Consider the following 288,358-nt stretch of genomic DNA (forward strand, 5'->3'; position numbering starts at 1 on the left):
TATCACTTTATTCAATCTAGAAGCCATCCTGTGGACAGAATTATTTAATGCATATTCATCAATTCGATCAGCCTTTAGATGCCACATTGCAGGGGATCTCTGCCGGCTTTTTGGATCACTGTGATAATTGCTGCATTGAACTCTTCCCTCAGTGCTCCCTCTTCAGCTGCCACATTAAACACCTTAGTAAGGAGTTCCATCACCAGGGTACCTCCTACCCCGTAGAATTCTATCGGGAGGCCGTCTTCATCTGTGGCCTTCCTGCCACCCATGGCTGCTATACTTTCCTTCACCTCTTGTATCGTTGTGAGCCCAACCAGCATCTACCATTCTCCAGATTCCAGTTTCAGAAATAGAAGGTTGCTCATGAAAGCATGCTCCTACGATTGGGTTTGCCATATATAAGGTCACATACAAGGCACACAACTCTTTCATAATCTCACAGGGTTCCATAACACACTTTTACATGGATGAGCATTCGATTAGGGTCATTCCACGCTGCTCCTCTCTCTGCTTTAGCTGAGCTAAGCAAAGGGGACCCGCCTTCTCACCTTGTTCATAAGGCACAACTTTCAACCTGAAAAGGGGTAAATAGTTACGTTTTTAGTAAAGAAACTATTCAACTCGTAATTCACCATTGTCAGGCCAATGCTGATATTGTTAGTTAGCTTGGTAAAATCCACTTCTAAGGCCGCAAGTATTTCTCTATCCTTCCTTTTCCTGATGGCACTCTTTTGTATTAGCCTGTGCCTTATGAAAGCTTTCCCTGCTGCCCAGACCATGGTAATAGAGTACCATCAAACCCCCATTGAGAGAAATACCTTCTTAAACCATTTCTACAAGCTATGCCTTTGTTTAGGATTCTTCAAGAGGCTTGTTTTCAACCTCTATTAACTGGCCCCTTCTCTTTTCAACACCAAATCCAAACCCAAGGTGATGGCACAATGATCCAACACTCCCCCCAGTAAGATATCACATCATACTCTTTTAAACACCAAACGTCTAGATATCATGAAGTAGTAGATTCTTGACTGCATGCCGTGGACAAAGGATGTGAAAGTGTAATCCTGTGCCAAGGGGTTAGCCCTACTCCATGGGTCCTCCAGGACATGAACTACAAAGTTCTGCTTAAGGATACTACTGTCCCACTTCTACCCATCCAAAGGCCTATTGTACTTGTCCACATAGGGATCCAAAGGCTGGTTCCATTCTCCACCTAGCACCACCATATTCTTACTCATCACCACTTACACCCTGTGTATGTATGGGAGGAAGGCCTGCCTCTCCACCATGGGGTTCTAAATGGAGCCAATCACCAGTGTGTCCCCTCCAATATGTGCCTGCACAGGTGCAAATCTCCCCTCGCTATCCACCCAAGTCTTCGAGATTAAGGATCTGGAGGAGCCCACCTGTTATAATGGCCACTCCAATACTTTTTCCCCAATCCTACAAATGTGATACACATTCCCTATCCACCCCCTCCGTAGTTGATCTGCTTCTATGCTCGTAACATGGGTTTCCTTCATTAGTGCAATATTTGCCTTCTGGTTCTTGCGATAATGCAAGATCTTTTTCCACTTAACGTAATTGTTAAGGCCATTCACATTGAGGAGGATACGTTTAAGGACTCCTCCCGCCATGGTTTGGATGGATATGCTGGTATATCTGCCTGGCTCGAGCACTGGGGATCCGCAGACCCCTCCATATCCCATCCCTCACCTGCCCTTCCTGCCCATCGGCTTGTTCTATGCAATTACATCCAGACCTAGCACCTGTTAGCTGTACCTCATAAAACAACTTTTTAAACAACACCAACCTCCCTTACACACACCTTGTTGCCCCCCCAAGGATAGGTGAGAGACATTTAGTCTGGCACTTCTTCCTCCCATATACGTGTTTCACTTGGACCAAGGCACAATGGAACCAACTCCAACCCCAACCCCAAGTCCCTGAAACCGCCCCATCCCTTAACGCGCAATGTATTTAACTTTCAGTATAAAAGTCTTTCAGTGCAGACTCCCTCACTGGCTAAGATTTATTGGCCACCAGACCAGCACTCCCCAACCACATGATCTTGTCAGCAGGTGGCCTCACTGTAGGACCACCACTAGAATTCCTACCCCTCCCTCCACAACCCAATCCGACACGCACCACCCTCAGAATCTTGCTCCTCTTTTTTTCTCTTCAGGTTTCACCATCTCATACATGCAGTTTGATTGGTGACCTGGATTTCACTCCGAACCTATCTCTGCCCCTTCATCTTGCCCAGTCTTATCAATCGCAAGCTTCTGTGTGCACCCCTGATGTCTGGCCTGCACATATATGCTTCTCCATTCCCTTTTGATTTCCTGTAAATTCTTCTCCCTCCCCTCCACAGTAGACTGAGTGACTTGTGGTATGTCAATGAGAGCGGCCCAAACTGCTACAGGAAATCCCATAAGGCCTCCAGATCGGTAATTCTTTGTTTTGTTGATCCTTCGTGATGATCATTTTCTCTGGGTCGAGTAGACCATATATCATTCAAAGCTTCTTTAGCTGTGGTCTCAAAGCCAAGAATCTCCTTCTCACCTCCATCGTATCTTTGGAATAATCAGGGGCCATAAAGATTTTGAAGCAATCCCAAATCAATGGGTTCTTATTCTTTGCCTCTGCTAGAACGTGTCATACATGCTGAAATCACAGGAAGAAAGCTATTAGAAGTCAGGGCATTTTCAGACTGGATGGGTCCCGTGTCCTGACCCTGTTCAACCTCTGTATCTCCAGTGGTGTTGTAAATTCCAGACGCATCACCGCACAAATCCAACTTTCCAGAAAGTTGATTAAGTTCCCCTCCTCTACCTTCTCTGAGAATTCAAAGAAGTGGACATTACACCGCCTACTGTAGTCTTCAAGGTCATTCTTTGCAGCCCTGAGTTAATCTACCTGCAGCTGCAGGGAGAACGCCTCATCCGCTACCTCTTCCACACCCCAACTTTTTCTTCTACTTCTTCCAGAAAGTTCATTGAGTTCCCCTCCTCTATCATCTCTGAGAATTCAAAGAAGTGGACATTACACCGCCTACGGCAGTCTTCAAGGTCAGTCTTCGCAGCCCTGAGTTCATCTACCTGCCACTGCAGGGAGAACGCTTCATCCGCTACCTCTTGCACACCCCCAACCCTTTCCTCTACGACAACCACCCTGTCATTAAACTTGCTCATCTCTGACTTGACATGTAGTACTTCGGCATGCATGTCCTTCACCCTAGTAGTAATGCCAGAGATCATCTCACTTATTTTGGTGAATTGTTGCAAGAGGAGATCCATCTTCGCCGATTCTGAAAAGCTCTTCTGCTCTACCATGACTATTGCCTCGCTCCAATGTAGATGTTAGCATCGCACTCCGTTACAACACTGCTCTCACAATGAGCACAGAGCTCAGGGCAACCTCCTAGGGGTCAGGAAGGGTCTGTGACTGACAATCAATGCATATGCACCTTGTAAGGGACCAGTGCTGCAGGTGGCAAGCAGGGTGCTACATTGCCAATATATATGGTAGCCTTCTTCTGCAGGCACTCCTAACTGGTCACAGTGCCTTCAGCTGTCTGTCAACTGGAGTCAGACTCAGAATTACTGCTGGCAGGGGTGATGCCTTCCCTTCACAAACACTGGAAATATTGTGATGTCCTGAAGAGGTACAAGAGGGACCCCTCTCCAAGTGTATAGAATGTACACAGCGACACATCAGAACTTCAGTGCAAGACCAGCTTCAATAATAGATCAAATGAAATGCTAACACTTTCAGGTGAGCCTGGCATTAGATTGGTTAAGAATTACCTAGTCTTGCTGTAGTCATACAACTCTTGTAATGAATATTAATTTACTGTTATTTTAATTGTAGGTAACAACATTTTGGGAGTAAAAACATTGTATCTATCATTGAAGCCAGTCCTGCACTGAAGGTCTGGTGTGTTGCTGTGTGTTTATATATTTTGCTTTGACAAACTGTGTACCGTGGTGTGAGAATTTCACTTACACTAGCCCCAAAGATGATGTGATCTTTTAACTAGCTTTCCCCTGAAGAAGTTCCTTGATTTAATAAGGACAGACTTTAAGGAATGAAACCTTTTGGGTTGTGCATGAGCTATATTGAATGGCCCTCGAATCAAACCTTAATTCTCATAATTGTAGGTGACTGCATATATGGGTCCAAAAATCCACTTTTAAAATCAATTTTATTTGAACAGTAATATTTGTATTAAACATAAAACAAACATTTTCACATACATTAAAACTATTACTACCATCAACAACCATTAAAGTGTCAAGTGCATTGTAAACATTACCAATAATGTAAACAATGTACTCTTCTGTACTCAATTGTTATAAAGTGACACATGCTACATATGTGAATACATACGTTCATATTTATTTTTAATACATTTTTGAACTAATCAATTTTAGGTAGCAGTCACCAATAATACAACAACATTTTGTAGTGTGTGAAGTATACATCCTAGAGTAAACCATATAAAATCAATACCTAATAGGTAGTAATAATTGTAATGTATGTGAAAATGTTTCTTTTATTTTTAATAAAAATATTACTGTTCGAATAAAATTGATTTTAAAAGTGGATTTTTGGACCCATATATACAGTCACCTACAATTATGAGAATTAAGGTTTTATAATCTTGTGAGAAGAAGAGTAAATGGTTGAGGGCTCCAGAATGGGTGGAGGGCAAGATTTGGAAAAGTGGCTCAGCCAATGAACTTAAAGACATATGTCCTCATTTCGACTTTGCTGGTCCAGAAATAAGGGCGCCGGTAAGCTTACCTGCACCCTTGTTTCCAGACTGCTAAATTACAAGTTTGCCTGCTGCACTAGACAGTGTGACCCTGCTGGGCACAGAGGCCACAGTAGGCAGAGCTATCACAGAAGCACCTATTGGACTCCACGGGAATGGGGACTTACATTTAGTGGCACCCAGCTTCCTGGTATGCTGGGAATTGTAATGCCCGTTGGCACCAGGAAGCTAGGTGCCAGTAAAATGGTACGCGTCCGGCAGCAACTAGGAAGATAGTCCCATGTATGACAAATGGGAGCCAACTGTTTCACCTTGAAGTTGGAAGCATCACGGATAAGAAGCCAGCACAGGAAAGGTGGATCCCTAGCAAGATCAATGAAGGAGCTTTATACCCAAATTCAATGCACCAAGGGACCAGGCACATAGCAGCAGAGTGAAATGTAAAACTATACATTTGAGCATACAATAACATATTATAATATAGATAATATTAAGCGGTATTTCACTAAATATGTCTGCCATTCATTTGGCATCTTGATTCATGGCTCTGTTAGTAGGAGCCAAGAGAGATGTAGGTACACAACATGAGAAATTGGTGGTAGCAGTTTGGAAGTACCCAAGTAATTTCTGCATCCATTTATTTATGTAGTTTGAGGCAGTCACACTTGACAGTCTGTCTGTTTAGAAGCGATAACAAATGCTTCATTATCTGCCAGTTCTTGAATAACAGTGGAGAAACTGGCCTGGGTTAAGGGTGATTGACATCAGAAAGAGATACAGCATGAATGCTCCATGTTGCAAAGATCATTAATGAGGTGGTACTAGAATGCATTAGGCTACAGGGTACATGGGGATTGTGTATGTAATGTAAAATTGTAATTGATTCAAAGGTGAGAAGTTATTTGTTGGAAAAGGGACAACATTTATGTAGCTCTCAATGAGCCATATGTTTGTGGTTCATGGGATAGACAAACCCACTAGGATTTCAGTCTGTGGGTCAGTGCAAATTAGAATGTTCTATACAGTATTTATGTAGTTAACTCAAGTAGACATTAATTTACGGCCACTGAGTCTTTCCGCAACTGCGAGGCATTCTGAGAATACATTCTGGCAGTGTCCGTCAATACAATCATTGAAGTCCATTAGCTGTAATTAAAGCCTCCGAAGAAGAGCTGTTGTCAGCTCAAAACACGTGTCAGGCTTCATTCTATGCTTCTATTAAATTCAAATGAAATCACTCAAGAATGTATACACTTTCCTGGCGCAGAGAGACTGGGACACCCTTGTTTTTTTCGAAATTTCCTAGTGGATCTATACTGGCAGTATAACCACACCTCCCAGATACCTGCAGCCTCGTTGTACCATTTTTCCAAAACTTCACGTGATAAACAAGCGCTGTGGATCAGTGACTTTCTCTGCCAAACTTTTTTTTGTAGTTATGTACAGTAGTTATGCATCAGGATGGTGGGACACTTGCTGTCCTTTATTCTATTTTTATTGTGATGATTATGGGATTGTGGACAGCTGATGAGGATGACCTCATCTTGTGGATCCTACTCGAAGTTTTGGTGGCATTTGACACTGTTGATTTCAACATCCTGAAGTCCAGACATATTGAGGATGCTCATGTGTTGGAAGATTCCCTAAAATTGTTTACTTCTTTTCTATCTGTGCAAACCCTACAGGTTAAGATAGGAGCTCATTATTAAATGCCATTATCAGTTGTGGTGTGGTTCTACATGTGGGTGGGAATACATACATCAGCCACGTATGTGTATCCTTTCAAAGTTTGATTTACATTACCATTCATGTGCTGATGACATGCAGGTTTATGCAAATGTATATAGCTCTTCTGATTACCTTCAATGCATTTTTGATTGTGCATTGGAAATAAAAAACTGGGTAATATCTAATAATCTGCAGACAAATCCCTAATTAAAGGAATTCATTCTTCTTAACTCCAAACATCTTTTAAGAAATCCATCTAAATTGCCCCAGTGCCCTACCTTGTTTGACCTTCCCACATTTTCTGCACATCAGGTTAAAAACAGCAAGTGTATCAGGCAATCTAAACCATTTTAGTTAAATAATGAAGTTAATCTATTATCCTTTTAGACTTTTGCAATCGATCCTCTCTCCTATTCCAAAGAGTGATTGACTGGTAGTCGTTGGCTCACTGATTAATTCTTAAATAGATTGTTGCAGTGCCATTTTCACAGGGATCCCTTATTCCAGAGAGTGATTGACCGGTAGTCGTTGGCTCACAGATTAATTCTAAACTAGATTATTGCAATGCCATTCTCAAAGGAATCCCGGAGATGTAAGTTCACCATCTAAAAAAAGCCCAAAATTCAGCTGTCAAAATCTTGTTTTATGTCCAAAAATTCATATCCATCTATTTCCATTGTAAGTCACTTTAATGGCTGCCAGTACAACATGAGATTATTTTCAAGACTGTCTTGTGTGGGATAGGGTTTTCTATAGAGAAAGAAGTGTTCACAAATATTATGTCAGGATGTGATTGCCAGGGGACTCCCTTGCCCATGTTTTGAGCACCGGACAAGGTTGGTCTCCTGAGCACAGCACAGACTTGGGCTTTCCCAGCACAAGCCACAGTTTGGTACCAGCTATCAGGTTACTCAATGGTTAAGTCTCTTTTCAATGAAAGTCTCCTGCCTTCGAGGGCCTGATGTATTCAACAAAACAAACATAAAGTTAATTTTCAATGGGTCTTTGGGGGGATGACTTTCCACCACAGGATTTCCCTCTTTCAGGCTCAGACCCCTAGGCTTCACTTGATCGGGCACAGGCCTTTGTTTTGGGATCTCCCTATCCCTCTGCCAGGCTCAGATCCGAGTGCCAAGGGGGACAATCCACTTCCCCTGGTCTTACAATACGCCTTGTGTTCACAAATCTTAATGTCTTTTTAAACATTTCTTCAGGCTTCACCCCTTTTTGTCCGCATTCCTCAGTCGGATTAACTCGTGCCACAAGTTCACTGTGGACATCCCTTGGGTGGGTTCTCTCCTGTCCACATGTTGTTCATAGGGACTTCAGACTTCACCCCTTTTTGTTGGCATCCCTCTGCCAGGATCATTGTTGCCAACTCTTGCTAAACAGTTCACTGTGAATATCCCTCGGTCAGGTTCACTCCTGTCAATGCACTGTATTTTGGACTTTAGACTTTGTCCCCTTTTATCTGCATCCCTCCTTCGGGTTCACTCTTGCCAATCTTGTCAATCGTGCCTTTCTCATTCCATTCTTACAATGCGGGATTCCCTTGCCCAGTTCTTACAATGTGGGATTCACTTCCCCTAACTTCACGATCATTTGTCTCTCAAAGACTTTCAACTGTACAGAGGGTTTTACAAGACCTCTGTAGGCGCACTTTGACTCCCTTTTCACCTTTTCCTAAGACCTTCTGGTTATAGTAGTTTCAACAATCGGGTAATCGTACTTCACGATCATTTGTCTCTCAAAGACTTTCAACTGTACAGAGGATTTTACAAGACCTCTGTAGGCGCACTTTGACTCCCTTTTCACCTTTTCCTAAGACCTTCTGGTTATAGTAGTTTCAACAATCGGGTAATCGTACAGAGTTTCCTGTGTGAGCACCCACGTGATGCCGCTCTCCTCTGTTGCTGCCCCCCTTTTCTATTTGCCTTTCACAGTTCAATTTAGCCACTTGATACATTGTGTTCAACACAGTTCGGTTTCTTATCGACTCTCCTCTTGACTCATCGGCTGTGATGAACCTCTTGGCTTTCTTTCCCTTTGGAGTCAAGTTCGGTACCATGAGACAAGCGTCTCTCCCCAGCTTGAAGGAGGGTCTTGTTTACTCTTGACATCTGCTGCAACACATGCTGGCTATTGTTCACGGTCTTATGATTCCTTCTGCAGAGGATTCACAGGCGTTGGACAGAAAGGGCAAGGTTGCTTCTCCTCCTTCTTCTCACCCTCTCGGTATGTGCCACCTTTCTCTTCCTCTTGAACTGCCGTGCTGCATTAGCTTTAATGTTGTGCGGTCTGCCTTCCTCCACTGGTGCTCTCGTGCTCCACCATTTATCCCTGTGGGGAAGGGAAAGGGCCGTCTGGTGTGTGTTATTCTGGTCAATTGCCTGACTTTTCCTGGCCCTTGGGTTGGTACATGTATGGTAAATAGCTTTGGACTTCGTCAATGGTCTTTTGTGTGTGTAACAGTGCTCTTGTCGGAAAGGCGGGTGTTGTAGAGTATCTGAGTATTTTACATGGTAAGATGGGAGAAAGGTATTATAAGACCGGGGTTGGTTGGTTAACTCATAAGGATGAGATGGATAGGGTTTGTGAAACAAATGGGACTGACCGGGATTATTATCGCGAAAAGGAACTGGAGGGATTATGGGAATGGTAGTGTTTTGTCAATGCCGTTACAGAGTTCAGAAAAGAATGACCAGAGGGACGTGAAAATGAATGACGGGTGGTATTCGGGGAGGTCGCAGAAAACCAAGGATTATGGGACTTGTGATTTTTGAGTATAACGAGGTGGTTGGATTTTATTAAGGGAGCTTCTTTGTTTGGAAGGTAGGTGGATGTGGAATAACCAAAAAAAGCCTCAGGGGCATCATCCCTGGTAGAATAGTGTGTCTCTCCTGCGGTATTCCTCCAAGCATAACCACAAGCTCCCCTACACAGGTGATAATCCCTCACTCGTCCGCCCCCTGGGTTGGGATCCGAGAGCGTCATCCCTTCCCTGGTCACCTGAATAAGTGATTCTTGAGGTCTACCTGTAATAATACCCTCAGGTTTCTTACTTTTCCCATGGATCTTTGTAAAATTGGTTCCTACTTACCATTTTGGAAAACACTAAAAATCCATGTCTTCCATGTGTTTCAATACATTTTAAATCCATTGTTTCTGTTTCTTTCTGTTCTTCTATTTTAGATATAACCTACACCCAGATTCAGTTTTTTTTCTGACAATTTCTTCTCCTTCGTCAGAGTGAAAATGCACATGATAAAAAAAGATGAAAAATGTAAAAAAAAAATGGACATGTGGGAAGGATTTACACATTTCTGTGTCTGTGGTAGGTTTTGGACAGTGGGCGTATGAGTATTCATGTTGTGATGGATGTGATGGATGATGGATGAGAGGGTTCAGTTCCTGTTACAAACTTTGTTGGTGCATGACTGAAAATGATCAGCTTGCTGGTGATCCTTCTAGTCTCCATCTGCTATTGAAGGAAGGGGTTGTTTAGAGGTGTGTGTCTGTTATGTCTGACTTTACAATTCAATATCATGATTTATTTCACAAGGTAAAAAAGACTGATTGTAAAAATCATATATCAAGCAAATCTAATAGTTTATAGTGTTAATGAGTGAGTTGAAAGCAGCCATATGGCTATGGAGTAAATGTACTTTGATTTCAATTCATAAGAATGGTAAAACACTTACTTAATCCAGCAAATTAAGGTGTGATTTCTTTCTCAGACATACCAGTGAAAATGTTTGCAAAGACAATCTTGCTACAAATGACCCAATAGGATGGGATTGCATTGTAGTATTTGATTGGATCTAATGCTTTCTATTATATGATCGAAGGTCAGAATGACAATTTGCACTTAAAAAAATAATTAATGTTAAATAAAGTAAAAACAAAAATCACCAGTCATGTTTCTCTATGTGAAGTTACCACACAACTGATGGATACCAACACCTTTTGGGAGATAATTATTTCAATGTTTGCAATTTATCCATGCAAGCTAAATACATATGGGGCCTCATTACAAGAATGGTGGTAAGGCAACAACGGCGCTGGTATCGCTACCAGCACCGTTGCTACCATACCGCCATAATAGGAGTTCTACTTGAAGGTGCATTTGCAGCCACCAGGTCTGACACCTGGTGGCCATACTGGCACCCGCAAGCAGAACATGATGGTAGCACCGGTACAGTTATTAACCCTATGGGGTTCAAATGGGAATGGGGATGTACCGGGCCCAGAACCCGTGAAAGAGCAATTACTGGGTAAAACCGGCAAGACTACCTCCAAACTCGTAATGAGGCCCATGGTCTTGTTTATGAATGTTCCATATGTATTAAGTGTAGATAGTTGCATGTATATTGAACACATTTGAAAGTACATATCAGAACTTCAACTGCATGCTTTATTATGTGTACAGTCAAGAAGTAAGTTGCATTTCATTAAGCAATCAGTGATCTGTATATGTCCTTTTCTTCTCAGAGCAAAGCACTTTTGATTGATAAAACTCTGAAAAAGGAGGTTTTGTTAAAAGTCAACAGATGTGCTTAAGCTAAATTGGTGTAGGGGCAGCTGCATGACATACAGGTGCATACGAAATGAAAAGTCAATTGTCTAGGCAAAAACCGACCCCCTCATAAATAGCTTGAGCAGAGGTCTCATGCTTACAAATACACACATTTAATTAAGGACGGTTCTCAGACTTTGGTGCTCTTGTTTGACTGTACAACCTTTACCTACTATGTCTGCAAGACCTGATCAGAATTGTGTTTGATTGAGCCCCACTTTACTAAATGTAGCAGGTCTGAAGTTTAAAAACATCCCATGTGCACATTTGACTTTTCAAAGCAAACCACGAAGTAACAGATGGTGCTTATTATAAATAGTAAGAGAGTGAAGAAATATGGGATGGGTTCAGAAGGGCTGAAACCAAATCTCAGATTGTTAAGATAATGGTAAATGTTAATGTGAGGTTAAATCAGCTTAATATGCAGAACCATATAACATGCCGTATCTTGGCTTCCCAATGTCTTACTGCAAAAATGATCATATCTAAATTATTGTGCCCTTATTCCACATACATACATGGATTATTGACATTAAGTGCAGATTTGAAATTAAAATAAGAAACCCAGAACTTGTCAACTGTACATACTAGAGAAATGGATTGTATTGATTCACAATTTATCGAGCGAGAGACACATGAACATACAATTGTATAAACTGTGGGATACACAGAACAAACATTTATCAAATTGAAACATTGGTATGCTTAATATCTGTAATTCAGTGATGTCAAATCCTAGGGGCAGTGCTTACGGGAAAATTAATCTAACATTTCATATATGCTCTCGAAGAGGGAGACATGAATAAGGCCCTTGTTGTACCGGTCCGACCCTCGTCTCGACATCAGAGAAATGAAAGTTGTACATCGTTCCGGGGCCCCTACTGCTGATCACCAATGTACAGCAGATGGGAGAAACGTTATTCACTCACACAACCATTTATACCCTATCCCGATGGCGTTGTTGAAGAGATGCATTTACAGTCGATGGAGCAAGTGGACTGAATGTAACCCCGCAGGAGGCTTATGACGTCACTACTAAGACTATGAGGTAGATGCATTACACATGAAGCACATATGCATTTCTGCATGAAGCTACACAGACACGTAGATTAAATTGCTCTGAGACATGAAGAACATGCATATGACCCACTTTGATAGAGGTGGACACACCTATGCTATGCAGCAACCGCAAGTTGCACAAGAATCCATATGAACTGTTTTCTGACGCTGAACACAACTAATAACAGCACACGCACATTCACACACCATTCACTCGCTCATTTATATACACCATTCACTTGCTCAAACACACACAATGTGCACCCAGCCACCCATACATTATACACTCACTCATTTTAAAGCACATTAAGTAATATATATACACTCCCGTGCACGCATGCATACACATACATCAATACAAATATCCTGCATGAACATGTAAGATCCTTGCACACACACACACGTACACACATATGAAGTCAATGCCTGTGAGTCTATGTCAGCGAGTTCAGTGCTTACCTCAGACTTGTGATCAGCTTCAGTTTACAATATTGATGACAGGCAGGGCTGACTCAGCCCTTGATGCATTTGAGGTTCATAAATTCAGTACCATTAAATTGGATAACACTAACACCTAGTAATACAGTGCATAGAAGCTGGTGTAATACCGAATTAAGAACACAATGATATCATAACATTATTACTGTACATTTAGGTTAGAAGTTGCTATCTGAATTACTAGCTTCACATATTTCTACATTCGTATTTGCAAACATTCCGCGTACTGTAAAGAAATGTTAACACTTTTAAATAAGCTGTGCATTTTCTGAAATCCAAGATATTTGCATCAACGGGGAAACCATTTTAGTCCCACTACAAGTAATACATTGCTACCAGGATAATTTCGAAATGATAATGACACCTTGTGTTACAAAACTGTCGGCACGGGGTTGCTTACCATCAAGTCCGCGCTTTGGAGCTGCACATAATGCTGACAAAGGGGCGGGGGGCCGGAGGGGCATTGGGTCGAGTGAATCAGGACACTTTGGCAAGGCCATTTTCTGAGAGGGGTACAAGGAAACAACCTATCTTATTCGTCTGCCAGAACTGCCCATGACTTTACCCCAATTTGCATTTCCGTCCAATTTCACGTGTACTTTGCACACGTAAATGGGAAAACATGGTAAAGATTCCGAACCATTATTTGTATCGGATACTGACATAAACGGATTATTATGGATAGTAAAAACACAACGGTATGCGAGACACATTTTTTCTATTACCCATGGTTCCAAGAACTTAACATTTGTTCGCGCAGGTAACATTATTGATTATGCTGTTGGCCATTTTGTGAGGGGCATTTTCTTTATGCCGCTTATAATTGAGTTATATTTCTCGTACATGTTCTATACATTCGAATACTAAATATACAGGATACCTTTTCTAGAGGTAGTCAATGTTATAGAAATGATATGAAATATGCTCTAATATTGATTTATAGTGATTTAATGTTGTGAAAATACCCAGTCATATTAAAACGTGTAATTGTTTTCACAGATGAAGGGACAGACAGACAAAAAACATTGCAAACTGATTTAATTTTCGCCACGTAATTTATATTCATCAGATTAAGGTATTTAACAGTAAAACAATGAGGAAACTAATGAGGCGCCGCTGACTGAACACCTTCTGCTATGTTCCATATTATTTTTCTCCTTAAACCCTAACGAGCTATAATTACATTTTCTGCTATTTTGTCTGGGACATTCATTATTATAACAAAGCACAATGTCAAGTAACAGTGTCTCACTTTATGAACAGTCGACCCAGAGAGAATATGCAAATGAGAAACCACAAAGCTAGCGAAGAGCACTGAGGAATTAATAGCTCTGCGAAAGAGGTGACGGTTTTATAACTCAGTGGACCTTAAACAAAGCAGACACAGATAGCTTTAGTACACAGGCTACAACTTTGGAAACGTTCAATTAGTGTTTGTTCGCTCAGTGCCACCAGAGTGTAGCCCCTGTAAAAAAAAAAAAAAAAACATAACTCCGTTCATTGACATCATCAGCAGAGCAATCATGCCCTTTGAGGCCTAATTGACATTGTGCTCGGGGACATGTAAGGCCTTCAAATGAAACAGCTGGTAAATGCTTCTCAACCCTTTAAACGAGGAAAAGTTATTTTTCAATGACTATATCACGGCCGTGTAAGGCCCTTAATGATTATCCAGAAGCTGCCTATGTTTTCCTGCTGTATGACTTCATAACAAGCATTGGCAAAGCATTTAGGTCTTTACGAGTTTCCATTGCGGTAAACTGGTGGGTGTTGACAGATGGGGAGCTGATCGGTATTTGGTTTGGAAGTGTTTCATCTTGTAGTTTTTTTTTTTTTTTTTTTTTTAAGTATGCTTTGCATGTATGTCTCTGTAAGAATGGACTGGAGTGTGGTGTTTGCTTTGTATAAATGGATGTGCGTGATATGTTAGTAATTAAAAATATACAGTGGACAATGAAAAAAGATGTACAAACTGCTCATGGTCAAAGACCATATCTAGTAGCCAATGTATAAGTTAGAATATATAGCGGGCACAGCAAAGGTTGCGGCCACTGGACAGTATTGTGCTAAAGAACATGGCTAGTAACTGGTTTGTTTATATAATATATGGTGGACATGACTGAAGGATGTAGCCACTAGTGAAGTCAAAAGTCTTGGTTTATGGCCTGTTATTATTTTAAGATACACAGTGCACATGGATGAAGGCCATGACCAGTTTCCATGACTGAAGGTGCCCATTAATGTGTTAAATACATATGGTCATGCACGCTGACCCTGCCTGAAGCCCATGCGTAATGCCGGTTACTGTTGTAATGTAAATAGTGAGGTTGTCAGTGATGTGATCTGTGATGTCATCATTGTGGTCATAAGCTATGCAACAAAGGGCACAAAGTAAAGGTGGCTTTAGCTGAATTTTGAGAGTTCTGCTGTGTTAAGTTCTCACCTTAACATGCCTACAACTAAAGTTTCTTCCTTGAATTTCAAAGGTTTGTTTTTAAAGAATGTATTACACACCTTAACGTCTATGCAACTAACGTGTTTTCCTTGAATATATATATATAGAAGATAAGCCCCTATCTGTTTAAAGCCATACTGAAATTGTACGCAGTAGACCTCTTTATGAATCCAGACATTATCTCCAAAAACAATGTTGGGCCGATCACTGGGAAACTAAAACTTATAGGGGATACAGAGAGGAGGGGGAAAAAACTGCTAGAACTGTCCAACAGGAAGCATGCCACTATCTCTATACCAGGCCAAAGATTGGATTACTTGGACTAGATTGCTTCCTGCATTGGTAGGTATTTTTTTACGTATTTCAGGTTCGGGTTTCTGCCAGAGTAGAAATGAATATAACTGGAGAACACACTCCTCCCTAAAAAGGTCCACCTGCCCACACTGCCCTCAGGAACAGGAGGACACTATGCGCTTTATATTCGTATGCATATATGGAGGTTAGGAAGAAGACCCATGTTCCACTGTTTGTGCATACAGGTATTAAAACCGTTAGGTTTGCTTTGAAATACTTATTAGCTGCTGCAGAAACGACAGTTATAGCAGACCTACAAAGCTGCAATTGTTTTGGATTAAGGCTGAGAAATTAATACATAGATGTTATTTATTTGTATATTTATATCACAGTTGATGTTTTAAAAGTAATGGACTTGTATGGCCCGTGCTGAATAAAATTGTATGACTGACTGACAGATCAATTGTTATCATACGTTTTATTATAACTGTATTTATTGTATTATGAGACTTTTAAGGTAGAATTGCTGAAGTAAAGTGTTTATTGATTGATTGACAGGGAATTGTATTGGATGAACATTTTTCATACAATGACAGGGTGCAAAGTTGGTCTGCGACAATGGCCATGACCGACCCTCTATGGGATTCAAGTTGGTGCTGGACTTGGCTGCTCAGAATGCCAATGTTTCATCTGAGATTCTTAGCAGGATGTGTAAAATGCCTGAACGCCATGTCCTATGGAGTTTGGACAGTATTTTTTTTGTGTGATATTTGAGCATTTGTAACGCTCACAGAACAGACTCAACCATATAAAGGTGCAGCTGATACACAAAGCGGAGCCACCAAGGGGCCATGAGAAAGATCAAGTTCACCAGAAAAAGAAACACCAGCTAAAATCCCCCAATGAACTCCTTCCCCTTATTTGAACAGCCGGTCTTAATGGGTCTATGGAACTGATACAAAGATTTAAGGGCTCTAATATCTCGAGAAAGACTTTTCCAAAATCTGGGGTCGAAGATGACAAACCTGCTATCTCCCCTTGAAAAAAATGAAGAAGGGGGGACAGACAACAATAGCTGATCTCCTGACCGTAACAACCATGTTGGCTGGTAGCTACTAATTTTGTCGCCCAGGTGCAAGTCTGCTCAGGCATTTTAAGATCACACACGCCACCTCGAAATTAATCCCATCCTCCACAGCCAATCAATTAAGTGTTTGGCGAGTGGTCAAAACATGGGAAGACCTACCCAGCTGGAAAACCAATCTTATCTTATTTTATCTTATCCATGGCCATATGCAATGAACAGTGGTGAATTGTCCCAGGTTTAGTGGTTAGATTGTTTGGGCATTCATCCATGACCCCAACAATATGGGCAATAGCCATTGCCTTGAGAAAATGTCTATGGGGTAACAGTTGGCAATGGGCTTAGCCTGGTGCTAGGGCTTATCTCTACTCTGAAATTCTTAGGGGGGTCTGCAACATGCTTTGGGACTATGTTCTAAGAATTTAGGACAGTGGTCATGGCCACAAACCATGGGCAGAGGTGAACAGTCCGTGTAGCCATAGTTGGACTGAGTCTTGGCACTGGCCAAGGCCATGAGGGACCATCTGTGGGATTCAAGTTGTTGCTTGTCACGACTTGCAACAAGAGATATTGTCTACTCAATTGCATTGTGGGGTACATGTATCCACAGAGCAGAACTCGCCTTCATCACCAAACTGCATTTTTCAGCAGTACCAGCATAATGACTGCACTGGCTCTGCTGAGCTTCATTGCATTGCACCAAAACTGCGTTTTGCAGCCACCGAAATAATGGCTGTGCTGGCTTTGCCGAGCACATATGGCGCGAGATGGAACATGCAACAACCCGAGAAAGGCTGCCAGTGTTTTCCGTATGTGCACTAAACAAAAGAATTGAAAAGCAGCGCTGCTATGCTGCTAGCTCAAAATTCCCCATTGAGAAAGGAAATATTTTGCATTTAAAATGACTGTGCCCTGATGCTCTTTTCCACTGTTTCAACAGTACACATTTCAGTTCTGGTGAGACCCAACTATGTCCATCCATATTCAGGTTGTGCAGGGGCATTTCTCACTGAATGACAGGCTGTGCAGGCAGGATATGTGAAATAACAAAGAACTTCACTCCAAGCCGTATGGAAAAATGCTTGACTTTTTGCAACAAAATATCACAGCTAAACTCTTCACAAGAAGCCCTATCTCTCTGTGCTTATGTCACTTTCAGTGGATCCTTCCGTTCAACGGATTTCTGTGTATGAGAAATTGACTAGGGCTTCAAATAATGTTTAGAATCTAGATGTAAGAGAAAACTGCATTGTGAAGTGACTAAAATCCCAATTACTCAGGGAAAAAGGGGAAAGGAGGCTGAATCCTCATTGGGATTGTCCAGTACTACCTGCTTGCCCTGCTACCTGCTCTATCCAGCTGAGGTGCTGCTGTGCCATTACCTGACCTTTGCCCAACTGATTTCTTCTAGGAGAGCACGTCGCTGTGACCAGTGACCAGATATTGCCTCGCTTGTCCAGAAACTCGGTCTGCTGTCCAAAATACCTCATTCAAGTGCTTGTTGTGAGTATTTCCCTCCCCCAACAACCACAAACTGCATCCTTTGCTCAGTTACCTTGTGTTAGGTCCAGTGCCGTAGAAATCCCTTAACGGCCTTAGCAGAAATCCTTAAAATTGTCAGAATCCTCTGTGTATCCTGTTCATTGATGTCCAAGTGTTAGCACCATTCTTCCACTGATTTCTGTCCTGGTGAAAGTCCTTAGTACTATTTTGATTAAATAAATGAATTCTCCCTAAAAAAAGCACAAAGTGTGAAGGGGTTAAAAATGCAGCTTATCCTTTTTATTCACGGGTGGTGGTTCTCTTTTCTAGCCACTAAAATCTAGTTTAAGTGAAACTTGTCCTTTCCTTTCCAAACCAATTTTCTTTGTCCACAGCTTTCATTTTTAAAACAGAATTTTCTTTCTCATTGAGAATCTCAACCTGTCAGTAATTTAGAGTCACTCTTTCACTTTTATATTATCCCTGTGATGTGCATCTGTCCTTTAGCATGAAAAACACATCCCGATGTTGTCTATTCAACCGTTTTTTCAAACCGTTTTGACATTTAAACCCGTGTAAATTAGCAACTGCAATTTCTACGCGCGGAATTAGGCTACATACATTTTTTATTTCAACGTTGATTTTCTGAACTGTGTGCCTGTTGTTGGTACCTTGCCTTGTAGTTTGCTAGTGTTCTTACATCCCTGATACTGTTATAACTCATATTTACCTCATTCATTCAACCGCACATGTAAATTAAATATTTAGTAATTCCGAGTGCTATTTTGCGCAATTGCAAGGGTCTTTAAATCCTCCCATTTTGTGGGGGAAAGGCAGATTTCACTTCTGTTTGCTGCCTAGTATACCTGGCTAATTGCTACTTCTTGCTACTGACCCACAATTCGGTTAATAAGGGGTTGAGGGAGTATTGCAGGGGGAAATCTTAACTGGGTGCTATCTACCCGAAAAGTAATATTGCTCTCATTCATTTGTGCTTTGTGTATGTTATATATATTGACCTGAGTAAATTGTTCTACATACTGTTTCATTGGTTTGCCTCATGTTGTAATTATGCTTCTATTTTATTATTCTATGTATTGTTGTTGTTATAATATAAAGCGATTTGGCTTAAGCGCTACATAAGTATAATAAATATTAATACAAATATATTAGAAGGTCAAACTAAGTGTATTTCATCAATTTACCTTGAAATTATCACCCCATTGGTAATTGTTGCCCAATATTACATTTGTGTGATTTTAATTGAAATAAATGATAATAATAAATAAATAAATATTGTATTACCGCCCACCGGCCTGGTTCATGGTCCATTGTGACCTTGGGTATTTGTAAAAGGGGGTGTGAGACGGGTTGGGTGTCATCAGAATCTGAATTCCTAGGAAATAAAGTAAAAGTGTTTTATTGTGCGCTGCAACCTAGGCCAGTGGCAAGAGTCCTGGGCTGTTGTGTGACGCCCGATTCGAATTCTTAACACATTGGGGGCTCGTCTGGGATTGAGAAAGTGTTTCCACCTGTGATAGCTTAACACAGCAGGCTAACCTTCAAGGTAGAGATACTTTGTGGGGTTGGAACACTGTGTTACACTGTAGAAGTGCCTTCCCAAAACATAGACCCTAAGTATTAAGCCTGTGTGTAAAGATAAAGTAAAACCATCCCCGAATTAGACAAAAAGCAACAAAATAAAGGGTGCCATTATATAAATAAATTAATCAAGAAACATCACTCTCCATAATGACCGCAGTAGAGATAAATATAGCCACGCAGCACCTTCTGCATGAACTATTTATTAGAGAAGAATGGGCACACCAAGATGAGGCGGTCTGGCTAGGAGAAATAATGCAACCAGTCACCGCTATGGACTCATGGTGTAGCAAGATGCACCTTTGCACAAACTACCAGGAGTGTGTTCACTAATTCCAGATAATTCATAACCACTTATTTTCATGCGCTCCCAAAATACATAATAACCCATCTGGTGAGGGATTTTCATGACAAAAGATCCCTGGACTGGGTAATATAGCAGGCTACCCGGATCTATGAGGTCCAAAAACCTGCAGAAAATATAAACCAGATAAAAAACCCAAACCAACCAACACCCCGCTGCTGCTAAGGTGGCAGAGGTGAAGGTTGCCTCCATTTTAGACCTAGAAATGGGGAGGGGCCTAAAAACAAACCTTCCTAGAATCAGCAAAATCAGAGGCATAGAAGGCCATCTGATCAATCAGCGACAGGTGGCAGTCAGGGAGGTAATCCCACCCATGGGACCCCTAACTTTCCTGATTACATCAGTCCCAGATATAAGGGCAACCGACATATCTTGGGGTATGTATGGACTCCCCCAGCCCAAGGGGGGGATCCAACCAGGTAAGTACTGCCCCATGAAACCTCCCTCCTAACTTCCCTCAGGAGGGCAGTAATCCCCTAAATTCTGGGTTAAATTTCTTTCCCCGGTATCTACCAAACCCCAACCTGCAGGACAACCCTCCTTTCTTTCCCTGGTTTCAGGAGTCCAGACCACACAATCCAGGCGAGGTGAGGCCAAGGGTAGAGGGTTGCCAAAGTCCCCAATACCCTGGGTACTCCGGGAGAAGGGATAATTACCCTTCCCATGAACCACCTAGGTATGAACAAAGAACCCAGTACTAGCCGGAAAGGCTGTCCCAACTGGACTGCCAGGTCTGGAACCACACGCAGGATCTAAATTGCATGTTGAGGGCTCAGCAGAACCCTCAGATGAACATGGTGGCTCAGAACCCCTCAAACCAAGGGTCTGGCACCCAAGAACAATGACGGGGAGAGAACCCAGACAAATCACTTCTTTCAGAGGAGGAGGCACGGGAGGAAGTGGGGTCTAAACCCCTAGCTGAAGCATCCTTCCTCACCTGTTAAAAGCCCCTGGACATCCCGGATCCTTAACTAAAGTCTCCTGCCCCTGGAAATCTGCAACCCAGGGAACAGAGGGTGGATAAGAGAAATAAAGAAATTAAAAAGGCCCATTTTGTGGAGGAAGTTAGTGTCCTCCATTTTGAAGGGGAAGAAACCTTAGAGGATTCAGGGAATAGAATCTTCTCCTTCAGGGATTGGGGAATACCTCCCAAAGACAAATGCGTCCCAAGAGATAAGAATGAAGACTGGGTGGGTGTGGGAACTGATTCAGAGTCACCCATCCCTGAACCCCAAAATTGTCATCCTGTTCAAAAAATATTAATGGAGGGATCCTCCCCACAAACCGGTTCTAGTGACTGCCACCAGGTAAGAGGGGCAGCACAGAGCTAAGGGAAAAAGGGGATTCCAAAATCCTATCTATTTCAGGATGCAAAATTGTTGTTACAGATTCCCAGACTCGGCACAGAAAATTGTCCAAAACTCCACTATGTCTGAGTATATAATGAAGAAATTGACCACCCAGCTTGCCCAAAATGCCCATTAACTTTGCCTACTTGCGGGGAAGGAGGGGAGATTCTATGCCCCTGTTCGAGTGCAAGGGCAATTTGCATTTTCAGCACTGGTATACACTGGCTCCCAAGCCAATCTTCTGTCTAAAAGGGCCTTTGAGCAGCTAAATTCAAGAAGTGGGGGGCACCCGATCCCTCTCACCCCTCACCCTGGACAACTCCAGAACTTCGACAGGAATGTCGAGGAGACTGCAGATCTGGACATAGAAATTGGGTGACATAAGGTGAAACACCCGGTCATAGTTGTGACTCCAGTGGGAACCCCCTGTCTATTAGGGAATTACATCCTTCTCAGGTTGTCTCCCCTAATAGACTATGTGAACAAGGTCCTCTGGACTCAGACTAACCGGCCAATAAAATTAAAACAGAGTGTCAACCATGTTAGTTTAAATGGCACCTGCCACATTGTTGAACAAAAATCTGATCATATTGAGTTTCATTTAAAAAATAATCAGATACCTGACATTACAGTAATTGCTGAATGACAACAAACTTGTGATGGGAACTCATCTCCATTCCTGAAAATCAACCTTCCTTACAGTTTCAAGTGGCATTCCACACTAGAAGGAAATACTTTTCATTTTTATACCGATACGTAATCTGAAAATCCCAATTCTATAGTCAAAAGTGATGAAAAACCAGCTCAAAGTTTAGCTGACATTCAGAAATTTAGAGAACAGTTGCTGCTCCCTATTCAGTTAAATGAGGGGAAGGAGTCTGTTCTCGCCAGAGTGTGCCTGAACAATGGAAAGAGCTTCATCAGCGAAGCCATGTTCAGAAAATTACCAAAATATCCTGCCATTCCCTCATTTAAATTGATTGATAAGTGGGAAATGGGGCTGGAAACTCCAATTCCAAACATCTCCTGCCTCACAGGTGTATGCTCAAAATGTCTATAGGGGATAAAAGCATAGAGCATAATTGCTGGGTTTTGTGAGATGTCCCTGCTGCATTCTATTTTGGCAGTGACATTGTCAATCGGTTTGCAATTAATTTGTACCTGATACATTACAAGGCCTGGTCCCGACTAGGGGGCAATCCCATGGGCTTTGATGATTTCTGAAAAAGCATTTCGGTCAGCCCTATTGCTGCTGTATGCAGTTGAAGTTCAAATTGGAGAGGAGGTCACCATCCCAGGATGGACCAGACTATTCCCACTTGAATTAAAAAATAAAAGAGGACAGAAACTGCAAAATTCTGACGCCTATGTCCATCTCAATGCCCATCTCCAACAGCAGGGGTTTGGGTTAAACCCAACACCATTTGTCAGTGTAGAACACAACATCATTCCAATATTGATAGATAACAGCGACCCTAGGAATATCACTCTTGGCGCAGGCACCATTATTGGAATGGCGGTTGATGACTGACATTTTTCCATGGATCTTGAAATCAAACTGATAGGACCAATTTCCCAGGACTGCTTTGATAATGACAATGATAATGACAATGACATACCACCAGAAAGGATCTTCACCTGGCAATGGGGGAATTCCCTGGTGTACTCTTCCTGCCCTTACAGGGAGGAAGAGGTGACCTGGCACAGCAAGTAGGATGAGGTGATATTCCAGGTCCATAATGATTGCCTCTCCTACCTTAAACCCTCTGTCCATGTCAATACTCTAACCAGAGACCTCTCCACCAAGCTGGAGGAGGCTGGTGAGATAGCGAAACCTGAAGTCTTTCCAGGCTTCAGGCATATGGTTGAAGAGTGGGTCAAGCTCGCTGATGCCTGTGAGACTTAAGAGCAAAAGCAAAAGTTGAAACAGGTTTTCTTAGATTTCCAAGATATGATATCTTTACTGTGGACTCGTCCGACAGTGGTCACACCGAGATACATACTACCATAATTCCCACAGACCCTGGAATGACTCTTGTATTTGTGAAGCAATATCGCTTGCCTCTCGCATCTATGGAGTCCCTGACAGAAATTATCAAAAACCTTGAGTCCCATGGGATAATTCGTCCAGTCCAAAGCACCTTTAATAATCCGGTGCTGGGGACTTTAAAACCAAATGACCAATGGAGACTCTATGCAGACCTTAGGGAGCTGAACAAACAGGTCCACATGTCCCTATGCTCTCTCCCCTACATTGACCAAGGGATGGCCCAGATCCAGGGGTCCAAGGTATACACTGCTATTGATCTGACAAATGGATACTGGACTGTGCCCGTCAGTAGGGAGGACCAATACAAGCTGGCCTTTACCTTTGGGGAAGAGCAATACACATGGACCCAGACTCTCTTTGGATACATAAACTCCAACAACAAATTCAACATCTTCTTACACAAGGCCATGCCCAACCTGGGTTAAAGGGGTAACCTGGCCTGTGTGGATGAAGTCCTGATCAAAAGCTCAAATGTGGAGGAACATATAGCGGAAATCAGTTATGGTCTGACCCAGTTGAGGGTTGCCGAGCAAAACAGCCCTTCCAGAAAGCACAGTGGTGCAGGACCTGTGTCAACTTCCTGGGACATGAAATAACTCCTGGGGGTCTGCGTCCGCAGGAGAAAAAAGTGGAAGCACTACTAAATCTAAAAGACCCCACAACTCTGTGTGAGCTAATAAGCCTCCTTGGACTGACTAATTACAGTAGAAAGTTCATTGAGGATTACACAGAGGTCACAAGGCCCCTGATCAATCTATTGAAGGGGGTGTCAAGTGGGTTTGGGGTCCAGAACAAGCCGAGCCAGTAAAACAACTCAAAAGAAGTCTCTCACAAGCGCCTTGTCTAGCTTACCCTGTCAAAAACAAGGAGTTCTTCTTGGAGACAGGGTTCTCGAATACATGCCTGACAGCAGTATTATATCAAAAGTATGACAAGGTCAATAAAGTAATCTCCTATGCAAGCAAGACTTTATCCCCTGTGGAGGTTAAATTCAACGATTGTGAGAGGCACTCCTGGCAACGGTGTGGGCATTTGACAAATTACTGCCCGTTCATCCATGGGGAACATATCATAGTGGAGAATCCACACCAGCCTTTGCAATACCTCCAAAGTGACAGAATCCTGCCCGGAAATGTGAGTAATTCCAGAATTACTTCCTGGATTCTGTCAATGGAAGGCTTTCCTATGGAGGTCAGATATGGCCAAAACAAGAAGAGTCCCCTCGAGCAAGGTCTGGCTGGCTTGCATGATTGTGGCAGAGAAAACTGTCTCACGGACGAAAGTCTCAAAACCCAGGACAACATGGAGGCGTACCTCAATTCCCCACACAAAGTCTATGAAGAAGACAAGTGCGAGGGAATGCCCACATGCTGATAACAATGGGGAAAAGGAACTGGTGGCTTGCGTTGGGAATGTCTGGGAGAATGATGCCCCGGAATCCTCCGCTGGGTACAAAATCAGTGCCCGCAGTTGTCAGGTGGCAGAGTTGATGGCAGTTCATCAGGGCCTCCTCATTGCCATCCAACATCAACTCGACATACTGGTCATAATCACTGACTCAGATTATGTCCGGAACGGGTTCATGGAGCACCTGGTTGATTGGAAAACCAGAGGCGTGCTGTGTGCTAATAACAAACCACTTAAACATGGCAAGCTAATAAAAGATATTGATGATCTGGTCACCTCTAATGGGATGACCATCTATTGGAAGAAGATTAAGGGTCATTCCAGGATAGAGGGGCCAGACAAAACTGGGAATGGCCTAGCTGATCAGCTGGCCAAAACCAGAGCCATCCAAGGGGATCTCCTTGAGATCGAGTACCTGTTGGGGGAAATCCAGGTCACTGCTGTCACTAGGTCCCAGACAAACGCTCACAATGAACTCTCAACTGCCCAGTGTAGTAAGGAGACCCCAGATGCTGATTTAATCACAGCACAAAAAGGTGATTCTATTATTGGGAAATGTTATCAACACATTGAGGACCCTGTGAACTTTCCTCTGATGCATACCGATTACATTGGGAAAGAGGACCTCAGGGTGTTGATGAAGCGTCCCAAAATGTTCAGAATCCAAGACGGTTTGTTGGTAAGGAGATCCATCTCTGGATGCGACCAGTGGCTGGTACCTATATCATTCCGGAGCCCGATGATATTTCACACCCATGACACGGCCACATCCAGTCATCGGGGGTTTCACACTACTCTAGAAATCTTGCGGGAGGTTGCATACTGGCCACACATGGGGCAGGACCTCGACCAATATTTGATGGGTTATCTTGTGAGTGCGCAATTTCAGCCAAGTTCACTCACACCCCAAGCTCAACTCCAGAACAGGGAAATGACACTGCCATGGTAAGATTTACAAGTAGATTTAATCAGGCCTGTGATTTGCTACTCTAGGGGGAACAAGTACATGTTAACAGTAACAGGGTTGTTTACCAAATGGGTGGAATGTCTACCAGACCCAAATTGCAAGGCAGAAACAGCAGCTGCCCTGATGATCAGCCATATCTTCTCGCGTTTTGGCCTTCCCCAAAGGATTGACTCATACAGAGGAAGTCACTTCACCAGCAAAGTGATGACAAAGATGTGAGAGATGCTTGGGGTAAACAGATAACTTAGTATTGCATCCCGCTTGCCCTTTAGTGAGGGAGTTGAGAGGTACAATAAAACAATTGTGAGCATTCTAAAAAAGTTTATGGCAGATTCTGGGCCAAGTTGGGACATCTGATTACGGCTTGTCCTGATGGCCATCAGATCTACTCTATCTTCTGTGACCAAAATGTGACCAAAATGTCTCCATTTGAGCTACCGCAGCCTTTTACGGCGCTGTTAAACACTTAGCGCCAGGGTCGTAATGAGGCCCTAAGTGTATTTCTTCAATTTACCTTGAAATTATCACCCCATTAGTGATTGCTGCCCAATATTAAATTTGTGTGATTTTATTTGAATTTAAAATAAATAAATATTGTATTACCACCCACCAGCCTGGTTCATGGTCCATTGTGACCCGGGGTATTTGTAAAAGGGGGTGTGAGACGGGTTGGGTGCCATCTCAATCTGAATTCTTAGGAAATAAAGTAAAAGTGTTTTAATTGTGTGCTGCAACCTAGGCCAGTGGCAAGAGTCCTAGGCTGGTGTGTGATGCCCAATTAGAATCCTTAACAGCTTAATGGGGTATGAAATATGTCTCAAGGCCATTACCCAAGAAAATTGGACACTAGCCATGGCCACAAGCAACAGCTAGTTTTGAATTGTCCATGTGGCCATTGAAAGTGGCTAAAATATTCTGGAATTCAGTTATGTTCCCACCAATCTGGCTACTGGACATGGCATTGAGGGCCATCTATATGGTTACAGTTGGCCCTATCCAGGTCATTGTCTACTCAGTGATGCTTGGTGATGTCTGCAACATGGCTGAACCCCATGCTTCAGAGATTGTGGATACTGCTCATGGCTGCAAACTGTGGACAGTGGTGAATGGTCCTTACATGGGTGTGTAGTGTATAGTAGATGTGAGAAACCAGAATGTGTCTCACCCATTAGTCCCTGGGGATCTGTCATCCAGGTGGCCAGGACACGGCCATCATTTTTGGATCTAGTTCCTGTGGGTGGACCAGTGCAGGAGGATCACCTGGGTGTGGGGTCTTTGGGGAGTGGGAGTGGGAAACCTGGTGGTGAGACGCAGTATCGCCTTCCCTGTAACACCTTTACCTTATCCTACCAGGTAGGATATTTATGAGCTGTACCCCAGCCCTTTACACCATGTCCCAATACAATAGTCAGGCGAGGTCAGGCAATTACTGACCCTCACACATGCCTGACTTCTATTACACTTCTCCACATGGATAAAAGGCAGAGCACAAGAGCACACTCTGAGAGAGGTAAAGCACACACGGAACAAGCAGTTTCAAGACAGCAGCTGATCAAGAGAGGAAAGATAGCAAAACTGACCAGGATCGCAAGGAGGGAAATTCCCTTGATCTTTTCAATTAGGAACCGTTACTTTCCAGAGACCTCAACAATATAAGGCTTAAGAGCAGGAAATCAGTCTGAAGAATCCTGAATTGTGTTTCGGAGATCCCTGGGCCCTCCCACATCAAAAATTATGGCGGGGAGAATCACCAGCCAATGTGGTACCATCCTTGGCTCCGAGAGCAAAGCAGCTTCAGTGAAGTCAACACAGCCGGTGAGTTGGGGAGACTGATATAAAACCAGTCTGTGTTTAAGCCAAGGTTGCAAGTGGCAATGCTGTATGACGGGCGATGGAACGAACATTGTTAGAACGCATGTGATGAGAAACACAAGTGAAATTGAACTGCTGATGAATGATTGAACTTTAAAGCAAGCTACAAAACCTTTAACAGAGTGGTCCAGCACCGCATGCATGCTCAATCGAAGGTCTCTGTTATCCAGCTAAGAATTGATAACAGTAGATAAATATGGTCCGAGCCTGGCTGAGGGAGACTAATTGAAAGAGAACAAATAAATGAGAATCGCAGTGGTCCTGCGATGAGCCAAGCAAAATCCCACGCATAGTCAAAAGTCTTCGATTTTGATGAAATAGTGGACGTTTGGAAAAGTACATGAATTTGGTCCGAGCCAGCAGATGGAGACCAATTGAAGGTTTTGTGTTACAGTGGGTCTGAGCCCGGTGGAGGGGGACCCATAGTGAAAAATAAATTACCTGAGAAGCTTGTGTAAGTGAAAATTTGGAGAAGAAAGGAACTTTAATGTTTTTTTGTGTTGCTTCAGGCCCTCTGAAATAAGAGACTTTGAATGGCAAAAGGACTTTGGCACAGAAGGCCATGATGTTGAGGTTTTGAGCTGCATCCTTGTGCTAGAGAAGCAAGAGAGTGTGCTACGCTTGAGTGTGCCGCCTTGTCCTGTGCTGGAAACATGGGGAAGGGAAGCCAATGGCTTAAATATCCTGACATATAATTTCTGGAACACATTTCTTTTGTATAACATTGTTTCCCACACTATTTGTATTTAGAAGTAAGGATTGGCGCTTAACCATTATCAACCCCTATATTTACCTCCCCTATCGTATCTTGTCCAGTTTGTCCCCCTCTATGTCTTATTGTCAACTTTCAATTTAACTGTTTTAGCTTATTGTTTTAAACCTGTTTTACCATTGTTAACTGATTTAACTGACCTGCAGACCTACAAAATATAAAAATGTTTGTTGACTTATGCCTGTTTCAAATGTAAATTAACATACCTAACAAGAATTAGAAAAAGAAAAGAAAAGAAAAAAAAAAGAAGTAAGGATTGCCAATAGGTTTATTAGTATAGGCCTTTTTATTTTGACAAGACACCACTAGGACTGGGTTATATTATCTGATGGTCGTAGCTTGCTCCCATCTTTAGATTTAGGATTATATAGGCGTTTTTCAAACCCAATTGAAGTTCAATAAGCTCCCTTGAACTGTGATCACTTGTGTCTGTCTTACTGTTTGATGCCATGACTTCCTTACATAGAGCAAAATGAGTGTGTTGTTTGAACATATGTGTTACCATTGGGTCTTGTGAAAAAGGTACATTGAGAAATGCCATATTTTACCTTAAGATATAGTACATGTTTTGAAAATGGTAACTATTCATATAGTGGTATATTTAAAACAGTTAGATTCCTGATGGCATACTCTAATTGTAATGTGTTTAGGAAATCGATGTTGTCAATATAATAATGTTATTTAATGTATACTTTTGTTACTTTTAGTTGTTTTGTGGATTCCTTTTATGGTTTAAAGTAGTTAGATATGCATTGATGTATTCTAAATGTAGCATTGTAGAAAATATCCATTTGATGTATAATGTAATCTTTGAAATTTGGTTAAAGGAATATTCAGCAAGCATTCCGTAGGTTTGTAGGTAATCTTTGCTTGCGTGTAGCAGAATTGTAATTACATTCAAATAAACCACTTATCATTTTGGTATATCTAATATAGTGTTGTGAAGTGGTTGTGGCATCTGTGTGGTATAGTATGCCTACTTTGGTGAACTGGTTCCTACCAAGAGAGACTTATGCATATGTAAAGTTGATGAGTTTACAGGTATTTTTGTGTTACCTTATCTGTATATTAGAAACATAAGTATCACATATATGCCATGTGGATTTATGTTTAATGTTGAAAGAATGTTTGAATTGCAAAACGAGCACAGCATGCCAATATTTGCATGATGTAGAGGTTGTTGAAATGGCAAAATATCACAATTTGGTTTAGATACATAGATACATCATTCATTGGAAACACGGTTTTATGAAACATGTTTGCAAACACTGCATTTATGCAACCAGTAAGATTTCATTTACAGGGGTGTGTCTCTCTTTATAACTTACGGTTATTTTCTTGGGTATTTATGGTAAATTTTACAATTACATCACATCAATGCATTTTCTGTTTTCCATCTGACACAGTGAAGATAGTGTCAGGAATGTTAGTATCATTTGTGTGCAGGGAGCAGGGTTGGAAACAAAACTGTTCTCAGCCATGCAATTAAATGGGTCCACTGGTCTTGACATCAGGAACAGTAGATTGAGCTACATTTGAAAGGAATACATTTGCAAAGCAATTCACTGGTTATATTCTGGAATTTAAAAGGACCAGAGAAGGTGGAATGTGATGGATGTGTGATTTTTTCATTTTTTTCATGGGGGCTATAGGGAGGTCCGATGGCGTTTCATTTATTACTAGTGCTCATTTTGAAGGTTTCCTTTTTTCAGGTACATATCCAGTTGTGGAATATACAATCCACATAGCCTGTTATATTCAAGGATAGAAGGGATTTCTTCTGTGTTGACTTTGTTTGCATCAAAGTTTAGTCAAAACAGAAATGTGAGTGTACAAACAAGTGAGTGTGCTACATAACCCATGCTTTTTGAATAATTTATTGTACAATTCATTGTGCATGTGTTGGGGTGCAAGTCCAATACCCCAAACACAAGAGAAAGTACACACTACTTCTTGCCACGTGTAAACCACATTTAGTCCAGACACACTATAGAACATACTTTAGGGGGTAGGACCAAGTGGGATTATGAGCATTTGCTAGTGAGCAATAGTACTATGGGATTGTTGCATGCGTATACTAAGGGGAAGTTGTCGCATGCACCATTTGTATTGAAGAAAGCATTTTTATTTAGTTACTAGGAGTCAGTCAGGGCAAATATTAAGGAAAATGCATGCAGGGTTTATTAACAGACCCTTGGTTATATTAGCAAGATTTGTGGCAGGTTGAATTGGGCCACTTTAGAAGTTGTATCTTTTGGTTGCCCCAAATGACTAGACTGTGGTTTCAACTTTGGTTTTCATTAGAGAGGTAGATTTCATTCCTGCTTCCCTTGAGAACACCCACATGTAAGTGCATTTCTGTGGGAAAAACAAGGGGTGGTTGAGGGTTTTTGTTTTTTTGGGTACTCGTGAGTGAAGAGTGAGGTGAAGAAAGTGGTGTGGTTTTGAGTTATATTTTTGAATAAGAAGGTAGGAGAAGTGCTCCATATGAGGGGAGAAGTGATGGCACATTAGTAGTAATTAAGAGATACGGTGGAGTGGGGATTTCCTCAGATGGAGGAAAGGCAGCACGCAATAGAATAAAAGTGGAGGTTCTATAGTGGAGAGGACCAGGAGAAAAACTAAACCATAGTGTAAATAGGTTCTGTGTTAATTTTGTTGGATTTGGAAGTGATTGGAATAAGGTGGTGGTAGCCATGGGAGTGTGTGTGTTGGGGGGAAACATTGTCTTGAGGAAAGCATATTTGTGGAAGGGTTTTGGGGGGATTTCTTTGCCGCAAGGATGCACTGGGGTTTGTTGTTGTGTTTCAGTATCTGAGTTTTGGAAAACGGGATGCCGCAGGTCTGGCCTCTAGGAGTGTCTTTTGTTGGTGGTAGTTTTTTGTGAGCTTTGGTATGAACTTTGTTATTGTTGTTGTTTAAGAGTAAGGTTGGACAAACTGAGAAATGTAAGTATTCAACTATAGCACGTGTGTAAAGTGCTCCTTCAATATAGGGCCAAAATAGTGAAGTATCACCAAGAGTGGGTACATTGGACAGAGGGAGAGATGTTCACTGCATGGCCCGTGGAGGGCAGACATGATAGGGAGATCTTCGAGCATTTGTATACACATCTATTGTTGAGCATTTGAAGAAAAGACAGAGTATACTTGAACAGTGGAAAATGTACGAGGAATTAGAAGACACTCCCGGTGATAGTATTGAGACAGAGGGTAAGACACCTGTGCATGCTACTGCTTTGCCTCTTGCCATGGAGGGAACCAATCAAATACAGGCACAGACATATGCGCTGCCCACTGCCCTGTCCCTACCCAGAACATATGCTTTGCAGCCTGCCACAGAATATATCCATCCCTGTTTCTTGCCCACCACCAAGCCCAAACAGGGAACACTAGAAGGCACTGTAGATAAAAACAAAACAGACTCGTAATGAAGATATAACAGAAAGTGTGCAGGGAGATGGACGCAGTGATAAAAAAGACAGAGCAGGAGCTAGTGAGAGTGGCACAGAGGAACAAATGCAGAAGACAATGCCTGGAAATGGGCACAAATACATGGAAGGTGTGACAGATCTTGTTAAATTTGACAGTATAGTTATTAAAGATATTATGGTAGAGGCATATGAGGGGGTCCCTGCTGTGGGGGGGGGAATGTAGAGGGCTGACTGCATTGAGAAGCCAGAGCATGGACTATGATTTTGGTGTTTTCAAAGGAGGAAGCAGAACCAGCACTGGAGGAATGGGAGACAGATGAGAAGCAGAGGGACATGACACAATGGGGTGCCATACTCAGGTCATGACCCAGACAGATGGTGGTAGCAAAAAGCAAGAGAGGAGGAAAAATGTCCCAAAGCACAAAGAAAGGCACACAGTATCCCTTGTTGCAGAAGGGAGCAGGAAGGGCACATCACATGCCCTGTCCGCACATTGATAGGAACATCCTGATGAATGCATTGCCCCCATTTACAGCGGGAGAAGGCAAATGGATATATGCGCTGGAGAAATGAAGAGGGGTTACGTTAATGGTGGGAGACTCAAAGAGTTTATGTGGCAGGCTCTGAGGGACGCCTACCCAGATGCACCAGGCAAAGGTTCAATTATGGCATGCACAATGAAGCCAGAAGAAGACCCAGCACTTTACATTCACCAGATTCAGGAAATGTGACACAAAGAGACAGGAAATGCTTGGGACAAGAGCATGCTGGTTTTCTATTATGTGCTGTGCAAGGGCCTCCCCACTGAAGTACAGGCAGAATCAGATAAAGTGGTTGGCATAAAAGCAAAGGGGTGGTCCGAAATACAGGCACACATAGTGCATCATTGTAGAATAAAGGAGAGGGTAGATCAAACATAGCAAGCAGAAGCCAAATTAGTACAGAACAAGTTAGCAAAACTAAGCATGGAAGGAGCAGTGATTATCAATACCACTGAGGGGCACACCCACAGGGCTCGCCAATGCAAGGGCAACCACAAGGATGGATAGAAAGGAAATGGGATGATAGAGGAGGTTATCAACGAGAAAGGGTTGGATGATTTGGAGCAGCAAGGCCTACGTCCAGATGGCCATGCTGGGTTTGTGGAAGAATGGGACATTTGCGTGAGAATGTAGAAGTAGACAATCCATGCTTTTTTATCTGAATGTTCCAACATATGTCAATGCCACATATGAGCTACCACCTCAGGTCCAGACCCCTGTTGCCCCATATGCCTCTGGCCCATGCCTGTTCTCATGGTCTCATGCAGATCTCAGTCCCCATACAGCCACTGCCCATTCAGTATCCAGCACCAAATGTCATGAAGACACACATTCAGCAAGCAATTGCATGACACTCTACGCAGCCACGGGATGCAAATCCCTTACCACATGGCACAATAACACACTACAATGGAGCAAGAGTCATGGGGGGCAACCTGTTTCCACTCTGGAGGACACACACCTATCCACAATAGGACAACCCACAGAGAGCTCTGATGTGTCTGGTACTAACTGTCACTTCCAACCCGGAATAGGAACCCAAGGCGAAGTGAAGTTAGGAGATAGATCGTTCACCTTTATGGTTGACATGGGGCCCACCAAATACTGTATCAGGGAAGGGAGGTTTCTCTGATGAACATAATTATAGACACACAGAGATTCCCTGTAGGAGCACATGAGTTATTAGAGGCCTTGTTGTATTGTGAGGACAGCCCAGTTAATCCCCTTGGCAGAGATTTCTTTAACAAATTAAATATGACCATTTACAGATGAAGGCATAGTATGTTCAACACCAAGCATGCATTACACAGGAGTAGCAGCAGTTATTTAGGCACTTTGTATTGACAGTACAGTACGACTGAGTGCCCCTTCATGAAGATGTATTCCTTTATGGAATAGCGGTTCTGTTACGATGGCTACCCGGGATTGAAAACATGACATTTTGTTCACCCTCATAGGTTTTGTTCAGACCAGTTGTCCCGCAGGAAAATGCACCTGGTACTATGACCACTCTAGATTTGGAAGTCGTGATTACTGGAAAGGACACAGTAATTTTGGCAGGCACAGATGTAGAGGGTGAAAGTGGCGCACTGTTCTGTGTATAGACTCACTTTTACCATTGACAGTGATGCTTGATGAACGGCTGACTCAGATGAGCAAGTGGAAACATTGCATACCCTGTCAGGTCGCAATACAGTACAGAGAAGTACCACACACATTTAGTTGCTTAAACACCACCATTACTGTTATATGAAGACATAGCAAATGTGCCAAGTTATTTGTGGACCAGTAACCCTCATGATGTAGGATTATGGAAGAGCATCAGAGTAGATTGCATCAAATTAAACCAGGCACGGTATTACCCCGAGTGAGAAAGTACTCCATGCCAAGAGAGTCCGATGAAGGGATTTATGACACCATTGTCGCATTATTTGAGCAGGGCTTTATAGTACCCTCAGTATCCCCATGCAATCCATCAATTTATCCTGTGAAAAAGCAAAAGGTTTATCTTGGAGGATGGTGCAGGACCTCAACATTTTGGACAATATAGTTAAGTCAGATTTCAAAAATAGTGCCCAATTGCCCAATCCTGCAACCATTCTGAGTAAAATAGTTCTGATGCTACCAATTTCAAGGACATCAATCTCAGAAATGCATTATTTTCCATCCCACTGCACCCAGACTCCCGATAACTCACTGCGTTCACCAATTGCGGGCAGATGTGCCAACCTACTTGTTTGCCACAGGGGTACTGTAGTATTTGCAACAGGGTATTGCAAATGGATCTAGGAATCCTACAGCTACAGAGCACAGTGATCCAATTCGTAGACAATCTTTTAGTTTGTAGCACCACAGAAAAGAAATTCAGGAAGGATGCTGTGCATTTCGTAAAGTTACTTGCGGAGAAGGAGTACAAAGTGGACAAAAACAAATTTCAGTATTATCAGGATAAAATACTGCACTTAGGACAAATAATATCATCTGGAGGAAGAAGAGTTTCTCCAGACATAGCAACAGCAATAAACAGCACACCACAGCCAACAACAGTGAAACAGATGCAACTGTTCCTAGGACTGTGTACCTACTGTTGGTTGTGGATCTATGGATTAGTCCAGTTACACAAGGCCACTGTTATAGGCACAGAAAGCAAAAGGGCTTATTGAATGGACAGCCGTGATGGAAGATTGTTTTCAGGATCTCAACCTAGCAATTATTGAGGCCCCAGTTTTAGCAACACAAAATTACACACAATTACATTAAATAATTATTTTTGTTTTCTGATGGCCAGGTAATGATAGCAGTTCTCACTCAGCACAGGACTATGGGGCACAAGCTCTCAGCTTAATATAGAGCCGTGATGCAGGGTCATATGCCATGTGAGGAAGCTCAGAAAGATGATGTTTTTGTGATTGAGAAGTCTTCCACAATAACAAGGGTGTTCCTAGTAACTTTGTATGTTGAACTTGCAGTTTTTACTATTCTGGAAAAGTCCTACTCCACACGCTTCAGGATATGAGGTAATACTATAAAACATACCCATTCATAAAGTAAGGTGTCACATTGTAAACCAAGCAGAATTTGTAGCAAAACCAGAACAGTTTCAGAACAATGATTGTGCATTCTATGAGGGCATGCCAGAAGAGGGCAGACCAGTGAGAGAGGACACACTTGAGGAAGGGGAGGTGTTTTTCATTGATGGGTCATCAATGATCAACCAGGAGACAGGAAAGAGGCACACAGGACTTGCTGTAGTGAGATGTAAAGAGGGAGGAAGAGGAGTATGAGATGATGATACAGAAGAGGTTGCACTCATATTTTTCATTACAACTCATAGCACTCATAGAGGACATAGAAATGTCAACAGAGTGTGTGGTCACCATTTATTCAGAGTAAGCATATGTCACCTCCCAGTACATTTTGGGTTGCCCAGGTGGCGCAGAAGAGGGTTTAAGAAATTAGATGGGATACCAGTACAGCACTCAGCAATATTTCCTAGATTAATTGATGCATTGAAAGGCCCCTTTCTAGTGGCCATTGTGAAATGTGCTACCCATACCAAAGACACAGACCCTGTTTCCTGCAGCAATGAGGCTGCAGACAAAGCAGCAAAGCAGGCAACACTTTTACCAGTACCGGATGAAACAAGGACACGTCTGTCATTGCGATACAACAGACCTAGACACTAGCACCGTATAATTCAATCCCTATGGCACAAATAATAGAATTGTAGGGATGAGCCCTAGAGCAAAAAAAAGATGTATGGATCAATAGAGGATGTTTTTTTATCACTCACCGACTTGATTCAGAGTCGGAATGCTACAGGAAAAGTAGTGATGCCTTGAAAATTGCTTAACATTGCCTTCAATTAATTGCACCATCCTGCACATGCCTCCACTGCAGACTTCAGTGTGGATTGGTTTGTTCCTAATCTCTTTGAGCACATCAACAAATTCATGGCCAATTGTACCATGTACCACCTGTTCAATACAGGACAACCAACTTTGAAGGCTACATTTTCCCACATCTCGGGGCCTCCGTACTTCCTCCTCTCCACTGAATATTCTTAGTGTCCTAGCTACTAAACATTCACTTATGTATCTGGGGTTTTAAGTGCTCAACATATCTTTCCTTGCCACTCATAGAAATGTCTGTGACTATGCTAGCTTGTCAGGATGTGAAAATGGTGCTCATTGTCATCTGGTATACATGCCTTGGGTAAACATGATAGGGATGGCATCAGACTCTTTAGCTCATGTTAGGCCCCTGAATCAACAGAGGTATTGCACTCTTACAACAGTTACAGGTTCAGGCCTTGTACATGTGGATTTTCATCCAGTCTTGCACTGATTACATGTCCCTTTACCACCACTGTATTATAAGACCTAGGTTTAATACTCAGGCACACTTCTCTCTTCCCCTTGTGGTCTGCTTTACTTTGCTTCTTTCCCCTTTCTTCTCCTTCTCCTCATATCTTTCTGTTTCATCCTCTGCTACAATCTCGTTTTCTCTATAAGTTTTGTTCTGTAGCCTCCTCCACGTTCGGCCACACAGTTCATTCCTTCACCTGACCAGTTCTCCTTTCCTTACTGTCTCTTTCCTTTGCCTGCCCTCTAAATCTCCTGGTCTAATTTTCTTCTAATTTCTTTCCTTGACAGATATTATATTTCTTCTCTAATATTTGTGTGTCCTAGCCGCCTCCTTCTCTTCTCTTACTCTCAATGTGTTTTCTTGCATTTCATCATGTCCTATTCCACCCTGATTGCTTTCTAATGTTTTTCTTTCTCTCTCTGCTCTTAACTGTTTTGACTTTGTGATACAGTAGTTCCTAGCACCTTAGTGTTCCATTATATCTGTACTAACCTGTTATTTTCTGCCTTCCTGCCTCTAACTTTACTCCCTTCTCATTTGAATATATCTCTGCCCAACTTTCTAGCACACCCCTCTTATCATCCTCTTCATCTCTAATCTGCTACTTGAAAATCATAATGGCTGACTCCATTCTCTCCAACATGATAAAGGGCCATCAACTGCAAATGGACTTTCTCTGATCACTCTCTGATAAACATGTATATTTGTCCTATGCACTATTTAGGGAACTATCTCAATATCATATACCTATGACTCAATCTAAATCCTTTGTTTCTCTGTCATCCCCCTCTCTCAAAACACTTGCTTAATCACTTCACCATATCCATCCCAGTTCCCATCAACACCATTTTGTTCTTCAATTACCAAAAGACAAATCAAACATGTTTCCATGCCCCCACTTGAACCAGGTCAAGTATTCCTTCATTGTTCCCTCCCACACGCTACTGAACATCCATTCATCACATTCAAAAATGTTCTGCCTGCATTGACTGCTACTACTTTGCTCATGTCTTCATCCCCTCTCACATTTGCCCCTTGTTATGGTTCTCCCCAGCCAAACACCATTTGCTTTATAGGTGCATTATAAATACCCAAACATATAAGAATAGCCCTGCGCTTCCACCTACACCACTAGAGTAAAAATCAGTCTGCTTTTATTCTTACCACCTACAAGGAGTTTCCCTTCACCCCCACAACTGCACTGAACTATATCAGATCTATTAACTATGTTAAATTGTTATCATCTCACCAAACTCACCCATGTACGCTCTCCAGGACCCTTCATTCATGCTTTTTCCCCACAAAATGCATTCTGTATTCAGCTCTCTTTTTTCCAAAGAATATGTATCTTACTTCCCCATTAAGATTACCAAAATAAAAGACACCTTGACCATTGTCCTCTCTCTTCCACCCCTAACTCCTTCTCTACACCTCATATACCTCTCTCCCATTCCTCCTTTCCAATCTATCCCAATTCTCTCCTACAGCTCACTGCCCGACTGAGCTCCTACCCATCCTTTCCTCATGCAACCAATCCTGAGCACCAATTGATGATTTAACATGACACATTATTAAGGAACTGGCACCCATCACCTCTTAACTTGTCTCCTTCATTCAATCCACCTTTGTATATTCACTGTCATCCTTTCACTGGAGAAAACCACTGCTGAACTGAACATCCCCTCTTTCTATAGACCTGTCTCTCTTCTGAAACAGCACTTCAAAATCCAACAGCGTGTTGTCTTCAATTGCATTGTTAACTATGCTGAGGCTCAGAAACTCTGTAAAATTCTCCAGTTAAGATTTTAGAATACACACGCCACTGTTATTGTTCATTTCGCAAATGTATTGTTGAACTGTTGACCAATCTCACCTCGCTTCCATGATCAACCTAATCAATTGCTAAGCTTCCTTCAACATGGTAGATCATCCTTCTCTCCTTCATATCATCTCCTCCATCAGCTTCAATGCCAATGCCCTTCATGAAGTTTCTACTAGCAATATAACTATCCTCAATTTCTAGGAAGTCAGACTTCTCTTTCTCTCCACTTTACACTCTATGCCTCTTCTATGGGTAAATATGTCCTATCCTTTGGCATTCAATGCCACCTCTTTATGAATGGAACTCAAATCCTTTTCTCCTTTCCTGCCTTCAACCTGGTCAACTGAGAAGGAATCAACAGTTATCTTACAATCGCACTGGATAACGCCCCAATCATCCAAACCCTCCAAAATGAAAGCTATCTCCTGACCCAAATGCCACTCCACTGTCTCATCTACCGCTTCCTTATCCCCTGAACTCTTCTCTCCATCACCCAAGGTTCACATCATTGGATCCCTCATAGCATCAACCATAGATTCCATGAGTCTAAAACTACAAGAGCCAGAATTAATATCCTGAATATAAGAATTATTTGCCCTTCCTCACCCCTCACAAATTCGAGAGACTGAGCTCTACTGTAGTAAAGGGCCAATAACAAGTAGCAATCCTAACTACTACTCTAGTTTACTCCTTGGTGTCCCCCTTTACAATTCATCAACTTTACTGCCAATATAACCTACTTAGAACACCACCAATCAAACTTCGCCTACAAACAACATGCTGAATGGCTCTTTATCCGAGTTTTCTCCATCTTCAAATTGCTTATCCCTGTCTTTAAATCTATCAATGGTCTCCCTCAGTGATTCACTGACTGCATATCTCTTTACAGTTTCACTTTTTCTCTGAGGTCCTATGCTCTCCTCAGCCTTTCTCTGTTCCACCCCCCCATGCCACCTCCCACTTCTGCTCCTTCACCCTACTTGCTCATTCTATTGAATGCACCCCTCTATGGCGTAAAACCAGCCATGCAGTGGATCTCTTCCAAACCGGACCCAAAGTCCACCAACTAGCAAATAAGGTGCCATTTTCTTGCCCACTTCAGACAGGTTCCCATCTGACACCAATAAAAACGCTTGACATTATGTCACTCATAAATATAAATATGTCATTATGTATATTGCTTAAACATGAAATGAGGCGTTGCATGTTAATTTGTTTTATGTCTGTCTCCTGGTTAATGACCCTGGTCTATGTTCCTCATCTGATCTATGATATGATATGATATGGCATTTGTAACGCGCCTATACACAAGGGTTTCAAGTGTTTCAAGGCGCGAGGAGGCAGGGAGGGGGGAACAGGGGAAGACAGACAACGATCCTACTAGGCCAGGTGTCATTCAGATCGCGCAAGTGCAGGGGTAGGGGGAAGGGAGAAAGTGCAAGGGGAGGGGGGAAGTGCAGTACAAGGTAAGTAGAATAAAATAAATAAGGGCCAGCTGGTGGCCACTATCATTAGACTTATCCACAACACACAAAACACTGCATATTGCCGAAGCGGCCTCAAACTGCTACTGCCTCCATCATCAGATAATTAATCCTTTGTAACTTTTTTCTGTACATAATGACACCCTGACTGTCTACATAAACACATAAAATGCCCTAGTTCTTTTCCCTCCTCCTCTTCTCCTTTCATTCTTCCACCTACACTCCCCTTCCTCTCACCTCCTCCACTCTTTCTCTATCTTCCAATGTTCTTACCAATTGTATTATTTTCTGTATTCCTTCTCAGCTCTTTTCACTACAATCAATTGTGCGGTCACATCATTATTCATATGTGACTCCTTCCTGTTATGCTTTATATAAAAACACACAGAATGTACAACCAGGACTCATGCTGCTACTGTGCTACCCTTAAGATTTAACCTTCATATATTGATACACTGATATACTGATCTCTGGTACATAGTATCTATCTTGGGTGATTGTATCTTTACACAGAATTCACTCACTTAATTGATTTTTAATTGAGAAATGAACTCTCTTTAGCGTGACACTCACTCCAGTGATCATTACTGGCTTTGTTTAACAGAAAAACAAAACAGCTAAAAAGGGTGCTGTGTATGATTTTTTTAACAATGGAGTTTATGGAAATCCGTTGTTTTCAATTCTCTAAGGTTGTCTGTGCATTGGTGAGAGGGGATGCTCTCACTAAGACCGAGCATCTCCTCTTAGATTGCTCGGCAGTATTAAATGCTCCCTGATGAGATCAGTGTGTGATTGGCAGGGACACAGGCTTAATTCCCGGCATGTCCAACTAAGCTAGTCATCTATTCTCAGTTTGTTAAATTGGTACCAAATTCAGTTGTGTAATAATTATACAGAAACATGTGCTGTACAGCGGCATATTCCAAAGAGGAGGATGTGATGTTTTGGGGAGAAAAGGGCAGTAGTGAGGAACCTATGGATAAGGAACTTCACTTTACTACCCTTCAAAGCAGGTTGAGAGAGGTTGAGAAGGCAGCGTGATCAGTGTGGACTGTTGCTTGTATAGTATGGTGATAACTGTAGATGCAGTTTTTTGTGAAGAAGTGAAGGTTTAGGGTGATAACAGTTAAAGTGGTCACTCGTTACTTGTATGCTTTATATAAATACACAGAGTTTATAACTAAGATGCATGCTGCTACTATGCCACCCTTGAGATTGAACCATCATATGCTCTGATGCATTGTTTCTTCTCTTGGGTTTATTGTGTGGGATTCACTCCAGTGATTATTACTGGATTTTTTTTAACAGTCGAACAAATCAGCTTAAAGGATTAAGGAGTGACCTGGATTGTGTTACTGTGTGGTATCTCTGTTTTGAAAAACCAACATGGCAAAGAAAAGAGCTTAAATCCTGGTTAGACCATGCCGTAGAGTCCGAAAAGCTAGCCCAAGTAGTTTTAAGATTAGAAGTAGTGAGTAATGTAGCGAGTGATCGTGTTTCAGTAACGCTCCAAATCAATCTTAACCTCACTATGCCCTCTACAACCTGTTGCAAAAACCTGGCACTGAAAAATGGAAAGAATAGATTAGGTTGGAGTGGGAAAGGTATGAATTTAATGAATAACCTTATAAGAGTCTACTGTGTAACAGCAACCCTAGAGGTGAAAATAAAACAATTGGGAGCATTTGTGGCATGGAAAACAGCATTAAGCGGCAGGAGTATGAAAGGACGGTCACAGACCAATTGCCCACATAGATATGACGGACACATACAATAAAAGAAAAAGGAGATTAGAAGAGCAATTAGCGAAATAAAGGTTGCTAACCTCATAGGAATTGAAAAAAGGCAGAAATAGAAAAAGGCAAACAGACATTCAAAAATGGGCTCAAAAGTAATAGGTACCTTCTCTTACAGAGAGACACTGAAGCAATGTTAGAGGCTGTTCTCTTCAAAAACAGTAAACAGTTCTGGAATATTGTAAATCAGAAGAAAGAGAAATACAAACAAGCAGCACAGAATCCGATCCCCGAAGAGATCTCGGTGAGACATTTTGAAAAATTGTATAGTGGAGTTGCCCATAATCAGAGTGAGCAAAGTAGCCGGGAAAGGGATTTAGATATCTCAATAGAATCTTTGCAAGGAATTATAAGAGCTGGGTCGAACTCCAAAAAGTCTGGTCCGAATGGCCTATCTAACCTAATTCTGAAACAAGAAGTGACAGCATGGGCTGACACACTCCACATCCTGTTTATGAATATCATACATATTAAGAGTATTCCAACAAGCTGGTCTGTGTCAATAATAGTCCCAATACATAAAAAATCAGATTGCAAAGATCCAATAAATTATTGACCTAAAGCCCTCATGGAAATAGAGAGCAAGATTTTCTCTCGCTGCCTACTCAAAGAGATAGAGGACTGGTGAAGAGACAAAGGCATCCTATCGAAATTCCAGGTGGGCTTTAGGCGTGAGACAAGGACTGATGCAAGCAGCCTACTAATTCAATCTTGCATTAATCAGTCCTCCAATGCCGGGGAAGAGCCAATCTATGGAGCTAGCATAGAGTTGAGTCTAGCATTTGAGTCCATCAATAGAACCAGGCTGTGGAGAAAGCTTGCAAACTGGAACAGCCCAAAACACATCCTGGAAATTCTCATCAAACTCCACAATGATACAAACATTAAGGTACGATTGAATAATCAAGGTGATGTATCAGCTCCCATTAACACCTACTGTGGACTGAGACAGGGATGTATGTTGGCGGCATGCCTGTTCAATTTGTATCTGGCCGATTTGTGGGAATTCTTGGGAAGTGCTTCTTTATCACACCAAAATGAAAAGAACAATGTTTCTGCGTTACATATGCCAATGACATTTTACTTTTCGATGAAACACAGCTGAGTCTGCAAATACTCTTTAGAACATGTGAAGAATATGCTCAATTAAATAGCCTAACAATCAACCCAAAGAAATCATGCATAATGGCTTATAAATGTGAAAGATACACATTGAACTCTTTCAAATGGCTAAAAATGGCGAACACCTACCGGTTGTGAAAAACATCAAATATTTAGGCTTCTTGCTATCAAGACCAGAAATAAAGATCTATCGGAAAGCACTAAGGCCAAAGGGACGTCAATTAGCTGCTCAAATGTTGTACATTTCAAAAAAATACTATCGCTTCTCAATCAGGCCGCTCATACAATTTTACCACTCGGAAGCCATCCCAGTCTTTCTGTATGCCCTAGACATCTATCCCAGGCTTGACAATTGAGAATTAGACAAACTAGAATCCTGGTTATTGAAGAAAGTACTAAGACTACCCAATAACAATAATACTTTTGGCCACCAAAGAAGTGAGAATTGTCAACATTTTCTGCAAGTTAGCGCTTAGCAGAGATAATTCGCTTTATAACACATTTTTGAAGGGAATGGAAGATGGCAATTTGAAGGGCCCTTTGTCAGAATTTAAACAACAATGTTAATGGGCCTCATTACGAGTTTGCCTTGCAGAAACAACAGTATCAGTAATCTTGCCGGTACCGTTGTTTCTGGACCGGCAAACTACAAGTTCTGCGAGCGGGTGCCTCAGACCTTAACGGATGCACTGCCACTGTTGCACACAATGGCAGTGCATCAGTCCTCCCCATTCACATTGAGTCCAATGGGACTCGATGGGAATGGGGATTTTCTTTTTTCCACCAGAAAAAAAATGACTCCGGCGGCAGCTGTGCCAGTATTTACCAGCATGGCTACCGCCAGAGTCATAATGATACCCAATGTATATTGGAACAAAATGAGGTATCTATAAAACTCCTGTGTGAAAATCCAGGTGAGGTCAAAAAGAAAATTACCGAAAGACATTGGATGAAGACCTGTGACAAGAGAGCCCAATATAGCCTGTTGAGAGAAACCAATACTGAATGCAACAAGAAAGGAATTCTACACAAATACCTAGAACAATCTCCATGTAGTCGCTACAGATACATATTTCTAAGTTTCTGACTTAATACTCTCCACACTAGAGAGAATGAACTAAAAGGGGACATGCATAATACTGGTTTGTGTCGACACTGCGTAACAGTGGTCGAAACCCTGAAGCATATGATGATTAATTGTGTTGTCCTCCAGAAGCACAGTTATTTTCTTCTTTTGTTTATACCTTAGAGTCATTGAATTCAGAATACTTCTGGAAATATATGTTACAAGGTCGTACCACCTCCATGGTGATTAGAGTAGTTAATTTTTTGAAAAAGATTAACATTATGGTTTGAAGGAATGACTGAAAAATATGTCGAATGAATGGAAATGCAGCGGTAATCAACATCTGTGTGTAATAACGACAGAGAAAATTTCATGAACATTTATATGAATGTCCATTTGATTTATGTCTTTTTTAAATGATTATTGGATTTATTGATAATGATGTGAGTAAAATGTATAAGGTTTGAAATAAACCATTTGTACAATAAAAAAAAGAATTGCTGTAAATGATTTTATCTCCAATGGAGGTCATGAAAATCCCATGTATTCAATTATCTGAGGTTGCCTGTGCATTGGTGATTGTGCATGCATGATCTGTGTGTTTTGCAGATTCACAGGCTAAAATTCATGCAAGTCCAACTGATCTTTTCACCCTTCTGAGTTTGTTAAATGAGTACCAACTTCAGTTGGGTAATACATATATATATAAACATGTTCTATATAACAGCATATTCAAAAGAGGAAGATGTGAAAGTCAGGGGGAACAGTGGTGAGAAGCTCATTGATAAGGAACCTTACTTTAATATACTTCCCAACAGCTCTGGGAGATGCTGAGAAGGTAGGATAGACAGTGTGGTGTGATGAATCAGAAATGAATCCCCAATAAATTCTGGAGTGGACCTGGGTCAGGAGGAATGGGAAAACCCCATTGCTAACTTTCCCAGAGACCCTACAATTTTAATGGCCTACTGTATAATTGAAACTGTGAAAGAAAGGGGTAATCTGAACATTGGGGACTTCAAGTTCCATAATTCCCAAAGTACTGGGATGAGGAATAGGGATGCCGAAGCACTAGACTGCAAGGTACAGCCTAGTGGTGCTAATAACTCGCGTGTGAGCGGGGCTGGGAAGTATAAAGAGGCCTCCGCAGTTGCAGGCCATTAGGTGAAAAAGGAGGTGGAATGATTGCCGTAACTCCATGTTGCAGTGGTAGCAGAAGTCAAAGGAGAGCAGAGATGCCAGAGCCACTGCTATTTGCAGAGCGGATGCTGGTTCCGGAGAGGTTCTCTACCTTTGATGACCTTGCATGCAGAGATTGCACAGAGGTAACCATTGTTTTGAAAAGCTTTCACCCTGATAGATATGAATGCAGAGGTTGTGTGGCAGGAAGCATTAATCTAAAAAGATTTCCCCATTGTAAGTTGGGCTCAGGTCCAGTGGCAGGCGAGCACCAAGTGTCCATGGAGCATGGAACGCTCCACTCCTGACCGGTGAGGACTGTGGGAAGTGAAATTGAGTTATCTGTCAAGTAGAAAGAAGTAGAGGAAGCAGAAGATACTGTGGCAATCGAAGCAAACAGATGCGTAATCCGCAACCGCTGAGTTCACTGCTATAGTACAACCCCATAACAATCCGTAATCACCCACTAGCTATTAGTGATAACTTTTAATACCAAACTGCTATTCAGAAATTAAAGTGGCAGAATAAGAGTAACTTTGAATACCACACTGATACAAAGAAGCTAAAGTGGCAGACTGAGAACTTTGGGTATAGACAAGAAGGTTACAATTATACTTATATACATCAAATGAATTGCCAAAGCCAAAATAGGGCAATATTAAAAGAAGTGAACAAGAACCAATATGTTCCTAGCCGAGAAAGGGCAATACTAATGCAAGTTGACAAGAACAATCATTGCCAAAGTCAAGTGAAGGTAATTCAGAAACAAGGTAAGTATCACCCATTTTGCCAAAGAGAGAAAGAGGCAAAAGTTGGAAAAGACCCAAACAAGCATTGCCTAAGCCAAAGATTAAAAAAGTGTAATAGGGAGCCATTATCAGCACTTGATTGATGTAAGAGTGGGAAAACAAGAGTGGCAGGAGAGATGCCCTTCTGATAGAAAGTATTCAGGAGTAGAGGAGCATAACCTGTGTTGCATGTGGCAATCACAAGTGTGGAATAAACAGCACCAATGTATTGCATGTCTTCAGTTAAGAGGTATTCAATACTGATGATGTTGAAAGTCAACGGACTTTACTAAGTTGTTTGAAGTAAAACTTTACCACAGAAGTATTTGTATTAGTGTTAGGAGCATTTGCGTCTCGGCATGCGACTATACCAGGGCAGGGACATTGTAGTTGTAGTGCTGGCAGGGGAGTGGACCAGGAAGAAGTTATTGAAGTACTGTGTTGTGGTTTAAGCCTGAGAAGAAAAACATGGCAAGACAACTAAAATAATTTGTGAACTGTTGTGGAAACATCTGACAAAACATTGGGCTTCATTCTAAGACTGGTGGTAAGGAAATAAGGGTGCCAGTAGTAACGTTCCAGCACCCTTTTCGGCCTGCCAGACTATGAGAATACCTGCATGGGCCGGATCTCCCAGCAGATCTGACCTGCTGAGAATTGTGGCCCATGCATGCGTGTTTCTCTTGTAAGCACCGTCACCATTATCAACGATGCCAGTGCTTCCCTGTCCTTACAGTTCCCTCCACCTGACATCCCGGTGCAGCAGAAACTTGTAATGTCCCTGCCGCGCCGGGATGACAGGCAGCAAGAGCGTTGTTATGAGGTTGGCAGCAACCCTCCGGCAGCAACAGCGGATTACTGCCAACTTTGTAATGAGGCCCATTCTGTTGATACAGATGAATTGTGTGTTTTGTTCCATAAGAAAAAGTTGTTTTGAACTCTTTGCTATAAGTGAAGAGATAAAAACAGGCCATCTATTATTGAACTATTGGTCAAAGTCCAAGTTACAGACTTTAGGAGCAAGAAGAACTTTATCATTAGAACTTTTCTATTTTGAATTGTTGATTGAAAATCCTGCTTTGAATCTGGGGAAGGGGATCTCACCCAGGATACAAGGAGAAACAGTTCCTAGGTTTATGATGGCCATAACTGTTATTTCTGTTATATTTGAATTGCCATACATTCCCTTTATGGGTTCATTGTATGTATATGTGTGAGGGACAGAGTCCTTTTGTTAGAGTGTTTGCTTTAGTTTATTTTGATAGGCAGGGAAATCCTCTTCAGAGTAGGGTAAGTGAGGCATTTGTCATACCCTTCTGATTTAATAAAATGGCACCTTATGAAAAACCTTTACCAAGTTGTCTGCCTCACATTTATGACACCTCACAGTGGACAGTTGTTTGTATAACCTGGTGATGAATGGTGGGGAGGTCCAGTTTTCTGTTAAGAAGTGAACGTTTAGGGTGATAAGAGTTGAAGTGCACAGTGATGTAAGAAGAATAGTAACAAAGATATTGCACATTTTAGAGGCCAAGTGAAAAGGTGACAGGTGGTGCGGAAGAGAACAGATGTGTACTTGACAAGAGGGGCAGATGAGGTTGAAGATCGTATGAGGCCAGAAGCATTCAGTTTGAAGTTTGGAGGTGCAGGTGGAGAGTAGGTACATCAGGAGAGGGAGTGAGGAAGAGGTTACCTCAAGTTGTGTCTGACCACTTCTACAGAGGGGGAGGTGAAGAATGAGTACAAGGAGGAATGGAACAACGCCAAGGTGCATGATGGAGGGAAGAAAAAATAGGCAAGGGAGGACAGTTAATGAGGGGTCTACTCCAAGAAAGAGAGTAAAGATAGGTGTGCAAAAAGGGAGAGAGGAAAGGTTGCCTGGAAAGGAGCAGCTGTAGGTTCTGAGTTGTGCTAGAACAGATAACCCAAATATAGTTAACAGGCCAAAACTGGGATAACAAAATCACTGCAGAGAATGGAGAGTCCCCCAGTTGAAGTTTGGAAGTAGATTTCCACGCAAAGGACAAGTACACAGAAGTCCTATCATGAGCCGTGGATCAAGTCATAGGCCCTCATTCCAACCCAGGTGGTAAGTTTCCTACTTTACCACCATGGTGTAAACTGTGTTTACACCATGGTGGATGGCGGATTTACCACCCCATTCCAAGCTGAGTGGGGCGGTAAATCCCCAATCCGCATTTACCCTTCCCCATTCCCATTTTTGCCCCATAGGGCATAATGGGAGTGGGGAAGGCGCTAATTACGGCACCGTAAATTACGGTGCCGTAATTAGCGCCAAGGACGCTTAGCACCTTGGTACTTAACGCCTGCTAAAAGTAGGCATTAAGGTGGAAATCAGGCGTTAAGGGTTAACGGCGCCGACAGCGCCGTTAAACCCTTAACGCCTGGGTTGGAATGAGGGCCTTTCCAATCATAAATTCCCAAACAGGGAGTTTTCTTTTGCCACGTCTGGCCCTTAGCTGCAGATACCTAGGCTGGATGCCATGGGGAGACACAATAACAGGGGAGGCATATGAGCCTCTGGGTGCCAATTTGACTGCTCAATACGCCTTTCAGACGATATCAGGTAATAGCATTGCAGCAAAAAATGTTGCCGGAAAAAAATCGCGGCAAAAATGGTGTGGTTTGACCAGGTAAAGGTGTACCCCATTATACCGTTTAAGGGGAGCGGGGGACTCAGGGTCCGGAGGTTGCGGGAGTGTCCCTGGCATCCTTTACATTATTGTGTTGTCAAAACCACAGCATTTTTGCTGCAATATTTTGTATTCTTGCCCATTTTTGCCGCAATTTTAGGACATGGAACCTTTCAGACAACTTCCAGTCAGGATGTGGACATGACCATGGATGGTATATGCCCAGAGAACTTTGTGTTTTAGACAATGCCCACAGCTGGGTTGCAGAATTCCCTGAACATGCAGGATGTGGCAGAAACAATTCCTTTAAAATGAAATACCAGACATATAGGGCCTCATTACACGGAAGGCGGTAATCCAGGGTGCTATTAGCACCCTGGACCATGCCGGTAAATTACCGGCACCGCCTTGGCGGAAAGGGGATTTACCGCCCCATTCCAAGGTTGGAGGGGCGGTAAATCCCCCTTCCGCCATTGCCCTTCCCCATTCCCATTTCTGCCCCATAGGGCTCTATGGGAATGGGGAAGGCGCTAATTACGGCACCGCAATTTTGCGGTGCCGTAATTAGCTCCGAGGTCCCTTAGCGGGTTGGTACTTAACGCCTGCAAGAAGCAGGCGTTGATTCCTCCAACCCGCAAAGGGACCTCGTAGTACGGCGGTAAGGGTTAACGGTCACCGTTGCCATTAACGGTGACCGTTAACCCTTACCGCCGTCCGTGTAATGAGGCCCATAATGTGTTCACATGACCCTCTGGTAGCAACTCATGCCAGTGGTCATGATGGTTTCTCAACTTCCAAGCACAATGCCTGCAGGGGCCTGGATGTTGTAGGCCCCACAATATATGTTTTTGGAGCAAAACCCACAGAAGGTGCGTTGGACCCTCTTGAAATGAAATGTTGAGTGCCACACAAAGAGAGATAACAGTAAGGCAGAGTAAGAAAGATAGTACAGAGGGCTAGAGCAAGAGAGAGTGAGAAAAGGAGAGCAAACAAGAGGGAGACAAAGAGTTGGAGTGGGAGCTACAGATGGAGAGAGAGAGAGAGAGAGAGAGAGAGAGAGAGGGGGTGTTAGGCAGAAACCTGTGCAGTTCCCTCTGGGACCACTGCAAAAGATTTAGGACTACAGGTGTTTGGCAGTAAACCCACTTGGTAGCAGTCTGTACCACACAGATTCACTTGGTAGCAGTGGCTGAGCAGTCAGACTTCTCTCAAGTTAGGCAGTATGTGGAGTATACAACATAGAGCAATTCTACACAGTAAGACAAGCAAACACACAACAAGGCTTTGGTGTAAAGATATAAAGGTATTTATTTATAACGACACATCTATAGAAAACACTCTGGCACTAATACGGCAAAACAACTTCAATCGCAATTACTATCAGAAAAAGATCAATCCCCCTAACAATAGTTCGACAAGTCTAGGGTCAACGGCATCACTTATTTTCAGACAGAGGTGTATGCTTTAACCTAGATGGCACTCTAATATTTGTTAGGATGGGAGAGAAAAGGCGGGTTAAGAAATCAACTCGATACCAATACTTGTAAGAACAAAGATGCAAGGCAAGAAGACAAGAACCACTGTAGATTCCAAAGTTCAGAGGCCAGGCCCACTCGGAGAGAGGCAAGGCGATATGTCCCAAAAAGTCTTAGTGGAAATGCGCTTCGAGTCTTTGTCGCAAATTGTTATAGGCAGATTGGACCAGTTCAGAACAAAACGTTATAGAAGCTTGAAGGCGACCCTATGGAGAGGCGAGGATTAAGACACTCCACTCTATCCGGCAACAAGGGAAGCCAGGCGGACACAATACCTTGATTGTGGAGAGACAGCTCCGGCGGGGGCAGTTGTTCCTGGTGGTGGATGCACGTCCGGTCTTTGCCAAGAGAAGAGATGATCTCGTCGAAGGAAAGTTGAAGATCGTTGCACCACCAGGGAAGAGACCAGCCGCGGAGTGCTCCGTCACAAGGCACCACCTTTTGGTCGCGGTTCAGGGGTAGTGGCTATCCGGTTGCCGAGGTGCTCTGCACGGGCAATTCGACCACTGCGTCCTGGAGCGAAGAAAAAGCAAAGGGGACTGGTTGTTCCCACCAGTCAGTGGAAGAGACTCTCCGGCAGGGAGATCTCCTCTGTCGTCGGGAAGTGGTGAGTCGGTTCAGCAGGGCTCCACCAGAGGTGTCGTCGTTGCAGGTCGGCCCAGCTTTACCCTCGTCGGATTCTTAGGTCCTGTGGTGACCTCTGAAGATCCATTCCCAAAAGCCCTTTTTTTATGCAGAAAACCCCCATTCATTCAGCCTAGCTGTCACTCAAAACACGCTAAGTGATGAGCGGGGAGGCTCACCACTTGGGCCAATCACACCAGAGTGCGACCGGAGTTGGCAAGGCAACTCAGTCCAGGGTGCCTAAACCCCCTCCCACACCCCCTGTGGTAACCCAGACAGAATGGCACCACTTTGGAGGGTCTCTGTACAGAGCCCGCCAAAAGTGGGACAAAGGGCTCAACCTTTGGTTTAGGAGTCACAGAGACGAACACAGATGCCATTTTAAAAACCGAGTTCTGGCAGAAAATACCATCCGATAGACTTATTTATGATAAGTAAACCGGTGGTATGTTAGAGATTAACGGGAAAAGGGTATTGATCTCCAACAATGGGAAGAATCCCATAGGGTTATATTCGGGGTTGAATATAAAAAGTAGTTTCCACTGCCACCAGCCAAAACTCGACGAGGGGGGATGAGACAGTGCCCCCTCGAATAACAGACTCAGGAGTAATCGAATTACCCCTACTAGTATGTCCACAACAGGATGGTTTGTGCTAGTTCTGTTAGTAAATTTAGGTCTAGTAAAGCCAATGGTGACTTTACATGCCTGGGGAGACAATAGTCAGTCCCCGGGTATGGAGTCTATGATGGAGGTCCGCTAGGACGCCCCAGTGTCACGGCATGTAGGGTGCGGTGTAACACACATAGAAAAACATATGAGACCCTATGGAGTAAAAGACCCCATAGCCCATAGAACACATTGACATTCAAAGGAATTACACACATTCATGTCCAAGAGTGGGAGGAAAAGAGTCTCACTATTGGCAGGATGGAAAAAAACAAACTCCAGAAATCCAGCAAAGCTGCTGGGGGACTCACTAGGTTAGGAAATTCAGCCTAAACAGAGAATTCTCCCTAACAGGGGGAGAGAGAGAGAGAGAGAGAAAGAGAGAGAGAGAGAGAGAGAGAGAAAGAGAGAGAGAGAGAGAGAGAGAGAGAGAGAGAGAGAGAGAGAGAGATCAGGATGTGATCCCTAAGTATAGCTAGCTAGATATCATGTTGACAACTCCATAAAAAATCATCAGGAGCTGTTTGAAACCAAGTTAGCAATTAACATAGCAGCAGAGGGTGCCACAGTAATGCCTTACTTCCTGTGATGTATTTATCATGTTTTCTTATATTTAGATGTATGTTACACCACAGAACACCATTTCCGGCTCACACAGATACATTAAAAAATAATTAAAAATCACAAGCGTGTCTGAATGGAACATTGCAGTCCAGTTTAAAGTGAGTAGATACTCTTAGGGAATTTATGAAGCTGAAGAGTTTGTGCTGTATTGTGGTTTAACATGTGTGTAGCCGAAGAGTTTGTACACTATGATAGTTTAAGATGTGTATAGTTTAACATCTGATACCGACACTTAGTATTGGGGTAAATGGAGTGGGTTAGGTTTGTAGGTCACAGGCCACAAACGTGCTAGCATAGCAGCAGGCACACAAACATGAGTATTCCCGCATTCAGAAAATAATGCAGAATGAAAGCTGAATGGCTTGACTTCACAATGAAGAGTGAGCAATATATCAGAGGTGATGGTCCTTACAAATAGTACACTCCAATGCAGGGAAGGGGGGGAGGAAGGACACGATAGAGAGAAGTGCAACATATTCCCTAGGCTGCAGGATGTCGTGCTAAGCAGAATACTATCCAAAGGTCACCAAAGTCTGGGGATGGAAAATTGCATGACCTGATGCAGGAGGTGGGGTGACAGATGACACCATGGAATAGGCTGGAAAATTTTAAAGAACACATACGTGATGATATAGAGGGGGGGTGTTTAAGGAGGGTTTGAAATAGAGAAGCTTCCTAGAGGGAGAGGGCTGTGCTGTGTGGGATTTGGTGAGGATCATGTATGGGGCTCAGTGTAGCTGGGAATTGGAGCTGCCAGGAGAATTCTTGGAGGCCCATGTTTGGACTCTGGGACAGTGTCTGGGCAGAGATGGGCCAGGACATACCTAGCTGCAGGAAGGGTGCTGGCAAGTCAAGGGTGGGGTGACTGTTCTGCAAGGAAGAGAGTCCAGAAATCATATTGGGGTGATTGTAAATAGGTGAATAAGTGTAAATAGGTGAACAATTAACTAGGATCCCCTCCTACATGCTAATTGGCAAGGTGTCAGACTGGGCGCTAGGGGCAAAACTCCCTTAATATTTTAGGTAGCAAAAGATTAATGGAGTAGCCAAATTCAAAACTTTGAAGGGGAGTGTGTACCTTTAGTGCGGAGGGGGTCATCATCTAACAACCCATCCAATGATAAGCAAGGGAAGGAGAATACTCAAGAGCCGAAAATATGTTTCTATTTTATTGTGTTTATATCAAATGAATGCTGGTTTTGGTCTCTGAGCTTAGAAAGAAACACACATGTATTTGAAATGCCATGCTGAAGTAGAGTGTGTTTTTGCACATGTGCCTAATGCAAAATGTTTTTTTAATCAATGTACTCATGTCTGACAAGTGACCTAGTTGAATAGTCTATCTGTTCTTGCTGATGAGATTGAAGATATATATAAAGTGCTTAACAGTGAAAGTGTGTAGTGGTCATTACTGTGTCTATAGCTTGTCATTTATCTTGCATCTAGAGGTAAATCGGCATTATGAATGAAAGCATTGTATGAAGCCTGAAGATACCTAGCTAAAGTCCCGAGCTTCAGTACAATTGATGTTTCTTCCAACAATACTAATTTGTTTTAAAAGTCCTGCCTCCCCACCAGAGGATACTGTTAAGGTTAGTGTATTAATAAAGTCTCACGCCCATATATTTTATTTTTGCTGCTAGATATAGAACTGTAGATATGGAACTATGACCCACAATACTCAGGATATTTGACTCCCAGTTAAAGCCTTCTCACAAAATAACTCCAGGACTCACTAACGTAATATTATGGACCTCATGGGTGGGATTTATATTTTGGGGGAGCCTTCCATGTTCTGATTTCAATATACTAGAGTGTATTACAAACAGGAGATTAGACTTTGTTGGCTTTTTCATACTGTAAAATGATAGTACTTTGACTATCCATCACCGCAGGAAATGCACAGCACTATGCCTTGTTCTACTTTATGGTGTTCGACTTGTGGGCACTGCAAGAAATGTGGTTGACTATGCAAGCCTTCAAAGTGTGTAGTTAGTTTTGGTTAGATGTGTAGATGGTCTCACTTGCACCTTTTCAAATGGGTGTACTGTAGGGTTATTTCATAACACATATTTTAAACTTATTGGCAGATGAGACTGTGACCAATGGCATCAGAAATATGACATTATGAAGCAGATATACATGCATATATCATATTATGTCACTTTGATGCACAGAACCATGCATGGTGTCTACCATCAAGTGATCTCTACAAAGTTTGGGAGTTAACACTAGTCTTCAGCCCAGGGTGGTTTTGGCTATATAGTGACAGCAAATATGTCTATAAATATATGGGGAAGGTTTCATTAGTGGTGAACCAATGGGCTCTACGTTTATGTGCCTCTTGCTTAGTTGCACAGTGTGGTGAATGGGTACTGGGTACCTATGAATGTTTCTTGATTAGTATTGGTGAATCTCTTTCTTTTCAAGATTTTTCCAATCTTTGGCAATGTGGTGTGTAGGATTTATTGTGGTCTCTATGTCATTAATTTTGGTAAACTATTCAGGTGTTTTTTTCTTGGTGATTTGGGAATTGGAGGGTGCTTGTTCCTTCTTCTTCTTATACCTCTTTTGAAAACAATTACATTCATTTGTATTGATTATTTTACCATTGTGGTTTCCATGTTGCAAGATTAGTTTTTAGTGTTTCTTTATAGCACACAATTGTGAAAATAACTAATGACCCTATAGAACAAATGTTCTTGCCCTGAAGAAGGCCTGTCGCCTCAGAAACAGTTGGAGCCCTAGGTCAAAACTTGAGTAAGCATCAACTTCTGGCACAATCAAATGCCTCATGTGCCAGGAAATCCTTGGCTACACGTCTATCATTTGTAATTTTGTTTGTTGTTCATTAGTTCATATGTAGGTTTACAACACATGTATTGCCACAAGGAGCACAAAAATGGTGCACTATATATATTATATTGGTGCCAATGGGCAATAATACCTGTCATGCTTTTCAATAGGATTTCGGTATTTTACTTTTGAAGTATCTGGAATATATGTAGGATGATTGAAGTTAGAAAGTGGATGGATGTTTCAAATTAAGATTTTGTGGGTGGTTTTGTCAAGGGAAAATGTGCTTATCCTACAACATTAATACAAGTTTGTGATAATTGTCTATGCCAATCTTTCAGTGTGTTCTATCTTGTTTCATGGGCTATCAATATTTTTCATGAGTTGAATAGATTTTACATTGATAATTCTCTTTGATTAGTGGCACCTTTATTGATTTGTGTCTATCCGCTTAGGCATATGAATGGTATATGGTCTGTCTATTTGTTGGAGGCTCTGTCACACGGGGGTCTTGATACATGCCACAATCTCACCCAAATAGACGCGATCCTCTGCTGACTTTGCGCCCTTCCATTTTCAGATGCACTAGCTTTAAGACGCTATTCCACACTGATTTATCTGGTCTGTGAAGGAATAGCGGGATTGGAGTTGTGCAGGATTATTGAATCCCACTGTCCAGACAATTTGGGAGTCCAGGCGGTTCCAACTCCACACCGTGATGTCAATAGAAAATGAGTCTACAGGAAACTTCTACTATAAAACTTGCTCTGTCGTGATGAAGGGTGACACAACAGCAGCTACATAACACAGCTCTATAATGCCGAAACACAGTCGTGTTGACTTTTTGACTTTTAGGTCCCAGTGTCCAACTTATACACTGTTTAGAATTGTGCATTGAAGAACCCTGTATTGTTATTGTTACTTTTGTTTCTCATGTGATCCATTAAGGATGAAAGGGTATGTATATGTTTTATTTCACAATCCGAGGTATCTACCTTGGGTGAGCACTAATTGTATCATATATAGATACTGGGCCTCATTACGAGTCCGGCATTAACCGAGGCGGTAAAACCGCCTGATTAACGCCGGACTCGTATTACCATTCCGCCTCCGTGATTCCCGGAATTACCGGGGCATTACAACCTTGGTTTTCCGGGAATCACGGAGGCGGAATGGTGTAAATCCCCATTCCCATTGAGTCCTATGGGACTCGATGGAAATGGGGATCATGGAAACACCGGCAGCATCTCGTAATGCTGCGGGTGTTTCCTCGTCCGCCTGCATGCGGGAGGTGTTAAACCCGCCAGGTCAGACCTGGCGGGAACATCACCTCCCGCCTGCAGGGGTCGGACTCAGGTGGTCCGGAAACAATGGTGGCGGCGGGTTTACCGCCACCGTTATTTCCGGACCGCCTGGGTCGTAATGAGGCCCACTGTCTGTAAATTATTGAGCTTCCTGTTATATGTTTCAAGTTGAATACTAATCCATGCTATGTATTAAAATTGTCTAATATAAAGTAAAAATTGTCACAATGTGGTAATCCCTAATAGGAGTGGGTATGTATGGGTTTTGTGACCCTGCTCTTTTGTTGTATTTAATGTTTACCTACCTGGGTAGAGCAGGGCTGTAACCAGGAGCCCTTGGTATTATAATTGCCTTGAATGTCAAGCCAGAATTGTGCATGGCTTGAACCACCTGTTCCAAATGAGATAAATGGTCTTCCCAGAAGTTGCTGAGTACCACCACATTGTCTAAGTAGGTGATACGGAAGTCTTCCATCTGCATAAGGCCTGGTTCAACATCCTCTGGAAGGAGGCAGAGGCATTCTTAATCCAAAGGACATAACTGTGAACTTGTAATGCCTGTCCAGGGTGGAGAATGCAGACTTCTCTTCCGCAAGGTCTTTCAGTATCACAGCTCGCACTTCCTCGTGTTTATGGAGCAGATGGGTGCTCCGTCACCATTAATATGCCACCAAGTTTCTCACCATTATTCTAAGCGGTCTAGTCTTTTTCATCAGGGCCACTCTCAGCAGGCTAGAAACAAGGTGATTGCCACGAGGAGCCCGCTTTTTCTGTCAAACAGTAATCCTAATTAGGAGGAATTCTGAAACACATATTTATTGGATGCTAACAATCAGAAGCAAGTTTGTAAAAAACAGCTGTAACCAAAATTCTAAAGGTGGCATTTATTGACTATAGTAAAGGCAACCTAGAATCATTATAAAGTAATTATATAATGAGTACCACTCACCAGGAGACCGTATGAAACAGCAACAGTTTTTAGGTTATCTGTATGGGGGACACCCAATGACAAAGGTTAGGAGGCTCCTCAACATTATACAAAGGCAAGTCCAATGATGAGGACTGTAATTGAGGGGCATTAGAACATTTTCTAGGTTATTGGTGTCATTGGACTGAAAGTACTAATATGCATTCTATTGTGCAATAAGAAACTCGCTAGACAAAGCCTGGGAAGGCTGCTATTATGTATCCAACTGTCTAATGAGAAACTAGTGTTGTAAATCATCTAGACAAAGCCCAGGTGGGCGAAACATAGGCATGTGCTGTCCAATGAGGATGCTTTTGATTAGGACTCTTATTCTTAGAGGGATTTCTTTGACTAGAGGAATCTTTCTTGCACAATTGTTTGGATTTTCTTTGCCTATGAGGATATTGCTCCCAGTATGGTAATGTTTTTTGCTACACCAATGAATTGCTCTTTGATCATGGTATTTTTATGAATGTACATCATATTTGGTTCAACCAAAAGATTGTTGTACATTTTATCTCATGAATTGAATATTGTCATACTATAAAATTAATCCACAGCGCAACAGTCTTGACTTTTTTCTGCAGTACTAATACCTGTCTGCAACCAGCACTTGCCGCGTTGCAACCCTGCTTTCTTCCTATATGGGCTAAATGCTGCTAGGTTTCCTTTCACAAGCACACCACTCTGCTGTCCCCATTCCTCCTTCCTTGCTTCTTTTCTCTTGGCTCCCGGGCCCCTTCCTCCTTACCTTGCCATATTTTTGTGGGTAGTTGGAGTTTATTCTCTTGCCTTTTCTACTTTGGGAGTTCTCTTCCTCTTGTTCTCTTACACTTTTCTGCTCCTTCCGGTAGCAGTTGTTCTCCCTTCTACCGCTCCTTGGGGATTTATTTCCGGCTCTTCTGGATTGCTTTTGACTGCTGCGCCTCTCAGACCCTGTGGATTTTACCCATCTTTGCCAGCACTCGGTGGCTCCTACGGACTACTGACTTATCATTTAACATCAAGGTTTTTTTTGCCCATTGTGGGTTTTTCCTCTGTCCTTGGCCGTTCCGGGAGGAGAGCCTTTGGCTGGTCAGTAATTGAGCAGGCAGAGTGGCTTCCTTCCATGAGAGGCCATTCCTCCACAAGGAGTGACGTACTTCTGCAAAGAAGAAGAAGACCCAGAAGACACATCAACAGGCTTCCAGAACCCTGTCACCAGTGGAAGATTCAGGTGCGGAGGAGGAAGGGAGTCTAGGGTTTAACAGTCAGACCGACCTGCCAGTACCCTGCATGAGTTCAACAGTACTCATGAACTTGCCAGCACCTAATCTGTCAATGAGACTGTCTGCCCAAGCGAAGGTGTGTGTGTATGTCTTCATGACAGAGTTGAGACCTCAAGAATTTTCACAAAATCAGACATTTTAGGAACCTGCGCAACTGGGGTAGCTCAGGGGAAGCAGTCTGGCCCGATCATCCCATGGTCTACATTTTGGAGACTTCCCCCTTGATGGTGTCTTTGAGCTTGTCGGATATCCAGTGAATCACATTCTTGACCGGTTTATGGTCTCCAGCGTCGATATTATGGACACATCAATCAATCTTCCCAGGAGTTAGCGAGAATAGTTAGGCAAACTGAACCAGCATCTGCTGTCAGTTCTGTTGATGCTGTTCGGTGATATATGGAGAGACGTGAAGTCCCTTGAGAGACCCACCAGTGTGCTCTGCGTGCATCAAGTCAGGGAGGGCATCAGTTGCCTCCTCAGTCTTGTCATCTGTGACCAGAGCCATCACTAAATCATCCTGGCTGGAATGTGGTTTGAGCCAGTTGACATGGAAGACCTAATGTGTCTGCTTCAGGGTCTTCTTATCCATGAGGTAGTTCACCCCACTGACTATTTCTAACACCACATGGGGCCCAGTCCACTTACATGCAAGGTAGTGGGTTTTATGGGTTCCATGATAGAGACCATGTGGTCCACAGTGTACTCCGTCATGGTAGCCTTCTCGTCATGATAGTGCTTCATGAGCTCCTGGCTTGACTTCATGCTTTGTTCCCGAACTTAGCCATCTTGTATTGAAGACCAAGTACATTGTCCACCATGTCTTGGGAAGGAGTTTGGGGACTGCCCTCCCATCCTTCCCACACCAGACTTAGAGCACCTCCTAACATGATGGCCAAACATGACCTTGAAGGGACTAAACCAAACACTGTTCTGTGTCACCTCAGCAGAACAGGAGGTGTGGCAGAAGATCATTCCACTTTCTCCTGAGGGGCTCTTCCAAGCCGCCTATCATGCTCTTGAGGGTCTTGAACTGCTCAACAAGCCTGTTGATTTGTGGGTGAAAGGCAGTGCAGACCTGTAGGTTACTCCACATTCACCCAACATAGCCTTCATGTACACCAATATAAACTTGAATCCCCAGTCAGAAGTTACTTGTTTGTTTGTTTGTTTATTTATTTATTTATATGGCGCACCGGTATGAGGTAAGGTATAGTATTGGGGCGCAAGCATTACAAGAATATTCTCAACTTAGTTACAATACTGTACATTATTTACATTATTATGCATAGTGGGTAGATGCAGTTACAGTGAGTAGAAACAGTTACAAGGATGCAGAGTAACATTGCGACATAGTTACAAGTTGAACAAATGTGTAGTGGTTGCAGGGTGTCATTATTGGCTGTCATTATTGGTCTTTGTTCTTAAGCCACTGGAGGTAGTTACGCCTAAATTGGTGGTAGGTTTGAGGTGCTCTGACGGAGGGTGGTAGTGAGTTCCAATGTTGGGCTGCTTTTACCTGGAAGCTGTTGCCGCCCATTTTCAGGCGCTTGAATCTGGGAACAGCGAGCATGTTAGCATTGCTATTTCTGGTGAGTCTGTTGGGCATGTATCTGGTTATTCTGTCTGAGAGATAACGGGGAGCTGCTTTGTTAAGGCATTTGTGGGTGAGGGAGGCTACCTTAAGCAGAATTTTGTCCGAGGTAGTGAGCCAGTTGTGGGTTCTCCTAGTATTCGAGATGTGTTCTCTTTTAGGGAAGTTAAGCGCTGCTCTGAGGGCATTGTTCTGTAGGATCTGGATTTTATTGGTAATCTGTTTGTTGGCGCCTACATAGAGGGAGTTACAATAGTCCAGTTTAGATAGTATGAGAGCTCTGGCTAGAGTAATGACACTTTGGGTGGAGAGGAAGGGTTTGGCAGAGCGTATAAGCTTGCATGTGTAGGCTGTAGTGGATGCCATGGAGCTGACCTGTTTATGGAAGGAGAGGGTGGAATCGAGATAGATGCCAAGGGTTTTCACTTCCTTAGCTACCTTCATAGGGTTGAGGTCAATGGTGAAGCTGGAGTAGTTGAGGTCCAGTTTGTTTAGGTTCGTGGCTGATCCCAGGATGATAAGTTTGGTCTTGTCACCATTCAGGCATAAACTATGGGAGGCCATCCATTCCTGGACTTCTTTAGGGAATCCCACAGGAGAGAATATCCCAATGTTGTTTTGATGCTCCTCAATGGGACAGCCTCGGTAACCGGGTGCCATGCTCAACCATGACCAAGATATACAAGTTTTCCGCAGAGTTTTGCAGATCTAAAGTAATTACCTTCATCATTCCATTTGTTAATAAAACTCAAAAAAGTCAGGGCTTTACTCCCTCGCCAGATGGTCATTCCCACAATTCTTATGTGACTTGCTTCTGGTCCACACTAGCATTGTTGGTATTCAGATAAGCCAATTGGTGATATGTGTATTCATGCCTGCCAATCTAACCCCAGTCGAATAATTTGACAATGGGTAAAAAAAATAAAATCATTTGGGAAAATGAGTAGTGGAAGGAGGTCTGCTTTGGAGATATCTCCATTAATATTAGGCCCACCAGCATGTAGCATACTGTCATTGAACATGACTACATGGCAGTGTTATGCCTCAAGTTGGTCATAACTTAAGACGCCTTCACTGCTAGTAAAGGGAAACCATGGTGCTTTATCAGTAGGACAGCTAATTGGTGTATTGATTGAGCAGAGTGGTACAATCTCATGGCACGCCATGTCGCCATGTCTTGTTTAACAAGGATTTGCACTGGAACACATGGGTAGATGCCCACATGCTAACGTAATTCACAAAAACCTTTCAAAGAGCAAAATTGCAGATGTCCAGAGAGTCCTTGCGATGCTCAAGTGCAAATCGGATGCACAAAGATTTGTTAAAGGCCATGTCAGATATTCTCTATCCATATCCAGATTTGCTCCAGATGTAAAGTTTGTGAGTCAAGTATAAATGAGCAGGTGCACATGTACGACCCTCATTGTTGTCTTCTTAATAACTTCAATGAAAGTACGGGATCAAAGCAAGCTTGATACTCCAAACTACACAAACAAACTAAATAAATCGTGCAAGTCAGAAAATGGAAAACAAATGTCTTACTTTGAAAGATTTATGTATACAAGAGTAACAAACTTTGATGTTTTTGCAAGTATACAAGGTTTACAATTAATACATCTCTCTGCTTTTGACCCGTTGCCCCACTGCCCCCTGATTGCAGTACTTTGAAAGGATGACCAAACTGACACAGATTTTAATAATCGCACTCCAAAGGTTGAAAAATAAATTCCATGTGGAACGTTTCTCTTAGTTACATCCTGTTGTAGATTTGTGGACTAGAAATTAAAAGCAGCAACGTCTTATTGGTAAATGGACATCTCATTCAACGGCAAATCGCTTAAAAGAGACCTCGGAAATCTGTATTGTTTAAAATTGCACTGATAGAAATTGAAAATGGTAGGTTGGTGGCAGATCTGTTCTAAAGGAAGTCATTAAATGTATTCCGCTGCTGGGCCAGGGTACCGGGGTAAATATGCACACAGCAAAGTACAGAAATTGCTGTTCCTACTGCTCGACCACATTATAACATGAATGGGGACAAATGTACATTTTGTCTGTTTAGTAATCTGTTTTAAAGTAATTCTGGTCCGCTGCATCTTCTGTATTTGTTACTTTATTTTTCCTTCCCGGCAGAGCATTCTTCCAGCAAAAGCCCTTCATGGCAGAGCCTGCCTTTAAAAGCCTTGGAAATGCAGCTGACCCCTCCCGAAGCGCTATCACACTGCAGCTCTGAGCCGCCAGATAAGCAGTGAAGGGGACTGCATATTTGATTGCACGACAAAAGACGATGTAATGTGAATGCTGTCAAGCAGCAGAGGAAGGAGGCAATAAAGGAGGCTGAGATTAAAAGCGTCTCCACATATAGCCATCCCTCTGGGAAGAGAAGTGCTAAAATGGCATAAAGGGAGTATATAACCCAGGGCCGCGGGAGACAGAAAAATCTGACTGACCGTGAAAAGATTATCTTGACAACATCATCTTCGGCCTCACTGAGAAAACAAATCTAGCGAATCTGCAAGTTATTGTAGTGATTTTTCATTGGCTCTGAGCGCACACTGTTCAAAGCAGCGGGACTTGCAATCTAACATTCAGATTCCAGCATTTGGTTTACCTCAGTTTTCTTCCAACTGAATTATTAACGCACGCTTTACATTAAAGAAAACACATCATACATAAGGCCTCATTACGAATTCGATACTGCCATAAAACAAAGTGCTGGTAATTACGTTACAGCGATCTTTGTTGGTGGTAACCGAATTAATGCTGTTTTTACTGCACTGCCAAGTATGACCTTGAAGTGGAGAATGTGCTTCCAGCTTTATGCTAAAGCCAGATTCTATACTCTAAGGGCAACATCGGTGGATTTGCCACATGTAATTCCCACTCGCTGGACATCTGCCAAAAGTCTCCGTGGAGTGTAATGGATTCCAGGAGATGGGGATTTACACGGCCATAAGAACACTCGCAATCCCATGGTCATGCCACAGCTGCAAGTGCTGGAGATAGATCTGAGGATGTACTGTTAAACCCGCAGTGAGGTCCATAGTATTTAAACGTGTGCTGCTGCAAATCACACACGCGATATGTACAGTAGACTTTATATTTTGTAACAAAAGAAGTCATAGATGATATCTTCAAAACACCTCTTTAAAAGATTATACTTTCTTAATGCACTTCAATTATAGGCTTGTGGTGTTTGCTTATGGTATATTTTGCTTTTATATTCCCTAAAGGAAAGCAAAGCCTGCACTGAGAATCTGTCACTATGCCCTTATGTATTTCACTTACACCTAAGTGGATTTCAAACTGACTTTTTTTTAACCTGAATAATCAAAATCAAAGGATTCATCATGGACATGAACACCACGAGTGACCAATAGTGACATCAAGTTCCTTGGGTCAGGGTTGGCCATCTCCTGTTGCCTAACATGTCTGAGCTGCTGGGTGCGCAGGCTAATGATTGGTGGAAGCCTATTTTTTTACATTTCAGGGCATATACTCAGCTGAATCCCAGAGGAATGCCTTCTGCTGATCACCAGGTAAAGTACTACATACAGTCCAGTAGATAGACATTGTTCTTATGTGCCTTTGAATGTGACAGAAACAGGGACATGTATGGTTATGGTTCTCGTGGTTTTGGAGTTCCAGGTCTGCAGTGGTCTTTACGTTTTAAAATAAATTTGTGAATACTATCAGATTAAAATTAAAATGCACACCTCCATATTTTTCGCATGTCGGAGTTTGCAATATATGAGTGTGGTTTCCGCACTGATGGGGTGGACATAAAAAATATTTGAAATAATTGAAACATTTGATTGAGTCATGAAACCATTACTCACATAATAAACTCCCAGGATCCAGGGTGGTCTACTTCAGTTACTGGTCGAACACTGAGGATGGGTATTTGTACATGGAAGGAGATGCTGATCCAACTATTCGAAACAAGTAATATATGCTAAAGTCTGCAATCTTTGAAGACCACTTCACGTGGCAAATCTCTGCCCCGGAACAGTGGTTATACATGTTTCACTACCTAGGTGAGTGTAAGGACGGTGCTCATTCTCCATGCGTATTGGGTTCAGCCTCAAAACCAGGTAAAACCAATCAGCCTTGCTTGCCCGCATGAATCTGAGAAGGGCAAAGTGAGAGTTTTGGAAACCTACATATAGACACTACAGGTGAGCGGCTCTGAGATCTGCAGAAGCCTAAAACACAGATTTGATAAGCAATGATTAAAAGTGCCGGCACTCCGAGGTGTGCCCCCTTCTCTTACTTACACTTTCTGGATGCCTTTGAAAACTTCCAGTGCTGGAAATGCATGTCACTCTGAGCAGAATGCTCAACCTCACTGGCTTCCAACAGTCATTTTGTTGTGTGAATCCAACCGTAGCCACTCTTGAGTCCAATGTATTCCTGGCACTCACAGAAGAGTATCCTTGGAATACTTGAAAACTGAGTGGACTGAAACAGAGAAGGTTTTTTAGCCTAACATATACTATTAAAACATTTAGTTAATTAATTCTTCAGTCAATTCATACAAAAATGTATGTATATATATATATATATATATATTGAAAAAAGAGGAGAGGGGCGCACTCCAGTTCCCTGCACAGTAAACCTTCTCAGCTACAGGTGTTCTCCTCCGACCGGTTTCTGTGCCAATACACGTCATCAGGGAGGCTGTCTTAACTTGCAGCTCACAGCAAGTGCAGGTGTTAACACTTAGTGATGATTCTGCTGCAAGGACTTCTGGTAGCTGTAGTCATCAGGTTTGCAAGGAACAAACTCACACCCAATCCCATAAATGGGGAAAGGGGGGGAGTAGCCTACAGCGAGGCACTCCAAAGTTGGGCATATATTACCCCGGTGCAGCACCCTATAAGATTTCTGAAGATTCCACCATTCAGAAAACTTGCAAATGTGTTGAAAAAAGAGGAGAGGGGCGCACTCCAGTTCCCTGCACAGTAAACCTTCTCAGCTACAGGTGTTCTCCTCCGACCGGTTTCTGTGCCAATACACGTCATCAGGGAGGCTGTCTTAACTTGCAGCTCACAGCAAGTGCAGGTGTTAACACTTAGTGAAGATTCTGCTGCAAGGACTTCTGGTAGCTGTAGTCATCAGGTTTGCAAGGAACAAACTCACACCCAATCCCATAAATGGGGAAAGGGGGGGAGTAGCCTACAGTGAGGCACTCCAAAGTTGGGCATATATTACCCCGGTGCAGCACCCTATAAGATTTCTGAAGATTCCACCCTTCAGAAAACTTGCAAATGTGTTGAAAAAAGAGGAGAGGGGCGCATTAAGTGTTAACACCTGCACTTGCTGTGAGCTGCAAGTTAAGACAGCCTCCCTGAAGACGTGTATTGGCACAGAAACCGGTCGGAGGAGAACACCTGTAGCTGAGAAGGTTTACTGTGCAGGGAACTGGAGTGCGCCTCTCTCCTCCTTTTTTTTACCCCTTTTTTTTCACATATATATATATATATATATATATATATATTTTACATGGCCACGGTAGTGGCCATGTAGTTATGGTTAAGTTGGTGTTTCCATAGGAAGAGCACTTTTTGGGCGGCTTATAACTTTGCTCCCCCTGGACGAATCGTCACCAAACTTTGCAAAAAAAGTTTATGGCCCACTCTGAATTTCTTTGCAAAGATTGGTGAGCATTCGTCCAGGGGGGGAAAAGTTATAGGGGGGGTCCCAAAACTTTTGTTTTTTCCCATAGACATAATGGGAAAAAACTTTGCTCACGCCTACAGCCCGAACCGCTGGACGGATTTACACCAAATTTGTGGCAGGAGCGGCGGCTTGGTCCCGAAAGCGTGCTTTGCTTTAATTGGTGTAAATCCGTCCAGTAGTTTTTCAAAAAATGACAAAAATGTAAGTGAAAAAAATGTGTGATATCTGTGTTCGCTTTGCGGACACACTTCCCTGTTCGCTCCGCGGACAGGACAGTGATTGGGCAAGCAGCTCGCGTGATGTCCGCGGACATCTGACGTGCTGTCTCATTGGATGTGATGAAAGCGTGCAGTGCGTCTGGCTTCAGAGACGCCCTCCATCTTTGTTCCTTGCATGAGAGGCTTTGTCAGCAGGAGCGGGATCTGCCGCCTGCACAGTAAGTCTTTTGTGTCTGTCTCCTGTTCCTCCCACCCCCGCTCATGCCCCGTGTGTCCTTCTTGTCCCCCCCACCCCCACTCATGCTCCGTGTCTCCCCTGTTCCTCCAGCCCCCCGCTCACGCCATCGGCACATGGTGGACAGCGGAGGGCCGAGGAGCGGGATCGGCCGCCTGCACACGAATGCTGTGTGTCTCTCTCCCTCCTCCCCAACCCCCGCTCATGGCCTGTGTGTCTCTCTCCCTCCCCACACCCCCCGCTCATGCCCCGTGTGTCTCTCTCCCTCCCCCCCACCCCTGCTCATGCCCCGTGTGTCTCTCCCCCTCCCGCCCACCCCCCGCTCATGCCCTGTGTGTCTCTCACCCTCCCGCCCACCCCCCGCTCAGGCCCTGTGTGTCTCTCTCCCTCCCCCCCACCCCCGCTCATGCCCCGTGTGTCTCTCCCATCCCGCCCACCCCCCGTTCATGCCCCATGTGTCTCTCTCCCCCAACCCCCGCTCATGCCCCGTGTGTCTCTCTCCCTCCCCCCAACCCCCCGCTCATGCCCCGTGTGTCTCTCTCCCTCCCCCCACCCCCCGCTCTTGGCCTGTGTGTCTCTCTCCCTCCCCCCAGCCACCGCTAATGCCCCGTGTGTCTCTCTCCCTCCCCCCACCTCCGCTCATGCCCTGTGTTTCTCTCCCCCTCCCGCCCACCCCCCGCTCATGCCCCGTGTGTCTCTCCCCTCCAGCCCCCCCCGCTAATGCCTGTGTTTCTCTCCCCCTCCCGCCCACCCCCCGCTCAGGCCCCGTGTGTCTCTCCCCCTCACGCCCACCCCCTGCTCATGCCCCGTATGTCTCTTTCCCTCCCCACCACCCCCGCTCATGCCCCGTGTGTCTCTCTCCCTCCCCCCACCCCCGCTCATGCCCCGTGTGTCTCTCCCCCTCCCGCCCACCCCCCGCTCATGCCCTGTGTGTCCCTCCCCCTCCCGCCCACCCCCCGCTCATGCCCTGTGTCTCTATCCCTCCCACTGCACACCCCCCGCTCATGCCCCTTGTCTCTATCCCTCCTGCCGGCAACCCCCCGCTCATGCCCCGTGTCTCTATCCCTTCCGCCACCCACCCCTGCTCATGCCCCGTGTGTCTCTCCTCTCCCCCCCACCCCCACTCATGCCCTGTGTGTCTCTCCCCTCCCCACCACCCACTGACCCACCGTTCATGCCCTGTGTGTCTATCACTATCGCGGCCCACCCCCCGCTCATGCCCCGTGTGTCTATCCCACCCCCTCCTCATGCCCCGTGTGTCTCTTCCTCCCGCCCATCCCCCGCTCATGCCCCGTGTGTCTATCCCTCACGCTGCCCACCCCCCGCTCATGCCCCGTGTGTCTATCCCTCCCGCCGCCCACCCCCCGCTCATGCGCCGTGTCTCTATCCCTCCCGCCGCCCACCCCCTGCTCATGCCCCGTGTCTCTATCCCTCCCCCGCTCATGCCCCGTGTCTCTATCCCTCCCACGCTCATGCCCCGTGTCTCTATCCCTCCCCCGCTCATGCCCCGTGTCTCTATCCCTCCTGCCGCCCACCCCCCACTCATGTCTTGTGTCTCTATCCCTCCCGCCGCCCACCCCCCGCTCATGCCCCATGTCTCTATCCCTCCCGCTGCCCACCCCCCGCTCATGCCCCATGTCTCTATCCCTCCCGCCGGCCACCCCCGCTCATGCCCCGTGTCTCTATCCCTCCCGCCACCCACCCCCGCTCATGCCCCTTGTGTCTCTCCCCTCCCCCCCACCCCCGCTCATGCCCTGTGTGTCTCTCCGCTCCCCCCCACCCCCCGACCCCCGTTCATGCCCCGTGTGTCTATCCCTCCCGCCGCCCACCCCCCGCTCATGCCCCGTGTGTCTATCCCTCCCGCCGCCCACCCCCCGCTCATGCCCCGTGTGTCTATCCCTTGAGCTGTCCACCCCCCGCTCATGCCCCGTGAGTCTATCCCTCCCGCCGCCCACCCCCCGCTCATGCCCCGTGTGTCTATCTCTCCCGCCGCCCACCCCCCGCTCATGCCCCTTGTCTCTATCCCTCCCCCCGCTCATGCCCCGTGTCTCTATCCCTCCCACGCTCATGCCCTGTGTCTCTATCCCTCCCCCGCTCATGCCCCGTGTCTCTATCCCTCCCCCGCTCATGCCCCGTGTGTCTATCCCTTGAGCTGTCCACCCCCCGCTCATGCCCCATGAGTCTATCCCTCCCGCCGCCCACCCCCCGCTCATGCCCCGTGTGTCTATCTCTCCCGCCGCCCACCCCCCGCTCATGCCCCTTGTCTCTATCCCTCCCCCCGCTCATGCCCCGTGTCTCTATCCCTCCCACGCTCATGCCCTGTGTCTCTATCCCTCCCCCGCTCATGCCCCGTGTCTCTATCCCTCCCCCGCTCATGCCCCGTGTCTCTATCCCTCCCCCGCTCATGCCCCGTGTCTCTATCCCTCCCGCCGCCCACCGCCCGCTCATGCCCCATGTCTCCCTACTGTTCCCCCCACCCCCCGCTCATGCCCCGTGTCTCTCTCCACTTCCCCCACCCCCGCTCATGCCCTGTGTATCTCTCCCCGACCTCCCGTTCATGCCCTGTGTGTCTATCCCTCCCGCCGCCCTCCCCCCGCTCATGCCCCGTGTGTCTATCCCTCCCGCTGCCCTCCCCCCGCTCATGCCCCGTGTGTCTCTTCCAACCCGCCCATCCCCCGCTCATGCCACGTGTGTCTATACCTCGCGCTGCCCACCCCCCACTCATGCCCCGTGTGCCTATCCCTCCCGCCGCCCACCCCCTGCTCATGCTCCGTGTGTCTATCCCTCCCGCCGCCCACCCCCGCTCATGCCCCGTGTCTCTATCCCTCCCCCGCTCATGCCCTGTGTCTCTATCCCTCCCACGCTCATGCCCCATGTCTCTATCCCTCCCCCGCTCATGACCCGTGTCTCTATCCCTCCCCTGCTCATGCCCCGTGTTGAGCCATCCCCCGCTCATGCCCCGTGTGTCTATCCCTCGCGCTGCCCACCCCCCGCTGATGCCCCATGTGTCTATCCCTCCTGCTGCCCACCCCCCGCTCATGCCCCGTGTCTCTATTCCTCCCGCCGCCCACCCCTCGCTAATGCCCCGTGTCTCTATCCCTCCCGCCGCCCACTCCCCGCTCATGCCCCATGTCTCCCTACTGTTCCCCCCACCCCCCGCTCATGCCCGTTGTCTCTCTACACTTCCCCCCCACCCCTAGCCATGCCTCGTGTCTCCCTTGTGTTACCCCTCCACCCCGCGCTCATGCCCTGTGTCTCCCTTGTGTTACCCCCACCCATGCCCTGTCTCCCCTGTTATCCCCCACCACCCGCTCATGCCCCGTGTCTCCCTTGTGTTACCCCCCCACCCCCTGCTCATGCCCCGTGTCTCCCTCCTTTCCCCCCACCCCCGCTCATGCCCCGTGTGTCTCTCCCCTACCCCCCACCCCCCGCTCATGATCGTGTCTCTCTCCCCTCCCCCCCACCTCCTGCTCATGCCCCGTGTCTCTCTCCCCTTCTGCCCACCCCCGCCTCAGGCCCCGTGTGTCTCTTCCCCTCCCGCCCACCCCCTGCTCAAGCCCCGTATGTCTCTCTCCCTCCCCCCCACCCCCGCTCATGCCCCGTGTGTCTCTCTCCCTCCCCTCCACCCCCGCTCATGCCCCGTGTGTCTCTCCCCCTCCCGCCCACCCCCCGCTCATGCCCTGTGTGTCCCTCCCCCTCCCGCCCACCCCCCGCTCATGCCCCGTGTGTCTCTCCCCCTAGCTCATGCCCGTGTGACTCTCCCCCTCCCCCCCACCCCTGCTCATGCCCCGTGTGTCTCTCCCCCTCCTGCCCACCTCCCGCTCATGCCCCGTGTGTCTCTCCCCCTCCCGCCCACCCCCTGCTCATGCCCGTGTGTCTCTCCCCCTCCCGCCCACCCCCGCTCATGCCCTGTGTGTCTCTCCCCTCCCCCCAGCACCGACCCCCCGTTCATGCCCCGTGTGTCTATCCCTCCCACGCTCATGCACCGTGTCTCTATCCCTCCCACGCTCATGCCCCGTGTCCCTATCCCTCCCCCACTCATGCCCCGTGTCTCTATCCCTCCCCCGCTCATGCCCCGTGTCTCTATCCCTCCCGCCGCCCACCCCCGCTCATGTCCCATGTCTCTATCCCTCCCGCCGCCCACCCCCGCTCATGCCCTGTGTCTCTATCCCTCCCGCCGTCCACACCCCGCTCATGCCCCATTTCTCCCTACTGTTCCCCCACCCCCCGCTCATGCCCTGTGTCTCTCTCCACTTCCCCCCACCCCACGCTCATGCCCCATGTCTCCCCTGTTCCCCCCACCCCCGCTCATGACCTGTCTCCCCTGTTAACCCCCACACCCTGCTCATGCCCCGTGCTCCCTTGTGTTACCCCACCCCCAACTCATGCCTCGTGTCTCCCTTGTGTTACCCCCCCACCCCGCGCTCATGCCCTGTGTCTCCCTTGTGTTACCCCCCACCCATGCCCTGTCTCCCCTGTTACCCCCCACCACCCGCTCATGCCTCGTGTCTCCCTTGTGTAACCACCCACCCCCTGCTCATGCCCCGTGTCTCCTTCCTTTCCCCCCACCCCCGCTCATGCCCCGTGTGTCTCGCCCCTACCCCCCACCCCCGCTCATGCCCGTGTCTCTCTCCCCTTCCCCCCCACCCCCCGCTCATGCCCCGTGTCTCTCTCCCCCCTCCCGCCCACCCCCTGCTCATGCCCCGTATGTCTCTCCCCCTCCCGCCCACCCCCGCTCATGCCCCATGTCTCTATCCCTCCCGCTGCCCACCCCCCGCTCATGCCCCATGTCTCTATCCCTCCCGCCGGCAACCCCCCGCTCATGCCCTGTGTCTCTATCCCTCCCGCCGCCCACCCCCGCTCATGCCCCTTGTGTCTCTCCCCTCCCCCGCACTCCCGCTCATGCCCTGTGTGTCTCTCCCCTCCCCCCCACCCCCCGAACCCCCGTTCATGCCCCGTGTGTCTATAACCTCCCACCGCCCACCCCCCGCTCATGCCCCGTGTGTCTATCCCTCCCACCGCACAACCCCCGCTCATGTCCCGTGTGTCTCTTCCTCCCGCCCATCCCCCGCTCATGCCCCGTGTGTCCAACCCTCGCGCTGCCCACCCTCCGCTCATGCCCCGTGTGTCTATCCCTCCCGCCGCCGCCCACCCCCCGCTCATGCCCCGTGTGTCTATCCCTCCCGCCACCCACCCCCCGCTCATGCCCCGTGTCTCTATCCCTCCCCCCGCTCATGCCCCGTGTCTCTATCCCTCCCACGCTCATGCCCCGTGTCGCTATCCCTCCCCCGCTCAAGCCCTGTGTCTCTATCCCTCCCCCGCTCATGCCCCGTGTGTCTATCCCTCCTGCCGCCCACCCCCCGCTCATGTCCCGTGTCTCTATCCCTCCCGCCGCTCACCCCCTGCTCATGCCCTGTGTCTCTATCCCTCCCGCCGCCCACCCCTCGCTAATGCCCCGTGTCTCTATCCCTCCCGCCGCCCACTCCCCGCTCATGCCCCATGTCTCCCGACTGTTCCCCCCACCCCCCGCTCATGCCCCGTGTCTCTCTCCACTTCCCCCACACCCCCCGCTCATGCCCCGTGTCTCCCCTGTTCCCCCACCCCCCGCTCATGACCTGTCTCCCCTGTTACCCCCCACAACCTGCTCATGCCCCGTGCTCCCTTGTGTTACTCCCACCCCCAGCTCATGCCTTGTGTCTCCCTTGTGTTACCCCCCCACTCCGCGCTCATGCCCTGTGTCTCCCTTGTGTTACCCCCCACCCCCTGCTCATGCCCCGTGTCTCCCTCCTTTCCCCCCACCCCCGCTCATGCCCCATGTGTCTCTCCCCTACCCCCCACCCCCCGCTCTTGCCCGTGTCTCTCTCCCCTTCTCCCCCACCCCCCGCTCATGCCCCGTGTCTCTCTCCCCTTCTGCCCACCCCCTGCTCATGCCCTGTGTCTCTCTCCCCTTCCCGCTACCCCCGCTCATGCCCTGTGTCTCTCTCCCCTTCCCCCCACCCCCCGCTCATTACCTGTGTGTCTCTCCCCTTCCCCCCACCTCCCGCTCATGCCCTGTGTGTCTCTCCCCCTCCCCCCTACCCCCACTCATGCCCCGTGTGTCTCTCCCCCTCCCGCCCACCCCCTTCTCATGCCCCATGTGTCTCTCCCCCTTCAGCCCACTCCCCGCTCATGCCCCATGTGTCTCTCCCCCTCCTGCCCACACCCCGCTCATGCCCCATGTCTCTATCCCTCCTGCCGCCCACCCCCCACTCATGCCCCGTGTCTCTATTTCTCCCGCCGCCCACCCTCCACTCATGCCCCGTGTCTCTATCCCTCCCGCCGCCCACCCCCGCTCATGCCCCGTGTGTCTCTCCCCTCCCCCCTACCCCCGCTCATGCCCCGTGTGTCTCTCCCCTCCCCACACCCACTGACCCCCCGCTTATGCCCCGTGTGTCTATCCCTGCCGCTGTCCACCCCCCGCTCAAGCCCCATGTGTCCATCCCTCCCGCTGCCCACCCCCGCTCATGCCCCGTGTGTCTATTTCTCCCGCCCACCCCCCGCTCATGCCCTGTGTGTCTATCCCTCCCGCCACCCACCCCACGCTCATGCCCCGTGTGTCTATTCCTCCCGCCGCCCACCCCCCGCTCATGCCTCGTGTGTCTATCCTTCCTGCCGCCAACCCCCCGCTCATGACCTGTGTCTCTATAACCCCCACTCATGCCCCGTGTCTCTATCCCTCCCCCCGCTCATGCCCCATGTCTCTATCCCTCCCCCCGCTCATGCCCCGTGTCTCTATCCCTCCTCGCTCATGCCCCGTGTCTCTATCCCTCCCGCCGCCCACCCCCTGCTCATGCCCCGTGTCGCTATCCCTCCCGTGGCCAAGCCCCTGCTCATGCCCTGTGTCGCTATACCTCTTGCAGCCCACCCCCGCTCATTCCCCATGTCTCCCTACTGTTCCCCCCACGCCCCGCTCATGCCCCGTGTCGTTCTCCACTTCCCCCCCACCACCCGCTCATGCCCCATGTCTCCCCTGTTCCCCCCACTCCCCGCTCATGACCTGTCTCCCCTGTTACCACCCACCCCCCGCTCATGCCCTGTGTCTCCCTTGTGTTACCCCCCACCCCTTGCTCATGCCCCGTGTCTCCCTTGTGTTACCCCCCACCACCCCGCTCATGCCCTGTGTCTCCTTTGTGTTACCCCCCCACCCATGCCCTGTCACCCCTGTTACCCCCACCACCCGCTCATGCCCTGTGTCTCCCTTGTCCTTGTGTTACCCACCCACCCCCCGCACATGCCCCGTGTCTCCCTCCTTTCCCCCACCCCCCGCTCATGCCCCTTGTCTCTCTCCCCTTCCCCCCACCCCCGCTCATGCCCTGTGTGTCTCTCCCCTTCTCCCTACACCCCGCTCATGCCCTGTGTCTCCCTCCTTTTCCCCCACCCCCCGCTCATGCCCTGTGTCTCTCCCCTTCCCCCCAACCCCACTCATGCCCCGTGTCTCTCTCCCCTTCCCCCCACACCCTCTCATGCCCTGTGTGTCTCTCCCCTTCCCCCATCCCCCGCTCATTCCCCGTGTGTCTCTCCCCTTCCCCCCACCTCCCGCTCATGCCCCATGTGTCTCTCCCCTGCCCCCCCACCCCCTGTTCATGCCCCGTGTGTCTCCCCAGTTTCCCCCCACCCCCCGCTCATGCCCCGTGTGTGCCCTGTCCCCCCACCCCCGCTCATGCCCCATGTGCGCCCTGTTCCCCCACCCCCGCTCATGCCCGTGTCTCCCTCGTGTTCCCCCCACCCCCCGCTCATGACCCGTGTCTCCCTTGTGTACCCCCTCACCCCCGCTCATTCCCCATGTGTCTCCTGTTGCCCCCACCCCTGCTCATGCCCCGTGTCTCCCTCGTGTTCCGCCCACCCCCCATTCATGCCCTGTCTCCATCGTGTACCCTCTCACCCCCCGCTTATGCCCCGTGTGTCTCCTGTTGCCCCATTTCCTGCTCATGCCCCGTGTGTCTCCTGTTGCCCCCACCCCCCGCTCATGCCCCGTGTCTCCCTCGTGTTCCCCCCACCCCCTGCTCATGTCCCGTGTCTCCCTCCTTTCCCCCCACCCCCCGCTCATGCCCCGTGTGTCTCTCCCCTTCCCCCCACCCCCGCTCATGCCCTGTGTCTCTCCCCTTCTTCCCACCCCCTGCTCATGCCCCATGTGTCTCTCCCCTTACCCCCACCCCCTGCTCATGCATCGTGTGTCTCTCCCCTTCCCCGCTCATTCCCCGTGTCTCTCTCCCCTTCCCCCCCACCCCTGCTCATGCCCCGTGTCTCTCTCCCCTTCCCCCCACCCCCGCTCATGCCCTGTGTCTCTCCCCTTCTTCCCACCCCCTGCTCATGCCCCATGTGTCTCTCCCCTTCCCCCCACCCCCTGCTCATGCATCGTGTGTCTCTCCCCTTCCCCGCTCATTCCCCGTGTGTCTCTCCCCTTCCCCCTCACCCCCCGCTCATGCCCCGTGTGTCTCTCCCCTTCCCCCCACCCCCCGCTCAAGCCCCGTGTGTCTCTCCCCTTCCCCCCCACCCCCTGCTCATGCCCCGTGTCTCCCTCCTTTCCCCCCACTCCCCGCTCATGCCCCGTGTGTGTCTCTCCCCTTCCCCCCTGCCCCCCATTCATGCCCCGTGTGTCTCCCCTGTTCCCCCACCCCCCGCTCATGCCCCGTGTGCGCCCTGTTCTCCCCACCCCTGCTCATGCCCCGTGTCTCCCTCGTGTTCCCCCCACCCCCCGCTCATGTCCCGTGTCTCCCTCATGTACCCCCTCACTCCCCTCTCATGCCCCGTGTGTCTCCTGTTGCCCCCACCCCCGCTCATGCCGTGTGTCTTACTCGTGTTCCCCCCAACCCCCACTCATGCCCCGTGTCTCCCTCGTGTTCCCCCCACCCCCACTCATTCCCTGTCTCCATCGTGTACCCCCTTTCCCCCGCTCAAGCCCTGTGTGTCTCCTGTTGCCCCCACCTCCCGCTCCTGCCCCTTGTTTCTCCTGTTGCCCCCACCCCCCGCTCGTTCCCCGTGTCTCCCTCGTGTTCCCCCCAACCCCGCTCATGCCCCATGTTTCCCTCGTGTTACCCCCCACCGCCCCTGCTCATGCCCCATGTCTCCCTCGTGTTCCCCCACCCACCGCTCATGCCCCTTGTCTCTCTCCTTCCCCCCCACCCCCGCTCATGTCCCGTGTGTGCCCTGTACCCCCCCACTCATGCCCCTTATCTCCCTTATGTTCCTCCTCACCCCTGCTCATACCCCGTGTCTCCCTCATGTTCCTCCCCACCCGCTGCTCATGCCCCGTGTCTCTCTCGTGTTCTCACCACCCCCGCTCATGCCCCGTGTTTCCTTCCTTTCCCCCCCACCCCCTGCTCATGCCCCTTTGTACCCTGTTCCCTCTCACTCCCCGCTCATGCCCATGTGTCTCCCCTGTTCCCCCCCACCCCCCCGCTCATGCCCTGTTGTTTCTCTTTATACACCCCGCCTTCCCTTTCCATGGTGGCCACTAATAAAAACCTATGAAATTCAATGAAAAAACTTTGTTAAAGGGACTTTATGGTTAAGTTGCGCTACTAAAAACCTATGAAATTAAGTGAAAAAACTTTGTTGAAGGGACGTTATGGTTAAGTTGCGCTACTAAAAACCTATTAAATTCAGTGAAAAAACTTTGTCAAAGGGACGTTATGGTTACAAGTAAAACAAAAAAACCCTTGAAATTTGACAGTTATGGTAAGCTAGCAACCATAACTCGCGCCACCACCCTGCACTGCTAAGACTAACATCCAGGACATCAAAGATGACATCACAAATGTCATTGATGCCATCACTGATGACATCACATGTCTGGCTCACTCTTTTTTCTTTTTCTGACATATCTAGGCCACATGGTTTTCTTCAGTGACAGTCAGAAACTAAACATTTTATTTTATTAGTAGACGTATCCTTCAAGTAGGTAAACTGATACCTGTAATGTTATTTGTATTGTGATTGCTTGACAACATGTTCTGAATATTGACTGAATGTTTTAACAGCATATAAGGATTGTTTTTGGTAAGAAAGCCAGGGCATGTCGCCCTGATGAAGGGCATCGAGTCCGAAATGCATATGCCTAACGCTTGCTCTTTGCTTTAGAAAAACACACTGGTGGTTTGGTGTGATGTACTTTATTAAAAAGAATGTTTATTTACACACAAAAGAACTTGAAATAACTTTTTTACTTAATCTGTTTTAATGCCTGGATAACAATAGAAATTTGATAAAAACAGATTGAACCCTCTTGTGCATAAGGGTGCACGGTCCACACCGATGGCTCATAAGCGTTGGTCTTTTCTTCGCACTTAACTATAGCTACCCAGCATGGTGGTATTGAACAGTGGACTGCACCCCTCAGAAAGAATTAAAAGCACAAACTTTTTGAATACTTCATACAGTCAGCAGTGCCTACTCACCACCATAGAAAATACTCAGCACATACTCCCCCATCACTCATCTTCTCTAGTTAAGATCCTTGAGAAATCAATAGCCACAAATCCCCAACCAATTGAAGCCAATAACCTCCTTCAGTCCTCCGTATCTGGCTTCAGATCCAGATGCAGCACTGAAACGGCTGCTATCAAGGTGATCAACCATGCCTTGAAATTTCTCAATAATGCCATCCTTGCCACATAATTGTCCTTGACCTCTCAGCAGCATTTGACACAGTAAACCATCAGATACTCACTGGAAAATGACATCGCTGCCTAGTTATCAGTGAGATTGTCCTCAGCTGGTTCAAATCCTACCTTGCGAATGGCCAACAGTTCATGCAAATGGATTCTTCCAGATCACCACCTCTACCAATCATCTGCAGAGTCCTGCAAGGATCCATCCTGCCCCCCATGATCTGCAATCTTTACATGGAATCGTTCGGAACCCTCTTTTATGCACACAACATCTACATCTGTCAATATGCAGATGACATAGAGATCAATCTCAAGGTATCCTTCATTGAATACATCCATAGACTCAAGACCTGCCTCACATTGATCCAGTGCTCAATGCCCACTGCTTACCTGAAGATCAACCATTCCAGGACTGAATTCCTACTGCTGACCAACAGCATGGAACACTCCGACATCCAGACATGGCTCTCTGCCAAGAATCTCGAAGGCTTCACACCCCAGCTAGCCACCTGTGCCAAGTCCCTTGGGTTCAACATCGACTAACACCTCACATCCAAACAGTATATATCAAGGAAGACACAAACAGCTTATTACCATCTTTCTCTCCTGTTTTAAACTCAAGCCCTTGATCCCTGAAAACAACTTCAGATCTGCTTTTCAAGCCTTGTTCCTCTCGCACCTGGATGGTGGCAATACCCTTCTGCAAGGACTTCCAGCACCTATCCTGGCACCCTTGAGATGTGTCATAGATGCTGCAGCAAGACTCATGAAAGTCCTCCACAAATTTGACCACATCACTTGACTCTCAACGAACTACACTGGCTCCCGCTGCAAGCCTGTATCATCTTTAAATCCTGTTGCATCATCTACAAGGCTGTCATCCTGAAGTCCCCAAGCTACCTCAATGAGAAAAGAGGCCTGTAATCTACTAAAAGTCAGAAAATGTGAATGCTGAATCTCCTGCATAAGTGTTTTTAGTTTCTTTACGGCGTGGGACCAGTACTCAGAAGTACAGGACATTATCCTACTGAACAGTCAAAGATGTCTGAGAAGGGTTCTCATTAATGGACAACATTCAACTGGCTTGAGAGACAGTGGGGCTGGCATGCCAGTGGTGAATATGATACTGCTGAAGCCAGAGGACTATGCAGGTGCTCGTCTAAGAACCATTACAGACTTTCCCCTGTAGCCCTAGCCATTATCCAAGTGGATAACAAGATAGCAAGAATTCCTATGATGGTGGACGATACTGTGCCTGCACAGGTGCTGCTGGTCAATGAACTATCTAAAGAGGAAATGAAAGGCAACTAGGAAGAGCAAGAAGGCCACCTCTGTGAAGGGGTGGCCTATCTCTAACTGCTGCATCAGCAGTACCTACTGTGGACCAAGCTCTTGAGGGACCAGGCCCAGTGGGGACCTGAGACTCAACTCCTGAGGGGGAAGAGCCAATCATGCTCCCACTGGCTGGAGACCTTCTGTGTGGCCTACTTGGATGACATTGCTGTCTACAGTTCCACTTGGGAAGATCATTTGCCACATTTGGACCAGCAGTTGCAGGCCATAAAAAGGGCCAACCTCACTATATGTGAGTAACCTGAGGGTATTCTCCCAAGTAGACGTTAGGAGTCCCTCATTCAGGTGGCCAGAGAAGGGCTGGCGCTCTCATATCCCAACCCTGGGGTGGACGAGCAAGGGAGGATCACCTGGGAAGGGAAACCCTGGGTTGTGCTAGAGGAAATAACCCAAGTGAGATGTGGTATTATACCAAAGAGGAAGACGAGAAGGACACAGTCCATAAGGCCTTTGTAGGTTGTACCATCTCTGCCACCCTTCCTCTCACCACATCTTTTCTGCCCACATCCAGCAACCCCCTCATTATATAAATCTCCTCCTTCTAGGATCACAAACCCCTGTACATTCAGAAACCACCCTAATACTCCCAGTCATTCTCCTTCAAGTCCCTCTGATTATTATTTCCCACACTCCCAAACTTTTCAAACAAAAAACCTACCATTCCCACAATCCCCCTGTTTATCTTATGATAATAATTCTGATCAATCTTTGTTGCTTCACAAATCCTACCAAACGTACCCTTCCGAAATCACCTATTCCCCTAGGACGAAAGCTATAATTCCTTACAACCCCTCTTCTTCTAGATACCCCATAACATACTCGAACACTTTAACTTTCCCCCTTTCCTACACGAACACCTTTGCACAATACGAAAGACAACAGACTAAGGGCCTGATCACGACTTCGGCGGTAACCCTTAAATCCGGCGGTAGCGCTAATACCGCTGGATTTAAGGGTCCGCCAAATCAGGGCTTCGGTGGATTTCGCCCCAGCTCTGAGCTGGGGGGAAATCCGCCAAAAATTTGCACTATTACCGCCGGCGGGAAATCCGCCGGCGGTAAGAGCGCAAAAATTCCCCATTGAGCCCAATGGGGAATGGGGCATTCCCGAATGTGCTCAATGGGGAATGGGGAATTACTTTACTGTCGAACTCGTGATCCGGCGCTACTAGCACCGGGGAGTTCGGCGGTAGGGCTATTATAATGGCCAAGTCGTGATCAGGCCCTAAGTCTAGAACGGTTTACCTGACAAGTCCCAACCTAAGGGTCAGGCAAAGTCAGGTAATTGACCAAAATCATACACACCTGACGCCCTTTCCTTTCCCCACAGGGATAAAATGTGGAGCCAGATCCAAAAACGAGCAAGGCAGACCACATGACGTGTGGGCCAACTCAGCACAGCAGTTCAAGAGAAGGCAAAAGACGACGAATACCAAGAGGGGTACAAGGAGAGACATGCCATTGCCCTTTCCGATCCAGGTCCGTGAAACCTCTGCAATTGGGAACATAAGACCGCAAACAAAGGCCAGCGTGTTTTGTAGCAGATGTCAATGTTACATGAGATAACCAAGCCGTGGAGAGACGCTTGTCTCAGTGGTACCAACCTTGACTCAAAGGAGAAGAAAGCCAAGCAGTTCATCATAGCCGGTGAGTCAAGGGGAGAGTCGATAAGAAACTGGGCTCTGTTGAATGAAAAGTAGCAAACTGATAATTTTAACTTTGGAAAGTGTAAAATAACTATTAAGAAAGTGGGGGAAAAGCCTGTAACAGAGGGGGCTAGCATAAAGGGGGTGCTCACACAGAAAACTCTGGGTGATTGCCCGAAGCTAGAGATTAAGTTAACAAGAAGGCCTTGATAAGAGGCAAAGAACAGTCAAAGTGGTCATACATCGGTCTAGTAAAATCCTCTGTACCATTGAAAGTCTTTGACCAACAGATGATTGTGAAAGCTAAGGGAAGTGAATACCATCTGATGGAAAAGAGTACATGAATAGGGTGTTACAAAGGTTGGTGAGAGTGAACCCAATCAAGGGAAGTTCACACTACAGTATTTGAAAAAGACAATCAGATTCGTAAAAGCTGAGAGCATTACAAGACAAGTGGAAGTGAAGCGGCCCCCTTGCCAATTGTGGCCCGAGCCGGGCCGAGGGAAATCCAGGGGTGGAAAGTTATCACCCAAAAGTTCCCTGGGAATGGAATTGTTTTTTAATTTGTTGAACATGACTTCTGATGGGTCTGTGCCCAGAAGAGAGGGATCCAGGGGTGAATTCATCACCCTAAAAGTTACTGGAAAAGGTTTGGTAAAATTTGGCGATAGTGAACCCGGCAGAGGGAAGACAACAACCAAGGGCAAAGCTCGATGAGCTGTTTAAAATGACATTAAACATTTGTGAATGCAAGACAAGGGGAAGTGAATTGTCCCCCTTGTCAGTTGGGTCTGAGCCCGGCCGAGGGAGATCCAGGGGTGAAAAGTCATCACCCAAAGTTCATTGAGAAAAGGAACTGTTTAGTTATTTTGTGGAATAAGATTGGTGAGGGGTCTGCGCCGTTGAAGGGGGGCCCAGTGGTGAAGCCTTCATCAAAACTATATGTGGAACAGAACTTTGTGTTATTTTGTTGAATGCATCAGGCCATCAAAGGCAAGAGACTTTTATTGAAAAGAGACGTAACCATCAAAGAACCTGGTAGCTGATATAAAACTGTTGGCTTGTGCTGAGAAGGATCAAGTGTGCTGTGCTCCAAGGTCCCACTTGGTCCCATCCTGAAAACATGGGCAAGGGAGACCCCTGTCAATCACATCCTGTCTTATGATTTGAAAACAGTTCTTTCTTATTGAAAGCCCTATCCCACACTCTTTCTGTAATTAGTTGTAAGGAATTGGCAATCATTTTTTAGTATAGGCCTTTCTATTCTGACACAACACCACAAGGACTGCCTTATTTTTGTATGATGGTCAATGCTTGCTCCCATCTTAGATTTAGGTTTAGGTTCAGCATGTTTCCACCCTGCATTTACAGTTTCATAAACAACCTTGAACTGTGATCACATGTGTCTGTCTTTACTGTTGCCACCATGTGTTCCTTACATATCAAGGGTACCAAGTGCCAGATAGCAAAGGGGAAGGTCACTTAGCTTCGTTATGAGGTGGGAGGGGGTCAAATACATCCTCTCTCTAGCAAGGTACAAGCTATACATGACAGGGAGGCTGGCTTTCTGCCTTTCTGTCTTCTTTCTCAAAGTCTGGAGAAGCTCTGACTGTGTTTCCTTCTCCTGGTGGGATGTTTGGTGGATGGACCATGTATGGCTCTGGGGCTGCCCTCTGCCTTCATGCTTGTTTTGGGTACACCCTAGGGGTTGAACCTTACTGAATGGAAAGGGGAGTAAACTCATCTTCTCTGTTGTGGGTGTCTGGTGTTGGTTGTATGTCACAATGCATGTGGTCCTGCCAGAGTCAGCTCTGTCCAAAACTGAATGAATGCAGTGTGTGCTCTTAAAGGCTGGGAGTTGTCCACAATACACATCCACTTCTTCCAGTGTCTGGTTGTGGTTGAATGACCTGAATGCCTGTGAGCCTCATTGGTGGCTGACATGAATGATTCAGTGTGTGATTGGCTGACTGAGCCTAACTCTGCTTTAGTCAATGGGGGACGTATCTTGAATCCAGCTGGAGGAAGAAAATGGCTGCTGCAACTCTTCACCAAATTTGAAGGCTGCTGTGCTAATGCAAGGACTGATCAATAGAGGACATGCACAGGCAACCTCTTCCCATAGTTACAAGGTGACATCATGCAACTGCAGTTATTCACCTGAAGTCTCCTGGAAGCCAGTCATGTGCCGTCTTGCAGAGGTATCTCCATGCATCCTGAAGAAGACCTGTGGAGGACCCTAGTGAGGAATGAACCCTTGCCGCACCACCAGCCATGACTTCTGCCGCAAGTACGCCTACCCCCACTACACCGCAGTATGACTCCTCACTATCTGGGGATTCTCGCTCCTCTCTAGCTCCTGTGTTGTGTGTTAGGGAGAGTTCTCAAAATGTGCTAATTCCTCTCTACCTTAGAGACCCCCAGCTCTTTTGCTGAACTTTGGGACTCTGTACTTTTTAATTCTGTTTTTTTCTGTGTTTTTTTTTTGGTTATGGAGTTTTAGATAAGTCCATAGGCATCATCTTTTCATGTGTGTCACACAGCACCTTCAGACTTCCCAAAGGTTTAAATACCTTCTCTGGGCTAAATTACTATTTCCCAGAGAATGTAAAGTGAAATTGACTTTACTAGTCTTTCCAAATTCATAGACCCAGCACACAACATCTTAAAATGGAGTGCTGGAGGGGTTACATAGTATCCCGTGTTTAAATACTCATGTAGCAGTCAAATATTACCATTTCCTATTGAAAAGGCTGGTGGCAGTGGTTTTACAACAAACTACCATGATTGTTCCCGACTGCGAACACCGGTAGCTAGAAATCACGGGAGCCATGTTTTTCAAGATGACGCCTTAAGCCACATTGTTTAAACAGGTCCCAGACTTCTTTTTTCACTGTTTCTTTTTGGAAAGAAGCTTCTAGTGTTTGTCTCTGCACGGTAAACCAGGTTTGGTCCCTTTGTTTGTTTACCTTTGGTGGGCTTCAGGAGTGAAGACCGCCTCTGGCATCTGAGTGTCTGGGTTGGGCAGGAAGTGAGGGAGGTGCCCGAAACTCCCTGTGCTTAGTCTCGTTGGAGACCCAAATGCACTCTGGTGTGATTGGCTGGTTGGCTGTCTGGCAAGAAAAGCCACCCTGCTGGGTGAATGACAACTAGGCTGGAATGAAAGGGAGAGAACTGTTTAAAAGGCACGTCTCTTGGACTGGAAAGCAAAGTCGACCATTGGAACGAAAGAACCAAAGACGAGCTGGAAGAAGGACGGTTGCTGCAACTCCTGGACCATTGGTTTTCCCGATGAAGCCCTGCTGCAGGTCTGAATTGCCAAACTCCTTTCAACAGGGAAAGCTCCTTCAAGGACGGCTTCTTCCTTTGAGTTGGTTGGACCAATTAACTCATAAGCCACCTGGATACCATTCTCAAGGTTGGGTAGGATTAAACAGAGAGAAGGACACCAAGTTGTGTGCTTGAATCTACAGCTACTGGAACTGAAGTGACTCCATCTTGTTTGCTTATTCAATGATCCCGTGCAGTGCAGAAGTCCCCTGATGTCCTCCCTCTTGTCCCCATGACTGAGGCTCAGGGACAGTGAGATCTGCAGGAACTGCCAGAAACCAACAACTTCAGCACCATTTGTTTCTTCATACTAAGGTACTGTGCCAACCCGATTGAGAAAACGGCACTCTCGCGGTGAAAGTTTGTGAAACTTTCTCAACCTGCAGGCCTAATCAACTTGTGACCCAACATATGATCTTTTTTCACCTAAACTGTTTCTAAGAACTTTTGCAAAGACTTTACCATTTGATACCAGAACTGCTCTTTCCTATCCAGAACACTAGCCCATTGACTTTACCCTAGGCCTATTCACTTGAATTGAACTCCTCTGGTGAACTGAAACTACTTGCACTGTCTAACAAGTATATGTGATCTATTCTACTTACCTTGTCCCTTTTGCCCACTTCTAAGTAACTGAACTGCTATTGTGCTCCTACTTCAGGGGAGCTCAAACTGTCTCAAAATCTTAGCGTTTTGTATGGAAGTCTATTGGTATAATATTAAGTTGCCTCCTTCTAGTGAAATGTTTTCTAAATGATTGTGTAATAAATTAATAAGTGTTTTACCAAGAAACCTTGAGTATAAGTGTCTACTTGAACCACTGTGATTGAAAGTCCTCTGTGTAACCTCTTGTACTACTCAGATTCACTCTTGAGATAAGCCTGGCTGCTCAGCTCGCTACCAAAAACTGTGTGGTAGAGACTTATACCAAAGGTTGGATTGACTTGCACCTTTAGTCCTAATTGTAGGTGGTGGTCCCAGAGGGCACTGTATGCAATTCTGCCTAACACTGTGAAATCACAACTTCAGCGTACAGGAGGTGGAGATCCAGGGGCAGTGGTGCTCAGCAGTTATGGGAACCCCACCTGTCACAGCTCGCTGCACACCAATGTGGAAGCACAAACCAAGTCATTGTCAAAGATTGCAAGTTGCATCACTGAGGTCGGACCCTTTCAGCGCAATGCCAAGCAGCTTAAAATGCATTGGTATGACCTCAGCTGGGTCACTGCTATCAAGGTATGAAATCTGCTGGAGGAGGGCACAGATAATCTATAGTGGCTCATGCTGCAAGCCCTCATCATTCACCTGGTCCTATGACAGATTTGCCCAGAGAACTAACAGAGGCTCCTGAGCCTCCACAGGCCCCAGCACATGCCCAATAGGGGTTCCCTGCCTTATCGGCCACTAATGCCCATCAATGATTACTGTCACATGCCGTTCATTCTCTGGTTGTGTGTGCCACATGCATGTCTACCCAACACCCCACTCTGGATATCATAGTCATTCTATCCGCATGTGCCAATCTGTCTGGTGTCTGTTACTTGTGTAGTCATCATCTGTGCTCCATATCTGTACTCACCACCTGCATTGAAGGTAAGCCATGGGGGCTTACTTCAGGAAAGCACGATTGAGTGTGCGTTTTCAATTAGAATTACCATTTGACTTTTACTATCTGCATCAAGCTGCGGAGAACCTGCTGCACCATTAACAATTGTTTGACTTTGTGCATACCGCCTCCTGCTTTGTTTTTTGTTTGCACTTGCACTGCTTCTTCTATCACTGATGCCTGGCCATTCCATCAGGGCCACTAGCACTGCACGCACAGGAGTGCCTGGTGCCTTTGTTCCTGTTCTTTGTTGCTCCTGATTGGCGGGGCTCTTAGTCTTATCTGCCTATGGGAGAGCCATCAGGCTTTGCAGGACCTCCTCTCAAGGACCACTCCTAAGGCCCCTGTCTGCTTCAGGTACACCCCACACCCCCCCCTTGGTCACCTGTGATGCTGGAGTGTGCCCCCCACTGCCCCTTGGACACCTGTGATGCTAGTGTGTGCCCCCCAGCCCACTGGGTCACCTGTTATGCTGGTGTGTGCCCCCCACCCCCCTTAGTCACCTGTGATGCTGGTGTGTGCCCCCCACACCCTCTATGTCACCTGTGATGCAGGTGTGTGCCCCCACATCCCCTTGGGTCACCTGTGATGCTGGTGTGTGTCCCCCACGTCCCATTGGTCTCCTGTGATGCTGGTGTGTACCCCAAGCCCCTTTGCTTGCCTGTGATGCTGGTGTTTGCCCCCAGTCCCCCTTGGTAACCAGTGATGCTGATGTGTGAGCCACGCCCCCCCCTTGGTTGCCCATGATTCTGGTGTGTGCCCACCACCACTCCCCCGGTCACCAGTGTTGCTGTGTGTGCCCCCACCCCTCCAGTCGCCGTGATGCTGTGTGTGCCCACACCCCTTTCTTGGCCTCCTCCCCCTCCTCCTCCCCTCATCCCACCCTTCCAAGCCCGATAGTGCCCCCTAATTATTTTTTGCATTTGTATGCTGCTGCCTTGCAACATGGGGCAGGCACCATGTATTTGCCCATTATTTGACTTTCACATGTGTGTGCTGCTGCCGCCCTGCAACATGGGGTAGGCACAATGTATTTGTGCAATATTTGACGTTCTCATTTGTATCCTACTGCCGCCCTAGCAACATGGGGTAGGCACCATGCATTTGCCCATTATTTGACTTTCGCATCTGTGTGCTGCTGCCGCCCTGCAACATGGAGTAGGCACCAGGTATTTGCCCATTATTTGACTTTCACATTTGTGTGTTGCTTCCACCCTGCAAACGGGGTAGGCACCATGTATTTGCCCATTGCAGGACTTTTGCATCTGTGTGCTGCTGCCGTCCTGCAAAATGGAGTAGGCACCATATATTTGTGCATTATTTGTCTTTTGGATTTGTATGCAGCTGCTGCCCTGCAACATGGGGTAGGTACCATGTTTTTGCCCATTATTTGACTTTCACATTTGTTTGCTGCTGCTGCTCTGCAACATGGGGTAGGCGCCATGTATTTGCCCATTGCTGGAATTTTGCATCTGAGTGCTGTCACTGCCCTGCAACATGAGGTAGGCACCATGCATTCGCCCATTGCTAGACTTTCACATCTGTGTGCTGTTGCCACCATGCAACATTGGGTATGCACCACGTATTTGCCCATTGCTGGACTTTCACATCTGTGTGCTGCTGCCGCCCGGCAACATGGGGTAGGCACATTGAATGTGATCACCATGTACTTCTCTTTTGCACTTTGCATATGATGTATTATTCTTTGCACGTTCCACGATCGTGTAATTCACCTCCTACGCTTCCTTTTCTGTAACCCGAAGCACTGAAACTAATCTCTTAAATGTATGCACCTGGATTCCTCAGGGTTTTGCACGCTATATAAATAAATACATACACATACAAATACAAATATTCCTGTGCAGTATATCCTTATGTGCTTGCATTGCCTCATGTGTCCCTTTCTCCTCTCTTGTAGCCTCCGCTGCCATTGACACTGTGCCCCATGACCACCCAGTGTGTCAGAGTTGATACCGGCCCACAGGACTCACACAAGCAGTATAGAGGTGTAGGAGATGTCAGGAGTGGAGGCCAATGTGTGGCCTCAGGAGGAAAAGGAGCAGCAGCAGGCAGGGTGTGCAGGGCCATGTAGCCCCACAGGGACTATGATAGCCTTGTCAGCTGCTGCTCATGAACCTCCTCCTGCTCGACCTGTCCCCCCATTCTCCATCTGTGTGTCCATCACCCAGCTACATGAGGCCACCTTTCATACCTGGACTGTCACATGCCTTTGTCCCACTGGGAGTCCTGCACATGTACCAGTGTTTGGGCCAGCACAAGGTTGCAGGGAGTGTACCTCACCAGCTGTCCTGCATGGTGGCACATCTGTGTTCTGCAACACCTGCAGGTGGGGGCCACCCACTGCCCATTGTGCAACACAGATCAGCAGTACTGGCTGCAGCTTGTCTGCTTATGGAGGACACTAGTTCTGCAACCACTTCAGGGGACTGGCCTCACGTCGACATGGCACATGTCGCCACATGTAGCTCAGGGGCAATGCGTTTGTCTTGGAAGCAAGACAATGCATAGCAACACAGTTTCAAATCCCGGTCTTGTGCTTAGAACCTGGTCTCTGGTATTAAGCGTGTTGCAAAAAAAACGATTATAAATATAATGAACAGTTGCTGGGGGTCCTGCAGGGCACCAGGGTGGGGTTGCAGGAGGTAGCAGGGGAGGTGAGAGAAGCAGGGGAGATACAGTCACCAGAACAGAGGGCATTGTGGGAGGAGGTTGGAGGGCTAAGGGCCAAATTGCATTCAGACAGAGGGGAAGTGGGTGAGGTGGTTTCATTGCCATGGTTTGGCTGGGCCTGTCTGTTATATCAAGATTTTTCCGGTTAGTGCCCTCTCACCATGGTCTCTCATTCCAGGCAGTACAGGTATGTGGTGTGGATTAGCATTTGCAGTGCTCCGCCAGCCCTAATTGTCAGTGCCCTCGAAAGCAGCAGTGTGGTGTCATCATGAGTTATGTGTACTCTGTGATTGCATGAGTTGATACTAACTGTCTTTTAGCTTGTTGTGGCCGGCAGTAAACCGGGCCTCATGTCATCTGTGCATTCCCTGGCTGCTCCTCAGTGATGCGCTTCTGTGTACCACACTCATCTCCCCCGTGTGCTCCCTCCCTTAACACTCTTTTGGGGATGATGCATCTGCCTCCTGACTCTGTACTTGCTGGGGCTAGTGCATCTCGTTGTGTGCTCGGTGTCACCTGATGAGGCCGCATTCCGTTGTGTCTGCATCCCAAGGTCACACACACAGTGTGTGGACCCAGTGATGGTGTGCACACATTGCAATGGTAATGTGGCTATGCGCCTGTGTGTGGATGTGTAGATGTGTGTGTGTGTGTTGTTGAACTTGGTGTGAGTTTGTATTTTTTTTTGTTTTATTAATACGGTGTGTTTCAGTTTACAAAAAACTTTTCACACCATAAAACATATAACACAAGGATGAAGAAACAACTTGACATAAATTACAGATATACAAAACCACTACAATTTAAAATCAGCTCTTGTTCTCAATTTATGAAAATAGTCCAATATACTCAAAATAACAATACCCAAACATAAAATAACATTCTATTACTAAATCAACACTTAAGGTGACAGAATAGAGTAATGATAATGTTAAGGCTCATAAGACAGTTTGTTAACTCCCTACCACTTATAGAATGTGTGCTTAAAGTCAGTCAACTGCAACACAAATATTTTTTTTCTAGCAATACAGCTTCAATTTTAAACAGAAACCAACCCAATGCACACATAAATGATTTAAGCGGATTGTTCATGCATTTTGACCAAAGTAGTTCCCTCGAGAAATTAGTAGTAATGACATTCTTTTCCCCCAAGAGTATAATTCTGTCATTCTCAAAATGGCTACAATAAATTAGCAAATGCTTGATAGATTCTGGTTGTGACCTCACGTTGCAAAATCTACATCCCTCTACAGCAGAAGGCATCCGCTGCTTAATTCGTTTTAGCGAAAGCAACTGGTTAATACGAAATCGCATATATATATCATGTATTTGGGCATCCAGAAAACACTCAATGTACATTAGTCTCAGTAGCCTTTTGTGTGAATGTTGTGCGAATTCTTGATATGATTGATAAGAACCAATTTCCTCTTGGGGCTCAACCCAATCCATTTGATATAAAAAAAAATGTAGCATAGCCAGCGCAGATAATTACAACATCCTTAGTAATGTTAATTCGTACTAACGCACATTCCATTCTTTTTTTTAAACAATAAGACTGATAGTGGATGCTCTAATTGAAGCATCTTTTCAAATTCAGTGTAAATTGAATTTCTAGGGGGATCTAGAATTTTGCCAAACTTATTCATCTGACGCCACAAAAATCGTGAAGATAAACTTGATAAACTCAGTTTTATGCGTATACATGCATTTGGTACAGATTTTGCCAGACCCAGACTTTGCTTCCATAACTTAGCTTGCAGAGAGTTGAGAATCTGATCAATATCATGGAGACATAATTTCAAACCCCACAAAAGTGCAGCTTAACTTTTTAGCAAATAAAATTGAATGGCAGGACTTAATGAGTATTTACAATATTTTTGAAATATGATCCTTAATTGAGACATCAAATGTCGCATTTTTAATACTAAAGAATTGTATCAGTGTTTTTTAGAAAAAGCATTTGTGACATCAAAGCCCGAGTATTTTTGCGCTGAAATTCTTTCCAGCAAGATACTGTTAAAAGTCCAGATAAATTGTGGACATTTTTTCCCACCCGAAAATACTAAGATCTTTGACTTTGCTACACTTTGGGGCACAGGTTATGATCGTTTGCGAAAGAAGCAAATGCTTGTAGTTTATTTTGGAGTCCAAAAGGAGTTTTGTCAAATAACAAAATGTCATCCGCGTACGCCAGCCAATTTAATTTTAATTGGCCAAGCTTTGCAGGAAAACATAGTATTTGATTCCAAATATGATCAATGTCTACTAAGTATAGATTAAACAATGTAGAAGCAAGGTTACAATTTTGCCTCACCCCTGTGCAAGTCCAAATGCTCTCTGTTACATCACCTTGTTGATTAATTAGAATTTTTAAATATGTATCTTTATGTAATAATACTAACAACTGAATTATACTCTCATGGAATCCCCACTTTTGAAGTTTTCTCCGTAGCATGTCACAAATTACACAATCGAAAGCAGAGCTGAAATCTAAAGCAGCCAGATAAATTGTGCCAGCTGAGTTTTTCTTGATTGATTATGGGAGATGTGATAAGTGCATTCTCTGCCATATCCGTCTGTTTTCGAAATCCTGTTTGATTCTGGGATAAGATGTCCTGGGTTTTTATATGGTTTTCAATTTCTTGTAGTAGCAATATGGTGAATACTTTGTATGAGGCATCCATTAACGCAATTGGCCTATAGTTTAGCGGCTCATCAGAATTCCTTTTTTTATAAATTGGGACTATCAAAGCCGTATGCCATGTTTGAGGAATAGTACTGGTATTAAAGATGCTTTCAAATTTTAAAGTCAAGATTCTGGGCCAATGTGCAGCTTCAGTTTTTAATGCACGTGCCGGAATGCCATCTGGGCCATAGACCTTTGAAAAGTTCAATTTGCCTATAGCCCAGATGTCATCGGCAATAGTCCATGTAATACGTGGTAAAGGTGATAGTTTCCTCTTTTCAAAATGTTGATGCAGATGGTTATTGGGGAGTTTAAATGTCTTAGAGATGAACAATGACCATGCCTGTGCAGAAATACTGTTATGTAATTTCCTTCTATCCGTATTGTCGGAATCCTTAAACATGTTCCAAATTAATTTACTGTCATGTTTACATAAATGTCTAACAATAATCTGTTTATTGGAAAGATGCAGTAAGTTTGTATACTTAAATATCTGCCACATGTCTCCGCAGGGTCTGGCTTCCAACTGCACATGGATGTTGCAGACCCTGAATAGGTGGCTGTCATGGACAGAGCCCAGGAAATTGGCATATGCGTCAATGGAGAGGCCATCAGCATCGCAGACCAGTTGGGCATTGATGGAGTGCCAGCTTGCCAGTTCCAGTACATGTCCTCTCGGACCTGGGGAGGGGCATATTGCGACATAACTGCAGTCAATGGCACTGATGACCCAGGGGAATCGGTGCACCACGTAAAATGCATTAGTCTATGTTTGTCCTGGGTTGAAGGCATGTGGACATAATGTCAGCCTCATGAAATGATCCATGCCACAAACTGATGCACTGTTCCTTTGGAAGGAGTGCAAAGTAGCCATGAGGTTCACGTTTGCCTCATTGGCATGTGACCCTCTCACTCCTGCAACACGTTCATGATGACGTGCAGAGAGAAGAGATACATTATGTAGAACTTTGCATCATACATGCAGAGGAGGTTGACTCTGGTGCAGAAGACCCACTCCCTCTGTCTCCTCTTCCTGGGCTGAGCTGGAGTGTGGCAGAGGCTGCCACAGCAGCATCGTGCCATTTCTTTGTGTAGAGCACTACTACCAAATCACAGAGATACATTTCTTGGGTAGGGGCATGGAGAGAGGCGGTATGCCTGTATATGGGTTTGTGTGGCATCATGCTGTCTTTGCTAATGTGCATTATCGCTGTGGTGGTTTGTTTGTTCTTGCTTGCATGGTAGCTTTGTGTGTGTGTTTCAGGTGTGTCTTGTTCGCTAGTGTTGTGTGTGTGTTTTTCATGGGGGAATATTTTCTTTTTGAGCTTATTGTATCGGTTGCACATATAATGCAGCCGTATGTGAGTTTGATGTGTTCTGAGGTGTGTTACGCGCATCTGTTGCGTTGTGTGTGTCATGTCTTTTCTCTGGTGGCTTGGTGGTGATTGTGGGTGTAGTTGTGCAATTTATGGTCGTTTTGTGCATTGTAGTTCTAACTGCATTCTTATGATGCCTCTTTTAGCAATTACATTTTATACCAAAGGACCTACAGTGGCCTATCCTGAGTTTATGGTATATGTGTCTGGCATCTTCTTTGGATTGGAGTATGGCAGGAAGAAGTTACAGACAATTGGATGGTTTGATTCTTTGTGCAGAGCTGCAGAATCAAACCTTTATTGATGTTGAAATCATCACAGAATTGAAATTGTGACTGCTCCGAAAGACCATGAACATTTAATTTAAGCAGAGAAAATAGCTTTGGATGATTAAGCATACAATGTCTTGCTGGTGGCAGTTGATTCCCCTAACTCAAGGCAATTTTGAAAGTTAGTTCATTATGGTCCTAAACATGTGTTTAATCAAAAAGCAATGACATCTAATGTTGAGGATGCAGTTTGGGTCTCCCATTTCTCAAATTTGTGCAAGGCTAAAACAGTCACTACCCTAGAGAATGTACCTAATCTGATTTCACTAATGAACAATTGGACTTCACTGAAGTCATGTCAGCCCTGCACACGCAGGCATTTGGTAAACCTGGTGGACCTGATGGGGTACCTATTGATTTATTGAGAAACGTACAGCCTTAATACACATTCATTTGTATTGTCTAGTGGCATGTATAGATGTATGTGATTAGTGCGTGGCATGAAATTCCGAATCCAAAAAAGTCGAATTTGAAAATTGTGCTGCCATGTGAATGAATAGATCACTTTCTCCAGCATCCCACATCCCCCTACCCCTTACCCAAAGCTTACCTTTTTGGCAGCACACTTCTGTATGTGCCGCCGACTCCTCTCTATCCCTGGAGCGTCAATTCCCTCCCACTAACATGGGTCGTAGCTGGCGCAGCAAGGTCCTTACTTCTTTTATTTTTCTTTTTACTTTATTATCCCCCACTTTCAATGTCATGGAAGCGGGGGACACCCCTGCGACCCTGCTTTGCTTGTTTGACACTATTGGCATTGTTTTTTGTTGTTGATATTTTGACATTTTTGGAACAAACAGCATTTATAGATTGCCTACGGCCAAGGCATATAAGTGCTTTCTTTCAAACATATGACCCCGAAAGAAATTGCACAAAAAGAAAACGTTTGATCCTCTTTCTAAAGTCGAGAAGGTTTTTAACTCCCTGAGATCCTGTGGGAGTGCATTCCATTACTTGATGACCAGCACCTGGAAGGCCCTCACCATTGCTTGGGTTCACTTTATTCTAATACTTTTTAGAAGCAAAGCTTGAAAAGATCTAAGAGAATGGGGAGGTGAATAGATCTGAAATTCCCTCAGGAGGTACTTTGGAACTATCTTCTGGAGAGCTTTGAAAACCATTTCAATTTTGGCTATTACCAGTAGCCAGTGTAATTTGCTAAGAACAGGGGACAAGTACCGTTTTTGTGAGGCACATGTTACTGCCCAAGAAGTTATGTTTTTAATACTTGAACACAATTTTGGACATATATAAAGCATTGTCATAATCTATCGGCAAGATAATAAATGCAGGAGCTATAGCAGCCGTGTGATGTTCTGAAATTAACAACCTGATTTGCCTCCGAATCATTAAGTGGAATTTTAAGCTGCTAATAATTTTGTGTTACATGTTGGCACATTGTTAGCTGGGAGTCTAAATAGACTCCCTGATTTTTTACAACGGGTTGCACTTTAACATGTCCATTGTCGAAGCATAGTTTTCCTAGAGTACACAAAGAATTCAAACACAACAATGTACTCAGACATTCTGTTTTAGATGCATTGGGTCTCAGCAAGTTTGAATCCATGCAATGTTCAATACTATTAAAGATCTTATTTATATCTTCTGGCTTCTTTGGAATACCGTCTGGATTCCGATGGAAGATAGTTGAGCATCATTTGCGTAATTCTGGAAGATGACATTTTGAGATGATAACCAGTCATGAAGTGGTTTCAAATAGACGTTGAGCAATAGTGGGGCTATACATGCCCATTGGAGTGCCCCGCAATCTATAAGCTGTTTCATTCAACTATATCCACATCCACTTTAACAAGCCAGTCTTTTAAAAATGGGCTAAGCCATTTAGAGGCTATGCCATAGATGTTAGTGACATGTTTCAGCCTAGAAAGGCCTGAATAGCAGAACTGAATTATCCAGGGTGTCGAAAGCATCCAATACCTATCACAATATGAGCAGTGCTGTAGAGCCCGGGTCATGATTTTATGAAGCTGGTCTTTTCTATCTATGAGTGTGGTTTCATCCTTGTTCCATCGGCCAAATCTTGATGGGTATTCCCCCAACAATTGATGTTGTTCCAGGTGCTCTTGTAATTATTTGGTCCCAACATTAACCAAACTGTTCAGGAGGAGTGGAAAATTAGAAATTGGGCACTAGTTCCCATTTTCATGGGAATTTTATGTTTTCTTCTTCAGTACTGGGGTTATCTGTGTTCTTTTTAGTTTTGCGGGGATATAACTGTCCATGAATTACCTATGGAGACAGTGTGTAATAAAAAATACTAAGGAAGAGCTACAGTATTTGATAACGATACATGGACTTGGATCTCCAGGACAGATAGTGAGATTCATTGAAGAAATTATACCAGCTACCTGATCTGTAGTAACAGGTAACAACTGCTGGGAAAGTGTTGTTTGTTAATCGCTTGGGCAAAATAATGCTGTCACGTTTGGAGTCTCGGACTCCCAGTTTCTTGGCTGTTGCTCTTCGGATGTTTCTTATTTTATTTTGTAATGTTAATCAGAGAATTTGCACCCTGCATCAGATGCAGGCACAGCACTTCTGCATGCCTTGAAATTGCGCTGAATTGATGCAGAATTTGAAAACGATCACCTTGTGTCATCAATGGAAAGTTTGTACTCCTCACTGTTGTTTTTTGAAGGCAGCATCAATACAACAGGAAGGGATTTTCCTCCATTTTCTTTCAAGTTCTGTAATATTAAGTTTGATGGGTTTTGGTGGGTTTTAAGTAAGCACTGTACCATTTGTTCTGCTTTGTGCTTATCTTAATTTTCGAAATTGTGAACCTTTAGCAATTAATTATATTATTTTCGGTGTGAAAAGTCTGGCTAGTTCTTCTAAAGGTACATTTTGTTTGACAGTTTAAATATTATGTTGTAGAAAATAAGCCAGGTTATCTTTTGTTAGGTACAGAGTATTTCTGCACAGAATTTCCTTTGTAAAGTTTCTAATTGGTGAGCTGGAGGCTATTAAATCAAAACAAACTAGGATATGATGATGCCATTGCTGTGGAAACATTGTAGCATTTTCTAGTCCAGTGTAACTCCAATATGTGACTCTTTATGTGGGTTGGAATATGAACAATGTTATCGTATTCCAATGCTTCCAACATGGTCATAGTTGGGAACTTTAACTGCCAGATTAAGATCACCCATAATGATTAGTTGTCCCTTAAATCAGTCAATTGAAAGAATCATTCTAAGAACATTTGAGGTGAAATCAGATTGTAAGGGAGGTGGTCGATATATGATCAAACAATGAACAAAAATTGATGTTGTCAAATGTATTCTGATGCATAGTGTTTCACATCCTTGTATAAACCTGACACGATCAGAGATGACTTTATGGGAGGGCAAAAGGGGCACTTGCCCAGGGCCCCCACCTTGGTGGGGGCCCCCAAAAGGGCTGCCTGATTTGAAGAAGTAAGATTACATTGTTAACCAGTCTTAAATAGCACACATCAGGATATTTTATGGGATGCTGCTGAGTCCTTAAGCCCATTGCCTTTCTGTTTTGACAAGTACATTCTGCCTTGATCAATTCATCATGTATTCCTTTCTGTGTTCACTATGGTATACATCGTTTGTGTGTTTCTTATGACACAACCCTGTAGCATTCTTTCCTTCCTGTGGGAATTATGTTGATCATGTGCAATAGGCAACAGTGAGCTGCATATTGATAAATTGAGTGTGACAATGCTTCAGAAGATAGCTCAGTGTGTGAAGCACCCATTGCAAAGATATGTGTTCATATGCAACATTAGAATATCATATTCCAGCAAGGCTGGCTGAGCCTTTCCTATGTCTGAAGTTCAGAAAACTACCTGGATATGTACTTGGTTTAGCAGAACAACATCTTCTGGTATCAGCAATGTACCTGTACCAGCTAGGGAATGCTATAAAAACTAACTTGTCATCCTTATGGTGAAGGTCTAGAAATTGGTTTGTTCAGATGAGGTGTTGTAAAACCTAGGCAATCGCCTCCAACGATGGCATAAACTGTTAGTCCAAGAGGTGAATAAGTATCCAAATTCAAGACTATGGAACAAAAGCGTTCATGCTTGTATCCTAGCTTTGCCAGCAGTCAATACAGTGATCCTGGTCAAATCATCTAATATATCTTACATTACTTTGCTGTCTTCTGTGAGGGTTGCCTTCTTGCATGCTTCTGGTATCGTTTAGCCCATTACTTGATCTTTCTTCTTATGTAGACCATTTGAGTGGAAGGGTTGGTAGACAGAAGAGAGCGGACCAGATGTTGCAGGCCTTAGGCAAGCATATTTCAAGGTCTGCTTGTTTGACACAAAAAATGGTTAGCTTTTTGGTAAAAGTCAAAGGTTTTTTTGCACATTTATAAATGAACATGTCACAAGCCATTGTTTTGGAAGCATTTAAAGCTTTAAAATACAAAAGACAAACCCAGATTACATTTGTTAAATCACATCAATTGGTATGCTGGTACTTATATACTTCCCTTGATGATGGAGAGAATGAGCTAGAACCATTCCCATTTTGCATAGAACCCTTCTATAATATTTTGTTAAAAATGTTCATTTTTGGTAATGTGATTTATGTACATTCCAAGTCAATTTTTATAAAATGAGATTGTTTTAGTTAAAGGTAAGAACTGGAAAAGAAAGTGTTCAAATGCAGAAATTGCAGTGTTGGCACAAATCCCAGCTTCACCCCTTCAGCCCTTAACCAATGTGTGATCCTGGGCATCTCATTTAATCTTATATTGCCAGTCCCTAAACATTCAAAATTGTCAACCCTTCAGAGTGATTTCCTTCTCATGGTATGATCTTCATAAAAGACTTATTCATGGTTTCACTGGCTATAGGGTTGCTTTCACTTTAATAGTGAGCATATTCATATCGCACACCACAGGTATATCCAATGGCAACACTATTTGAAAACCATATCCCACTTCTAATCTCAATCTGTCTGAATAAAGACACCTTTCTGGTAGCTTCTAATCTGTATCCACTATCTATGCTATGGTATGTGTAGCGTTCTCCTTCCATCCAATTGGTCTCCTCTGTCCATGCATGAGCACTTTTGCATTCGGTGAGGCAGCTAATGTGAGTTCTCTGTCTATTATGGGTGACATGTGCCTTTTACATAGGTCCTGCATTAATACTACAGGCTGCACACCTTCCTGGATGTTATTGATAACAATTATCCTGCATGCACTAGAGCAGTAACCTATTCATAGACTGCTAATGTTGGTCTTCAACTGATACTTGTTTATTATTCTGATTAGAGCAAGAATGAAGAAGGTAAAGGGATTTAAGTGCTTATTATGCTGCGAGACAGCATATCAACCTATAGGATGTGAGCGCAACGGGTCGGGGTGGGCGGTGCGACCATTATTCTTGATCCCTTAATTTGTTTGGTTTGGTGGAGTGGGGCCCCAAAGATGTCCGTGCCCATGGCCCCAAAAGGGCTTAAGATGGCCCTGGACACGATAGCGTCTGTACTTTTAAGTGTCGAATTGCATGTAACAGCAACACCTTCCCCTGCTCCATTTTTGTTTATGTTCAGGAAGGAATATTTGTCAGGATTAGCTGAGGCAATTGCTGAGCCCGAATGATTTTGGAGCCAGGTGTCTGTGATAGCAAATATATGTACGTGATGTCCGGTAATGAGGATAACGAGCTGAATTGCGTGGGAGGGCAGTGATGGGACTTTTAAAAGCACACATTTCAAAATGGAATTACGTTTAGTGTTAATAATTGATTTATGGGAACACTGATTCATTGTTTGATTTCTAACTGCAAACGGAAGACATAAGGTCAGAATTATGCCTGTGAACAGGGGCAGTAGCTAATGTTCTAAGTGTGTTTGAGTTGGATATTGACAAAGAACGGAATAATGTAAATTGAGACTGCTGTCCTACTTGCGGGGAGGAGGGGGGGAAAGTATATTTGGCCTTTTATTCTTAAGCTTATTCTCTATGTGTACATCTTGAGTTTGTTGCACCTCATGTTGCCATTTAGAAGAGGTGTGCAATCTATGTTCGACACAGTTACAACATCTATTCGAGCAAGTTTTAAATATGTGTTAAACATCTCTTTAACACGGGATTGACCATTGTCATTATTCCTAGGCTTAGAATTCTGAGTTGTGTGGCTCTTGTCATCAGTTGTTACACCAACAACTGCGACAGGACGATGCATGCCCAGGACCAGACAAACGGACAGAGTGGTGCATGTATGCCCACACTGTAACATGCATAACCACACAAAGCACCGGCACACGCCATTTGAACGTTATGTCGCCGAACAGTGACGCTTGCATGGAGCACCCGCAATGCAGGGCTAGCTGGGAAATGAAGTTCCCCTTTACCCGGTGTCTCATAGTAACAGACAGTACACAGAGTAACACTACTAGGAGCCTAAAGTCCAATTGCTCTAAGCACTGATGCAAATGCAAGCAGCATAACAATAATACTGGAGCAGGTACACAATTAATTACGTGGCCGTTTTAAAATATTAAACCAATGATAATGTTCACAAACATACATTGTTCCCATTACTGAAGAAATGTAATGTTATGCAGTGCAGGCCTGAAATGCACTATACATTAATGGTGGGTGCTCCTTTAGTGGCATGGACTTTGCAATCCTACTTAGGAGCAGCTTTGATAATTAGAAATAGTCTGCTGGAGAAACTATAGTTTCACCTTTTAAATACACATGGCATTGCAAATGTTCACTGGTGTTTTGTTGGACATTTCATGGATATGATATTCGAAATACACTTTTTGATGATGATATGATATAAAGTAATGTATGTTAGGGAGAATTCTCAGAAATGTGCTAATTCCCTCCACCTTAGAAACCTCCAGCAACTTTGCTGGATTTTGAGGACTTGATATTTTTTTAACCTGGAGAGAGTGTCACCCGTTTTCCCACTCTTCCATGTATTGTATTGTAATGTGATGTTGTATGCTGTGTTTCCTTTGGTTGTGGATTCTGACAAACTCCATAGGCATCATCTTTTACATTGTGTCACACAGCACCTTCAGTGCAGTGACACAGGGAAGTCTTCCAGGTTTCCCAAAGGTTTAACTACCTTCTCTTGGATAAACTACTGTTTCCCAGAGCAGTAAAGTGAAATTGACTTTGCTTACCATTGTAACTTTCTAGACCCAATACACACTATCTTACAATAGACTGCTGGAAGGGTTAAATAGTATCCCCTTTGTCTAGATTCTCATGTAACATTTTTTATGTTACTCTTTTCTCACTGAATGGCTGGGGCAGTGGTTTTGTTTGAACTACCATGGTGTATATTAACTGCAGGCTGCGTTCGCAGCTAAAGTAAAGCACCCACGGGAGCCATATTTGTCAAATTGGACCCAGTCTTCTTTTTTTGCCATTTCTTTGTGTAAAGGTGCTTTTTGAGATTTACCCTGCATGCCAAACCAGGTTTGGTCTCTTTGTTCATTTTGCCTTTGGTGGGAATCACAAGTGTAGCCCGCCTCTGGCTCCAGAGTGTTTGGGGTAGGCAGGAAGTGAGGCAGGTGCCCTGTGCTTAGTCTCCAGGAGACCCAAATGCACTCTGTGGTGAGTGGCTGGCTCACTGTCAGGCAAGGACAGCCACCCTGCTGGGTGACAGACTGCTAGGCAGGATTGAATGGGAGAGAAATTAATACAAGACAAGTCTTTTGGCTTGGAAGGCAGAGTCGACCACTGGACAGAAGAACCAAAGAAGAACTTGAAGAGGATGCCTGCTGCAACTTCTGTACCATTAGTTTGCCCAGTGAAGCCCTGCTGCAGTGCCGAAACGCCAAGTTCACATCGACAGAGATGCTCCTGCATGGACGACTTCTCCACTTGAGTTGGCAGACCAATCAACTTCAAAGTAAGCCACCTGGATATCCATCTCAGAGCTGGTTGAATTTCCACAGAGTTGCTGTTGGAAACTGCATTGCCAGGCAGAGGAACACCAGATTGTGTGGATTGCTATTAAGCTGGCCTAGAGCTTTTGGGAGATTCTCCGGAATCCCAAGAAAAAGGACTGACCATGCCTGAGCCCCCTCAACAGAGTGCGGGACCCCAAAAGTAAGGAAAGTTCATCTCGACAGCCAGGAACTGCAGTGTTGCTATATGCATTAGACGTGAGTAGCTGAAATACTGAACAGCCACTGAAAGTGAAGTTTGCCGGTTTTGAGTTTTGACTGTCCCAGTGCATTGCAGGAGTCCCCTGATGTCCTCCATCTTGTCCCCACGACTGACTCTCAGGAACAGCGAAATCTGCAGAGCTGCACAGGAAAAGAAGTGATCAGCTGTATCTTTTTCTTCATTTCGAAGGTACTGTCAAAAGTCTGAGAGAATTTACCTCTTACTGTAGAGTGTGTACAACTTCTACAACTCACAAGTCTAATCAGCTTGTGGCCGTACATTTGATTCTTCTTTTCATCAAAGACTCATAAGAACTTGTGCAAAGACTTTTCCATTTACTTAGCAGAAGTGCTTCACCCTATACAAGCCTTTTGCCCATTGCCTGTGGCTTAGCCTATTGAATTGTATGGCTGTTCTTGGAGGATACAAAGTATTTGCCTGCCTAGGACTATTTGTGGTCTCTTGTTCTAATAACCTTTTCCTTTTGCCAACTTCTAAGAGTATTCTAAATGCCAACAGTAATATATTAATGTCCCCAGAACCCTAGTTATTGAAGTCACCTGTGGGTGTAGGTTGTGTCTGTTGGCCATCCCAAAAGGGTCTTTACTGATTTAGAAACTAAGAGTGTACAGTATTTAAGTGTATATATGTGTTACTATTATATTTCTCCCTTCTGAAGAAGGCTTAGTCTAACTGACTGATAAATAAATGAATAATTGTTTATGCAAGAAACCGTGAGTGTGAGAGTTTATTTGAATACCTGTACCTGTAAATCTCTGTGTAACTCCACTACAGCTCACATTGACCCCTCTTGAGATAATCCTGGCTGCTCAACATGCTACCAAAACTGTTTAGTACAAGCTCATACCAAAGGTTGGGTTTCCTATACCTGTAGTCAGAGTTGTGTCTAGGGGTCCCAGAGGTTACTGCATACAAACATTGCCTAACAATGTACTGCACGTTATGCCCAGTAGTATGTATTCAGAAGATGCATACCCAAAACATGTGCATAATAACAAAGAAATGTTTGATTGCAGAGTGCAATGTTCAAAACCAGCTTCATCAAAAGAAATCTAGAAATCTAGAAATAAATGAGATTTCTTCAATCCCTTAATACAATTTACAGATAAATGCATACATAAATGTTGCACACATCTGACATATCTTACACATGTCTCAGTACTTCACATAAAATCTATTTGATACAAGCAATACCTTGCTCAAGGTAGAAATTAACTTCCCCAAAGAAGTTATGACTTGTTAAGTAGAAAATGCAAATGATACATAAGTATGTTTGAATGCAATAAGGATCTCCCGTTTAGAAAGGGCATTAACCTTCTAATGTGTTAAGTACCTCGCACTTCGCAATTTAGGGCAGCAAATAGCAATACACAACAAGAATCAAGCATGAAAGATGACTGCATATCATCCGCTGAAATGTACTCTAGCCAAAGACTCTATGCAATAGAAAACACACTACACAAATGATGTCAGGAGTCAAGAGAAATTAAGTTTTTTAAAAAAATTATACACAAGTATTTTAACTGAAAACAATTATATCTCTGTGAAACTTCTGATTTCTTAGAATGTCTCAATGGTTCACAAAAAAACATGTGGTCATGTTTCCAGTCCTTCTTCCCCCAATAGTGAACCCATTATGCTTTCCTACACTACATTGATAAGAATTCTCCTTCATTGTCTTAGTTGTAAATAACTTTAAAACAAATATTTAGCAAGGCCACACTGAAACATGAAGTTGACATAATGCTGGGAGTTCTGGCATTTCCAAAATGCGTGATGTGATTGCAGACAGCATAACACAACCACACCCATCTAGTGTGACTACATAGTCCACAAGTCTTGCCTGCTCTATGAACACATATGAAGCAGTTTTCCTCACTCTCTAAAATTTTAAATAGAATATTTTATCATACACATTTGGTACAACTATTTTTAACAGTTCTCTCCAATTTCTTTCATCTTTCCTTTCCTTTTTACAGAATTCCACTCCAGTGGCAGCGCACACGCTTACACATTACCCAACCATTTATTCTGTAAAAAACTCAAGCTGTGAAATACAGTAATTCCTCTTTTTGATTGAAGAATACTTGGTCATTCTGATTTCTGGGGAAATCTAAAATACACTATGTTATAGATTTGTCAGAAAGTTATGACAAATGTGTAACTGGTGCATGCTTTCATATATTCTTTTGAGCTCTGCTTTTTTGTTTAACTATTGAGGGGCATTTCTGCACATTAAAATGTACATGATAAACATGCACATGAGATGTACTTTGCAATGTACATGAATGACATACATTTGGTACTCCTAGCAGGATAGACTAAGCATGATTTTGTTTGACGCTATCAATTATTTTTAAGTATAGCAGCAGAAAGATTGAAATGGTGTTGAGTACAGACAGCTTTTACTACAAGGCTGAAAGAGAAAATACATGTATTTTTAAAACATGTATTCAAGCAGCAGCTTATCAGCACTGCACATTGGAACTAGGATGTGGAACCTCTCTTGATGTTGTAGTCCCCCCGTAAGAAGGATCCTTTTATTGAAGACAGAGGCTTGGCACCTTACCCTTGGCAACATTGTTGCATACTTGGCATGTCATCTATTCTGATTTATGCCCCATGCGCATGATCACCATAGAACACTTCCTCTTTTCATGGCCACTGTATAGGCATCTCAGGGCAGTTTATCTAAAGGTCCTCTTATTAAATTATAACAATCAGACATCTTTAAGATGTTTTATGTTAAGATGTTTTATGCATATGCAAAATTAGTTTGGATAACCTGACTATGTTTGCACTCTCCAAATGTATCCATCAAGCCTGGTTGTCACAGGACATAAAGAGGGAAGGAGTCACATATATATATGTGTATATATATATATATATATATATATATATATATATATATATATATATATATATATACATATATATATACATATATATATATATATATATATATATATATATATATATATATATATATATATATATATATATATATATATTTTTTTTTTTTTATTTGTATTTATAAGCGCTCACACAGCCCAGGAGCATCGAGGTGCAGTTACAGGAAGATGTCTTGGTTGCAGCAGAGAGGTGGGCAATCGGTTACATTGGCCCGCATACATATATTATTCACAATATTTAGGTAAGAGGCTTGATTTCAGTCACCCTTCTTGGTTACATCGTTCGAGCAGCAAAGTTACATTTGAGCTGCGGTAATACAGATTGACTTCTGGTTTTGATGGCCTTGCGGAAGGCGAGATGTGAAGGCTCACTTTTGATGGAGTGGGGCAATGAGTTCCACTGTCTAGAGGCAATGAATGGGAAGCTAGTGCCATTGCCACTTGCACGTTTAATTCTTGGGCCGGCAGTAGATTGGCATATGGGGTTATAATGGATCCTGCAGCCGGGGGCAGGAAGACTCAGTGGGAGAGGTCGGGAGGTGCGGTGTGGTGGATGCATCTATGCGTGATGGCAAGTGTCTTGAACAGGATGCTTTGGTGGACAGGCAGCCAGTGTGCTTGTTGTCTGGCTGCAGAGATATGTACCCTTTTGGAGATGGCCAGTGCTGAGCGGAAGGCATTATTCTGGATGGTTTGTAATTTGTTTTTTTCTGAGATTCCTGTGTAGAGAACATTACAGTAGTCTAGCCTAGAGCCTATGATGGCTTGCGCAATTGATAGAGAGTTGCTGGTGGATAAAAATAGTCTGGTGGCATTGATGAGTTTGGAGTAGTAGGCTGCAGAGGTAGCTATAGTGCATCTTGTCTGGCCATAATAAGGTGTGTGTCTAAGTAAACTCCAAGAGTGTTGACTCACTGGGAGACTGGGATGGTAGCTATAGTGCATCTTGTCTGGCCATAGTAAGGTGTGTCTATAAGTAAACTCCAAGAGTTTTGACTCACTGGGAGACTGGGATGGTAATGTTGTGAATGGTGAAGGCTTGGTATTTAGTGTCTATGATGATGCATGAGTCAGTGGGGGCTAGCAGTAGTAATTCCATCTTGTCCCCATTCAGGCAGAGCCAGTTTTCCATCATCCATGTGTGGATGGTGGTGTAGATGGAGTTAAGGGTGTTGGAATCATTTTCATAGATGCCGGAGAGTGGGATGAGGACTTGAGTATCGTCAGTATAATTAGTGTACATGATGAAGAGCGAGTCAAGTAGATTGAACAGGGAGATAGTAAAAATGTTGTACAATGTGGGCAATATGCAGGAGCCTTGCGGGACTCTGAAGAGGATGATGTCTGGGTTAGCAGTTGCTAGGTCAAACGCTGCCGATAGGTCTAATAGAAGGTGAAGGGCAAATCTATTGGATTTTTAAAGTCCAGTAGAGCCGTTTCGGTGCCATGACCTGGATGGAAGACAGTTTGCCGGGTGCCCAGGATTTTCTTTGATAATAGGAATTCCTGGACTTGAAGGTATGCTGATTTGTCCAGAATCTTGAGCAAGAAGGGTACGGTGGTAATGGGTCTGTAGTTATTGGGGTTGGATGGGTCGAGTGAGGCTTTTTCTTAGAAGAGGACAAACCCAGGCTTCTTTTAGTCAAGAGGCAACTGATCCTGATGTAAAAGAGGTATTGATGAATGCCCTGATTTACAGTGTGAGCAGGTCCGCCCATTCCTTGAATAGGGATGCAGGGCAGATTTCCCCTTTGCACGCGGATGGTTTGATGTTCTTCATTATGCCAGTGTCTTCCATCTCTTTGACGACTCTGAATGAGAAGGGGGTAGTGTTGGTGGTCAGCTGGTTGGATATGGCTGGTTGAGTTGGATTGGTGTGGAGAGGGTTACGTTGATTAGCCCTGATTTTGTTCTGCAGTGTCTCAAGTTTGAGGAGCATGGCTGCTTGTATGTCAGTGCACCATGCTTCATTCTTAAGTACGGCTGGAGGGCGGAAGGGGGGATTGCCTAGCTCCCTGAAGATGGAGAAGTTTTCTTTGCAGTTGGAATTGGCATTCTCTATTCTATTGCTGAAAGAGTTTCTTTGGCAAGGACAATAGCTTTTTTATACTCATTAGACAGGTTGCTGAACTCAAGTTTGCCTAGTGCAAGTTGGCTGGTTTGCCATTTAGATAGGACTGCATGCTTTTTGGTGCATAGCATTGAAAGTTCAGGTGTAAAACAATTGCTAGTGTGTTTATTAAGTTTAGCTTTGCAGACTTTTAAAGGTGCAATGGCATCAATAGCTTCAGCTAGTATGGAATTGAGTGAAAGAGGCAGGGCTTCAGGGTCTTTGGAGAATGGAGCCTTAAGGGCAGGGACCTTGAGATAGGGAGCTACAATTTCCCTAGTGAGGAGGCATGCACTTCTAGTGGATGCCGAAGGGAGAGGTAGGGTGGTGGCTTTTTGGACCTTCTGTGAGGAGAGTGTGAAAAGGATGAGGTAGTGGTCTGTCCAGGAAAGCGGGAGGTTGGCTGTGACATCCGGGGCACAGTTGTGATGGGACAACCTTTCAATGGTGCAGCCTTTGTTGTGGGTAGGGTTAATGATGGAGTGTGAGAAGCCTAGAGTTTCTAGTTCTTTGGCCACATTTTTGACCGGAGTGTCTTTGGGGTTGAGAAGCCCTAGGTTTAGATCAGATCACCTGCTAGGATGACCTTAGATGATGTTTTGATATGAACAGAGACCAGGTGCATTATGAAGGAGTGGAAGTCAGCTAGAGGCCCGATGGGTAATATACAATGTGAAGTGTGATAATGCAGTTGTGTGAGGTGGCAAATTTTAGGAAAAGAAGATCATAGTTGCAGGAGTTAGTGTGGTCTATTTTGCAGATAGAAATGAAGTCCTTGGCTATTAGTGCCACTCTACCTCCTTTGGTAAGGGTGCGGTCCTGGCGGTATATGGAGTAGCCCTGAGGGAGTGCTAATGCCAGAGCTGGGCTAGAATCTTCCTGAAGCCAGGTCTCAGTCACAGCACATAGGTCTAGGTCATGGGTAGTGATTAAATTGTGTAGGTCTGCAGCATAAGCAGGGATGGATCGGGCGTTGATGAGGGCGCAGTTTAGATGTGTTTCATTGGCTGCATGGCAGGTAGTTGTGGTAGCTGTTTCCTGCTTGTGGGTTGTAGGAAGGGAAGGCTTAATTAAAGTAGAGGGCTCATGAGGGGCAGGCGGTGAGGGGGCCTGTGGCTTGGATGGGCTCTGGAGGTGAGGTTTAACTGTGTGGTGGACATTTGGCTTTGTCGTTCATGTCCTTGGAGCATATCCTAAGGTTGCAGCAGGAAGTGCTCATGGGTCGTGTTCTGTGCAGGAGTGAGAGGGTAGTAGTTTGAAGGTGCATGTTGCGGTGAGCTGGGTGCAGGGGGTCTGCCTTAGGGGAGCACATGGTGCTCAGTGCTCATCGTCATATGGTTATGAACACTTTTTAGATGATCAATAGACAGCTAGGATAGAGTGAGCTATCAAGATAACAGGGTGCAACAATCAGTATTTCCCTAACATAGGCAGTGTGCCACAATTAATATTTCCCAAAAAGGCAGGGTGCAGCGATTGATATTTCACTAGCATAGGCAGGGTGCAACAATTTATATTTCCAAAAAAGGCAGGCTGCAACAATCAGAATTTCCCAAAAAAAAAGAAAGGTGCAGCAATTGATATTTCACTAACATAGGCAGGACACAACAATTAATATTTCCCAAAAAGGCAGGGTGCAACAATCAGAATTTCCCAAAAAAGGCAGGGTGCAGCAATGGATATATCTCTAACATAGGAAGGGTGCAACCATTAATATTTCCCCAAAAAATAGGGTGAACCAATCAGAATTTCCCAAAAAAAGCAGGGTGCAGTAATTGATATTTCACTAGCATAGGCAGGACACAACAATTAATGTTTCCCAAAAAGGCAGGGTGCAACAATCAGCATTTCCCTAAAAAAGCCAGGGTGCAGCAATTGATGTTTTCCTAACATAGGCAGGGTGCAACAAATAATATTTTGTTTCCTAGGGCTACATAATTCACAGGCACCTCATATGTACAATTGCGCATATCATGGGCTAGTCACAGGTAGAAAAAAGGCAGACAATACCTTAACGAGAGGTTTATCCGTTCATAGCTATTAAATTGGGGCAGAGTGCCTTATTTATCAAAGGCATAATGCTGCTCCCATTATTGGCAATGTGCGGGCAGAGTGCAACTATAACATAACAGATAGCAGTGAGAGATGCAGATGTGGCATGTTATAGTGGTTGTCATATTCTTCGACTTGTGTCCAAGGTATATTTGCTACAGCTGTGAGTAGAGCTCAGGCAATAGTAGCTAATGATTGAGAGTTTACCCACGGCAGTGGTAGACTATATCTCTTGGTCGTGGAATTGTGCTCTGTCAGGAGGTATTGCAAGTAAGGCTGTTTCCCGAGCGTAGATGAGGGAATGCTGAGTGACAGGATGCGATGTGGGTGAAGCAGCGGATCAGGCCCAGACAGGTGACCTTAGGTGTGGGGGCTGACTTCCGCCTTCTGGTAGCCCACTAATTCTATGAGGACGACAGACTGTTGCTAAGCAACTAATGGTACACACAAAGCAAACAAAACTGCGGTGGCCATATACAATTAATTATGCATAATACCTTATTCTCATTCATACAAAAAACTGCTTAGTGGCCATGCTAAAAAAATAGTGATGGACAGAACCAATTTAGTCTATGGGCATAACCTAAACAGTATTTGACTGTTGGTAGATTACTGTTCATCTTGTAGACAGATATGCACTTTATCTGTGACTTATCTGACTTTGCAATTCAATGGCAATTATTGACCAAACTATTAAAGTGCTCCCATATACTGCTTTTCATTCCTCTTCCTTTTTTTTATTTTACAATTTGTATTGGTTTTTAGCATATAACCATACATCATTGCAAACCATTGGTTACCATAAACTTTCTCATACTGTCATATGCTTCTTTTCACTTTCTCCCCTTCCTCCTCCCGTAACCCCCCCGGCCTAAATGTCATTGCACCAATTTGCTTCCGTCCCCTCAGGCCTTGTCTGAAAATCTGCCACGCTTCAGGACTCCCTCTCTTCCGGACCTGCTTAGTCTGGCGTAGACAGTTCAGCCACTAGTTGTTTCCAGGCGGCCAATTCCCCATCCTCTGTGTCTTCATTCCTACCCTAGGCTTCTTGCCATACCACTGTTTCGGCGTTCGCCCATTTTGTTAGATCTCACCATCATACTTGTGCAGACGGTCTCATTCGTGCTTTCCGGTTCATCGCTATTCTGCGTTTAGCCAGTATATATGCCAGATCCCTTAGTTTGCCCACATGTTTAGCTCTATGAGGCCCAGGGACCCCTGCAGAAGGCATGCCCATGGGGTACTCACATCCAGGTTAATCCCCAATTTAGCCATGAGTTGAGTCACTTCTTCCCAAAATCTGCTTATTTCTACACAGGACAAGAACATATGTACCATCCCAGCATCTACAGCCCCGCACTTCGGGCAAGCTTGTATTCCTGCATGATTGCACTTGGCAATTTTACCAGGGGTTAAGTATGCTCTATGGGTTGCATACAACTGAAGCTGTTGCAACCGTACATTCCTCGATACCTTCTTGTGGTAACCTTGAACCCTTTTCCACATCCCATCCGACATTGGATCCCCAACCTCTTCCTCCTAGCTTGTTCTCATCTGGACTATCTCCTTTTCTATCTTGGACATCAACAACTTATGTATGCAGGATACCTCATGTCCTCCTTCTGCCACATCGTAAAATTTTTCTATCACCACATCCGGTTGTGCGGCCAGCTCGGCTTCAGGCCATGTGTTCTTAATGATCTGCCGGAGTCGATAATATGTGATGTGCTGTTCTCTATGTAATCCTGTGTCTTCCACCACCCCTTCAAAATCCCTGGGTTTCCCTTTTGGCCATATATCACCAACCGTCGCTATCCCGACCGGTTCCCACTTCTTTCTCACATTCCATCTAACCTGTGTATCCACTCCCTCCAGCACCACCAATGGTATCTGCGGGGCACGCAGGGCAGCATTGTTTTCCAATTGGCATGCTCTGTGCCAAATCACCCCTCCTAATCACAGCAACTGGCCCTCTCTGCCTTCCCTGTCTTTAGGCAGCCATATTATCACATTCAGGAAGTATGGGGAGCACTCAGTGCTAAGTAGCCTGGATTCCAGGGTCTGGTCCTCCAATAGCCATTTTGTCACAAATTGACGCTGACTAGCTAGCTAGTGCGCTTCAAAATTGGGCAGTCTTATGCCTCCTAGTTCACATGAATTCTGTAATTTCAACAGTGCCACTCTATTTCTTGTATTGTGCCACATGAAGCCACTGCATAGACTCTGTAATTTCGTAAAAAAACATTTAGGTATTTCCTGCGGATATTTGCAAAATAATGTAAAGGTCTAGGCAGAACCACCATCGTCAGCAATGCTGCACGACCCATCATAGACAATGATAATCTGGTCCAGAAGGTCATACTTTCCTCAATTTTAGACAGCACCTTTTCCGTGTTTTGTCTGTGTTCCGCCTCAGTGTCATGATATATATCTACCCCTAGGTATCTGAACATCTCTATTTCCCAGTCTATCTGTAACACCGGCAGTTTGTGTAGGGGTTCACCTACATACCTCCCTAGGGGGAATATGCTTGATTTCTGTGGATTCACAGTTATTCCCGATACCACTGCGTATCTTGCCATTACCTCTATAACGTATTGTGCATTTTCTTCTGGATATTGCAGGTTTAAGAGCATATCGTCTGTGTACAGTGATATCAGGTGTTGCCCTCCCTTAGTGCTGATTCCAACTTCCCCATACTCTTTCCTCAAGTAGCAGCTAGGGCCTCCAATGCTAAGATAAAGAGCATCAGTGACCACAGGCACTCTTGTCTGGTACCTTTCTCCAGTTGCCATTGTTCAGAGATCGTTGAACCTGTCTTGACCCTTGCCAAAGGCTCACTGTACAATAGTCGCACTCATTTCAGATATATAGGCCGATCCCGTATTCTTCTAGGACCGCTAGCCTCTATGGCCATTTGACGGAATCGAACGCTTTCACCATGTCGGGTGAGATTATTGCCACATCCTGCGTGCCCCCCTGTGTGTAATCAATTATATGATGTAACCTCCACAAATTGTTAGTTACATTCCTGTGTGGTACATACCAAAGCAGATCCACATGTATAAGTTTGCCTATGACTGGTCTTAACCTGTTCGCCATAACTGCCGTAAGAATCTTCCCATCTTGATTCAATAGTGAGAGGGGCCTGTAGGACCCACATTCTGAGTCTGGCTTATTTGGTTTGAGGAGCGGGATGATAATCACCTCTCACAAGGATTCTGATAGTTTATCTAGGTTGAGCGCTTCATTTAACATCACCAGTAGTGGGGGGGGGGGATTTCTGTCTTGCACCCGGGGCCTTACTGGTGTGCAGTTGCTCTACCACATACTCTAACTCTTCTATCGTTATGGAAACTTCTAGCGTGTCTCTTTCTGTTTCTTCCAGCTTATGGAGTTTGATCTCTGCAAGAGTTTCCTGTATATCTAGCACCATCCCCTCCTCAGAATCTCCATGTAGCTGCTTGTAATAGTCGTAAAAGCTTTCGTTCACTCCCTCGTGGGTGTCCCGTATCTGTCCATCCCTCCACCCTCCCCACCCTGATAGTCTGGGGTGTCATTTTATATAGCCAGGCTAGCAGTCTACCTGGTTTGTCTCCCTCAGCATGTTGCCTCTCAATATATTTCCTGTAGCTTAGGTTCCCTAATCTCTCCCAATTGCCTTTGCATTCCTGTTGCAGTCGGGTTACTGCCGTGATATCTTCTGGGGATCTTGTACCCTCTTGCATAAATGTTTCTAACTTCTTTTCTGTGCTCTGTAGTTCCCGCGTTATGACATCTTGCACTCCCTTGGACTTGGACATGGCCGCCCACTCACCACCACTTTCAACGCCTCCCGTAACACCCCAGCTGACTCTACACTACCAGTGCTATGTTTGAAATATTCCTTCACCTCTCTCCTCAGGCCCTCCTGAAACCCAATATCCTTGAATGCCTCTGCCCTGAGCCTTCATGTTGGTATCCTTGCACGGGAAGGTAGAATCTGCCAAGTGACCATTAGAGTGGCATGGTCTGACAGGACCATGGCTTTGTATTCGGCCTGTGTAACTTTGTTTACCAAATCAGTTCTGGTGAACATATAGTCTAGCCTGGTGTATAGGTTCTGCAGAGAAGAATAATGTGAGTACCCTTGGTCTAGTGGGTGCTGCACTCTCCACACATCCACCAGCCAAAAAGCCTGCGCCAGTGTGCTCAAAGCTTTCGCTGATGGGGTCGGATGAGTTAGATTCCTGTCCGACTTATCCATCACCAGTTCCAGGGTACAGTTAAAGTCTCCCCCCCATACTACTGCTCCATCCATTTAAGGACTGATACTTGTATATATAGATCTGAAATACCCTGTTGTATCATGATTTGGGGCATTCACATTGATGATACAGATTTCCTTGTTTTCCACCAACCCTTGTATCATTACCATCCTGCCGTCCTTGTCTGTGGTGGACTGCAGCATCTTGAATGGACATGTGGTGCTATCCATGTTAGAACCCCTCTTCCATATGCTGAGTAGGTTGCCCCCAAGGTCGTCCCTTTCCATTTCCTCAAGATCATGGGCCTCATTACACGGTAGGTGGTAAGGGTTAACGGTCACCGGTAATGGTACCGGTGACCGTTAACCCTTACCGCCTTACTACGAGGTCCCTTAGTGGGTTGGTACTTTAACACCTGCTTTTAGCAGGCGTTAAAAACCAACCCGCTAAGGGACCTTGGTGCTAATTACGGCACCGCAAATTTGCGGTACCGTAATTAGCACCTTCCCCATTCCCATTATGCCCTATGGGGCAAAAATGGGAATGGGGAAGGGCAATGGTGGAAGGGGGAATTACCGCCCCGCCAACCTTGGAATAGGGCGGTAATTCCCCTTTCCACCAAGGCGGTGCCAGTATTTTACCGGCATGGACCAAGGTGCTATTAGCACCTTGGTCCACTGCCTACCGTGTAATGAGGCACCATGTCTTGTTTCTCTTTAGTCATGTGTGTATCTTGCAACAATACTATGTCTATCTTCTGTCACCTCAAATATGTCATGACCCTGTTCCGTTTAATGTAGCTGTTTAGCCCCCTCACATTCTAGGTTGCTATCTTAAGTTTGCCTGCCATTTCCAGTTAGCATCCCTCCTCTCCACTTCCAGTTTCCTTTCCTTTGTATTGTAGTGCATGTTCATAAGCCAACCCCCTGACAAATCCCCCAACTGTCCCCCTCCTCCAAACAACCCCAACAATTGCCCAGCTCCAAAACTGAATCTCAGGCATCCCTGCTTCTTTCTCCTTTCCCAGCCCATTCCCAGTACTCTGAGCGTGGTGGGCGGATACTGCACTACCAGTATCCCAACTACCTATCCTATTGAGGGGTAAGATGATTCTCGTGCCACCCTTTCTGTGCAGTGTGCATTACTCCTGCATTACGTTAAGCTTAATAGGTCACAGAAACGTGTTACATAATTGTCTGAGTGTCTCTTCCGCCACAGTCTATATGACCCTCCCTCAGAATGTGCATTAGGAACCCCATTGCTGTGTCACTTATCACTTCCTTCTCATTTCTGGTCCCTCTGCTCCGACGGCATATTCCGTGAGTCCATCTAGTTATTCACCTCCTCTGGGGTTTCGAAGAACAAAGAACAGTCTTTCTGCAGCACCGTCATCTTAGCCGGATACAACAACATAAACTTGAGGCCGGCCCCTCGTACTCTTCGCTTCTTCGGCCTGTAGCTCATCCTTTGTTTTTGTACCAGAAAGGTGTAATCTGGGTATGCCATGATTGTCGCTGACATGGAAATGCTCCAGGATCTTCTTGCTGTCCTTATAATTAAGTGTTTTGGCAATTGTAGGTCTTGGTGGGGCCGCGGACTGCGGTCTCCTCCTTAGGACTCTGTGCACTCGCTCCACCATGGACCCCTGCGTAATTGAGCCATCCCCTATTTCTTGCAGGAGCATGTCCTCGATGTAGTTAGTCGGGTTCTGGCCTTCCTCGCCTTCCGGAAATGCGATAATTTGCACATTGTTCCACCTCGCTCGGCTTTCTGCTTTGTCTGCCCTGTTTTCCAGGTTCTGTACTTGTTGCTTCAAGGTAGAGACCTCCAGGGAGTTGTCTTTGCAGCAGCTAGTGTTGGCCTTCTCCTCTTTCTCCAGCACCCCAGTGCGCTCCAACAGTGATCTAACGTCTTGCCTCAGAAGGTTCATATCAATTCGCATTGTGTCTATTTTGGACTCCAGAGAAGCTTTCAGTTCCACTATGGCAACCAGTATTTGCTTGTCCATCCTTCCTTGTGTATCTCCTTCGATGGCTTCTTGTGGTTGTATCTTAGCTCTTTCCATCATTTGAGTAGGTCTGGAAAATGTATCCAAGCACGACTGCTTCAGCTTACTGTTATTTGCTTTGACTGCTATTGCCTTCTCCCTTGAGCTCTTTTTTCTCTCTGGCATCCGTGTTGCTGCCAGCTGTCAGCCCTGTTCCGGCTAGGAGGGTCTGCGCCATAGTTTGTATACTGCTGCCCACGGCTTGCCCCCAATATGGTATCTCAACCTTTGCACATATGCCTTCCTTTAATTCCTTGCAATTTCTCACCTTTGTCTGCGCAGCTTGAGGTTCATCATAGGCAACTAGCATGTGTCTGTCGTGCTTCCGTAATGTCTGTTAATTCAGCCAAAGTGGCGGTAACAGTAGTTCAGTTGGTTGGTATTCCAGTGGATTTACTGCCAGAATACCACCCAACTCATAAGAGGCCAAATTGTAAAGAACTGCAAATCTTGTAGAAGCTAAATGACCAAATAAATTGCGTATTTGTAAGCTAAGTCATATTTTTTCTTTATAATACACAGCTATACACTCCCTTCCCCTTTAATACCTGGCCTCTTGCTTAATGTAATGTAAGACATCTTGTATTTGCTAATACATATAATCAGTGTAGTATCAGTGTGGATTAAATAAAAACTAATATGCAGCTTCTAATATGTTGCATAAAATAGCTGAAACAATTTAATAAAATACATTTAAAATGTTTTCATTCCATGCTCTAACATTATCAATAATATGAAGATTCTTCCTCGTGTGTGTTAAACTTAATTAACAAAATAAACATACACCCATTAACAGTTCCTCGTGAGTGAATGCATAAGAAGTATCATAGAAAGCTATTTTACAAGAAATTAATTTGCAAACCTTACCCCAGCTTTAATTAACTGCTGCACAGTCAGCCCAATATCTGTTATTTGCTGCCTCAAGCAATAGCCTTGTAACATTGCAACTGAAGAGTGATATCTGATTACACGGCAGTTATTATGTCATGCCCTTTTTTCAGGTCAGAAGTAATGTCACAGCCATCCCATAATAAAACAAATATGTACATTTGTGTGTAATGATTGCAGGTTGTCATGTATTACATGCACACATGAATAACAGGAGACATTGGGACTCATTAGGACCCTGGCGGTAGCCGTGCCCTTATTAAGGGTAATGATTTTTTTCCGGGGCCCAAAAAAGAGCAAAAACCGGGTCATGCCGACCTTGGCGGACCCAGTTATTGCTCTTTTCTGGGCTGCAGAAAAAAACATTCCCCATTCCTATTCGAGCCCCCTAGGGCTCAATGGGAATGGGGAGGATGCTAACAACGGGCCCGTTAATGACGGCCCCATTGTTAGCATCCTGGACTGCTAGCGGGACCCACTAAGGACGCCTGGTCTGACCAGGTGTTCCTTAGCTGGTCCCGCAGCAGTCCTCGTAATAGGACAGCCCGTAATGAATGGTGCCGGTCCCGTACCAGCACCATTCATTCCGTGGCCGCCTGCCTCATAATGAGGCCCATTGTACTAAATGCACTAGCAGATATTACCTATTTTATTAGTGACATGTATTTTAAGTTTAAAGAGAGTCTTCTATTAAAATTCACAGTATACAATTTAGAAGGCATTGGCCCTCATTCCGAGTGGGGCGGTAAGGGATACTGGGCACCGGTAAGGAGACCGGTTCCGGGATTTCCCTTACCGCCCTACTACGAGGTCCCTTAGCGGGTCCCTTCCTTAATGCCAGGCCAGTTATTTGCACCCTCCCCATTCCCATTGAGCCCTATGGGGCTCAAATGGGAATGGGGAATGGTTTGGTGAATGGGGACTTACCGGCCAAGGTCGGACTGGACCAGTAAGTCCCCATCTCACCAAACCGGACAATGGCCCTCATTACGAGGTTGGTGGTAGTCATGGCACAAATAGCACCATGACTACCACCAACCTCGTAATGAGGGCCATTGTTTTGCATACAGTATAAATGTGCAGTGTTAGTATCGTGTGTATTTATTATTCATTTGTATTCTATCTACTGTATTATTTGATCATACTTGATACGTTTTTTAATGGTTAATTAAAACATACCTGCCAAATGTCTCCTTAGATGTGATAGCTGTATATTATGGAGGAGTGAAGCCACACAATTTTGAAAAAAAGTAGATTGGGATAGAACAGGCTCTGATGCACATCACAAACGCATTTTCAGGATTGAAAACTCTCAGCTGGAACTCTTCAACTGAAGTAAGAAGGTTAGGTTGATGGCGTGTGGAGACCTTCATAGCTGCTTAAATGCAGGCAGAGTGAATTGGCTATATATGAGTAGAAAGAGAAGAATGGATCCTATGTGTCCCTCAACCGATGCCCATTCCAATTTTAATTTTTTGGAGACTGATACAAGAAACATCTCCACTTGCTGACATTTGAATAACCAACACTGCATTTACCCGGATGCACCTAGATATGGTTTTCAGACAAGGAAGTGCAGTGTTGTGTGTCCATTTACCTGTTTGCAGAGATGGAGTCATCATCTGGTCATATGGACAGGGAAAGTTGAGTACATGGGTTTTTGGGGATAGCAGAAAAACAGAATCAACACTCTTGGGGGTGCTGCTGGAATATTTGCAGCATAGTGAAACATGGCCTTTTCACAGCTTTAAAGAAGGGTGGGCTAACACACACATTCCAACGTCACATCAAAATACTACGAAATCATGATAATGTTTTAAAGTAGCTAACAAAAACACATGCCAAACTCTTTTAAATGAAATGTTTACAAACAAGATCCAATTACTGGTGATGCCACTAATACAATACAAACCGTTAAAAGCATAAGGAAGTTGCTTGCTCACAATCATTGGGGTAGTCATTTTGTTGAAATCAATACTTGATGGCCCACGCTCAAACTTAAAGCCGTCGGGTCCCCTGCATGCAATTTTTGTTGTCAAAGTGGAGTGAAAAAAAAAATAGTAAAACAAGACAAAATCCCTTTTACTCTTTCGTTTAATTCTCTGCTTTGTGAGAAATAAAGCACTGACTACAAAGTACTCTTTGTAGTGTTTTATAATGCATTCTATTGGAATTTCCCTCCTACTGAGCACATGCAATTGCAATGCATATTCAAATGGAATCCATCAGGTTTTCCCCTGCTTGAAAATCTAATCTAGGCAAACAACTCTGTGCTCCTTTAAGACAGAGGAGGAAAGCAGAGATGCACTCTGGGCGTTGTTCCCATCCTCTTCCTTCAACCAGCAGGAACATGGGGCCCCATGTTAAAAGGGGGTATGTAAGCAATGCCCTGTGCTTTTAAGTCTCCATTTAAGGTCTTAAATGATCCATAAATGTGTTGATATTATTTGTGACCCATACACATGGCAAACACACTGTATAAAATCCCCAACTACACCATAAGTTGCATTACATATCTTCTGCAATGTGCAGTGTGAACATTGGGGTAGCTTAGATGAACGGACATTGGTAATGTCACATTTCCATTGATGTTGCCACATGTGTGCATGGCAAAAAACATGAGCGCATGTGTACATCTGGAGTAGAATCAATGATGTTACCCACTAGCACCCATGTCAGCTCCCAATATTGTTTCTTGACAATCGTGCATGGATTGTACTGATCTTCAATCCCTGTCTCCTCTCCTCCAAATCCCTCAAAGGTGATCAGGTCATTGACTATCATCACTAAGTGGGCCCACAGCTGCAAACCCAAGGATGCCTCCGGGGAGCCACATCTTGTTGCTAGGTTCTCCCTGCAGTGTTCCCAACACACCTCTTTAGGCCCTGCCAGGGCTTTTGGATACAACACAACCTGTGTGAGTTGGGTGCATGTCATTGGTGTTGATCAGTATGGCCTTCCACAGTTTTTGTCAATGGCAAAGTGGGATGTTCATATACTCCAATCATATAAGGCATGGTGCATCCTCCAGAATGCCATCTGCCAGAGCCTTGGGTCGATTGTCTCTGCATTTTGGGCATCTCACCTTCAACATGGTCCTGGTGGCTGCCCAGGTAAGCAAGCTGGTCATGATGGGAGTGCCCTTTAGGACAGGACTGCAGGAGTATGAATTTAGACACCAGGGTTATTTGTGAGACTAAGGAGGGGAGTATAGGCGTCTTGGGTGGACGTCATGGAGGGTTCAGGCATCAAGGGCCTGATGATGGTGCAAGGAAAACAAGGGAACAGGAGTGAAAGGTGCTGAAACATGTTGGGAGTATAAAAGTGTCAGAGAGTGGGTGGGAACAGTCATTGAGGGGGTAATTCAGCAATGGGTACCAGCAGCAGTTATGGAGGAATCAAAACAATCATGGAGTGAACAGGCACAAGCAGCCATTGGTAGGTTTGTGTCATGGGTGATCGATGTGAGGAGCATTTCTTGGATTCATTTGTGGGGGACTTGCAGAGGCTGGTGGTGATGGGTTAGGATTACTTCTTGGTTTGGACCCAGGAGTGACGATTTCTCCTTCTCTCCACATGGATGGACATGTATTCAGTGGATCATAATGAGGTATATACCAATAGACCCACGTTTGATTTCTTGATAATCTATATTAATATGTGAACATGGCTTTCTCTCTGTGATCCATTCCTAGCAAAACACATATACAGTAATATCTGTTCCACAGGAATCATTTGTAAGTACTTGGAAAGTATTTTTCCAATCCTATGCAATGGACCATATACATGGTATCCTATTTTTCAAAAGTAGGGTGCCCACTTCGAGTTTGCAAGTGCTCTAGAGCAAACTGCAATGTAAAACTATTCTAACATAATGATGTGTTTGTGGAAAATAATTGCTTGCCATCTTCAGATCTGGATACTAACTTCCAGATTAAAGACTTTGACTTTGTTTTCATGTAGTTGTAGGTGTGGGAATTTACTTATCTACGCAAACATGTTTTGGACGAAAACAAATAGGCAATTCTATTCCACTTCTCTTTGCACATTGACGTGCAGGAAGTGCTACCTCTGATTTTGCAGATTTTTGAATGAAGTAAAAATGTAACAATTTTGTGAAATGTTTTAAAATGTGTTTAGGATTCTTATGAAGTCAATGGAAGTAAAAACCTGGCATGTCATTCACCCATGATACAAATAGTATTTGAGTTTCTAACAATCCAAAACACAGAGTATATTCCAACACCTGCAAACATTTCAAAAGGCAACCCCAAAGCATCTCCTGCTTAATCGTTAAATTGGGAACGTGTATTTGAGACTTTCAATCTACCTTTTACAAACAAGGGACACCGCACAGGATATACAATAACATTATCGTGTTCAGGGTAATGAAATTAGGCTCAACACACACGGAAAGTGACAAAGATACATTGTACGAAACTATGTCAAGAGCATCTAGGCCTGAACATTGACACATATGTGAACAGGCAGTTGTGAAACTAGCAATGGTATCAGACTCCAGATAAGATATATGTGTTTGTGCTATGACTCCTAAACCAAGTACATCCATAAGAAAGAGTAAAAGCAAGTCACCCAAAACAGCTAGTGGATACTGTGTGTGCATGCACCAAAAAAAAAAACTTTGCAAGCAATTCACAGTGCAACATTTGCTATGGACAACTATAAACAGTTTAGCAAAAGAAAACAACACTGTAGTTGGGAAGAAATGATCAACCATACAGACCCAAATCACTCAAGTGTCACCTTATTATAAGATATCAAAATGGTACTGATTGCTCTTCTTCCCATATTCACCCAAAAAAATATCATTTTTGTAAATCAGGGAACGAAATTCCTTTATATGTGTATTTGTTTTGAAAGCGTACACATGATTCCAATAGGCAACTTCAGTTCACTGCATACACCTTTGAAAGATGTAGGTGATGCTTTTCACGGGAATACAAGAACGAAAGGAATGACATTTCACCAATTAGCTGTATCCATATTTCCCAGACGAATCAACTATTTACTTCATTTTGTACAACGCTAAGGTAGTTAATTACATTTAAACAGAGATAATAGCAAGTCATTTGAAAACATATGCTTACAGAGCCTGCGGCCAGTGTACATATCATAAAAGTTAAATAGAATCCAAGTCAACAGATGCCTGTGCCTGCCAATTCTCACAATTGTAAATTATGTCAGAGGACTAGGCGGCAGAACATGTGGTGAATTCTCCTAAATGCTCAGAAGAGGAAGCCATGTGGAAAATTGTTGCCAATAACCAACATTTGAAGGGGTATTTATACAAAACACTTTCTGCGGTATGGGAATTGTGTTGATAGTGTGTGCATAGTTCTGTAGCTTTAATATTAAATGTTAATTCAGAGGTACAGATTAAAGAAGCATATGGCAAAGGAGTTTTCTTTTAGCAGTAACCTATGCTAATGCGGGAAATGTGGAGGTTGCTTTTGCAACCAGTATCCATAGTCGAGTGATAGCTTTTTTTTTTTATGTTGTCGGGGAAAAAACCTTAACCATAATGGATCTAGTGTTATTTATTTATTTTACCAAGGGGGTTACAAAACAGGATTGAGGGGAAAAGAGCGGCATTTGGAATTGTCAATTAACATATACTGAAGTGAAGCCTAATTTTAATGGAGGTGCTAAATGACCCAGAATAGAAACAAATCGACAGCGGACAGCACCCAACCCGCTTTTCATGTTCTTTGTTATTTTGATTGGATCGTGGATACAGAGAGGAAAACCTGTGCTGCCTGGCACCTCTGCTCTGTGCTAGCATTTCTGCCTCCATCAGATGTTTATGTTGATGGAGATACTTGAATCCATTTGGATTTCTCTTACTGCATGCTGGCCAACATTTCCACTTCATTTCTGATTGTGCTGCAAAAAGGCCCAGGGACCCATAACCGCCTGGATTCCAGTACCTTTTGTAAACACACACACAAACAAGTAATCACATTATCATGATGATATCCAAGAACACATACGTGTTTGTAGCTAATGTCCTTTCCATGGGATTTCCAACTGACTTAAAATCAGCAGGTATTGATTATGTTATGTTTCACAATGGGGAATGAATCAATGCGTACAGACATATCTTTCAACAGTAGTTCATCCCTTTATTTATATATCACCCCTGTTTACATATTTTACTTGTTGGCCGTATAGGATTCATGAATGATAAGCTATGTGATACATTATTGGATGCCTTCAACAAGGATTACATTTTGCCGAACAATATGTTTGACTCAGTTGCTAAAAATATTAGAATAATAGTTTTCTAAACATATTGAATCTTTTAGTCAACAATGTTGGCCCCCCCTTGATTCAGCTTCTTTGTATTCCCTTCCCCTCGGCTGTTCCTACTAATTGAAACAATGTTCTGTTCAAGAAGCGATTATCATTGACCATTCAATAAAGGCATACATTCAGATACCACAGTAAAGCAAAGGTAAACAATGTTTACATTGCAGCACCAAAGGTACTTAACAAAACTTCTCATGTCGTCTTGCTATGTAACTTGTGGTGGTAATTGATACAATTATTCAAATTGAGCCAATGTTTTTGTCAGGTTAGACAATGCTTCCCAAAAAGTCAGAACTTTGGAAGAGTCCCTTTTCTTATATTGTAGGGTCATATTTTCAGAACGTAGATTTGATGTTATTTGGTTGGAAAGAGAGTGATGGAGTGGCTAGTGTTTGATCTTCAATGTGCCTGGACCATTTCTATTATCAAAACAATGCAGCAATGCTTTCGGATATTTCACACAATAATCCCGTTTCGTTAAAACTGTTGATCCAGTAGATGTGCAGAACTACGTTTTATACATAATATTGGGGCTATAAACCTCCATCAGATGTTACGTGGCACGTATGTGTTTCCACACCTGCTGTATTACTGTTATTTTGGATGGCATGTGTATATCACCAATGAGTCTCCAAATCAATTCCATCCTGTTTCTCTTCTTGGGGAATTCTCCTAAGAGTCTCCCATCCTCACTGTGCTCCTTTTGGTGCCATCTTGTGACATATTGCAGTTTTGCTGCCAGAAAATAAGGTTCACAGTCTGAGAGGGTTAGCCCCCATCTTGGAATCTTTTGTAAAATGCTGAAAGTGCGATTAGATTCCTCCCCCTGCCAACAGAAATGCAGTACTTTTACTGTCTCAAAGCTTGAAGAACGGCAGCTAAATCAAATACAGTATATTTATAAACAAGTATAGGAGTCTGGCTAAAATCAACATTTTTTACATTGCTGTCTTACCCATTAAGGATAATGGTGTTTTCTTCCAGGAAGCTATGGTCTCTCCAATATCACTGAGCGTCCTCTTGGTATTGTATTGAAATATTTTGGCCAATATGTGATGTATTTGTATCCCCAGGTATCTAAAGGAGTATAGCGCCCAGTGGATGCCATATCAAGAATTTTTGCTTTTTGTCTCTGCATGAGTGCCACTACTATGCAAATTACTTATTTTTTTTAATTTTTTTTTATTTGTTTTGGCTACACAGTAACCTTTACAAAATATAGAAATCCAATGAAAGCAGATCATACAATTACGTTACATAACAATTCGTTACATACAATCCAGTACATACAGTCTAACAATTCAAAGTTACAAAAGAAATTCCAAAGATATTTTATACACAAACTAAAAACACAAGCAACAAAGCAATACAAAATAAAATTAAAATTTAGGAACCATCGTTACTAACCGGGCTACATCCCTATAGTTCGCATTTGACTTTTAGAAAGCGAAGTATCGCTAATTGTAATTTAATCCTTAAACCATGCAACATATCTTTCCAGAGAACTTCCAGATCCACCTCCTCTGGGTTGGGCACACAATTAATAAAATATTCAATTTGTGCAGATCTTAATCCTGGACATTGTGTCAGTAAATGTTGGAGAGTTACGTCCTTAGTGTCTAGTTCACAAAATAAACATTTCACAGTAGAAGTGGCCAAACATTGCCTGAAGCTCATGATTTGGCCCGATGCAAGAACATTAAAACGAAAACGCATAAACTCCTGTCTGAGCCCTTTGCTGGGGAATTTTCTAAGGTAGGGTTCTATTGTGGCAATTTTTTTGTAGTTGCCAACCAGATGTGCATATAGTTTTTTACTTAGTATTAAATTAACACTCAGATTCCAATCTGCGTGTTGCAGAAGTATCTTCATCTTGGTTGGATTGCCAATGAGCAGGTCTTTAGAGACCCCTACTGATGCCAAAACTTCGAGAACCTCCTTTTCCAGATCCCGCAATACCTCAGAAGATTCCTTACCAGCGACCATGCGTCATCCCAAAATTCCATACAAGGTGGCTTCCTTACCTACAAGCAGTTTCCTAAACAAAGAGACTGTACACCATAGGATTACACTGGAAAGGGAGTATGGCCCCAATTCAAAGCGTATCGCCGCAAGTGGAACACACCTCGGGAGATGCCAGGTCAGGGACCTTAAAAAACGTGCCTCGTATTTCTGAAATTCACACTTAAACCAAGACGGGACTATTTCCATCCCGTAACAAAACAGGGCAATGGTTTTGCTACGGTACATTTTTAAGCATGGTAACATAGACAATTTCCTGTATTTGTTATCAATTTTCAATAATTGTGAAATCAGTGGGTTTATTTTTTTATCTCGATAGTTGCGTAAATTAGCCCTAGTTACAGTTTCAAAAATGGGGTAGCCCAACTACCTGAAAGCATGACATATATTAAGTTTCATTTGATCCAGGAACCATGCGAATTTGGGTAGCCTCTTCCTATAACTCAGTTGAATAATAAAAGTTTTTGTTTGATGTATTACCAATCCATTATCCACAGTGTATTTCTTAAAGGCGGACAAAATTTGTTGCAGGCACAGGGGTGTTAAATCAAATAGTAGGACATCATCTGCATATGCATTCCACAAATCCTTGTGCCTTCCACCTTTGGAGCAGCAAAGGAAGCCTCTTCCAGGTAAGGACCAAAATCTGCCAGGTACAGATTAAAGACAGTGGGCCTCATTACAACTCAGGCGGTAAGGGGTTTACGGCAGCGTTAACAGCGCCGACCCTTACCGCCTGATTACGAGGTCCCCTAGCGCCATGGTGCTTTTAACACCTGCTTTTAGCAGGTGTTAAAATCCATGGCGCTAAGGGACCATGGAGTTAATTACGCCACCGTAATTTACGGTGGCGTAATTAACGCCTTCCCCACTCCCATTATGCCCTATGGGGCAAAAATGGGAATGGGGAAGGGTAAATGGGGATTGGGGACTTACCGCCCCGCCTAGGTCGGAATGGGGCGGTAAGTCTGCCAACCACCATGGCGTAAACGTAGTTTACGCCATGGTGGTAAAGTCACGGCCCAGACGGTAACTTACCGCCTGGGTCGTAATGAGGCCCAGTAGTGGGCGCAAATATGTCTGTGGCTGAGCAGAGGTCAATTGACGCTAAGTATATAAAATGGCTACCTCTTTGTCTAGTCTGTTGCTGCATAATAGTTAATAAAAGACCCCCTGCATCAGTTGCCACCGCTTTTCGGAAGCCGAATTGCTGGGGAGACAATACAGCCTCCTTCTCCATCCACAGGTGAATCTGTTTAAGGACCAAAGATGCGAAGATCTTAGAATCAGCATCAAGGAGGGCAATCGGTCTATAGCTAATGGGTGAGGATCTTTCGCCTTTTTTATAAATTGGAACAACATAAGACATGTGCCACGTAGTTGGGAAATCCCTAGTTAGAACAATGTTCTTAAACAGTAAAAACAACATTTTGGCCCACAAATTAACATCACCTTTAAAAACCACATTGGCCAGCATGTTGGGACAGGGTGCACGTGAAGACGAGCATCTGGAGATCAGTCTTTGGACATCCTGTAAGGAGAAGGGGAAATTCCACTAACATGATGAAATCTCATCGGGAACCACCCAATTGGAAACCGGAGGTTTGTATAAAGTACCAAAATGCCCCTCCCAGATAGCCGAGGATATGCATACTCCTTGTTCTCTTAGATGCACATCACCCCGCCTGTTTACGAGGGACCAAAAATGTCTCGTATTGGATTTTGACAATGCCTCCAGTATGCTTTCTGCATCCCTTTGGACCATATTTGCTTTCAATGCACGTACCCTGTATCTCCATTTGATTTTTGCTTTTCTGAGCGTTACACCCAAAAGCGGGGTATGCTGGAGTTTCATTAATCTCCCGGTTTCTTTCCCTTTTGAGCTGATGCAAAACTGGATCGAAAACATGAGTATGAATGGTTCCCTTTTTATTTGGTCTCCAATCCCTTTTGGCCCAAGGATAACATCCTTAATGTAGCGGTTAAATACCCCATGTGCATACATCAAGATCTTTTTATCACAGCCATATTTGTTATAATCCTCAAGAAAGACCTTGTTCACTTTTACAACATTATCCCTGTGCCAATTAATTCTATTCCCGCACAATTGGACTCAATCATCAGGGGGAATATATCATTAGACACAAGGGTAGTCTGAACCTGTATGGTCAATTTTAGGATACTGTGGTCGCTGACCAAAGATGCGATTGCTCTAAAATCAAGTAAAAATTTGCTTAAAGACGTACTAACAAACATAAAATCTATGGTGGAAAATTCAACTCCATTAGTCCAGGTGTAATTGGTCATATGTTTACTCAGAAAGTCATTCACGCAGATTAAGCCCCAATTCCTAAAAAAGGCATTCCACTGATGGCCCTGTACTTGTTTCCTTGTCAAGCAAGTGTGGATAAAGCATGAGCCCGCATCTGCATTAAAATCGTCCATAACCATGACATTTAGAGTTTGACATGCTAATTGGCATTCCTGTATAATTTCATCCACTATACTAATAAATTCATTCAAGTCCAGCTCAGGACTCCAATAAACATTCACAATCAACAAATATCTGAAAATAACATACGAGGTAAAGTGTAATAGCATGGCAATGCAGCCTTTGTGAGGGGAAAATACCTTGAGGCAATTAAAGGATATGGTGTTACGTACCGCAATAAGCAAACCCCCAGGGCCTTCCCCTTGACTTTTCTTCTGCTGCAATTTGGTGCAGACTGTACCCATCTAACACCAATGAAGAGAGTGCCCAGGTTTCCTGGAGACAGATAATACTGGCCTCCAAAAGGAGGCGTAGGCAATCAGACTCCGTCCTCAGAGTTTTGTTACCTCGAGAATTCCAAGAGATCACCGAAATTGATGGTTCTGACTATGATTTCACATTCAGCGCATGAATTTTTGCCAATGAATCGGTCAATGTCTGAGCAAGCCATTTTAGGTCACACTCAGAAGTTTTTTCTGTCTTATTATATTCTCCTCCCTCTTGAAAAGTTCGGGTCGGATCGGGATAGCATCCAACTGGTGTATTACCTCTGCCTCAACCCCTCGGCTAATAAGCTGATTATTAAATGGTTCAAGATCAAAGCCGAATGGGTGGATAGAATCTATTTCAGAGGCGACTAGATTGATGATAGCCAATCTTACACAGTCTAGTCTCAGAGGATGGATAAAATCAACCAATTTAATATCACCAGAAGAGATCATGGAGAATCTTGGAATTTCACTGAATAGTGTAAGAATTCTATGGCGATTTAATGAAGTGGGACCCCCTTTCGGAAACATAGAGTAGAGCATAATGCTAGGGCAATTAGTAAAGGCAGGATATCTCCAATCCATTCTATTTGGCCACCGGTGGTTTGCACCTTGATTACTAAATGTTTTCAGCGCATCATTACCAGATGTCCTGACCACTGCATCTCACTGTTTCCCCCCTCATACTGATATGCATCTTGAACCAGGTTCGTCCAAGCTTTAGGTGCCTGATCATGTATATTTCTTTCAGAGCTATGTCTCAATTCTGACTGTTCACACCACTCTCTTTGCTGCGATTTAGCGAATTCTTGTTCAAGTTGGCCTAAAAAAGCATGACGAGAGGCTGAGAACTTCCCCTCACCGCCTTGCACCATGATGCCTCCCGTGTTCTGAATCGTGACGTTTTTGTCATGACTCAGCCCTGTATCAGATGGTGAATTGGATGTGTGTATTTTTTTAGAATCACTAACATTCGTAGGTCCATCCACCATCGTGTCCCCATCGTTCCTTCTGAATAATCCTTTTTTTGACTATTTTGGAACCTTGCTTCCATCCAGTTATGGGTACCTAAGGATGTAGAACCTGCCTTCCTAGAGTCTTCCAGCAAGTTCTGTAAGGCATGTTCAACCAACATTTTAATATCCTCACTTGGAACCAGGCTGGGTTTCAAAGACTGTGATGATTCCCCCAGAGCAGTCCCTCCCATCGTGTTTTCAGATGTATCTATTCCCCCTTCCAATATTTTCTCCCCAGTGATAATGGAGTGCCCCGCTCCCCCAAGCACTTCCCTTCTGGCATTCTCAGTATTCATCTTCTCTTGCACTACAGGTGGAGGATTTGTTTGTTTTGAAGCATTGGTTTTGGAGGTTGGAGAAGAGCTCTTAGACTCCTCACAGCTGAGGGAGCCACTTTTGCTTTTGGGGGTGAAGAATAGCTTAATGTTCATCTTATCATTTGTAACCATTACTTTTTTATTACAATTTATTTTCTTTGTGACATTTTTTGTGGCGGACATCACATTACAGCCATTTGTAATGCCTTGGGTACGTTTCCCCCCATTAATTTTCTTATCCGCAGCTTGTTCCTTTTTTTTTACTTCTTCTTCTTTTTTTTTTTAGTGTGGGTTGTTTACGAGCCTGAGCCTTTCCCTTGTGGGACATGGCATCGTTCAAAGTATCAGATGCTTCCCCGTAATCACATTCAAGAGTTTCTGATGACCTCGGAAGCCTCTGAGTGAGTTTGAGGGATGGGCTCTCCCTTTTTAGCTTTTTTGGAGTCCCCAATTATTTTAATTCCAGGGCTTTATTGCTTTCATCGTCAAGTTGGGACAGGTCAAAACCACCTTCCAGAGCCAAACCACATATGTCTTTCAAGTTGGCATTAGTGTTGTGTATTTTAAGTGCCGGTAAATTCTTACTTTTTTTCACCGTTTTTTTTACCGCAATTTGTCCTAGCCGCCCGACGCCTGATGGCCCTAGCCCTCATTTTTTTCTCTCTTCGAGATAGATGTGAATTACTATCAGCTGGGCATTCTAAGGAGGAATCCCTATCTTTAGTACCCCCTTCATCAGTGTCAGACTCTCCACCCTCCTCACGAGCCTTTAATAGTGCAGATGGGCTATCCGTTTCGGGAACATTCAATGGAGCCTCTGATATGCTTACATTGATAGTTAACTTCTCATCCAATCTTCAGAGGTTTGAATGAACCATTTCCATCTTCTCCCTGAGACTTACAATCAGCGAGCCATTAGTGGATACCATAGCTTTAAGTTCTGCCAGACCACTCAACAGGATAGACACAGGGTCCTTATTTCCTTGGGAGAGGACTTCTGCATAGGATTTAGGACATATTTCCATCTCACAATCAATCTGCACTGTCTGATCATGGGTGCATATGTTACTTTGAGGTTTCACATGCCCCCCTAACAGAGCACATCTTTCCATGGCCAAGAGGAAACCCTCTACTTTACAGGTCTTCTCTGTGTTGACCAGTACTATGGATCTGAGTACCTGTATATCCAGGTGGGTTTGTTCGTGGCCCTTGTCGAGAAGATTCAGAATCCTGGTCAACACAGGAAAAGTGGCAATGTCGTGTCAGTATCCTCTTGATTGATGCCATCAAATGGCTGTCCCACAAGGGGGTCATTTATTCCAAAGGACTGATTCAGTATGGAGGAAGTATGAGATACAGGACTGGATGATTTTAATTGGTTGTCCATAAGACCACCCTTCCCCCCATAAACCCCCATTTGAAACTCTTTCTCCTTCGTCCCCACATCACTGTCAAAAAAATGTTTACCCAGCGTACGTAGAGGCGGGGGGGAGTATAGCGCCTCTTCAGTGGGTTCATGTAAATGGACATTATCAAAACCCCCCGCTCTGGGTCTAATGGGGGTAGATGGCTCATTTGACAGCCTGACCCATCTGTCAAGTTCGGCCTGAACCACCGGAGCCAGAAGGGATGTATCAGCCCCTTTTTTCAGTTTTTCTCCTTCTTCTATTTGCCCCAAAGAGTATCTACGGGCAATCTCGTATGTATTTAATAGGCTCTTCTGTGGGGGGCCTACTATCTTACCTGTGTTAGAATATTTGTCTCCCAACATTTCTTCCACCCGAGGTAAGACAACGCTACCCATACTTGTAATCATATTTTCTTCCTCTTGAGTAGAGACAGTAGCATCCAACATGACACAATACCCTTTACAGGAGGCAGTTCAACCTTAGGTCTACTATCACCATTAGAGCAATTTTTTGAAGAATCAACAGACAATGTCGCCGATGGGCTATCCATTTTAAACACAAAAAACGGTTTTGCCAGGGTGTATGTTTTTTTAGTTGCTAGAAAAGGTTTTACCAGTTTTCCATTGCATAGTGTACCAACCATACTCCTGCATGAGAACAGTTGGGCAGAACTGGTACAGAAAAGACAGTGACAGAACAAACCCCCGGGAGCAGAAAAACCTATGTATCATGCGTAAAAAAAAAAAAAAAAGAAATCTTCACCTCAAGTGCCGTACACATTCAAAGTATGAAACATAAAATATAATGCAGGCAACAAAGCAAGAAGAAAATTAAGTATGCCCCAATAAGCACACAAAATAACGCTGAGCACTCACCAGTTGGTGCAGGTTGGGGCAGGAGCAGAAGCAAGGCTACCCTCAGAGCCTTTCAGTGAGGGGTTGCCCTATACATATATTCCCCTAGAGATTACCCTCAAAAATGAAGCCCCCAAACCCCGCGCCGCGCACCGTGAACAGTAAACAGTACTTAAATGTAGTTCTGGGTGAGCACGCGGGTGCGCTGGGAAATGGGCTTTTATCCTCGTAGGAAAAAGAGGCGTGGATGCACAGGGGGGCGGAGCCAAAGCCACAAGGCAAGACCTGACAAAAAAAGATTAAAAAGATGGTATCAGGAGCATAACCACTGAAGTCAGTGCCAAGGCAGTCCTAAACGTTCACAGAAACCACCAGTTCCAAACGTGCAGAAAAACGAGTTCAAACGTGCACAAACATGCACTCGAGCATTAGCAGTCACCTTTGTCTATGTTGATGGAGCCAGCCAGTGGGTGCAACACAAAAGGACGTCCTCCAGGCGAAATTCCCTCGTGTCCCCCTGCTGGAGATGCAAGATAACAAATCTTCACAGAGCGTTACCAGCGTTCGCAGAAAACAGCCTGCAGACCCAGGAAACAGTACTTAAATGGACTTCTGGGTGCGCGCGGGTGCGCTGGGAAATGGGCTTTTATCCTCGTAGGAAAAGCGGCGTGGACACCCAGGGGGCGGAGCCAAAGCCACAAGGCAAGACCTTTGTCTATGTTGATGGAGCCAGGCAGTGGGTGCAAAACAAAAGGACGTCCTCCAAGCGAAATTCCCTCGTGTCTCCCTGCTGGAGATGCAAGATAACAAATCTTCACAGAGCTTTACCAGCGCTTGCAGATAACAGCCTGCAGCCCAAGTAAACAGTTCTTAAATGTACTTCTGGTTGCTATTCTTGAATCCCGACAGTACTCCAAACCTCCCAAAATGTCCATCATGTATGAGGTATGCAATTGTAAGCCTCATATATTACAGGGCCTGAGGGTGCGGCCCAATAGTTATGGTAAAGTTGCTCAACTCATAGAAAGAGCTCATTTTTGGGCAGCTTATAACTTTGACCCCTGGACAAATCCTCACCAAACTTTGCAAAAATAGTATATGCCCCCTTGGAATGATTTTGTAAAGATTGGTGTGGTTTCATCTGGGGGGAGTAACATTTTTGAAAATCCTCATTGACGCAATAGAAAAATAAATTTGCTTGTACCTACAGCCCAAACGCTGGATGGATTTTCACAAACTTGCGCGGGGAGTGGGTCTTTGTTCCAAACGTGTGCTTTTGTACATTTGGTGTACATCCATCCAGTCGTTTTTTTTTTTTTTTTTTTTTTTAAATGGGCAAAAAGTTGGTACAAATAAATTAGTGATATATGGGTCCGGTTCATGGACCGATTTCCTGATTTGGAGTCCGAGGACACGTCTGTACCAATCAGTGAGCTGCGTTAGATTTTTGAAACGGTCGCCATGTTGCATCCGCGGTCAGCCACAATAGTCCGTGAACAGCACAGTAAGGAAAGAGTCTGGAAACACATTTGGGGTTATTTGGTGGCCGAAAGAGAGCCTGGAAATTGTGGGGGAGTGGACTAAAGTTTATATGGAGCTGTTTCTATAGGTGAAAAGGGTGTGCAGGATACCTCCAAGTCTGCATTCCATTTTTGCATCCACTGCCATCGTTTGGACTGTAGGGGGCTCTGGATGAGTCTTGTTATTTGAAGGTGTATTGTACATACTTGTTATATGGTTCAATTATATTGTGGTTGTTGTGGCCACTACTTAATTAATACCACCTCACTGATGAGGTCCAACCAGGCTGAAACACGTGTGTGGGGTTGCTGTTGGTACTCTTTTTCAGAAGAGAATTGCCCAGCATGTCAGTGCTGGACTGCGCTTGGGCAGGACAAAGACTGATATGCAGTGGAAATTTCTCTTCTGTGAAAGGAAGGTGAGCTAAAGACTCTTGTTGAGATTCAAACACAGAATATTGGCCGGTAGAGCGAAACTCCCAGCGCCCCACTTAATTATGCACATTATGTAGCTTTGGGTTTTCACCCTAAGTTACTAGGGTACTCTATACATGGAACTATTGCTCAGTGTTCTTAGAGAGGCAGAGCTCCACCTCACTGACGAGGCCCAACCAGGCCAAAATACGTGTTTGGGGTTGCTATTGGTACTCTTGTTCACAACAGAATTGCCTGGCAATTCATTGTTGGACAGCCCATGGGCAGGACAAAGACTGATATGTAGTGGAAATGTCTCTTCTGTGAAAGGATCGTGAGCTAAAGACTCTGGTTGAGACTCAAAACCGGGATATAGGACGATAGTGAGAAACTCCCAGAACCACACTTCCTTGGCTGAAAACCGCCAGCAGTGAGGGCTGCACACCGTTGGCCTAACAAATTGGCTAGAATTACATTTTGTTAAAGTATTGTTGTGACTTTTCTAGGATTACTTTCATTCATGAGAAAGAAAAACACCAAAAATAGTTGAGGCAGAGACCAACTCGGTATTTGCATAAAACCAATACCATAAAACCAATACACCCAATAAACAATGGCATGTGGCAATTTTCTACAAATGGCAATGCATTTCAGATGACAAAAGTCATTGTGCTTGGTACAAGGTAAAACTCTGCAAATTTGTGGTGTCTGGAAGCCTTCTATAAATCCCAAAAGTGGTCCACAAGTTTGTAAATGCTAAGGAGGGTGTCATCCTAATGGGTAATGCTATGTGTCATACCTAACTCAGAAGAATATAATCAACATGCACTCTGCATGCATAGTCATAACACAGGTAGCACAAAATTGGGGTTCCTCCTAAAAAACAAAAACACAATTACCCCAATTTACCAAGGAAGATATGAGTCATAAGTCCAACTTAACTTACATAGAGGAAACGTACACACATTTACCAAACAGACTTACGATAAAAACACAGAAAGCGGAAGTCAAGAAAAAGAGCATATGTCAAAGTGGAACTTCCTTCAAAGGTGGAAGTTACGCCAATACGGAAACACATAAATGACATCAACAATACATACAAATCAATATCACTCACTAATAATAACTATACATTACATAACAACAACTCCAAACACCAATAAGCCACACAAGAGGAGAATGAACAACTCAACACTCAACACATGGCCCATAACACACCACAAGTGAACACTCAATGAAACGTCAACACCATACCTTGCAAAACACACATATCCCCACTTAGGACAAACACCACCATGCCAAACACAAACAGCTGCTGAAAATCCAAGACACCAATGAATACCTCAACCCATACACTGATGCACACCTGAAGGCACAACATGCCGCCACAGTCCTGATATAAAGTAACACAGTGCCATCCCATGCCGCCTAGAACCAGAAATGTATCACTGCAAGCTGATGATAGCACTATACAAGCAGGAATCTCATCATGCTGCCACACCCCTACCAAGGAGGAGGAGGAGATGGAGGGAGTGGGTCTTCTGCACCAGGGTCACCCTCTTCAACACAGAGGTTTACAGAGGTTACTGTTTCCCTCTGCATGTCATCATGGACATATTACAGGTGTGGGAGGCTGATTTGCACCCCATCACCACGCATTGACATGCAGATGAGCCACACGTGATGCTCCTGGCCTTCCTGCATTTCTTCACCACTGGATCTTTCCAGAGGACCAGTGACATCACTGTTGGTATCTCCCAGGCCGTGCATTCACGTGCCCTGCATAAGATAGTGTCATGCATCAAATAACACTGTGAATGCCATGTCCACATGTTGTCGACCCAGGAGGAACATAGACAGGTGGCACACAGATTCTATGCAGTTCACCATTTGTCCCAGGTTATAGGTGCCACTGGCGGCACCCATGTCACACTATGCCCCCCTAGGCTATTGCCTACATGAACTGAAACTGGCACTGCTGGCACTTCAATGCACAACATGTATGCGATGCCAGTTGTCTCTTCATGGATGCGTATGCCAACTTCCTGGGCTCTGCCCATGACAGTCGCATAAGAACATAAAATAACCCATATTTCCTCCCTCAGACGCCAACATAAATGGTTATCTACAGGTAATAAAATTCAGCTCAAGACGCTGTCTCTGACTCACAAAGCCCTTAACAATGCTGCCCCTAGTTACCTTTCAGATAAATTCCAAAGAAGAATCTCTACTAGACCAACTAGAGCTGGCAATTTCAATTGTCTGATTATACCTAGATATAGGCTAACTACTATGGGTGGTAACAGTTTCCCTGTAAAGGCAGCAAAACTAAGGAACACTATTCCTCAAGACCTGCGTAGGGACCAACCTTTCCCATCCTTCAGGAAAAATGTTATCAAACACATTATCTCGACCGACCCATAGTCTCCCACCCGTTAGTCCTTCATCTACTATCCGCACATAACGGTATGGTACCTTTGAATTATATGTGGAATTTGCTCCACTGGGTCTAACTGTTACATGGTAGTGGAATATATTGTAATCTGTATATTTGAACTTTGTTTACTGTTGGAATCTATATCGCCCTACTCTACCCAATTCCGAGGGTGCCACAGAGTGACTCTTCTGTAACCTGTAAATGGTAACATTATATGTGACTATAATTATATAGCCACGATATTTGCCTTCTGAACTATGCGTTGCAGTGACCGTAATTACCATTATATTAGCATATCTTTGTATATTGTATAATTATGTAAGCCTTGCATCTTCATAATGTTTGTACCCTATTACCTCTGGGTCTGAATGCGTAATTAAGTGAATACACAAACAAACAAACAAACATCTTCTGGTGCTACAGCATGTGTGTGCAGGTGAAAGTGGGACACTACGGGGACAGGTGGCTGATGGGTGAGTACACTAACAGGTGCAAAACATCACTGGCTCCACACAAAGGCAATAAGCATGCATCCAATACCACAGAAAGGAACACCCAATACACACTGACACCATTCTTGTCATTCCTCATGCAGGTGATGCTGGTTATCCATTGCACCCCTACTTCATGACACCCTACAGACGGCCCACCAGTACACAGCAGGAAAGGTACAACACTGCAGACAAGGCCGCCAGGGCCATCATTGAGCCTTCCATAGGCATCCTGAAGTCACAATTCAGAAACCTAGGTCACTTGAGCGATGCTCCTGTACAGGCCACACATTGTGTGCGCAATCATACTTGCATGTTGCATCCTGCACGACATTTCAGTGTGCAAAGGTGTACATGCAGTCCTAGTACCTAGTACATGACCTCAGGCCTTGGCTATTCACATGGCCACCGACCCAGGGGGAGGCCAAAGCGACTGCAGTGCAAGTGAGTGAGCTGTTGGTCAGCAGCTTTTTCATATAAGCATGCATGATACTGGAAAGGAACATTGACTGCAAAAATGGTGTCCATGATGAAAAGATGACAAGTGCAGGCGCTGTCTGCAAATACACACCTGCCTGAAACGCCCACGTTAACAGACATGTGGCCATGCCAACACATGGGAAACATACATGCCTTCACACACACTGCCTCACACTGCATGATAAAGCTATGGACACATAACATAACCATTCCACCATACCAGTACTGGATATCCACGACATCCCATCAAGTGCAACTATGGAGGAAGTGTGGAGCAACATCAACTCCAATGCACATAGCAGCAAGCAAACAACCATGTGCCCCTCAGCACAACCACAATTCCCATCAGTGTCTTCATGTACACCCACAACACTACACATGCACCCTACATGACATATCATACATGAGCAATCATCTGCATGTCATACCCACACCAGTGACCAATTGTGTATGACACATTGTGATGTAATGACATCACACTCAAGCAAAAACCAAATACTCCCTAGTGCTGTAAAAAATATATATTTATACTGGGAGACCAACAAAACGCCATCCCCTGGCAGAGCATCCAGCACCCTTCCATCGTCAGAAAGCAGGCAATGGCAGGAAAGCACAACTCAACACTCACTCAACATTCACTCACAATGCACTTGCGCAAAAGGGGAAGAGGGACGCTGGAATACATCAGAGAGTGCACATGTGGAAATCTGCATATATGTTTTTCATGTATGTGGTGGCATTATTCACTGCCAGAACTTCACCCATAAAGGCATCACAGACACTTATGGCCAACTACTGGGGCACACTATATCATGCCTGAACAGACAAGACACCATGTCCATTTGGAGCTGGAGTCTCAAATTGAAACCCTGGTGTGGATAAAGCAAACATCACATCACACTAATTTGCACAATCAACGCCTGGGGCAATGCATTCACGGACCTCTTAATACATCATGATGGACTAGATCATGGTGAAGGGACACCAAGCACTGCAGGAGAATCACTTGTCACACCGAGCACAAAGTAGAAAACATAATTTCCTCAATAATGGGTGGCGGCATAATGGTGAGTTGAGTCTGGAAGAGAAATCACCAAGATACACCCTGAAAGTGTTGTGACACTTGAGAAACTATAACATCCAGGGACACAACCAAGTGGCACACAATGATGCTCAACTACACCATCAAAAGTGGAGGGTGTGGTTCTACATGACCTGGCTCAGAGACAGAATCACTGGCAGGCAGGACAGGGAAGAGTACAGACAACAATCTTGGGAATGCATTGATGACATGAGGCTTTGTAACTGCAGGCTACAACAAGTCTGAACACATGCATCCACACACAACTCATGATGATGCAACTTTGCATCAGGGGCACTGAAGACACGTATTAAAAAGCAAACACTGATGCACATTGCATTCCTGCACTGTCTGGCATGAGAGAATGGTGAAAAGAGCACAACTTGAAACAACTTTGACTCACATGAAATTTTCACTCATACCATGGCAACCACTACAAATTGCCCAAGATGTACAGCACCACACCCACCAACTGAGAACAACACCACTTCCTTAATGTCAATCTCCCATATCCCGTTGACCAACATGACAGCCGATTACCAACACAACATACCAGTGACCACCAGAAAACCAGTTTTACATAATGCAGGACTGCACAAAAGACTATCAGTCTGAAAGTTGCAGGACTCCATTACCATTAGATTGCAACAGTACCTCTGCATGATCCCAAACACATGTCACACATCCCCACAATGTCCATTGTACCTATCACCCCCGTATTGACACTCACCAACTATGGGAGAGAAGCTGCAAGTCGGCACTATTGGCCAAAAGCACCAGCATGAGCAGCAGTCGCTATGTATGACACCTAGACATGCTCACTGTACCTAGAGTAACTGTTTACTGTATTACAAATTACACAGAATCCATCACAGCAACAATGTATATAGGGACAAGGAGATGGACGGCAAAGTCAGAACTCTACACGGGACGTCAGACACTATCCCTATACACAACCTGCAGCAACACACATAGGGAGGTCCTGATGGATAGATTTGTGTCGAAATCCTCACCATGTACATTGCTCCCACGCTGGACCTGTGACACATACAGGCAAACACTCATGCATGGGCTAACAATGCATATATCTCTGGAGACAGCCATTCAGCATTAGAAACACTGGTACATGTATACTCGAAACATACACAGCTGTAGTCTGATAGTACTCTGAAGAGCAGCAGGCGGATGTCCAAGGAACAACCCTTCCAGGCCCTTTCTTTAGAAAACACTGGCAGGACGGCACATGGTGCTCATATACACAGCAATCCAGAGAAGGACTCCTGCTCCCCACCCCCAGCCTCCAGCAATACTAGGCTCATTAGCCATCTACATTGGAATGTTCCAGTGCAACGTGTACTGTCGCGCCCATGACTGGATGCAATGCAGAAAGATGTGAACTTGATATATGGACCCATTCAAGGTAAATTCACCTCCATGCCTGCACATTAATATCCCAGCATCTGCATGACTTCTCATGCACATCACTGATAGAGTAGACACACATCTGCCGTCACAGGACTACAAACCTGACATACATGTCGATGCACATGTGGAACATGACATGATCCCAATGACAAGCCATGCAAATGTGTGCACATTGTAAAATGGGCATACAAGTTACATATGTGAATGTCTTTCACTAATGGCAACTACACTTTAAAGGTGAGTACATTCTATCAATCTCAGTCTATGTTCAGATAGGTGTGCCTTCCTAGAATCTGTATCTTCTATCAATGCTTTTTTAAGGGTTCCTTCCTTGTTGCTTGCAATGTGTCACTTGTGAACTATTTTTCAGCACTTTAGTATTCTGTGAGACTGTTTATCTGAGCTCTGTGTCAATGCTGAGGCATGTGCACCTTTTTTATATGGCTACTGATCTACTCTCTTGTATCTACCTATACTACGGTCTGTATAAATGTACTTGTTGTTCTATTTTTGAACATTGTACAGTGCATATATTAGAACATAAGTGCCCTCATCATTGACTGATAATGTTTGTTTGTTTGTTTGTTTGTTTGTTTGTTTGTTTGTTTGTTTATTGATTTGTATGGCGCGCCAAACCCAAGGGTAACAGGGTGCAACAGAGAGCAGAAAACATGAGTACTTAAAAGCTTAGTTACAAAGTAAGGCACAACATACATATGAAACATTACAGGTAATTGTCTTGACAAATCAGTTAAAGAATATACATATATACATGTTACAATAAGATCTAAAAGGTGTTGGTTGGGTCACAGTTAGTCTTGGGAGTCATTAGAGTGTAGCCATGTGAGAATATTTCGTCTGAAGCTGTAGTAGGATTGGTCTGTTCTAATCTCAGGTGGGAGAACATTTCAGTACTGGGCTGCCTTAACTGCCGCCTGTTTTTTTCAGTCTGAATTTAGGTATCTGTAGGCAGTAGAATTGGCGGTTCTGGTGGGGCGGGTCAATGTTTTTCTCACTATTCTTGCTGCCAGGTAGGGGGTGCTACGTTCTTAAGACATTTAAAGGTAAGTGATGCTGTTTTAAGTGAAATTCTGTCTCAGATTTTGAGCCACTTGTGTTCTCTTCTTTTGTTAGAGATGTGTTCACTAGAAGGTAGGTTGAGGGCAGTTCTAAGGGCATTGTTTTGCAATGTTTGAATTGTGTCAATGATGTATTTGTTGGCTCCCACATACAAGGCATTGCAATAGTCAAGTTTGGAGAGTATTAGGGCGTTGGCAAGGATAATGCAGCTGGCTTGGGTGAGGAAAGCTCGACTTGCCCTAATGAGTTTTCATGTATAGGCAGTAGAAGATGCTATTGAGTTCACTTGTTTCTTCAGTGTGAAAGCAGAGTCAAGTTGAAAACCTAGTGTTTTCACTGCTTTGGCAACTGCGATTATATTGCCATCCATGTTAAATGCTGAGTAGCTGGGTTTAGGTTGGCAGCGGATCCGAGGAGCAGGATTTCAGTTTTATCATCATTCAAGCATAGGCCATGCATGGCCATCCATGCCTGAAAGATGAGATATATTTTGTCTACCAAGGCCGTATCGGAGTCAAAATTGCCCAAAAGGAGAATGAGGATCTGAGTGGCATCTGCATAATTTGTGTAGGTGACACCCAGTCTGTCCAATTTGTCAAATATGGGATTGGTAAAGATATTGTACAGAGTTGGCGAGACGGAAGACCCTTGGGGTACACCACAAACTATTTTGATAGTGTCTGCTGATGCCAATGTGGAGAAGACTCTCATTGTGCGGTTGTCCAATAATGATGTGATCCAGGCTATGGCCTCGCTTGAAAAGTGGGCAGCCGGTGCCAGGTGTTCACACAGGACTGTGTGATCCACCAGATCAAAGGCCACTGACAGATCAAGAAGGAGTAGCATGGTGGTGTTTCCCTGGTCATTTAGCTCCTCAATCTGTACTTTGAGGTCAATTAAGTCTGTCTCTGTGCAGTGCTGCGGCTAAATCCTGATTGGTGACCACCTCGGAGCTGGTTAGATTCAAGATAGTGCTGGAATTGCAGGTATGCAACTCTGTCTGTTATCTTGAGAAGGAAGGTTACCGTGGTGATGGGCCTGTAGTTAGTGGGAATGGCGGGATCTAGGGTTTGCTTCTTGAGGAGAGGTAGAACGCAAGACTCTTTTAGGTTGCTTGGGATAGTGTTAGAGGAGAAGGATGCATTAATCAGTTTGGTTATGAAGGGGGGCTAGGTCCCTTGCAGCATCCTTAATGAGCTGGGCTGGGCAGCTGTCGCCCTTGCAGTTGTACTGTTTGAGGGATGTGATAATCCTTTCAGTTTCCAGAATGGTAGTTTTGGTACATTTTAATGGGTCAGGGCCTGGTGAGTTGGTTGTCGTATGGCTGGTGATGAGTGGTGTCTCGTTAGGAGTTAGAGAGTCTTTTTTTTTAAGGAGATTTTAATTTGGAGTGTTTTGATTTTATTTGTTAGAGAATTTTGGATGCTAGTGCACCATTGTTTGTCCTTGGTTATGTTGTCAGGCGGGGGTCCGGGGGATTCCAGCTCCCTTAGGATAGCAAATAGTTCTTCAGTGTTGGAACTTGCATTGCAGATTCTTTTGTTAAAGAGATTTTTTTTGTGAGTAGGATTTCTTTTCTGTAATTATTAGCGAAGAGTTTAAGTTTCAGTTTGTTTTCTTCAGATGGGGTGTGACGCCATTTGGATTCTAATTTCCTTTTTTGCATTCTTAATTCTTTTAAGTGGGGGTGAACCAGGCGTTTAGGTGTGCTTGTTGTTTACGTTTTTGAAGCTTTAGAGGAGCAATAGTATCTAATGCTTTCTTCATAGCATTATTGTAACTTTCTACCAGGAGCTCAGGATCCAAGTTATTGGGAAGAAAATTGATAGTCGTTAGTAGTAATGGCAGGAGATTGTCTGGAGTTATATGTTTTTTGGCTCTAGTGGGTAGGGGTGGTGCCATAATTTTCTCTTTGGTAATTTGTTTGTTCATAGTTAATGCAAAGTCAATAAGGTGGTGGTCTGTCCATAGTTGAGGGGTAATTTTGGTGATGTTAGTATCACAATTCAAGGTAGCAACCCAGTCCAGGGTCCTTCTTTTGTTGTGTGTTGGGGTGAGGACTTTTTGGGTTAGGCCACGTTCAGCTAGCATAGTGGCTATAGAATGGGCTGGTTTGTCATCAGGGTCATTAAATCCTAAATTAAAATTGCCTAGTAATAGGATTTGTGATGAATCTTTTGTATTGTTGGCTATGAGGCTAGATAGATCCTCCTCGAAGGCCCCAATGGGGCAAAGTGGCCTATATATTAGGTAGATTGTTAAGATGTGGCAGTTGGAGATAAGAAATTTGGCTGTGAGCAGTTTGCATTATTTGAAGGGAGGTAGAGCTAGTAGACTTAAAGCGAGGTTAGTTTTTGCTATAACGGCTAGATCGCCTCCTCTACTGTTAGGTCTGTCCATTCTAATTAATTGATAGTTTTCAGGAATAGCTAGAAAGAGTGCTGGACCTGCTGCTTCGTGCAGCCATGATTCGGTAACTGCCAGGAGGTCAAGGTTCTCAGAGGATAGGGTGTCAGCTATTTCAGTGGCCTGGGCCACTAGAGTCCTGGCATTGATTAAGGCTCCAGTTAATGTGGTTGTGTCAGGTGTATTCTGGATTTTGATTGGAATGAGTTTAGGTTGAGTAGTGTTGTTGCAAGGCATAGTTAGGTTGAGACATTGCTTAGGGTGCCGTGAGGTAGGTTTATGTTGGGAATTAAAGGCCTTGTTGCTGTAACATATAGGCTCGTAGAGGCGGGGTAATCTAGCTCGAAGTCTGCTGTTCCTGTCCACAGTGGGACAAGGTGCATGTTTGGAGAAGGACATAGTTAAAGCAATAAATAGTATGGTAAGGCACAACAAAGAGGCCTTATACTAACATGAACATCAAAGACCATAAAACTCGTGAATCTGTGTTGGAGAGTTCAAGTGTGCAGTTGGTTAACAAAACTTCATTTCTTACCTATATCTAAATGAAAAGACCAAGTGTCCATAATTCACAACAATGTGTGAGGGGGAAAAATTCAATTCTACTCACTAGGACACAATACAATCATAATTATTTTTTATTCACATATCAACAATGTATAAAAAACTTATATAAAAATCAATTATATAGTTCTAAAAATCAAAAAATTCATCAGAAGTACCTCAAACAGTGCAAATCTAGAATCGGTTAGTGATAGAATAACCTATCTGATTAGGTACCACACAAATATCATATCTCAAAGCAAGAATACCTCAGACATACTTCATTCATACACACTCAAACATTCTAAAATTCTCATTTTTAATACATTCAAATTAAATAATTATATCAAAAATATATATAAAACAAGTGTCTAAAATACAATCACAATTCAATATCATTCAGAATAGTGAAATATTGACATATCAGCCACCTTCTGAGGTTTAAATCATTACTACCTTTGTGATATGATCTGATTAACAATGATATACAAAACAGGATTGTTTTCCCCAACCCGATATGTTTCTTTCTGTACTCGGATTATTATGCAGAAATTCATCAGGGGTTAAGTATATCCAGTGTATTCAAAGCAGAGATATTTTTCAATGTAGACCAACGAACAGCAACAAGAACTCTCCTATGGGAAACAAACACAAAAACATGCTCAATCAGGCTCAAAATGCAATGGTATACTGATTGATATATGCTAACTTCGTACTATTAATGAGCGAAGTGCACAACTAAAGAGGTAATTCTAACCTATCTAATATCGTCTTCTGAACAGAAGGGGTCGCTATTACCAGACGGTAAAGTGACTAGGAGACCAACTCAATTGGTCTAATCCTAACATACTACCACGATTGTGATCACCGCCAGACTTAACCATACCACCACGACTATATGGTTCTATTAAACACACTGCAACAGTGTCAATAATTTTTCATAACCACTGTTGTAACCCAGACTAAGGAAAGAGACGAAAGACAACTATCTTATAACCCAGTCACCGAATGTGGCTCTATATTAGAAAAGACCGAAAGGTGGATAGTAAAGCACAATGTGTCACATACTTCGAAAGCATAGGGAACTCACAGCTTAAGAGCAGTTCCAATTCCGTCAAGTTTTCATTTCGTCTCTGAGCACCAGTCAGTCGCAGTCTACTATATTATAAATAAATGTAGCTGCTATCCGGCCCCTCGTGATGGGAGGTCTCGAGTGTCCAATATACTATGGACAAACTCTACAATAAAGAAAAAATAACAATGAAATGACATAAAAGCCATTGGAACCCTTGTATGATGTCGAGTTTCATTTTCAAAGGGTGTACAACAAGGGTATACTATTAAAACAATCTCTCTCTCAATCTTAACAAGGTGGCCGTGAAAGTACCCACCTTATCACTGACAGTAATCAATACTAGCAATCTTCATTGTGTAGAGCGTCGACGCAACAATTAGGTGTCGTGAGCAAACAAAGGGACGTATTCTCCTCATGTTATGTTCAACAGTATGCGCCCAATCTGTATATACAACAAAGCGGGAACTGTATTTTAGTTTGGAAAGTTCAACCTCCAACTATTTTACATTTAAATTCCATTATAAGTCATACTTATTACCGAGTAACGCTCAGACTATAAGTATTGTCGATCGATCTGGATAAACATACATTCTCGATCCAGAGATATCAGTAATTCCATAATCTGTAAGTAAACTTACCGATCATGAGCGTCCGTTGTGTCCCTAGTCGGTGGCTCTATGGATCGCCGACTCCATCTGCAAGTCAGTACTAGGGCTATAAATACTCTCTATGGTCTAGCGTATAGTCACATGACCACCGCGTATCAGACGTAGTTTACTATAAGGGATCGGTAACAAATGCATGGTAATTCGTGCGTTTCCAACATCGGTGTCCGTCCAACCAAGTTCCCCAGCACCATCAACAGAGCATTGGCGAGCCCTTCCACAATGCCATCGCCAAACGGCCCAAGCGCACTCCGATCCCCGTACGTGCAACAGAGGCACGGACGAGCAATGTAGCGGAATCACAAAGTTCCACAAATATACAGCCCCTTATATCGTAACTGGTGAGTATTATAACCTAGTATATATCGGACTAATATTCGTATTGAAAATAGTAATCTAGTCATTCTCGTTCAGAGGAAGATAAAAAGAAATATTGAAATAGTGTATATTAAATATTCCAATTGATTAATTCATTGAGGCCAACCACATGACTATTACTCATATAGATGAGTTTAAGTTCCTCTCTGGACAAGGTTTGTTTATCAGCAGATCTGTTATTGGTAATAGGAAATTTCTTTAGCACAGTCCACTTTAGGTCATTACAGTTGTGGTCACGCATCATAAAATGGCCAACCATAGGAGCCGTAAGGTTCTTAGTCCTAATACAGCTCCTATGCTCATTGATACGAATCTTAATTTTTCGCTCTGTTTTGCCGATGTATAATCTCGGACATGGGCACCATATAGCATATATTACATTTTGGGAATTGCAATTGGTAAACATCTTCTGTTCCCATGGGCTAGGTAACCCAATTCAACTTCTGTGGTTCGACTAGTGAACTGACAGCATACACAAACCCCGCAAGGTGCATGCCCTTTAGGTTTAGACATACCCCATTGTTGAGTGATGGTCATTTGGTCATTGTCGCTAATATTAATATCATTCCTACTGATCAGTTCTTTGATATTACGACCCCGTTTAAAGGCACAACGGGGGGCTGGAATAGGTATTTTGGCCTGTGCTAGTAAATGACAATGTTTTTTATTATCTTAACCACATGGTTAGATAAATGATTGAATGTACTAACAAAAACTAGAGGGTCGGTCTTGTTGGAAACAATCTTGGGCCGATATTCCAAAAGAGCATTGCGATGGTTGTTCGATGCCCTTTTAAAAGACCTCCTTACAATTTTGGCTGGATAGCCTCTGTGGATCAGATTCTGTCTCAGACCAAGTGCTTCAGACTGGAATATTTCCTTACTACTACTATTCCATTTGAGTCTGAGAAATTGGCCAAACGGTAAATTGTCTCTCAATGCTTTGGGGTGATGAGTTCCGGTCTGTAGCCTTATGATATGGTCTAAGAGTTAATCGTCGAGTGGACTGATCTGAGATGATTGTCAAATCCAAAGTCTATGGAATTCCTTTGATAATTGATAGTAAATTTAAGAAAGGGATTAACTCCATTTAGCCACTGAAAAAAATCTAGAAGGGTCACTTCATCTCCGTGCCAAATTAGTAGCACATCATCGATGTATCTCTTCCATACCTTGATATGATGTTTATAGATGTTGTTGTCACTGTAGATACTCATTTGCTCTACAAAATTTACATATAGGTTAGCCAGGGAAGGAGCTACAGCCGACCCCATAGCAGTCCCATGGACCTCTTGGAAAAAGAGTCCATCGAACTGAAAATAGTTCTCTGTCAGTGAGAGCTTAGTGCACCATAGAATAAACGAGTTAGGCGTCATACCTGTAGTTCGCTTTGTATAGAGTAATTCCTCTATTACAGTGTTGCAGTTTGGGGAATCTTTGTGTACATAGTTAAAGCAATAAATAGTATTGTAAGGCACAACAAAGAGGCCACCTGAATCTTGTTAAGGCACATCGTAGTGGGTAGGTGGGAATGGCAGGAAATGCAGTCTAGCTCAGCATAGGCGAGGGGCGTATGAGTGAGGGTTGACTGGTCCCATGTGGGCTGAGGTATGAGAGCAACTCAGTGACTGGCACTAGGCTATTTAAGTGGGGCACACAAGCTGGTCATGGGCTATTGCTATTTCAGAGGAACACAATATCTGACAATAGGCAATAGGCTATTTCAAGGGGCACACAATAGCTAACAGTAGGCTGTTTCAGAGGGGCACACAGTGGCTGGCAGTGGCAAAAGGCAATTTCAAGAGGACACAAAAAGGTCAATAGGCAATAGGCTGTTTCAGTAGGGCACGCAATGGCTAACAGTCGGCTGTTTCAGAGGGGCACACAGTGGCAATAGGCAATTGCAAGAAGGCACAAAAAGGTCAATAGGCAATAGGCTATTTCAATATTTCAGAGGGGCACACAGTGGCAATAAGGCAATTTCAAGAAGGCACAAAAAGGTCAATAGGCAATAGGCTATTTCAGTAGGGCATGTGGTAGCTAACAGTCGGCTGTTTCAGAGGGGCACACAGTAGCAAGTTGTCTCAGATGTAATCATCCTGTTTATTATTCAGATTGCAGCAAGGATGTGGGGAGAAAGGAAGATCACGGCGAGAAGGCTTGATTCTTTTGATCAGTGGTGGAACAGCATCTCAGGCTGTGGGTTGGGATCGCGATGAGGCATGGCAACCTGATATTCTTGCTCCCCGACTTTGGTTTGGCGGTAAGCAAATGTGTCAGTGCCCTGAACAGCAAAATCCCTTATGCTATCCGTGTCTGCACCTTTATTGATCAGCTATTTCGGTCACATGGATCTTTGACCTTCGTGTAGTACCTCCACCTTCGAAGGTGCAGCTCATGGTTACAAAACAGAAGGCGATGGTGTGTTCAGCAACAGTGGTATCCCGGCCTGCCCCAAGCAAAACCTCACTTTGCAAATGGCTGAATTCCCACCCTGATGTCACTCACAACAACTGGTTGGAAATCATACCCGTACCCAGCTAGAAATAAATATTGTGTTTGCCATTGTTCCTTATCAATTTGAAAGGTACTGCAGCACGTCACCGGTTATAATGAGTCTGGCAGCCTCACAATAACGCGCCGTCACGGCTAAAGAATAAAGCATTGTGAACGCACCTGCATGAAAAGCCCTCTCTTCTTTCAGTACATACATTTAAATATGAAATTCCTCTGCCTTGAAAAACACTCAAACATTCATGATAACTTCATCGATTCGAAAATGTAGGGAACGATCTCTAAACAACACCTTGTCGAGGTTTGAATAGCAAAATAACGCTTTTGGAACAAAATACGTTAATTGCTTGAAAAAGAATGAATCCATAATCATTCTATGTGGTTGAATCTTTAAGACCTTTTCAGAACATTTTTGCTAATGCAACTCATAACATTTTTTTGCCAGAATTGATGCCCTTTGATTCCCTCATTTGCATGTGAATGCCTGCAAAGCATTAACATATACCTTCTGAGAAAGAGAAAAGTCATGGACAGTCAATCCCGCTCGCAAATGAAGCAAATGCATTAGAAATATAGATAGACTAAAAGGGCTAGGCAGTAGCGGTGAAATAAATTACATTTCATACAGTATTAATAAATGTAGGACAGTATAATGGATGGCTAGGGAACCTTGTGAGATGTCTTCGGAATCATGAATAAGAAAATGAGCAATACTTTCAGGCTTTAATGGTTTACTTGAAGGCAGGAAATAGACTTACAACTCAGTGAGCTGAAAGGAAAGAGAGCAAGCCAGGAGCCTTTCCCTGCCAAAGATTAGTTTGTCCTCCTCACCTGCAGTCCCTCCTAAATTAATATACATGTATATTTTTTCACTGCTGCATCACACAGCAAAGTGCAGGGTGTCCACTACCATTTCACAATAAAGTGCATTTCGAAAAATAGCATAGTTTCAATCTTAACTGTTTCTTCTTTAGTCCTTAGCTCTAACCCCCTAAGAGCTAAAGGCATGGAAAGTGGTGGGAAAAAGTGGTCTGCAGTGGATTTGTATTCCTACCTGAAGTCTGCCAAAAGTCGGCCTACCATTTCCATTGGAGAGGCGGTGCAGTTATCCAGCAATAGCTTCATGCACTTTAAAAAGGCATTTGCCACGCAGAACGTGGTGTGGAACGTGGTGTGAAAAGTGGTCTGTAGTGGATTTATTTTCCTACTTGAAGCCTGACTAAAATGTCCATTGGAGTGGCAGTGAAATTATAAAGCAAGAGCTGAATGCACTTTAAAAGCCATGTGTGCCACAAAAAGTGGTGCAAAAACGTGGTCTGCAGTTGACTGCAGGAGGTCCGTGGTGGTGGTCGGGAAACCTGTTTCATTGTACTCCAATATACAGTAAGGTTATTCAGCTTCCTGCATAATGAATGGATTTCCGTGATTGGTAATAAACCTATTTTCTTGATAGGAGTTTCAGCATGACAGCATCCACAAAGAAGTATCAGCTGCGTAGCACAGTTCGAGCTGGTTGTCATCATGCTCTGGCAGGCACATACATCTCTTAAGAAAATTTGAAAATACACGCTGGACTCTAAGACGGTAGCCGTGGTGATTATTTGTAGAGTTTGTCAGGGACGTCATTTCACCAAAATGCCAGGGGTCGCGGAAGTGACATCACAATGTCACGCCCCCAAGAGTGACATCACAGGAAGTGGCCTCACATAGCATTGTTTCTAAGTACACTACGAACAATATGGTCACGATAACCCTGTAAATTGATGTACATTTCATACAAGAATGGATCACCATATGTATCGTTAATATCAGTGCGTATTGGCCCATATTACCAAATCACTGTGATTGCAAGCAGATGTCCAAGGCCAAAAGATAATGATGCTTTAATATATAGCACTTAAGCACTGCTTGTGCCTCATGCCTCATGCCTGCAGGACACCGTTTCCTGGCTCCACAGAAGACAAGACAAAAGGCGCCTGGAAGTGAAAAGCACTTGCACTTGCAGTAACTTTGCAGTAACTTTGAAACAAAACATGTGCATATCAAAGATCCATGGACAAAAACAGCGCCTTTGACTCTTGCTAAATGGAAACCACTAAAATCCTATTGCCACCTGGACAGGAGCAGAGGGACGTCTTTGCTATACACTCAAGCCTGCAGATGTGAAAGCGATATTTGTGCCTGTCAGGAGTGACAAATTACAGGATTGGGGAGAGAAGGTGCCTGAGGAAATACTGCGAAGCTGCCCAGCACTTTTAGAATTCCTACACAGTCCCCCCTGCTGTCTTGCTTCCTAAACGAAGGGTAAAGCACAAGGCAGAGAATAATGTTCACTTAGGCGGGATCATAGTACAAGAGCACGATACTCCCTAAACCAAATGTTGCTACTCACCACAGTTGTAGGTCTTTTGGAGTACTTCATTACAATGCAGAAAGACCCACTCCGGTACCGCAGTGTGGTCCTTCGTCTGCTGATATTGCTTTCCTGGTCGCGCTGTAATGCTGTCTCTCTCGTTATTGTGGCACTATGCAGATTCTCTGGTGGGCTGTTCTCAACAGTGGCTGATACTCGGAGACAAAACACGCACTCTCTTGCACGCTGTGCTACAGTAACCGTGGTACCAACAGTGCGCACTGCATGCAGCCCTCACCTTGCTCGGATGCAGTGTGGTTCCGGCAGACCCCCTTGCCGTGCATCAGTGCTTGCAGCGGTAACTTCTCCTTGGCCCGGCCGATGCAGCGCAGCCCCACACGCAGCTGGGAGTGTAGACCCCACATGGCTCCCCCAGGGCTCTGTAGCAGGCTGGGTTGCAGGGCTCCCCAGGAGCCACTCTGTAGCAGGATTGGTCGCAGTGCTTCTCCGGGCTCTGTGGCAGGAGGGGTTTCTGCAGGGGTCGCTCGACTGGTCTTCCTCGGGGCGCGTGGTCTGCTCCTCCGCGCATCCAGATCTCCGCCGGTGCAGCCGGGGCATCCCCTCGCCCCCACGCCCTGGACTCCAGCAGCAGCACCATCAGCAGCCAGCAGTGGGGACACATACTTTGGGGGGTGTTTGAGAGGGAGAATAGGTGTGCTGGGGGTCTGCGTGCGCGCGGCAGCCGGTATTCTGTCTGTGTGTCTAGCTATGACATCAAAGCCGGGCAATGGAGGAAACAAACATAGCGGAGGCGAGGTCAGACCCGACAAAGTTCATGGTTGCCAGGCAACCATGACCTCGAGTGCCAGCCTCCAGACCTAGTGGAGCCACACACGCCCCCAGGCAGGCATCATGGAGCCTGCCCTGCAAGTCGCTGCGCGCGCAATTCAGCCCGCCAGTGACTTGCCTCATAATTCTTTTTAAAATAATCAGAGTTCGAAAGGCACTGGCAGGTTGACTCGCGCGCACGGCAACCCGCATGGCAAACTCCATCACCTCTGCGATGCAGGAAACATAGCGGAGGCGAGGTCGGACAAAGTTCATGGTTGCCAGGCAACCATGACCTCGCGCGCCAGCCTCCAGACCTAGTGGAGCCGCGCCCGCCCCCAAGCAGGCATCATGGAGCCTGCCCTGCAAGTCGCTGTGCACGCGATTCAGCCCGCCAGTGACTTGCCTTGTAATTCTTTTTAAAATAATCAGAGGTTGAAGGCACTGGCAGGCTGACTTGCACGCACGGTAGCCCGCAAGGCAAGCTCCATGACCTCTGCAATCTTTTCGCGACCCCTGATTATTTTAAAAAGAATTATGCAGCAAGGCTTAATCAGAGGTCGCAAAAAGATCACAGAGGTCGCAAGGGAATCACCAGAGGTCGCAGTTGCGACCTTTGGCGACCCCCAAATGACGTCCCTGGAGTTTGTGAACATGGAGGCACTCCTGAGGTTTCACAGGGGAGCATTACGGCTTTTCTCAAGCTGCTCATTCAAACAACTATTGGAGACAAGGCTGCCATGTCTAATGCTGCGTCCACTGTATTAATTAGAGCCTGAGATGCAGAATTAGACATCCGTATTAGATCCCAGTGACAATCATTCCTTACTGAATTTATGTCTTAGTCTGCCGAGCAAAGCCCTACAACTCCTGTACAAACTATCGTGGATTCCATGGCAGAAAGCAATGAGGTGGCCCCAACCACATCTACCAAATTATCAAAGTCTCCAGACATGGCACAAATTGCTGCTAGTGTCTACGCTTCATCCCCAGTTAACAGGAGGCTGACTTGCCTGACTCCGAAATTCTTATTATCCTTAAAACGTTATTTTTTCACTGTGTAACGATATGTTTTAAGAACAACAGATAATTAAGAATGGTCTTACCAGTTTAGTTGGCATGGTTTCGTTTCTAAAAATAAGGTAATTGAAAATCAGGAAGGTGTACATGAGAATCAGCAATCTAATTTGTCTTTGACGAGGTACCTTCTCCTACGACCCCTATATCTGATTAAGTTGGACCTAGAGGCGACATTTTAGAACATTTGGCGTCTTCTATAATTTGAAACCATTGATCTCTTAGCGGCCAACACAACGTATTGTCTCAGAGGACTAAGAGGAGGCAATAACTACAATGGAAAAGAATGGCTGCTTCCAAAATAAAATGTACAAGATGCGGCAATAAGATCGCCAAAAATGGCCCAATTGTTGGCAGTTACTTTCCTTAAAGATCTTGAATGCCATGAAACAGAGAGTGGCTTTGAAATGGGTACTACTCATCATCACAAGGAGAGATGTAAGGGATGTACAGCTAAATTGAATCATGGTTCTTTGGATACCTGGATAAAAAAAGCGCTTTTGCCACCTACTTCATGCTGACATATTGATATTAATATACTGTCTGAGCAGCAGTATTCTTTAAATCTGAGCTCTGAACGTAGTGACGCGACCCTAGGAGCAATGTCTGGCCATGATAATTCATCTGTTGGTGTTTCTAATTACAATTCTGCTCAAACATCAAACTTTTCACAGGTTGTCTTGTGGGCTAACTACTTCCCATCAAAAACAATGAATATCCTTGACAGTTATTCCACTTTATGTAGCCCCTTCATAAACAGCTCTGACATCCTTGAAATTATAGACCTCCTGACAAAATTGCATGTAGCTACAACTCATGACATTGTGCTGGTGGAAATTCCATATATTATGACTGAAGCAAACTGGGCATATGTTCACTGTGTTGTTCCTATTATTGCAGATCTGGTTATGACCTATTCCTTACATATTTGGGAACTGGGTTATGACTTTTTGAGATGTTGGACGATATCGTCCTCAAAAAACACATGGCAGAGGGTCCTCTTTGGGGGGAAAACCCCATAATCCCTCCTCCTCTGCTGTTGATGTGCTCGCTCGAAAAGTTTTTATGGCTTTGAATATTAATGCAAAGTCTCTTGCGGGAAATAGAAGGGAGAGTTTGATGATGTATCTTGACATACTACTGATCCTTTAAAATAGATTGTTATAAGAACATGGAACACTAGAAGTTGTAATTCTTTTGTTTGTAATCCTTTGGGGCAGTCGTTTTTACGTATGTCAGATTTCTTCTTGCTCCAGGAAATGTGGCTGATGTAGGATTTTTTTTCTCGATCCTAATCAGGTCATCCAGAGATTTGCAAGCTGTAATACGACAGGCAATCCTTATGTTGAACTGATGATTGGAGCGAAAAATCATCTAGTTTTCACAGAATGTATTTTAGCCCCGGATATTGGCCATTCACATCAGCATATTTTAATTATTAAAGTATACAATCCTCTTGGGACTGCCCAGACACATATTGTTTAAACTATTGACATGATTATAAATGAATGGCTTTTTAGTAAGCTTGGCAGTCTCTATATAATAATGGAAGACTTTAACTATCAAAGATGTTCAAGAATACTCAAGAATGAGCTTCATCTGTTGCTTACTGATGAATAATCCAAATGGGGTCTTTGCTATTGACCATGAATGTGATGATTTAATTACCACACATGACTTATGGACTGGTTTTTATATCTAATCAGTGTTTATTACAATTGTATAAACAAAATAAGTTTGATTGCTGCCCTTGTTATACTTTGTCTAATGGCACTCGTTTTTCTTGGACAAACTACATCCTGATTCCTGGCAAGCTCTTTGACCTAGTAAAGGATTTCTGGTTGTTAATTAGAAAAGCGAGTGACCATGTAATGATGAAGCTAGTTCTTCAATTGAAGAGTATGAAGAAGTATTCCTCTATTGTGGGCAATTATTGCACTAATCAGCTGCTGATAGAATTAATTGATCAGAACATAATGCTATCGATGTCAATGAGATGGTTGTCATGTATTTTTTAGGAGGGAGACACTAGCAAACCCCTTGATTCTGATAAGTATTGTAGAGCTATATAAATGTCTTTGGAATGTGTTGGTGCCTGTAAAGAAAATATTTTCTAAAACCCTCAGGAAATAGGAATATTTGTGATGATTTTATTGCACCCAAAAAAGACATTATTGAGAAAGGATGTGAATACTGTTAGGAAAACTATTGTAAACCCTCTACAAGAAAAGATGCTATAACAAGGCTTAAGACTAGAGATAAGAACTGTATTAGAGCGCCTAAGGGTTCAACTTCAACAGTACAATTGCAACATTTGTTGAATGCCCTTCGCGACTCTGACTCACATAGATTTTGGTGTATCTACAAATCATTTACGGCAAGTAGTGCTGATGAGAAGGAAGTTAACCGGCTGGCTGAAGAGGCTTGGATCAAACACATCCTTAAGGTACTTATGCCTATGGAAGACCAGATAAGTAATGATAATACAGTATGTAACAGTGAGCTGTTGTCCTTCACCGTGGAAGACATTGAGAGGTTGATTTCTAAACTTAATTCCTCTAGGGCCCCTGGCCCAGATGCATTGCAAATATAATGATTAAGAAAGAGCCCAACAGATGTGCTATGATTATATGTAATCTAGTTCTTCTGATTAAAAGTAGAAGGAAGACACCTTATAATTGGAAGCAGTTGATTCTGATCCCAATATATACAAAGCAACCATGGGACATTCCCACACATGATCAATTACTTGCAATGACAGAGTCCTTCTCCAGCATATTTTCTCAATTATTATTGGACAAATTGAATGACTGGATTACAGAACAAAACCTCTTCGAGAATCAACAAATGGGATCTTATACGTTCTACGTTGAATACTAAAGATAGCACCCTGTATATATGTTATATCGATTATGCAGGGGCATTCAATAAAGTTAAATGGCATACCCTATAAATGAGTGACTGTACAAGTGTTTTGTGGAGAAGTGGAGACAAACACTGGATTGCTGGGCAAAGTCCTCTTTCTGCTGCCTTTACTTGCGGCACCCACTCACTCCAACGTGGGTTCAGAACCCTGTGTCTAAGCGGAGCATAGCGGTGAGTGCGCAAGTGTTTTGTGTTTAGTGTGCGGTGGAAGGTCAAAGGCTCCCCTGATTGTACCGCGTACATGGATATATCAACCTAGTGGAAACGGTAACACGAAGAGGATCTTGTAAGTACCCATGCTTCTATGCATTGACTCCGCCCTGGCTATATACTCAGCAGGGAAAATTTGGTCATTCACAAACACGCACATTTAATCACACAAGGAAGTACATGTCACTGCCAGCAGCACAACTGGATCTTAAAGCAGTTTTTTATAACGTGATTTGAAAACATTATTTTAATATACGGCTAAGTTTTAACTGATACAAATATGAAACTTATGCAAACTATGAAACCAGGCCTACGAAGTGAGGCAATGGGAAAAGGCAAGAGAGTGCATAGCCCACTAAGATTCAATAAACTACCATGTGATGGCCTAAGAAGGAAAAAGGGGAAGAGAGAATGCAGTGTTTGTGTTCTAACTCCTGAGACCCAAAAGACACAGATTCTGTGCTTCTTTGCAGGTGTGGGAAATATGAAATTATTAATACCTACTATTTTAATCCCAGGAAATAAGGCTTTCGACATGAAACATGCAGAGCCCTTAAAATGTACTGACGAGAAAAATAAACCTGATGAGGGACACAAACAATAATCTTTCACTTGATAATAATGGCTCACTCCTGGCGTTATGCAATACTATTAGAAGGAACTCTCGGTGCTCTTTTGCAAAGAAAAATGAGAGTCAGTTTAGTAATGTATATGCTAGTCCAAACTTGGATTTACTAAACATACCAGAAGTTCAAGAGGTCATGCCAGGAGGCAATTCTATGGTGGGTAGAGACTTCAAAGATCTGTCCCTTACCCAAGCAAACTTGGCCACAATGGACATGAATGCCACCCTGGCAGCCAAAGTCGAAGCACTGTTCCCTTTATGTTCGATGATAGCTTCAGACCAGCGAAGACTCTATTATTTCAAAACAAAGCTGGTATTTAATAATGAGGACAACATGGTGATTAAACCCAAACACATTAATCCTGTGACAAAACAGACCTCTAACCCTAAGGACCCGGGACTTAAGGCCAATTTGGATCTTACTAATAAACCTCCAATAAAGTCCAACCCACAAGAAGCATTAAAATGTCAAGAGACATCATAACAGTACCAGATGACATGAATATATCATGGAGTATGCAAGATTCAGTAAATATTGCTGCAGCGTCTGAAGAAGATGCCATAGACGCGTGATGTGCTGAAATCACGATGATTGAGGCTTCCCCATCCGCTGATAAAGATCTGTTTACCAATGACCAACAGACAGTAAACCAAGAAGAAGTTGAGAACAGTCAACTGAGATTCAAACAAATGAACATGTCAATTCGGCAGTGAATGTGAGGCAGCGACTATCCAAGTGTCCAAGGGTTATTTCCAAGCTGCAACCTGATGGAACAAAAATAACAGTGATTTTGAATGGCCTTCTAGATAAATCGGTTCATTTTCAAACGTCCAGTTCCACCGAACCTAGTAGCCGTATTCCTTCAGCCCACTCAATGATATACCAAAATATAGATCATCAGCCAAGAGGTCCTTCTAAAATGGACAATATGATTACAGCAACAGCTGAGCCTTCAAGCCTGGCCTATTGTCAAGATGGGTATCTAAGATGCAGGCTCCATCGATGGCACCCAGACTAGCTCCTGTCCCAGTGAAATACCCTGGGAAGTATGACTATCAGATGATTACTCGGTATGAAGACATGACTACCAGTGGGATACCTGAATTACAGTGTGCTACGGCTAGGCCTATAAAATTAGGCCTTACTGTAAGACTAGATGAAATTCACACTACCGATGCTAGACCTTTCTTGAATCGATCTGCGCTACTGAGCCTATGGGCTTCCATGCCATGGCTATCATAAATCACCACCAAAGACATTGCACAGATAAAACTACCAAGAACTGGGAGTGCAACTAATGGGTCTTGGTTCGTTTTGTATCTTCTGTAGCAGTATCTTTGATGTGGTCAAATGCCCACACATTATTAAATGTGGGCCTAAAATTGACAGTGTGCAAGGAACAAACAGTACACACCCGCAATGAGACTCTACCACATTAGCAAGGTGATACTGTCTATGTTATCATACATTCCACCCAGAGTTACAGAATTAAAAGGATAATACAAACAAATGGGCCTATTCTCCTAATGGACCCTCAACTACAGCATTTGTTCCAACAATCACCAACCTTTGCCTATAGGAACAGTAGGGCACTGCATAACAGCATGGTGAGAGCAGAAATTTCACCTGCACCCACACAACAATCCACTTTAGAGGGACATTGTGGGAACATAATACTAGGCAACAGTATTGCACATCTGCACTTGGGGAAACCTATTTGGCTTAAACATTTGTGTACTTGTGACTCCACCAATGTAATCTATGGACTCAAATGACCATGTGGCTATTACTATGTGGGTATGACAACAAGGAATGCCAAAACGAGATGGACAGAACACAAGTCAAAAATATGCACCAAAAATCTGAAATCACTGAAGCCATACACTTTGTTGAGGAGAGACACACTGTTGCTCAATTAAAATGTGTGATCTTAAAGCAGATTAAAATTGGTAACAGAGGGGTAGATATTAAAAAATGACTGCTACAATGAGATTCTATGGGTTGATCTTCTTGACTCACTTAGCCTGAGAGGCAGGAACTGTGACTTTGATCTAATGATCTAATGTGCTTTGTATAATGAACAGTGATCTTGATTACTTGATTATTTGATTTCTGGATTCTTTGATTTAATATGCCTAATGTTAGACCCTATCGAGTGACAGGTCTGGTGGAGAGTTTGATGAGGTGGACATAAGATTGTGAGTGGTACTTCCCATGAGGAAGGAAGCCAAGTTGGTAAATTTCCTTTAAATTATTATAATTTCTCTGACATTGATTATGCTTTCAGATGATTTAGCTTTCCCTGATATTGGTTTTGCTACTTATTAAGACTGGCTTATACAGACCGTGAGCAGACTTATATCCAAGAGCCTACATGACTAGCTGCTTTTTTAAGATAACATTTGGATCCCAGAAGTCTCCTTGGGACTAGAACATTTCTATGTACACTGGTCATTGCACCAGTTAGATTACACCAAGAGAGGCAGGCTTTGGTGAATGCCTTCTAGCTGCTTCTTATATAACTCACTGACCTATAGCAGAAGTGGGACACTCCTTGGCTTTACATACGTCTAATATTGACCTAACACCAGTCATTAATTAACATTTGATCTTCAGCAGGAGTGGGGCACGCCACAGACTTTTCTCTGCGCTATTGCCCCCCGGTCTGCCGATCACTGTGGCACCCGTTGCCCTTTGGGCACTCATTTGTTTCTCTCCTGTCTAAGATTGACCTCACACTAGTCACTTATGGGTATTTGATCTACAGCAGGAGTGGTGCATCCCGGGGATATCTTTCTGCGCTATTGCCCCACGGTCTGTTGACCACTTTAGTGACCTTTGAGTCACCTGTTGCCCATTGGACTACTATTACAAAACAAATTCATTGGCATTATAAAGGCAGTGCATCAAGTAGAACTTGTTTCTACTATTTGGAGTCATGCCCAGAACTTTTTCTATTTCTCGAATTAAAATAAAATTTTTATTTTAAAACTTTTTAATTATAATCTTGTTCATTTTGTCATTAGGTTACTTTTAGTGGCAACCGTAATCAATTCATTACTCATTCCACGACCGAGAGCTAGAGTTACTTTTCCCTTATATGCATGGCCATTTTGTTCCACGCCAAGATGGTAGTCGTGCCATGTGGCACTGGCACGCATGGGCGCGGGGGCGATGATGACCACATATACAATGGGGGATCGGGCCATACTTCTCACTGGCAGTCGGCTCCGATCTCTCTTTTTGTCCTTAAGGTAAGTGCAATAATTACAGCTTTTGTTATGATCGGGCCCACATTATATACGAAACAGACATTGTGAAACGTAGTTAGTAATGAACACAGATATGCACGTATCGAACAACAATTCCCGCCTGCCAGCTGCTTGCAAGGTAAAGCACGCCTGATTTTGCAAGGCTTACTACGTTAATGGTGTCACTTAAACGCAACTTTTAGAACTTTCACCTTGTTGGAGGTTGAGAGCTACACTGAATATACACTTGCTTTGCAATGATATCAGATTTACAGTGTCACTTATACAGGATTCAGGCAACTCACGCGTAGCCTTGCATAAAATTAGCAATTTAAAATTACTCTATTTTGAAATAGCAACACAGACACACGTGATGTCTAACGGATGCTCTTATAGACTGTTACTATGCTATTTTAAGGTTATTATGGATAACTTGTCTCACTTAAAACACTTCGGCCCATTCTTCCACTTCACCTCCTAAGAGCTTGAGAGTTCTGAAATTCTTCCTCTGTGAATATACACTCAACCTATACAATTGCATCTTTTCTTTAACCTTACTAGAGAACACAGTGCTTCTGTGACCGCACTCTTGACATTACCCGGCTGCTGTTGCTCTTACCACCACAGCTGGGTGAGTTTATTCTTATTTACACTAATATGATATAACAGGATACATTGAGTCACAATATTGAGACTTATACAGAGATGTTTTCTCTAACAGGTAGACCCCATCTCACCCACTCCTGAAGGGGTCTGAAGGTTAGTACCACAAATGGTGTATATGTACTATTTAATGTACTACCGAAAATATTACTTTATTCTGAGTCATTCTACTTGTAACCCCTTAGGTGTCTGAAAGCAGAATATGCTACACTACTTAGGAACAAATAGCTCCCCAGCCCTGAAGATGGACTGTTAAGACTCTGTGTAATCTAGGAGGAGCTTTCTTGGATACATTTAGGTTTCAGCGGCTTTTAGCCACTGTGTAAACACAATGTTGTAAACACAATTCTTTATCTGATAAATAAATGTTGTTGAGTTTTGATTTACTCTGAAGAAAGTGGTACAATTTTGTATTTATTTATTTATTTATTTATTTACATTTATATAGCGCACAAGCAGCCCAGGAGCATTGAGGCGCTGTTACTTGCAATGACTTAGTTACATGGTACAGGTAAGACAGCGGTTGTTGACACATTGTAAATGTTGCAGGATGACATACTGTTGTTACAAATATTGCTTTTGATCATATGATACAATATACATGGGGTAATCGTGCTAGTATGTCTAGCCTTATGTGAACAGGGTAGTCTTCAGCGTTTTGCGGAAGGTGGTGAGGGAGGCCTCTCCACGGATAGTGTGTGGTAGGGCATTCCAGTGCGAGGGCGCAAGGTAAGGGAAGCTGGATCCGCCCGCTTTTACTTTTTTTACTAGAGGCACTGAGAGCATGTTGGTGTAGGGTGATCTGGTTGGCCTGGTGGTGGAGACAGGGTGTATCCTTTGTGAGAGGTATGCAGGCGCAGTGAGGTGGATGCACTTGTGGGTCAATGTCAGGGCTTTGAATAATATCCTTTCTTTTATTGGGAGCCAGTGGGCTAGTTTTCTGGCCTCAGAGATGTGTTCTCTTTTTGCAATACCTTGGGCTGCCCGGAGCGCGTTGTTCTGTATTACTTGTAGTCTCTCTAGGTTTTTTTTAGAGGTTCCTAGAAAGAGTATGTTACAGTAGTCTAGCCTAGAGCCGTTGATGGCTCTGGCTATGTTAGTGCAGTTCTCTTTGGAGAGAAAGGGTCTGACTGCATTGATAAGTTTGGCATGATATGCCGCTGCAGAGGCAATTGCATTGATTTGTCTGTCCATGGATAGGCTAGAATCCAGAATCTGTCATCAGGGTTTTGACAGAGTCGGAGACTGGAATTTTAATGGAATCAATGGTGAAGTGACTGAATTGGGCATCTAGATTCTTTAGGGTGTCGGGAGAGCCTACCAGGAGGAGTTCCGTCTTGTCAGAGTTGAGGCATAGACCGTTGTCTGCCATCCAGGCTTGGATGGTATTGTAAAGGTTGTTGAGGGCCAGGGAGTCAGTGTTGTAGTTACCTGTGAGAGTGATGAGGATTTGTGTGTCATCGGCGTAGTTGGTGTATGAGATTCCCATGGCGTCGAGGATGAGGAAGAGGGGGCGTGTAAAAATGTTGTATAGCGTGGGGGAGAGGCAGGAACCTTGGGGCACCCCACAGAGTATAACACTGAAAATGTACTATTTGGTATGTACTATCACTTTTCTACTTTGACTATATGAAAACATTATTTTTTTTCACGAAAAGTGATGATACACTACCTTTCTTGAACTTGACTGTTGAATGTCAATTTAAATAATGATTTTTGATCCCCTAAAAACCCTCTGTAATATGATTCACTAAACTACATACTCATACTTACTGGACTGGTCTGTTCTGGACTCACCCAGACTGGGTGCCCCACAACTAAGACCACTGAATGTTCTGGGACTATACGTCCTCCATTGAGTGCATTATCGGGCCACAGTTTGCCAACAATTAGTTTAATTTGTGTGTAGTCTTCTCTTGTCTCAAGTAGCCTTGAGGCATTATCCCGATTGCACCTGAAATTAATCTACTCGATTTTTTATCTACTTACTGAAATGTAAGTGCTATTTCTGAACCTTACTACAAGTTAGTGCCTCCCACACCCATCTATACTTAAATATGGATCTTTACCATCAATCTGACCATTGCCTATTGCAAGTTGGAATACGCGAGGGCATAGCCATATAATAAATGAAGGTAACTCTCTGAGACAACTGCTAAAATCTGACATTTTTATGTTACAAGAAACATGGCTTGATTGTCCCTTGTATGTAGAGGGCTACCACATATATCAAGAATTAGCCAACAGAGGAAAGAAAGGTAGACCCTATGGCGGTTTAGTTATAGGCATAAAACAAACATTTTGCTCTAAGCGAGTAACAGAAGATTCAGTAAATGGTAGTGTGTTGGCGGTGGAGGTAGACCAAGATAATGTTAATCCAACCTGGAAGTTACTATTGATAAATGTCTATGCTCCACCAAGTATGAAGGAGCTTGATGGAATTCAAGGTGGCATCAAATGTATTTTGTTATCTATAAAAGAGATTGGTAGTTCACAAATGATGATAGTGGGTGGCGACCTAAACTCTAGATGGGTAGATAACACTGACAGTGCTGCCTATTATAAGGTCACACAAAGAAGTCTCATGTTACAAAGAAGTGGGCATTCTTAAGGTACACGCTGGGTATCCTTCTTAAGGCAATGGGACATGTGGATGCTAAACGGAAGATTTGAAGGCGACATTCCAGGTGCTTATACTTGGAAAGGCAATGACTGTGACGCCACGCTAGTCTACGTGTTTGGCATCAATGCATGCCTAGATAAGGTGCAGAAACTTATGGTAATACCTACACAATATAGTGACTATGATATATTGCCATTAGATTTTAACATTGTGATCCACCAGAGAAGACTGAGTGGATGTAGAGATGTAATTGATAACCATAAGGGCAATGCAGTCCGATGGACTGGAAATAATCTATTTAAGATTAATAATATGATTATTGATTCTTGTGAGGTCATCATGATGAAATATTTTAGCATGAATGTGGACAAGATCGAAAGCTCACTCTATAATCTGACTAGAGCGACCGTGTCCATGACTAACTTGAAGTAAGTTGTCTGTTACAAAATTCCATGTAAATGTGAGAAGACTATCCATAATGTCAAACAATCCATGCATAAAGAATTGTGGAAGCTACACTGACTGGGGCTTGTACCTGGTGAAATAGTCAAACAAAAAAAAAGCAATTCGAAGAAATTATCAAGCATGGCTCAAGCGATGGAAATAGTCCATTTGAAACCAAAATTGACAGCACATGATTAAAGCACTTTGCACTAATAGCCTGAAGACCATCTGGGCTAAACTGGCGAAAGCTAAAGGAGATGTGGAAAAACGTATGCTGAAGCCAACACAAGAAAAAGTGTGGATCACATATCTCCAAGAGAGGTCTGGCAGTCTGTATCAGAATACCAGTCCAGACTACATGATTGGAGGCTGGCCCCTGTCCTTCAGTATAGATACAGTTAAAAATTCCATCTTGCAACTTAAAAATTCTAGAGCTCCTGGGCCAAATAGGCTAGCTAATGCAGTACATAAACAAAACCCAGAACTGTGGGCTAGACTGTTGTGTTTGTTGTTCACTTAGGTTTGTCAATAGCAGACTATCCCAGAATCATGGCAACTTGTGATACTTCTGCCGGTCTATAAGAAGGGAGACTGTAGTTAACTACAGATTGCCATCGTTACTCGACATTACGGGCAAATTATTTTCAACATTTGTCTGAAAAGCTTGGCAATCGTCAGTAGAAAATGCAAATATCTTGCATTACACCCAGACAGGATTTAGAGCCGGGTGTAGTACAATTCACAATCTCAGAATACTCATCTCTATTATAAGAGAAACTCAGAGTGTTGCAGGACCAACACTATATGTCGTTTTTATTGAATATACAGCTGCGCTTGTTAGCATCGACCGTACGAGACTTTGGAATAAAGTCTTCACCAATGTGCCCAGGAGAGGGTTTGGCTAAAAGAGGATGGCATTATCACAGCTCAGGTACAGATTCATAAAGGGGTGAGACAGGAATGCACCTTGGAGGCACTGATATATAATTTGCATATGGCAGATCTCTCAGGATGGTTAACACCTATTGTTGGTTGCTGTAAAAAAAGAGGGGGCTATGCCGTGCCATGCTTGCTCTATGCTGACAATCTCATCTTGTTAAATTATACTTATCAATGTTCCAAAAAACATGTGATTATGCACTGGAGAATAAACTTAAAATTAAGATGGAAAAAATAAGATAATGGTGGTGTCGGCAAAAAAGGTGAAGTGTCCTAATTTTGATACTAGCCTAGGAAAGATAAAATATGTAGACACATATCCAATTCTTGTGTTAGACATGAGTTATAGTATAACTTATAAACATATTGTGGAAGCAAAGAAAATAAAATTCTTAAGATTGACACAACTAATAGTACATTTTGCAAGGGAAACTGCAGGTTTCACATTTCATGGAATAATAATAATGTACAAACAACGTGTGTGTCCTATATATTGACTGAAAGCTTTGGCACTGAAATATCTTGCATGGCTAGATACACTAGAGGGACCATTTTGGAAAAGTATTCTGAGACTCAGCTCGGCCACACCAGTGCAATATATGCGACTGGAATTAGGGCTGATGTCTCTGAAAGGCTGGAACACGTGTATGGGGTTGCAGTTGGTACTCTTGTTCAGAGAGGAATTGCCATAGCATTTCGGTGCTGGACTGCCCATGTGGGCGGGACAAAGACTGATATGCAAATGGATATTTCCCATCTGTGAAAGGTACAGTGAGCAAAAAGCGTGTGCTGCAAACTTTCATCTCAGAGCAGGTTATCATGCCATGTTCTTTCTGGAGAGGAGCGCCTGCTACTTTTTTTGAAATATTTGCAAGGAACTTGGGGTTGATCACCCTGAGTTACCTGGGGGCAACCAGACGTGGACTCCCTGCTCACTGTGCTCAGAGAGGCACTGCTTCACCTCACTGATGAGGCCCAACCAGGCTGAAACACGTGTATTAGGTTGCAGTTGGTACTCTTGTTCAGAGAGGAATTGCCATAGCATTTTGGTGCTGGACTACCCATGTGGTCGGCACAAAGACTGATGTACAAATGGATATTTCCCATCTGTGAAAGGTACCGTGAGCAAAAAGCGTGTGCTGCAAACTCTCATCTCAGAGCAGGTTATCATGCCATGTTTTTCTTGCAGAGGTGCGCCTGCTACCTTTTTTGAAATAGTTGCAAGGAACTTGGGGTTGGTCACCCTGAGTTACCTGGGGGCAACCAGACGTAGAATCCCTGCTCACTGTGCTCAGAGAGGCACTGCTTCACCTCACTGATGAGGCCCAACAAGGCTGAAACACGTGTATGGGGTTGCAGTTGGCACTCTTGTTCAGAGAGGAATTGCCATAGCATTTTGGTGCTGGACTGCCCATGTGGGCGGGACAAAGACTGATATGCAAATGGCTTTCTCCCATCTTTGAAAGGTACAGTGAGCAAAAAGTGTGTGCTGCAAACTCTCATCTCAGAGCAGGTTATCATGCCATGTTCTTTCTGGAGAGGAGCGCCTACTACCTTTTTTGAAATGTCTCTGAAAGGAGAGCTGTTGAAGAAACGTGGGCACCTACATTTGAATATACATTCCAATCCACAATGCCAACTACTCCGGCTACTGGAAGATAATACCAGTAGTAACAACAGTTTCGAGAGACTAGCCTACAATCTATTTATGACCATTGGTTGGTGTCCTGATTATGCAAAACATACTCCCTATGAAATACTACGACGTGTCTTTGTAAGGAAAATCAAAATATGGGATTGCGCTAGCAATTATGTGCATTTGGAGAAAACTTTGTAGTCACATATATGATGCTGCAGTAATGCATAAATACCTACCGCCCAAGAAATATATAAGACAGTGCTCAAACCTTGCAGTCCTGATATTTCGATTAAGATTGTGCATCAATCAATTACCAGATTTGGCTTTGACTGGTGCCCGAATAAAGCTTGCACTGAATCAAAGATATTGCCGAATCTGCAAGAAGCAAGACATCCTTGAGACTCCTAGACACAGCTTAACACAATGTTCAGCGTTAGGAGTCGAATACATGACTATTTTGGGACCGTACGTATCTGAATATGAGTCTATTAAAAGCGAGGCATTTTGGAAATATTGTTTGAATACAGCGAATCAAGGGACCTACATAGCACTGTATCATTTGAGGGTAAGAATTAAAAAGGCCCTACCCTCAGCAATATAGAGGATTATTCATCGAAATCTTTATATAAAGTCTTATATATGCTATTGTATTTAGAAATAAGATGAAATTGCTGTGGTTTTATCAGAGTCTTAATGTAATTTAATGTGTTTTAAATCATAACTAGTCAAACTATTTTAAACAGTAAGGTAAAGTTTTTTTAACTGATCAATTTGCCTATCTAAGCCTTATACGTGTTAAAGTGATTTAGCTTGATTGGATGATCCATAACCGTAATGCAAGCCATAACTTGTGTGAATTAGTGCAATCTGTGTAATTTAATTGCTTGTTTAGACTTAATTTATAAAGTATAATGTTAATTTGGATGTTTTATTTTTATATTTTTATATTTTTTATGAAACTAAACAAATAAATAAATAATAATAATAATATTCTATTAAGAAAATGGAGCGCTGGGGTCTTCACTGTTTGATTTTGCATTTTCTTTAAAGCACTATATACCGATACATTGGTTCAATCGATAGTGAACCAACAAGCGCTCCTTAGTAATAGAACCCACTCTAATCAAGTGTTAAAACAGGGTTGCTCATTAGCACTGATGCCTTATAATGTATATGTAGCTGATTGAGAGGATGAGCTGAAGAAGTGTAATAATTGTCCTCCTCGTGTAGGCCAATGCAGATGACACCATTATTCTAGATCACACACCGATAGGATTGCAGCACTGTTTAACTGTGCTCCAAACATATTCTGCAATGAATCAGCTTGCTATCAAACTTAAGAGAACACAAATTAAGGTTTTACACGCTAATAGGAAGAAAAAAAAGCTAATACATTTGTATGGAAAATTTATAATGACACTATTGAAGTAGTAAAGGCATATGCCTATATGGCCATCAGGGTTTTACACTCCTTGAATATTGTAAAGCTATCAGGGGAAAAGTCCAGACGTTAATGTGTTTCGGAGCTGTGTTAGTCACAAAGGAGGCTATGCTGCAGGCTATGCTGTTGAAGGCCTCCTTAAGGTCTGCAAAGCTAGTATTGTACCTAGTGAACTCTACGGCCTAGAGGTTTTTTACAAATCAGGAAACAGCTGGGCTTAACACCCTTGAGGGAATATTCTTTTTAAAAATGTTATTTTGGAGCTCTAAATGAATGGTTGCAGGAGATTTAAGTCTTTGTTAAAGATATTTGGTATTCCATCGAGCTCCTAATAAATATAGGTAGACCTATAAAGGAGATAAAAGACAAAGCTATAACTTGGAATAGAGATAACAATATGTCAAAGTTAGCTTTGAAATCCTGCTACTTTTGGTACGTACATCGAGGTTTCCCAGTAAAATGTCCCTTTATCTATACTGGGAAATTTAGCAATACTAAGGTGAGAAGATTTCTTATGCAACTTTGCCTTGATTTTCTCCCTACATTTTGAAAACTAGGGGCATGGCTTAATATACATTATCAAGAGTGTTGTTGATGTATTTGTACCATCAAGATGGAAACCACAAAACATGTATTGACTGGATGCACCAAATTGCTTCATTTGTATATAAGAGGTTATGGAAACCTTTGTTATGGCATGGTCAATTTTCAATCAGTTCAATGCTGGGCATTTTTTATATTCTGGTAATAATCGTGTACTGAATTTTACTATGTATTATGTATGGCTAGAGATTGCTAAATTCTTGACATTATGCATACATGCTATCTGGTATGATTGCTCGTGAAATTCCTTGTATGTATTATTAGGCTGCTATTGTTCCTTTTTTTAGTAATATGTTGTATAATCAATTTTATTTGGAATATTTATTTTATTGATTTTTATGTTTTATTTACACAGTTTTAAAAGATTATAATTAGCCAAGGAAACTGTGACAATAAAATAAAGTAAAAACCTGTCTATTTTCATCCTGAATTGCAAAGAAGAACATTGTTAGGCCAGCCAACTCCTTCACTTAAGTTGAATGACGTTTGTGACAATGATATTAATCTGTTTTTTATGTACTTCACTGTGTATGGAGAATAAGAGTGATACTTGCTCTACATTAAAGGGCTGCCGTTTTTATGTATAAAAAGCAACTTGTGGCTAATGTGAAAAACTTGAAGGTTTCTCACTTACTAGTCCCGTGGGATCTGTCAACTAGGTGGCCAGGATACAGTCGTCGCTATTGGATGCAGTTCCTGGGGGTGGACCAGTGCGGGAGGATCACCTGGATGGGGTTCCTCGGGAAGTGGAAGTGGGAAACCGATGGGTGAGACGTGGTACCCTTTTCCAATAACACCTTTTCCACCTCCTACCCCAGAGGATATTCAGATGTCTACCCCCCTTTTCCAACACAAACACTTTCCTACACTGTGACAGACAATGGACTAATACCAGAGCCGTTTACCTGACATGTCCCAACACAAGGGTCAGGCAGAGTCAGGCAATTGACAATAACTACACACACCTGACCGCCTTTTCCCTTCCCCACACAGATAAAAGGCGGAGCACAAAAGCACAATTCGAGCAAGGCCAAATGCACAATGAAGCAGCCATTCCGGACTGCCAGTTCAAAGAAAGGAGAAAGGTGGAGAGACCCGGAGCAAAGACAAGGAGGCAATCACCCTTGCCCTTTTCAACTCAGACCCGCAAAGCATCTGAAAGTTAAATCATAAGACCGGGAAGTCCAGCTGGAGTGTGGTGTGACAGGTGTCAACGGCACACAGAGGCCTGCCCTGCTGATAGCCAAAGCAGGGAGAAGCGCTTGCTGCTGTGGTTTGGTCCTTGACTCCAGAGACAAGAAACTCCAAAAGTTCAGGGCAGCCGGTGAGTCGGAGAAGAGAGATAGTAAACCGAACCGTGCTGAGCCCAGGATGCAGGCGGCAACCTTGTTGAACAAAGAACTTGTGTCATTGAACTTTAAAGGATCCCTAGTTAAAGTTTCAGAAGCAGAGTGGTCCGCTGTCATGGGGGCACTCATTCAAAGGACTCTGACTGAAGCCTTTTTGGGTTGTGGTGTTTTGTTGAAAGTACATTGCAATAGGCAGTAGGAGAGGCCAGTGTGAAATGTCAAAGTGGTCCTACAAGGGACGAGCAAAACCCCTCGTACACTTGGAAGTCTTTGACACATTGGAGAAGACTCATTGAACTGTTAAATTGGCAAATGTGAACCCAAGATTGGGATCCCTGCAAATTCAGGGTAAACAGTTTGCACATACTGCAATACTAAGCATGATAATAACCACATGCCATCACATGCTATTACTAATAACTTAGAAATATTCTCTCTTCCAAAGGATCTCCAACTAATTAACTTGTATGAGAGCATTATAATCCAAACAGTAGATCCATTTCAACCGAAAACAGGCAAATTGCCTCCATTTGAGTTACTAAAAGGCATTTGTGGCAAAGTATTATATTTGCCGTTAGACCATAACCCCTTATCTGCCAAGGGTTTGCCCCCCCCCAGTGTAAAGGCCTTTTTTTGGTGATTTTGGTATGTCGCCATAGAAAGTAACCAAAAAGGGAGATTTTTTTTTTTTTTTCAGAAAGTGCCAATACAATTATGTACAAGGAAGCCTGTGGTTTTGTCCTTGCAAGAGCTAGGAACAAATGGTTTGCTGTGCTGAATTCGCCATTTTCTAGGCTTTGAAGAACCCCAAGTTTGAGTGGAAACCCAAAAACATTTTGATATGGTTACCAGCCGTTTTGTGAGAGGTAGATGATTTAGCCATTTTCTTCCAATAGGGCATGCGTGGACGGAATGGAAGAGAAGTGTAGGAAAGCTGAATGGGAGGACAGAAAGGCATACATTTCTGAAAAGTAGACACAATTCCAAGGTCAGGGTGGGGTAATTTTTGCAGGTCAGACAACAACTATGTAGGGATAAATTGCATAGTTTGGGGAAAAATTGGGAAAATGACAGAAAAAAAAGGTATGCGGTGGAAATGGTTGGCCTGGTAAAGCAATGACTTCTGTGAATTTTGCAAAAGGCAATGCTCCACGACATTCCCCTGACTCTTCCAGTTAGGAAATCACAAATCTTTTGTAATATTTCACAAACAAGCGATACCACAAGCCAAAAACTGTGCCATAGTACACAAGTTTTTCATGCTTACGGCCTAAATGGGGAGGAAGGGCACGCATACATTTTTTGAAAGAGCGCCGGCAGACCTTTTGAAGGGTAGGTGACTTGTGCAGGTTAAAAAAGTGTATAGTGACTAAAGCAGGGACTAAATGTATGTCACATTTGGGAAATAAAAGGGTTGTGTGACATAGTCCTGCAGCAAATGGCCAAAACATTATGAAAACCATGCAAACACAACAAATGCCCTACCTTCCCACATTCCCAAAGGTGTCCTGCCAAAAAAGATACCTAACATGTGTGGGTGCACCAACATGGGTGCAACAGGAAAAGGCTCAACAACTGGTAACCCAAAGTCTTTCGGCAGTGCAGATTTTGCAGGATTTTGCTCATGTGGACAACCTTCAGATTTGGGCCTAGGGTGTCAAAGCCACCAAGGAAAACAGGCAACCCCATGCATTTCTGAAAAGAAGACACCCGAGTTCTGACTTGCGCCAATCGGCCCAGAATGTATTACCCACAATCCCTGGTAAAGGCTGAAATTTGGTGAAAAAAACTCAATTTTCACACATTTCCCTCTGGCCGCCCACTGAAACATGCCAACAACAACACATGACCTACCTTCTGGCATTTCCACAGTTGTCCCGACAAAAGCAATACCTCACATGTGTGAGTGCACCTACCTGGGAGCAGAGGGAAAAGGCTAATCCATTGCTAACCCCAAGTCTTTCAGCAGAACAGATTTTGCAGGATTTTGCTCATGTGGACAACCTACAGATTTAGCCTTAGGATCTCGATGCTACCAAGGAAAACAGGGAACCCCATGCATTTCTGAAAAGAAGACACCCGTGGGAATTTACAAAGTTCTGACTTGCACAAGTCAGCACAGAATGTATTACCCACAATCCCTGGCAAAGTCCAAAACCTGGCAAAAAACCCACACAATTTTCAGATATTTGCCTCTGCCCACCCATCGAAACATGCCGCCAATAACACATGTCCTACCTTCCCGCATTCCCAAAGGTGGCCAAAAGAAAATGGTACCTCACATGTGTGGGTGCACCTACATGGGTGCAACAGAACAAGGCTGAATCATTGGTAACCCCAAGTCTTTGGGCAGAGCAGATTTTGAGGAATTTTGCTCTTTGGACAACCTACAGATTTGGGCCTGGGGTGTCACAGCCAGCAAGGAAAACAGGGAACCCCATGCATTTCCGAAAACCGGACACTTGTGGGAATCCACAGAGGTCTGACTTTCACAAATCGGGCCAGAATGTATTACCCACAATCCCCAGCAAAGTTAAAATTTTGCAACGAAAACCACAATTCTCGGACATTTCCCTCTGCCCGCCCACCGAAACATGCAGCCAAAACACATATGCCACCCCCCCAACTCCCAGTGGTGTCCCGATGAAAACTATTCCTCACATTTGTGGGTGAACTTACCTGGGCTCAAAGGGAAAAGGTTAAACCACTGGTAACCCCACGTCTTTCGGCAGAGCAGATTATGAGGAATTTTGCTCTTGTGGACAACCTACAGATTTGGGCCTGGGGTGTTTCAGCCACCAAGGAAAACAGGGAACCCCATGCATTTCCAAATAGAAGACAGCCGTGGAAATCCACAGAGGTCTGACTTGCGTGAATCGGCCCATAATGTATTAACCACAATCCCCGACAAAGTCTGAAATTTGGCAAAAAAAGCAACATTTTCAGACATTTCCCTCTGCCCACCCATGGAAACACGCTGCCAACAACACATTTCCTACCGTCCTGCATTCCCCCAGGTGTCCCAACAAAAATTGTACATCACATGTGGGGGTGAACCACCTGGGCGCAAAGGGAAAAGGCTAAACCACTGGTAACCCCAAGTCTTTCGGCAGAGCAGATGTTGCAGTATTTTGCTCATGTGGACAACCTACAGATTTGGGCATAGGGTGTTTAAACCACCAAGGAAAACCGGGAACATCATCCATTTCTGAATAGAAGACACCTGTGGGAATTTACAGAGGTCTGACTTGCGCGAATTGCGCCAGAATGTATTACCCACAATCCACGGCAAAGTCTGAAATTTGGTGAAAAAAACTCAATTTTAAGACATTTCCCCCTGCCCACCCACTGGAACAAGCCACCAACAACACATGTGCTACCTACCTGCATTCCCACAGGTGTCCCGACAAAAACGGTACCTTCCCTTTCATTACACAAAAATCCTGGTGGTCTAGTGATCACCCATCTACACCCAGGGGGCCCAATATGTGTGCCCCCATGCTTTTGGGGGCTGGGAGGACAGCCCCTTCTACATCCACATCACAAACAGATCCCTGGTGGTCAAGTGGCAATGCTGTGCATGGATCGAGTGTTCTGCATCAGATCCACACACAGCAATGCTTAAAAAAAGTGGTTGGTGGAAAGGGGCCTCCCCTTTCCAACGGCATCTTCCTCGATCTCAACGGCACAATAGTGCCACAGATGAAGCGGGAGAAAGGTGGAGAATCACCTTTAAAGTTTCACTGCGGCAGCTGAAAATGGCTGCCACAGTGAAAATTACTTTCAGTTTAATGTCAGCATGCATTACGCACACAGATGTGAAATTGAAAGAAATCCAACCACTGGGGCATGAGGAGGAACCTCCTACTCATATAGCCCAGGGGCTGGATTTCAGTTTTGTGGGGTCTGTGTTTTGCAGGGATCACACAAAACGAAGTGCCAAAAAGAACAAGCTATCTCATCCTTGGCAACAAAGAGGTAATGTCAAGGATGAAATAGCTCATCCTTGGAACTTAGGAGGTTACAGACAATGTAGAAACTCTAGGAGTACAATGGCCAATAGATCAATCTTTAATTTTACTAGTTAATTGTGTACCAACAAAAAACAACAACATTTGGCTACAACTAGCTGACTTAAACAAAGTTAGATACAACCTACAATATCTGAAAGAAAATACTGAATTCTACAATAATATAAACATAGGGGAAAACATAAGAGAAAAACACCCAACTAATTCAAGATACACCACAAATTGGCCGAATTGAACTGGTAGATCCTGTTAATGCACACAACAATTTACACCAGTATGCAATTCATCAACTTCACTCCAAAGGCACCATAGAAGATTCATTAGAAACATATTAAATGTGTGAAGCCAAATGATCTCCAATGAGCATATGAGAGAAATGTATAGAAGCACATTCTTTTTCTCCACTGTTTGCTACAGGAAACGGACGACAATATGATACAAACGAATACTGGTTCCGATGTCACACTGATGTACATTGTATGCAGAGAAACCTAGGCCCACTCACATGGTTTGTTACTTTAAGTTTGGCCGAATGTGTATGGGATGACTTGCACGACTTCTTACACACTGCAAACCAAAATAAAGAGGGAATAGATTTACAAACACTAGGAGAACTCTGTTCTGTTGACCCTGTCAGTGTATCAAGGTACTTTCTCCATTGCTTCATTGACATGATGTATTTCATCTGCAATTAAACAACCCCTCCACTCAGAGAGGTAGACCAATTATTTGGGAGAAAAGAATATCAATCTAGAGGAGAACACAATTGTATGCTTTTATGGATAAAAGATGCTCCCAAATTTGGTCATTACTGTGATGCCACTGTTTTACAGTTTACTGAAAAATACAATGGCCCTCATTACGACCCTGGCGGAAATCGACTGACCGGAGCGCCACAGCGTAAATAGCGTTTCCGCCATTGCACGAAGGAGCAAAGTGCGGCCCATTCCGACCCATCGGGCACGAGCACCACGGCATGGCGGAAGTGCAAAGTCCGCGATGGCGGAAATGACCCCAAAACGGCCCACACCGCCGCCGTACGGCGCCCCAGGTGCAATACCGCCACCCCTCTTAGCGGTCACCGCAGTGTGCGCCTACCGGAAAGTACGGTGGCCGGAAATATACGGAAACGGAAGTTAAAACATGGGGCCGGAACGGGAAACATCCCGGCGTACACCTATAAATACACTAAAACCACACAACCACTAAAATCACTACCCTGAAACACACCCCAACCCGTCAACCACCCTAGCGAAACCAAGAATAATGGGAAAAGCAGCGAAGAAAGCGTGCGACCGCAAGCGGCAGGTCCACTTCTCCCGTGAGGAACTCACCGTGCTAACAGAGACCCTCCAGGAGAATGCTGCCGTCGTCTTCTCGACGCAAATGACCAGGACGGCACTTGCAAACAAGAAGGCCATATGGGCTCTGGTGGCACAGCGGGTAAGTGCGGTGGGGACCGCACCCCGCACCCCACAGCAATGCCGCAAGCGATGGGACGACCTGCGGATACGCGTCCGCAGCATACTCTCTGCCAACCGCAACATTGCCACAGCCACCGGGGGAGGTCCTGAATCACCCATCAAGTTGACCCCCTGGGAAGAAATCTGTGCCTCCACCATCGGAATGGAGAGCATAGAGGGAGTCGGAGGGATGGAGAAAGGAGTGCAGACATCCGAAGATACAGGTAGGTGGGCCAGGAAAAACAATGCCAAATCCACACAGTCCATCCATGTGAAGTACCATGCGTCCACATAGTGCAACAGAAACACATGTCCAGGAGAACGTCCACACACATCGGCCTGATAGCGCACGTTAAAACCCACAATAAATACATAAATAATTAAAAACCCCTAATACACGCACTACACGTGCAGCAGGCACACCCTAACTGCAGGCTGCCAAACAACTGCACCCTCACTCCACACACAAATCAAAGCACCTCCAAGGCCCCGACCCAAATCACCCTCAGGTACCACCCCAATGCATGTGATACAATGCCATTCCAATTCCCACAGACCCATTAATAACCCTCGCCCTCCTTTACTCCACCACAGGGTCCGATCCAAACGACGAGCATCAGGACACCCCTACCAGCACACCTGCAAAGAGGGCCAAGAACAACGGCCAGAGACCCTCCACCTCAGCTGCACGCATCAAGACACGGCAGCAGCACAAATCAGGTGGCAGCACAGAGGAGGGAACATCAACAGGCACCCCAGCAGCCAGCATGCCCACAACACCACCACCACAGGTCCCCCCAATGGATGCCACAGAAGGCACTGCCTCCGGTGGCAGCAGCACCATAGGTGACACCCCATTGATGGCAGCATGCTCCGACACAGAAAACGGGGATGCCGAAGTCAGATCCATCCATGACCTGTCCCAATCCCCCTGTCTGTCCCATCCCGTACAACATGAGGATACCACGCAGGGGCACCCACAAGACGACGACTGGCCATCCCCCACAAGCCCTGTGGCAAGGCAACATGAGGTCAACAGCCCCTCTGTGACACCCCCGCAAATGGCCTTGGCCCAGCAGAGGCAACAGTCCCTTGACCAGTTGATCGAACAACAGCAGCAACTGGCCACGCTCCTCAAGGACCATGCTGATGAATGTGGGGGCACTAAGGCAGACATAGAAACATCAACTGAGACACTTAGGGCACAAATCGAGAGTAGCACCGAGAGCCTGAGAGTCCAAATCGAGAGTAGCACCGAGAGCCTGAGAGTCCAAATGGAGAGAAGCACCGAGAGCCTCAGGGGGGAACTGCATGCGACGGCCAAGGACGTATGTGCCGAACTTGCCGCAGTGCGCCGTGTGCTCACTGAGCTCTCGCAAACCCTTAGGGACATGCATGGACGTGAGCAGGCAGACACATCATCCGTTGCAAGCTCCATCCAGGGCAGCCCCCAACGTAGATCTGGAAGGAACCTGCGCTCCACAGGCAGGGGTGCCCCTGATACCCGCAGAGGGGGCTTGCAATAGCGACAGCCCACTGACAATGAGCATCTTTGGACACTGGTGTTCGGGGGGGAGGTAGGGGGGTGGAGGGGGTGTGTTGGGCTCACTTGGGTGGCGGGTCGATAGGGTGTTCAACATGACATCACATATGCCATAAAAAGTGCACGATCAACCAATTAGATGTGTGGACATTGATCTTTGTGTACTAGGCCATCATAGGCGTACAGTCCATATTGTGCATGTCCCAGACACACGCAGTGCCACGAGTCCCGTGTCCATGTATCAGCCACCAGGCGTGAGTGCTAGAAGCATACATCAATGAGATGCTGACGAATGTCACGGGCCTCCGGTGCCTCGCAGACTCCATGAGGTGCTGCCACATCCCCACCCTCATCATGACCATCATCAGGTGCTTGCAGTTCTGCGTCAGGGGGCATGGGCACATTTCTACGTACGCACATGTTGTGGAGCATGACACATGCCATCACCATCTTTGCAACCTTCTCATGGCGGTACAGGAGTGCCCCGCCAGACCTGCTGAGGCAGCGGAAACGGCCCTTCAGTAGGCCGAATGCCTGTTCTATGACTACACGGGTACGTGAGTGGGCATGGTTGTAGTCCTCCTCATGCTGGTCCCGTGGGTTCCGGACTGGTGTGAGGAGCCATCTCTTCAGTGGATATCCAGCATCACCTGTATGTGGACGAGAAACGTATGATGTGGAATGCCATTGATACGTACGCACACCCCCCCCCCTTCCTGCCAGGTCATTGCCAATTCACATACCCCACATCATCATGCATGTAATGAGACTCACCGAGTAGCCAGGATCTGTTCCCTGCGTGTCGCTCCATGTAGCGTGGTATTGTAGAGTTCCTCAAGACCATAGAATCATGGGTTGATCCAGGGAATCGGGCACAACAATGTGTAATGATCCTGTTGGAGTCACACACCATTTGTACATTCAGAGAATGAAATTGTTTTCGGTTGCGGTACTGGGCCTCCATGGCATGTGGGACGACCAACTCCACATGGGTGCAGTCGATGGCACCAATGCAACCCGGTATGCCGCCAAGTGCATGGAATCCCACTTTCGTGTTTGTAATTTCCTGCTCCGAGCGTGGTAGGGAGATGTAGTCGTCTGCGTGCTGCAGGAGGGCATCGAGCACTTGCAATAGTGTCCGTGAGAACAGTGGCTGAGAAATGCCATGCAACTGTCCGACTGTGTGCTGGTAGGTGCCTGTGGCCAGGAAGTGGAGTACAGACACCACCTTCAGTAGGGGTGGGATGGCGGTTGGGCTATCTATCATGCTGACAAGGTCAGCCTGTGTCATGTCCACAATGGCGGCTATGGTGTCCCGGTCCAAACGGTAGAGGGTGTGGATCTGCTCAGCAGTGAGGTTGAACGGATGTGCTCGGAGGCGTGGGATTGCGGGCTGCCTGCGTGGTGGTAGTGGCTGTGCTGGTGGGCCTTGCTGGCCCTGCCTTGCCCTCCTCCTCCTCCTGCGTCTCCTCCGTGCGGCCGGTTGTAGTTGGTGTTCGTCTTCCTCTTGGAGTTGGAGCACTTGCAGTGCTATCAGGTCCCCCAGGGCCAACATCGCGAGTCCTGCCGGTAGCATTTCGGTGTGGTCGTGGGAGGAGACTGGCTGTGCAATTCATGTGTTTTCAGGCTGTATGGCCTCCACCTGTGGTGATTCATTCCACCTGTGCAAACTGCCCTCCCCTTTGGCCGAGCACGTCACGCGCACAACGCTGCAATTCGGGGAATGGTATCTTGCTATTGCTATCATGTATTTGTACCCGATGGGCGTGTTGGATTGGTTGTTATGTTCATTCGGCTATGGTCCCATTGTTTCCCATTCTATCTGTGCAGTCGCGAACAGACTTGTGAAGGGTCAGTGGAACGTAGTACTCGAGTAACGGTGGGCCCTCATGCATCACTGTACCGAGTTGCAACGACGGGCGGGGCGTCCCATTCGTGGGTGAAGGCAGTTGCCATTTTCACACACAGCCGCACTCGATGGAATAATTAGTGATTTCAAACGGCCACAGATGCCTTTTCGACGTGATGTTGCAAATGAGGAATTCGAAGGGCGGCGCTTTCGGTTATCAGCTGGCGGCGAGGAGATGCCCACAGGTCTGACTGCAAATATAACGTTCTATTGTTCAATGTCCTTGAGACAGGGCCCATGGCGAGGGTGCAATGATTGATATGAATAGTTTGGGATGCGCATTAGCGACGTGGGCGATGAGGCCGGACGTTCCCAAATACATGTTACTTCACAACACTGGAATTACGGGCTGGGGCACTGTGGATATTGCAGGCTGCATAACGCACAGACTCAATGGATGTTTCTAATGTCATGTGAGTAATTATTCAGGCGTTTTGATCCCGGGATGAGGGAATGATGAATGGATGCATGGGCAGGTGATTTGATACAGAGTTTGCCATGTACAGGGCTTCTTGGGATATATCCGCCTCCCCTACGCTATGTGATGCAGGCCTGCCATAGTGGGACCATCGTCTATCTGGCCTTGTTGAGCCCTCCCTGTCTCGAGGCGCCCTCAGACACTTGTGTCCATGCACGTTGACATTCCCATATGATGGATTCTGTTTTGACAGACGCATGCACAGGTACACTCGTTTGTGATGGTGTTTGCACCTCGATATAGATGTTAACGAGTCGCAAGTGGTTTTGGGGTGGTGATGATCCTTTTGAGTGGGCTAGCATGCATATGGCTGTGGATTTCGTGTGATCATTGAAGTGAGTTGTTCGAATGTAGTTCTGATGGCCATTCTGTTCTTTTTCTTTTCTTTTGGTTGACAGGTATCTCCTCCCCTTTTGCCACTGCCATCTGTATGCCACTCCTGCAGATGGATTTTACTCCCGACACCTGCTGCTTCGTGTTAATCGGTGGAGCAGCATTACGATCTTATGGGACGATCGCCAATGGCCCACATGCCCTTACGCAGTACTGGTGTCTCGGAGCAACATTTCGGCCTTTCAGCTGGACTAGTGCCTCCCCATTGGGACAGCCCTGCGGTTCTGTGCGCTTCCATGTTGCCTTTTCGTACGTGAATGTGGCTCTGTGTACCATGGGGGTACAGGGCGACACACAAGTAGTGGCTGGTCATTTCTTGCGGATGCAGCCCACAATGGTGATTAGTGTTTTGGAGTTCATGGCCTGATGGCTGTATGGGCTTGGTGTCTTTGATGTGCATAAATTGCTATTCTGATTTGGCCCGTGTAGCGTTTTTCTTTGCAAGTGATGTGGCATATGCCTATTTGGGGGGCGATGTATTGTGAGGGGATCTGCATTGGGTTCCAGCTTCGGGGTTTAGTTGCGTGGTACTGTACTGGGCGCGTTTGCCTGCTAAGCCCGTGAGGTCAGGGATGGGGGCTGCCTATATGACAGTTTGAATGTTGTCATGCTCAGGGGCGGGGGATTGGGTTTTGTGTAACAGATGCCGGTCAGCCAGGTGGACTGGTGGAATGATGTGATTTTCGGAATGTTGCTGGTCACAGGTGCCTGTGTTTGCGTGCGTTTCTTGGTGGGGGACTGTGGTCATGTCCATTGGGATGGCTTCTGTATTCGTGCCATCTGTGACCTGCAGCTCCCATTGGCCCCTCTTGTGTTGCTTTTGTTCGTTGGCATGCATGGGTGCTTTGTGCATTACAATGGTTGCATTGTGACTTCATTGCACCTACCGGGAGTTGTACTTTGTGGGCAGGGAGCGGTGTACAGGCACTCAGTGGGGCCGTTTATGGTTGATTCGCGATGCCGTACTTCTCGCCATGGCGGAATGGTACATTCCGCCATGCCTGATGGCGTTAGGTACATGTCCGCTAGGGTCGGAATTGGCGTACCGTTGCACCATGGTGGTGTTTGCGGTTTGGCATGGCGCGCGCGCGCGTGCTTGGTGCAGTTAGCGTTGGCGTTCACTACGGTGTCGCTAGTGGCTTCGTACTTTGCGGTGACGGCTCATAGTCGCACCGAGCGCTATTCGATGGCGGTATTGCATTTCCGCCATCGTTTTTCGATTTCCGCCAGGGTCGTAATGAGGGCCAATAACTGTGACAACCCTTCATAAACCACACATAGTGATCAACGTTCAAAAATCTTACGCTTCCAAAAACATAAGTGTGGCAAATACTGCTGACTTTGATATAAAAACAAAGGTAAATACTACACCAAATGTGGTTTTGGCTTCCCAGTTTGTGCAAAATGACATGTACATACCTCTATGTCTTCTGTTAGACAATGTGTAAAAAGCAATTTGCCTAAAAAAACACAGACAACATTAAAAGTGACAAAGCATCCAAGTACATCAACAATTACAATGCAATAATTGCCATCTGGTAGAATGGAAATATACACATGCAATACATTGCGCACAATTCCACTACAGATATATCACAACCTATCTCAACAAAGCTGAGTAAACAGAGCTAAAATACCTCTGAGATTACATATCATCTGACAAAACAGTCACAAAATGTGTACAGTGACGGTATAAAAATGCTCTCCCATAGAGAATGTGGATGCTATGAAGCTGCAGACCGTTTAAAAGTTACAGCCTTATATGTCAAATCTGAAACAATTGTCTGGCTAAATTTTGTTCATCTTCATCCCAAAAAGGAGTAATAAAATCATACAAAGAGAAAGAAACAATAGTCACAAATGATCCCTACAGCCAGGACATTTAAAAAAACAATGTAATTGACACATACTACCTCTACAGAAGTACTGCTTTGAAAAGCATGTGCCTGTACAACAAAGCCCAAAACTACTCTTACAAAAACAATGTCACACCAGATGAGACAACTGGCAAATATTCAGTTTCAACTTGTGAAGGAAGCCTAGCAAAACTTACTAAATCTAGCATAATTAACCATATAACGTTGTCATTAGATCTCTACAACACAGAGAACTTCATTGCATGGCCCTACTACAACATTTTAAACCTTGAAGAAAAGAACAAGAACTATAAGGACTCATTTGAAGCTTCATTCAAGGAAAACAATAGCAGTATAACAAATGTCAATTTCAAACAATTCAAACAAATGTTGGGAAATGAATGCCAACAAGAGGAAGCAATTGAAGCTCTACTAGATAAAGACACTCCTGAGGGCAGTGAACCTTCTCTTACAGGAGGCCAAGCACACTTTGTAGAACCACTCATTCTAAATCAGGTATAGCCATGACTGAGGTAGACTGAAGATTTGTCAGTGCTCAAATCACAGCTAAATAATGAACAACTCGCCAATTATCTAGAAGTCACTTAGGAAATTGAACATGGTTGTAAACATGAAACTTAAACTTGTAGCTATCAACAGGGTAATTCATAGAATTTCGCACAAAAGTGGCGCATGCAGCTGGCGCACAGTGTGCGCGTGCGAATGTCTGCACCAGTCGTGTGCGCTAAAATCGATTTCCGCGCACATCGTATTCATGGATTTTAGCCTCCAAGCCAGCCGTGGCACAGAGTGGCGCAGCGACCCTGCAGCAGCGCCAGTTAGGCCTCCAAGAACGCCCTCGCGCAAGGAAAAGCCATCAAAATACCCAATTCAGCGCAAAGGGCTGTGCTAACCCTGGACCAGTTTACAGGGCTGCCGAATAGCAAAGCCAAGCGGGGAACATGTATTACTGGGGTGTGCGTGAAGTTTCACAAGCGAAAGGGCCTGTGCGAGTGGGGTACGTGTATTACTGGGGTCTGCGGGAAGTTTCACACGCAATTTCAGCAGGGTACGTGTATTACGGGGTTCGCGGGAACTTTCACACGTGAAAGGGCCTGTGCGAGTGGGGTATGTGTAATACGGGGGTGCACGGGAAGATTCACACGTGATGGGCATGGGTACGTGTATTTCAGGGGTGCGCAGGAAGTTTCACATGCGATTGGCCTGGGTATGTGTATTTCAGGGGTGAGCGGGAAGTTTCCCATGCGATTGGCCTGGGTAGATGTATTTCAGGGGTGCGTGGGAAGTTTCACACGTGATTGGCCAGGGTACGTGTATTTCAGGGGTGCGCGGTAAGTTTCACACGCGATTGGCCTGGGTACGTGTATTTCAGGGGTGCGCGGGAAGTTTCACACGCGATTGGGTTGAGTATGTGTATTTCAGGGGTGCGTGGGAAGTTTCACACGCGATTCAGCTGGGTATGTGTATTTCAGGGGTGCGCGGGAAGTTTCACATGCAATTGGCCTGGGTACGTGTATTTCAGGGGTGCGTGGGAAGTTTTACACGCGATTGGCCTGGGTACGTGTATTTCGGGGGTGCGTGGGAAGTTTCACATGCGATTGGGCTGGGTACGTGTATTTCAGGGGTGCACGGGAAGTTTCACATGCGATTGGGTTGGGTTTGTGTATTTCAGGGGTGCGCAGGAAGTTTCACACGCGATTGGCCTGGGTACGTGTATTTCAGGGGTGCGCGGGAAGTTTAACATGCGATTGGCCTGGGTACGTGTATTTCGGGGGTGCGCAGGAAGTTTCACATGCGATTGGGCTGGGTACGTGTATTTCAGGGGTGCACGGGAAGTTTCACACGCAATTGCGTTGGGTATGTGTATTTCGGGGGTGCGCAGGAAGTTTCACACGCGATTGGCCTGGGTGCGTGTATTTCAGGGGTGCGCAGGAAGTTTTACATGCGATTGGCCTGGGTACGTGTATTTCAGGGGTGCGTGGGAAGTTTCACATGTGATTGGAGCAGGGTACGTATATTACTGGGCTGCGCATGAAGTTTCAAACGTGATTTTGCTGTCAGAGCGGGGAATGCATATTTCGGGGATGCGCGGGGAGTCCTACACGTGAATTGTTAGTGTGGGTCCTCCCAGGTGTCCCCTCTACCCCCTCCACGGCCCCTGCAGGCAGCCCACACCACAGGGGACTACCCTGCACCTCGGGTCATGTCCCGCAGGCAGCCCATCCACCATGGGCATGCCCCCCAGCCACACGCACCGCACCCCACGAAAAGCATGTACAGAGCAATGGAAATCCAAGTGGGATCTTGAAGCCCTGCCAGGGCAACGCCCATGCACGATACGTCACAGACGCGCTTACACGTTAAGGGCCTTTGGTCCAATGAAATTGCGTATGCATGCTGACGCGCTTACGCGCTAAGGGCATTTCCTCGAATTACACGTTGACGTGCACTTTCTTCACATGCCAAATCACTCCGTATCAAACTGGCCACGCGTACACACATGGAAGACCATGCTCCTGCCAGAAGGCCGAATTACTGCCCCCAGAGCCCTGAGCACGCTCCCACCTTCCATCTGCTGCTGCCTGACTGCCTGCTGTCCACGTGCCCTGCCATTTGCTGCCTGCACATCAGCCAGGGGTGCAGTTGCTGTGACCACCCCTGCTGAAACCAAAGACTCCCGACTTGGATACCATCGCTCCACAGCCCAGCCCCAGGACCCAGTTGCCCACCCACACCTGCCTCTGGGGTTGCCATGTCGGGCTCACCTCCATCTGGCAGCACTGGCAACCCCCAGCCAGAGAGGCAGAGGGCTCCACCAGGACACCAGCTTCAGTACCAGGGAAGTTGGTGTCCTGGTGGAGCAAGTCCTGGGCAGTATAATGCCCTCTTCAGAAGTTCATGCGCCTACAAGGAAGGATAGACCAGGATCTGGAAAGACATTGTGACTGCCATCATTCGGAGGCGGTGGCAGTCCACGACTTACAACATGTCAAGAAGCGCTGGGAGGACTTCAGGTCCAGGACCCTCAACAAGGCCTGGTGCCTCTTGAAGGCAGCGGATGCTAAGGGGTGCCGGGGCCACCTGTCGGAAGACCAAATGAGGGTCCTGGAACACGTATGCCCAGCGCTCCACGTCCAGGTCCTTGAGAAGCAGACCCGCCTGGAGTCGAGCAGTAAGTGTACATGCATACTGACTGTAAGCTGTGCATGTGGTGGTGTGCCAGTAGTGTGCAGGTTGCCAATGTGGTTTTGTAGGGCCATGTATGGATGTGTATGTACAGGGCCATGAGGCTGACACATGCGAGTGCTCTCATGTGTGAGACACATGGATGGAGTATGTGTGGGTAAGGATGCAGGCCAAATGCAGATGTGTGAGCACACATGTTTGAATGACTGTGTATGTAAGTTGTCATGGTTGTGGTGTCACACATGGATGTTGGTTCCAGCTGCATGTATCTGAACTGTGTACATGTGCATGTATGTGTATCTGACAAGTGTGCAACTGTGATGCAACATGGATGCATGTGACACTGATATGTAGAAGGATGAATGGCAGATGTGACATGTATGGCGATCTCATCACTGCAACAGTTGGAGGAGATATAGACATGCATGTAAGTGTGGTGGCGTTTGTGCATGTCTAGTGCACTCCTTGTGTTTCATGTGATGTCAGGCTCACCTTTGGCTGTTCATGCTGTTGTATGTGTATGGATGGTGCTGCCTGGTGCAATATTGCTGTTGAAATGTTCATGTGTGTGAGTTAAAATGACATGTGTGTCGTGGAGTGTGATGCCGTGTCTTTAGTTAAACAATGCCACTCAAGTGCAACTGTCATGTGTGTATCAGTCGATTGTACAGTGCCCTGATGTCTGTGTTTTATCTCTCCCTGTCTGCAGCATCAACTGATGAAGAGGGGGGAGAGGGTGCTGTGGAGCACAGCGGCAGGGATTGTCCCGCCAGCGGGAGACGCAAGGCCCGGCTCCCCTCCCAGGTTGTCATCTTGTCGGAGAGTGGGGGTGCTGGGGGACATGTGTGGTGGCCTGCTGGCAGGTGCCCCTGACTGCTGGGGGGTGGGGGTGCTGGGGGACATGAGTGGGACATGAGTGAGGGCCTGCCTGCAGGTGCCCAGCACTGCTGGGGGGTGGGGGTGCTGGGGGACATGTGTGGGGGCCTGCTGGCAGGTGCCCTGCAGTGCTGGGGGTTGGGGGTGCTGGGGGACATGTGTGGGGGCCTGCTGGCAGGTGTCCTGCACTACTGGGGGGTGGGGGTGCTGGGGGACATGTGTGGGGGCCTGCTGGCAGGTGCCCCTGACTGCTGGGGGGTGGGGGTGCAGGGGGACATGAGTGGGGGTGTGCTGGCAGGTGCCCTGCACTGCTGGGGGTGGGGGTGCTGGGGGACATGTGTGGGGGCCTGCTGGCAGGTGCCCCTGACTGCTGGGGGGTGTGGGTACTGGGGGACATGAGTGGGACATGAGTTGGGGCCTGCTGGCAGGTACCCTGCACTGCTGGGGGATGGGGGTGCAGGGGGTCATGCGTTGGTGATCAGTAGTGCAAGCTGAAATGTGGCTTGGCTGGGGGGCATGCCCATGGTGGATGGGCTGCCTGTGGGACATGTCCAGGGGTGCAGGGTAGTCCCCTGTGGTGTGGGCTGCCTGCAGGGGCCGTGGAGGGTGTAGAGGGAACACCTGGGAGGACCCACACTGCCAATTCACGTGTAGGACTCCCCGGCACCCCCGAAATACACGTACCCTGTTGATATCGCGTGTGAGACTTCCAGCGAACCCCTGGAATACACGTACCCCACTCGCACAGGGCCAATCGCATGTGAAACTCCACACAAACCCCAGTTATACATGTACCCCACTCGCACAGGGTCTATCGCGTGTGAAACTCCACACAAACCCCAGTTATACACGTACCCCACTCGCACAGGGCCTATCGCGTGTGAAACTCCACGCGTACCCCAGAAATACACGTACCCCACTCGCACAGGCCCTTTCACGTGTGAAACTTCCCGCGCACCCCTGAAATACACGTACCCAGATCCAATCGCGTGTGAGACTTCACGCGAACCCCAGTTATACAAGTACCCCGCTCGCTCAAGGCCTATCGCGTGTGAAACTACACGCGAACCCCAGAAATACACGTTCCCCACTTACACAGGGCCAATCGCGTGTGAAACTTCACGCGAACCCCAGAAATGCACGTACCCTATCCAATCGCGTGTGAGAATTCACGCGAACCCCAGTTATACAAGTACCCCGCTCGCCCAAGGCCTATCGCATGTGAACGTTCCCGTGCACCCCTGAAATACACGCACACGCTATTTTTCATACAGCGTGTGTCCGTGTTTGTCGCGTACCCCTTTGCACGTCATTTGTCCTAGAGGGACACATTATGGGACATTCATCATAGCTGTATGTACGTGCTTTTTGTTAGCGCACATTTTTTTCATGAGCAGCGACGCTACTGCCTGCCTTCGTGTGGCGGACGTGTTTAGGCCTGTGCGCGTCTTTGCCCGTGCACTGGTTTGCCCTATTCGATTCCATGAATACGTGTTGCAGGCGAGCATGTGGGCGTTCCGCGCACTTGCCTCCTGTACTTACCCCGTGATGCCCACATTTTCACGCGTTGTTCTCCATTCCGCGTGTCACACCCCGTGTAATGCCTACGTTTGTTGTGTGCGCCGCGCTATGTGCGCTTTCCCTAAGCGCTTAGCGCACGCTGTTTGAAGCCATGTGCGCCAGCGTGCGCCAAACAGGATTTCAGTGCACATCCATGGATTTCCACGCGCACGGACTTCCATGAATCACTGTGCGCAGGTTTCGCTGCGATTTTCGCACTGGCACTGCGACTCGCACGCTTTCGCACGCTTGCGTTCAGCGCACATTAATTCCATGAATCGGCCTCAAAATGTATAAATCTCTGTTACTGTACATAAGTGGTGAGGTTGGTTCTGGCAAAATTATCTTAATTAAAATAATCAGCACATTTCTACAAGACTTACACTGGCTACTGCTCCTCCGAGTAGAACATCAAAACAAATTAGAATACTAACAAATTATCAGCAGAAGCTGCTACTGAAGTACACAGAATTCTGAAACAAATGAAAGTGCTCATGATAGATGAAGTAAGCATGGTTTCCAACCTCAAGTTCTAAAAAAAAAACTAAGAAGAACTGTTTGGAGGAAACAGGTTATTTTTTTCAGAGACACCCTACAGTTAACAACAGCAAAAGGTCAACTTATTTTCAAAACATTAGGACACAAACAATGAAGTAACAGACTTCACAGCAATGGAAAAGTGAATCTCTGGCAACATTTTCACTACAGAGAACTAACTCGAACAATGTGTCAGTCTGCAGAACTCACCTATGATAAAAAAAATAAAAAGCACTAGAATTGGTCTGCTCACTAAAGATGCAAAATCCATCTTAAACAATAGATTAATCTATGAGCTATATGGACTTAACACTTCTGCTCCTGGTGATATGGAACAATTAACTCAACAAAATATACAATGAATGATCTTAATGCCAACCCTTGCAAACTGTAGTCAATTCAACAATACATTGCTGAAAAATAAATACAACGCATACTGCATATCAACTCCACAGACAAACTAGAAGTGCACTGCATGGTACTACCTATGTGTCAACAAGCAACGGCACAACTAAATAGCTTAGGAAAATATATCTCTAAAAGAGCTGGATTAGAGAAAGTATTAACTCTGTGTCTAAACTGCAGAGTAATTATAAAACATAACTTTGACATAGCACATGGTTTAGTCAAAGCAGCAATTGGTACAGCTGTTGGCTTCCAAACAAATCAACATGACAACAACATTCAGTTTGTAAACAACCACTTTGATCAACTTGCAGAAGTTAAAAAATAGGTCACACAGTAGCATGTTTCCTTTTTAAAGACATGTACATACTCAGAAACCAATTCTATCTATCTCTTGCATATGCAGTCAATACTCACAAATCGCAAGGCATAGGCCTAGATCATGCATTTATTGACATTGGAAACACAGTCTTTAAAGAAGATATGAGTTATGTATCATGTTCACTTCTGTGTACACTCAATGGTCTATTCCTAGTTAACTTTGATGCAAACAAAGTCAATGCTGACATTCCTTGCATCCTAGAATACAACAGGCTATGTGCACTGTACACCCCATCTAGATATGTACTCTGTATCTCAAAAAAGAAATCCTTTTAAATAAAATGAATACAAACAGAACCTATAGCAGATCTCCCAGCAATACCACTGAACGAAAAAAGAACAACTGCTGCTCCATCAAATAATACAACCACAAAACTCTCTAGTCCAAAACCAACTGCACCTCCATCAGAAGAAAAAGAGAAAATGCCTCGTCTCAAAAAACTGTTCCTTGCCCATCAAAGGATACAGAGGCAAATCTGTCTGGTCCATTTATATTCAGCAACACAACTGGAGTAAATTGCTATGCAAATGCTGCATTCAATCTTCTCTTCCAATTGCCACCAATTGTGCACAACATTTACTTAAATGGATCAGACCAGTTCTGTTTGCAAATGCTCATCCTTCATTGAAATTCCACAAATCATCGTGACAGCACTTATAGTGTCCCAGGTATAAGGCGAGAGTTAGATTGCTGTACAGCAATGGTAAAATTCACCATTAACAAACAAGAAGATCCTCAAGAATTCCTAATATACTTACTAAAAGACTGTTATGTAATCGGCCTGTTGCAACAATTATTGTATGTCTTATGCATTTCGGTCAGAATTGACCTTCTTCAGGGACTGTTCTGTAGAAAACAAATAAAAGAAGTTTACAACAGTTAACAGTTAGACTATGCCAACGGTATCTAACTACATTTAACATACTATAATAATAGTAATAATACTTTTAAACAATCCAAGACAGTTAGAATTCACCAACAGGTATCTCACCACTTTAAACATTCCCTTATTACAACACACTTCAGACAAACATACTATCACATTTACACTCACATGATATATCCATGCTACCACACACAACTATTCTGTAAAATGTACGTTATTTAAAACTAATTAAATGACAAACACTCTATGTTATAGCAGAAGATTCTTTTAAAAACACTATGTTTTTTTGTTCCCAATGACCCAATGATTATTTCATGTCAATGCAACAACAGTATAGGACTCACTAATGTTGTACCATAGTGTTTACAATGTACTAGCTGTGGTGATCATAAAAGCAAATCTATATGTATGATTGTATGCAATTCAAGGTTTTAAACTATCTTGTTTAACAAATTATACTGTTTCTTTCACAGAAAAAGAACCAGAGATTCCAGCTTTATTACCATATGCATCTAAGTATTCATACCCAGTATTATCCTATTTTTTCTTCACAAAGAAACAAATACATATTCCATAAGCATCTGCATTGTACTACAATCATAAATACACATACACTTAAATTGTATAATTCCACCATATTACAAATACTGTATGCTCCCCCTACAGTACTTATAATTACTATTCAGTGAAAACACTTTGTTAAAGCGAAGTAATGGTTAAGTTCAGCTATAAAAACCTATGAAATTCAGTGAATAAACTTGGTTAAAGGGACGTTATGGTTACAAGTAAAACTGAAAACCCCCTGAAATTCGACAGTTAGGGTAAGCTAAGCAACCATAACTCGCACCACCACCGTGCACTGCTAAGACTAACACCCAGGACATCAAAGGTGAAATCACAAATGTCATTGATGACATCACTGATGACATCACATGTCTAGCTCCCTCTTTTTACAATGTACTAGCTGTGGTGATCATAAAAGCAAATCTATATGTATGATTGTATGCAATTCAAGGTTTTAAACTATCTTGTTTAACAAATTATACTGTTTCTTTCACAGAAAAAGAACCAGAGATTCCAGCTTTATTACCATATGCATCTAAGTATTCATACCCAGTATTATCCTATTTTTTCTTCACAAAGAAACAAATACATATTCCATAAGCATCTGCATTGTACTACAATCATAAATACACATACACTTAAATTGTATAATTCCACCATATTACAAATACTGTATGCTCCCCCTACAGTACTTATAATTACTATTCAGTGAAAACACTTTGTTAAAGCGAAGTAATGGTTAAGTTCAGCTATAAAAACCTATGAAATTCAGTGAATAAACTTGGTTAAAGGGACGTTATGGTTACAAGTAAAACTGAAAACCCCCTGAAATTCGACAGTTAGGGTAAGCTAAGCAACCATAACTCGCACCACCACCGTGCACTGCTAAGACTAACACCCAGGACATCAAAGGTGAAATCACAAATGTCATTGATGACATCACTGATGACATCACATGTCTAGCTCCCTCTTTTTTTGTTCACTGACATATCTAAGCCAGATGGCTTTCTTTACTGTCAGTCAGGAACTTAAAAAGTAAAAAGTTTGTACAGCTACGGGTTATAAAGTAAACAGGTTTGTACAGCTACGGTACAACTCAATGAAAAGACACTTAAGGTCGTTCCACAGTGGGGCTATTTGTAAGGTTGTACCTTGCGATAAACTTAGAAGGTTGAGTCCCCCTGCAGCATCCTCTGTTTTCGCTCCTGCCACCACAAGAGGCACTCCTGTGGGGCAGCGCATCCTTCCAGCTGCCTCGCAGGCCACACGTGATGCTGTTGACCCTTACCTTTCAAGGGTCACAGTATTGTGTATGTACTGCAATGCAGTACTCTGTAGGGGGGAGACCCTTTGAAGTGCTTTTGAGGCTGCTGTCCGGTAGCATGAGAAGGACTGCCCACTACCTGAAAAAGGATCACCCTACATCTTCCACTCTCCATCTCCCCTTTATTATCCCCGCGGTTGGTGCCCCTTCCTTACCCTCCCTTCCCTTCCTTTCCTTATGTGTCATGTCTGAAAAACAAAAAAGGCTGCCTTTCACAGTTCAAAAACAGAAGTGCCAATTAAATGCTGCAGGGCCCTTTGCATTTTTCAAAGTACGCCGACAGTCAGAGGACATTAACAATTTTGGGGTGTTGCGCTATCAAAACCATTGCATTATTTTCCAGGAGGAAGTGGTGGCTCTGAAAAGAGCCTTTTGGTGGTGTTTTTTGTGTTTCAAAAAATTCAAATGGTCAACATCTACTGGAAAAAAGATTGCTATAATTTCAAAAAGGGTCACAATGCATTTTGTATATTTCGCAGAAAAATGTGTACTCCATTTCTGTGAACAATGTGTGTACTACGAAACATAATATTTTCATTGTGAAAAGAGGAAATGCCAACATTTCTCAAAAAGGCACAAACAGCCTTATTGACATTGCACCTCACTTTCTCCATTCGTGGACCAAAAGAAGAAGAACGCAGCCACATTTGTCTCTGTGCAATACGAGAAAAAATGACTTGGGAGTTTAGAAACATGTCCATGATTTTGCTAAGTCCTTCTTTCATTGCAACTTGCAAAGAGATTCCAGAACATGTCCTAAACAGTTCCCTCCACAATGAATAAAAATAATGTCTGGATGATGCTGTGTCACCAAAGTAGCACAAAGTGGTACCAAATCCAGCCGATTCATTCCACACACCCCACGCCAGTGCACTTCCACATGAGGGAAACCAAGATGTTCAGCCACTCCACAGCGATCTGCATGCACCTCCAACCAATTTCTCCACAAGTCTCCCAAAATCCAGACAGTCTGCCTTCTGAAAGACACAGCCATAGCTATCTGCTCTCCTCTCAGGAAACAGACTTTCTGCCAAAGTCTCTCCTTACACATCACACCCAGTAAACCTTATTGACCAATCCCTTGCAATACAGTCTCATTTGCATGCCTCTCAGCCTCAAAATCCCCATATGTAATATGCGCTGTCTGCTGACAACTGCGGTGTCCGTGGACAAATCGTAAAATCTGAGAGTGGGAATAAAAATTTAAATAGTGTACCCCAATTCCCCTTTGAGGTTGGCTCTGAAAAGAGCCATTTTTTGTTTCTTTTGAAGATGCTTCAGAAACATCTTTTATTTAGTAGTCCTTATTTTCCTCCAAATATCTTCACATTATCTTCTCCAAAGCAATCCTTTTATTCCAAAAAACCATGGCATTTCCCCTGAAAGATCAAGGCATGCCATCTGCTTTAAAGTAACCACATTACCAGATTGAATATTGGCAGTATTACAAAAGAACATCCCAGCTCTAATCATAAAAGCAAACATGCCTTGGTTAATTAAACACCTAGCAACATTTTGCTGAGGACAAAAAAAAGAACTATTGTCCCATACTGCCCTAGTTAACAAAGCAGAAAAATAACCTTGGCATTTGGAAGGACTTTGATGACTGCCTGAACCAAGTTCTGCAGATCTTGCAACAAAGTAGGGGCACTGACATTACCCAACTGCACAGCACCACACTGCAGGACAACTACATCTGCACTATTGAAGCTAGCCATATTCTGACAAACTTCCAGCATTGTCTGCAAAATAAAACCAGGCACATTGCACCACACCACCTCCACTCCTTTTATGTCAAAATGGTTAACCGCATTCCAAGAATTATCATACTTCTCCAAACCATTCACACATATATCTCCAACCACCAACACCCTGACTTTCTCCACCTCTGCGATCTTTACTACACACAGCCTCTCTCAATACAAAGCAGAACCTCAACACCTGATTGGCTAATCCCTAAAATACACTCCCATTTCATGCTCAGAAGCCCAAGATGTGACACACCCTGTCCGTGGACAGCCGCGGTGTCCGCAGAGTGTGTAACACTGGGGCAGCCTTCTACCCTTCCCACTTCGCTCTCTGCACCATTCCCTCATTGCCTACTGTTAAGCAGTCACACAACCATCCACCAATCACATCCAAGAACTCTACATCTAACTCCATCATCACAGTTCAGCACTTTAGATGTACTGTTGATCACTCTGAGTACAATTGTGCTGTGATTGCAAAGCACCTACAGCAACAACTACTATAAAACTCTCCAAGATTTTTGGTTGCAGATTCATGCACATCCACATGCATGAACACAACTACAGGTATGATTATTTTCTGCACAGTACATGTACAGCTCTTGTATAAATGCATATAAACAGGGTAACTGCCACTTACTCTGCATAACCTGTAAAAAAACTTATGTCAGTTCTCCCATCTGCTATGATCAAGTGTCACTTGCAAAGCTCTCTGCTCTCCACATTTTTATTTACCCATATTACTAACTGTAATGTGCAAACTGTTATTTTTGTCATTCGTTCTATCATTTGTGTAACCACTGCCACCTGTGTATCCACATTTCAACCATAATAGCATTTAATGATTTAATGCATTATAGTGCATAGGATGTACATACAATTTCCTTTCTATACATTCTGGATATTTAACATACATTCTAGCATTGAACTTCCTTTGGGAATGATTACAATAGTAATCAGTCACAACACACACAGCTGACTAACAAAGTGTCATTTTATGTGAAAAGATGGGAGAAATAACAGTATCATTGTGAGAGAAGGCTTTGTGGTGTGTTATAAAGTGACACGCAGCCAGGGTGAGTACACACATCTTTACTCATACACACAGATAGCCAATATCATTTGAAAGGCTCCCAGCTGAAACAACAACACTGTCTCTACAACTGTTCTTCCAACCCTCCAGCAATGATGTTCTTAGGTAGAATATTTGAGCAATATTTTGTGTGGTTGTGCATCGGAGTAGCAGTCCCCCAGCCCTCCTTTTTGAGGGGTAATATTGTTTCTGTTCTTCCAATCTAGACAGCTCTCTCATTGCAGCTGGTTGCCCATTCCATTCTAGAATTTACAACAGCATTCAACTATACACAGGTGAAGTCATGTCTATCACATCATGTAAACTATATACAAACAGTGTAGTGAACCAACACATACAACATCTCCCCCTTCCCTTCAGTCAGCAAAGAAAGCACCACACCCTTCATTGCAACCCTTACTTTATTTCAGTCTCTCCCATCTCCAAGCACCACAAGATTACCCAGTAGTTTGCTAATCACCTGCAGTCTGGTAAACTTGCTTTATCACTTTGTCACTTTTCCAGGTTTTCTTATTTGAACCTTCTCCCCTACAACTATCATGGAGAGTAATAAGCTACTGAACCCATCAAATCCTTTTGCTTTATTTCCCATACCTTCACAAATGCATACATTGCATGCCTTTCCCCCCCACAGTTCCTGACATTTAACCTGTATAGATAGCAAGAAAAGCATATGGTTATTTCTCCTATCTCCTAACATCCAATAACACTGCCTTAAAAAGCCAAGTGTGCTCTATGTGCTTACTATTATAATCATTTCTCAGGAACGTTCAACTGACAGATTCTAAGTAAAAAGATACAGAATGCACATAGACAAAGGAAACTACATCTACATGCTATGCACAGTTATCAGAAAGCACTACTACTGCAAAAACAAACAAATTCATGTCTACATTAACACCAGTGCTATTAGAACACATATTTACTAACTTCTTTCATTTACAATTTCAGTGAAGACCACTCTCCTGAAAACCAGCAGCATCTGAATTACGAACCAGAACTCAGAAGAAACCTACTTTTTCCATCCAAAAAAGTGAGTGCAATACTGCCATAATGTTTTAATGGTTACTCAAACACTGTAGAGTTCTAGTATTGTAGAACAAACAATTGTATTAACTCTTGTTGATGTTATTGTTATTTTGCACTTATATAGCGCCGTATATACCATTGGTATGGTCTAAAGGCGCTGGTAGGTTGAACGCCCTTGGGAACCGAATTTCAGATCAGTAGAGCGGGTAGAGAGTGTCAAAGGTGCGTGTGAGCACCGGGTATGTGTGCAGCACGTGCGGGATCCGTGTAATAGCTGCTTCTTAGCAGTAGGTGTGGTGGTCGAGAGATCAGGAGTATGTGTTCGTTCTGGCAGGATATATCCAGATCGGATGTGGCTGTGTTAGGCCTGAGGAGAACGCCTGGCTGGGAGGGGTCTAACCAGAAGTGTCTACTTAGAATGATGTGGAGTGAGCGGCAGATGTTGGTATGAGAACAGTTATACCGAATGGTGTCATAGTATCTCTGTGTTCTAGTTGAGTGGTGATGTAAAGGAGAGAGTAAGCATGGTGATGAGATATGATGGGATATATGTTCTTTCAGATGTCTATGCATTCACTCCCTCTAGGCACTCACCCCCGTCAATGCACACATCCCCTCTACCCACACACCCTTCTACACACACACCCCTTCTACCGTCTCGCCCCCTCTACGCACTCGCCCCCTCTACACACTCGTCCCCTGTACGCACTTGCCCCCTCTACGCACTCGTACTCATCCCCTCTACGCACTCATGTGCTCCCCGCACTCATCGTCTTTATGCAATCGCATTTTTCACCCAATCAGCAGCAATATCAAGTTCTATATATTCTTCTGTTCACTCCTCTGTTCTATACTTTCATCCGTTCTATACACTTATCCACTCCTCTGCTATATGCACTCATCTGCTCTATCCACTCATCAACTCATTCGCTCTAAGCACTCTTCCGCTCTATCTATACATCCGTTCTATCCACTCTATCCACTCATCTGCTCTATCTACTCGTCTGCTCAATCTACTCATCCTCTCTATCCACTCTATCCACTCGTCCGCTCTATCCACTCGTCTGCTCATCCACTCATCCATACACTTATCCACCCTCCGCTCTATGTACTCATCCGCTTTATTCACTCATCATCTCATCTGCTCTATCTACTCATCCGCTTTATCCACTCATCTATGCATACATCTGTTCTATCCATTCCATCCAGTCATCCGCTCTATCTACTCATCCTCTGTATCTACTCATCCGCTCTATCTATTCATCCGCTCTATCTACTCATCCGCTATACCTACTCATCCGCTCTACCTACTCAACGCTCTATCTTCTCATCCGCTCTATCTACTCATCTGCTCTATCTACACATCCGCTCCATCCACTCGTCCGCTCTATCCACTCGTCCGCTCTATCCACTCGTCCACTCTACCCACTCGTCCACACATCCGCTCTATCCACTCATCTACTCATCTACTCATCTACTCATCCATTCATCTACTCTATGCACACATCCATTCTATCCAATCTATCCAGTCCGCTCTATCTGCTCATCCACTCTATCTACTCATCCGCTCTATCTACTTGTCCGCTCAGTCTACTCATCCTCTCTATCCACTCGTCCACTCTATCCACTTGTCGTCTGATCATCCACTCATCCATACACTTATCTACTCCTTCGCTCTATCCACTCATCTACTCATCCACACATCCGCTCTATGCACACATCCGTTCTATCCACTCTATCTAGTCGTCCGCTCTATCTACTCATCCGCTCTATCTACCCATCGGCTCTTATCAATTCATCCTTTCTGTACACTTTATCCACTCATACGCTCCATCTACTTATTCTCTTTGTACACTTTATCTACTCATCTGCTCTATCCGCTCATCCGTTCTATCCACTCATCCGTTCTATCCACACATCTGCTCTTCCACTCATCCGCTCATCCACTCATCCACTCACCCACTCATCCGTTCTATCCTTTCATCCACTCACCCATTCATCCACTCATCCATTCATCTGTTCTATCCGCTCTATCTACACATCCACTCATCCGCTCTATCCATTTGTCCTCTCGTCCGTACCATCCACCCATCCGCTCTATCTACTCATCCGTACCATCCACTCATCTGCTCTATCCACTCATCTGCTCTAACCACTCGTCTGCTCTATCCACTCATCCGCTCTAGCCACTCGTCAGCTCTAGCCACTCGTCCGCTCTATCCACTCGTCCGCTCTATCCACTCGTCCGTTCTATCCACTCGTCCGCTCTGACCATTCATCCGCTCTAACCATTCATCCGCTCAATCCACTCATCCGCTCTATCCACTCATCCGCCCTAACCACTCATCTGCTCTATCCACTCGTCCGTTCTCTCCATTCATCCTTTCTGAACACTTTATCCACTCATCTGCTCTATCTACTCATCCTCTCTGTAAACTTCATCCACTCATCCGCTCTATCAACTCATCCGCTCTATCCACACATCCTCTCTATCCACTCATTCACTCACCCTCTGATCCGTTCTATCCATTAATCCACTCATCTACTCACCCATTCATCCACTCATCCATTCCTCCGTTCTATCCGCTCTTTCTACTCATCTAGTCATCCCCTCTATCCATTCATCCACTCATCCCTACTATCCACTCATCCACTCATCCGCACTATCGACTCATCCGCACTATCGACTCATCTGCTCTATCCACTCATCCGCTCTATCCACTCATCTGCTCTATCCAAACATCAGCTCTATCCACTCATCCGTTCTATCCACTCATCCGCTCTATCTGCTCTATCGACTCATCCGCACTATTGACTCTATCCACTCATCCGCTCTATCTACTCATCTGCTCTATCCACTCACCCGCTCTCTCCACTCATCCGCTCTATCAACTCATCCGCTCTATCCACTCATCCGCTCTATCCACTCATCCACTCTATCCACTCATACGCTCTGCACATTCAACAGGTCTGTACATCTGTTCCAGCGATCTATACACGCTCCACACTTTGGTATTCACCCGATATCCACATTCATGTGCTCTACATACTCATCCACTCCACATACTCATCTGTTCAACACATTTATCCAGTTTACGCTCGCCCGTTCTGGACATTCCTCTGTTTTACGTACTCTTGCGTTCTACACGCTTCTCTGTATTTGCGCTCTCATCCGCGCTACACGCTCGTCTGTTCTACACATCCAGCCACTCTACACACTCATCCACTCGACATGTTCATCCATTCCATACACTCATCCAATCTACATATTCACTCGATTACATACTCATTCGATTTAGATTTGTTTTTACACTCATGCATTCTTCAACTCGGCGCATTCATTTGTTCCAATTGTTTTATCGATTCTAACTAGTTCATCCATGCCATTCACATCATTCATTCTGCATGCTCTCTGTCCATTTCTTTACTTTAGACCTCTTTACTGTTTCCGTATGATTTACTCTTATTAGCCATTTCGCTGCTTTGATCTACTTTATTCGTTTAATTCTGTTTGTCCTTCAAGTTTATATTAGGGGTTATTAGCTGTCGGTTTCTCGTATCAGGGGGTTTGATGGATTGGAGTCATTGAGTTGCTGTTGGTCTGTTTGGTACGCATTGGTTTTAGGGGAAGAGCCAGGTTTTCAGCAATTTGCGGAAAAACGTTAAATCCTCAGTTAGGCGGATGTAGGGTGATAAGGGATTACCGGCACCGGTCTCCTTACCGGTGCCCGGTATCCCTTACCACCCTACTCGGAATGAGGCCCAGTGACTCATGCACAAGGCACACATACATTGCACAATATTCCAACCCATACTTTCTTTTTTTCTCCAACAGACCCCAAAGAATGCCTACCAAAAAGCAACTCCATATAAAGCAACGCAGAAATAGACAAAATCAAAACAAATGTGTCCAAAATAAGTACCCACCTCTAGCAGAATTTGTAGAAAAAGTTCAAACAAAACAGCTAATATAGTCACTAAGTGAAACAAAACCAGCTTCCAGTAAAGAAACTTTGCCTCCTCTTTCAAAATGTAAAACAAAACAGAAAGTGATTAACAAGACTGCAGCTACCACTAGTGCTAACACTGCACCTATACATTTCGAAGTACCAACAAGTAAGCAAATGAAAAAATTGATTTTACAAAAAATGTTCTGCCACACAATCCTTCAAAACCTTATAACGCTTAAAACCTACCGTAGAAAATGTATCCTAGAAGCTCTCATAGACAGTGAAATCCTTCTCAAAAGGAAATTATTTATTTTAGTTGTAAACAGAATGAAACCACTAACAAAACTAAGTACTAAACTACAAAAAATACTTCTCAATAAATAGAATATCAACAAAGATAGCTTTGCAAACACTTGTGGAGGTGAATGGACTCCCACCACTAGCACAGAACCATGTTTCAATGAAGAAGCATACAAACAATAGCAAAGAAACCCAATTGCCATACATAGCAGTGGACAAGGGTATGAAAAACTTAACAATACCATTATGGAACAAGAAACACTGCTCACAAAAATATCCCCAGAAAACTTAGTATCAGCTCTCCATTCCACTGAACCAATGCGTCCAGTCTACACATGGCCGTGCAACTCAATGTGTAACATACAAAAAAGGTAGCAGGCGCCCCTCTCTCGAAAGAACAAGGCATGATAACCTGTTCAGTGGTTATTAACCACATTGAGAGTTCGCAGCCATTGCTTTTTGCTCACTGTACCTTCACAGATGGGAAATATCCATTTGCATAACAGTCTTTGTCCCGCCCACAAGGGCAGTCCAGCACCGAAATGCTATGGCAATTCCTCTCTGAACAAGAGTACCATCAGCAACCCCATACACGTGTTTCAGCCTTGTTGGGCATCATCAGTGAGGTGAAGCTGAGCCTCTCTAAGCACAGTGAGCAGGGAGTCCACGTCTGGTTGCCCCCAGGTAACCTAGGGTGACCAACCCCAAGTTCCTTTCAACAATACAAAAAAGGTAGCAGGCGCCCATCTCTCGAAAGAACAAGGCATGATAACCTGTTCAGTGGTTATTAACCACATTGAGAGTTCGCAGCCATTGCTTTTTGCTCACTGTACCTTCACAGATGGGAAATATCCATTTGCATATCAGTCTTTGTCCCGCCCACAAGGGCAGTCCAGCACCGAAATGCTATGGCAATTCCTCTCTGAACAAGAGTACCATCAGCAACCCCATACACGTGTTTCAGCCTTGTTGGGCATCATCAGTGAGGTGAAACTGAGCCTCTCTAAGTTGGTTAATGACCACCGAACAGGTTATCATGTCTGTTCTTGCGAGAGAGGGGCGCCCGCTACCTTTGTTAAACTATTTGTTAAGGAACCTGGGATTGGTAACCCTGGGTCTCCTGGGGGCAACCAGACGTGGTCTCCCTCTCACTGTGCTTAGAGAGGCATCAGCTTCGCCTCACTGATGATCTCCAACAAGGGTGAAACACGTGTATGGGGTTGCTGGTGGTACTCTCGTTCAGATTGGAATTGCCATTGTATTTCGGTGCTGGACTGCCCCTGGGCAGGACAAAGACTGATATGCAAATGGATATTTCCCATCTGTGAAAGGCACAGTGAGTAAAAGCAGTGGCTGCGGACTCTCAAGTGGTTAATGACCACCAAACAGGTTATCATGTCTGTTCTTGCGAGAGAGGGGCGCCCGCTACCTTTGTTAAACTATTTGTTAAGGAACCTGGGATTGGTAACCCTGGGTCTCCTGGGGGCAACCAGACGTGGTCTCCCTCTCACTGTGCTTAGAGAGGCATCAGCTTCGCCTCACTGATGATCCCCAACAAGGGTGAAACACGTGTATGGGGTTGCTGGTGGTACTCTCGTTCAGATTGGAATTGCCATTGTATTTCGGTGCTGGACTGCCCCTGGGCAGGACAAAGACTGATATGCAAATGGATATTTCCCATCTGTGAAAGGCACAGTGAGTAAAAGCAGTGGCTGCGGACTCTCAAGTGGTTAATGACCACCGAACAGGTTATCATGTCTGTTCTTGCGAGAGAGGGGCGCCCGCTACCTTTGTTAAACTATTTGTTAAGGAACCTGGGATTGGTAACCCTGGGTCTCCTGGGGGCAACCAGACGTGGTCTCCCTCTCACTGTGCTTAGAGAGGCATCAGCTTCGCCTCACTGATGATCCCCAACAAGGGTGAAACACGTGTATGGGGTTGCTGGTGGTACTCTCGTTCAGATTGGAATTGCCATTGTATTTCGGTGCTGGACTGCCCCTGGGCAGGACAAAGACTGATATGCAAATGGATAATTCCCATCTGTGAAAGGCACAGTGAGTAAAAGCAGTGGCTGCGGACTCTCAAGTGGTTAATGACCACCGAACAGGTTATCATGTCTGTTCTTGCGAGAGAGGGGCGCCCGCTACCTTTGTTAAACTATTTGTTAAGGAACCTGGGATTGGTAACCCTGGGTCTCCTGGGGGCAACCAGACGTGGTCTCCCTCTCACTGTGCTTAGAGAGGCATCAGCTTCGCCTCACTGATGATCCCCAACAAGGGTGAAACACGTGTATGGGGTTGCTGGTGGTACTCTCGTTCAGATTGGAATTGCCATTGTATTTCGGTGCTGGACTGCCCCTGGGCAGGACAAAGACTGATATGCAAATGGATATTTCCCATCTGTGAAAGGCACAGTGAGTAAAAGCAGTGGCTGCGGACTCTCAAGTGGTTAATGACCACCGAACAGGTTATCATGTCTGTTCTTGCGAGAGAGGGGCGCCCGCTACCTTTGTTAAACTATTTGTTAAGGAACCTGGGATTGGTAACCCTGGGTCTCCTGGGGGCAACCAGACGTGGTCTCCCTCTCACTGTGCTTAGAGAGGCATCAGCTTCGCCTCACTGATGATCCCCAACAAGGGTGAAACACGTGTATGGGGTTGCTGGTGGTACTCTCGTTCAGATTGGAATTGCCATTGTATTTCGGTGCTGGACTGCCCCTGGGCAGGACAAAGACTGATATGCAAATGGATATTTCCCATCTGTGAAAGGCACAGTGAGTAAAAGCAGTGGCTGCGGACTCTCAAGTGGTTAATGACCACCGAACAGGTTATCATGTCTGTTCTTGCGAGAGAGGGGCGCCCGCTACCTTTGTTAAACAATGTGTAACATAGGCAAAAAATCTTTCAGATCTTTACACCAGTTTCTCAATCAGTATGTGAAAGGCAAAGACAAATTGAAAATAAAACTATTACAGCGTATGGACTCCTGTCCAGTGCAGAAATACACAGGACTACAAGGACATTCATTAGTCTGCATTCTGGACGTATTTGCAAAAGCATCTTCCATCATATCAAAATGATATCAACACAACATTCAACTATAAGAAATCTGGTTCATAAACTGTACTAGTGGACACTAAAACTGACCGCGTACTTGGTGACACATGCACCCCTTTTTCACTTTTAAAAACAGCTCCATGTCAACTTTATTCTACTTCACCACCCTTCCCAGGCCCTATTTCCATCACTAAAAAACATCATATGTGTGTTCCAGACGTTTATATCACACTAGAGTCGACCGGGGACTCAGCGGCACTTGCAATGCTTTTTTTAACCTTTACAAACAGCTCCCATTCAAATTCTTTCCACTCCTCTATCATTTCAAGGCCCTCTTTCAGTCACAAATGAACCCCAAATATGTTTTCCAGACTTTTCCCTCACCACGCTCTCCACAGGCAATGGCTGCTGTACAGGGATCCAATATGGAGAGCGTTTCAAAAATGATGACACGCATCACTTTTTCGAACAACCAATCAGCATGTACCTTTGATGTCTACAAAGTTTGGTGAAGATTCATCCCTGGGGGTTCAGGGGGGTGCACCGCTATAAGCCGCACAAAAATGGCTTTTTCTATGACTTGAACAATTTAACCATAACTACATGGCTTCTACGGCAGGAGGTGTAATACTATTCAAGGAAAAATCTTTAGTTGCAGGGACGTTAAGGTGATTACTTAACACAACAAAGTCCCTGAAATTAATTTAAAGTCACCTTAATACTGCGCCCCCTGTTGCACAACCTATGACTACAATGATGACATCACTTAATACATGTTGTTGGAGAACACTGAAAACATCACGAATTGTATCACTGATTAATTTGTATATAACAGATTACATCGATAATGGCATTAGACATAACATGATTAATATGTTAGCTCATAAAACTTTGATTTTCATAATAACAATTTAGGCCATGGACTTGGCCATGACAAAGCCTGTGGTCACTGCCCATCACCAAACACTGTAGCTAGTGGTCAGTTAGTGTTGCATAATACTAATGTGCATGGTTAAAAGCCATGCCTAGTGGCCTGTCACTGTTTTAAAATAGACAGTGGGCAACATTGAAATCTATAGTCAATGGCCATGACTAAAGGCCATAGTTAGTGCTCATTATTATGTTTGAATATACAGTCAGCAAAGCCAAAGGCTTTGGCCACTGACTAGTATTGTGTTGAAGTCCATGGCTAGTGGCTAGTTAGTGTATATAATTTACAGTGGGCACTGCTGGTTAGTGTTGTATAGTACACAGTGGGCACAGTTGAAGGCCATCGCTTACTGCATGTTAGTATTTTAAAATATTCAGTGGACATGGCCAAAAGATGTACAAACTGCTCATATGTCATGATCACTGGCAAGGTTCCCAGTTATGTTCACCCAAAGAGATCTTCAAAGAGTTGGTCATTAGCCCGTGACTCTTGGGTTACTGCTCAAGCTAGGTCCTGAACTGGGATATTCAATGTATATAATTACTTCCTAGTCCCCTAACATGGCCGCCAGCAAAATGCCCTGGGTTTAGCATTGTAGGTCTATGCATTGAGCCTTGTTCCCTTTATTAGCCCGGCCCTTCTGGAGGTCTGCGCTTCACGTTTGTTCTGCAGCCGCAGTGCAATGATTACCGCGGTTCCTGTATTCTCCTCAGAACTCATAGTCACAGTTTGTCTAGAATTCCCTTAATCCTGCCAGTTCATTTATTTTTTCCTATTTTTCCATTCCCCTGGATTTCCCTTTCATTCAGCTCTTCATAGTTTTCCCTGTTTCCCATTCACCTCACAGAATCCAGTCTGAAGCATTCCTGTCAGATGCGCTGACCAAACTTTCCCTCAGACGTTTGAGCTTGGAACGGCATCAGAATTCCTACGTCAAGTTTTCACGCAAGTAACACGTTTCTTGTTAGCATAATAGTTGATGTTATTTCTGAGTGTTTTCTCTGGTGAACGTTACCTGACTGTAGTCACTGTTACGTTCCTTAGGAGTCACTGAGTGCCGCGTATAGTTTTGCGTTTTTTTCAGTTAAAAGCTAGGGTTTAACAATAACCCAATAATACTCCATTTTGTGAATATAATTACATTATCAGTTCCATAATTAAGGCTAATTGTTCTTATTAACTGCATACTACGAACCTCATTCTCAAAACCCATTAACACACGTTACTGTCTCTAGGGAAAGAAATAGCTTTCACAGTACGTTGTTAGTATTCCGCAAAGACTCCCTCCAGTTGGCCAGTTAACTATTCCTCTTCACCAGCTACCCTAGCTTACCTTCACTGTTTTTTTTACATACTCTTTCTTGCCCATTGGCGGAGAATCTTCTACAATCTTTCTTCAGAACTTGCGCCCCTGCACCAGAGCAGGATGGAGAGCTCATTAATCTAAAATCACAGGTGAGCGGTTCCATCATAATACAGATAATTCATTTTTTGGACATTCAAACTTTAAGGCATTGTATTAAAAGGTTGAAGGCCATAAGGGTTTAAGGAATTAAAGTCACTGTCCACATATAACAGCATCCATCTGACTATGCTCATCTAAGAAAACCTTCAGAACAACCACACCAGTCCAGGGTGATCCTGCAGAGTCCAGGTAAGCGTTACATCATGGTCAATAGCCATGGCTTTTGGCCCATTTATATAGTCGTCACAACCAAAGACTGTGTCCACTGGTCAGTACTGTGCTAAAACCCATGGCTAGTGGCTAATTAGTATAAATAATATACAGTGGACACAGCTGAAAGTTGAAAGCTGTAGCCATTATTGAAGGTCACTGTCTATGGTTGGTGGATTGTGAGTGATCTAAAATATACTGTGCAAGTGGGTGAAGCCTCTGGCCAGTGTCCATGGCTGAAGGCTAGCATTAGTAACCATTAATTTGTTAAAATATACTTAGCCATTCACACTGTCCATGACTGAAGGCCATCCTTAATGCCAGTTACTGTTGTAATGTAATTAGTAATGTCATCCGTGATGTTATATGTGATGCCATCATTATGGTTATAGGCTGTCTAACAGGCGGGGGAGAATTAAGGTGGCTTTAGCTGAACTTCAGCGGTTTTGTTGTGTTAAAATCTCACATTAATGTCCCTGCAACTAAGGTTTTTTCATTGAATTTCAAGGGTTTTGTTATTCCGTACATAATTAACATTAATAATACAGACAGACAATTCAGCTAATCAAAACAATGTATCATGTGTAGAAAGTAAAATATAAAGCAATTGTGCAACCACATTTCCGCAAATAACCCTGTTCTTAAAAACCTTTCTTTCCATATGAATTTAACTTTTAAAAGTGTATACAATTATGTGTACTGTTTAGAAATATAATGTTATTAAAGTGTTACAGTAACTGTGTACACAGACTACACTCAATATGTCTTAAAACAATACTTTACAACACCACTGCCCACATATATATGTACATATGTTTTTTAGAACTGTTTTGTAGCTGCGACTTCAAATATGAATGTGTTTACTCGTGACTATGCACAGGGTTGTAGCCTCATGAATAGAGATCCCAAACAGTTTGAAAGTTGCATTGATGCGGCTACGCAGCTTTGTGCCTCTTCCCACCAGCCAATCGCATTGTGAGCTCCTATCTTCCCTAGCCACTTCAACAAAGGATCCAATGGCACACTAAGATGCATTTACGCAACTACACCTATGATGTTCCACGCCATCTGCACGTGCAGAATCATCCAATAGCACATCGAATTACATTGACACTGCTATGTATCACCCTCCAGCCAATCATACAACGCGCTCCAGCTTCGCTCCTACGCATCATTGCAAGCAGCATCTGTGGACAGTCTGATCGCTTATTCAGATGTATTGACGCGGCTATTACCCAAGTCGTATCACAACATATGCGCATATAACACAGTCCAATCAGCTGGCCTGGACGTGAATAATCAACACATCCACAAAAAAAAGTTTACATATTTCATTGATTTCTGTACTTGCTAGTGAAAGGGTTTCTGAGTAACTGCAAGCAATTTTGGCTCTTTACCCCTTAATTTCTTTATCCTTTTTACCCACTTTTTCCCTATTCCTATTTTTTAAAATCCGTTTTATATTTTGAGGCATTGCTTTTTCATTTTGTCATTTTTATTGTTTTACATATTCCTCCCTGGTTGGACATTCTAGCATGTCTGACCAAGAGAGTACCAGCAGTAATGGCGTTACCATTTGGGTTCCAAATCCATTGCCACCGAGGAAGAAGGCAACAGGGATGAAAACCAGTTAAAGAACACTTTTCCAGAAAAGAGGTAGAGGAGGTACGCTGCATGTTCTGCAACAAAACTCTACACTGTGGGCCTTCCAATGTTCCATCTCAAAGCTTAGAAACATCTATTATGATTAATCATCTAGTGTGAGTCCACTGGGATATGTCAAAAATGACTACCGGAAAGTGCACGAACATCATAAAATAAAAATACATGAGTCCCATTCTTTGCGTAGGGGGACATCAGCACCACCTGCAGCACCTCCATCCATTAGTGCAACAACATCACAAAATGCAAATGATGCCTCAACATCAGCAGAAGTGTCAACCGACTCCTGATCTTTCCATGATGCAAGTCATGTATATACAATGGTCCTCATTACGTGGTTGGAGGTAGCCGTGGCGCTATTAGCGCCATGGCTGCCTCCAAACTCGTTCCGACTCTGCCCTGGTGAATGGAGCAATTATCGGTCCGTTCCAAGGTTGGAAGGACCGGTAATTCCCCATTCACCAGGGCCCTTCCCCATTCCCATTTGAGCCCCCGTAGGGCTCAATGGGAATGGGGAAGGTGCTAATAACGGTACCGCAAATTGTGGTACCGATATTAGCTCCAGAGTCCCTTCGCGGGTCCCATCCTTAACGCCTGGAAAAGGGATCCCTTACTGCCCGCCTCCTATTGAGGCCCAATGTCTTGAATGTGTAGTCAAGGGAGGTGCCACATTTGAGGAATGGCAGAAGTTAATTGCTGAACACCAGATTACCTGTCATTCTTAGTTTTTTTCAAGAGGCAATTTTCCCCCCACTTTTTTCTATAAGAAAATAAAAACAAAACAATTAAAGAAATAGATGTTGCTTTTTATTTTAATTCCCTTTGTTATATGTTTCCTCCTTATGTGTTTCCTCCCCTATTCCTTCCCCCTCTTTCTGTCCCCCAAAACAATTCCAAAGGTTAAATTAACAATACTTCCTATACTTTTTTGAGCATCCTTAGATTGCAGCATTTTGAAAACTGGTTGGCCTTTCACAGGAATTAATAGTAGCACGTCTCCAAAAGCAAGTACGTGTTTACCTCCAAACAAAATGTTGTAGTTAGTCTTGAAAACCTCTTGCATTCACAAATGAATAAAAGCTAGCATCAAGTTAGGCACCATACTTACTTCATCTACCATCAAAGTATTACGATTTCTAAGAACTTTTCCTACTTCTTGTGCTGCACTTGATACACATTTGTGATACTCTAGTTTGTTGTCATGTTCCACTGTTAACATCAACAGGCAATGTAAAGTAACACCTCCTACATTAAATGCTGCTAAACCTGTTGGAACAGCTACAATAAATGACAAAGAGAAATCCATTAAATTGTGGATCATAGCTCTTATTTATTTGCCTGTTCCTGCTTGTTCACTGACATAAAGCAATCAGGTTTGTATTTCACATATGAGCATTCATGATTGTCATGCTGTAAACCATATAAGAACCTATCTTTAATTTTATAATTAACTTCTTTTTGCTCTTCATTAAGTGTACTAACTATGTCATCACAATTTGCAGTAATGTTAATTTGTTGCATTGAACTTTCTACTCCCTTCATGGCAAGCTCAACATCAGTTTGAATAATTGTCTCACCAAGCACATTTTGACTTCCTGCTGCAGAGAATCTTAACTTGCCTCAGGAGTCGCGGTTGCCAATTCAGCTTCCAAATGTTCTTCTTTGTGTAGTTCTGTCTCCAATAACTCCAAGTACTGGTCAAAGGTTGGATATGTAATGACATTTTTTTTTGCCAAAAATGATTCTTCAAAAGTTTCAAAACATCCAAGCAAATCACTGTCTGCACGCCATTGGAAGAACAACTGCAAAAGACAAAAATAAAATAATTCCTTTTTCTCTGCAATTTGGTTTCATGTGGTTAATGAGACTTGCCTTCCCATGTCTCACTAGACATCCAGTACATCCATGCATTTTAAACTGTCCTATGACATTGTTAGCATCAAGTTAGATTGTCCTGGGAGGATAGCTCAGCGGCAACGTGCGTGTCTTGGAAGCAAGACGACATGAAGCAACACAGGTTCGATCCCCTGGTCCGCGCTTAGAAACCTCTGGGTGTTTAAGCGCGTTATAAATACGCAACTAAGACCAAAAAAATAAACAATTAGGCAACTAAGAAAACAAACAATTCCGGTAACAGCGCCTCGATGCCCGCGGGCTGTGTGAGTGCTTTAAAAATGTAAAATCAATATTTCAATATAATTAGTGTTGTGCTCCTTCATATCAACTAAGATCCTCCAACACTTCAGATCGATTTGGAAAATATGTATCAATCAATTTATTTTTCAGAATCTCTGTACTGTCAGGTACTGCTTCAGCGAACTGCTTGCTTATTTTCACTCAAAGGCTTCAGTACTCAATTTCTTGTATTAGCTGGTCCAAGGCATAAACACTGTACATTAATGCTATGTCCATACAGAGGCCAACTATTTAGCGATCTGTGGCTTCATGGCTACCACACCTCTATGTTAAAGCATCATTGGACCAAAGCCTACACGTTTCTGACTAAGAGCCTCATCACGAGTTGGGCTCTGCGTTTAAGAGTCCACCCAATCACAAGTCTGGCAGCATTTAGTCTCAGCTCTAACCTATTTTTGGGTGCATAACCAATGGGGAATACCAATTTCCCCCCAACCCTTGATGCAGCGCTAATAGCACCAGACCGGGTGGCGGTAGTACTGGCCGGATATTGACAAACATATGATGAGGCCATAAAACTTTTATCTGCTGATAAATCTGCCCATACTTCAGCTGCATTGCTCTTTTCAGATTTTGTCATGTATGCTGTAACATAATGAGCAACAGCTATTGTATCATCAGCAAAAATATGTAAACCTGTATTTGCTTTCCATAGCTGAACAATGACAGGATTGTAATCATTAATGAATTGGCATTCCTTATCTCTTTTTAAAAGATAGGTATTTCTCAATGACGTAGCATTAACATGGTGTCGAACAGATGGCATTAAACTATTAACTCGAACAACTGGTGTCACAGGCCTTGGAAAGCCAAATCTGCACTGAGTGTAGTACTTGTCTTTACTTTTGTATTTTCTCTGACAGTACTTTCTACATTAGTGCCTAGAAACCTTTTCACCTTTTTCTGTAAATCAGCTGAGCAGGAATTGAACAGGAATTGAACAAGTGACATATTTTTCAATGAACTCCATCGCATAGCCATCACTTTCCTTACTAAACTGAAAAGCATCTTTAACCTACAACTTCATATGACTATGTGGAGCTCCATGTGTGCGGTACTCTTTCCTCCAGAATAAATGTTCTGCAGTGCCTAATGGACCATTTTCTTTAGTACATGTAAAGTGTAACATGGCTAGAAATCTGTGATGAAAGAACCACAGTACGCTTACAGGGTCCATGGAAAACAATTATCCTGGTGTCTTGTATTCTATGTCTTCTTTAGGTGGAATACTTTCATGAATCCACTCTGCAAGATCATCCCAACCATACTCAGCGCAACTTAAAGTCACAAACCAAGTTAGATGACTCAAGTCTCTACATAGTAGTCAAACACGCCCAGTCATCGCCCACATCATAACGTCAGTTAACGCAGAACCCGGAAGATCAACACACACATCGGGCCTCATTATGAGTTCGGCGGCAACCAGCTGTTTTTTCCGGCTCGTTTACCGCCGGGCTCGTATTACCATTCCGCCTACGTGACTCCCGGAATTACCAGGGCATTACGACCCTGGTGTCCCGGGAATTCCGGAGGTGGAATTCGGTAAATCCCCATTCATATTGAGTCCCATAGGACCCAATTGAGTCCCATAGGACTCAATGGGAATGGGGAAGTGGAAACATCGGCACCATCTCGCGATGGTGCTGGTGTTTCATGTCTGCCTGCAGGTGGGCCGTGTTAAACCCGTCAGTTCAGACCTGGTGGGAACGCCACCTCCCGCCTGCAGGACTCAGATCGGGCGGCCCGGAATTAACAGTGGCGGTGGGTTTACCGCCACTGTTATTTCCAGACCGCCAGACCCGTAATGAGGCCCATCCTCTCACAGTGCATCCCAAATCGAATTTGATAACAATATTGTTAAAGGAAACATCATTAATCTGCAATTTAGCAAGTGCTTTTATTTAACAAAGAACGCTCCAAAAATAACATTGGGGCACATTATGAGTCCGGAGGTAGCCGTGCCAGTAAAAACGCCATGTCTGCCGCGGGAGTCATTTTGTTTCTGATGACCGGCATCTTTGGATTTATCAGGGCATTATGGCCCGGCAGTCCCTACGGCCAGGTGCCGGAAAAAGAAAATCCCCATTCCCATTCGAGTCCCATTGGACTCAATGGGAATGGGGAGGATGGATACACCAGCACTGCGCGCAACAGTGACGGTGCATCCGTCAATGTCTGCGAGTGGGTGCCTTTCCGCCCAACATGTCAGACCTGGTGGGCCAAAGATCACCCACTCATAGAATTAGTAGTTTGCTGCTACCAGAAACAACAGTACCAGCAAACTTACTGGTACTGTTGTTTCTGGACCGGCAACCTCATAATGAGGCCCATTATCATGATCCGCTCATTTCGATCAAAGACCAATTGTTGTATGTACTTGTATTGTTGTATGTCCTTGGGTTAGAGCATCAAAATAATGAAGCACATGCTGTTCCTTTCGGGAGAAGATGTGGATTAGACGCACCTTCAATCCCAAGGCTGTGGCATCAGCTTCTTGCTAGACCGTAAACGATGACAGGTTGCGCTGTGTTGCTGCTACCACCAAAGGGCATATCGGTCGTGTCTATTGTCCCACATACATGAGGGTGATGCAAATCGAGGTGTTTGAAGTGCAAGTAACAATTTAAATCAATATAATGCTAGTGTATCTGTTTGCAGGGGCTTCGTGCAACGAACATAGCTGAAGAGAGCAGAAATGAGTCAGAGGCTATCCAAAAAAAAGACAGTGAAACAATTGAAAAATCAACTCTGATGTTGTCTGATGAGAAGGGGTCTGTTTATACTTATGGATGAAAGAGGCGTCCGGCCATTTCCATGGAGACACGTGTAAGGCTCACCTGATTCCCACGGAGGCGCAGGTCTGGCTTCGAGTGCTGGTGCTTCTTCAATGGTGAAGCGCAGGACACTGAAGATGGACAGGAAGGGCCCCTCTACTCTGGCTTCTCTGGCTCGCAGGAATATTCCCCTGTGCGTGAAAAGGGAGTATTACCTACTGACTGAGTTATGCTCAAGCCTCCCACTCTCTTCCAACCCTCCACGATACCCTTCCATGATTCCCCGTGAAGTCTCACCTTAGGGTCAGGAAGGATGAGCTCTCCATCCTGCTTCTGATGCAGGGGTGCGTTGAAACCCAGTTACTTCACTGGATTGAGGATTGATGGGAGTTCAGGTAAGCTTGACTATTCAGGTAATGCGCTGTAAAAGTTCTGGTGCAAGTTCAAAAGTCCAAACTTAATAATACTGTTCATTGGGCCTCATTACGACCCAGGCGGTAAGTTACCGCCTGGGCCGTCACTTTACCACCATGGCGTAAACTACGTTTACGCCATGGTGGTTGGCGGACTTACCGCCCCATTCCGACCTTGGCGGGGCGGTAAGTCCCCAATCCCCATTTACCCTTCCCCATTCCCATTTTTGCCCCATAGGGCATAATGGGAGTGGGGAAGGCGTTAATTACGCCACCGTAAATTACGGTGGCGTAATTAACTCCATGGTCCCTTAGCGCCATGGATTTTAACACCCGCTAAAAGCGGGTGTTAAAAGCTCCATGGCGCTAAGGGACCTCGTAATTGGCGGTAAGGGGTCGGCGCAGCTAACGCTGGCGTAAACCCCTTACCGCCAGGGTCGTAATGAGGCCCATTGTCTTGTTGCAGCAAGCGCTAATGCTTATGTCTTTTTCCCCTTAGGGGCCGGGGTTCGGAATGCCGGAGAAATGGCGCCGACCCGAAGTGAAACGTGCAGTTCCAGTAAATGACAGGTAAGTTCTGGATGAGCGCTCGGGTAATGTCTTTGCATTCGCTCATTCAATGTCTTTGTCTTTTTTCCCCATAGGGGCCGGGGTCCGGAAAATGCCTGGAAGCGGCAAGACCCGAAATGCAATGGGAATGACCCAACAGGTAAGGTCTTTTGTCTCCCTTTGCAGGTGACCCAGGATACCCAGGATACTGACAAGCGTGGCTGAGGTCCAGATGCAGGAGCTGACACGGTGAGCGTCCAGCTGCGAGGAGCAGAACAACGCGAAGCGTGAGTTGCTGATCGGGTGTGGTTTAAATAGCTTTGGAAGAAGTTCCAAGTGTGTATCCTTCCACCGATCAGGTATGTATCCTTCCCCGACCACACCCGGGTGGAAAAGTAGTCCCACAGGTAAAGTAGTTCCATTCAGGCCTCAAGAGGGCCTGGATGTAGCAGCATGGTCTGCATCAGGTAAGTGCACATAAAAACACTTGAACAAATGTCTAGCTTTATGAGCCTGGCACCTAAGGCGCCAGGACAGGGGTCCAACATGAGCCTGGCACCTAAGGCGCCAGGACTGCGCCAAAGGGCCCCAGCTTGGGCCCGCTGGCACTCCCCTGGGGGAAATGATGCCTGCCTCTGGGGTTGCTGAGTCGGACCTGGCTCCTTGGAGGTAGGCATCATGACAACACGTCAATAGCTTACACACAAAGAACCTTGACAGGAGACGTGCATTGGTGTTCTGAAGTGATGTCAGCTTCAGGGGCGGGTGATATGATTTAGTGCCACGAAGGCACTCAAATTTAGGGCGATGCAGCAACAGATTAGCACAAGATGGCTGCACCGACCCATTGTTTTTGCAATTGTAAAAGTAAGGAAAACTAAGGTAAGATGCATAGAAAAAATGTTAACGATCCATCACAGTATGCTTAAAAACACATGCCCAAACGCTCGGGAAAATACACATATTTAGAGCACTATCCCTTTAACCACTAGGCCACAATGGTTTGTTGCTTCATGGGGCATACATTTCATACTTAAACTATGATTTAATATGTTCAAAAATAAACGGCTAGGTATGAAACTTGTGAAAATCCAACAATGACATCATTGCAGCATAGAACCGTAGACTGTCTGCCATCCATGCAGTAAATGGGGCCAATTCTGCTTAGTTTCAAAATGTGGAAGGATCCAGCCCCCTTTGGCCATGTTTCCCTAAGTGTTCTTCTGAGGGAAGCCCCATATATCAGGCAACATGGCCTTACTGAGATGACCCCTTCCTCTCTTTGAAACTAAGCATAATTCACCCCAGTTACTGCAGGGATGGGAAATCCAATGTTGCTGTAAAAGTACCTATTTTTTTTTATTTTATTTTGTATTATTGACTGGGATACTACAAATACCAGAATGCAATTCAGCAAAAGGCAAAAAATTGTATCTGAGTGCAAATCCGTCAAGGACTGACAGTAGCACGGTTTAAAAAAATAAATAATTCAGAGGCCCATTCAGTGACCCATCCATGCAGTAACCAGGACTGACCCTACTTAGCTTTAAAGCAGGTCTGACCCTGCTCAACTTCAAAGCAAGAAAAGCACTGGCTCATTCCTCTAAGTGGTTGTGTAAATTTGGCCCATTTGGCTCATTTACCAGGCAACATGGCCGGAATCCATCCTCACTTTGAAGCTAAGCAGAGCCTGTCCTAGTTACTGCATGAATGGGAGAACTGGATGGCAATTGAGTCACTGGCCATGGCCTTTAGCGGCCAGTGCTTTTTTTCACCCCCAACATCACTATAGTTATAAAAATATCTTTGTAAATAAATGTAAACATGGATACTGAACTGGTTTTCTGTGCCAGCTCCCCCCACTCCCCAGAGGGCCTCCTCACCTCCCCTGCCCTCTTCCTTTCATCACAGATTGCTTTGAGATGTCAGCTATTTGCGGCTATAGCCAAGGCTACAGAAACCTTTTGTTGCAAACTCGGTCCTTGGACCCCTTCCTACTCCCTAATTCCACCTCAGTGTTTTCTAGCCACCCCCATCTCTACCATGATGGCATTTGTATGTTTTCTGACCTGCAAATAGCTTTTTACTATGTTTCCTTTTCCCATAAACTCGGCTATAGCCTGTAATATCTCTCGCATCGAGAGAAAAAGTAGATGGCAGTCTTTTCATTTCTGATAACCATGATCCTTCAGTGCACCATGGGAGATATAACTATATTTTTTGCGAGTCAACGCTTCGTGCCCAAGTTGTTTTGGACTTGTTCCAAATCCGTCCAGCGGTTTGGGCTGTGCAGTTTGGCAACAATTGACCTGTTTGTCTATGGGAAAATGAATGTGATGTAAGCCGCACTTTTGGAAAAGACATTTTATTTTAAGCTTAATAACTTTTTGATTGTTCATCAAATCTTTACAAAACTTTGCAGACTGGGGGGGGTGTGCAGACTTTTAATGACTTTCGAAATTTCAGCCTAATCTGTTACTCAAATCAAAAGGTATTAAAAATAGAACTTTGAGGGGTTTGTATGTGTCTCCGACTCACCTGAACTATAGGGTGGCTATCGCCACCCTATAATAGAGGGTTCTTGCTACTTACCCTGTAATAAGCTAATAAATAAGCATGTTCTCAATAGCAAATGCCATGCAGTGTAGCATGTATCACCTGTTCACATGAAGCAGCAAACAATTATAATGCTCTGTATAACAACATGTTTATTTTTACAAGCATTTTAATGAAAGTTAAAAAAACATATGTGCATGTACAGCAGCACTGTGTTACTTTTCCATAAAACAAGGGAAAACCAGATAAAATACACATGTAGACCATTTTGAAGTGGCACTTAATGTCTCATAGTTTAATATGTTGGCAGCACATGCATACATCCCAACATCACCCATTCCAATGTATAGGTGCTTCTTAAGTCTTTATTTTTTCCTTTGTAATCTGTTACTTCTAATTGACTTCGCCCGGTATAAAAGTGAGACTACAAGTCCCAGAATGCAAGGAAAAAACACAACTAAACTTCACAATTCGAAACTGTTAAATGTATATCAAATAAACATATGAAATGCTGTGCTTTCCAAAATATTTTTTAAGCCTTTTTTAAAAAAGTTAAAAAATGCATATCTGTATTTCCAGCAGCACAGTGTCAATTTTTCATAACAGAAAGTAAAACAGAAAGATAAGATTTGTACACCATTTGTAATTGCCACAGTGTGTGCCAGTTTAATATATTAACCGTATGCGTATTCTTCCTAACATAAACCATTCCGATCTGCAGCTGCTTATGCAGTCCTACCTTTTCTTTACATTCTGTGACTTATACTCCAACTTAACAATGGTAAAAGTGGAACTACAAGTCCCATAATGCAAACAAAACCTACATGACTCCGTAAACACCTACAGATTGGAATGTATCATGCTGGCAAGTATGCATATTCTCCTAACACATTAAACTTATACACACCAACTGCCAGTCAAAAGTGTACTCCAAATCTGTTCCATCATCCATTATTCTCTTTTACAAAATGTTACAGAGCTTCTACAAATGCACATACACATTTCTTAAATTTCATGAAAATGCTCCGAAAAGCAACCATGTTTAACCATCCACCAATTTTATTATTTTTTGTCCCCTCCACTCCTTCCATTTCAAATATGACCCTTCCTTCTTAACAGACCTTCACCATTCCCCCATGTCCCCACTAACTTTCATTTACAATTACAATAAAGAAGCACATCACTGCAATCAACAACCGAAAAATGAATACCCTTCACAACCAACACAGTAAGTACTTTAATGTACAAGGTATATGTATTTTATTATATCAGCACAGTGCCATTATATATATTACTCCAGACTACTCTTTTCACACCAACATTTCTTTCACTCTAGGCCATTATATTCCACCATGCACATTCCTACTATTCCCATCTACACACCACCATTTCAACACCCGCTCTGTTCCCCAAAACAGCACAATCACCATACATATCCCATCACACTACCACTGCCTTCCTTACTAAGCCAACACCATCACACCTCTGTACACTGATTTTCTCATAACCTTTCCAACCACACCTAATGTAGCACCTCAAAATCAAACAATACTTTATTCATCTCTACAATCACACCCACACGCTCATGCATCATAAATGTGTATACATTGCACAACTTTCCAATACACCCTTGCTCTTTTCCCAACAGACACAACAATAACAACTCTGTAGAGAAGATAGAAAATCTCAAGCAGATAAGAATAAAACAATTTATAGAAAACATTAAAACAAACGAGTTAGTAACCTCACTCAACAAAACTAAACTAACCACAACTAAAGAAGGTAAGGCCCCTCATGCAAAAACAAAATGTAAAACATTATTTACAAAGAAAAGCAAACCTACTAACAAACTCAATTTTCTATCTACCAGTGTTAACGTAGTCATGGTAAAAAAAAAACAAAAAAAATGATGTTACAAAAAATTGATCCACTGTAGAGTTTGTCACAATCTTATAAAAACATCTGACATGTCACGATCCTCCCTTAAAAACTACCACAGGAGAGTAATCCTGCAAGCTCTAATTGATAGCCCTTTTTATACTAATCAGAAAATTGTTTATATTGATATTAAATAGAATGAAACCGCTAACTAAATCAATAAGTAACAAGTACTTCTAAACATGCAGAGTGTCAATATAGAGACCTTTTCAAACTTCTTTAATGGTGAATGGATTCACACAAGCAGCACAGAACCATACTTCAATGAAGAAGCTTACAAGCAAGAACAACAAAAAACTATTGCCATAGACAATGGTGGTCGAGGGTATGAAATGGTGGAACACACCATTATGGCAAAAGAAACCCTTATCGAAGAAAAATCCCCAACAAACTTTGAACCAAATGCTCCTTTCACCCAAGCAAACCATCCAGTGTTCAAATGGACATGCAGCTCAATGTGTAATGTATGCCAACAATCCTTTAAATCTTTATGGGAATTCCAAAATCAATATGTAAAACTAAAAGACAGAAGTAAAATGAAAACTTTACAAAACATATACTCCTATCCAGTGTACAGCCACACTGATCTGCAAGGACATTCATTAGTCTGCATTTTAGGAACTGCATGCAGAAGCACTTCCCACCACATCAAAATGTTAGCGACGCACCATTCTACTATATGGAATCTTGTGCATCGACTATACTATGCAAAATGTATGTAGAAGTCCTGCTCCAGAACTGCAAAATGTTAATAACATTCTCCTACATGGAACAGCCAAACAACTCCTTCAAGAAATAGAACACATCCAATGAAAATACTTTGGAACTGAAGGTGACTTAGAGAATTCTGTACCTTCAGAAAACATTACTGAGAACCTCATAAACACCAACATCCTAATAAAGACATACAAAAAAGAAAGGATCTACATTTCGAAACTCATCTGCTGAAATACCATACCAAATATGCATCTGTTGCCGCAGAACATTTTACAAAAAGAGCACAAAAATAGTAGATCTAGCTTACAAAATAGAAGACAATGAAGAATCCCAATTGTTCCAATTAGCTTTATATCTAAAAGCAGAAGCTAAATACAAAATAACTAACCCCTCAAGAGTGTGCACATACTGCAACACAAAGCTTGACAATAACCAAATTCCATCAGGTGTTATCAGTAATATTCTTACTTCTAAAAGCTCTTTAACAGCCTAACTTGTATGAAAGCATTATAATACAAACAGTGCACCCATGTCAAGCTATAATACACTGTCAACCAACATCAGCCAAATGACCTCCATCCGAGCTACTAAAAGTCATCTGTGGAAAAGTAGTGTATTTACAGGTGGATCTAAAAGTTAATGTTCAAATTCTATGACTACAACGTCTAATAGATTCATCTTTGATTGTACTAGTTAATGGTATGCCAATTCAAGGCAAACATATTTGGCAACAACTAGTCAACTTAAACAAAGTTAGACAAGTCCTAAAATAGAGGAATGAAAACAATGAATACTACAAATGTATGAACACAGAGGAAAACTTAATAGAAACCACCCACATAACAAGAGTCATCAGCAACTGGCCAATTTAAATGTGTAGATCCTGTCACAGAAGCCAACATTTTAGACCTAAAAACCATTCACCCACTGCACTACAAAGACACAATAGATGATGCATTAGAAACATATCAAATGCATCAAGCCAAAGGATCCCCAATGAGCGTATGGGAAAAAGAGTTTAGAAGCACGTTCTTTTCCTCTACTCTTTCCTACAGGAAAAGGAGGAAGATATGATAAAAGGTCCACACAAATTAGTGCATTTGAATATTGCTCTTTACAAATGTATTCAGAAGATCCTAGATTCTGACACAATGTTGAGTACATTTTTCACCTCCTCTGCGAAAGTGAACTAGCAACTTTATGTTATGGGGTTGCATATACATTAAAAACAGGCTCAACATTTTTAAACATATCAGCTACCCAACTGCTTCAAAAAATAAAAGACAAAGATGACATTTTGCAGTCAAGTAACTCAGGTCTCTTGGCAAACATGCATGGTACAAAAGAATACTGGTTCCGATGTCACGTTGATGTACATTGTATGCTAAGGAACATACGCCTACCCACATGGTTTGTTACGTTAAGTTGTGCAGAGTATGCATGGGATGACACGCATGACTTCTTACGCACTGCAAACCAAAATAAAAATGGAATAGACAGAAAAACACCATGAGGACTCTTGACTCTGTAAATTTATCAAGGTACTTTCATCATCGCTTCCTAGACATGCTGCATTTTATCTGCAATAAAACTACCCCTCCACTTGGATAAGTGCAACACTTCTTTTGGAGAAAAAAAAATCAATCCAGAGGAGCACTGCACATCCACATTCTTTTGTGGATAAAGATGCTCCAGAATGTGCCCATGTTTGTGATGCCACTGTTTTACAGTTTATTGACATCTCTTCAGAAACCACAGATAGTGACCTACATACACACATTTTAGGCATCTAAAAACATAAAAGTGGCAAACACTGTCAACGTAGATATACAAACAAAGGAAAATACTATACCAAATGAAGCGTTGTCTTTCCTCCACCAGTGTGCAAAAAGGCAGGCAAATAGCTTGATGTCTTCTGTTAGACACACCGTAAAAAGGCAATTCCCATAAAAATGCATACAACATTAAAAGGGACGTAGCATCCAAGTACAGCAATGATTACAATGCAGTCATTGCCTTCTTGTGAAATTCCAACTAGATATGACACAGCCTTTCTCACCAAAGCTGAGAAAACCGAGCTAAAGGAGCTCTGGGATGACATATCATCTGACAAAACACTTTCACAGAAAGTGTACATCTTCGGTATAAAAATGCTCTACCAGAGAGAATGTGGGTCCTACGGAGCTGCAGACCGTTTAACAGGTACAACCTTATATGGCAAATGTGAGCATATTTTCTGGCTGAACATTGGACCAGCCTCATCCTGAAAAAGAGTACTTAAATCCTATCAAGAGATTGAAAACATAGCCACAAATGATCCCAACAGCCAGGACATTTTAAAAAACAATGTACTTGACAAATACTACCCAAACATGTGTCTGTACGACATTGCCCATAACTACACCTACAAAAACAATGTCACAGCAAATGAGACAACTGGCAAATATTCAATTTCAATTGTGAAGGAAGCATAGAGAAACTAAACATACCCAGTCTAATTAATCATGTAAAGTTATCATTTAAAATGTGCTAACATAGAGAACTATATTACATGGCCTTGGAGGAAAGAAAAACTATTATTAGGTGACTATGACTCATTTGAAGATGCATTTAAGGCAAATTAAAGCAGTATAACAAATGTAAATTTCAAACAATACAAACAAATATTGAACAATGAACGCCAACAAGAGTAAGAAATTGAAGCTGAATTAGACAAAGACACTCCTGAGGGCAGTCAAAATTCCAGGAAGCACAACCCACTTGGAGAACCACTCATTCTAATTGAAGCAGCCATGACTGTTGTAGAAAATACCAAATATCAATATAAACAATCTGAGGAAGACTTGTCAGTTCTGGTCTCAGCTAAATGATGAACAACGCACCATTTATCTAGAAGTCACTCAAGAAATTGAGCATGTTTTTAAACATGAAACTAAAACCTGTAACTGTAAAAATTATAAACCTCTGCTCCTGTATATAAGTGGTGAATCTGGTTCAGGCCAAACATTCTTAATTAAAATATTCAGCAAATTTCTACAAACCTGTAACAAACAACAACCGTTTGGCTGTAGTAACAGTCCCCACAGGTTTAGCTGCTTACAACATAGGTGGTTCACTTTACACCGACTACTCATCACCATAGATGTTACGCCCACCTGGTCTTTGCAGGGACGTTGGGGCACGGTTGCAGCCCTCCCTGGAACTGGCTTCCCTTGGTCAGGCTTCTTCCCCTGCTCTTTTGTTGTGCACTTCACTGGTTGTTGGCACTGCCCCTGCATGAAAGGCCGTGAGAATGCTGTGATATGACTGTGGTCCCCCTCAAACCCTTCTTCCCAAATGTGGTGAGCATGCGCCGACCCACATAGTCTCACCTGTTTAATTATGATGGCAAGCTCTCTGTTCTGCTTGTCACTGCAGGGGTGCTTTAGATAGACCGAGTTACTTCACTGGTCCATGTGCGTGGCAGCCCAGACCGGCTGTGGCTGAACCACTCCAAAGGTAAGTATCCTTTCAATAATGGTTACTGTCTGTATCCTTTTGTAATGTATTTCCTTGATTATTGTCCGTATCTTTTTGTAATGTCTTTGCTTTTTCCCAATAGGTGATATGAGGCCCAGCGGTAGTTGCGGTGCAAGAAGCGTGCCCCAATGGAAGAAAAGGGAGTTCACGATGTCCCCATAGGTGGTAAGTTTGGTTTTAAGGTGATGCATGAGGATTGGTCTAAGCGCGACCTTAGCATAATGTCTTTATCGCTTTTCTAACCTTGTTTTGTCTTTTTCTCTTGCAGGGATTGTCTGGCGATATCGGACTGGACTGCTGTTATCTGAAGATCTGCCAGCGGGTGAAGGATGCCTGGATCTGCGATGATGCTGGCCGAAAGTGGACTCCCAAGTAAGTTTTGTGTCTGGGAGCCGGAATCAGGTATGGATGCGCTCCGACTGCGGTTGCTGCTGGAATCAGGTAAGGATGCGCTCCGACTGTGGTTACGACTGGAATCAAGTAAGGATTTGCTTCAGGCAGCTATAATCAGACTAACGTGATTTTTTTCCCTTTTTTTTTTTGGAGAATGCCTACAGTTAACACCAGTGAAAAAGCATCATATTTACACACGAAGAATGCTGTAATACTCTTGGCAGCATTGGAAATGTAAAACTCTAGCAACAATTTCACTACAATTTCACTACAGAGAACTAACTCAAAAAATGTCTGCAGACCTCAGACCTCACATTTCTTTTACAGTATGAGAACTGGCTGCTTAGTAAAGATGCAATATTCATCTTAAATAGTAGACTAATCCATGAGCTATATGGGTGAAACACATCTGCTCCTGATGTCATGGAACAATTAACTCAACAAAATCTAACATGTGTGTCCTTAATGCCAACCCTTGCAAGCAGTAGTCAATTCAGTGAGACAATGTACAACATATCAGCTCCACAGACAAACTAGAAGTGCACGACATGACACTTCCTATGTGTCAACAAGCAACAGCACGACTAAATAGCTTAAGAAAATGTATCTCCATCCTAACCGGATTGGAGAAAATATTAACTTTGTGTCTGAATTGCATATTCATTATAAAATGTAACCTTTGCGTAGATGATGGCTTAGTCAGTGGAGCAATTGGTACAGTTGTTGGTCTCCAAACATATCAACATGACAAAAACATTCATTTTGTCAATATCCACTTTGACAAACTTGCAGAAGTTAAAAAAAATTGGCCGAACAATACAACATTTCCTTCTTTTCAAAGACATGTACGTACACAAAGAGCAATTCTCACTGTCACTTAAATATGCTGTCACTATTCACGAATCACAAAATCTAACCATAGATCAAGCATTGATTGACATTGGCAGGACAGTATTAAAGAAGGGATGAGTTACGTAACACTTACACGCATGTGTACACTCAAGGGTATATTCCTAGTTAACTTAAATGCAAGGTCAATGCTGACATTCCTTGCATCCTAGAATACAACAGGCTACGGGCAATACACCCCCTCATCTAGATATGTACCCTATACCTCAAAAAAAGAAACCTTTTAAAAGACAAATAATAACAAAAAGAAGCTATAGCAGTTTTCCCAACAATACCACTAACAAAACAACGACCAACTCCTGCATCAAACAACACAACCACAAAACTGTCTAGTACAAAGTCAACTTCCTTTCCAACAGAAAATAAAGACACACATTTATCTTCTGCAGAAAGAGCTGCAGGTCCATTTAACGATCCACAAACATAATGCTCTGGTCCTTTTAAATTCAGAAACCCAACTGGAGTAAATTGTTATGCTAATGTAACAATTATTCTTCTCTTTCAATAGCACCCAATATTTGTTTAAATGGCTCAGATCAGCTGTGTTTGCAAATGATCGCCCTTCACAGAAATGCCACAAAAATGCCACAAATAATCCTGACAACACTTACAGTGTCTCATGTACAAGGCAAGAATTAGACTACTGTGCAGGAATGGTAAAATGTACCATAAATACACAAGAAGATCCACAGGAATTCCTAATGCACTTACTATAAGTACCGGAAACCAAAAACATCCCTATGAATGAAATCATCCAGATTTAATACACATGGAAGCATACATTTGATACTTGTGATGTTCTTGCCCTAGTCATGAGGATCCGCTTGAAACCCAAAGCAAAGTGCAATTCTTGGTACGACTCAGACCTCGTACACCCTTAAACGCAAGTGCAGGGTGGTCGAGAGGAAAATGGCATGCTTCCGATACATCCTCTGACAAATTGGCCTGCCACCTGCTCCAAAGGCAATACCGGCTCTCTGTCCGCACCAAGAAGAGAGCCGACATCCAAGCCCGTGTCTCAGCGGCACCTAACAACTTGGCAAACTCTTTAAAATCTGCAAGAAGCTGACCAATCCTGCTGCAGTCTCTACCTCTCCTATCCCCCCCAGGCCCTCTGCACAGCCCTGGCTTCTTATTTCCTCTCTAAATCTAAGGACATCCTGTCCTCTCTCTCTCCCTCTCCTCCTCCCTCTACTCCCTGCTCTTCCTCTGTGCCTTCTTCAGCCACCTCTCCTCTCTCCTTCTCTGCCTTTCCCCTGTTCTCCCCTGACAAGGTTTATAGACAAGTCCGATCTATGAAGGTCTCGTCAAAACAGGTTCACCCCTGTTCCTCCAAAACCATTAAGGACCACTTTGACACCCTGGCTTCTGCTCTGGCTGATTTGTGCAAACACTGATTCCCCACTTGAGTCTTCCCCTCCCCCTGAAGCACTCCCTTGTGCACAATCTTCTTAAGACACCCCCTGCCGACCCTTCCTGCCCTGTTAACTATCGTCCAATCTCCATCACTCCTTACCTCGGCAAACTTCTGGAAAAGCTGGCCATCTCCCAGCTTAATCTTCACACTGAATCTGTTGGTTGTCTCTGTGACCGTCAGTCTGGCTTCAGAGCTGCCAGAAGCATGGAAAATACTCTCCTGAACATCCATGAAGACCTGTTTCCCAATGTAGATTCCAACACCCCCTTGTGTCCTCATCTTACTTGATCTCTGTTCTGCCTTTGACATGGTCAGCCATGCCATCCTGCTCAAACGTCTCTGTGATAACCTGGGTATCACCGATCAGGCCCTGGCTTGGCTGACCTCCTTCCTCTCCAAATGACCCTCCCAGGTCCAATTTAGGTCCTTCCTCTCCTCTATCTCTATCTCTACCTGTGGTGTTCCCCAGGGGTCTAACCTCTCTCTCTGGCTGTTCAACCAATGCCTGGCACTTCTTGCCCACCGCATTGCCGCTCTCTGCCCTAACTTACAGTGTTTTGTGGATGACACTCAATTCATTTTCAGGCTTCCTTCCACCACCTCATCTCCTTATCTCATCTCTGACTGTCTGTCCACCTTCCAGGAGTGGTGTGCCGCCAAAGATCTCTGCCTTAATGCCAGTAAGACTGAGATTCTCCTCATCGGCACACCGGCTCCCTCCTTTCCTGTCACTCTCTGGCCAGCCTGTCTTGGCCCTCTTCCTGCTCCCACCTGTGAGGCTAAAAACCTCGGGGTCATCTTCAACTCCACACTTTCCTTCTCTCCTCACATCTATGGCGTCTCTAAGAAGCCACACTACCAGCTGCACCTCCTCGGAGATATTCTTCCTTTCCTCTCCTTCCCCCCAGAAGCTAACTGTCTCCAGAGCTCTGGTTCTCTCTAGCCTGGACTACTGCAACAGCCTCTTTCTAAATATGCCTGCCTCTGCTCTCTGCCCTCTGCAACTCATCCAAAACAGGACTGCAAGACTTGTCCTTGGCCTCAAGCCCAGGGATCGTTTCTCTCTAGGACTGAAATCTCTTCACTGGCTCCCAGTGGTAGCGAGGATTATGTTCAAAACCATCTGCATTGTTGAAAAGGCCTTCTGGTGCCTCGGACCTCAATACCTTCAACTCTCTCTTCCTAAATATCTTCCCTCTTGAGCTCTTCGCTCATCCGCCTCCAACTCCCTCAGGGTCAATTGTTTCTCCAAGCAGCGAGTTAGTGGTAGATCTCTTTCTTCTGCTAGGGCCTCCCTCTGGAACAGCCTTTCTGCCTCTCTGAAATTTTAGCAGAACCATCTCTGGTTCCGGAAACACCTCAAGACCTTCCTCTTTGCTTCTGCTTTTTCTCCTCCTCTCCCCTGCTGGCTGAATCTGAAACTGCACTGGTTACCTGACTACCCTCTGATCTCAGACCCAGGTCCCCTCCCCACCAGGTGCACTCCTGCACTGCCCCCTGGCAAACCTTGCACTTGGGGACTGTTTCTGTATCCCTACAGCCCCTATTATCACTTAACCTCGGATGGCTGCTCTTACCCTTGCAGTTGCCACCAGCTGGCTGCACTTTTAATGATTGTCTTATTTATTTTACTGTTATCCTATGTACTCCACTGCCCCCTCCCCTTTCCCCCTGCACTTTTCCCCTTCCCCTCCCCCGTGCACTTGCACAATCTCAATGTCACCTGGCTTAGTAGTATCAGTGTCTGTCTTACCTCTGTTTCCACTCCATTGCCCTGTTGCACCTTGAAACACTTGTGTATAGGCATGTTATAAATGCCATCTCATATCATACATGCACTCTCTGAAAGCATGTTTCACAAGACCACATGCCTAATGAACAATTTGTTTATGTATCCATACCAAATTGTGAATCTATTCCATTTCAGCAGCTTCTGTAGAATGCAAATCATGTAATATTATGCCCTTTTTGGAATTCAGACAATCGTTCCACCATACAATTAAACTCACATAGCCAATATGTCATACTAATGCTTATAAGGTACAATGCAAATGGTACTAAAAATGACTGTAAGCTTACAGGCTTCATTTACGACCAAGTTATCTAACTATTTCAATCATTCCCTTAATGACAAAATACTTCAAACAAACATACTATCACCTTTACACTCACGTACCTGTAAATATTTTTTTACATTTTTTTTTCCAGTACAGAATTTATTTTCCAAAGACCCAATGATTATGTAATGGCAAAACAACAGCAGTGTGTCATACACTAATGTACCAAAAATAACATTTAAAATGTACTGTTTATTAGGGTCTGAAAAAGAAAATGTATATTGAAAACTGTATACCACTACTGCTTTTGAACGATCAGGCTTAACCAATTGTTCTGTTTGTTTTTTTTTTCTCCATAGAAAAGAAACTAGAGACTGCAGCTTCATGACGTTACAACACTAAGTAGCCACAGCAATTTTAATCAACTACATATTCTGTGAGCACTATCCTCAATTGTACTACAATCATAAGTACCATATACAATTCAATTACATAATTTCTCCTTATTACAACGAGTTTGTACTCCCACTACATTACCTACAATTACCTTACACATATTCCTACTATGGTGATTCTGGCCATATTCCTACTACATTATCTGTAATTACAATACACATATTACTACTCTGTTCATTGTGCCCAGTGCACATATTCTGGGGGGCAAGGCTGCATGCCCCTCAGTATCTGGCCATTGACCACAACACAATTAACTTCATAACAAGTATGTATCATAAAACGTCAACTAATAAAACTCACCCCACCCCCCCTGCAATCAAAATGATGTCCGTGGACACCGAAATAGACCAAGGACCTGGAGTTTTTTCCAAATCCTTTTTGCACCTATAAAAACAGCTCGACATTACCTTCATTCCACTTCCCTACCATTTCAACGCCCTCATTCAACCATAAAATAACACCAAATGTCTTTTCCAAGCATTCCATTCACAATGCTGTCCGCAAACTACTGTGGTGTCTGCGGAGAGCTACGGCACCTGCCCCACCTTTTTCAACCTACAAAAACAGCCCCATATCAACTTCTTTCGACTCCCCCACCCTTCCCAGCCCCTCTTTACACCACCAAATGACCCAAAACATTTTTTTCAGACTTATTCCCCACCAGGCTGACTGCGGTCAGTCACGGCTGTCCGCAGATCCAACATGGCAGGCATTTCCAGAAATCTGACGCACCTCACATTTTGTATTGACCAATCAGCGAGCGCCTCTGTCGTCTGCAGACCAAACGTCTCCATCATGACCAATCAGATGCCCGTCTGCAGCACGAACAAGGAAGTGAGTACACAGACCAAACCCAGATATCACTATTTTTTTTACCAACTTTTTGGTCATTTTAAAAAATAAAAAACTACTGGACGAATTTACACCACATTTCCAAAAGCACACTTTCGGGACCAAACCGCCACTCCTGCCACACATTTGTTGAACATTCGTCCAGCAGTCTGGGCTGTAGGCATGAGCAAAATCTTTTTACGATTGCATCTATGAGGAAAAATCACACATTTCGGGACTCCCCCTATAACTTTGCTCCTCTTCGACAAAACCTCAGCAGACTTTGCAGGATCGATGTGATGGGGCCAAATACTTGCAAAGTTTCATGTGGATTCATCCAGGGGGGCCAAAGTTATAAGCCTCCCAAAAAGTTCTCTTCCTATGGGTTGTGCAACTTAACCATAACTGCATGAATAATAACCTCAACCATTGACTGGGCAACGCTGCAGGTCATCATTCCTCAGCCTGCCATACCATTACACAATCAGGCTTAGGTCTACCTTAAAAGGACGAGGCCAGCCTTAGCTGCTTCATCACATCCCTTCTGCACAAGAACACAACCAACCCCAAGCATGCTTTCTCACTGTATTCATCATAGAGGTGTACATTAGTTTATAGGCGCAGTCATCGTGCTACTTATTAATCATGTGAGTATTGGTTACCTGGGTGATGCAAGCTGTTTAAGGGATTTCATATGAACTGGCTGCACCAGGCCTGGTAAGCTGCTACTAAACTGCTCATTACTTGTTTGCAATGCTGCAAGGGTATCTTCAGTGGTCGAAGTGTGCGAAAAGAAGTAGTGGAACTATGTTCCCTACTGGCCCACACCCACTACCCACAAACCCCATCACCACACACCCTCTCCTGCACAATACAAACCCCTGAACACATGCACCTGCTGTTTAATGGAACGTTCCGTGTAGTGCAATGAAAGTGCAAGATTCAACTTCTTCCTACACTTCTATTTTATAACGAAACCATTCTGGAACGGTTCCTTTTTAAAATAAAAGTATAGGAACAGTAAAACCTAATTTAAAAAAGTAGTGGAGCACCACTCCCAACCGCTCCCGCCCACTTCGACCACTGGGTATCTTACATAAAGAAATCAGTATTGCCCCTTTAATTTTGACAGTAATAGTGTTGCTATACAAATAGCATTAGCACATATGTTGGGTTTTTATGTGTTTTTCATATCTGCGTATTTTTTTCATGGACACGTTTTTTCCGAGTAAACTCATTAATTCCTGTATAATGTATAGTTTTGTACTGATGGTTAGTTATGTTAGGAATGACTATGTAGTTTAGCTTTTGTCAAACCAAATAATAATAAGCAAAAATAACGAAATGTGCACATGCGGGAATATTATGGAGGAACTGTCGCTGAAAACGTGTTGTTGTAATGTTACCCTACATATTTAAATGGCATTGCCTCATCACAGAATTGCAATATGAGGGTTGCATTGTGTATAGTTGTTGTGACGTTTTACACAATAGAACGTGTTCTACTTTCAAATTAGATATTTATAATGTCAAATATCCCTTTTTATAATTCAAGGTGCATTCCTGTTATTAAGTTTTGTCCTCTTTCATATCTTGCATTCAGCTTTGTAAACAAGAAATTAGCCATGTCCATATTTAAACCTTCCAAAAAATCAATTCTGTGAATTAAAACATTGATTTTTACTTACCTGCCAGTATAATCTTCTATCGATTTTACCTTTGCGTATTATTCTGTGTCACCGTGTCCTACTTTGTTTTATTAGAGAATTGAAATGGATGGACTTTGAAGAAATACCTATTTTTTTTTATAAAAGCATTTCTCCAAGTATTGTGTTTTCCCTTAAAATATGTGCAAAGGAGTAGAAAGTGTGCATTCTTCATGTCTTTAAACGAAAATATGTTTGTTTCGAACCATTAGCCCGAATAGTGTGTTTTTTTTGCAAACCTATAAACTGAGAAAATACAGACATGTTGAAGATCGATTTGCAGCACCCTGTTGCCATGTTTGTAAATGCTTTGGACGGGCATCAATAATGATAGAAGGGCCTGATTTTCAAAAGCGTTTTCAATGGGGTTTTCACATTGAAAAACGGCTTTGTAAATCAGCCCTCAAGTAACATGAATTTCATTGCACTTAAAGGGAGATGCAGTTATTTGACAAGCATAATCATACATGTATACGTTTCAAATCCATGCATTACTTTCACGCATTTGAACAATTGATGCCGTTATCACAGACGGTGCAGTTGACATTTATTGCATGCATCATTCATACATTTCCAGATGCTGAACTAAGAGAAAGACGAGCATCGTACCTCAATAGTTAGACAATGATTGCAAACTCTGCGGTATGGAACACGCGTTTCTGCAAGCAATAAAATGCCAGAAGAAAACTGAGACAATTGTGATATGCTGCGAAATGCTTTGTTGAGCCTTTGTAATATCTCCTGATAAGTTATTGTTTTCCTTGCTTGACATTATCGAATTATACCCACGATTTAGTGTACATATACACCACAGTCCCCATGGGAGGGTAATGTCAATCTCCTATGTGCTTTGTAGATCACGTTTGTGTTTACAATATGTATATAGCCCCCCCTTCCCCCCTTTATCGCCCTCCCCCGCTCCGGCCTTTTTACAATATAAATGCCCATCTAGCATTGGAACGTATTGTGGGGCCACTTAACAAAGTGATGTTTCCGTTTGGTTGTGCACATTGAAATCCAAATAACCATATATAAACATAAACATGCATCAGTATGCTCTATTCACAAATGGTCACCAATGTGTATGCTTTCAGGAGCAGTGGCCAAGCCAAGAAATGTATAGGGAACTCAAACTCTGAGCTGGAGGTTAGACTCAGCACAAAGAGCCAACAGACGAGCCAAGTCATTGGAAAAACGTGTGCAAATTACACAACCTCATATTTTGTAAATAATAGAAGTGACATTACAAAAAACATATTGATCATCCAATTAATATAATATCAAAAATTTACATTTTCGTTATCTACAAGTAACACTAGAGTAGGTCTCCCAAGACTGATTAACACTATTGCCATTAACCACTCAAATAAATAAAATAAAAAACATTCAAACCTACATGAGCTCTGGCTCCACATTGAAATAAATGGAATGGCTTGTGTATGTACTATAGTGTGGTTGAATACTATTGTACTGCAAACACATCATAAATTAGAATTACAAAGCTCATCTTTGTTCCAGGTTCAGAGTTGGAGTGAGATTCAAAGATTGTAGAGTTGCAGGAACAAGCGCCAGCTGAAGAGAAAGAATTATGATTGAGACAAAGATGTACATTATCACCCACTGACATGTTATGAAGAAAAAAACAGCACAAGTAAAGTAGTAATTCATTTGGAATGACTAAACAGTGTCTTAGATCAACTCGACCACTGAACACATGCACCTAAGTAACTAAGCAGCACATTGCTGCTGACATTAGTGAGGATTGTTCTCACAGTTACCTGGCAGAGCAAGTCAATTTGTTTGTGGCCAATTGTACTACTTGCCACATGTTTCACCCTGGATAAACATTGAAAACACTGAGGTCAACATTACCCCGACCATCAGAACCATTCAAGGAACTCCATGTTGAACAGTAATTAATGTTATATGGTCGCAAAAGTATGGCCATTTTCCCAATGTATTGAGGCTAGTCCATGTGTACACACTAATGCAAAAATGTGCAGCTACATTTTTGTTCAGAAAGGTACTGCCAAGGTGCGAAATATGAAGTGACCTGTGGTCCAACAACAGCCCTCATTTTGCAACCAAATTCTTTAATGAGATCACAAAATTACTGGGAATCAAACACAAACTCAGCACAGTGTACCACCCACAAGCCAACAGAATAATGGAGTGCATTATTTATTGAAAAATAAATTGGTTCAAATATTTGCAATGCTAAAGAAGAGCTGGCTTTATTGCCTGTCTTTAGCAATGTTCAGTTTACACAACCAGCCAAGCAAGGACCACCATTTGTCAATGCACAATGTGGTGATGGGTAGGTGGATGCACACGCCAGTTGCCTTAACGTGAACACTGACAGACACTCACAAGATCATGGATATCCTTCAGCCATAGTTTAATGAATATCTTAAGAATCTGTCAACATGCACAAACAGTTTGTCTCATCAGATAACAACCAAGCTACAACAAATGGCCCCAGCGAACTTAAGCAACACTGAAATGCTAGAGCCCATAGAGCTATATCCTGTGGACTGAGTCTACACCAGACAACAAAACAGTACCTGATTAGAGCCCAAGTTCACAGGTCCCCACAACGTCATATATGCTACTCCCACTGCCGTGAGATTGAAGAATCACAAAGCTTGAGTGAACCTATCAGATGTCCAAAGAGACACTAGCACAGCAACAGAGCTACAACAAGTAGCAGACACTGGAAGCAACACCGACAACCAACTTTGAGTAGACTAGAGACTATGAACACTTATTTTAGAAGAATATGACCATTTGGCTGAACAAGAACTGAGAGGTTGACACAGATTTTAGCGACACGAGTAGAAAACAGCAAAAGAATGACTCTGCTGTGCAAAGGGATATGTTAATTGTTTTGACATTAATGACTGTAGGGATTAGAAACAGGAAAACTACTGAAAGTGAAACAATGAACGTAACAACTAAACCAGAATTAAAGAGAGATTCAAAAGGAAGAAAGTATATATGCCAATATTATAGATGAAAATCATTGTGAAGGAAATACTGTGTTATATGTCCAGGCATATCCCGAATGCGGTTGGCACCACCAGATTGTTCATAACCTGGAAATTGCTGACATTAGATGCTCAGTCATTGGCACATTTAATACTCTGCAAATTACAAGGGCAGTTCCAGGGGCACACAGTACAAAAGCAGCTGTACAAATATGGTTCAAAGAAACTGACACAAGTAAATGTGAATGGAAAAAAGGACCAGACTATAACACGTTTGCAGTAAGACCCCAGCTGTACATAGAAGGTGCAATATATTGGAACAAAAAATGGGTGATGGGGCGAGCAACATTCAAAGCAGAGACACTTGTGGGGGTATGCAGAAGATGTTATCAAGATAGTAGATTGAAAATGCCAAAAAGTGTGGGCATCAACAAGTTAACAATATTACAGCAACATGAACAACCAGTAAGAGCACAGAAACTCAATAGATCTTTTTTTCTAGCACAGGTGCCTGTGGATTGGAATACAGGATGCAATAAGACTCTCATCATGACAACATTATGAGAGCTACATCAACAGTAATGGATGTCTTCTGTCAGTGCAGAACCAAAGACTTATTTCATCTTCCATCATCATGGAACAGAATGTGTTCCCCGGTGAACCTTCATGCCCCATTGCTTTTAATCCCAGAGGAACACCATTTTGTTCCCCAAAGGTAAAACCCCAGTCCCCCGCAGTGCCCCCAAACAGTGGAAAAACAGAGCAGCTCACAGACACTATCAAACAGAAAGAAATCAAACTATTTTGGTACAGAAGTACACAAAGCCCAGGAGAAGATACTGATGCAGTATCACCTCTTCACAAAAACTGTACTATTCTTTGCATCTTATTTAGCCCCTGTAGTACAGGTGGCCAAAAATGCCAAATGGCTTCAAATTTTCCATTGGCACTTGTTCCAGATCACCAATGTCATGGAGTTTGGCCTCAATGCCGTGCAGCGAGAAGAGATGTGAGGGTTCCACATTATGACATTGCAGAATCGCATAGTACTTGACCTCATCACAGCCATTGGGGTGGGGTTTGTAAGAAGATCAGAAGTACATGCTGCACATATTCACCTCCAAATGACCAAGATAATGGACCTTATTACGAGTTTGGAGGTAGACATGGTGCTATTAGCGCCATGGCTGATTCCAAAATCGTGTCCGGGTTCCTTGAATGAGGAATTACCGGTTCATTCCAACCATGGAGGGCCCAGTAATTCCCCATTCAAAAAACCCATCCCCATTCCCATTCGAGCCCCCACAGGGCTCAATGGGAATGGGGATGATGCTAATAATGGGCCTGTTAATAACGGGCCCGTTATTAGCTCCCTGGTCCCCTTGCGGGACCCGCAAAGGACGTCTGGTCTGACCAGACGTTCTGAGCGGGTCCCGCAAGGGAAACTCGTAATAGAGCAGAATGGGTTTCACCACTCCCAGATCCTGAAAACTATCTTGAATGCTAATTAGAAGCCACCGCAGACAGAGATTGACATATTTTAGGATACAGTCCTTGGGATTATGCAAAGCGGGGGAGGACATTTGAGAAACATTAGCAGAGTATCGGTTCCAAAAGATAAATATGATTGGCCAAGAGAACAGGTGAACAGGTATCAAGGCTCAAGGAACACTTGGGGAAATGTGTTCCCGGTGGAAAGAAAGGGGGGAATGTTGGGGTGAACGTCCAACATTCCAAACACAAGATAAAATACAAACTAAGAAAGCCCTAAAACATGAGATTGAAACCCCAGAGAAAGCCAGAGGCCCAGAAAATGTGCACAATACACATGCCTTTGATGAAGACAATGAGAATACAGACCTATCCCTGAGACCTCTCCTGGAAGTGAGATAGACAGTAGCCCGAAATGTACACACGCACATAAACTTAGGGTTCAGCATATGTAGGATGATGGCAAAAATAACTAAAGTGCAGGAAAGCATTAGGCTAAACCAGACATACACACAAACAAGTAAGCAGGACAAACATACAAGAGGGCCTGAAGTAGTAATATAAGCATTCATTAGAAACACTAAAAGGTAGAAAATATAAAACACTACCTGAAATCATTTTGCTAGAATTAGTATATTCTAGCTTCTCCCATTAATGGTGGCACCCGTTGGGACATCGTCTTGGCCTCCTTCCACTCCTCTAAGGCCATCATTAATGTCTACGCTAATGGGACTGTCTTGGTTCAAGGCCCTCAGGCCAACATTCACCTCTTTGATAGATGCTTCCCGTGCCTCATCAACTTCCTTTCCTCTCCTGCTGTCCTCCCTCCTCTGTCCTCTACTACCCTACCTCTACCCTCCCTCCCTGCCCCCTCACATGCTCCTTCTTCACCTCCGCAGAGCGTACCTCTGATCTGTACCCCTCCCCGGAAGTCTGTCAAAGATGGCAACCTTCTCCACATTGCTACTCTTAACTCTCGCTCTGCCGTCAAACATTCCTCTGATATCTGCCACCTTCTTGAGGAACTGGACCTTGACGTACTCGGTCTCACCGAGACATAGTTCACGGCCAGCTCTGTCACCAGCTTTGACACACTCCTACCTGATGGTTACAAGATCCTCTTTGTGCCCAGGCCCATCCGTGCTGGGGTGGTGTGGCCCTTATCTTCCCTGAGTGGATTCCTGCCACTGTTACTCCCACGCAGACCTACTCCTCTTTTGAATGTCTTGTCTGCCGACTCTCTCTCTCTCCTAGCCATTCCCTTACCGTGGCCACTATCTATCGGCCACCTGGTCAAATTTCCTCCTTCCTCTCCGAGTGGGCAGACCTCTCCTCCTCACTTCTGTCCTGAATAGGTAGATCATTGTGCTTCATCTAGTTCTTTAAACAGATTACCCTGCTGCTGCTGATGGGGTTCTTTTGTGAAGGTGCCCCTCCTTCTTCAAGTGTTAAGTTTCGAACAGGAGAGTGAGCCCTGTTCACCTCAGCACTGTATTATTCAATAAGTAACTGCTGTCGTAATGAAGCAGTCTTCAAAACCATTCTTGATGCTATATTTATTGTTAGAACTCAGCCGACACGGACCAGTCATTGCTGCAAGGTTGCGGAAATGAGTCCAGCATCCAATCCCAATATCTTGTCCCACTATGGTGGGTAATGATTTCAAGGGGTGGCCTGGTGACCACGCAGGCACCTGGTTCGGTGTGCTTAGTAATTATCTGCTTATTGGCATTGTCTCGGAGTGTATGCAGCAATAGTCACAGTGATCTGTTTATGCAATTCTGTACAGCACTTCAAGCTACAGACAGAATGTATTTTCCCAATAAAACATGGTCACATTTTCAAATTCATGCTATATGAATAGCAAGTGCATTGTATGTATTTCTCTATTATTAGCTTTCATTATATAAACACGTGTTATAAGACAGAAGCACTTTTTTTTCTCACATAAATGGCAAACGCACTTGAGTGGTTAGAGGAGAACTTCCCAAAAGAAAAAATGAGTGACGATAAAATCTCTAATTGTACACAATACATATTTTAATGTTAACAAATAATGTAATTTGTACACACATTACCAAAATAATTTCTGTTTTTCTTGCAGTACACCATTTTCATGAAGAAACCATGCCCCACTTTAATGGTCCACAATCCCAAGATTCATAAAGAGAAGCCCTATCCCAATTGTAAATAATCAAATTATGGGCTTGTCTACAAAATTAGATTAAATAATGATTTTAAAGAAAGTTTACAATATGTGAAAAATCGTGTTATTAACATTGTTCTCTATCACTGTCCTTCTTGCACCTGTTCCCGCTTGACCCCAGCGATCATACCCATCAAATTCTGAACATTTTAATCAAAGACTTTTTATGAAACCTCACTCCCTTTGTCTCCTTTCATGAATAAAATTGTTTGTTTAAACTATAAGGGGTCGATTCATGGAAATAATGTGCGCCGAAAATTCCCGCGCAGAGGTGCCAAAACGTGCGAAAGGCAGGAAAAGTGCGAAAATCGCAGTGCAAGTGCGAAAATCGCAGGGAAACCAGCACACAGCGATTCATGGAAGGTCATCCAACAGTGTGCGCCACGGCCACTGCGAAATTGCACATAGCGCAGCGCACATCACAAAAGTAGGCGGAACACGGGGCGTAACACTCGGAATGGGGAACAACGCGTGAAAATATGGGCGTCACGGGGGAAGTACAGGAGGCAAGTGTACGGAACGCCCACATGCTCGCCTACAACCTGTATTCATGGAATCGAATAGGGCAAACCAGCACACGGTCAAAGACGCGCACAGGGCCAAACACGTAGGCCACAAGAAAGCAGGTGGTAGCGCCCCTGCGACTTAAAACAATGTGCACCAAAATGTGCGCTAACAAAAAGCACCCATATACAGCCATGATGAATGGGCCATACAGTGGCCCTCTAGGACAAATGAGGTGCAAAGGGGCACCGACAAACACGGACACCCGCTGTGTGAAAAATAGCGTGTGCGCGTGTTCCTGGGTGCGTAGGAAGTTGCAGACGCGATTGGCCTGGGTACGTGTACTTCGGGGTGCACGGGAAGTTCCACACGCGATTAGCCTGGGTACGTGTACTATGGGGTGGGCGGGAAGTTCCACACGCGATTGGCCTGGGTAGGTGGGGGTGTGTGGGAAGTTCCACACGCGATTGGCCTGGGTACGTGTACTCCGGGGTGCGTGGGAAGTTCCAGACGTGATTGGCCTGGGTACGTGTACTTTGGGGTGCGCGGGAAGTTCCACACGCGATTAGCCTGGGTACGTGTACTACGGGGTGGGCGGGAAGTTCCACACGCGATTGGCCTGGGTAGGTGGGGGTGCGTGGGAAGTTCCACACGCGATTGGCCTGGGTACGTGTACTCTGGGGTGCGTGGGAAGTTCCACACGTGATTGGCCTGGGTACGTGTACTTCGGCGTGCGCGGGAAGTTCCACACGCGATTAGCCTCGGTACGTGTACTATGGGGTGCGCGGGAAGTTCCACACGCGATTGGCCTGGGTAGGTGGGGGTGCGCGGGAAGACCCACACGCGATTGGCCTGGGTACGTGTACTTCGGGGTGCGCAGGAAGTTCCACACGCGATTGGCCTTGGTAGGTGGGGGTGCGCGGGAAGTTCCACACGCGATTGGCCTGGGTATGTGTACTTGGGGGTGCGCGGGAAGTTGGACACGCGATTGGCCTGGGTACGTGTACTACGGGGTGCGCGGGAAGTTCCACACGCGATTGGCCTGGGTAGGTGGGGGTGCACGGGAAGTTCCACACACGATTGGCCTGGATACGTGTACTTCGGGGTGCGCGGGAAGTTCCACACGCGATTGGCCTGGGTACGTGTATTCCGAGGTGCGCGGGAAGATTCACACGCAATTTCAGCAGGGTACGTGTATTTTGGTGGTGCCGGGGAATGCTACACGTGATTTGGCCATGTGGGTCCTGCCAGGTGTTCCCTCTACACCCTCCACGGCCCCTGCAGGCTGCCCACACCACAGGGTACTACCCTGCACCCCTGCTCATGTCCCAAAGGCAACCCATCCACCATGGCCATGCCCACCAGCCAACCCACATGTCACCTTGCACTACTGATCACCAACACATGTCTCCCATCACCCCCACCCCCCAGCCACCAGGGGCAGCTTCCACCAGGCCCCCACTCATGTCCCCTATCACCCCCACCCCCCAGCAGTGCAGGGGCAGCCTCCACCAGACCCCCACTCATGTCTACCACCACCCCCACCCCCCAGCCACCAGGGGCAGCCTCCACCAGGCCCCCACTCATGTCTCCCATCACCCCCACCCCCCAGCAGTGCAGAGGCAGCCTCCACCAGGCCCCCACCCATGTCTACCACCACCCCCACCCCCCAGCCACCAGGGGCAGCCTCCACCAGGCCCCCACTCATGTCCCCTATCACCCCCAACCCCAGCAGTGCAGGGGCAGCCTCCACCAGGCCACCACTCATGTCTCCCATCACCCCCACCCCACAGCAGTGCAGGGGCAGCCTCCACCAGGCCCCCACTCATGTCTACCACCACCCCCACCCCCCAGCAGTGCAGAGGCAGCCTCCACCAGGCCCCCACCCATGTCTACCACCACCCCCCAGCCACCAGGGCAGCCTCCACCAGGCTCCCACATATGTCCCCCTGCACCCCCACCCCCCAGCCACCATGGGCAGCCTCCACCAGGCCCCCACTCATGTCCCCTATCACCCCCACCCCCCAGCAGTGCAGGGGCAGCCTCCACCAGGCCCCCACTCATGTCTACCACCCCCCCACCCCCCAGCAGTGCAGGGGCAGCCTCCACCAGGCCCCCACTCATATCTCCCATCACCCCCACCCCCCAGCAGTGCAGGGGCAGCCTCCACCAGGCCCCCACCCATGTCTACCACCACCCCCACCCCCCAGCCACCTTAGCAGCCTCCACCAGGCTCCCACACATGTTCCCCTGCATCCCCACCCCCCAGCCACCAGGGGCAGCCTCCACCAGGCCCCCACTCATGTCCCCTATCACCCCCACCCCCCAGCAGTGCAGGGGCAGCCTCCACCAGGCCCCCACTCATGTCTACCACCACCCCCACACCCCAGCAGTGCAGGGGCAGCCTCCACCAGGCCCCCACCCATGTCTACCACGACCCCCACCCCCCAGCCTCCAGGGGCAGCCTCCACCAGGCCCCCACTCATGTCCCCTATAACCCCCACCCCCCAGCAGGGCAGGGGCAGCCTCCACCAGGCCCCCACCCATGTCTACCACCACCCCCACCCCCCAGCCACCAGGGGCATACTCCACCAGGCTCCCACACATGTCCCCCTGCACCCCCACCCCCCAGCCACCAGGGGCAGCCTCCACCAGGCCCCCACTCATGTCCCCTATCACCCCCACCCCCCAGCAGTGCAGGGGCAGCCTCCACCAGGCCCCCACCCATGTCTACCACGACCCCCACCCCCAGCCACCAGGGGCAGCCTCCACCAGGCCCCCACTCATGTCCCCTATCACCCCCACCCCCCAGCAGTGCAGGGGCAGCCTCCACCAGGCCCCCACCCATGTCTACGACCACCCCCACCCCCCAGCAACCAGGGGCAGCCTCCACCAGGCCCCCACTCATGTCCCCTTTCACCCCCAAACCCCAGCAGTGCAGGGGCAGCCTCCACCAGGCCCCCACTCATGTCTACCACCACCCCCACCCCCCAGCCACCAGGGGCAGTCTCCACCAGGCTCCCACACATGTCCCCCTGAACCCCCACCCCCCAGCCACCGGGGGCAGCCTCCACCAGGCCCCCACTCATGTCCCCTATCACCCCCACCCCCCAGCAGTGCAGGGGCAGCCTCCACCAGGCCTTCACTCATGTCTACCACCACCCCCCAGCAGAGCAGGGGCAGCCTCCACCAGGCCCCCACCCATGTCTACCAACACCCCCACCCCCCAGCCACCAGGGGCAGCCTCCACCATGCTCCCACACATGTCCCCTTGCACCCCCAACCCCCAGCCACCAGGGGCAGCCTCCACCAGGCCCCCACTCATGTCCCCTATCACCCCCACCCCCCAGCAGTGCAGGGGCAGCCTCCACCAGGCCACCACTCAAGTCTACCACCACCCCCACCCCCCAGCCACAAGGGGCAGCCTCCACCAGGCCCCCACTCATGTCCCCCTGCACCCCCACCCCCCAGCCACCAGGGGCAGCCTCCACCAGGCCCCCACTCATGTCTCCCATCACCCCCACCCCCCAGCAGTGCAGGGGCAGCCTCCACCAGGCCCCCACTCATGTCTACCACCACCCCCTCCCCCCAGCCACCAGGGGCAGCCTCCACCAGGACCCCACTCATGTCTCCCATCACCCCCACCGCCCAGCAGTGCAGGGGCAGCCTCCACCAGGCTCCCACACATGTCCCCTTGCACCCCCACCCCCCAGCCACCAGGGGCAGCCTCCACCAGGCCCCCACTCATGTCCCCTATCACCCCCACCCCCCAGCAGTGCAGGGGCAGCCTCCACCAGGCCCCCACTCATGTCTACCACCACCCCCACCCCCCAGCCACCAGGGGCAGCCTCCACCAGGCTCCCACACATGTCCCCCTGCACCCCCACCCCCCAGACACCAGGGGCAGCCTCCAACAGGCCCCCACTCATGTCTACCACCACCCCCACCCCCCAGCAGTGCAGGGGCAGCCTCCACCAGGCCCCCACTCATGTCTCCCATCACCCCTACCCCCCAGCAGTGCAGGGGCAGCCTCCACCAGGCCCACACTCATGTCTACCACCACCCCCACCCCCCAGCAGTGCAGGGGCAGCCTCCACCAGGCTCCCACACATGTCCCCCTGCACCCCCAACCCCCAGCCACCAGGGGCAGCCTCCACCAGGCCCCCACTCATGTCTCCCATCACCCCCACTCCCCAGCAGTGCAGGGGCAGCCTCCACCAGGCCCCCACTCATGTCTACCACCACCCCCACCCCCCAGCCACCAGGGGCAGCCTCCACCAGGTCCCCACTCATGTCTCCCATCACCCCACCCCCCAGCAGTGCAGGGGCAGCCTCCACCAGGCTCCCACACATGCCCCCCTGAACCCCCACCCCCCAGCCACCAGGGGCAGCCTCCACCAGGCCCCCACTCATGTCCCCTATGACCCCCACCCCCCAGCAGTGCAGGGGCAGCCTCCACCAGGCCCCCACTCATCTCTACCACCACCCCCACCCCCCAGCCACCAGGGGCAGCCTCCACCAGGCCCACACTCATGTCTCCCATCACCCCCATCCCCCAGCAGTGCAGGGGCAGCCTCCACCAGGCTCCCACACATGTCCCCCTGCACCCCCACCCCCCAGCCACCAGGGGCAGCCTCCACCAGGCCCCCACTCATGTCTCCCATCACCCCCACCCCCAGCAGTGCAGGGGCAGCCTCCACCAGGCCTTCACTCATGTCTACCACCACCCCCACCCCCCAGCCATGAGGTGCAGCCTCCACCAGATCCCCACTCATGTCTCCCATCACCCCCACCCCCCAGCAGTGCAGGGGCAGCCTCCACCAGGCCCCCACTCATGTCTACCACCACCCCCACCCCCCAGCCACCAGGGGCAGCCTCCACCAGGCTCCCACACATGTCCGCCTGTACCCACACACCCCAGAAGTGCAGGGGCAGCCTCCACCAGGCCCCCACTCATGTCTACCTCCACCCCCACCCCCCAGCAGTGCAGGGGCAGCCCCCACCAGGCGCCCACCCATGTCTACCACCACCCCCACCCCCCAGCCACCAGGGGCAGCCTCCACCAGGCTCCCACACATGTCCCCCTGCACCCTCACCCCCCAGCCACCAGGGGCAGCCTCCACCAGGCCCCCACTCATGTCCCCTATCACCCCCACCCCCCAGCAGTGCAGGGGCAGCCTCCACCAGGCCCCCACTCATGTCTACCACCACCCCCACCCCCCAGCAGTGCAGGGGCAGCCTCCACCAGGCCCCCACCCATGTCTACCACCACCCCCACCACCCAGCCACCAGGGGCAGCCTCCACCAGGCCCCCACTCATGTACCCTATCACCCCCACCCCCCAGCAGTGCAGGGGCAGCCTCCACCAGGCCCCCATCCATGTCTACCACCACCCCACCCCCCAGCCACCAGGGGCAGCCTCCACCAGGCCCCCACTCATGTACCCTATCACCCCCACCCCCCAGAAGTGCAGGGGCAGCCTCCACCAGGCCCCCACCCATGTCTACCACCACCCCCACCCCCTAGCCACCAGGGGCAGCCTCCACCAGGCTCCCACACATGTCCCCCTGCACCCCCACCCCCCAGCCACCAGGGGCAGCCTCCACCAGGCCCCCACTCATGTCCCCTATCACCCCCCAGCAGTGCAGGGACAGCCTCCACCAGGCCCCCACTCATGTCTACCACCACCCCCAACCCCCAGCAGTGCAGGGGCAGCCTCCACCAGGCTCCCACCCATGTCTACCACCACCCCCACCCCTCAGCCACCAGGGGCAGCCTCCACCAGGCCCCCACTCATGTCCCCTATCACCCCCAACCCCCAGCAGTGCAGGGGCAGCCTCCACCAGGCCCCCACCAATGTCTACCACCACCCCCACCCCCTGCTACCAGGGGCAGCCTCCACCAGGCCCCCACTCATGTCCCCTATCACCCCCACCCCCCAGAAGTGCAGGGGCAGCCTCCACCAGGCCCCCACCCATGTCTACCACCACCCCCCAGCCACCAGGGGCAGCCTCCACTAGGCCCCTACTCATGTCCCCTATCACCCCCACCCCCCAGCAGTGCAGGGGCAGCCTCCACCAGGCCCCCACTCATGTCTACCACCACCCCCACCCCCCAGCAGTGCAGGGGCAGCCTCCACCAAGCCCCCACTCATGTCTACCACCACCCCCACCTCGCAGCAGTGCAGGGGCAGCCTGCACCAGGCCCCCACCCATGTCTAACACCACCCCCACCCCCCAGCCACCAGGGGCAGCCTCCACCAGGCTCCCACACATGTCCCCCTGCACCCCCACCCCCCAGCCACCAGGGGCAGCCTCCACCAGGCCCCCACTCATGTCCCCTATCACCCCCACCCCCCAGCAGTGCAGGGGCAGCCTCCACCAGGCCCCCACTCATGTCTACCACCACCCCCACCCCCCAGCAGTGCAGGGGCAGCCTCCACCAAGCCCCCACTCATGTCTACCACCACCCCCACCTCCCAGCAGTGCAGGGGCAGCCTGCACCAGGCCCCCACCCATGTCTAACACCACCCCCACCCCCCGGCCACCAGGGGCAGCCTCCACCAGGCTCCCACACATGTCCCCCTGCACCCCCACCCCCCAGCCACCAGGGGCAGCCTCCACCAGGCCCCCACTCATGTCCCCTATCACCCCCACCCCCCAGCAGTGCAGGGGCAACCTCCACCAGGCCCCCACTCATGTCTCCCATCACCCCCACCCCCCAGCAGTGCAGGGGCAGCCTCCACCAGGCCCCCACCCATGTCTACCACCACCCCCACCCCTCAGCCACCAGGGGCAGCCTCCACCAGACTCCCACACATATCCCCCTGCACCCCCACCCCTCAGCCACCAGGGGCAGCCTCCACCAGGCCCCCACTCATGTCCCCTATCACCCCCAACCCCCAGCAGTGCAGGGGCAGCCTCCACCAGGCCCCCACCAATGTCTACCACCACCCACACCCCCCAGCTACCAGGGGCAGCCTCCACCAGGCCCCCACTCATGTCCCCTATCACCCCCACCCCCCAGAAGTGCAGGGGCAGCCTCCACCATGCCCCCACCCATGTCTACCACCACCCCCCAGCCACCAGGGGCAGCCTCCACTAGGCCCCTACTCATGTCCCCTATCACCCCCACCCCCCAGCAGTGCAGGGGCAGCCTCCACCAGGCCCCCACTCATGTCTACCACCACCCCCACCCCCCAGCAGTGCAGGGGCAGCCTCCACCAAGCCCCCACTCATGTCTACCACCACCCCCACCTCCCAGCAGTGCAGGGGCAGCCTGCACCAGGCCCCCACCCATGTCTAACACCACCCCCACCCCCCAGCCACCAGGGGCAGCCTCCACCAGGCTCCCACACATGTCCCCCTGCACCCCCACCCCCCAGCCACCAGGGGCAGCCTCCACCAGGCCCCCACTCATGTCCCCTATCACCCCCACCCCCCAGCAGTGCAGGGGCAACCTCCACCAGGCCCCACTCATGTCTACCACCACCCCCACTCCCCAGCCACCAGGGGCAGCCTCCACCAGGCCCCCACTCATGTCTCCCATCACCCCCACCCCCCAGCAGTGCAGGGGCAGCCTCCACCAGGCCCCCACCCATGTCTACCACCACCCCCACCCCTCAGCCACCAGGGGCAGCCTCCACCAGACTCCCACACATATCCCCCTGCACCCCCACCCCCCAGCCACCAGGGGCAGCCTTCACCAGGCCCCCACTCATGTCCCCTATCACCCCCAACCCCCAGCAGTGCAGGGTCGGCCTCCACCAGGCCCCCACTCATGTCTCCCATCACCCCCACCCCCCAGCAGTGCAGGGGCAGCCTCCACCAGGCCCCCACTCATGTCTACCACCACCCCCACCCCCCAGCAGTGCAGGGGCAGCCTCCACCAAGCCCCCACTCATGTCTACCACCACCCCCACCCCCCAGCAGTGCAGGGGCAGCCTCCACCAAGCCCCCACTCATGTCTACCACCACCCCCACCCCCCAGCAGTGCAGGGGCAGCCTCCACCAGGCCCCCACCCATGTCTACCACCACCCCCACCCCCCAGCCACCAGGTGCAGCCTCCACCAGGCTCCCACACATGTCCCCCTGCACCCCCACCCCCCAGCTGTGCGATTTGCCTGGGTACGTGTACTTCGGGGTGCGCGGGAAGTTCCACACGCGATTTGCCTGGGTACGTGTACTTCGGGGTGCGCGGGAAGTCCCACACGCGATTGTCCTGGGTAAGTGTACTTCAGGGTGCGCGGGAAGTTCCTAACGCGATTGGCCTGGGTACGTGTACTACGGGGTGCGCGGGAAGTTCCACACGCGATTGGCCTGGGTACGTGTACTTCGGGGTGTGCGTGAACTTCCACACGCGATTGGCCTGGGTACGTGTACTTCGTGGTGCGCGGAAAGTCCCACACGCGATTGGCCTGGGTACGTGTACTACGGGGTGCGCGTGAACTTCCACACGCGACTGGGCCTGTGAGAGTGGGGTACATGTATTCCAGGGGTGGGTGGGAATATTTACCCGCGACTGGGCCTGGGAGAGCGTGCTACGTGTATTCCTGGGTTGGGCGGGATGATTCACACGTTCGCCTATGACGTGCCGAAAAATAAATGGTCCAATCCTGAGACACGTACGCCAGCATGAAGCAGGCGTACGTCGACCCGCGCAGCATAAAAGTGCGCGCAAACAACAAACAAGCTCATACGCCAGGATGAATATACCATTCCTAGCAGCAGTGGCCATGGGTTACCAAAGGAGGAGGAGGATAGTGAGGGCCCGAATTTTCACTCCCAGAACCAGCTTTTTTGGGATGCCTGATGACCAGGTGTATGGGAGGTACAGGTTTCCCCCACACATAATACTGGACCTGGTCAGTGAGTGGGAGGATGACCTCCCATCACCCACCCTGTGCTCCCAAGCACTCAGCCCCCTGGAGAAGGTCCTCAATGTACTGCACTTCTTGGCCACAGGATCATTTCAGCGGACAAGTGCCATAGTGGGTGGGGTGTCACAGGCCACACAGTCACGCTGCTTACACCAGGTCTTGAACATCATCACTGCACGCCCATCAGTCCGTTGGCACATATACCTGCCCAGGACACATGCAGAAAGGCAGGCTGCCACCCTCGATTTCTACGTTGTGGCACAATTCCCAAAAGTGCTAGGTGCCATTGACTGCACCCATGTGGCACTACGTCCCCCCAGGGCATCTGAGCACATCTATAGGAACCGCAAGCACTGGCATTCCATCAACGTGCAGGTAGTATGTAATGCTAAGGGAATCATCACCTCAGTATATGCCAACTATCCAGGGTCCACCCACGACAGCTTCATTTACCGAATGTCTACCCTAAGCCGGGACCTAGAAGCTGGGCGGCATGGCGATACATGGCTGCTTGGTGAGTATGAATGCCACTGCACATGCATGCATGTCAGATGCAGAGTTATGTCACTACCCCACTAATGATACCCATCACCTCCTCACCAGGGGACAGTGCCTACCCTCTGAGCACCCACATGATGACGCCAATTCGGAACCCCATCACGCCTCCAGAGGTAAGATACAACACAGCCCATATTGCAACCCGGGGCATAGTGGAGCGCACATTTGGAGTGCTCAAGTCACGCTTTCGCTCCCTTGACCGTTCTGGCTGGCAGCTGTTATATGCACCCCCAGTAGTGTGCAGGATCATAGTGGCAGCATGTGTCCTGCACAATGTTGCAACACGCCGTGGCCTGGCTGTGGACATGGTGGTGCCCCCACATCCCCAACCACATGCACGGCCGCTGCGCATGGGAGGGGAGAGGGCACGGGATGAGGCAGCCTGTACGCAGCTGGTGGCTAATTTCTTCACATAGAAATCACACACCAGTGGAGTGCACACAGGCCTGGCACATACCATCTGATAAGCAATGATGACTCGACCTGACAATTAAGACGAACAAAGGGACTGTCAACTGTCAGAACCATAGCAGCCTGAGATTGTTCATGTGGAAGTGTCACAATGTGTGCATCCCTACCTACACAAACACCACCAATGCAGTGTCATGAAAAGACACTTCCATGCTGCAGAAATGAATACCCACTCGCAAAATACTACATGAAAACAGTGCCATGTCACCCACCCCCTCCCCGGCACAGCCACACAACACACCATGGCATGTCATGCAATGTGAGAGGAAAGAAATTAATCCCCACAACATGCACTAAGTGTCACCAGCTACAGTGTCCCTAATGGAAACATGTCCACACATGAAATGCTCACAGTAATGCAGGACCTACAACCCACATTACCAAATACTTACCAAGAATACCAATCACCTACACAACCTCCAACCTACCTTAAACATGATATTACAGACTTAAAAATTAGCTAGCCTCTCCACCTGATGATGACAGCCCTCCGAACACTTCCAAGTATACAGTGTTAGTGCCACGCAAGAGTGTAGGTGCACTGCTTACAACATAGACTCCAGTTCCAAGGTGGACCGCATTGTGAAGACATGAGGAATGGACCTGCAAATATGGAGGATGAGATGGATGCAGACCCACATATCAAGACACCATGCAGTGTACAATACAACAACAATATGCACTATGAATGTATAAACTGTATTGACTACAGACTGCCCACACAGCTCATGGGAGTCCAATGTCACCATGTACGTCAATGCCACTTGGGCACACCCTTTGCAAGCCCATGGAAACGGGAAGCAGGAGGGGTGTGTGTGACAAAAACCCAAGCATCTGAACCAAATCCATGACAAGCCTGCATGTGCCCAGCCACAATGCAGCGTATGCCCACGGGAGCCACACAAGGCAACACACTGTCCCAAAAAAAAAAAATAATAAAAAATAAAAAATGGCCATTAATGGGGGAGGCCACCCAGGAGGTCCGAGGACAGGGTGCACACCAAAACCCACCTGTGTGGATCTTGCGAAAAAAACCACCTCCATGGGCTCATGGCCTACACAGCTACCCTATTGTGGGAGTATCACTGCTGTCGCTATCCTCACCCTCTGCAGCTGCATCAGGAGGTGGTGGCACTATGGGAGGCAGCCCACGCAAAGCCCTAGTCTGTTCCTCCATGGCTGCAAGCATGCGGGTGTGGTAGGTTTCGTTCTGGAGGATAAGTGTGCGGAGGTCCCCATGCAACAACTCACGGGATGCCCGGACCTCCGCCCTAGTTGCCTGCATCTCAGCTGAGAGCGTACGGGTGAGACGCTTCAGCTGCTGTTCTGTCCTTTGGTTTGTTGAAGCCTCAAGCTCAACAAGAGTCGGCCTGAGGTGAAGGAGTTCCAGCCTCAGGTCTTCCCTGTGGCCCTGGGACTTTATGGAGATGGCTTCCTGCAGAGTCGCCAGTGCCGCCCGCCTGTCCCTGTCGGACGCCAACATGTCCTCCCTGTGTGACTGGCAGATGGAGTCGGTTGCCTGCTGTAGTCGCTCCATCAGCCTTTCCGGGGGGACAATGGAAGTGGCCACCCTATCCATGGCCTGAGCCATCATCTCTGATGATGCTGCCTGTTGGGTTGCCATACCGTAAATGGATTGCTCCCATGCGGTATTGCCAGGTGGCGTACGGCCACCACGTCGGCGGGCACCACACCTGTCTGGGGCAAGGCGAACTGCACCTTGCTGTGCCGGCACTACCTGAGGCTGCAGGACTGCATTCCCCCTCTGATCTGCTGGCCCAGGAACACGATCAGATGTTGCGGAGTGTGACCCTGCATCCGTAACCACCAAAGGCGTACCTGCCAACACTGACATCCCCATTGAGGGTTCTAACCCTGGTGCAGGTGGGTCAGACAGAACAGAATCCCTCCCAGGAACACTCACCTGCGACGGCACGTAGGTCTCATCATCCGAATCGACACCTGAATACAGCTCGGGGGAGGTGCAGCCAGAGATACCCCTTGAGAGCACGACCTGCAGCAGTTGTGGGTTCTCACCCACCACCACACCACGTCCCTCACTGGTGGTCGGTCAGCCCTCAGACCCCTCCTGGGTCTGCACCATCTCCACAACCCCAGCAGTATCAAGTGCTTCTTCCCCTGCAAAGACATAAAAGAAAACAAATGGAAACAGGCATTAGCACTATGGCACACAATTAGGGCTGAGAGGCTACAGAAACAGTACTTGATTGACACATGTCCCACATGACTAAAACATTCCCATGCATGCACCGTCACGGCGTGTGATGGGGAGGCAGATGGCACACATTGATGACACCAAGATGGAAGATGAACACATTTGCTGCCTGCTGCCTAGCAGTGGCATCACACATTGGCCAGTGATTGGCAGGTCAAATACACATGCCATCACACAGATGGCATGTACCCTAGCCATGAAGTGAAGAGGGAGAGGAGGTCACCAATAGTTCATTCAGTCCAGTTTGCTCATATAATTGATTATTTTCATTGTAATGGTTCAATTGTTTAACATGCAGCTGCAAGTCAAAAATGGTCCTATAGCACAGGGATATGTCTAAACTAATCATGTCCAGGAAACTGAGCCAGTCCACTATACCATAGCCATGTCAGACATGTGACAATAGGACTGAGAAATCCCGAGTAAAAGTGGTGGTATGCAAACAATCTGCCTGAATAAACAGAGGTAAATAAGCAACAGTGTTGTGGCAAGATGACACTCCAAGGGCAACTGGCGTGGTGTTGGGCTGGATGTCTAATGTTGGCCGAAGGGATGCTGCTATACCCAAATGCTGGTGCCAAGAATGTATAGGAAGAGGCACCTGGGTGAGCCGAACCACTCAGGCACACACACCCTCCCCTGGCACCCAAACAGAAGCCCACCCACACACACCATGCACATGAATGACACACACATGCATGTGCACTCACCGGACAATGCCTCGTAATCTGCCAGTTCTCCCACGCCTTGGATCTGTTCCTCCGTGACGTAGGTCCCAGCAACCTGCTCATGTGGAGTGAGTTCTATGTCGTCTGCTGGAGACCCACCTCCAGTCACTAGAGTTGCAGCATGACTTGAGGCCAGCTTATTCTTTGCCCTGCGCTTCAGGTCATTCCAGCGCTTGTAGCATTCATTAGCTGTGCGCCTCACGATTCCAAGGGCACTTATGTTGTCCGCAATGGTCTGCCAGTGTGCCTGACGTTGTGCAGGTGTGGTCTTGGATCCTGCAACAATCACCATTTCGCGGTCATGTGCGGACACATACTCTACAAGTGCATTCAGTTTGGCCTCATTGAAGCTGGGCTTCCTTGACGGGCCGGACTGTGAAGCCGTGTCTGGGGCATCAGCCTCTTCTGGACGAGCACTCTTCCTCTTCCGCTTGGAAGGTGGTGGGGATCCTGAGTGTCCTACGCCGCTCTGGACACTAGGGGCAGGAGCGTGGGATTGCACACTCAGCATGGGAGTTGATGCAGGCATTAGCTCAAGTGTGATGGTGTCAGGGGGAATGTCAGCATGATGGACTTGGACCGACACTGTCCTGGATGGGTGTGTGAGAGGTGGGGTGGATGGAGCCGCAGCTACCCCTGCAGCCTCCCCAGCCTGCCTACGCGGGGCAGCAGATGACCTAGCTACCCCTGATCCACGTGGCCTGATGACACCAACGTTCACCGGCGCACGTGGCCTAGACCTGCTGACCTGGAAGTCAGCCATGGAGTCACCCTGTGCCAGGTCTGGTTCCACAGTGGGCTGGTCCAACAAGGGCTGAGCATGGATGGTGTCAGCCACGGTAACCTCAACCAGGGGGGGGCATGGGTGTCCCTGACTGCGCCTCTACACATGGGGGGCGAGGGGCACCCTGCAAGTCATGGCCACGTCCCCTACTGGATCCACCACGGCCACAACTTGGGGCTCGGCCACCTTTGCCACCCTTACGGCTTGGTCGCCTCCCAGCCATGGCACTGATGTTATTGTGCGTATGGGAGTTGATGTGAACTATTGTCCTGGGCAATTGGGGGTCAAAGGGGTTGGGTACCAGATGATAATCGTACCCTAGTGCTCTAGCAAGGCTGTATGTCACCCCTGGGGAAAGATGACGGGTCACGCAACGCACAGGCACCCCAAAAAAGCGAAGTAAGGTGCACCCCCTCCTAGACCACGTGCATGAAAAAGTAAACCTGCACTACGCTGTGGCACCCAGAAACACAAGAATAAACGTATGTGTGTCACACGCAGCCTAGAATGACCTCTGAAGGGGTACGCGACACACGGGGCAAGCACAGATGTTAAATACGTGCGCAACTCACCGTCTGCCAGGAACAAAAGCGTGAAAAATATGTGCGTGTGCGCGTTGGCAACACCCCCGCCAAAAGAAGAATTGTACGCTGTCTGAGGAGACAGGACAACAGTAGAAGGGAACGCTGTTTGAGGAAACAGGCCCAGGAAAAAGAAGAAAAGAGAAAAAGCTGTCAGAGGTAAAGGAGTACGAACTGGAAACGCTGTGAAGTAAATCGCATGTGAACCGACAAGAAGTACAGAATTCACCCACTCGCTCTCCACGAAAAGCACGTACAAGGAAATGGCGTTCTACACGTACCTTTTATACACACGTCACAGACGCGCATACGCGATGAGGACATTTCCACCAATTACGCGCTTTGACACTCGGACGTGTATCTCTTCATTTTTACACGCGCCATTCTCTACGGCCAGGCGCGTGACGTCACAGCTGCGCATGGTGGCCTTTGGGCCAATGAAATCGCATTTGCGAGCACACGTGGTAAAACTGCACGTCTGAATGTCAACGCGTGTAATCGGAGGGAAGTGAGCATACACGCGATTGGCCTGGGTACGTGTATTTCTGGGGTGCGCAGGAAGTTCCACACGCGATTGGTGGAAATCCATGTGTGCTCTGTCATCGCGTGTAATGAGGGAAACACCTGCGCGCGTCACGTCACAGACGCGCTTACGTGCTAAGGGCCTTTGGTCCAATGAAATCGCATATGCGAGCACACGTGGTAAAACTGCACGTCCGAGTGTCATCGCGTGTAATCGGATGGAAGTGAGCGTACACGCGATTGGCCTGGGTACGTGTATTTCTGGGGTGCGCAGGAAGTTCCACACGCGATTGGTGGAAATCCATGTGTGCTCTGTCATCACGTGTAATGAGGAAACACCCGCGCGTGTCACGTCACAGACGCGCTTACGCGCTAAGGGCCTTTGGTCCAATGAAATCGCATATGCGTGCTGACGTGCATACGCGCGAAGGGCCTTTCCTCGATTCACACGCAGACGTGCAGGATTTTCATGTGCCAAATCACTCCGTATCAAGCTGGCCACGCGTAAGCACACGGAAGACCACGCTCCTGCCCAGAAGCCAGAATTACTGCCCCCAAGAACCCCGGGCACGCTCCCACCTGCCATCTGCTGCTGTCTGACTGCCTGCTGCCCACGTGCCCTGCCATTTGCTGCCTGCACATCAGCCAGGGGTGCTGTTGCTGTGACCACCCCTGCTGGAACCGAAGACTCCCGACTGGGATTCCATCGCCAAGCCCCAGGACCCAGTTGCCCACCCACTCCTGCCTCTGGGGTTGTCATGTCGGGCACTGCAACATCTGGCACCACTGACAACCCCCGGCCAGAGAGGCAGAGGGGCACCAGCTTCAGTGCCAGGGAAGTTGGTGTCCTGGTGGAGCAAGTCCTGGGGCAGTATGATGCCCTCTACGGAAGTGTGCATGCCGACAAGGAAGGACAGACTCGGATCTGGACGGACATCGTGACTGCCATCAACGCGGAGGAGGTGGCAGTCCGCGACTTCCAACATGTCAAAAAGCGCTGGGAGGACTTCAGGTCCAGGACCCTGAACAAGGCCCGGCGCCTCTTGAAGGCAGCGGATGCTAAGGGGCGCTGGGGCCACTTGTCGGAAGTTCAAATGAGGGTCCTGGAACGCATATCCCCAGCGCTCCATGTCCAGGTCCTTGAGAGGCAGACCCGTCTGGAGTCGAGCGGTAAGTGTAGTGATGTGCCAGTAGTGTGCCGGTTGCACATCTGTTTGTATGGGGCCAAGTATGTTTGGGGGTGTACAGGGCTGTGAGGCTAACACATGCGAGGGCTGTCATGTGTGAGACATGGATGGTGCTTGTGTGTGTAGGCTTGCATGCCAAATGCAGTTATGTGGGCACACATGTTTGGATGAATGTGTATGTAAGTGGGCATGTTCGTGATGTCATGCATGTATGTTGTTTTCAGCTGCATCTATCAGCACTGTGTACATGTGCATGTGTGTGTATTTGACAAGGGTGCAACAGTGATGCAACATGGATGCATGTGACAGCGGGATGTGAAGCCTGATTGGCAGATGTGACATGGATGCCCATCAGAACACTCCGACAGTTGGCTGAGGTGTACACATGCATGCAAGTGTGGTGGTGTGCGTGCATGTGTAGTGCACTCCCTGTGTTGCATGTGATGTGTGGCTCACCTTTGCCTGCTCATGCTGTTGTATGGATGTGCTGGCAGTTGGGATGTGGCTGTGGTATGGCTCATGTGTGCAAGTTGAAATGACATGTGTGTTGCCGATTGTGATGCCATGTCTGAGGTTTGCCAATGCCACTCATGTGCAACTGTCATGTGTGTATGTGTCCATTGTACAGTGCCCTGATGCCTGTGTTTAATTTCTCCCTGTCTGCAGCGTCAACTGATGAAGAGGGCAGAGAAGGTGCTGTGGAGCACAGCGGCGGGGATCGCACCGCCAGCCGGAGACGCAAGGCCCAGTGGAGGCCAGTGCCGCGTCCCAGGCCGCAGCTGCCAGGGGGAGGTTTAAGAGGCGGAGGTCGGAGTTGGACTCCTCGGCAGCAGAAGGGGCAGCTGGGAACCCACAGGGCCCAACGGGGGAAGATGGCACAGAGTCATCCAGGTTGGTGGGGGGTTTGGTGGAGGAGGAGGCCGTGCAAGCAACAGAGACGGGGTCTGGAGGTGGGGATTCCACTGGTACTAGTGGTGCAGTGCAGGACCAGGGACAGGAGGCAGCACAGGTTGCTGCAGAGGTGCCTGTGTGCAATCCTGTCCCTGATCCTGTCACTGCATCATCTTGCACCAGCAGGGATGCCTACGTCCAGACCCGTTTTCAGGCAGGGGATGAGCTCACGACAACTGGCCTTCCTCTCCCTGCGGACGTGGCTATCCGTGTCTGGGTTGAGCCTGTCCTGACTGGCATCAACTGGCCATGCGAGGTGACCTGCAGTCTTTTCATGAGGAGACTGCACGTCATCTCTAATGGCTCGTTGACTGCGTCGGCCTACTGGGACAGGTCACCCAGGCCGGATTCCTCCGTTTGATGGGGCTTGCTCAGACCCCCTCCTCAACTGAACCCCCTATGCGCCAGTCATCCTCCATGCCTTCTTCCCACCCATCAGTCACCTGTGGTGCCCTGTGGAGCTGCCTCTGACGGTGCGGCCAGGCTGGTGGAGGAGGCATCCCTGCCACAGGCGGGAGTCGGACGTCCAGCAGGGGTGGCCACATCAATGACCCCAGCCAGCGGAGGATGTGCAGGCAGCAGGTGGCAGTGCACGGGCAGAGGCGCAGCAGCAGCAGCATCAACGTGGTGTGAGCCATGATTGCTCGGGGCCTTCCACATCGGAGGGGCAGGCATCGGCCGGAGGGCAGGAGGACCCAGGACGGGAAGTCTCTTCCGTGTGGCAGCGGTTGGGCCACGCCATAGATGTGGAGCGGCAGCGGGGGGAAGAGGCACGGCTCACGATGGTCAGGGCAGAGAACTCCATGCAGAGGGCCCTGAGGCGTGCCGAGTGCCTCGAGGCAATCCGCAGGGAGTTTGGGGGGAACATGTGGACGGCCTTGCGGACCCTCAGGGCCATGGAGGAGGAGCGCCTCCGGGACATTGAGCAGGAGTAGCCTGCTGCCCTTGTAAATAGTTATATAGTTAGTGTTAGGTTTCCTTTGGTTTGGCTTTATTCTTGGAACTTTTGGACAATGGGCCACATTTTTGTATATAGTCATTTTTTTAGGTAGTGTTATTAGATAGGTTTCATTTCTTCGGTTGGGATCATGGACCCAGGTCCATGGATAGTTATCTGTACATAGTTGACTTTTGGATTTTCAATTTTTATTATGATTTCGCCATGGAGCAATGGTTTTCGATTTTAATTTGTGACTTTGGACACCTTTCCTTTGCATTATGATTTGTGGTTTAGCATTTTTTCCCGGGCCTCCTGTTTTTTTTTGTGTTAAATTTCTATTATTGTTTGTTTATTTTTGATTCAATTTATGTTGCTTTTAATACATATTTTTTCTTCAAAGTTCAATGTGTAGTATCATCTCATTGGTTTCATGCATATCATGATATGGGTTTTGACATTCACTGACACCCATTGGGTGTATGTGAGGGACATGTGTTCATTTCAAACCTTGCAATTGGGCTTCTGTCATGTTTTTGCAATTTCTAAGTGGGTGGATGCAATACTCGGGTGGGTGTTTGCCATTTGGGGGCTGACCATAAGGGCCAGGGATCTACATTGTGGTGACATGTTGGCTGGGAGACGTGAGTGGGGGCCTGGTGGAGGCTGCCTCTGGTGGCTGGGGGGTGGGGGTGTAGGGGGACATGTGTGGGAGCCTGGTAGAGGCTGCCCCTGGTGGCTGGGGGGTGGGGGTGATGGGAGACATGAGTGGGGGCCTGGTGGAGGCTGCCCCTGCACTGCTGGGGGGTGGGGGTGATGGGAGGCATGGGTGGGGGCCTGGTGGAGGCTGCCCCTGCACTGCTGGGGGGTGGGGTGATGGGAGACATGAGTGGGGGCCTGGTGGAGGCTGCCTCTGCACTGCCGGGGGGTGTGGGTGGTGGTAGACATGAGTGGGGGCCTGGTGGAGGCTGCCCCTGCACTGCTGGGGGGTGGGGGTGGTGGTAGACATGAGTGGGGGCCTGGTGGAGGCTGCCCCTGGTGGCTGGGGGGTGGGGGTGCAGGGGAACATGTGTGGGAGCCTGGTGGAGGCTGCCCCTGGTGGCTGGGGGGTGGGGGTGCAGGGGGACATGTGTGGGAGCCTGGTGGAGGCTGCCCCTGCACTGCTGGGGGGGGTGGTGGTAGACATGAGTGGGGCCTGGTGAAGGCTGCCCCTGGTGGCTGGGGGGTGGGGGTGCAGGGGGACATGTGTGGGCGCTCGGTGGAGGCTGCCCCTGGTGGCTGGGGGGTGGGGGTGATAGGGGACATGAGTGGGGGCCTGGCGGAGGCTGCCCCTGCACTGCTGGGGGGTGGGGGTGATAGGGACATGAGTGGGGGCCTGGTGGAGGCTGCCCCTGGTGGCTGGGGGGCGGGGGTGCAGGGGGACATGTGTGGGAGCCTGGTGGAGGCTGCCCCTGGTGGATGGGGGGTAGAGGTGCAGGGAGACATGAGTTGGACATGAGTGGGGGCCTGGTGGAGGCTGCCCCTGCACTGCTGGGGGGTGGCGGTGGTGGTAGACATGGGTGGGGGCCTGGTGGAGGCTGCCCCTGCACTGCTGGGGGGTGGCGGTGGTGGTAGACATGAGTGGGGGCCTGGTGGAGGCTGCCCCTGGTGGCTGGGGGGTGGTGGTGCTGGGAGACATGAGTGGGGGCCTGGTGGAGGCTGCCCCTGCACTGCTGGGGGGTGGGGGTGATGGGAGACATGGGTGGGGGCCTGGTGGAGGCTGCCCCTGGTGGCTGGGGGGTGGAGGTGCAGGGAGACATGAGTTGGACATGAGTGGGGGCCTGGTGGAGGCTGCCCCTGCACTGCTGGGGGGTGGCGGTGGTGGTAGACATGGGTAGGGGCCTAGTGGAGGCTGCCCCTGCACTGCTGGGGGGTGGCGGTGGTGGTGGACATGGGTGGGGGCCTGGTGGAGGCTGCCCCTGGTGGCTGGGGGTGGGGGTGATAGGGGACATGAGTGGGGGCCTGGTGGAGGCTGCCCCTGCACTGCTGGGGGGTGGGGGTGATAGGGGACATGAGTGGGGGCCTGGTGGAGGCTGCCCCTGGTGGCCGGGGGGTGGGGGTGCAGGGGGACATGTGTGGGAGCCTGGTGGAGGCTGCCCCTGGTGGATGGGGGGTAGAGGTGCAGGGAGACATGAGTTGGACATGAGTGGGGGCCTGGTGGAGGCTGCCCCTGTACTGCTGGGGGGTGGCAGTGGTGGTAGACATGGGTGGGGGCCTGGTGGAGGCTGCCCCTGCACTGCTGGGGGGTGGCGGTGGTGGTAGACATGAATGGGGGCCTGGTGGAGGCTGCCCCTGGTGGCTGGGGGATGGGGGTGATGGGAGACATGAGTGGGGGCCTGGTGGAGGCTGCCCCTGCACTGCTGGGGGGTGGGGGTGATGGGAGACATGGGTGGGGGCCTGGTGGAGGCTGTCCCTGGTGGCTGGGGGGTGGAGGTGCAGGGAGACATGAGTTGGACATGAGTGGGGGCCTGGTGGAGGCTGCCCCTGCACTGCTGGGGGGTGGCGGTGGTGGTAGACATGGGTAGGGGCCTGGTGGAGGCTGCCCCTGCACTGCTGGGGGGTGGCGGTGGTGGTGGACATGGGTGGGGGCCTGGTGGAGGCTGCCCCTGGTGGCTGGGGGGTGGGGGTGATGGGAGACATGGGTGGGGGCCTGGTGGAGGCTGCCCCTGGTGGCTGGGGGGTGGGGATGATGGGAGACATGAGTGGGGGCCTGGTGGAGGCTTCCCCTGCACTGCTGGGGGGTGGGGGTGATAGGGGACATGAGTGGGGGACTGGTGGAGGCTGCCCCTGGTGGCTGGGGGGTGGGGGTGATGGGAGACATGAGTGGGGGCCTGGTGGAGGCTGCCACTGCACTGCTGGGGGTGGCAGTGGTGGTAGACATGGGTGGGGGCCTGGTGGAGGCTGCCCCTGCACTGCTGGGGGTGGAGGTGAATGGAGACATGCTTGGGGGCCTGGTGGAGGCTGCCCCTGCACTGCTAAGTGGGGTGGGGGTATTGGGAAACATGGGTGGGGGCCTGGTGGAGGCTGCCCCTGCACTGCTGGGGGTGGGGGTGATGGGAGACATGAGTGGGGGCCTGGTGGAGGCTGCCCCTGCACTGCTGGGGGGTGGGGGTGATGGGAGACATGAGTGGGGGCCTGGTGGAGGCTGCCCCTGCACTGCTGGGGGGTGGCGGTGGTGGTAGACATGGGTGGGGGCCTGGTGGAGGCTGCCCCTGGTGGCTGGGGGGTGGGGGTGCAGGGGGACATGTGTGGGAGCCTGGTGGAGGCTGCCCCTGGAGGCTGGGGGGTGGAGGTGCAGGGAGACATGAGTTGGACATGAGTGGGGACCTGGTGGAGGCTGCCCCTGCACTGCTGGGGGGTGGCGGTGGTGGTAGACATGGGTGGGGTGGTGGAGGCTGCCCCTGCACTGCTGGGGGGTGGCGGTGGTGGTAGACATGAGTGGGGGCCTGGTGGAGGCTGCTCCTGGTGGCTGGGGGGTGGGGGTGATGGTAGACATGAGTGGGGGCCTGGTGGAGGCTGCCCCTGCACTGCTGGGGGGTGGGGGTGATGGGAGACATGGGTGGGGGCCTGGTGGAGGCTTGCGCTGGTGGCTGGGGGGTGGAGGTGCAGGGAGACATGAGTTGGACATGAGTGGGGGCATGGTGGAGGCTGTCCCTGCACTGCTGGGGGGGTGGCGGTGGTGGGAGACATGAGTTGGACATGAGTGGGGGCCTGGTGGAGGCTGCCCCTGCACTGCTGGAGGGTGGGGGTAATAGGGGACATGAGTGGGGGCCTGGTGTAGGCTGCCCCTGGTGGCTGGGGAGTGGGGGTGATGGGGGACATGAGTGGGGGCCTGGTGGAGGCTGCCCCTGGTGGCTGGGGGGTGGGGGTGATGGGAGACATGAGTGGGGGCCTGGTGGAGGCTGCCCCTGCACTGCTGGGGGGTGGGGGTGATAGGGGACATGAGTGGGGGCCTGGTGGAGGCTGCCCCTGGTGGCTGGGGGGTGGGGGTGATGGGAGACATGAGTGGGGGCCTGGTGGAGGCTGCTCCTGGTGGCTGGGGGGTGGGGGGTGGGGGTGATGGTAGACATGAGTGGGGGCCTGGTGGAGGCTGCCCTTGCACTGCTGGGGGGTGGGGGTGATGGGAGACATGGGTGGGGTCCTGGTGGAGGCTGCCCCTGGTGGCTGGCGGGTGGGGGTGATGGGAGACATGAGTGGGGGCCTGGTGGAGGCTGCCCCTGCACTGCTGGGGGGTAGGGGTGATAGGGGACATGAGTGGGGGCCTGGTGGAGGCTGCCCCTGGTGGCTGGGGGGTGGGGGTGATGGGAGACATGAGTGGGGGCCTGGTGGAGGCTGCCCCTGCACTGCTGGGGGGTGGCGATGGTGGTAGACATGGGTGGGGGCCTGGTGGAGGCTGCCCCTGCACTGCTGGGGTGTGGTGGTGATGGGAGACATGAGTGGGGGCCTGGTGGAGGCTGCCCCTGCACTGCTGGGGGGTGGGGGTGATGGGAGACATGGGTAGGGGCCTGGTGGATCTGCCCCTGCACTGCTGGGGGTTGGGGGTGATGGGAGACATGAGTGGGGGCCTGGTGGAGGCTGCCCCTGCACTGCTGGGGGGTGGAGGTGGTGGTAGACATGGGTGGGGGCCTGGTGGAGGCTGCCCCTGGTGGCTGGGGGTGATAGGGGACATGAGTGGGGGCCTGGTGGAGGCTGCCCCTGGTGGCTGGGGGTTGGGGGTGCAGGGAGACATGAGTTGGACTTGAGTGGGGGCCTGGTGGAGGCTGCCCCTGGTGGCTGGGGGGTGGGGGTGCAGGGAGACATGAGTTGGACATGAGTGGGGGGGCTGGTGGAGGCTGCCCCTGCACTGCTGGTGGGTGGGGGTAATAGGGGACATGAGTGGGGGCCAGGTGGAGGTTGCCCCTGGTGGCTGGGGTATGGGGGTGATGGGAGACATGAGTGGGGGCCTGTTGGAGGCTGCCCCTGCACTGCTGGGGGGTGGCGGTGGTGGTAGACATGGGTGGGGGCCTGGTGGAGGCTGCCCCTGGCGGCTGGGCGGTGGGGGTGATGGGAGACATGAGTTGGACATGAGTGGGGGCCTGGTGGAGGCTGCCCCTGCACTGCTGGGGGGTGGCGGTGGTGGTAGACATGGGTGGGGGCCTGGTGGAGGCTGCCCCTGCACTGCTGGGGGGTGGGGGTGATAGGGGACATGAGTTGGGGCCTGGTGGAGGCTGCCCCTGCACTGCTAAGGGGGGTGGGGGTATTGGGAGACATGGGTGGGGGCCTGGTGGAGGCTGCCCCTGCACTGCTGGGGGTGGGGGTGATGGGAGACATGAGTGGGGGCCTGGTGGAGGCTGCCCCTGCACTGCTGGGGGGTGGGGGTGATGGGAGACATGAGTGGGGGCCTGGTGGAGGCTGCCCCTGCACTGCTGGGGGGTGGCTGTGGTGGTAGACATGGGTGGGGGCCTGGTGGAGGCTGCCCCTGGTGGCTGGGGGCTGGGGGTGCAGGGAGACATGTGTGGGAGCCTGGTGGAGGCTGCCCCTGGAGGCTGGGGGGTGGAGGTACAGGGAGACATGAGTTGGACATGAGTGGGGACCTGGTGGAGGCTGCCCCTGCACTGCTGGGGGGTGGCGGTGGTGGTAGACATGGGTGGGGGCCTGGTGGAGGCTGCCCCTGCACTGCTGGGGGGTGGCGGTGGTGGTAGACATGAGTGGGGGCCTGGTGGAGGCTGCTCCTGGTGGCTGGGGGGTGGGGGTGATGGTAGACATGAGTGGGGGCCTGGTGGAGGCTGCCCCTGCACTGCTGGGGGGTGGGGGTGATGGGAGACATGGGTGGGGGCCTGGTGGAGGCTTGCGCTGGCGGCTGGGGGGTGGAGGTGCAGGGAGACATGAGTTGGACATGAGTGGGGGCATGGTGGAGGCTGTCCCTGCACTGCTGGGGGGTGGCGGTGGTGGGAGACATGAGTTGGACATGAGTGGGGGCCTGGTGGAGGCTGCCCCTGCACTGCTGGAGGGTGGGGGTAATAGGGGACATGAGTGGGGGCCTGGTGTAGGCTGCCCCTGGTGGCTGGGGGGTGGGGGTGATGGGGGACATGAGTGGGGGCCTGGTGGAGGCTGCCCCTGGTGGCTGGGGGGTGGGGGTGATGGGAGACATGAGTGGGGGCCTGGTGGAGGCTGCCCCTGCACTGCTGGGGGGTGGGGGTGATAGGGGACATGAGTGGGGGCCTGGTGGAGGCTGCCCCTGGTGGCTGGGGGGTGGGGGTGATGGGAGACATGAGTGGGGGCCTGGTGGAGGCTGCTCCTGGTGGCTGGGGGGTGAGCGGTGGGGGTGATGGTAGACATGAGTGGGGGCCTGGTGGAGGCTGCCCCTGCACTGCTGGGGGGTGGGGGTGATGGGAGACATGGGTGGGGGCCTGGTGGAGGCTGCCCCTGGTGGCTGGCGGGTGGGGATGATGGGAGACATGAGTGGGGGCCTGGTGGAGGCTGCCCCTGCACTGCTGGGGGGTAGGGGTGATAGGGGACATGAGTGGGGGCCTGGTGGAGGCTGCCCCTGGTGGCTGGGGGGTGGGGGTGATGGGAGACATGAGTGGGGGCCTGGTGGAGGCTGCCCCTGCACTGCTGGGGGGTGGCGATGGTGGTAGACATGGGTGGGGGCCTGGTGGAGGCTGCCCCTGCACTGCTGGGGGGTGGGGGTGATGGGAGACATGAGTGGGGGCCTGGTGGAGGCTGCCCCTGCACTGCTGGGGGGTGGGGGTGATGGGAGACATGGGTAGGGGCCTGGTGGATCTGCCCCTGCACTGCTGGGGGTTGGGGGTGATGGGAGACATGAGTGGGGGCCTGGTGGAGGCTGCCCCTGCACTGCTGGGGGGTGGAGGTGGTGGTAGACATGGGTGGGGGCCTGGTGGAGGCTGCCCCTGGTGGCTGGGGGGTGGGGGTGATAGGAGACATGAGTGGGGGCCTGGTGGAGGCTGCCCCTGGTGGCTGGGGGTTGGGGGTGCAGGGAGACATGAGTTGGACTTGAGTGGGGGCCTGGTGGAGGCTGCCCCTGGTGGCTGGGGGGTGGGGGTGCAGGGAGACATGAGTTGGACATGAGTGGGGGGCTGGTGGAGGCTGCCCCTGCACTGCTGGTGGGTGGGGGTAATAGGGGACATGAGTGGGGGCCAGGTGGAGGTTGCCCCTGGTGCCTGGGGTATGGGGGTGATGGGAGACATGAGTGGGGGCCTGGTGGAGGCTGCCCCTGCACTGCTGGGGGGTGGCGGTGGTGGTAGACATGGGTGGGGGCCTGGTGGAGGCTGCCCCTGGCGGCTGGGCGGTGGGGGTGCAGGGAGACATGAGTTGGACATGAGTGGGGGCCTGGTGGAGGCTGCCCCTGCACTGCTGGGGGGTGGCGGTGGTGGTAGACATGGGTGGGGGCCTGGTGGAGGCTGCCCCTGCACTGCTGGGGGGTGGGGGTGGTGGTAGACATGGGTGGGGGCCTGGTGGAGGCTTCCCCTGCACTGCTGGGGGGTGGCGGTGGTTGTAGACATGGGTGGGGGCCTGGTGGAGGCTGCCCCTGCACTGCTGGGGGGTGGCGGTGGTGGTAGACATGAGTGGGGGCCTGGTGGAGGCTGCCCCTGGTGGCTGGGGGGTGGGGGTGATAGGGGACATGAGTGGGGGCCTGGTGGAGGCTGCCCCTGGTGGCTGGGGGGTGGAGGTGCAGGGAGACATGAGTTTTACATGAGTGGGGGCCTGGTGGAGGCTGCCCCTGCACTGCTGGGGGATGGGGGTGATGGGAGACATGGGTGGGGGCCTGGTGGAGGCTGCCTCTGGTGGCTGGGGGTGCAGGAGGACATGCGTTGGTGGGCAGTAGTGCAAGGTGATATGTGGGTTGGCTGGGGGGCATGGCCATGGTGGATGGGGTGCCTGCAGGACATGTGCAGGGTAGGCCCCTGTGGTGTGGGCCACCTGCAGGGGCCGTGGAGGGTATAGAGGGAACACCTGGGAGGACCCACACGTGCAATTCACGTGTGGTGCTCCCCGCGCACCCCTGTAATACACGTATCCTGATGGAATCGCATGTGATACTTCCCGTGCACCCCTGGAATGCACGTACCCTGCTGTTTTTGCATGTGATACTTCCCGCGCACCCCTGGAATACACGTACCCTGATGGGATTGCGTGTGATACTTCCCGCGCACCCCTGAAATACACATACCCTGCTGTTTTTGCGTGTGATACTTCCCGCGCACCCCTGAAATACACGTACCCTGCTGTTTTTGCGTGTGATGCTTCCCGCGCACCCCTGGAATACATGTACCCTGATTGAATCGCGTGTGATACTTCCCGCGCACCCCTGAGATACACGTACCCTGCTGCTTTTGCGTGTGATAATTCCCGCGCACCCCTGGAATACACGTATCCTGATGGAATCGCATGTGATACTTCCCGTGCACCCCTGGAATACACGTACCCTGCTGTTTTTGCATTTGATACTTCCCGCGCACCCCTGGAATACACGTACCCTGATGGGATTGCGTGTGATACTTCCTGCGCACCCCTGAAATACACATACCCTGCTGTTTTTGCGTGTGATACTTCCCGCGCACCCCTGAAATACACGTACCCTGCTGTTTTTGCGTGTGATGCTTCCCGCGCACCCCTGGAATACATGTACCCTGATGGAATCGCGTGTTATACTTCCCACGCACCCCTGAGATACATGTACCCTGCTGCTTTTGCGTGTGATACTTCCCGCGCACCCCTGGAATACACGTACCCTGATGAAATCACGTGTGATACTTCCCGCGCACCCCTGAGATACACGTACCCTGCTGCTTTTGCGTGTGATACTTCCCGCGCACCCCTGATATACACGTACCCTGCTGCTTTTGCGTGTGATACTTCCCGCGCACCCCTGGAATACACGTACCCTGATGGAATCGCATGTGATACTTCCCGTGCACCCCTGGAATGCACGTACCCTGCTGTTTTTGCATGTGATACTTCCCGCGCACCCCTGGAATACACGTACCCTGATGGGATTGCGTGTGATACTTCCCGCGCACCCCTGAAATACACATACCCTGCTGTTTTTGCGTGTGATACTTCCCGCGCACCCCTGAAATACACGTACCCTGCTGTTTTTGCGTGTGATGCTTCCCGCGCACCCCTGGAATACATGTACCCTGATTGAATCGCGTGTGATACTTCCCGCGCACCCCTGAGATACACGTACCCTGCTGCTTTTGCGTGTGATAATTCCCGCGCACCCCTGGAATACACGTATCCTGATGGAATCGCATGTGATACTTCCCGTGCACCCCTGGAATACACGTACCCTGCTGTTTTTGCATTTGATACTTCCCGCGCACCCCTGGAATACACGTACCCTGATGGGATTGCGTGTGATACTTCCTGCGCACCCCTGAAATACACATACCCTGCTGTTTTTGCGTGTGATACTTCCCGCGCACCCCTGAAATACACGTACCCTGCTGTTTTTGCGTGTGATGCTTCCCGCGCACCCCTGGAATACATGTACCCTGATGGAATCGCGTGTTATACTTCCCACGCACCCCTGAGATACATGTACCCTGCTGCTTTTGCGTGTGATACTTCCCGCGCACCCCTGGAATACACGTACCCTGATGAAATCACGTGTGATACTTCCCGCGCACCCCTGAGATACACGTACCCTGCTGCTTTTGCGTGTGATACTTCCCGCGCACCCCTGATATACACGTACCCTGCTGCTTTTGCGTGTGATACTTCCCGCGCATCCCTGAAATACACGTACCCTGCTGCTTTTGCGTGTGATACTTCCCGCGCACCCCTGGAATACACGTACCCTGCTGCTTTTGCGTGTGTTACTTCCCACGCACCCCTGATGCACACGTACACAGGACAATCGCATGTGGAACTTCCCGCGAACCACTGTAATACACGTTTCCTGCTTGGCGTTTGCTGTTTGCCAGCCCTGTGAACTGGTCCAGGGTTGGCACAGCCCTTTGCGATTATTTGGGGATTTTGAAGGCTTTTCCTTGCGCGAGGGCGTTCTTGGGGGCGTAACTGGCGCTGCTGCAGGGTCGCTGCGCCACGCTGCACCACGGCTGGTTTTGGATGCGAAAATCCATGAATACGCTGTGCGCGGAAATCGATTTTAGCGCACGCGGCTGGCGCAGACATTCGCACGGGCATGCTGTGCGCCAGCCACGTTCGCCACTTTTGTGCGAATTTCTATGAATTACCCTGTAAATGTGTTGTATATCATTGTGGATGTGCCCTCGGATAGTTGCGATGTCCAGACATGTCAGGATTTGCATGACTCCCTGCGATTCCCGCCTAATGGGTATTCGTGGGTGGCCGCCTTGACCGCGGACGGCTGCGGACATCATCATGTGACTGCTCCGTTGCAGCATGATGGAGGTGTCCGCGAATGGTGTTCGTGTCTGCAGACAGTTCCTCAGAAGGGACCCACCCATTACTTTTCCTCATTCTCAATATGGATATAATAGAGAGGGCACCTGCTTGCAGTTTATGAGTTCCTGCTTTGCTGCTTTGCAGATCTGTTTTGTGAAGACCATAATGGTATCTTCTATGGCCACTTATGTTCCACAACCACCACCACCACCACATCACCATCTGAAGGGCCTGGTCAGAGGAACAGTTGAAGAGAAACAGATGAAGATCACATGGAAGAAGAGGATGAGGTGTACGAAGAACCTTTTTCCAATACTAAGAGTCAATCCTGGGTGTGGCAATTCTTTATGATTGTTGGAACTTTCCAGAAGACTAGAGCAAGCAAGGTTCGATACACTGGGCCTCATTACGATGTAGGAGGTAGCCATGGTGCTATTAGCACCATGGCTACCCCCTTACCGCATACTGGGTCTGGGTTCTCAGAATGGGTACTTACTGGTTCATTCCAACCTTGGAGGACCCGGTAAGTCCCCATTCTGAGAACCATTCCCCATTCCCATTTGAGTCCCCATAGGGCTCAATGGGAATGGGGAAATAGCTAATAACGGTACCGCAATTTGCGGTACCGTTATTAGCTCTGAAGTCCCTTGGCGGGTCCCGTCCTTAACACCTGGTCAGATCAGGCATTAAGGAAGGGACCCGCTAAGGGACCTCGGAATATGGAGGTAAGGTATTACCGGCACCCTTACCGGTGCCGGTAATCCCTTACCTCCTACCTCATAATGAGGCCCACTGAGTGCAAAGTTGTACTCAGTCATGGGAAACCTGGCTTGTATTCCTATAGGACAACTTCCATGAGGCGCCACATGAAATCTTACCACCTGACTACTCTGAGGAAGGTGAAACCTGTCTCAGGTAAGAGTAGGTTGATATCCTCCACCCCATCATCTTCAATTGCTCCTGTTACCACAAAGTATACTCCTTTGGGGCAGAGGATACCAGTGACGGCTTCACAGGCCATGCAGAACACTGTTGACCCTTACCTTTCGAGGGTCACAGAGCTATGTTTGTACTGTGTAGCACTGATCTGTAGAGGGGAGCAGTGTTTTTGAGGCTGTGATCACGGAACGTGAGAAACACTACCCGCACCTTAAATTTTAGGCCCATCCAATGTCTTCCTCTGTCCACATGCTCCTTCGTCTCTGTGGTTACCTTGCATCTCTTGCAAAAAAAGACCAACACAATTCAAAACCAAAAAAACATTAAAGAAGCTTCCTTTGGGAGCCCAAAGACACTTTAGTTAAAAAATAAAGTGAGAAAAAAAATCACAAGGCCCTTTGCAGCCTGCATAGTCCGCGGACTGCAGAGTAGTCTGTGGACATCTAAAAAATTACAGGCGTGAGGTCGGAGAATTGAAATAATTTTAATTGTTGTGCGTTCAAAAATCATGGCGTGGCTCTTAAAAAAAGTGTTTTTGGTTTTTACATATTTTTTTAATTGTTGGTTTCATAAACTGAACTAAGAAAAATTATACTGAATTTAATTATTTCTTCTCACTTTCACAAAAACTGCTTCAAAGCATTTAGAATGTTTTCCAGAAAAAGGTGATTACCGACATCATTTAGATGGACTTCATATATCCGGAAAATGTTGGCAATATCGCATTTCATGCTCTCATTATTAAAACATATCATGCCAATATCTCACAGAAAAGCACGCACAGTTTTATTGATGTTGTGCCTCGCTTTTTTCATTTGCGGACCAAATAAACTCAAATCCATTCACATCTGTCTCTGAGCAATACGAGAAAAAATGCATTTCCAATTTGGGAACATTTCCTTCAACTTTCCCAATGTCTTCTTCATTGCATAATGCAAACAAATTCCAGTCACATAACCCAAACTGTTTCCTCCACAATAAAGAATTATAATATCTGGATGTTTCAATCGAACCGTATTTGCAGAAAATTGGAGCAGGTCCACCCACTTAATTCCTCGTGCTCCATAATATAAAACTTCAAATTCATTAAAGCCAAGATTTTCCACCAATCCACACTGCTCTGCGTTGACCTTCAAATAATAGACCCAAGAGTTCCGCAAAATTCACACTCTCTGCCTTCTCAAACGCATTGTCATAGCCATTGTCAGTGCTCTCACAACTCCTACTAACTAAACTCTTCTTACCCTCTCTTCCTGTACACCACACCCAGGAAACCTGATTGCATGTAGTTTCCACAGTCACCTTTCCATGCTAGGCATCATTAAAAGAGATGGATTTGACTCATGCCATTCAAGGATTCACATGGCGTCTGCGGACTACCGCGCTGTCCGTGGATGTCGCTGCCATTCAAAGGGGTACGTGGGAGTGTTCACTCAATTCAGTCATTTGTCTTTAGTGGACATTTTTGGGGGAGTTTGTTAACAAACACCCGTTTTCCTTGTTTTGCATTTATTTAGAGTAGTACTGTACTACAATTTTCTTATAGGAACTTTTTCAGTGCATTCCTAACATTTTAAAGGAAAATTGCATTTCAGACATCTGTGAAATGAACTCCATCTTCACAAAAACAATTCACACCATCAGACCTTATATTGCCATTCTGAAAAGATGACATTTCTGCAACATATAAAAAAGCAGATATTGCTTTATTGACAAGCTGCCTTGATTCTTCCATTCGTGGACTGAAAAAGTCTCCATATTTGCCTCCGATTAATTCAGGAAAAAAAATCTTGACAGCCAGAAACAGTTGCATTAGGCTTTTAAATAAATCTTTCAGGGCAACCTGAAAATGCACTAGAGTCCCACACCCCAAACTGTCCCCTTCACAATGCACAATTAAAATGCCAGGACATTTAAAGTGAACCATACTCTCAAAATGAATACATACTTGCCCAGTTTAAGCCACAAACTGCATGCCACAAAATATCCACTTCTGCCAATCCAATACTTTCAATAATGCCATGGTGTTCAGCATACACTTTCAATGACTGAATTGAAGAGTCCTCCGAAATCTACACACTCTGCCTTCTCAAACACATAGCCATAGCCATTTTCAGTGCTCTCACAACTCCTGCAAACAAAACTCAACTACCCAACTGCTTTAAAAAATAAAATAAAAGACAAAGATGATGCTTTGCGGTCAAGTATCACAAATCACTTGGCAAACAGGCGTGGTACAAAAGAATACTGATTCCAATGTCACGTTGATGTAAGTTGTATGCTAAGGATACTAGGCCCACCCACATGGTTTGTTACTTTAAGTTGTGCAGAGTACACATGGGATGACTGGCATAACTTCTTAGTCACTGCAAATCAAAATAAAGATGGAATAGATATAGAAACAGCATGAAAACATTTTGTTCTTGACCCTGTCAATATATCAAGGTACTTTCACCATCGCTTCATTGCCAAGCTGCACCTATCTGCAATAAAACTACCCCTCCGCTCGGAGAAGTGCAACACTTCTTTTGGGGGAAAGAATATAAATCCAGAGGAGCACCATACACACACATGCTTTTGTGGATAAAAGATGCTCCTAAATTTGGCCATGATAGTGATGCCACTGTTTTATAGTTTATCGAAAAATACATTAGCTGTGACATCCCTTCAGAAACCTCAGATAGTGAGCTAAATAAACAAATATTACGCTTCCAAAAACATATGTGTGGTAAATACTGCCGGCGTAGATATAAAAACAAAGGCACATGCATTACCAAATGCCTCTATGGCTTCCCTAGACAGGTTTTCACAAAAGCACAAGTAAATAGCTTGATGTCTTCTTTTAGACACAGTGTGAAATGCAAATTCCCTTAAACCACATGCAACATTAAAAGGAACACAGCATCCAAGTACATCAATGATTTCAATGCAATCATTGCCCTCTTGTGGAATGCAAACATAGACATACAATACATTGCAGACAATTCCACTGCAGTTGCAAGATATGTCATGGTCTATCTCACCAAAGCTGAGAAAACAGAGCTTAAAAGACCTCTGAGATGACATATCATCTGACAAAACACTATCACAAAAATTGTACTGCTTGGGTATACACATGCTCTCCCATAGAGAATGTGGTAGCCCACAAAACTGCAGACAGTTTAACAGGTGCAGCCTTAAATGGCAAATCTAAACACATTGGGCCTCATTAGGACCCTGGCGGAGTGGGTTTCCGCCAGCGCTAATCGCGGCGGACCCGTCCGCCGGACTACGAGTACCCTTAGCGCCATGGAGGTTTTCTCCGCCTGGTTTTACCGGGCGGAGAAAACCATGGCGCTAAGGGAACTCGTTGTTAATTACGCCGCCGTACTTTACGGCGGCGTAATTAACTCCTTCCCCACTCCCATTATACCCTATGGGGCAAGAATGGGAATGGGGAAGGGTAAAATGGGGATTGGGGATTTACCGCTCCGCCAAGGTCGGCATGGGGTGGTAAATCCGCCAACCCCCATGGCGCTATCGGCGGCTTTCCGCCATGCTCCGCGGTGCATTTAGCACCGCGGATTCCGCCAGGGTCGTAATGAGGGCCCTTGTCTGGTTGAACCCTGATCCAGTTTGATCCGAAAAAGAATATTAAAATCCTACCAAGAGATAGAAAACATATCCACAAATGATCCCAACAGCCAGGACATTTAAAAAAAAAAAACAATTTAATTGACACATTCTTCCCAAACAGAAGTAATACTTTAGAACACATGTGTCTGTAAGACATTTCCCAGAACTACACCTACAAAAACAATGTCACACCAAATGAGACAACTGGAAAATATTCAGTCTCAACTTGTGAAGGAAGCCTAGTGAAACTTTTATGACTGCTCCTCAGTCATTGGGTTTGCACATCAAGGATACACTGGATACAAAGGATAGGTACTATTAAAGTTGACTTTAATATCTTCTTCAGCTACAGATCAGATGCTATCAGTACCATGGAGAGATTAATAGGAATCAGGATAAGAGCCCACTCTCTATCACTCCTTCTACCAGGGAGTACACAAACTGGTTGCATCTCAGGCTGCCTTACTCATCCCTGGGTGGGCAGTGGGCTTTCGCTCTCTCTCTCAGAAGTCAGTATTAAATCCCTTGGTCTGCAACCCCGCAGCAGTGTCTCTTCTCTCCTCTCATAAATAATCACAGGTACCTGTTCACTTGTTTCTCAGGGTCCTCCTTTATCATCCTCAATCCCATCCTCATCACCTTGCTCCTCAGTCATTGGGTTCACACATCAAGGATACAATGGATACACAGGATAGGAACTCTTAAAGGTGACTTTAATATCGTCTTTAGTTACAGAGCAGATGACATCCGTCCAAAAACAGGAGGAAGACCAACCCTAACACCTCCTTTCCTAACAGTAAACAAGCACACCTCATACAACATAAAAGAAGCAAGACCAACCCTAACAGAAACTCACGAAAGCCAGTCTAATTAATCATACAAAGTTATCATTTAAATATCCACAACATAGAGAACTGTATGACATGGCCCTACTCTCCCTTTTTAAACCTTGAAGAAAAGAAGAATGATTAGGTGACTATGACTCATTTGAAACAGTATTCAAAGCAAATGAGAGCAGTATAACAAATGACAATTTCAAATAGTTCATTGATATGTTGGACAATTAACGTCAAGAGTAGGAAAGAATTGAAGCTCAACTAGATAAAAAATCCCCTGAGGGTAGTCAACCTTCCCTTACAGGAAGCCAAGAACCACTTGGAGAGCCACTTATTCTAAATGAAGCAGAAATAGCCATGACTGAGGAAGAAAATACCATGTATCAATATAAACAATCTGAGGAAGACTTGACAGTGCGTTAATCACAGCTAAATGATGAACAAATCACCATTTATCTAGAAGTAACTCAAGAAATTGAACAAGGTTTTAAACATGAAACTAAAACCTGTAGCTCTATAAATTATAAACCTCTGCTCCTGTATGTAAATGGTGAAGCTGGTTCTGGTAAAACATTCTTAATTAAAATAATCAGCATTTTCTACAAAACTTAATAAACAACAGCCTTTCGGCTGCAGTAACAGCCCCCACAGGTTTAGCTGTCTACAACATAGGAGGTGCAACTTTGCACTGACTACTGCTCATCCCTGTAGAACACTAACACAAATTAGAATACAAAAAATTATCAGCAGAAGTTGCAACAGAAGTAACAAGAATTCTGATAGATTATGTAAGCATTGTTAGTGACTCCAATTCAGCAATCCAACTAAGTGAATGCCTAGTCTGGCATGCCCAATGCAAGCCCTTATTTATATATGTTATGACAAGTTCATACATTTGGATGATAAACCCTTGTATAACGCCCCTCTCTTTGAATCCCCCTGACCTCACTGAGCCAAGAAGAAGGTTTGTTTTGCAAATTAAAAGATTTATTGAAAAATTAAACCAGATATATATCACACTTTTATGAATAAATTAATATTTGACAGCACACTTATAAATATGACAGTGATCAACAATGGATAATATTACACTAGCACACTTCTTTAATTACTTCGGAGTTGGTATAGAAAGGACAAGGTAGCTGAAAATACTTTTATGGTTTCAAGGAAATGCAATGATGGAAAAGAATGCAGCACAGAAATAAACTGATATGTTTTCAACAACAGATAATATAATCACGTTTTCTTTTGACAATTCACTCCCCCCCTATGCAATATAAGGAGATGGAAGGGGAGCACACAGTTTCAGGAATACAATCACATGCAATACAAATTCCAGTTCCCCCCTAGCAAGCTTAGAGCAACTGGTATGCTTTAAAACAGGCAGAAATACTTTTGAATGTGATTTGCAATGGAGTGAAAAATATGCTAAAAATGATTTTAATTCCCTATAGGAGATTTAGGGTAGTTGATAGCCACTTAAGATTGGTTCAGGTCAACACTATCAGTGATTCATGAATGATTATCAGGTTGAAAACGGAGTTCAGCAGTTGCAAGCAAAAGGACAGCTATTTTTGACAGGTGGAGAAATTGAGTCAAATTGCAATTCGCAGCACTTTTTCCGAGTGCGCCGATCGCGATTACGGACAAACTATAAGGAATAGTTGGAAAGCGTAGGTTCTTAGCTTTAAAATGAAAGTTAAATCTCACTTCTAGGGCATGCGATTCAAAAGATATGGGCGATTTAGTGGAGGTAGATTCTCAGAAATAAAGTAAAATTCAAATGACAAATGACAATTTCATAGGTTTGAAATCACAGAATGGACACACAATTTCTATGCAGTTCTAAATAGGTTGAAATGGATGGGATGAGATTATTTTAGACTAAGAGATTGGTTCTGCACAGTTCTGGCTGGATACTTACACTATAATTTTGAAATAGGCCGTCAAGTTCTGGTCAACAGGTTTAGACTGGACTTCTGGCGGGTGGTTCTGAAGTCACAGCTATCTGGGTCAGCTCTGCTCTGCTGGTCTGGATCTCTGGTTCTGACAAAAGTTCTTGGCACTGCACAGCGGTCTGGTCTGGTCTGCAGTTCTGGATACAGCTCTGCTTTCTGGGTCTGGTTCTGGCAAAAGTCCTTGGCAAAGAAGCAGAAACAGCACAGCCCAGCTGTTGAATAGTTTAGTTAGGTTGCTGGATTCTGAAGCCTCTGAAAAGGATTCTGCTGTTGGTTCAGGCCTCTGTGCTTCAAGTTCTGGAGTCTGGATTCTAAGTTCTGATCTCTGGATATTGTCTGGCTTTGAAGTCGACCGGCAAAGTGCTTCACAAGAAAGTGGAAAGAGCAGTCCCTACCTGGGTGTCAGTGGCTCTTTTTATGTCTTTTGAAAATGGGTGTGAAGGCTAACTTTCTATGCCCAACCCTCTAAGGATCCTGATAGGTTAGAGGATTTTCTGTCCTCTGACTAGAGAACGGAGTTGTGAGTCATCCGGTGTCATCAGGCATAATTTTTTATGGCATACAGAAAGAACACTCCCCTTTGGTTTCACTTAGAAAATGAATTTTTCATAACAAACAGGTTTCCCAGATACACATGTGGTTCATAATTCATGTACACATCACAGATGAATTAAGACAGGTCTCTGTTCAAGCCCCATGTTCCTGCGAGCTTGGGTTCAGAAACGACAACATTTTGCGCTTTTTAGTGGGTTTTGCCATATTGGGTTTTTATCAAATCTTCCCCGGAGGTACACCCCCTCTCTGGGCACATTACAATAAGTTTTCAATTTTCTGAGATAACCACAGTGTCTGTAATATTAATAAATCACGGGGTTCGGTCTCAGAACATCGTACAGAGTCCTAACACCTATTAAAATGTGCACAAAAAATCACAGGAATAATGATATTATTTATATACTTTTGACAATTTTATACTATGAATTATCCATCTTTTTAAAATTATGCTCTGGCCCAGATGGGCGTGTTTAGGTCCCAAAGCACATGGGGGAATTCCTTGTTCGTCCCCGCCTCTAAGCTCAACTGGCTCACAGAGGCAGTGCCCCTCCCAGTTCCTTCCAAGAGGAAGCCATTGACGACCCCCTGATTTAGCAATTGCTTTGAGCCAAGGGAAGTTCATTTTTCTGTTTCCCTGCAGTCCCAGGTACCCCTCCCCTGATTCAATCAGAGAGGTGTGATCTCCTTTTGGTGGGGGCAGCAGAAGATTTCTCATGGACAGAGGCCTCTTGAACTTTTATTTAAATCAGACTTCCTTCTGGTATAGGGCCTGGGAACAGTAGGTGTGAATAATTCTCATTGACCAGAAAGGCTTTGAAGTCCCAGCTAACTCCGGTTCCTTTTCAGCTCCTGAAATACAGGTCTCCTGTCAGAGGTTAGTTCGCTAGCGCCGGTCAGTGTCAAGCGCCGGTACTGTACCCATTTTTGTGGCAGCTGTCTTGAATTAATACATTTCAAAAAGGGGATTTTACTTGATAGCATATGATCCTTGCTAACATTGTATTGATGTAGATTCTGCAGTAGAGTAATGTAGAACACCCCACCAGAAGTTGGATTTTTTTGTTTGGTGGTTTCATGACCATGATTTTAGCAATTTTTGAAATTAATTAAAAAGGATTTTGAACAGCACCATATTCCTTTGCACTGATTTCGCTCTGTGTGCAGCCAAAGGATAGGGTCTGGCAATGGTCTCCTGTATTAACTATCTTGCAATGTTTGAAATATGCATTTTGAGCTTGCATTCAGAGAAACAAAGGCAATTTCAAAGCGCTTTTTGAGCTAACAGGCACTGCTGTTTTTCCTTTGGCACCACGTTTCAATCATGGCGCTTCTGGCCCATCATGCTCACACTGGTGGGTGGCAGGTCCAGTGATCATTTTGGTGTGCGCAAAACTGCGCGGTTTTCGGGATTCTGGCGCAAATGTGGGCTTTTCGGCCATCTTGGATTTTTCTAAGCCCAAAGCACCAAATGTTGCAGCATAATAACTCGAACATGGGTCAATACACCTGACAGCATGGTTTCCAACCTCATGCTGACTTTAATTCATTTCAGAAAGCAAGAAGTCCTATAAAACAACTACAAAGAACAGTTTGAAGGAAAACATGTTATTCTTTTCAGTGACCTCCTACAGGTAACACCAGTAAAAGGTCAACCTATTTTCAAAACATTAGAACAAAATAATGCTGCAATATGCTCGGCAGCATTGAAAATATAAATCTCTGGTAACATTTTCACTACAAACAACTAACTCAAAACATGTGTCAGTCTGCAGACCTCACCTATGCTAACATTTAAAAAAGTATTATAACTGTTCTGCTTACATGTCCTTAATGCCAACCCTTGCAAGCTATGGTCAATTCAATGAGACAATTTTGAAAGAAAGAAATGCACCCCATACTGCTTATCAGCTCCACAGACAAGCTAGAAGTGCATGGCATGACACTTCCTATGTGTCCACAAGCACAAGCACAAATAAATAGCTTAGAAAAATGTATTTCCAACAAAGCTGGATTGGAGAAAATATTGACTTTCTGTCTAAACTGCAGAGTATTTCTAAAACGTAACCTTGGTGTAGAACAAGGTTTAGTCAAAGGAGTAATTGGAACAGTCCTTGGCTTCCAAACATAGCCACATGATAACAACATTCAGTTTTTCAACTTCCACTTTGACAGAATTGCAGAAGTAAAAAAAAAATTGGCTGCACAATAGCGTTTCCTTCTTTTCAAAGACATGTACGTACGCAGAGAACAATTAGCTCTAGCATATGCTGTCACTTTTCACAAATCACAGGGTGTAACCCTAGATCAAGTATTGATTGACATTGGCAGCACAGTCTTTAAAGAAGGGATGAGTTACGTATCACGTTCACGTCTGCGTATTCTCAATGGTCTATTCCTAGTTAACTTTGATGCAAACAAAGTCAACACTGGCATTCCTTGCATCCTGGAATACAACATGCAACATCCACTATAGATATGTAACCTGTACCCCAAAAAAAGGAAACCTTTAGAAAGAGGACTAATACAAACAGAATCTATAGCACATCTCCCAACAATACCACAAAAGAAACAATGACCAACTCCTTCTGCATCAAATAGTAAAACCACAAAAGTGTCTACCTCAAAGTCAACTGCAAGTCCATCAGAAAACAAAGGCACACATGTCTCTACTCCAGTAAATTCTGCAGGCCCATCAGACAATCTCAAACAGAACTCTGTGGTCCATTTTGGAGTAAATTGTTATGCTACTGAAAGAATTAATTTTCTTTATTTGCCACCAATTGTTTGGACCTGTTGTGTTTGTAAATGTTTGTCCTTTATAGAAATGCCACAAATAATCCTGACAACACTTACAGTGTCTCAGGTATAAGGCAAGAATTGGACTACGGTGTAGGATTGGAAGTACTGGAAACTAAAAACTTTCCAGATTTTATACACGTGGAAACATACATGCACTCTCTGCAACCATGTTCCACAAGAGCGCATCCCTAATTAACGATTTGTATATGTATCCATACCAAATTCTGAATCCATTGCATTTCACCTAATTCTGCAGAATGCAAATCATGGCATATTATGCCAATTTTGCAATTCAGACAATCGTTACAATATACACATGAACTCACATAGCCAATATTTCATACTAAAGCTTCAAAGGTACAAAGCAGATGTACCCAAAAACTACTCTAAACTTGCATGCTTCACACACTTCCAAGTATCTCTTGGAAAGAAAACTTCATATCAATAGGTATAATATACCACACTGTGCCACAACCACTTCAGGACAGTATACTGCATATTTCATGTATTAATTCATATATTGAATGTAACGACACCTCAGTTACTCCAAAAAATAGGTCACCAGCAAATCTAACAAATGCCTACTTAATATTTCTTCAACCCAAATGTATTCAATCGGCTGTACCACATTTAAAAGTTAGAACACAGCAACAGGTATCTAACTACATCCATAATACTACAATAGTACTTTTAAAAATCAATAGAGTTAGAATAGGCCAACAGGAATCTAACTAGATAAAAATACCCTGCATTGCAAAACACTTTAAATACGCCATCACTTTTCTTATAAGACAAAACATCTTCTAAAATCTAATGTAGTAAGAATACGCCAACAGGTATCTAACTATTTTAAGCATTCCCTTAATCACAACATACTTCAAACAAACATACTATCACACTGACACTCACATAATTTTAATTAGGTTTTATTTATCCAGTATTTATTTTTTCCCAGTGATTATTTAATGTCAATAAAACAGCAGCATGTAATACACTAATGTTGTACGAAACATAGTACATAGAATGTACTGTTTATGAGGTCTAAAAAAGGTCTGCTACAAAACCTGTTCAACCTTTTTCCACCTACAAAAATAGCCCCATATCATCTTTCTTCCACTCCCCACCCTTCCCAGCCCTACTTCCCACCACCAAATAACCCAAAATGTGTTTTCCAGACTTCATCCCCACCACAATGTCTGCGGTCAGTCGCGACTGTCTCCGGATACAACATGGCAGGTGTTTCCAAAAATATGATGCACCTCATGCTTTTCAACATCCAATCAGCGGATGCATCCGATGTCTGCAAACATCACCGTGGCCCCTAGATCAATCGGAGGCCTGTCCGCAGACCGAATAGGGAAGTGAGTCACCGAATCCCGATATCACTAATTTGTTTGCATCTACTTTTTGGCCATTTTAAAAAAATACAACTGGATAGGGCAAATTTGGAGAAAATCCATCCAGTGGATATATTACAGGGTCTGCGATAGCGGCCCTTGAATTATGGTTAAGTTGCTCAACCCATAAAGAGAGCACTTTCTGGGCGGCGTATAACTCTCCCCCCATGGATGAATCCTCACAGAACTTTGCAGAAAAAGTGTATGGCCTGTCAGATTGATTCTGCAAAGTATGGTGAAGTTTAGTTAACGGGGAGCAAAGTTATAGGGGGGGGGCTCACAAAATGTGTGGTTTTTCCCATGGATGCAATGGACATAGAGGGATTCTCAAGTGTGCTTTTGTAAATTAAGTGTAAATCTGTCTATTTTTTTTTTTTTTATAAATGGACAAAAGGGAGCTAACAAAAATAATGATATCTGGGTTTGGTTTGCAAACTCACTTCCCTGTTTGCGTCCACTGATTGGATGTTGAGACCTGACTCTGGTTCTGCAAAGTGTGGTGCTGTTTTGTCAATAGGGAACAAAATTAGAGGGGGTGGTTGCAACATATTTTAAAGGCTTATAAATGTGGTGCAATTTGCCAAATCTGAACATCACTCGGTAAAAAAGATTCTTGACCTAGATGTGAATGTTTTTACAAAGATTGGCATGATTTTGTCAAGAGGGGGTAAAATTAGAGGGGGGTCTTAACATTTTAGATGGCTTATAACTTTGTTGCCGTTTGACGAATGTGGAAAAAAAGGTTTTCAGAAAGGTTATAGACCCAATCTTGAGTTTTGTTCGAACTCTAAATGGATTTTGTCAAGTGGGAGCTAAGTTATATGACTATTGTATGTATGTACATTTTGACACTTGTGAAAAAATAAAACATGGGTGTATTTGCAGCAAACTCATGTAAGGAGCATTGGCAAGAATCTGAAAGCATGGTTTTGCTAATGTGTCTCTGTTTAATTTTTTGAACTGTCTCATAATGTAGGTATAAAAAATTGTGATATACATTTGGTTACTGAGGTATAGCCTGTGGACATGAGCAGTGGCCAGATTGTCTGGGGCATGGTGGACGGCCATGAACAAGACAATCTGGCTACTGGTCATGACCAGAAGGCACCAGCAATGGAGTTAAAGTGGGCATGGCCACCAGGGACCAGCCATGCGGTAAAGGTTTTGAAATTGGGATAGGTTTGAATTGGGAAAAATAAATCTGCTTGTGGCTACAGGTTGATTACAGAAACATGCACAAGGAGGGTCAGCAAGAACTTGAAAGCATGGTTTTGCAAATATGTACTGTGTTTTATTTATTTCAAACGTTTAAAATGTAAGTACACAATACAGTGATATAACATTGGTGTCTGGAGAAAAGGGTCTGGGAATTAGCAGGGAGAAATGTGTACTGTAATTTGCCTATTGAGGCATGCAACACGGCCAAAGCGGTAGGTTTGAATGGGAAAAAATATTGATCTTGCGGTTACTGCCTGAAGTGGTGGACTAGATTAAAACAAACTTGTGCGAAGAACATTACCAAGGACCTGAAGGCATGCTTCTCAGCCAACGCAAATGTGTACTCTGATTAATTTATTGGTGAATGCAGCATGGCCGGAGCCTAAGCCCCATGGATTCAGAGACTGGCCATGGCTGCAAACCATGAGTACTGGCCATTCCTTACATTAGTAGGGTATTGTAGACACTAAGCTAGGGTGCAGGGTAGGTGCAGTGTATAATAGGGGTGGTTTGGTTTGGCTGGCGTTATGGTGGACCCTTATGCCGTAGGCAATTGAAAGATGATGTCTCTGCCCAGCATGTGCTGCTGATAATTACAGACATAAGTATGTGTTGCAAAAAATATGCTTCTTAAAGGAGGTTCTTTTAAATATATGAGAAGAGGAATTGTTAATAACTCATATACAGGGATGTAACACCATGAAACATTTTCACTTATAAAAACCTATTAAATTGAGAGAAAAAACTTTGTTAAAGGGATGTTACGGTTAAGATGCATGGCACCATTGGGACTCCACTGCTCCAGTACTTAGCCAGTGACGTCCCACCTTGGCATTCCTTGGCATTTCCCATTTGGGTTCGCTTGAGCATTTGCCCATTCATACTGCCCATGCTATTTATGCACTTCTCTCACTGCACAATGCAGATGTGTATTTATAAGAGCATTGTGTACAATGTATTTCTATAAGAAAGGGAAATGCAGATGCAAAGGATTTCTAGAAGATTGTTAAGTTGCAGTTGGTGTTTGGAAGCTTAATATTGTCATTGCGTTATATGTACAGTTTTTGGAAGTGATTGGTGGATGGATGTGTGACTGTTTTAAAGCAAGCATTGAGGAAGTGTTAAAAATATAAAATTAAAAAGGGTAGAAGGGCTGCCCTGTGTGATGGTGTGCATGTGCCATTTAGGTCTTCTAATGATCCATTGCCTGGAAAGGGTACTGTGGAGACCGTGGAGAGTTATACAGTTTCATCAATTATGGTCCTTATTGCATGCTAGAGAAAATTATTTGGGGCAGAAAATTGTTTTTCTCTAGTATACAGTTTTCCATTAGAACTTTGGGCAGGGGAGGCAGCCAATGAGGTGGCTAGGCACGCAGGCTTGAACCGCTGGTACAAATCCATGTTTGAAGGTGCCTTATGGCCGGTTCTCCACATTTCCATCTTCCCACCACCCTGCAAAATATTTATATTTTTACTGACACCTCCCACACTTCCCTTATTTCAGCGGGTGCCGCTGTTGCATTCGCTCCATCTCTTTGCCTCCTGCAGGTGCCATGGAAAGAGAAGAGGGGCTCCGTATGGAGCCCTCCTTCCAATTCTATTGCAGCCATCTTTTGCTAAAAGGATTTTTCTTCCTATATCGCACGTCCTGCTGTAGGAAGGACAATCTTTTTTTTTTGGGCAACCAGCGTTGCTAATGGCCTTCATGCCCCATTGAAGGGGATGGAACGGGGATAACGACCCGGAGCCCTTGTTATCTGCCCTCACTTTTCTTGGGCCATTAACTTTGGCTGCCTGGCCATTATACCCTGTTCCAGCCCCTGAAACAGTGGATGAATGGCACATTATTTCCATTAACATAACTCAAAATGCTAATTTATGGAGAAATGTAAAGTAGATGGGGTCTATAAGATTATTTTGTTTAGTTCTATTTTTTAACTGTTAATGGTATTTCCTAAAGCAACGTTTGCTTGGGGTTTTTTTGCAGGAGAGGTCAGAAAGTAAAGTGGGGATGGAAATGAGGGAAGAGGCACAAACTACTAATATGAAGGGGCAGGTGGACTGGGGAAGATGGTGTGTGTGTGAGACAACTAAGGTACGGGACAGTGTTTCTCATGCGCCCTGATTACAACTTCAAAAGCACTTCAAAATTGTTCCCCACTGCAGAGTGGTGTGTTGCATTACACACAGAGGACTGCTGTCTTTGAAAGATATGGATCAACAGCATCTTTTATCGCTTGCAAGGTAGCTGGTGGAATTTTGTCTCCCACAGAAGTAGGCTGTGTGGTTACAGTATTGGTTGATGAAGATGAGATGGAGGAAGACAGCCTACCACTTGCTAAGAAAGGAACAACCTTTCTGAGAGCATTGCAGTGGTAAGACTTGGTGTGGTGGCGCATGGAGGTGGTTCTATAGGAGTACTGTTCAGGTAGTCAGCGACTGAGTACAAGTTGTACACAATGCATTTCACTTTGGTAGCTTTAGCCTTTTATCATCATTGCTCTTATAGGATGCTAAGCAGGGTGTGTGACGTTAAGAGGTGAAGATTAAAGAATATTGAGGCTTAATACCACATAATAGAAATACTCCAGTCACAAGTCCAAAAGTACCATGTACATTTATTAACAGGCAACTGTCTGGCTCTCAACTCCCTGCAATGTGTGCAAACAGACACCGTGAGATCAGCGAGTGCTGCACATTTCAAAAACACAAGTATTTATACATGTTTTCCACAATCCCGGACACATCGTCCAGCCCCTCTGTGTGTAAAACATTTACCTAGGGTTCATGGCCTATCCACATAACTAAGTCATGCTTAAACATTTTTGAATAGTTTGATGTTTTCCTTTAAACATTTCACATTTTTTCCAAACATGAGACACAAAGGTAACTTTCCTTATATTGCTTGCTTATATTTGTCTATCATTTGTTCTTGAGTTTAAACTCAGCTTAGTTTCAAGGGGCGAAAACAAGGATTTCTGCAAGAAGAGCATGTTCAACTATTCATCATTCTACTTTGATGTTTGAACGGAGAAGGCACTATTGGAACATATGGTATCTAAATAACAGATTAGTATGGCTTTTGTTTAACTCCAAGGTTTCTCAGTGTAGGACAAACAATCCACTTTAGCAGCTTCAACATTCTTATCTACGTTGACATCATGGAAACAGTACAAAGTTCATTTTGCTCTGCTGGAGCCAAAAAAACAAATTCTAAACATGGGACAGAAAGCAAGAGGAGATCAAAGTGGCGGATAACTCAAAATGGCGGCGTAGTCAGCCTGCTTCAGGTTAATTCAATTCAATTTATATGTGATGCTTATGTGCTTAGGCCAATCGTTTACTATCAGGCGGTATTCATGCAAAATATACGTTTACAATGGCTTTAGCAGAATGTCAGAGGTTTTGTTGCATTAACTTCTCACCTTAACATCCCTGCAACTATGTTTTGTCCTTGAAATTCAAAGGTTTTGTTTCAATGTATTGCTCACCTTAATATCCCTGCAACTAAAAATGTTTCATTGAATATGTATAGGTGAAATGCGCATATGTACAGACACAGAGTTGTATATTTTTTTTGAATTATTAATTGTAGCCATAGCTACAGCCTCAGCACATGTATTGCAGGATTTTGTGTGAGCGCCTATGGTTGCAACGACTGGAGTGCTTCTATTTGTGGCTAAACTAGTGCCACTGTTAGCAGTGTAACCGTGGCTACAAACAAACAATTGGGATATTTTAATTACTTAAACTGCATAAAATAAATTATAATAGAAATTGTAATATATTTTTGCAGTCTGTGTTCAATTTTATCTATTTTTGTATCTTAAAAGGTTGCACTTAATAGAGCCATTTTGGGGGAAGAAAAGAGGGGAGGAATAGGAGATGAAACATATAATAAAGGGAATTAAAATAAAAAGAACATATATTACATTTTTTATTATAATTTTTTTTTAATTAGGAAAAAGGGGGAACATTAGCCACTCAAAATAAACTAAGAATGACAGGTAATCTGGTATTCAGGTGATTAACTTCTGTCATTCCTCAAATGTGGCAACTCCCTTGAGACACCGTCTACACATGACTTGCATCATGGAAAGGCGGTAAAATAGGCAGCAATTGACACCTCTGCTGAAGTTGAGGCTTCATTTGCAGTTTGTAATATTGTTGCACTGGTGCATGGAAGTGCTGCAGGTTGTGCTGATATCCGTCTACGCAAACAATGATACCCATGCATTTTTCTTTTATTATGTTTGTGCACTTTCCGATAGTCATTATCAATGTTATCCCAGTGGACTCACACTAGATGATTAGTCATAATAGATGTTATCAGGCTTTGAGATGGAACATTGGAAAGCCCACGGCATAGGGGGTCATTACAAGTTGGGTGGTAAAGGATACCGGGCACCGGTAAGGAGACCGGTGCCGGTAATCCCTTACTGCCCAATTCCGAGGTCCCTTAGCGGGAACCGCAAGGGACTTGTGGTCAGACCACACGTCCTTTACGTGTCCCGTTAGGGGACCAGGGTGCTAATTACGGGTCTGCTATTAGCAGGCCGGTAGTTAGCGCTTTCCCCATTCACATTGAGCCCTATGGGGGCTCAAATGGGAATGGTGAATGGCATTTGGAATGGGGACTTACTGGGTCCACCTAGGGCAGAATGTCCCGGTAAGTCCCCACTCCACCAGACCGGACCCGGACACGATTTTGGAGGCAGCCATGGTGCTAATAGCGCTATGGCTACCTCCAAAGTCGTAATGAGGTCCATAGAGTTTTGCTGCAGAGTGTGCAAAGTACCTCCACTTCTTCTTTTCTAGAACAGTGTTCTTTAACTTTAAAGAAGCACCAACTGTCAGCAGTGGTTTTCTCCCCAATTGCCTTCTTCCTCAGTGCCGATGAATTTGGAACCCAAATTATAACATCATCAATGCTGGTACTCTCGTGATCAACCATGTTGGAATGTCCAACGAGGAAAGAATATTTAAAACAATAAAAATGACAACATGAAAAAGAAAATGCATCAAAAAGGATGAACAGTTTGCAATGCAATAACTTCAAACATGTTCAATTTTAAAGCACAAGAGAGATAAGCACTACCATGCCGTTCAAAAAACTTCATGCAGAAATAATGGTTTCATTATAAAACCAGCACAGTGTCTGCAAACATAAAGTTCTTCATTTGTGTCAAATTGTTCTTCTACAAACAAATGCATATAAAGTGTGAATAGCCACCATGAAAAGTGAAAAGAGACTATAAGTAGTCCCTTCTCCCATCCCATGGTGGCCAGCTTCTTCGTTTAGTTCTTTCTTTTTTTTACTGTTTAAATGGCCGCCATCAAACGGGTGAACAGACTTCACATCCCATTCCATGGTGGACATCTTTTTTATTTGTTTTATTTTTTCATTTGCAAAAAGCTGGAGTGTCTTCCACCGAATAAGGACACTATTACTACCCCAGGATGAAGTGTATGAAGACTTCTGACAGATGCATTGCATCAGAAAGAAAATATCCTGGGAAGGCCTCTCGCTCATCAAGTGGTACTGCTTGAAATAGGGGCAACACATCTGTAGAGGCTTCATGAAAAGTCTCGTCTTTGAACCTCTCTAGCATTTCTAAGAACTTTTCAAATAGAGTGTTGTAGTGTTGCCATTGTTTAAAGACTCTGGCTGTTGCTAGTAATGCCTTTAATCGGTGGAGGTTGATTCTGCACAACCACCACTCACAGCTAGAGTAAAGATATAACACCACATATAAGCCAAACAAGACTTCCACCCAGTATGTGCCAGACCATCTCATGCAATTTCCAATACACTTCATCCACATCATCCCAGGAGACTCACACCCATTGATGTATAATGATTGATGTTCCTGAGCTTTCAGACAAAACATTAGAAGGCCCATGTCTTGGGGCCTCATTCCGAGATTGGAGGTAGTCAGTGCGCTATTTGCACCATGACTGCCTCCAATAACGGTACTGGCACCGGTATGGTTCAATGGGGACTTACCAGTGTAGTCTGACCTTTGCGGGACCGGTAAGTCCCCATTGAAAAAAAACATTCCCCATTCCCATTTGAGCCCCCATAGGGCTCAATGGGAATGGGTAAGTAGCTAATAACGGTACCTCAATTTGTGGTACTGTTATTAGCTCTGACGTCCCTTAACGGGTCCTGTCCTTAACACCTGGTCAGACCAGGCGTTAATGAAGGGACCCGCTAAGGGAACTTGTAGTAGTGTAGTAAGGGATTAACGGCACCGGTCTCCTTACCGGTGCCTGGTATCCCTTACCGCCCTACTCAGAATGAGGTCCTTAGTGTTTTCTTGAACAATGCTAGATATATTCAAATGTCCAACTGGTGATGAAAATATAAATCAACAAAAATGACAATTCTAGTAAGACAATGGGCCTCATTACACGGTAGGCGGTAAGGGTTAACGGTTACTACGAGGTCCCTTAGCGGGTTGGAGAATTTAACGCCTGCTTTTTGCAGGTGTTAAATACCAACCCGCTAAGGGACTGTGGTGCTAATTACAGCACCGCAAATTCACGGTGCCGTAATTAGCACCTTCCCCATTCCCATTATGCCCTATGGGGCAAATGGGAATGGGGAAGGGCAATGGGGGAAGGGGGAATTACCGCCCCACCAACCTTGGAATAAGGCGGTAATTCCCCTTTCCACCAAGGCAGTGCCAGTATTTTACCGGCATGGACCAAGGTGCTGTTAGCACCTTGGTCCACCACCTACCGTGTAATGAGGCCCAATGCCACAAAAAATGAAGCCACCTCTCTATACCTCTCTAGAATTTCTAATAGCTTTTCAAATCGAGTATTGCAATGCTGCAGATGTTTGAAAACTCTGGCTGTTGCATGCAGCACCTTTACATTGAGCACAACCACTGCTCACAGCTACAGTAAAGATATAAGACCACATATAAGGCAAAACCTTCTGCAGCCCAGTATTGCCCAGACCATCTCATGCAATTTCCAATAAACATTATCCCAGGAACAACACAGCAAATAATTGATCATAATTGATGTTCACAAACTTTTTAATGGAAAATGACAAGAAGAACTTCTTACTGATTCCTTGCACAATCTTAGACATGTTCAAATGACCAACTGGTGAGCAAAACATAAAATAACAAAAATGACAACTCTAACAAGACAATCCCACAACACATGAAGCTTCTTCTCCGGACCTCTATAGCATTTCTAATGACTCTTCAAATATAGTGTTCCAGTGCTGCCAGTGTTTTGAAACTCTGGCTGTTGCTAGCAGCAGCTTTAATGGGTGGAGGTTGATTATGCACAACCACCTCTCACAGCTACAGTGAAACTATAAGACCAAATATAAGCCAAAAAAGACTGCAGCCCAGTATTGGCCAGATCATCTTGTGCATTGTCCAATACGCATCATCAACATCATCACAGGACACTCACACCAAATGATGTATCATAATTGATGTTCCCAAGCTTCATGTTCCATACCATGGCGGACACCTTTTTTTTTTCTTTTTTCATTTGCAAAATGCCCAAGTGTCTTCAACCGAATAAAGACACTATTAGTAGCACTGGGATAAAGTGGATGAAAATGTCTGGGAGATGCAATGCATCAGAAAGAAAAGATCCTAGGAATGCCTCTTGCTCATCCAAGTGCTACTAGTGGAGATAGGAGTACCACATCTGTATAAATGTCTGAACCTCTCTAGCATTTCTATTAACTCCTTCCTCAAAAAGAGTGTTCCAGTGCTGCAGGTGTTTGAAAACTCTAGCTCTTGCCGGCAGCACCTTTAATAGGTGGAAGTAGATTGTGTACAAGCACCGCTCACAGCTACAGTAAATATATAAGACCACATATAAGCCAAATACGTATGGGCCAGACCAGCTCATGCAGTTTCCAATAAGCATCATCCACATCATCCAAGGAGACTCACAGCAGATGATTTATCATAACAAATATTTCCAAGATTTCTGAAGGAACATCAAATGGCCACATCTTGGAGTTTTCGTGCACAATGTTTGACATATTCAAATGTGTAACTGGTAACAAAAATATAAAATAACTAAAATATCAACTTTAAAAAAAACAATGCCACAAAAAATTAAGCCACCTCTCGAAACCTCTCTAGCATTTCTAATAACTCTTCAAATGGAGAGTTCCAATGCTGCAGATGTTTGAAGACTCTATCTGCTGCTAGCAGCACCGTTAATAGATGGAGGTGCATTATAAACAACAACCACTCGCAGCTACACTGAAGATTTTACCACGTAATACCATTTACACCTCCTCACTTTTTGGTGCCACCAAGATATTTTTGCAGGTGGCGGAAATGCTACATTCCCATTCCTGTGTAATTCCATAAGACTCCATGGGAATGTACTCATGGAAACACTGGCACTGTAGCTAACAATACTTGTGCTTTAGTAAAAACACTGCCTGAACTCCCAGCAGATCAGGCCTGCCAAGAGTTCCAAACCCCTATGAGAAATCTCTTAGTTTGTCAGTCTAGAAACAGTGCCAGTACAATGCTACCAGATGTGTTGGGACCAATTACAAAGATAACATTGGAAGGAAAATGGTCCCAGACAGTGTCATGTATCCCTGTTCATCAAAATGGAAGCCACCAACAAAAGTAGCTTTATTTTGTTCTCTCTACATCTAACATACACAAATATGGTACCTCACACTGCCATTTTATAAATAAGTGTGCTCCAATAGAAACATAAATGCATTTTTCACATGTCCATTGTCTATAAGCTGGTGCCAAATGCTTTTAACTTTTTTGTCAACACAATTTACTACAACAAACCAAACATCTGCAATGTCACACTTCAATCCTAGAATGGGTATGTCCTAATAAACAACTTCCAACAATGATTCCCACCCATTTTCTACATATACACCAAGACCACTTCATGTTTAGCTCATAAAGTTTTTAATTACCATAAAAACAAACATTTGCCCATACACTTAGCCATGTCAAAGCCTGGGGTCACTGCCCAGCACCAAATGCCATAGCTAGTGGCCGGTGAGTGTTAATAAATACCAATATGCATGATTAAAAGCCATGCCTAGTAGGTCATCACTGTTTTAAAATATACAATGGGCAACATTGAAAGCTGTAGTCAGTGTCCATAGCTAAATGCCATAGCTAGTGCCAAACATTATGTTATTTTATACAGTCGGGAGCCACTGGCTTGTGTTGTGTTCAAAACCATGACTAGTTACTGGTTAGTGTTTATAATATACAGTGGGCCTGGTCGAAGGCCATTGCTTAATGCATTTTTTAAAAAAAGTGGGCATGGCCAAAACATGTAGAAACTGCTCAATGTCAAAGGCCATGCAAGTGGCCCATTCCTATGTTAGAATACATAGTGGGCACAGCCAAAGATTGTGGCAACTGGCCAGTACTATGTTGAAGTCCATGGTTAGTAAATGATCACTGTATATTATATACAGTGAACACGGTTGAAAGCTGTATCCACTGGTAAAGGCCAAAATCTATGGTTGGTAGCCTGTTAGTGTTTTTGAATATTCATTGACATGTTAGACATATTGAAATATCCAATTGGTGATGAAAATATAAAATAACAAAAATGACAACTCTAAAACCCAATGCCATAAAAAATGAAGCCTCCTCTCTGAACCTGTCCAATGACTCTTCCAATAGAGTGTTCCAGTGCTGCCACTATTTCAAGATTCTAGCTTTTGCTATCAGCACCTGTAATCAGTGAGTACAATTTTGCACAACCACTGCTTACAACTACAGTACAAATATAAGACCATACCTAAGCCAAACAAAGCTGCAGCCCTCTATGGTCCAGACCATCTTGTCCAATTTCCACTACACATTATCCACATCATCCCAGTAGAATTGCACCAGAGAATGTATCATCTCTATTGAATAATTCAACAGCCCAAATTTGGAACCTTTTAAAGGAAAGTCCCACTTGTGCGTCAGCATCTTTCTTGTTAAAAACAGTTGATGAACAAGCGTGGATCTCCCTTTTTTTGCTGTTATTTGCTCAAGTTCACACTCAAGCTCCAGCCTTAGCTATATCAAGCTTGGTCCCCATCCCCCTTGTTTTTGATCATTTAGATATCGTATTACACATTAATAAACTCAGCTCCTCTAGAGCCCCAGGCCTGGATGGCCTGTCAAATGCCACTCTTAAAACAAATCTGTATGAATGGGCCACAATCTTGGAAATTATGTTTAAAAACTTTCTCAAAACTGCTGTCATTCCAACATCATGGAACACATCCATTGTAATCCCAATTTTTAAGAATGGCAACCGCACTCACCCAGAAATTATAGACATATAGCACTCATGGATGTCCCAGGTAAGATCTCTGCCAGAATAATTTTAAAAGATCTCATGGAATGGATGAAGACATCCAACTTATTTGACTGTCTTCAATCAGGGTTTGTCAAAGGAATAGGCACATCTCTCAATTTACTCCTATTATCAGCTATCAAAAACCAAGCCATTACCACCAAGCAAACTATTTTTTTGGCATTCATAATATTCAAAAAAGCCTTCGATTCAGTTTTATGGTCTAAATTGATGAACGCAGGCTGTTCTCCCCATATTTTAAACCTCATTCATCAATTTTATTCTGACACATCCATAAAAGTAAAGCTAACCCCACATGGATTATTAGCAAAAGAAATTCCAACCTACACGGGCCCTAAAAAAGGATATATTTTAGCCTCTATCCTTTTTATATTTTATATCAAGGATATTAATATTGTTTTAGATTGAATACATTGCTTCCCCCCCACGAAATTGGCAGCAGGGACGTTTCCTGGCTTTTATACGCTGACGACTTGGTTTTAATAGACCAACCGCTTGTAGGTCTTCAACGAAAGTTGAATGCTCTGGATGATTACGCGAGATCCATTGCCATAACCAGCAATGTCCAGAAATCCAATACTTTTATATTGCATCCTACCACACATAAATCCAAGTTCAAATGTTGCTGGTCACTTGCCAATACTCCTCTTTGTGTCATGAATGAATATACGTACTTAGGACAAAATATCAGCAACAGTATTGCTGACCTTCCATATAAAGAGGAGTTAAAGGCAAAAATGAGGACCCTGACAATACTAAACAAACTAATTCAAAGAAAATGTGGTAGATTCTAAAACGTTCCAGTCATTAATTTCTACAAACAGGAAGTTTGTCCCAGTTATCATATATGGAACCAAAGGCAAGGAACCCGAAAACCATCCAAACTGGGACCTCTTAGAAGGTATTTACTGTAGAAAATAAATGTGTGTCTAGCCCAGAGTATACCAATTGTTATTCTATGCTACAAGTTGGGCTTGGTTTCTCTATCCACAGTGGTCATGTGGCAACCCCTAGCTATTCTTAGGAAATGTCTAGTAATCCCTCCAACACCATGACCCTAATCCCGTTATCAATTGTTGCCCTGAATGGTTCATTGAGTAGTCCCCTACATGCATGGAAAACATATTGTAATGATATACTAAGGAAAACCAACATCGCCCTAAAATTGTTATTAGAACGACCCGATAAAGCAAAATCCAAATGATGGTGTTGGGAAAAATGCAATACCCCCTCAATTTTCCACAGAGGAGATTTTCAATTAAAACCTTTACACACGACTCCGCCTTATCTCTTGAAATTTCCAGATCCTAGGTGTGCTGCAACTTTACCGCAAATCCGATTGAACCTATGGCCCACAAAACTCCAGATAGCTTTGCACTCAAAGGCTCTGAACGCGGATCTGATCTGCAGATTCTGCAGAGCCATTAATCGGGCTAGAAACACTAGAACATGTATTTGTGGAGTGTTCTTCCTTGTTACAAAAGAGGAAGGAATTATTTTTAGTCAATTCAAATTGTTAACTAAAGACATATGTGGTCAACATGTTTCAATACAACCCATATCACGGTAAATATAGCTACGGTGAACTTTCTAATTGCTTTAAAGCTACATGATGACTCATTTTTACACAGATTATTTCGTTTTAAAATGTCCTTGCCCTTAAATGTGCTGATCTCCTATTGCATTTTAGCATTTTAAGGCTTCACATGCACTCATTCGATTATGTATTCTAATAACTGTGAATTAATGTTGTATTGCAAATGGCTAGAAAATGTTACTTTATTTTCACAATCATGAAATAATCATTAATTCTTTTTTGTATTTTAACAACCGTGAAGTAATGTTTAATTGCAATTGTTGGGAAAAAAATGTATTTTATTCTTTTATTTTCTTCTAACAATCATCGAATAATGTTCTATTTCAATTGCTGAGAACATTTATTATATATCTGTTGATATTTGAAAAAGTTGTAATTCTACAACTAACACTAGTGCTTTCAAGCATCACACAACCACTAGGGCCCTGCTCACCTGAACAGCCTCACACTGATGCAACATTTAGAAATCTAATACCATCATCTGCATAATGTATGTACAATCCACTCTCAATGTCAGTGTCGACAGCATGCTGAGGTATTTGCCTGTGTGTTCTATTCCCTTTACTTATGATCCAACGTCGCTTTCACAGTGACGCAAATGCACGCGACAAACCAGCACTTTAGACACTGTTTCTGTGAATGATGCTTTATATAAAGATCCTACTTCAGTGCCTTACCAGCACAGTCAAGATCCATTTACAGTTCTGCTGCAATGTATGCCTGCCAGCATCATTATGTCAAAATTGCTGCTGCTCTTATGAAAGTGCTATAATCTTGAAAGTGCCTTCATCAATGCATTAAACAGGCCAATCCTACCCTGCCCTCAGTACCTGCACTTCTTATGTGTACATTTGAGTCCCTGCACTTGCACTTCTCAAGGCCTAAAAAAAAAAATACCAGTACTCAACTATGTGGCGAGGTGAAAATTAAAGCTTTTCATTTCACTTTATCCAACTTCAAGGACTAAGCGTCTTCAGCCTGTGCTGCGAAGAGCAGCACCCTCTCCCAATTCCTCTACCAACCACCCAAAAGGCCCATAATGTCTCCTTCAGGACCCACCCTGCAGAACAAAAGTAGAGACCCACCTGCAGCTACAGAGCTGTCAATACACCTGGTGCAGACCACTGTTTAAGTAAGTGGGCTTCACCTCTCATCATTGCTGTGCCAGGATCAGGTATGGAAATCTGGGGCAATTGCTTTTTTAAGATCTTAAATATTTAATTGGAGTTGTGATGGAAAGTTTTCGACTGAAAAATCTCACCCAGCTCCAGTTATCTACCGAATTTCTCATTCGTCAATGAAAGTGAGCAATAATAAAACTCCCCTTCTAAAGCTTAGTTTGTAGCTATGATATCTGCTAGTTTGATACTCAGACACAAATATTTTATATGGATATTCAAACTTTCTTTACACAAAGCATAACAACAAACTGAACGTTTGTGAAAGGATCCCAGATACACTGGTTTACCAAAGTGCGTGCTCTTTGGTTATCATTTAATATCGCTGGGCACTGCCTGCAAACAAAACAGTGTGCTTAAAAGGGACCTGCACCGAAACGACCGGCGCTGAAAGCATTGCGCCCGAGTTTCCAGATTCGTAGCTTGGTGAGTATATGCACTTCTTTTTTTACATTTAAACCACTAGCAATAGTATTCCATTCTTCTGTATCTCTTTCTCAATCACTGTTAACCTATCTTTTAAAATCAGCACCTCTATGTATATGCAGACTATTTCCAAACGTCCACCTGTGCAGCGGACCAGTAGAAAATGTACCTGAAGTTGGATAGCAGGCAGTGAGGGCAATGGGTTTCCTACTTCACACCAGCACATGTCCTGAGTCTGTATCTTAATAGCAAAAGCAATGTGTATGTAACTGTGGTGGCACTAATAGATAATTAGACTCCCATTTAGATCAAAGAGTCCTAACCATAGCTTGTTGGATCACATGTGGATTTGCTCATCTTTTAAATAATCAGAA

Source organism: Ambystoma mexicanum, chromosome 7q, assembly GCF_040938575.1.
Source record: "Ambystoma mexicanum isolate Mex_15411 chromosome 7q, UKY_AmexF1_1, whole genome shotgun sequence".
Taxonomy (NCBI): domain Eukaryota; kingdom Metazoa; phylum Chordata; class Amphibia; order Caudata; family Ambystomatidae; genus Ambystoma; species Ambystoma mexicanum.